Source organism: Microcebus murinus, chromosome 13 (genome assembly GCF_040939455.1).
Source record: "Microcebus murinus isolate Inina chromosome 13, M.murinus_Inina_mat1.0, whole genome shotgun sequence".
Lineage (NCBI taxonomy): Eukaryota > Metazoa > Chordata > Mammalia > Primates > Cheirogaleidae > Microcebus > Microcebus murinus.
In genome coordinates this window covers 64951259-65239616 of record NC_134116.1, presented here as the reverse complement: position 1 = coordinate 65239616, position 288358 = coordinate 64951259, and the positions used below count along the sequence as shown (strand labels likewise).

Here is a 288358-nt window from a genome sequence, read left to right as displayed (position 1 = left end):
TCCAACTACTTCTCTCAATCGCCACTGTCATCACCCTGGTCCACCATCATCTCCCGCCTGGGCGTGGGTGGTCAGTTCTATGTGTCAAGGTGGCGAGGCTGTGGTGTCACACTGTCTGGTCAAACTCCAGTCTAGATGTTGCTATGAAGGCATTTTTTAGGTGTGACTGACATTTAAATCAGATTTTCAGTAAAGCAGATCACCTTCTACAGCGTGGCTGGGCCTCAGCCAATTATTCGAAGGCATAAAGAGAAAAGACCTAGGTCCCCTGAAGAGGAAGGAACTCTGCCTCCAGATGGCTGTTGGACCCCAGGCTGCAACGTCAGTTCTTGCTGGGATTTCCAGCCTGTTTGCCCTACACACTTGCCAGCCCCCACAATCATGTGAGCCAATTCCTGAAAATCAACCTGTCGCTCGCTAGCTCTCTCCCTGTCTCGCTCTCTGTCTCCCCAGCTCCATGGGCCCTGCTCTGTGGAGACCCTAACGCAGCTCTCAGAGCCCCAGAGTGGTTTCCCTACCGCACCTCTCCTGTCTCTACTCCACGGGGCAGCCAGAGTGTTCTTTCTAAAAGCATTTATTACATAATGTCATTTCTTAGTTTAAAACACATCTATCACTTCCTGTCGCACTTAGAATAAAATCCAAAATCCTTATAATACTCTTCACATCTCAACATACTCTGATCTCTGTCCCAGCTCTGAAGCCTCAAATCAACCCCCCGGCTGCTCGGCGACCTGGCGTACCCCAGATGGGCCCCTTCGCTCTGTTTCTCAAGCGGACCGAGCTCCTTCTCCCCTCAGTTGCTTCCCCCCTACGAGGAGCCCACCCCCTAATTCTCTCCCGGGGCTTCCTCCTGATCACCCTTGGCTGCCATTTCCTCAGTGAGGTTCTCCCGTGGCCCCAGTAATGACACGTGATACCAGCCGAAAGTGAACTTTATGCGGGGCTCTGTTCTACCCATTTTGCATATGCTAATTCATTTAATCCTCACAGCAATTCTATAAAGTATGTGTAATTATCCCCATTTTACAAATGAAGAAAAGGAGGCACAAACAACTTAAGCACTATGCCTAAGGTCACATAGCTAATAAGTGGCAGAGCTGGGATTTGAATCCAGGCATTCTGGCCCCAGAGTCTGTGAATTGAACCATTGAGTTAATCTACCCCTGGGAGGCAAAACTGAATGGCTCCCTCAGTGACTTTCTTGGCATCTTTTTATTTTCCTTCACAGTATTTCTTATAATTCATTGTACATGCATGTGTGTATATAGATACACCCCTACACACATGTACATATGTACATGTAACATATACCCTGCCCCCCCACACACACACACATGTTTATTTGGTTACTTACTAGCTCCCACCACTATGCTATCAAGTGCCATGAGGACACAAACACCACCTGTTTTACTCACCTGTGTAGCTGGTTCAGTGTTTGTACATAATAGTGCTCAATAAACATTTGAGGTCACATGCCCTTGTGCTTCGTTTCCCTAGCTCCTCATTCATAGGTTGCAAATTCTCAAAACCCATCCTCATTGCCCCCAAATCAGATAGGAATGAAAATGGCAGCCTAGATGAAGAACTGGACTCTAATAATATCCTCAGTGTCTGCCCTTGCTATGTTTTTGTATCAACTGCCTTCCTTCCACCTGTCAGCCTCCACAGCGGTGCAGGTTAAACTGCTATCCATGGCGTGGGATTGGAGAATTCCCTAACCCCCGAAATTTCACTTGAAATAAAATCACAAAAGATGCTGTTCTTTCCAATCCCTCATTTGAATTCAAATATTCCCCCAGAAGCTAACAGTCTGCAGTCATTATTAATTAACTGCCAGCCAAGATTACAAGACAGCCCCGTGGAAACGCAACGCTGAGCAGGTGTTTCCGTACCAGATGTGCTGGTACCTGGAGCTGGGTCACCAGGCCTGGAGTGGGAGGGGGGTTTAAGGAGAGCAGAGAGGACCCCAAGCTAAGCTAATTTTGCCTTTGCCACAACGTTCAGGTGCTCCCAACTGGGCCCTGCTGGAGCTCCTTTGACAGATGTCATAAATGCCTCCTATGGTTTGCAGAAAATCTCTATTTTGGTTTAGCTAATGCCGTATCCATGCAACAAGAAAGCCACCAATTTAAAAAGTGAGAAATTTAGTTAATCAAGGAGTTGTTTTGTCTTCAAGACACTAAACTGGTTTGGCTGATTTGTCACTGGTGTCATGAAAAAAGTGTTTGGGTTATGTAGCAGCAATCCAATTAAACATTGTTTCTTTCCTCCTCTCCCATACTGAGGACAGTGGAATACAACAACTCAATAGTTGGTTTAAATTGGGAAGATGTTCATGGTAGTCATGAAAAAGATTTCAAAAGGAATTAGGTATTCTTTTCCAACTTTTCAAATTTATACTGTTCCCATTTAACATTGCTACACTAGCATTTTAAGACAAACACAAACTAACTTTGCATTTTAACTGACTATTTCAGAAGGAATTACTGAACTTGTATTGATTAGATTGATCACCTTTCAGAAAAAGGAAAAGGGTCCGATTTGTTTTCGGAATAGTGCCAAAGAGTCCTGACTCCAATCCACTAATCCTGAAAACACAAGTAGCCAAAGCTATTTGAAATTTTATCCAGATGAAAAATTACATACAATTAGGTTGTACTTACTAGTGGGTAAAATAGTATCATTAGCCATTTCAAAAAATGTTTTAGGAATGTTCTAAAAGAGGATTCAATATTGTAGCAATTATTTTTTAAATATGAGAAAATATTTCTAAAAGCAGAACTTTGATTGCCTTTCATTAACACATCACAGTTTAGGGGAAAAAGAAAAGTCTACATAGGTAGTCAGACCTGACTTCTTGGTCCAATTCCCTCACTTTTTGCTGGGTGATTTTGAAACAATCACTGCATTTCTCTAAGAAGCAAAGGGAGAATTTTTAGAAGTAGAAGATGGTTAGCAGGCACATTTGACTATGGCTATAAATCAGAATAATAAGTAAAATGTTCCTGATTCTAGTTCCATGTGCGAAATTTCCAGAAATTACAAAACATTGAGATTATACCTAGGTCATCAGGAAAAGGTCTAAGAGACTTTCAGAGAAGAAGAACCACAAACACAATTGATCCTTAATCCTGCTGCTCACATCACCTTTCTAACTGGACTCATGGACTAAATTGACTCTCCAAAACTATTCAGTAACTCACCCATTGCTCTACATAACAGAAAACAATTAACTTTCCAAAATAGGGTTTAAAGGCGATCTATTGTACAACATGACAACATAGTAATAATAATACGGTATTCTTAAAAGACGCTGAATAGATTTTTAAGTGTTCTCACAACAAAAATGATCATTATGTGAGGTGATGCATATATTAATTAGCTTGATTTAGCCATTCTACAATGGTAATATGTTTCAAAACATCATGATGGGTCAGGTGTGGTGGCTCATGCCTGTATTCCTAGCACTCTGGGAGGCTGAGGTGGGAGGATTGCTTGAGCTCAAAGAATTGGAGACCAGCCTGAGGAAGAATGAGATCCCGTCTCTACTAAAAATAGAAAGAAATTAGCCTGGCAACTAATAAAAAATAGAAAACATTACCCGGGTGTGATGGCGCATGCCTGTAGTCCCAGCTACTTTGGAGGCTGAGACAGGATGATTCCTTGAGCCCAGGAGTTTGATTTTGCTGTGAGCTAGGCTGATGCCACTGCACCCTAGCCCAAGCAGCAGAGCAAGACTCTGTCTCAAAAAAAAAAAAAAAAAAAAATGATGTACATGATAAAATTATGCAATTTTATTTGTCAATTTAAAAAATTATAAAGGCACCCTAAACTCCTTAAAAAAATAAAGTTTAAAAAAATAATAAATAAATAAAATAAAGTTTATGTTTTTTCACTCTGGCCCTTAGTTGCCTAACCATTCTCCCCAACCCCATCAAACTATTGGGATTGTTCTTACTGTTTTTATTGGCTAACATTTATTGAGTGTTTACTGTATAGCTGGCCCAATGCTAAGTATTTTGTATGTAGTATTCCAAAGGGAAAGTGTTATTTATACTCAATATATAATGCAGAACATTATGTTATAGTAGCTATGAATTAAGTTTCTCAAGAGTAAAAGAAAATAAAGTGATAATGGTTCATGATTGTATTTTTTCCTAAACTTTCTTTAAACCATAACCTATCAATCATCCTACTAGTCCAGATTGAAACTCGAGAGAAAAAAAAATGTTTAAATATGTTAAACACATAATAATTCTGGGAACTTCATATGCAATTTCCATGTGGCAAAAACTCCCAATACAGTTGTAGGAGGTGAGATTCCACATTAAAATATATCAAGTGACAGAACAGCTTTGAATATTGGAAGCATTTATGTTACAGACTGGCACTAAGACTTGGCTAACCAACTGATCTTGGAAGTTCTCATCTTAGAGTTCCAGAAGGTTTCTACGAAGTTTCTTACACTGGGAAACTTTCAAGATTTCAAAACAGAGTTTGTTGTCTCATCATTTTCCCTGACAATCTTTTAACATGCTGTTTCCAAATAGATGAACAAATCCTTTTACAAATGGCAAATGGCGAAGTTGTACTTATTGGAAAGATAAAAATGAAACAAACCTGCCAACTCAAAACATCAAATTTCATAAGGGTTTTGATAAAGAATTTGCTATTGATTGGACTTGATTCCCATATGTGTCAGCAGTCTAAAAGCCCTGTTCCATGAAGCATTTAAATGACTACCACTGAAATTGTTTGAAAGAAGTCAGAACATTGGTCATTCCAAATAAGCAAAACCCTTTGTCTTAATAGCATCCCAAATTGTGTCCTTGTACCTCTATTTTTATATTGAAGCACCTCTTTATTTTTCTCTTTTGCCCAACTCCTTTTCCACTGGGTACTTCTACATTTTGCCTTATTATAAGTAAATCTCTCTAATTCTGTAGATCACTGTGGCAGATTTTACTTTTGTTCCCAAATATTTGCTGATCCTTCCAGTGGGATGATTTTTGCTTCCTGCTCCACTGATGTCAGGCTTGGTCATGTGGCTTGCTTTGGTCCATAAAATGTGATGAAAATCATTTCCAAATTTAGGCTTTAAAAGTGGCCACATGGAGCCACTAGGTCTCTCTTTTCCCTCTGCCAAGAGCACAGCCAGGTCCCAGGTAGGCAGCTCTTTGGCCTGGATCCTGGAGCGGAGAGAGCATGGAAGAGGAGCACAAGGAACACACGTGAGAAACAAACGTTCATTGTTCAAAGTCTCTGAGGTTTGATAATTATTAATCCAGTATTCCTTAGCCTGTAACTGACTAAGCCAATCAATGGACTTCAAACTTTTTAAGTATATGTCTTCTTAAAATAATTTTGAGAAACTATTTTTATAGATGTAAGCAATAAAAAAAAATTGTTCACATATGTAAGTAAATTCAAATGAGGGTATTTTTGCTTCTGAGTTAAATGCCTAAAATAATACTCTGATCTATCGGCAAAAATTTAATGTTTTATTGGCTGACAACTCAAATAGATTCTCCTTTAACTTTGTCAAAACCTAAGAATTGTAAATAACCTATTTGTAAAACTATTCATTATCCAATCACTAAACTCATTCACTTAATTTCTGAGAAGTATTTTTTTAAAGGTTTTGTGTGAGGCTTACCAACAATACATTAATTATACGTGTTACTCCTTCCCATGGAAGCATTTTGTGTAAGCCAACATTGAAAAAAATGTAGAAAATCAAAATGTTATTAATCATAGAACTCTTTTGATAATACAATATTTTTGATAAAATATTTTTATCTGATCATTAAATATATTCCTCCAAACCTCATGACTGCAAATTCTGCTCCTTCAATTGATGGAGATATCTACCAAGCAACCTAACTGTCAAAGCCAGTTCTCATTACCAAACCAATCAGGCAAATCAGATTTGCTTTCTATCAGAAACAGTCTGTCCTCATTTTTCAATTCAAATAAAAGTGTTAACACATGTCCCTGTGACAAGCGTATCACTTCTGAATTCTGGAACAGATCTTTGCCATGAGGCTGCTATCTGGACAAAGTAAGTCTTCACCACCGTCAATATTGCCAAGCATAATCTTTAACTAATTTTTGCTGTTATATCTTTCTTTTCCCCTCTGTCACGAGCACAGTTGCCTCCCTGTTGGGTGCTGCCCTGTGACTGGATCCTGAAGCGAAGAGAGCATGGAGTATGTTCTTGGTCACTTTTCTTTCACATACTTCTCCCCGGAAAGCATTGCCTTCATTGACAACAAGCAGGAAGTATAAGGAAATGCATCACCACTCCCGCTAACCTACTTTGCAACAAATTTGAGTTTGGAACATTGCCACACAAGCTGAAATACCCTGTTTCTCACGCCATGATTTTCACTCCACAGAAATATGTAAAAGACAGAGAAAGTCACAGAGTCCTACAGCAGCTACATGGTGGATTGATTAGCGAAGGCATCATCAATACTGGTATTTTTCACTGGATTGGAGATTTTTTTAGCATCCTCAAACGATTCACAGTGGTAAGATTTCAGAGGTGGGAATGCATGCCCTTCTTTTGGAAAGTGAGAAAAAGCAGATGCACAAACAAAGGCGGTAAAGCACCATGCACAAGGCTTCCTGAATTGCAGACTCCTTTCCAGGCCAATAAATCACAGAAAAGAGTATGTATGAATGTTGAACATATGAAGACTTGCCGTCTTAAAACTTTCTGTATCCATGTACCTCTTGGAAAAGTTTCCTATTCCCCAGCAGGTACCTGGACCCTGATGTTGCTATAAATTTCAAAGCAAGTAGGTGTATTGTAATTTACAATGCTTGAAATATAAGATATTTTATTCTCTACTATTTGTATTAATTTTTATTACTGTATAACAAACAGCAACATGAAACAATACACATTTGTTACTGGGTCTGAGTACGCAGAGATCAAGCCCAGTTTGGCTGCATCCTCTGCTCAAGGCCTCACAAGGCTGCAGTCAAGATGTTGGCTGGTGCTGCAACCTCATCTGAGCTGAATCTCCTCTTCCAAGTTCACTGGCTATTGACAGATTTCAAGTCTTGGGATTGTAGGACTGAGGCCCTCCTTCCTAGAGGCTGCCCACCATTCCCCACCATGTGACACTTTCCACAAACGGTAGTTTCTTTCTTGTTTTTTTTCATTTCAAGAAATTATGAGAGTACAAACAAGGTATTTTCCTTCTTTAAGGCCAACAGGAGAATGTCCCTGCTGCTTCTTTTCTCTCTGCCCTAGACCCTCGTCCAAAGGGATCGATCAATTAGGCCAGACCCACCAAACTAATCTCCCTTTTGGTAACCTCAAGCCAACTAATTAGGGGGCTTAATTACTCCCATAAATCCCTTTACCTTTCCTATATAAAATGACATAATCCAGGAGGTAATCGCTCATGATCTTTGTCAGGGTCTTCTGGTTAGAAGCCAGTTACAGGATCTGCCCAGTCAAGGGGACAGAGTTTTATAAGGGCATGAACCATTGGGAGTCATCTTAGAATTCTGCCTACCATACTATTTAAACCAAAAATGGCATTGAAATTATGCATATAACAAATGTGGACTGTTTTTTTTCTTAGTTTAGAACATAAACTTTAAAAGATAGCCCCTAGAGCATCCATTACTTCATGATCCATAGGAGAATCACCAGAAAAATTAGCTTAAAACACAGATTTTTTTCTGGCCCCACTCCCAGAGACTCACTTGGCATAGAATTGACCAGGAATCTGCGTTTTAAATTAGTTCTCCTTGATGATGCTGATGCAAGTTCTGACCACATTGAAAATCCCTAATATAGTGCTTCCGTAATTTAAGAATAGCTTAAATTTTCCTAAGGCTTTGCAGTTTGGGCCAAAGAATTCCTCCAAATGGGCTGCTTAGATCCTTTGTTTGATAAAAGCTATGTTTCACAGGCCCCACCTCTCTCCTTATCACCTAACATATTGTGAAACCTTTATATAGTCTCAGGAAGTACCCTTCTGTCTAGATAGAATCTTTCTTATAAGTCCAAGCTGACAGCCTTCTCTCTGCTGTAAACCAAATATAAAAATTCAAAAATAGCATAAATTGGATAGAAACCTGGTTTCTTCTCCAACTGGAATTCCTACCATTCTTGAAAAAAGAATGGGGAAGGACAAAAGCCTGCAGAGCTGGCCAGGAACCACCCTCAAGCAGCAACCATGTCATTGGTATGTTCCCCACCAAGGCTCTTGTTGGTTTCTGAAGAAGATAGGAGCTGCCTGGACACTCTCTGGTTAGAAATAGGGTGAGAAGGCAGTGGTGGCCCCAATGATGTGACTTCCTATTTTCTATATAGAATCTACCTAACTTATGAGACCATCACAAAATGTGCAAAGAAGTGTGCACTTTGGGTTAGGTTGGGCTGTAAGACCTTCAAGTGCCAGAATTTTTCAGAGGAGAAAAACTGAGTTCTAGGTGTTACTACGAGCCAACAGGATATCAGCAGGCATCAGCAGCATCAGCTGCAGACACCCAAAGGCCAATAAGGTGCCACAAAGACAAGCAAGAGAAAAGAAATCTGCAGCACTTGATTCACTCAACTAATGGTTACCAAGTGCTCATAATGTATTGCATGGTGCTCTAGGCATTATCACAGCCCCTCCACATTCTGCATCAGAGAGATGTTAGCTTTCTCATTGCTGGCTTTGCCCCTTTTTGAACAGCTTACAAAGCACATCATACACCTCTCAGTATAGGATCACTTGAGAACAACATTTATCGGGTGTTGGACAGATGGGGGGAGAGGATGGGTATATACATACATGATGAATGCGATGTACACCAACTGGGGGATGGACACGCTTGAAGCTCTGACTCAAGGGGGGAGCAAGGGCAATATACATAACCTTAACATTTGTACCCCCACAATATGCTGGAAAAAATAATAAAATAAAATAAAAGCGTGCTTTAATGATTATTCCTTACTCCTTCACCTGAGGATTCCAGGTCATGCTATTTATAGTTCTCCTTTGCAACTTGACCTTGACTTCTAAGAAAGAGCCTCAAAAACTAAGAAAAAAGAGGCACATCAGTATGGCTCTTAGGGAGTCAGAAATAATGCACATAGCTCAGTCATCACATGGGCAACACAGGGAAAGGAAGTAAAATAAAGAAACCAAGACAGGCAGTCTCACAAGAGTGTTGAGACAGAAAGGTGCACTGTTCTGCTTTCCCCGAATGTTAATTAGTCCACAGTGGCTGATCCAGTTCAAACTGATCCAGGTTCAGTAGGGGAATTGTGTCTGTGCTATCCCAAACTCCTAGGTCATACCCACAATCTTTCACTGCCATCATCCCTTCCTGTATGTCCATGCTATCCTTCTTGGATTTCACATACTGTATCGTTGAGTTCTCTTTTATTAAAACAAGTTCTTGGGAAAGAATCAGAAAGTCATTTATATGACGTTGGTAAACAGGTTAAATTATTTTTTAATTTTTATTTTTAATTATAAATTGAAAGATTATAGTTATACATATTTATGGAGTACAGTGTGATGCTATAATTTATAAATATAATACAAAATAATTAAATCAAGCTAATCAACATATCCACCAACTCAAATACTTATTTTTTTATAGTGAGAACATTTGAAACTCCCAGAAATTTTGAAATGTACATTATTATACACTACACTCACCATGCTTTGCAGCATATCTCAAAGAAAAAAAGTATTCCTCCTGTATAATTATGGATTTATACCCTTTGACCATCATCTCATTTCCCCCACCTCACAGCCTCTAGTGGCCTCCTGCCATGGTTTCAATGCCCTCTCCAAAACTCATTTGAAACTTAATCCCCAATGTGGCAGTATTGAAGGGGAGCCTTTAAGAGGTGATTGGATCATGAGGGCTTCACCCTTATCAATGAGTTAATCTATTCATGAATTAATGGGTTAGTGGATTTATATGTTATTAATTTATTATTAATAATAATAAATTATTAAATTATTATTAATTTATTAATTTAACTGGAGGAGAACTGGAGGCTTTATAAGAAGAGAGACCTAAGATAGTACGCTAGCACACTTAGCTCCCTCCCCATGTGATACCTGCACAAACTCAGAACTCTTCCAGCAAGGTAGCTCTCATCAGATTGCCCTTCAACCTTGGACTTCCAGCCTCCAGAACTATAAGAAGTAACTTTTGTTTCTTATAAATTTCCCAGTTTTAAGTATTCTGTTGTAAGCAACAGAAAATGGACTAATACGCCACTATGTACTCTGCTTCTTTGAGTTCAATTGTTTTAGATTCCACATATAAGTGAAAACATGCGGTATTTGCCTTTTGGTGTCTGGTTTATTTCACTTAGCATAATGTTCTCCAACTTCATCCATGTTGTTGCAAATGACAAAATTTCTTTCTTTTTAAAGGCTTAATAATATTCCATTGTGTATACGTACCACATTTTCTTGATCCATTCATCTGTTGGTGGACATTTAGGTTGATTATATGACTTGGCTATTGTGAATAGTGCTGCAATGAACACGGGAGTGCAGACTTCTCTTCAACATACTGATTTCAAATCTTCTGGATAAATACCTAGAAGTGTGATTCCTGGATCATATGGTAATTCTATTTTTAGCTTTTTGAGGAACGGCTGTACAATTTTCCATAATTGCTATACTAATTATATTCCCACCCACAGTGTATAAGCAGTCCCTTTTCTCTACATCCTTGCCAATAGTTGTTATCTTTTGTGTTTTTGATAATAGCCATTGTTACAGGTGTGAGGTAATATCTCATTGTGGTTTGATTTACATTTCCTTAATGATTTAGTGATGTTGAATATTTTTTCCACATATCTCTTGGCCATTTGTATGTCTTATTTTGAGAAACATCTATTCATATCCTTTGCCCATTTTTTTCCTTTGTGTATGCCAAGCCACCTTACCCATTTTTTTAGTAAATTTTAGAATTCTGAGCTTTACTAGTTTTAAAATATATTCAATAGGGACTCTCCTAAAACAAACACAATGGGGAAGTGCAAGTCAGGGCCACATGATTCATCTACCCTTAGAAATGCCTCCCAGCCAGAGAATTCTAGGAACACAGCTGCTGCTGAACACATTGGGATTATTATTCCTTGTGGGGAGAGAATGGAAGACCATGGAGAGTCTCAGTCAGTGGGTGTTGGAAAGAACTGAAAAGATCTGGGCTTGTGCTGGGTTATTTGGGGGAGCATTTTAGGAAGCTTTTCTATGGATCAGATGTCATCTGGAAGCACGGTTAACTATGATCATGTATCTCAACACAGTAATTAACATCCAGGAGCAGGGCAGACTAGATTGAACCCTGTCCATTTTTAAATCAGATTGTTTGCTTGCCTTCTATCGAGGGTATGAGTTCCTTATATATTTTGGATATTAACCCCTTATCACATGTATGGTGCACAATGACTTTCTTCCATACTGTAGGTTGTCTCTTCACTCTGTTGATTATTTCCTTTTCTATGCAGAAGCTTTCAGTTTGATGCAATCCCATTTGTCTATGTTTGCTTTTGTTGACTATGCTTTTAAGGTCATATCCAAAAAAATCATTGCCCAGACCAGTATCGTGGAGCTTTTACTTTGCATTCACTTCTGTAATGTTACAGTTTCCGGTTTGACATTTAAGTCTTTAATCCATTTTGAGTTGATATTTGTACATGGAGTGAGATAACGGTCTAATTTCATTCTTCTGCATATGGATATCTAATTTCTCCAACACCATTTATTGAAGAGACTGTCCTTTTCCTAGTGTGTATACTCAATACCTTTGTCAAAAATCAATTGACCATACATGTCTGGGTTTATTTCTGGGCTCTGTTTCATTTCTCATTGAGTCTATGTTTATTCCAGTATCATTATGTTTTAATTACTATTGTTTTGTAGTATAGTTTGAAATCAGGTAGTATAATGCCTCTAGCTCGTTCTTTTTGCTCATTGCTGCCTTGGCTATTTGGGGTTTTTTTGTGGTTCCATGGAAATTTTAGAATTGTATTATTTCTGTGAGAAATTACATTGGAATTTTGATAGGAATTGCATTAAATATGTAGATCTTTTTGGGTAGTGTGGACAATTTAATAATATGAATTCTTCCAATTCATGAACACAGGATATCTTTTCATTTATTTGAGTCTTCTTAAGTTACTTTCATAAACGTTTTATAGCTTTTAGTGTATAGGCCTTTCACCTCCTTAAATTTATTTCTAAATATTTTATTCTTTCTTTATAGCTGTTGGAAATGGGATTGTTCTCCTAATATCTTTTTTGGATAGTTTGTTGATAGTGTAAAAACACTACCAATTTTAGTGTGTTGATTTTGTATCCTGCAACTTTACTGTATTGATTTATTAGCTCTAATAGTTTATTGGTGGAATTAGAGTTTTCTATATACAACATCATATAATCAACAGTGACACTTCTTTTTTTATTTCAAAATATTGTAGGGGTACAGACACTTGGGTCACATAAATTTCCTTTTTGCCACCTTAGTCAAAGTTACAAGCATGCCCATTCCCCAGACAGTGCACACTGCACCCATTAGGTGTGAATATACCCATCCCCTCCAACCCTCTCCCACATGCCTGATCCCCAGTGAATGTTATTTCCATATGTGAACATAAGTTTTCATCGATTAGTACCAATTTAATACTGAGTACACGTGGTGTTTGTTTTTCCATTCTTGTGATATTTCACTTAGAAAAATGGGCTCCAGCTCCATCCAGGATAATATAAGAGGCATTAGTTCCCCACTTTTCTGTGGCTGAGTAGAACTCCATTGTATACATATACCACATTTTATTAATCCAGTCATGTATTGAAGGGCACTTCCACATCTTTGCAATTGTGAATTGTGCTGCCATGAGTATTCAAGAGCAGATGTCTTTTCTATAAAATGTCTTTTTTTCCTTTGGGTAAATACCCACTAGTGAGAATGCTGGATCAAATGGTAGTTCTACTTTTAGTTATTTGAGGTGTCTCCATATTACTTTCCACAGAGGTTGTACTAGTTTGCAGTCCCACAAGCAGTGTATGCGTGTTCCTACCTCTCTGCATCCACACCAACATTTATTATTTTGGGACTTTTTGTTAAAAACTATTCCCACTGGAGTTAAGTGATAGCTCATTGTGTTTTTGATTTGCATTACCCTGATGATTAGAGATGTTGAGCAGTTTTCATATGTTTGTTGGCTATTAGTCTATCTTCTTTTGAAAAGTGTCTGTTCCTGTCCTTTGCCAACATTTTAGTGGGGTTGTTTGACTTTTTTCTTGCTGAGTTGCCTGAGTTCTTATAGATTCTAGTTATCAGCCCTTTGTCAAATGTGTATTTGACATGAAAATATTTTTTCCCATTCTGTATATTGTCTATTCACTCTAGTGGTTGTTTCCCTGGCTGTGCAGAAGCTTTTTATTTTGATCCCATTTATTTGTTTTTGTTGTTGCTATGATTGGAGTCTTCTTCATAAATTCTTTGCCTAGACCAACAGATGTTTTCACACCCGAATTTTATCAGATCCTCAAAGAAAAATGGTATCTATCCTGCAGAAATTATTTCATAACATCAAAAAGAAATGAATCCTCCCTAACATGTTTTACAAAGTCAACATCACCCTGATACCAAAGCCAAGAAAGGATTCAACAAAAAATGAAAACTACAAACCGATATTATGAATATAGATGCAAAAATTTTCACTGAAGTCCTAGGAAACTGAATTCAGCTGCTCATCAAAAATATAATCTATCACAACCAAGTGGGCTTCATTCCAGAGATGTAGGGATAGTTCAACATGCCCAAATCTATAAGCGTAATTCACCACATAAATAGAAGTAAAAACAAAGACCATGTAATCCTCTCAATAGACACAGAAAAAGCATCTAACAAAATTCAGCACTCTTTTATGATAAGAATGCTTAACCAAATAGGCATAGAAAGGACTTAGCTCAAAATAATAAAAGCCATGTACAACAAACCCACAGCCAATATCATACTGAACAGGGAAAAATTGAAAGCATTCCTCCTTAGAACTGGAACCAGACAAGGTTGCCCTCTATCACCATTTCTATTCAACATAGTGCTGGAAGTCCTAGCCAGAGCAATCAAACAAGAGAAGGAAATCAAGGACATCCAAATAGGGGTGATGAAGTCAAAGTGAGACTAATTCTCTTACCCTTACATGCAGCTTTTATTTCAATCTGAGACCATTTTTCTCTTATTCCTTCCATGTGATTTTTATTCCATTCTGTGGACTTGGGCTTATTTCCAAGTTGGGGGATTTTCATTAAGGTGTCTTTATCTGTGGATAGTTGCTAGTTGAACTTTCTGTTGGAGGGAGTGAAACGTAGGACCTCCTATTCTACCACCTTGCTGACATAACCAAGCAAATTATTATTGGGTTTATTTTAACAAATATATAAGTTTTATAAATGACAAAAATTAAAGCATTAGTGGGTGAACAGGACAGATTTGTTTTTGTAGGATTTTTTTTAAGGGAAGACAAAAAATTTCCAAACTCATTCCATATAGGTAGTTCTTTGAACTTAAAGCTTTGTAAATACTGGAAAGGAAGAGTGGAGGGGAAATATTATTCATTCTAGTCTCTGTAGTTCTTTGAAACTTAATGTTCAGAATTTCTGTTTCAGCTTCACCATGTAAAGAGTTTAAAGGTTGTCAATACATCTTTACAATAAGAAAAACCCGAATAAACTAAAAATCAATGACTTTTCTAGAATCCATCAAGGAACTGACATTGTAGGGAAACAGACCGCTCCAAAATCAAGAGATTTTGACTGATATATGCAGAAAGTCACACCTGGAGAAGTCACTGGAATAATAAAATGGTAGAGACGTTTAAATGGTAATTTGCATAAATTGCTGGAGACTGAGTTTGGAGTAGCAAAAAGTGAAAAATCTCCTTAGGGGGCCCCAAATCTCTGTGTACTTTACCTCCATGCATCCCACTGGTTCTAAAGATAATTCTAGAAGATCCTCTCATTGCTCTGGCAGGGGGAAGGTAAAAGTATTAATTGTAAAATCCACCTAGATCCTTACTCATAACAAAGACCTGCTTCCCAGGTCTTAGCTGGAAAAAGGGATCCCTCCCACTCCAGACCTCTCTAGACTTCCTGTCTCACCTTCTTGTCACTGGGGAGAAGAAAGAGGAAAAATATTCAACAGAGATAAGAGGCTCAGGAAGTAGGTTGGAAATGTTGTTGTAGCCAAGGAGAGGAGTAGGAAAAAGGAGGGAAATAAAAAACCATAACACTAGAAAAAAACTTGAACATAACATACAAGAGACACAGTAACACTGAAACTGAAATTTAATCTTAATATTAAAGAACACTCCTCATTTATATTTTACTACCATACTGACAGGACTCCTATATAATTACAGTGGATTATGACTAAAAGAGATGCAAAGCATAGACTTTCTCTAAGGAGGAGTACTTAGCTTGACTACCCTCTCCTTAAATGTGGGCTGTGTTTAGGGACTTCATTAAAAAGAGAATAGCATAAAAAGGAGGAATAAAGAGTAACTTAACAGTAGGTAAACTTATCAAAATTAATACCAATAATGATTAAGTTATGTTGATAGTATGAACACTTGATATTATGTGAAGCAAATGGTACTTCCTCAATGTGATCTTCCTCCTAAAAATCCATAGCTTGGCCTAATCATGAGGAAAATATCAAACAATTTCTAATTGAGGAATATTATCAAAATATCTAATCAATACTCAAAATTTGCAAGGAAAGTCTGAGAAACTGTCAGTGAAGAGGAGACAAAGGAGACATGACAACTAAATAGAATGTAGTGCCCTAGGTGGAATCCTGGAACAGAAAAAGGATTAGGTAAAAACTAAGGACATCTGAATAAAGCAAAGATTTTATTAATGATAATAAAGGCATATCTCTTTTTATTGCACTTTGCTTTATTGCACATCGCAGATTTTTTTTTTTTTTTTTTTTTACAAATTGAGGTTTGTGGCAACCCTGCATCAAATAAGTCTATTGGTGCCTTTTTTTCCACAGCATGTACTCACTTCATGTCTCTGTGTCAACATTTTTAGTAATACAGTATTTTTTAACTAAGCTATTCACATTTTAAGACATACTTTTAATGCACACTTAAGAGACTACAGTATAGTGTAAACGTAACTTCTATATGCACTGGGAAACTAAAAAATGTCTGTGACTCAGTTTATTGCAATATTCACTTTATTGCAGTGGCCTGGAAGCAAGCCTGCAATATCTCTGAGGTATGCCTATAATGTCTCAATGTTGACTCATTAATTGTGACAAATGTACCATACTAATATAAAGCATTTATAAGAGGGGAAACTGGATGTGGAATATATGGGAACTCTGTACAATTTTATAATTTTTATGCAAATCGAAAACTATTTTTGAAAAGTAAAAATTTATTAAATGCAGTGTTCAACATACCATTAAAAATTATGAGATGTATTGCATTCCTCTTCTTGTATAAAAAAATAAAAAAAAATTATGAGATGTGAAGGAAAATAATATATGACTGATAATTAGAAAGTTAAAAAAAAACAACCAATGGAAGTAAACCCACAGATAAAGAAGTTATTGGAATTAGAAGACAATGGCTTTAAATTAACTATTATAGGTGAAATTAATATATAAGTTGGTTACATAAATGGAAGAAAAAGATCAACAAAGTGAATGAAAAGATGGAGAACTTTAACAAAGAAGTTACTTTAACAAAGAATCACTAAAAATCAATCAGTGGATATCCTAAGACTGAAAAATACAGTATTTGAAATTAAGAATAAATTGGAAAGGTTTAACAGCAGATTGAACATCAGAAGAAAGGATCCATGAACTTGAAGACTGGTCAATTAAATTATCCAAACTGGAGAATAGAGGGGAAAGGATGGAGGAAAAAAAGGACACAATGTGAGAGGCATGTGGGACAATACCAAGCTTTCTTTCTTTTCTTTCTTTTTTTTTTTATTTCAGCATATTATGGGGGTACAGATTTTAAGGTTTCAATAAATGCCCATTCCCCCCCCCAAAAGTCTGAGTCTCCATCATGACCATCCCCCAGATGGTGCACATCTCACTCATTATGTATGTATATACCCGCCCCCCTCCCCCCTCCCACCTGCCCAATCCCCTATTACTGTAGTACTATGTGTCCACTTAGGTGCTACACCAAGCTTTCTTTCTAACTCACATGTAATTGGAGTAGCATACAAGGATGTAAAAGAGAATGGAACAGAATAAATATTTGTAGACATAATGGCCAATAATTTCCTAAAATTGGTAAAAATAAAGATATCTAACCACAAATTCAAAAAGTTCAGCATGATAAAATCCAAGCATGATAAATACAAAGAAAACAACATCTGGGCACATCAGTTAAGCTATTCAGAAACAAAGATGAAGACAAAAATCAAAGTATCAGCAAAAAAAATTAGTATCTCAAGAATGGAAAAACAAACACCATATGTACTCACTATTAAATTGGAACTAACCAATGAGCACACATGTGCACAGAGGAAAGTAAAACTCAGTGGAAATCAACCAGGGGAGGGCAAAAAAACTACCTAATGGGTGCAATGAACACTGTTTGGGTGATGGGCACAAGTGTTACAAAAGTGATCCAGGACTCAAGTGTTACAAAAGTGATCCATATAACCTAAAACATTTATACTCCCTTAATATTTTTAAATTAAAAAATATATGTATGACATGAAATAATAGACCCATTGCATTCAAGTGAGCAACAGTAAGAATTATGGCTGAATTCTCAACAGTTACAAGAAAAGCCAGAAGGCAATGGAATGACATATATAATGTGCTGGAAGAAAAACTGCCAACCCTAGAATTCTATACCCAGTGAAAATATCTTTCCAATCCAATATCCCCAAACAGAATATCCCTTCTTTCCTTAGAAATCTTTTCTTCCTCTGAAACACTACATTCATTATGGTATCAACATCCAGCCTCTCTGATCCTCTTTTTGACACTCACGACCTTACCAATTTCTATAAATGCCACCTAAAAAAAATCTTTGGAATCCATCATAGATTCCCTTCAGCCTCATTGCTACTGCATTGGTTCAAGCCCTCAACATTTCTTGCCTGAACTATGACAACAGCCCATTTACTAGAATAACCTGCCTGCCACTCACTGTTCTATCCCTACCACAATTCCCCTTCCACACAGTTCCTGAAATTAGTTTTCTAAAAACAAATCTGATCTTGTCTCTCTGGTGCTTGAAAGTTTCTTTTGACTTTCCATTGCTTACAGAAGCAGATGGGCCAGGAAGAACCAAGCGTCAAGAGCTGTGTCCCTAAGAACTCAGGCATGCGGTACCCTTAACTAAGCAGGATGCAGAGATAATGGATTATCCACCCCTACAGCCTGTCCTTCAAAGATTCTCAATGGCTTGCACAGATAGATCTGAGCCAGCAGCAGACCAGCGGCGTCTGTGAAAATGACCAATTGTCCACAGTGACACCATGTGGCTGCAAGAAGTAATGACAATATCAGACCCACCTCCATGTTCCCCTGACTAAACACAATTCTTACCTATTTAAGTGTCTAGAGTTCATAAATAGCCCCCTAAAGGGAAGATGGAGAACTTCTTCCTAATGTACCATGGGAGAGTTCCACTTGATTTGTTGTTGCTGTTGTAAAAATGAAAACTAAGGAGTTGATGGCCATAATTGCGGTGTGCGACTGTATATATACACAGCAATTGAAACTGGGAAAAAAAAGTATTTGCAACTCACATCACAGAAAGAGGCTTTTTTTTTTAAGCCCTGAAATGGCTTCCATAAAAGAAAATGTACTGGAGACGCTGGAACCAGGCATACCAGAAACCATCGGAGCTGTGTGGCTGGTGTGGAAGGTGGGGGGCCTGGAGGCCGCTCTGACTTAGACCCCGCATGCTGTCCCTCTCCCCAACAGCTACCTCTGAGCCCCTCCACAAACCTAAGAGCCCTGCAGAGCATAGTGTCAAACCTGCTTCCTGGATGATTTAAAAACCAGCGAAGAAGTGAAATCAGAGGATGATGCATCACTAGATCATCTGTGCACAGCGGAGGCTGCCTCTAAGGTTGGGGGCAGACAGGGCAAAACTGGGGACAAAACAGCTGGATAGGAAAACTTTGACCAAAGGACGGACAAGCTTTCTGACAGGTATAAGATCACTGCCTGTAATCCTAGCACTCTGGGAGGCCGAGGCGGGCGGATTGCTCAAGGTCAGGAGTTCGAAACCAGCCTGAGCAAGAGCGAGGCGCCGTCTCTACTATAAATAGAAAGAAATTAATTGGCCAACTAATATATATATATAGAAAAAATTAGCCAGGCATGGTGGCACATGCCTGTAGTCCCAGCTACTCAGGAGGCTGAGGCAGAAGGATCGCTTAAGCCCAGGAGTTTGAGGTTGCTGTGAGCTAGGCTGACACCACGGCACTCACTCTAGCCTGGGCAACTAAGTGAGACTCTGTCTCGAAAAAAAAAAAAAAAAAAAAAAAAATATCACAAATAATGTTATATATCAATACACACAAAACATGCCGAAGTGAATTTATTTGTAAATCATTGTCAAAAACATGCATTGGGAAGCAACACAATCTCTCAGTCCTAGTAAGAAATCATGGACTACCTTGGAAATATAATTATCATCATAATATTCTTAAATTGAACACTTTTCTGTTCAAATGGTTGTTTTATACCAGACTTTTTCCTTCAAACCCAGTTTGCAAAAATTATTTCCACCAAAATGAACTCAAATTCCACTGAAAACTAGGGGATTTAAACCTGTTGTGATAAAATCATGTTCCCAAGCTAATTTTTAAGGGAAAAGCTAATAAAAGAAATTCTTAACAGAAAAGTGCAGAATGCCTGCTGGGATAAAAATGAAATGAAGTTTCAAACAACTTTTGCACAAAAATCTGGTAGAAAACACTATTTTTAACAGAAAATGTGGAATGTAAACATGTTGTCATGCATGTCGTTATTTTCAACCTAGTTTTAAGGGGAAAAAATCTTGGGGAAAAGAGACAACATGTGAAATATAAAAACATTAGGAATTTAATCCTATTGTGTTTTCAAAGCTAGTTTGGGGGAAATTTTTTAACAACAACAACAACAAAAAAGTGTGAGACTTAAGCAATATACCTAAAATAATGGGTACAGACAAATCCTCAGGAGGGACTGCAAAGTTAAGATGAAATTGCCCCAAATAAGTCAGAAGTGGGCAGGCCTTTGTACCACCTGCCCCTCAGCTGCCCCTGGTGACCAGGTGTGGAGTGTAGGATGCCCTGGACGTGGGGCACAGCTTGGGTGAGGCAGTTCCCTGTAGCTCAGGGCAATTCCCACGCTGAGCTCCGAGCTGTCAGCAGCCTGAGAAGTGAATGCCAGGGTCCTGTTTGGGGGACGTGGGTGGAGCTCTGCATCAGCAATAAATTTAGGGAATTTAGGAAGAGATGCGGGACCTCACATTAGACAACTCCAGGCATAATACATCAGACTTTAATAACGTCTCACCAGCTCAAGAACAGATGTCTGAATGAAGAATTCAAGTTCTCAAACAGGCAACAAGGAATGTGGTTTTTAAAATATTTAAACACGGAAAAGAGAAGGAAGCTAAACAAGGTTACTTTATTCATTTTCACCACGTGGAAACTGACAAATTTCAAACCCACATGCTGTTGAAATACAAGCGATGACTTAGAAAAACAAAAGCAGGTTCAATCACAACTTTAGAAGAGAAAGCCTGTAATTGCCTTGACATGGCTGTGCTTTAACAGGTATAAGATGTGGAAGAGAATTTTTCCTATTTCCCCAGGTTTGGAGCCTACCATTCTAAGCTGAGACCAGGAAAGCATCACATAACACACAGTTGGGGCCATGGAAACACCCACGAAACCTCCCCCCAAATTCACTGCCCCTCACTCTCTTAGACTACAAATGCAAACTGAAAATCAAAGAAACGGCTGAAGGGAAAAGTTAAGGAAAATGCAGTATTCATAATGAGTTTTCCCTCCCTCCCTGGGCTCCCCATCTCACCTCAAACAAGAAGCTGGCCAAGAGGATCATTCTACTTACCCACTAGAAGGGATACTAGCATTTAATTCTATCACTGGGCAGTGGTCTTGATGAGCTTCCCTCTGTGTGTCTATTTGAGAAAAAATGCAAGAGGGTGAGGATCGGGTTGCCAGATAAAATACAGGATGTATGGAACCGACTTACACTAAAAAGATGTTCATTGTTTATTTGAAATTCAAATTTAATTGGATGCCAATCACTTCTCAGCCCTTTCACTAAGACCAAGTGAAATTTAACTGGATATCCTGCATTTTACTTGCTACATCTGGCAACCTTAATTAGGAAGAACAGCAGGGCAGAGAGAGCTTGTGGCAGAGGGACAGTGGGAAATGGATACAATGGATTTGGATTTCAATTAGTTGGATCTGAGCTGTCTTGCAGGTACCCATGCAAGACGCCCCTGGTAGGCAGATCCCAACACTCAGAATCTGCAGCGTGGACTGTCTGGGGTGGAAACTGTGGCAGGGGGGCATCAGAAAAGATCAGAAATCTGTGGGACAGCTCCAAAGGGTCCTATACAAAGAGCCCATCCACATATGTGTTCCAAAAGAGAAACACTTGTCCAGTAGACATTTGTCAAAGCCAAAGAAGCAGTAACAGCAGAGAATGGCCAAGGTGTCAGTCAAGGAAGAAATACTGTGTCTCCCCATGTGCCCCGAAACCCCAACCCACCAAGGGAAGACAGGAACCCAAAGTTGTGGAGGTAGAGGAAGAAATGATAGAGCAGGCCCTGCAAGTCCCCTACTGCAGCCAGGAAAGGAGAGGGAGGAAGACAGGAAATAAATGTTAAATTGGATGTCAGACTGAAATTTTAAGCTGCATCGGTACATTAGTTACCTATTGCTGCATAACAAATGTAGTGGCTTAAAACAACACGCATTTACTCTCACAGTTTCTGTGGGTCAGGAATCTGGGTCCAGCTCAGCTGGGTCCTCTGTTTCAGATGTCAGCAGGGGCCACAGCCACCTCAAGGCTCCAGTGGGAAGGATCCACTTCCAAGCTCACTCACCTGGTTGTTGGCAGGATTCAGTTCCTTATGAGATCTTAGACTGAAGGCCTCAGTTTCTCCCTGCTGGTTGGCCGGAGGTCATCCTCAGTTCCTTGCCACGTGGGCATCTCCAACATGAGAGCCATTCTAGAAGCCACCTACCACAGACTGCATTCACTTAATAACTGAGGGTGATCAGAGAGCTATCATGTGCCCAAAATGTCTTTTATAGATGAAGAAAGAAGATTAAATAATGCATAACTGGAAAAGGTATTGAAGAAAAAATCAAACTTTTATATTTGTGTCCATAAAGTTCAACAGCTCTATAAATTGGATAAAAGCATTTGCCTTCTGAAAGCAGGCGAGAGTTGAGTAATAAGGGAGGGAGACAGTGTGGTAATAGAGAGAATTTATCCTTTAGAGACCCTCATAACCAGGCTGGAAGCCCAGCTCACCATTGCTAATACCTTCCTTGACTGACACCTTGGTTATCTCTCTGCTGTTACTGCTTCTCTGGCTTTGACAACTGTCTCTTGGACAAGTGTTTTTCTTTTGGAACACATGTGTGGGTGGGTTCTTTGTAGCACCCTTTAGAGATGCCCCACAGTTTTCTGGTCTAGTTAACATTTTTGAAACACAATCTTCTTCTCGGCAATCAGAGTTGTGATGAGCATAGCAGATGACATACATGTTTATGTGACATGTCTAGTGGCGATTATCATCATTATCATGACCTTTACACAATCCTCCACAGTTCATCTATCCAAAGTTAGTGACCAACAGAACCCAAAGACAATTATTCTCATTTCTATTTTAAAGGATGAATATGATAGAAGTCACAACAGTCAGCTATGCATAAGCAAGTACGTACTTCTAGATTGTACCTGAATTTTGTCCTAGGTAAGTAATTTTGGTAAGACTAACTCTCTGCTCAGTGGCCTGTATTTTTACAAAGAAAGTAAAAAATCATGTCTGTTGACATCTAGGCAGAGCTCTGCATGAAGTGAAATACCACTTGTGGATATTATCTCATAAAGTGTCACAGGGTCAAGATGCCAGCAGCGAGTCCAACACAGTTATAAACAAGTGGAGCTTCTCCCTTGTCAGCAAGAGCCTCTCCCCTGAAGCAAAATCAGAGCAATCTTTGCCTCGTAGTCCAAAGAAAAAATACAAAAGGGGTCTATAAAACAATTTCTTTCCTCTCCCAAAAAGGAAGATGTTGAAGCTAATGCCACCACCTTCCTCCTCCTTTTGCATCATCACCACCGCCACCACCACCGCCACTGCCATTTATGAGGTTTTCCCATGTGTATTATTTATATCCTTTTAGTAAAATTATGCTAAAACTTGGCAGCTTACCAGTTTAAAACAACAAATGTTTATTTTCCCACACAGTTTTTGAAAGTGAGGAATCCTGAAATAGTCTATTAGGTTCTTCTGGTTCAGAGGCTATTGTGAGGTCTCAGTCGATCTGGTCCTGAGGGGAGGAGAAGGAAGGGGAGGCTACAGTAATCTAAAAGCCTAACAGAGGCTAGAGGATCCACTTCCAAGCTCACTCACATGGCTGTTATCTGGAGGCTTCATTTCCACATCACGTGGCCCTCTCCATGAGCAACACGGAAGCTGGCTTCCCCCAAAGTGAGTAATTCCGGAGAGTAACCAAGGCAGAAGCCACAGTGCCTTTCTATGACCTGTTCTTCAAAGTTGCTCACCATCATTTCCACTCCAACCTATTTCTTAAAAGCAAGTCACTAAATCCAGCTCACACCCAAGGGGGGAGGAATTAGGCTTCAATTCTTGAAGGAAAGAGTATCAAAGAATTTGTGGACATAGCATGTTACACACACAAAAAAAAGCATGTTACACGAACTGTTGTAAACATGATACATACATTTTTTTCCTAATGTGAAAGAAGAAATTGTTTATTCATGCCTTTATTCATTCAATAAACTTTTTACTGTAGTCTTTACCTTCCCAAGGATGTGTGCTAAGTGCCTGCTTTGTTCAGGCATTTTATCCCTTAATGGTTCTTGTAACTAGACTATTCTTTTCCTTATTGCACCTGTTAGAGTCTCTTCCTATAGCCTTGCAATAGCATCTTCTCTCCTCTGACTACCAAAATATCCCCACATTTATGTTTCTTCCAACCCAACTTAACTCATTACAAACTATTAGTTTAAGTCTATAGTTACATATAACATTTGTAGTTTAACCATTGTCTACAGCAGAGATATTATACAGTACCAGTTGGGGAAATTTTCAACACAAGTCCACCACATCCATGAGAGAAGACAGCCAACTTCAGAGTGTGATGTAGGAAGGACAGATGAGAAATTATTCTACCAAAATAGCTATTTCCATCTACTCTCAGGAATTCCCACTTAAAAGAAGGCCACCAACTTTACTCTTTAAAGCAAAAGTATTCCCAGAAGATATAAAAATGAAGCTATTAATGGCAATTCACTCCTTAACTAAGCTTGCCAGAGAAATAAGGCAAGAAAAACATATACAAGGCATCCAAATTGGAAAGAAAGAAGTAAAATTGTCTATTTGCAGATGACATGATCTTACATACAGAAACTCTAAAGAAACCACCAAAAAAATTTAGAACTAATAAATGAATTCAGTAAAGTTGCAGGATAAAAAATCGACATACAAAAATCAGTAGTGTTTTTATAACTAACAACAAACTATTCAATAAAGAAATCAGGATAACAATCTCACTTATAATACCATCAAGGAAAAAAACTTAGAAATAAATTTAACCAAGACAGTGAAAGATGTGGATATTGAAAACTATAAAATGTTGATGAAAGAAATTGAAGAAGACACAAATAAATGGAAAAATGTATGTTTACAGGTTGTAAAAATTAATATTTTTAATTATCTGTATTATTCAAAGTAATCTACAGATTCAGTGTAATCCCTATCAAAATGCTAATGGTATTTTTCACAAAAACAGAAAAAAACAATTCTAAAATTTGTATGGAACTACAAAAGACCCTGAAAAGCCAAAGCAATCTTCAGCAAAAAGAAAAAATCTGGAGGTATCACAGTACTTGATTGCAAAATGTACTACAGAGATATAGTAATCAAAACACCATGAAACTGGCACAAAAATATACAAACCAATGGAACAGAATAGAAAATCCAAGAATAAATCCATGCATTTATGGTCAATGGATCTCTGACAAAGGTATAAAAAGAAGGTATACACAATAGAGAAAAGACAATCTCCTCAATAAAAGGTGTTGGGAAACTGGTTATCAACATACAGAAGAATAAAATTGGACCCTTATTCATACCATACACAAAAATAAACTCAAAATGGATTAGAGACTTAAATTTAAGACCTGAAACTATAACACTACTAGAAGAGAACACAGGAGAAAAGCTCCAGGGCTTTGGTCTGGACAATAATTTCTTGGATTAGGTCCCAAAAACATAGGCAACAAAAGTAAATCTAGACAAACCAGATTACATCAAACTAAAAAGCTTCTGCACAGAAAAGGAAACAAGAACAATCAACAAAGCTTAGAGACAACCTACAGAATAGGAGAAAATATTTGCCAATCATATATCTGATAAGGGGTTAATATCCAAAATACATAAGGAATTCAAACAACTCAATAGTAAGAAAAAAAATAGCCCAATTTAAAAATGGGCAAAAGATCGAAATAGATATTTCTCAAAAGAAGATATACAAATGGCCAACAGGTATATGAAGAAATGCTCAATACCACTAATCATCAGGGAAATGTAAATTAAAATTACAATATCATTTCACACCTATTAGCATGGTTATTATCAAAAAGACAAAAGATACCAAGTGTTTGTGACAGTGTGGAGAAAAGTAATCCCTTGCACACTGTTGGTGAGAATGTAGATTAGTATAACCATTATGAAAAATTGTATGGATGTTCCTCAAAACAATTAAAAATAGAACTACTATATGATCCAGCAATCTCACTTCTGGGTATACATCCAAAAGAAATGATATCAATATGTTGAAAAGATATGTGAAGTTCCATGTTCATTGCAATACTATTGACAATAGCCAAGACATCTAATCAATCTAAGACATTGACAGATGAACATATAAAGAAAATGTGTGTGGGGGGGGCGGGTGATGGAATGTCATTCAGCCTTAAAAAAGAAAGAAATCCTGTCATTATAACAACGTAGATAAATGTGGAGGACATTATGCTTAGTGAAATAAGCCAGACACAGAAAGAAAAATACTATATGATCTTACTTGTATGTAGAATCAAAAAAGTTGAACTGTTTAATAGAAGCAGAGAGTAGAATGTGGTTGCCAGGATCAGGGAGTGAGAAACACAGGGAAATAGGGAGATGTTGGTCAAGGGTACAAAATTCCACTTGGATAGAATTCCAAAGATCTATTATACATCATGATGACTATAGTTAACAATAATGTATACTTGAAATTGCTCAAAGCATATTTCATAAAAATCATAAGTATGTGAAGTAATATGTTAATTAGCTTGATTGAATCATTTCACAATGTGTACATATATCAAAACATCGCTGTATACTGTAAATACTGTATATATAATTTTATTTGTCAATTATGCCTTAATAAAGCTGGGAAAAAATAAATAAATAAGCAAAATAAAATGTCTAACAACTGATGAATGGATCAACAGAATATGTTACCTGCATAAAACAGAATATTACTTAGCAATAGAAAGGAATAAATAATTGACACATGCTATGACATGGATGAGCCTTGAAAATATTATGTTAAGTGAAAGAAGCTAGTCCAAATGACCACATATTGCATGTGCCCATTTATATGAAATGTCCAGAATAGGCAAATCTATAGAGACAGAAAGTAGATCAGTAGTTCCCTAGGGCTTGGGGGCAGAGGGACAGGTTGGATGGCAATAAGGAGTGGCTGCTAATGATGACAATCTTTCCTAAGTAGATAGTGGTGATGGTTGCACAAATGTGAATATACTAAAAACCACTGGTGAATTGTATGGTATGTGAAGTATATCTCAGTAGAGCTGTAAAAAATTTAAATGAAAGATCAGTGCAAAGCTATTATAAGATCAAAAGGGCAATTGATATTGATTGGTATGTACTATAATCAGTTTATAAGATACTGAACACCTGCTGTATATACAAACTATGATCAATAAAATTAGAAAAAAAATCACAATGCATAACAACAAAATAATTCATTCTATGACATTATGTGAGTAGTTCAATGCATGCTATGGATGTCTGATAAGCAAAGAAAAAGTTAATAACATTTTCTCTTTGGAACAGGCATTTCTTCAATTTTTTAAGTGAAAGAGAGCAATCGAGTTGCATAAAATTAAAATCTTCATTCTTCAGCCCTTGGCTATATTATATAAAGAATTTTCATAAACACAAGCCTGTGATCAGAATCTATGGAAATCCTGAGAGAATATCCAACACAAATGAGTTGCCAGAGGATATTTCCGTACAGAATTAAATACAACCCTTTTAAGATTAACAAATGATTTATTTATAATTGCAGACTATTGGGGAAAGGCTAAAAACTATTTCAATTCTAAGAAGTTTCTGAACTGTAGCTTTTGTCTACTATCTCAAGGGAAAATAATCAGTTGAGAGACTTCCCCTTACAAGACAAGAATCTTAGGTGATTTGTTCTCATTCTAATAATGAGGTAAAAACATCCCGGGTATCTCTATTCAGAGAGCACCTGGACAATATCCAATCCCCAAAGAAACTAAAAATTCTCTTCAGTGACAACACATTATTTAACTCACCAGGGCAATTTAAGATAACACAGTGTGACTCAAATCTGTGCAAGGAAATTTGTCAGGTGAAAGCATTTCTTCCTTAAGAAACACCTGCTGACAATAGAGATGGGAAAAATATGTCAGATTGTATGCTTTTTGTGAGAATGACCCTGACTGATTCTGTAACCATGTGCAAATTAGTTTCCTTCCAGATCTTTAGGGGGGCAATTTTCAAAGGCTTCAAGCCAGATCTATGGCTTGATGGCAAAGGGTAGCAGTTTTTAACTTTTATATATATAAATTTATTTTATAGATAACATAAATTATATATTTATAAGTATTTGCATATTTTTATTTATGTATATATTTAAATTTATAATTTTTACATATTGATATTTATATACACATATTATACGTGTATACAAATAGGTATCTCCAACAGACCCTCAGGAAATCACGAGTGGAAAAAGAACCCACTTTTCAACCCACTGAAACAGCACTTACTTTTCCGCTGAAAGTTTCTCTAACGCTCTTCATGTCACACATCCTCCATGAGACAGCAAGGAAAAGCTGCGACATCTTCTCTTTATCACCATGTGCTCCTTGGCTATCTGAGACGCAAAATAAATGGGAGTGAAAGGAAAAAAAAAAAAATCACACCAATCACCAGATCATCTCTTCATAATTTTATATTGGCAATTTTACCTAAGTGGTGATTTTGTTACAAAGAGAAGTTTGAGGGTCTTAACGTGGATTTATTAGAGGACTGTATTTCTGAGGGAGACCTATGTTCACACCAGGATCAACCACTATGAAGATCTCTACTACTCGGTCACTTAATGTATTTAATTAGCTCCCCTCTGAGATCCACAGCAAAACTGAGGCTCTCACACTCATGCAATACACAGGAAAGAGTGCACTGGGCTCTAAAGTAGGCAACGGTTGCTTTCTGCCTCTGCAGAAAGGGGTGGCCTCTGCAGCCCCCTCCAAGACCTTCATTACAAGTGTGAACAGAGCCCCACCTTCAGGCTCTTCCTGGAGGAGCCTGCTTTTCTCTGTGCCTGGCACTGGCTGCAGCTTGGTCAACACTTCCTGTGACAACTCCCTCCTGCATTACATCTCCAGGGCTTTCCTTGATGTTTCTGGCAAGTGATCACAGCAGTAAAGGATATAAGATTGAAAATTATTGGGGATTCTTCTTCCTGCAACTTTGAAATTACTCGGCCTAAACATTCTCTTCGGAAGAGGTTAGAGCAGAACTCACTGTTCCCTAAGTCTCCAAACAGAGGCTCTGCTCTGAACAAGTTTGGGAAGGAAGGGAAAGAAGGAAAAGAAATAAACAAGTATTAAGCCTCTAAATGCCAGGGCATTTTAAAAATAGTCTCAGAAAAAGCTCAGTAAGGGTGTATGCCAACAAGACAAAAGTGATCATCTCTATTCAGCAAGACATCAGATTTTTTCTTTTCTTCTTTGACTGAGCAGCATTTTCTATGAAAAAAAAAATTGTATTTGGGGAGAAAATTTTTAAGTGGTGGAGATGGGGAGGTTCCAGATAATATAAAGGCACTCTGACTAGCTATCCCTAAAAACAATCACACTAGCTTTTTATTCTCTTTTTATCAGTTTCTCTCCTAATCACTGTGGGTAAGAAATGAACAACGTTAACTAAAACTATTGCAAATTTATTTGCTGGTTCTAATCCTGATTTTTCTTTCCTGGATGTTTCTTTAGAAATCTCAAGCTTTCCTGCTCTTCTCTTTGATTCCTGGAGGAGGAATCCAGCCAGGCTACCCCCTCCTAGAGTCCCCTCCTCTGGACCAAGGGTCCCCCTTCCAAGAAGTGTCCGGAACTGGATACTACAAACTAAAAAGTCTCTTCAAAGACCCTGGAAGAGGCCTCCACCCCCTCAATTGAGTGATTTACATCTCAAATACCAGACAAGGGCTAAAGGGGGTCTCCGCCAGCCCCCCATGGTTTCAGCCTCCTAAAAGTTCAGGGGAACAGTGGCTACCTCGTCACTTTGCCACTCAGATGAGAGGTTTGGACAGCCATGGACCTTCTGATGTGAGCTTGCTATTTTATTCCCAAAGAAAGAGAACTTGGGGCTTGTTAAGGCAAAACTTTAAATAAGCCAGCCTTAGTCTACAGGAAAAACACCAGGAGGAGAGAAGAAGGGGAATGAACATTATTTAGAAACATTTCTTTTAAAACTGCAGAAGGCTATTTTATCTGAAAGACAAGAACCTCCCTGTGTTGCAGGCAGACTCCTGGGTGCCACCAAACCTAATATTTCAAATGGAGTCCCCTACCGCTTAAGTAGGGCACAGAATAATTAAAGCTCTGAAACACACAATCAAACTAGCCCAGGATTAAACAATATCTATAAGGAGAAACTTGGGAGGTATTAGTCTCTCTAATAGGAAAAGGCAATAAGTCCTTGGCAAGGGAACACTTTCGGCGAAGAAAAAGAATTATTCAAAAAGCCTAAGGAAATTATAGGATCCTAACTGCAAAAGAAGATGACCTTGGTTCTAGAGAAAGCCAGGTTGAGGCTGCTACTTATTAAAATTCTTTGTAATAGTCAGAGACAACATAGCCTAAGCCCTCGTCTTGGACAATGGCAGGTGCCCTCCAAGCAGGGTCTCCTCCAGACAAAGCGGTTTGGAACAATTACAGTTCCAAAGACTCTAATCCCAACCCCTTGCCACCAGATAAGTTCTAGAATTCTGAAATTTTGGGATTTTAGAAAAGAAATGTGGCGCACAATCAACAATATTATATAACAACCCCAGTGGAATCTAGGGCAACACCCCATTAATGTTTCTTAAGCAAAACATATGAAAATTCATAGCAAGTGGGATAAATAAAGAAGGGGTGTGTGTGTGTGTGTGTGTGTGTGTGTGTGTGTGTGTCTGTGTGTCTGTGTGTGTATAGACTCATATCAGTTCAAGTTTTGCTGCCAGATAAGTTATATAAAAAAGAATTCAATTTTATGAGGTTTTTGGATTTCAGAAATGTGACTAAGGGATTGTGGAGCTCTGCTTTTTTTAATGTCTTTCTTTCCTAGCAGAGACTAAGAACCATGCCTTACTTATCTCCCCTAGCATGTGGCTTATGACTGGTGCCCAGGAAGCAAGTTTAATTTAATAGCTTCTCTCCCATTTGCTAGTAACACTGCCCCAGAGCCCTGGACACCCAGGGAGGGCCAAACTAAAAGAACAAGGCGTACTCTGCTCAAACTGTGCTCTTTGAAGTGAAGGAGTTAAAAAAAACCCTATTGGAAACCAAGAAGAAGAGAGGGTAGGAGGGGGTGAGGGGAAAAAATTTACCTATCGGGTACAGTGAATACTATTCTGGTGGCAGGCACACTAATGGCCCTGACTTCAGCACTGTACAATTCACCCATGCAACAAAAACCCTCAATATGTTGACACTTTTTTTTAAATAGTAAATTTTATGTCTAATTTTAACCCATTCTTTCCCAATTCCAAAGGCTTTCATCATATAAGCCATTCAGGCTGGGTGTGGCGGCTCATGCCTATAATCCTAGCACTCTGGGAGGCCGAGGCAGGCGGATTGCTCAAGGTCAGGAGTTCAAAACTAGCCTGAGCAAGAGCGAGACCCCGTCTCTACTATAAATAGAAAGAAATTAATTGACCAACTAATATATATAGAAAAAATTAGATGGGCATAGTGGTACATGCCTGTAGTCTCAGCTACTCAAGAGGCTGAGGCATCAGGATTGCTTGAGCCCAGGAGTTTGAGGTTGCTGTGAGCTAGGCTGACGCCATGGAACTCACTCTAGCCTGGACAATAAAGTGAGACTCTGTCTCAAAAAATAAAATAAAATATAAAAATAAGCCATCCGAAGATTATGAAGGCCAAGAATTAGATTTTTGCAATAGTACCTTGTTTGGGGATTTGGTAGGGATCCTGCTAAAATGACAAGGATGTCCCATCTGGTCCCTGTAATTATTTGTTCTTGTCTCTTTGAATGTACTGGCCTGGAGACAAAGGCAATACTAAAGACATAGTAGGAATAGCAGTTGCTGTCACACACCCACGGTGGACTCAATTCAGTCCCTGTTTTCCCTCCTGCCCGTCTTCCACACAGGGCCCCATGCGGCAGCCACGTGCGTGTTCCCGCCCGGCTGCCAACCAGGCATCTTCCTCACAGACCCGCCTCCTCTTTGTGTCCCTGCCAGTCACTGCTGCTCTGGCTGGAAATAGATGTGTCGAGTTGTTCTCTGGGTCCCAGGTCCTTCAGCATGTGGGACAAGGTCAACCTCCTCTCTTCAGTCCCACAGGCAGTATAATTAGTCTTATCTTTCACTCCGTGAGAAATAGAGTATAACTTTAAACTTTAAAGCAAGGAGGCAAACACGAGTTTACGGCTGAATGCCCAAAGCAGCAAGGACACCAGAAGAGGCGGCCACAATAGAGCATCAGCGCTCAAAACACCCAGGTCACCAGGATATTTCTATTCGCTATCACCCAGGGACAGGTGCTTTGACATACAGAGTTGCCTGATCTAGAGAACCCAACATAAAGACGTTTAAACCTAGAGAACAAATAAATTCACTCACTCCCTAATGACAATATTGCAAAATTTCTCAACAGTCACCCCAAGTTTGCTTTACTTAGTAAAATGCCTCAAGTGCATTTTTTTCGCTTTACTTTTTAAAAAAAGTTCTTTGTTGTATAAATGATACATGTATAGAGTTTTAAAATGGTAGCAATTAAACAGATTATAAGGTGGGAAGTCTCAGCTCACGCTTGAAACTTTTAGCCCCAACCTCCAGGAAGGGGTGAGGGGCTGAAGGTTGAGGTGATCACCAATGGCCAATGATTTAACCGATCATTCCTATGTAATGAACCCTCCATAAAAAGCCCTACACAATGGGGTTCAGAGAGCACTTGGGTTGGAGAACACATTGAGGTTCATCCCAACTCCATAGGGACAGAAGTTTCCATGCTAGGGACCCTTCCAGACCTCACCTATGCACCTCTTCATCCAGCTATTCATTTGTATCCTTTATAATAAACCACTAAACAAAGGTTAAGTGACTTCCTGAGTTCTGTGAGGCATTTCAGCAAATTATCAAACCTAAGAGTGTGGGAACCCCCAATTTATAGCCTGTCAGTCAGAAGTACGGTTGGCCTGGGACTTGCAACTGGCATCTGAAAAGGGGGCAATCTCATGGGATGGAGCCCTTTAACCAGTGGGATTTGATCTTGACTCCAGGTAGAAAGTGTCAGAATTGAACTGAATTGTCGACACCCAGTTGCTGTCAGAGAGTTGGAGAAATGGTATTGCAAAAGACACCACATATTTGGTGTCAGAAAGTAAAAAAAAAAAAAAAAAACCCTCTCGTTTGGTGTCAGAAGTGAGGAAAAAAAAAACCCTTTCAATATTCAACATGCAATTCGTGACTCAATAAAGGATTACTAATTTCAAGAAATGATAAGAAAAATAATTTATGACTTTTCATTAGGCATTCCAGAGTATGTTCTGTGTCTCTAATAAAATGAAAGAAACACTATTGAAAAGGTATTTTATTCCTTACTATATTTCAAAAAGAAAATGGATCTCTTTTTAAATGTAAAATTCAAGATAGGATAATTACTAGAAAGTTTACTATGAAAAATAGTGAATTTAATGCTAATGTGTAAGGTGACTCATGAAACCAAATGTAAATTGCCCGAAATACATATCTTTGAAGCTAAGACAATATCTCATGTTTGGATAATGTGCATTTTTTAAAAATCTAAAATATGATTAACAGAACTAGAATAGACAATTGATTTACCAAGTCTGAGGGTATTCAGCCAACCTATAGATGTCTTTGTCATAGGAGAGCTGAGTGGACATTTATTAGTAGACCGGTATCAGTGACCATCTGATTTTTCTCTCATGCTGATTTTTCTCTCACTAAATTATTTTAGGCATAGTGCAGATCCTAGAATCAAATATGTTTGAGTTAGAAAAGACCTTGAAAGTTGAATCATCCAATCTCTTGCTCAGTATAGAATACCTTCCACTTCCTCTCTGAATTGGCCATCAAACCATTGCCTGAGTTCAGCTGAAAACATCCTCTGTTTTGAAAGGCACTTATTCCATTGCTGTGTTAGGAGAAACAAGGACCCTGGAACCCATTCCAATTGGTCCACCTGGAGGAGAAAGCATAAAGAGAGGCCCCTCAGCGTGACCTCTTAGCCTTCCACTTTCGAACCCCAACAGGAAGATTACAGAGAAAAGATGAATGGTGATTCTTGACCAGAACTGGTTCCACTGACCAGGTTAGCTCTTGTTGCAATAAACCCCTGAGTCCTAGGAACCACCTCTGACAGTGTACCTTGGCATTTCCTTCCACATGAAGTAACTTCCAAGCATCACCACTAAGATCAGAAGTCCCTGAAAACACCCAGAGCAAAAGTACCCAGCCTTTGCTCTCAACATCATCCCATCCCCCTCACGAAGGCTTTGGGAGTGGAACGACTGGCTTTAGGGTCCAAAGACTTAACCATGATGGATTTAAGGATGACTGCTCTCGGGCCATTTCAGCGGCATTCAAATATTTAACCAGGGTAGTAATCTGCATCTTTTCACCTTAAAATGAGGCTTTAAGTAGGATAGGTTATAAGGAAAAAGGCCCACAGCTCCTATATTTGTTTTCAGTGCTATCTAACAAATTACCACAAACTTAGCAGCTTAAAAAAACACATAATATCTCACCATTTTTGCAGGTTAGGAGTCTGGGCACAGCTTAGCTGGGTCCTCTGCAAGGCTGCTACCAAGGTGGCATCGGGGCCCAGTTCTCCTGTGGAGGCATGACTAGTGACAAATCTTCCTCCAAGCTCACTGGGGCTGGGAGCAGAATCCCTTTCTTTGCAGCTGTTAACACTGCTCAGTTCCTAAACACAGCCATTCTCAGCTCCTAAAGGCCACTCACAGTTTCCGGCCACATGGCCCGCTCCATTCATTGTCATCTCACAACATGATCAACTGCCAGGAAAGGAAAGGAGCAAATCTGCTAACCAGGAGTCTTACATACCCCGACACAACCACCAAGTGACATCCCATCGCCTTTGCCATATTCTACTGATTAGAAACAAGCCACAGACCCACTCATGCTCAAGGAGGAGGTTTCCATCAGTGTGAACGCCAAAAGGTGGGGTTGATGGGGGTCTTTCCACCACAACCTCAGGAATCTGTATTGCTTAAAGCACCCCAGCAATGTTGATGTCTAACCAGGCTTCCTTATACTGTCATAAGATAGAGAAGGGGAGACCAAACAAGTGAAAGATTATTCTATTGGTGTGGTTGTCAACTTTGACTGCACCTTAGAATCACATGGGATGTTTTCAGAAATCCTATGGCAGGCAGCACCCCAGACCAGCTGAATCAGAATACCTGGGGGCAGATCCATATTTTGAAACACCTAAGGTGATTCCAAAGTGCAACCCAAACTAAGCACTGCTGTTTTCCTGGAATAGTGAAGGACTAGAGTCAATCTTAATGGGAAAAAAATAAATAAATAAAAGGCAATCTTTGGGGCAAGCTTTGAAAACCAAGTAGATGTTTTCCAGGTGACATAGAGGAGTAGCAAGAGATAAGGCAGGAACATTTTTAGTGATTTAAGGAAGCTGGTGGATTCAGAGAAAGAAATGGATTTGAGAAATACTTAGGAGGTAACACTGGTAAGACTTCGTGCCAAAGGTGAGGCTCACCAAGAAGGAGGAATCTCAGATGATGTCCGGATCTTGAGTTCAGGCAACTAAGACAGCATGGGAGCCACTACCTGAACAAAGAAAATCAAGAGGAGAAGCCGGGTGGAGGACGGGAAGGTGGAGAAGACGCTGAGCTCAGTTTCTAGAGATGTCAACTTGCACACACTTTCAAAGGTGTTTTAATTGAACTTGCACTAATGTTCCATTGGCTTGCTAAATCCATTTAATAGGGATGGGGCATTGCCAACATTTTTCCAATTAATGTTCTTCTATTCTCTTCTATTTTCCATAGCACTCAGCTCTCCAGCACAAAGCCTTGTAAATCCCATATCCGCCTCTAATTTCCTTCTCCCTAAAGGTCATTTATTCTTTTACTAGTGGTGCAACCTCTTGAATGGCCCCTCCTGTCACTAAATGTCAAGTGAACACTTCCCAAAATGCTAAGCATTGAAATCTTAATATGTGTTGATTGAGCAATTATTAGGTGTAAGGTTTTTCAGAACCATAAAAATTGAATCTTTTTTTTAAAAGGCCTTTTTAATGTGTCAGCTTGAGTTCCTTAGTACCACTCTCTGAAGCCTCCCACTGAAAAGGGAAAAATCTTAGTTCCCTGAAGCCCTCAGAATGAGTCACCACGCTTAAGAAACAACCAGGTTAAAACTATTTCACTCCAGGATGGAAAAGTTGCACCCTGGGGCTGAAAACACAACACCCGATAATACAATATTGGTCCAAAGTAGGAAATCTAGAGATGTTTTAGACTTCTGTAATCTTGGTAACAGTCCAATATTAATAAATGAATATTTCTAAAATTTACGGAAGCTAGAGTTGTTAAGCTACGTTACATGGTGGTTAATTATCCAACTGGCCAATGTCAACATTCATTGGCTCATCTAAACATTAATCAGAAGTCTGACTAGTGTTAAATCTTGGAGGAATCAGTGCTTTTGTACATAAAAGTTTGGTCTAAAAACTTCTTCACACTATCTTCTACAATCTTGAAGTACTATCCATTGCTGACCTTTAATGATTCAATGGAAACAACATTATAATTATTGCCTCTCTCATAAATACTGGCCATTATATATGTTTAATAAAAAAATCTATAACCTAGCATTTCTATTCTAGTCACTTTCTATAAGTCACTTTATCTTAAAATATAATCACGTTTCAGATCTACTCCAAGGAAAAGAAACCTTCTTTCCAAAATTAAAAACATAATATGTAGACAACAAAAAATATTGAAAATAGCACCTGAAGGCCTTTGAAGATAGGAAAATTGCTGTTGTTATTGTTTTTTCTCTACTTAGGAAAATAGAAACACATTTTAAAAACCCAACTTCAGGCTTTAGAGATGATCAAGGAAGATCTTTAATATGAAAAGAATTCCCAAAAAAGATATTACTAACTGAAACCTCTTGGAAAGAGGAATTAAATGTGGTGATACTTTCACATCTTCATTATTAAGAATGTTATTCAGTAGCCAGAAGATAACATTTTACAACAACCCAAAGTGGTGAGGTGTTTACAGACAGTATTAGTTTGGGAAACAAAATAAATCTTCGTATTAAACTTAGATGAATATTGTACCCTGAACGTCCCGTATATTGGGTGAACATGAATCATTGAGAAGCCAAAGTGAAAAAATCAATCCCATAAAATTTTTCATTTGTAAAACAATTTATATTTTCAAAGCACCTTCACACCAGTATCACATTTTTATCTTAATAGCATCTGTATATGATGGGTAGATGTTTGTTGTTCAGAAAAAGAGTAGAAATGAGGTTTTACTAATAGTTAGTAATATACTAATAGTTAGCCAGTATGCTTCGCAAACTCCCTCTCGTGGAGTGGGTCAAGGTGAAAGCATGCAGAGCTATTTCCTACATAATCAAGATGATCATTCACTGCAAAACGACTCTTCCTAAGGCCATTGGGGAGCTACCACACATAAAAATCTATTTCACAGCTTTTTTGCTGCTTCCCAAACAGCCAAGTGGAACACATTTAGAAGACTCTGATTCACTCTTCAACCAGAAGTAAATAACTAACTTCATGGAAGGAAAATATATTGCCTACTCTCTAATATTTCATTTTCAAGAGCATCACTCTTTAACTTTCCTCTCCATGTGACAATCTTTTACTCCTTCACAACTATTTCCATTCCCTCTGCTTTATCCTTTTTCCTTCAACTGAAAGCAGATTCAGAGCTCAGGAGAGCCCTGGGCCATCTCTATTTATTTAGACTTCAAACATAATGACATATGAAGAGAACCAAAATAGAATGGCAACTGCATGATTTAAAAATGAATGCTTTTAGGCAAATACACATATGAAAAGATGCTCAACATCATATGTCATTGAAGAATTTCAAATAAAACAACAATGAAATACCTCTACGCACCTAGTATTAATAGAATGGCCAAAATCCAAAACACTGACAACACCCACTGCTGGGAAGAATACTGAGCAACAGAAACTCTCATTCATTCATTCTAATTCTGGTGAGAATCCAAAACGGTAAAGCCACTTTGGAAGGAAGTTTGACAGTTTCTTACAGCATAAAATAAATATACTCTTACCATATAATCCCACAGTCATGCTCCTTGTTATTTATCCAAACAAGTTGGAAGCTTATATCCACACAAATCTGCACATTGATGTTTATAGAAGCTTTATTCATAATGGCTAAAACTTGGAATCAACCAAGATGTCCTTCTGTAGGTGAGTGGATAAATAAACTGTGATACATCCATGCATAGAAATACTATGCAGTGCTAAGAAGAAATAAGCTATAAAGCCAGGAAAAGACATGAAAGAACTGAACCTTAAATGCATATTACTAAGTGGAAGAAGCCAATCTGAAAAACTATATAGTGTATGATTCCAACTATATGATATTCTGGAAAAAGCAAAACTGTGGAAACAGTAAAATGATCAGAGGTTCAGGGGAAAGGAAGGAGGGAGGGGTGGGAAATGGAGGACTTTCAGGACAGTAAAACTATTCTGTATGATCCTATAATAATGAATACATGTCAATATACATTTATCAAGATCCATACAATGTACAACACTAAAAGTAAATGTTAATATACACTATGGACTTTGGATGATAATGACATGTCAATGCAGATTCATCAATTGTAACGAATGTACCAGTCTAGTGGGAGATGTTGGTAATGGGGGAAGTTATGCATGTGTAGGGGCAGGGAGTAAATGGAAACTTTGTACTTTCCACTCAGTTTTGCTGTGAACCTAAAGCTCATCTAAAAAATAAAGTCTATTAAAAAAATTAAGGCTTATCTCTCTCTCTCTCTCTCTCTCTCTCTCTCTCTCTCTCTCTCTCTCTCTCTCTCTCTCATACACACACACACACACACACACACACACTAATACAAATGTATGTATAATTCCATTGAGACATAACAGAAAAACTCTTAATTTGAGGCCCATAGCAGTCAGTATTGGTAGTTGTGAAAAAATACTCTAGCTGGTTTAAATAGAAAATAATTTACTATAGGATGTTGGTAGCTTATCGAATTTCTAAGGAAATCAGAGAACTGGATCTGAATGATACACATCTGGAAAGCACCCAGAAGCAATACTCAATCACAGAAGAGTCTGGCCCCCATTGTCACCAGCCATTTGGTCCTGAACACAGCAGAGGCTGGATGTCAGAAACTCGCCACAGGAACCCCAAAAGAACCGGATGCCTCCACCATGACGGACCAGATGCTCAGTCTTCCCACAGCTGCCTCCTCGTGTTCCTTTCCTATCAAAGTCTTGCATGACCTATCTGACCAGAAATACCTGAGTCATGTTCCTACAAAGGGCCTAGAAAAAAAATCTTTAATTCTATTATGAGATGGTAAGAGTACCAATGTGGGAAACTATCAAAATACTAGCAATCTAGAAAGTAACCCAGGTGTCAGCTTATAATAATTAGACTAAGCATGAAACAGGTTAAACCTGAAGTAACCCAAAAGAGCCCAGCAGAGAGCTAGATTTGGGGATTTGTAGATCACTGGAGAGGTCAAGCGTGGAGATAAACAGATAAGGAATTGTAGTACAAGATGATGGTTAAAATCAAGAGAGCAGATGAGAGCGATCAGGGAGACAGTGTTCCATGATAACAGCAAAGGCCAAGGTGGAGATTTTGGAATCACCAATGTTGAAGAGGGAGACAGAATAATAGGAATTCAGGAAGGAGGTAAAAAATGGACAAAGGTCATCAACTTTCAAGAAGGAAGGAGTGTCAAGTTTGAGAATCGGCAAGCATGGGTAAGATAAGGACTAAAAAACCCCATTGAATTTGGAGATCTAGAGATGGCTGGTGCGCCATGAATGCACCTCTATTCTAACCTCCCACAGTGTGTCAAAGTAGCCTGTTACATTACTTCCTCCCTTGGTCTGTTTTCTTCCAAAGGGCAGGAATGATGTCTCATTTATCTCAGAACCCTAGCACCTTGTACAGTGCCTGGAACAAGAAATTCAGTAAAAGTTTGTTGACTCTAACTAGACTGAGACCTGAATTTTCCCTTTTGATGTCCATGCAAAAGGCTAAGGGTGAAATTCCTAAGCATTCGGGTCTTGGGGCTTCTTGACACTCTGACTCTCCAACTCCTCTAATCCAGAATTACTCATTTTTAGTTTTTTGAGATCACAAGGTTAAATGAGAGTCCCTTTCCTCATTTTTCGTAACTATCACCTTTCCAATAAAATAGTTCGCTTCTCTTTAGCACGTCCATAATAATAATAACAACAGCAACACAAAAAGCAAACATATGTAGAGTACTTTACATTTTGTGACGTGTTTTAATACTCATAACTGCCATTTAATACTAATAATAGCTACTAAACTATTTTTATTTTCCCTGTCTTATAGGATTACAGAACTGGTCTAAAAAATCACTCACACTTAGAAAGAGGTTCCCTCTGGATTCACCAAATCCTCTGGCTTCAAATCCCAAGCTCGTTTCTGTCTGCCACACTATCTGGGGTGGCCCATGGAGGTTTCAGTCCTACCATTTTATGCATCCAGGCTCATGAGTGATTAGCATTTTGCTAGATCTCATTTGTCATGCTGGCATCTGTTGCTGAAGCCGCTGAGGGTGGATATTAATTAGTCATTTCAAGGGATTCAGTTCAAGTCTAGTGACTGGGGTGATTTCTTAAACTTTTAGGGGAGAATATTCAAAGGCTCCCACCTCAGTACAGTGAGGAGTGAAGACACTTTTTTAGGAATCGGGGCTCAGGATTCCAACCTGGCCAGCTTACTTCACCTCTGAGTCCCTTCTTTTGTTTAGGAGAAAGCAGACATGGGTAGGACCTGGGGTAGATCGTTAAGACTATTGGGGTTGGCGGCAGGTTCTGCTTCACCAGATTCTGATGGTGCCACAACTGACCGAGGAACCCCCATTCTGAGGGTGCAGAAATAAGGACAACCAAAGTAACAGCCACCGTCCCTATTTTCCCCAACTTCTACAAATGCTTGCTCTTGCTCTCCGTCTCTCAAATTTGAGCAAAGAACTCAATTTCTAGGATATATTGGTCAATACCAGATGGCCCAGGACAAAAAAGCAAGAGCAACTAAACAATTCCATTTAAAAGCAAACCAAGCAAAGCTGTAACTTTAGCTTTTTTCTCTCTCTCTCTCTCTCTTTCCTTAAAGGTTTTAAAAATCTTTCAATACCTCAAGTGGATAGGAAAGTGGGATTATGTTCTTTGATTTTAAAATATTTAATTCAGCTTGTTTCCAAAATTCAGCTCTCAGGAGGGAAGTAGACTCAAACGCAAGACATGCTGGGATGGGAGGACAATGGGGCCAGCAAATTGGGGTGTAAGGAAAAACTGGGCAGATTTGGAACAGTGGGTCCAGCAAGTGCTGGCCACGGGGAGCTCCGCCCAAGGGTCCAAAGAACGTGGCCAGCTCAGATTTGGCCTTGGGACTCTAAGCAGCAGCCAGGGCAAATCATGGGTGAGCCCATGGGTTAGAGGACAATGCAGAATTGGGCAGAGCCACATCACCATCCTAGATGAGAGGAGAGAAACGTGGCACAGTCGAGAGCTTTGCCACAGAACCAGAGAAATGCGATTTGAAATCCAGCTTTGCTCCCGCTGGCTGTGTCACCGGGGCTCATCTTGAACCTGTTTCTCTGCTATAATAAGGGATGTTTGTGCCCACCTTTTGTGATTGTTGCGAGAATTAAGGAAAATGTTTATAAAGCAGCTCATGCAACATTTCAGCAGAACAAACATGAAATTAATGCAAGCAATGATGATTGTTATAATGATCTGTCCTTTCGCCACGGCCACCAGCAGTAGCTGGGAACATGGAGAACGCAGAAGTTGGCCAAAACTAGCAGGAATGGTACTAGAATTGGCATTCTGATACCTAAAGGGGTATTCATTCTTAATTACACAAGACACTGCATATTACCCCAGGGATTGGGTTTCTTTTTTTTTTCTCAAACACAAAAAAATAACAAATAATACATAAGAGCAGTTATTATCACTTTTAACATCCACCTAGTAGAGTCTCTTGAAGATAAATTCCAGTTCAGTTAGAAAAGGGAAGATGGATGGTTAAGTGCAAGGTGCAGTCACCCACTATAAATCATTTCTGACAAAAAGGGATGTCTAAATTTAAACTGGCCGCTACATCTCATTGCAAATTACTTCCAAAAGCACATAAAATAATTAGAAATTAAGATAAGAAAGACTACCTGTGAAGAGAGTGTAGGTTCTGACTTTATTTCTCTTAAAAGTTTTGATATGGATTATTTTGAACAAGTCTCCATTCCGAAGAGCAAACCATCAATACAAACACTTATTACTTACTTCCAACCTCTGTGTTCACCACCGAAATGCGTTTCTTCAGCAAAGATAACCTGGGAGTGCAAGAAAGATAAAATTGAAATAAGTTTATTTTACAACGCTGCTCAAAGAAGCTGAAGCAAATATCTTAAAAAGTTTAGGGATAGTGAATATCTCTGGAAATAGGGATAATAAATTTTGTTTTTCCATGCAACTCTCAGTTGCAACCAAGGATAATCGAAAAATTAACATAATGACAAGATCTGTAAAAATGGCAAAGGCAGCCAACAAATTAAGGAAGACCGGAGAAACAGCAGGAAAGAGGAAAGATCTACATCCAGAAGAAAGATAAGAGGAAATGTGTCCTTTGAATTTTGTGTTCCCTTTTCTAAGATGAATATTCAGAATGGCCTAGAACTGTAGCAATCATTTGTGGAAACACAAATCATATTTACTTATACAGTTTTCCCGTTTACTTCCTACATTTACTCTCAAATAATGGGGGTGGACAGCTAGAGAGCCAGGGATGCAATATGCCAAGAAAAGGCTTTAGAATGAAGCTGAGAGGCAGTTATTATCTTGGTAAAATCTGGTATCTTAGGCTTCTCCAGAGAAACAGAACCAGTAGGATAGATTAGATATAGGATTTATTACGGGAATTGGCTCACGTGGTTATGGAGACCGAGAAGTTTCATAATCTGCCACCTGCAGGCTGAAGAACCAGGAAAACCAGTGGTGTAATTCAGTCCAAGTCGTAAGGACCAAAAACAAAGAGAAGATGGATGTCCCAGCTCAAACGGGAAACAAATTCACCTTTCCTCTGCCTTTTTGTTCCATCAGGCCCTCACTGGATTGGACACACCTGCCCACATTGGTGAGGGTGGTCCCTACTCAGCCTACCGATTCAAAGATTAATCTCTTCCAGAAACATCCTCACAGACACACCCAGAAGTAATGTTTACCAGATATCTGGGAATCCCTTAGCCCATTCAAGTTGACACATAAAATTCACAGCTGGTGAAAGAACTTCTCATAATGTAATTTTCATTGCTCTCCAGGACAAAGAGATTAAAATTTTGAAGTACCCCAAGAAAATCCAAGAAATGAAGAGAAGAGCCCTCATCTGGGGGAAGGGAACAGAGAGCCTCAGTTGCTACCCAGCTGAGGATAAAATAGACTTGTCTAGTGACAATGTTAAAGTTGATTGATATGGGAAAATCTCCTCTTCTGTGTTCACTATAAAATCCTCAGTGAAATCTTCTCAGTGTGCCAGGTTCCTGGGTAAGTCATTCCTTTAAGAGATGACAAAAAGATATTGGATTTGCATCAGGTGGTCACAGGACAAACAAGAGAGAGCAATTGTGGCTTCCAGAGCCAGAAGATGAGAACAGAGCTGACAACTGGGTTACAGAATGTGGGAGACCCAATCCACAGGCATTCATCCAACACCTGACACATGCTTAGCAGGGACCTTGCCCACCAACATGGGGAAACAAAGGCAAAATAAGACACAGAGGGACAGAAATGAAAATCTTGAGCAAAGAAAAAACCCACTCACAAAGCACCATCTTTCACTCATCTTCTGTGTTTTATGTCTGGAAGTCTTTTTCATCCCTCTCCTCACCTCTCTCAGCCTTTCTCACCCCATCTTTCTGTACCAGAATACCAGGGAAAATAAATGTAGTCATGTATTGTTTGGGGTGTTTATGTTTCATAACATTGCAGCTTTCCATTAAAGGAATATCATGTCTAGGAATAAAAGACAGCCATCTCTCAAAATAAGGATGGGCAGAGTAATAAAGGGCCTCCCATGCAGTCAGTTTGGAGCTTGAAGTTTGTTGTGAAGGATTCAGAAAATGTTGTGATCCCGTCTCTTAATAAATTGATAGTCTTTTAGTATAAATGTTGGTAGTAGGAAAGCATAGCTCTGTAATGGGCACTGAAATTTACTTATTCCTAGATTTTCCAGGTAACATCTTAGGCAAAAAAAACACAAAAAAACCACAAACAACAATATCTGCATAAAAACAAGAATATTAATTCAATACAAGATACAGTACTGAGTGAAGAGGAACTAAGTTAATATTCATAAACCAAAAATATAACACTGTATTAGAAAGAGAAACAGAAAACAGTCCAGACATTTCTTAGGCAGACTTCTGGCCAAGAGGAAGGTATAAACCAAATTTCAAATGCAATATCCTTCCAACTTGCAAATTGATTGCTTCTGTGGTGCCATCTTGTTCCTGTCTCTACTGATTACTAAAGCTTCTGACTAGCCCTAATGTGTTGGTCACAGTCTAAACTCTCAACTGGTTAAGTGGCTATCAACCATCAGCCCATACCTTGCTTACTGATATTTATACCATTTTAATGCCCGAACACTTCTTTGCCAAGGTACACAAGTGGTCACTTACAGTTAGAGACAGAAAGATAAAAAGCAACCTCTTAATACACTAAGGAGACATCCATCTCCAGATAAATATCCCAGTAGCTTTTAGAGCAAACCTTCATTGCTAAGGAAGGATTGAACTTTTAAGACTTTATCTTTGTGTTGCCCAAAGGTACAATTCGTTTAAGTGTTGCCAGCTAAAATTACCAGAAACAAAGAGCCAGCAGGTGATCAATAATAAGAAATATGCAAAAGAAAATTAAAATAATTAAATAAAATGCAAAACAAATGAAGATTTGCTAAAGGGAAAAAGAAGATTTGCAAGAGGGAGATGTGAAGGAGATGATCTTATTCCTGGATCTTTGATACTACATCAATTACTATTTTAAAGCAGAATACAGAATTAATGTTATTAAAAGTTTAATAAGTATTGTTAATTTTTAATTTTAATCTACAATTATAAAACTACTAATAGGGGAGTTGGATTGTTTATGTTGATACAAATATTTCTACATATTTGTGGGGCACATGTGATGTTGTATAACACACATAAACTGTGTAATGATCAAGTCAGGGTGTTTGGGATGTCCATCACCTTGAGTATTTATCATTTCTATCTGTTCATTTTAAAAGTAAGCTTTATTTTTGTTTTCTTGTTGTCATCATAATCAGAAGGCACAATTTCTTCTAACAGAACGAATCTCTGATTTGATATTAGTCATCTACATAAAAATAAGGTTTGTGCAATATAAATTTTCTTCACAAACTTGAGTGAATTAATTATATTAAGCAATGTAAATATGACTTTTTGTCCATGTAACAGCAGATTAATCAATTTAAGAAATAGCTCATTGGTGCTGGATGCTGGTCTTGTGGAGAAGCCACTTGATATAAAATGGGACCAAAGAAAATCAAAAGACAGTAAAAAAGATCTTAAGTAATAAGTTATGTCTTTCTGGGGAAAACAAAGGAATTCTGTTTCATTTTAATTAATACTCAAAAATATAGAAGCAGAAATTGACAAATTAGGTCCATGTAATTTAATTTGCAAGACGACAGGAAAAACAGTGGCTTTGCATGTGTATTGTCATGCAAATAATTAAAGTAGCTTAAAAAGAATTTTTCTCTTCAAAATATCTTCCATATTTGGTTTACTTCCCATGCCACCGCTCTGAGATAGATGAGCAGATTGCAAGCCCAACAATATACAAATGTCAATTTTCAAACAACTCATCATGACCCTGTACTTTCCCCTACCAGATTTGGGAATCCTAAGTATTTCTAATATTCTTATGTGACAACAAAATCTTCTCTTCTGTAACTTTTGGTAGGTCTAGTGTCACCTGTAGAAAGGTGTGTGTGTGTGTGTGTGTGTGTACCATAAGAGACCCAACTTACATAATTCAAGAGGATGATTTGGTTTAAGGAAATTAAACTGTGGCACAGGAAATCTGAATTCTAACCTCAGTCAGTTCACAAAAGCCCCCCACACAACTCTAGTAATATTTGTCCTCATTCTGAGTATCGGCCGCTCCTTCATTATCCTTTATCACAACACCCTGTTTACTTTCTTCATAGCCCTTATCAAGAGCTGGAAATATTTCGTTTCTTCATTTGTTTCCTTCTTTGTCACCCCTGATGAGAATGTAAGATACTGTAGTATACACACAGATGTTTTTCTTGTTCATTGTCAGAAGCCCAGCACATAGAACAATGTCCAGTAGTAAATTCCAAGAAATTTTTTTGTTGAATGAACAAATGAACTCTAGTTGTCTAACACTCGAGAAAGAAACGAGAGCATCCCTGGCACTCAGAAGCCAGCCTGTCTCTCACAGCTAGATCCTGTGATTCTCCATTAAACATAAACCATGTCACAGAACGCCAGCCTCTCACAGGACTTCTCTGAAGCCGTGACAAAATAAGACAAAGCAAGTCCACTTCATAAGTTTGACTAAGCACAGACAGAAATCAAGGTCACTGTAGTGTCTATGACTACCAAACCCCCCCATCTCCCAGCCAAAATGCGTGACTGCTACATCTTCGCCAATGACTGCTTTATTCTCTCTCTAGTCTCCCTGTATGTAGATACGTCATTGAGGTCTTTGATCACAAAATTGCCCTGCTCTCTGATAGCATCCGATCTAGAGTGAATCCCTGCTTTCTTAGGCCCTCCCTCATATCACCCCACCAAAGCCCAAATCCCATAAGGTCCATCCTAATAGCCTTTCACTGAGACCCCCGATCCCCAGGATGTGTGTTCTCTCCTTCACTGCAACAAGTAACAAACCAAACCTGTTCAACTACAGGAGTGTTTCTGGAGATCTTTAGCTGGACACCATTAATGGGGTATTGCACAAAAAGAAGCATGAGGCAAGAGTAAGAAGTTCAAACTTAGAATGGTCACAAAATACTAGCTACCATTAGATGTGGGGCGCGGTGGCAACGCCATTCCAAGATGGCGCCCGCTTCCTGGTCAAACCCTGCTGTTAGTCTGACAAACAAGTGCTCAGCGCATGTGCAGAGTTTGTCTCCTCCCTTCCAAGTGCCTTATCCAATCAGACAATGCCCAGTGTACTTACTGCCTTTATAAGCAGCCGCCGAGAACGCCTCAGCGTCCTCCGCATGTAACCAGTTAAGCAATCCCCATTAAAGCGCTGTCAGAAGAACTCCGGTTGCCGCGTCTTCCTTGCTGGCGAGGCGGGCGCGACAATTAGATAGTTACTGATAATGACAATAATAATAGCATTACTCAGGCCACTACACCGTGCCAGGCACTGTGCCAAATCTCCTTTAATCCCTACAAAGACACTATGAGATATATTCTATTATCCTCCCCTACCTTTCAGATGGGGAAACTGAGGCTTACTAAAGTAACTTGCTCACGTTCGCACAGCGAAATAAATGGTGGAACCACCTTTAAACCTGTACATTGTACTGAACTCTCTCCTGGTGGCTTATTTCAGAGACAGTTGAATTTTGTAGTACTATATTTCAAAATTTTATTGACACAGACACTGCGTTCAAGGTGAGAGAGGCAACCTTCAAAACCAAGAAAGATAAGAATTTCAGCATCTATTCAGAATATCCTGGAGGGCTCCAGGCCTCCACCAGAGCAAATCTTCAACTTCTGCTCTTCAGAGTGGCTTAGTCATTGGCACCGAATTTGCATCACAAAACCAGTTCTCAACTGGTATGTTTTTTAAAAGCTAAAAGTGACTGTCTTTCTGACTCCATAAATGTTTCTCTGCCAGACAGAATACGGGTTTTGTTCCTGCCAAAGGAAAGATCATCCTTTCAATAAAAGCAACAGACTATTTTTCCAACTGTGCCATGAACATTCCGCAGCCATCCCTGAATGGGCTGAATCGACAGAACATCTCTCTCTTTTCCAAACTAATAATAGCCAGGAACCGTTACATCCGAAGCCAAAACAGAGCACAAAGCTGCAGGATTTGTGCCCCGAAGAAATCAAAAGTAATGTCAGCAATGTATTAATAATATCTCCTCAGAATGGGATTCTGTGTCTTCTCTCACTTCTGAGGAAAATCTGCCGGATCCCACGGAAGCTGAATTACTGCTCCAATGCCAACCCAGGTGCGTCGCTGACTAGATTATGAGGAAATCTCTGAGGCACCCGGCCTGCACGTAACAATAAAAACAAGATCGACAGATAGCCAGCCAACGGCTCTGCTCTGTTCGCTGACATGGGTTTGGCTTAATTCTGTTAGGACGAAGTGGGTGTTTACTACAGAACAAAGAAAGGGGACACAAAACCATAGAGCAAGGGTACTGTTTCCTGTTTAGGCCTGACACAAAGGCCCTAAATAAGATAAATTCACACAACAAGGAAGCTAGAAAAATTTCCCGAAATAGCCAGCTATGAAGACATTTCCAGGAGGAAAAAGAGGACCCCTGAAAACACCTCCATTTCCCATAGGAAGAGACTCTCTTGAAAAGTCGTTTACTCTTCTCTACTAATTCAGTGGCTGAGGCCAGCCTGTGGACTAGGGCTGGGTAAGGATTTCACAGAATCCACTAATCCACTTACATATGTACTTAGATGAGATAAATAAAAACATCATTACATGAGGGTCTAGAACATTGTTTTACTTCACAAGGAGGCCCTTTCCTCGGAAAAGGCTGGAAACCACTGGTCTATGCCACATGTCCTCATTCTGTTATTAACAATTTCATGCGAAACGAAACTCAAACGCTTACTAAAGTCAATGCTTGTTAAGCAGCAATTTAATTTCTCCAAACCTGCAACTCTCTAAGGAATATCCAGGATCAGCGAGATATGGAAAAATGTAATGAAATAGAAACAATTAAACTTATTTAGGACAAGCACCATTAGATACCTTAAGTAAAATGTAATCTACAGACTGCTTTTTTAATATGATTCATAATTAAGTCATGTCCAAAAGGTGTTCATGTATTTATAGTTATATTTACTTGTTCCTGGTTCTAGTACATTAGTTCTCATTCATTAATTCTCTCTATAATGGGTCATTTTTGTAGCAGTCTTAAAACAGTAGGAGAAGTTGAGCACTCTGAAGTCCTGTGTGCTCCATTTCTCATTATAATATAAACTAAGATGACAAAATATACCAAACTACTCCTTTAGATTGATTCCAAACAGTGTTTCTGAGATTCTGCAATTCAATTCTGAGTATGCCATGCATTAATTACTCTCTTATCTCATTTTGTCTTCTTAAATTTTTCTTCTTAAACCCATATTCATACTTTCCAGGAACTTCTGAGAGTTCTTGGGATTTCCATTTAAAAAATTGCAAAAGGAAATGCACTAAAACATAGTGATTTCTCTGGATGATGCTATTAGAATTTTTTTTTCTTTTTGGGATGAATATATGTTCTTTCCTATAACAAGGAAAATATATTAAAAACAAAATGTGGAAATAATAATTTTAATTCTTCCCATGATAACTTGCAAACACTATATCCTACTAACTTTCCCCACTCATTAGACATTTTATCTCATACCTTTCATCCAATGCTTATTAAAAAGCATTTGCAATAACATTTGCTAAAAACAGAAATACCCTAAGTCTGTTCCTGTTCACACGGATTGCGGATTACAACAGGTCCTTCCACCTATCTTCCTTGTCATTCTCTGCAATCAACAAGGCTGGGTGGAATTTGTCTTTTACTTTCTCCTGTCATGTGCTTCCTCTACCACCAGGAAGTAGGACTTCGAGCTTTCAGAAGCCAGAGAAGTGACCCTGCATTTGCACCCTTCAGGCCTGGCTTCTTGATCTGCTAAATGAATCTAGGAAATTCTCTCTTTCCCAAGCCTATTTTCAAAACCTCTTGATTGCCTTGCAAAGATGGAAGACTGCAGGAAACTTTGTTTAAAACAAACATTTAATTGCATTCAGTTATTATTTGCAAACTATTATCTCTGTTGTATATTTTTCCTTTATTTTTGTGATCAATATTTTGGGTATTTTTATATTGTTAACTGGCTTTCCAGAAATAGAGTCCTAATTTTTAATTTTGCCTTTAGAGAAAATAAGGATTTAATGCAACTATCATATGGGAAGGAATTAAGTAGCAAGTTGGAGGCATAAAGCCAGTTTCCTTCTCCAATTTCTACCTTTTTTTATCTTCTATTTTAACCAAGTTTCCCTTCTTAAAGCAATGATTTGTCATAATTATTTGGTCGGCCTCCTCTCCTCTGTCCTTTTTGATAAAATAAGCAGGGAGCAATGACATTCTGGTTTTCTATAAAGGAAAATATCAAAAAGCTAATGCAGAGACAAAAGAAAACAACTGATGGTGTTGCCTGCACTCTGGGGAAAAAAAATATAATTAACACAATCATGCTCAGGCAAGCTTCTTCTTATATCCATAAGAAATTAGATGCTCTAAAATTAAACTCCAAAGCCATGGTGATTTGACCATATAGAAAATCGACAGTATTTTAAAAAGTACCAACACAGTTCTGCAATCAGAATACCACAGGGCATCTCTAAAACTATTGTTTCCTTTTTCTCTCCGTTTGATGCCAAGTGGAATAATTCTGCCTCCACTGGCAATTTGCTTAGACTGAGAAGGTCATATAGAATCTGGTGACAACCTATCATCCCTAATAACTCATATCAACCTCACTTCTTAGGTACTCTACATCTTCCCTAAAAAATATAGCCAGCCATCCTCCCAGGCCACTGTTCCTAAACCTCGGGCTTTCCCAGCACACAGCACTTCTTTGTTGCACACATAGACTGCAGTTATTTCCAACGTGCTTCTCTGTGATTCATGCCCCTGGTCTCGGCAGGGCTTCATCACAGAAGAGTAGGGCATTAATGATCTCTATTCAACCTTTTCTTCTTAAGAGCAATGGAGTAATTGGGCCTGGTTGCTGACCTTTCTGTGTCCCACCTCCCTTCCCACCCACCACCTCGGCCTCACCCGAGCCCCCCTTTGTGAATATCATCAGTTTCCCTCACTTCCCTCCACTCAGCTCTTCATGGTGCTTGAAAACACACCACAAGCATCATCGTGTGTTATAAGAAAGAGGTGCGTGGTGTCTTTTGCTCCCTGTAATTTCTGCCCTTACTTTCTTTGAAAAGATGACTTTTTGTGAACTTTCATCTTAGAATATTGATCAAATAAGAGGGAGAATAAAAGCAGGCTAAGAAATATCATTAGAGTCCTCTCCTGGGTCGGTGTGAAAGAAGTTAGTGCCTATTTGTATAAAGAGAAAAATAAGAACACAGCTCTAAGGACCACTAGAGGACTTAGGTTTACGTTTATTTTAAGATGTTAGGAAATATTTAAAGGTTAAAGAAATCAGAAGTGTTTTGTATAATTGAGATAGTAAATGCCCCTTAAAGATACTGGACACTTGGTTCTGTAGGTTCCCAAGGGAGGGTATAACTTTATCAGGATACGTTGAACCACAAGTAACAGGAACCCTGATTGAACTGGCTTAAATAAATAAGGAAGTTTATTAGATTACAAATAAAGACATGAATAAACAGTCAGCGGGGCTGCAGGCACAAAATGACCAAGGTTCTAGTTCTGTTTGCCTACAACTCAGCCGATGTCTTCTGTGTGTACATTTTGTTCCCAGGTCCCCTTTCCTCATAGTTACAAGATGGCTGCCAGCCACAACTGGAACAGCATCCCATCTTGTTTGTTTCCTGTGGGTGAGACAATCTCTCCCCCATTACGGAATATAAGTCCATGTTTTGCCCTAGTTCAATCTCATGCCCCACCTAGGCCAATAATGTGACTGCAGAAACGTCGCACACTTACTGGCTTAGACTATGTAGGATCCACCCAGGGGCTGGGGATGGAGTTGATTCCCCTAAATCACAGGACTAAAGGAAGGAAGGCTGATACCTGGACCAAATCAGGGGCCTGTCCTTTCAGGATGGGAGGGAGGAGAGGACGGGCAACCAGTAGCATCCACTGCAACTGCATTATGATTACCAGTGTGAGTCTGGGTGTGCAACAGACCAACATTCAAATTCTAGCTTCAGAATGTAACCTTAACTACTTTAACCCCTCGGTATCTCAGTTTTTGCACTGTAAGCTGCCTCACGTATTGTTTGTGAGGGTTCAATGAGACTGCACAGAAAGAAAAGGGCACAACGTTTGGGAAGAGGACTCAGTAAATGTCAATTGTGGCGAGTGTTCATAAGGCTACTGTTACTACCATCGTTAGTGAGGTCGTTATCATCACCATCAGTATTCATTATTCTAGGCCTCTTAGCAGCTCTAATTCTTAACCTAACTTATAGATATGAGGGGTTTTCTGCGCAGCTAAGGAACCAAGGCTTATAAACTGGACAAGTGCTTCCCACTCCCAGCAGGAAGGGATTTCTGTAAGTGGATAAAGGCTGCTGCCCTCCACCCTCCCAGGGAAGCCATGGCACAGACCTCGCAGTCCTTCCAGCTATTAAAAATTCTCCAGAGGACTATGCACAATCCCTGCAGACCAGGAACACCCAATCCTTTGGAAAATTGCAGCCCGAGTCCTGGGAACTTTTCTTCCCCCTTTCTCAGCCGCTCCCAGGATCCAGTGTCCCAAGAGGCTCTCCAGGGAGCAGCGTCTCTTGATTGGGGTGGTTTCTGCTCCCTTTACTTTGTATCATGACCCTGCCTCACCCATGGAAAATGGGAATCAGTGAGCCCTGAGGATATTTGCTATGCCACTACACCTGAAACTAAACCATCCACTAGCCCCAGTATACAATCCAGGTTGGTTATCCAGAGTTAAGAATACTGTAGTGCCCTTTCCCATTTCCGCCATCAGCTGCAAGAATTCCCAAGGAGGCCAGTCCGATGCCCTTCCCCTCCCACCTCTCGTGCACCGTTCTTCCCAACTCCTGGAAACCGCCCTCCCCGGTCCTCACCCTTCCCATCCCCCAAGGCCCTGTCCTTGCCACATTCCCTCTCCCCCTAGTACTCCCGTCTAACTTTAGCATCAGTTCCTGGGAGCCCTTTCTATTCTTCTACTTCAGTCAATGCTGGTTTTTTTTTTTTTTTTAAGAGAAACAGGACAATTGAAAGTGGCTTTTTCATGAACAGCAACCTTAGTGGCAGGATGCAAGGGACTGGGATTTGGGGAGTCAGTCGTACCTGGGTTCAGAACCCAGCCCTGCCGGAGCTGAATGACCTTGCAGAAGTTACTGAACCTCTCTGAGCTTCAATTTATTCATCTGCCTGCCACAGTTGTTTAAAAGGTTAAAAATGACATAAAATGGAAAGTGCTGAGCTTAGGACCCAGTTCGACAAATGACAGCTTTAAATTGTCACAGTTACAGCAGTAAGCGAAGGAAGTAGATAAGGCAAATTTTATTTTAGAGGGAGAATTCTCAGCCAGAGATAAGGGGAACTCACTTTTCCTTGTCAAGTCCTAATTTCATGAACAAATTATTTTTGTAAGATTGTGAAGGAAAAATTCAGAACACCAGGCTAGTGGACGTGAACCAGCAAGGTTTCTACACAGGTCTCTTTATTTTCCACTCAGCCCTTGGTTGGTGAGTTTCCTTTCTCGAAAGGTTTCAACAGTTCTTTAGTGAGGAGGACTCCCCTACTTTCATGAGTCATTCGAAGAGTCCCCTCTGCTGTCAACCTCCAAGGACCATCCCTGCTCACTCTTCCTGAGGGCGAGGTGACCTCCTCCCTCTTTCATGCCTCAATAACCGACAGTGATGCCACCCAGTTACAGCTTTGCATTCCTCATCTGGAGCCATGAACAGTGGGCTTTCTCTATTCTCTAATAGTAATATTAGAAAGCTGCAAGTAGGCAAAAGTTCTCATCATCAATTACGGCCAGACAGAGATGTTTGAAGTATGGCTTTATTTCTTCTTCTCTCTTTAAGTGTGTAACTTTTTTTTTTTGAGGTAAAATACTTGTTTGTTCAGACTATATATGGCTCCTGGTTTACATATTTATTATTTAAAATTTAAGTGATAGAAGGCCAAATTTTTATTTCAATATAGAAATAAAAATGCACTGAGATCTATGAATGCAAGATCTTTAGATTTGTAAGTAAGTGTTTTGACTATCAACAGCTATGAGGGCTTAAGTCATGAAAAAAATACCTAGAAATACCTGTATTTCTTTATTTTATTTTATTTTATTTAAAGAAAATATGAAAGTAGGAACATTTTGGTTACATTTTATATCTTCGCCTCTCCCTAGCAAGGATTTAGAGCTATGCCCTTCCCCTCCACAATGCTCCCCACATTGCATAAATTATCGCCTGGAATCCTGTGCTCTCTGGGTGACAGTGTATCAGTGTTGTCTTTCCCAAATGAAGATTAAATTGTTACAGTGTATCAGTCAGAGTCCAACCAGGGGACTGCAACTACATAGTTATTTGATCAGGAAAGTTGAAAGTAAAGAATTATTAACTATAACGGGACTGGCACAACGGGATTGGCTAGTAAGAAGCAAAAATAACTCTAGAGAATTTATTGATAGGAACCACAGAGAAGGAGCCACTACTAACAGGGCTGAGGCAGGACACCCAAGGAAAAGTTCTCCTTTCCCCAGGGCTGAGACCCAGACCCTCACCGCATGGTGGAGACATTGCTAAGGTGCCACAGGAGTGGAACTTGCTGGAAATCTCCCCTCTGGGGTGCCATAGAAAGTGGTCCACAGGCTAGGTGTGGTGGCTCACGCCCGTAATCCCAGCACTCTGGGAGGCTGAGGCAGAAAGATCGCTTGAGCTCAGGAGTTCGAGACCAGCCTGAGCAAGAGTGAGACCCCCGTCTCTACTAAAAAGAGAAAGAAACTAGCCAAACAACTAAAAATAGAAAAAGAAAAATTAGCCAAGCATGGTGGCATGTGCTTATAGTCCCAGCTACCTGGGAGGCTAAGGCAGGAGGATCACTTGAGTCCAGGAGTTTGAGGTTGCTGTGAGCCAGGCTGACACCATGGCAGTTTAGCCCAGGCAAGAGAATGAGACTCTGTCTCAAAAAAAAAAAAAAAAAACGTGGTCCTCAGAGAGGTACCTCACCTGGGACCTCACCCCAAAGCCTCATGAAGGGGGTGGGGAAGCCAAGCATGGGATGATGTCTCAACGGCCCCACCGTGCTATGGAACCATCCAGAAGCAGCCTGGGAATCTGCCGGCTGTACCTGTGGAAAAAGACGTTTGCTGCAGGTTCCTGGAGACGTCGCAGGCTGCAGGCACCTGCTGGGAGAACAACAGAACCAGAAAGTGTAAGAAACGCCTTGAGGTGGAAGCCAGAGCGGGGGAAGAACAGAGAAACAGCCTGATGGGTGAGCAGGAGCCGGAGGACACCAGCACGGGAGCGGGAGGTGGCGTGCCTCTAGGCTGGCACCGTCCAGTAAGGCATCTCCATTTAAATTTTAAATAATTAAAGATCACTTCTTCAGCCAGACTAGTCATATTCCAAGCGCTCAGTTGCCGCACGAGGCTAGAGGCTGCCGCGCTGCCTGTGGCTCCGCCGTCGGCCTGGGAGCGGCCGTGCAGCGCTGGCCGTGTCTGACCTGAGGCAGCACCGCTGGCTTCTCACAGCCTTTGTGACACGTGCGGGAGATTCAGAATGTCCTAAGTGCCCCAGTGAGGGGACCCAGGGGTGGTAAAAATAAAACCAGCTTCACTTTTTTTTAGGGTTCTTGTGTAGTGTATTACACCTACCTGTCCCAGACTGGAACCCCACGGCACATTTATAAGTGTACCAAGGAGCAAGTGTTCCGAGCCCAATTAAGACTGGAAAACACTGGGCTAAGCCAAATTAAATAAGTTCTTTCTACATAGCCGATGACGTTCATGCCCTGTGCTCCTCCCAGTCCTCCCGCTGACCCCCGCAGCCATGGTCCACATGGCTGCGCCTGAGGGACTCTCCGAAGCGCAGTGACAGTGACAGCCTGGAAGTGCAAGACATTGGGTGCACGGCCTCAGCAATAACTGGTGCAAGTTGGCGCATAACTACCCAGCTCCTTCATCTCTCAGGCGGGGTAGTTCCGAGGCGTTCGCTCCACGTGCTCTCCTGGATTTCCCCTGGGGTGAAGGCCCAGCCACCCACAGCCATCACTGACCTGGTAATGCACCCTTCATGGGCTTTCTGCCCCTCCTTGCATCCCTTCCCCACTGCCCTGCGATTGTTTCCTCCCTCTCCCAAAAGAAACTAATTGCCCTGGCATCCTGATTTCACCATATGCCACCAGGAAAACCCAAACTAAGACATTTTAGGAGACTTCTTAGCTTTTTAACACGCAAATGAGCATTACCAATCTACAGGAGAGAAAGAACACACACAGCAGTTCCTGAACTTGTTGTCATTGGGTCCACTTTTATTTGGCATTCCTGTCACATCTCCCTGAACAGTGTCCCGTAAAACCCAGCACAAGAAATGCTGGCTCGAATCACAGAGAATGGTCTGCAAGCACATAACCCTCGAAAGGAACCTGACAGTCACTATACACTAGACATTAGCTTAACGACATAAGTTCAATGGGCCTAATCTTTACAATATTAGGAATTCTCCGACATCGGAATAGAAACAAAATAGACTTCATTTTCCTGCCTCATTTAAAGCTATCATGTATTCCCAATAGAAGCTCTATGGCCAGTTCTGCTTAAGAATGGCCTCGTAGTGCTCAAGGTCAAACACAAGGATGAAGGGAGTAGGAGGCCAGCACCTGGGAATAGATTTAAAAATCAGGATTCACAGTACTGGGGTGAAAAGTCAGCAAAGTAATAAAGTAGAAATATATAAACAGTAAATGGCAAAAAATGGAATAAAAGTCTTTATTCTTCATATTTCAGAATATTAGGCTGAAACGACAGCTCTTTATGTCTGAAAGAAATAAGTCAAAGATAAAATAGAGCACTTACTACTACATACGGAGGGCACTTTATACAGCAGTTAGGGTTATATTACATTCTCTCTCTCGTTACAAGACCCTCGACCTTTCTTAAGCTGTCTCAGTTTGAGATTCTCATCTCTACCTTCGTTTGTCAACATTTCCCCTACATGCCCAATATAGAGTTTTATGAAGGACATTTAATCATTTCAAATAATAGAAATAATGATTTCAAATAATAGACATAATACGGGGCACAATATTTAAAAAATAGTGAGGCACAGTTCAAGAAGTACACATTTTTAAAATCATCTTATTACATGATGTATTGTTCTTGTTGTGGTGTGGCTGGACAGAGACTGATTAGGGGCCAGGAGTGAGAGTCTAGTGAAGAAATAATGAAAGCCCAAAGTAAGACAATGACTTAGAGATGGGATCGGGGCCAAGTTTTTTTAGAAGTCTGAGCTTATAAAAGCCAAAAGGATGCGGTGAGATTAAAAAAATGATTTTTCCAGTTTGTGAATGTGGGAAATGACATCATGGAATAAAATCGGGAATACAGAAGGAGGAAGAGCAGACAGAGGGCGTACTTCATGGGCCCCTGTGATCTTAAGTTCTTTTTGCTTCAGAAGCTAGTAACCCTCATTCTAGCTCCCAAGGGAAAGGTGACCAAAAAATTATCATGATAATAATAAAATGTGCTGGGATAATCAAGAACAGATCACCTATGTTCCTGCCTTCCCTCTATTGTCTGCAGATACTAAAAAAAATTGACTGTCCTGGAGAAAGTTCTGAACTCACCAGGGCAATGTGGGGACAATTCCAGCGAGATGAAGACAAGGCCACGGGAGCCAGCCCATGCTCTGGGAAGGGGTGTGGCCCATCCAGTGCGTGTGGCACATTTAGAGGACAAAATGAACTAAGGAGAGCTGAAGAGTCAAACTGAGAGCACCATTCAGTACATATGACAAAAACCTGCCTGTTAAAGAGAAGGGAAATGACAAACGAGGAAAATAATAAGCTTGACCTTTCGACCAGAGGTCCTACCTGGGACTCACCGGAAGACGAACTGCATTATGGATGATCCGTGTGGCTCATAGACTGTCAATGCAAATGCTTCTTGTCTCAGCCATCTCATCATGCTAGTTTTCAGAATCATTCCTGTCATTCCGTTTTCAGACTTAAGCAATATGTGTGCTGTTGAAATGACATCGAACTCAGAGACGAAAGGAAGGCAATCTAGCCATTCAGTTATTCCACTAACATCTTTCAACTCCCACCATGGATCGCCCACGGTGGACCCACACCAAATGAGTCGTTAACATTGCCCACAAAAGACTTTTAGATTAGTAACCATAACCACAAACAACTTATTACAGCACTTATTCCTTGCCATGCACTGCCCTACATAAGTTAGTCATACGTTAGTGCCTCACATATATTAACTCATTTAGTTCTCGCGACAACCCAACAAAGTAAGTCAACCCAACAAAGTAAGTGCACTTTTGTTATCATCCTCATTTTAAAGATGAGGAAACTGAGGCACTTAGAGGTTAAGTAACTTGCCCGAGGCTTCAACAGAGTCTGAAGCAGAGCTGGGATTTCATACCAGGCAGTGTGGCTACAGGGCTGTGCTAGACTATTCCACAGTCTATAGACATGAACTATAAACAACTGAAATGGAGCATTTCTGGTGCTAGGGATTCGAAGTGAGTACATGCTACCAGGGGCCAAGTTGAGAGGGAAAGGTCAGGAAAGACTTGTGAGCCCTTGGGCAGGTCTTGCCAGGTGGACAGGGATCCGCCAGGCATGCTGGGCGGGCTCCCGGCAGAGGGCGCCCGTGAGCAGAGGCGCTGGGGGGCGCTGGAAGGAGTTAGCTCCTGTGGCTGGAATAATCCCCACTAGGGTCAGGATGGCAGGGAAAGGGGAAAAGCTGAAAAAACGGGCATGCGCCTGAGGCCTTATTAGCTCCACAAAAAAATAAATAAAAATGCTTGTTTCTGGGCCGTACTAGTTCACGTGGTTCACTTAGCCCAGCGTATGAAGTCACCAGAAAGTGAGATAGGCTTAGCTGCCATGTGACCAGAAACAGTGATACTGTCCCCTATCAGCTCACAACTGCTTTTGCTCAAGGCTCCCTGAGCTGCTCCTACACCACCGGCACATCCCGCAGTAAACCCGCCATCAACCTGTTTCATGGATTGACACAAAGTGGCGCTTCCCTGGTTCTGCCAACAGGGGGCTCTGCCTGCAGCCCCAACACTAAATCTTCGTGCCGCAGATGTCGAAACTCCATTTGCTTTAGGGAACAGAACACAGGTTTAGAAGGCAAAGCTGCAGTCTCAAACAAGCATCCCTCCCAGGGAAACACATAGTACGTACAGCAGGCGGCCAGCGTTCCCGGTAAAGTGTTGGGGTGCAGGGTGACGGCGGGCAAAGCCCCCACAGCAATGCACACGAAAAGTCAGCTGCTTAAGGAAAGCCAAGCAAGCGGGGCTGCAGAGGCAGAAGGTGTATCTTCTCACTGTAGGTAGATTGGTGTGGGGAAAGGAAGTGTGAGGCGCGTGCAAGAGAACCGAGGGAGCTGAGACATCTCAGGAAGGACCCAGCCCAGACAGAAATAATTCTCCGACCACACCAGGGAGGGCTTTCTTTGGTTGCTTGGAGGGAAAGAAATAGGACATTGGTGTCTGTATCTACTTTCTGGTGGCCGCCCTCTCTCTTTCCTCCCCTCAGCCCGCCCAGCTCAAGTCCATTCCCAGAGCAGGAAACTCAAGCCCCAATCTCCAACTCATAACCACAGGCCTGGGAGGATCCCCCCACAGGAATGGTCTCTCCCAATGGGCACCACGAGCTCCAATCCCATTCCAAGGCCTCCCAGACCTAAGGGGTGGGGCTGGGTCCTCTGTTCCCACCACTGCTCCACAGCTGGAAGGGCGCACGCACACTCAGCAGTCCTTCCCAGGCCCAGGCCCGGCCTGGCCGCTCTTGCATTGGAGAAGGCTAGGGAGCCCACAACAACCTTGCCTTTTCTACTGCGCCATCCACACAACGTCCTGCAGCCTCTTGTCTTTAGACCTTGGAAAATGAAAAGGATGAGCACAAGCTCCAGCTCATTCATCTCAGCTGGAGGATGGCACTTCCTATCCTCCAGTCCCCAAAATGCAACACTCTCCAAGGCATTGAGGTGGTCCCTGACCCTTCTTGCTGGGAAGAACCAAAGCACATATTTTCATCAATGATGAAGTAGCTTACTACACATGTATTTCCCCAATGTGAAGTGTATAATAGAATGTGTATTGCTCTCTTTTCTTGGTATGAGCTCAAATACTTCTTTTTTGTTGCTGTTTTTGTCTTCATAAAGCGCCAAGTTACAGAACCACTTCAGGAACAGAGCAACTCAGATTATCTGGGTTGGGTGGTCCCTAATGACAAATATAGTTACAATTCTGGTGTCCAGAGCAGACATGAGACAAAGCCCCTGTACAGACTGCCGCCTGATCTGCATTCCCATTGGCTAGATGTGTCACAATCATGCAAATTAATCCAAGCACAGAAACACCAAGATGGGCCTGTGTTGTAAGTGAAATGAAATACTGATGAGCTACATGGCTCTGCTAAGAGGCAGAGCTGGGCATTGATTCTAGATTTCTCCATCACCTCTGTGTGTGTGTGTGTGTGCGTGTGTGTGTGTGTGTGTGTGTGTGTGAGAGAGAGAGAGAGAGAGAGAGAGAGAGAGAGAGAGAATTGCCCGCTGATTGGAGTTTATGGTGTGACTGGTGCTGTAGTACCCAAGGAGTCAGCTTTGAGATATATCCCTTAAGACCCCTAGCTTGAATTGTCACCTTCCAGAGGTTGCAATTTATAATTTGCTTTTGCTTTGCCTAGGATGCAACACCTCCCACGTTCAAATATTTGCCTCAGTGGCGATGCAGGGGGAGACGGCCTATGAAACATTCACAGTTTGCTCAGTCACCTCCAGATTCAGTTTCACACAAGCCGGGCAGCGCCTCAAGGCCTCAGGCCACTAATGGCCATCAAGTCACAGCTATGCCAATCAGTGTGCCTCCCCACAATTTTAATCTCACACGACTGCTTTTGAAAACCCACCTAACTCAAGATTGTTAAGTACATAGGCTCTGTGTGATTGATTTTTATCTCAGAGCTGTATCTTTTCCCCTCAAATTAAATATAAGCAGTTATTTCTTTTTAATTTTTGTAATAAAGACAGTGCCTTTCCTAGAAATAAAATTAACTTGAATTTTGAGGCAAAGCAGGTCCAACTAGGCAATACAATTGAGAAAGCATATTACAGACTCTATTACATGTTTACCTCCTGTAAACAGACTCCTCTGCAAACAACTTACAAGCATGTGTTGAGATTAAAATCCTGGTTTCTTTCTTTATGGAGTAAGTTTAGTTGTCTCAGAAAATGAGAATCATTGCCATGCCAGAAGACTCAAGTTTAAAACCAAACATAAAGTTGAAGGATTGCTAATACCAGCAGAATCTCTGATGAAACAGTCTCCTAACTTCATCAGAAGGTAGAAGTAGAACACATGTCTTATAATGTTTTCTGCATTTTCCTCTTAGTTTGGATGTGCAGTCATGCACTGCTTACTGGTTGGGACATGTGTTCTAAGAAATGTATCATTAGGCAATGTCGTCATCATGCTAGCATCATGAGTATATTTACACAGACCTAGGTGGGATAGCCTATTTCACACCTAGGCTCTATGGTATAGCCCGTTGTTCCTAGGCTACACACCTGTGCAGCATGTTACTGTACTGAATACTGTAGGCAATTGTAACACACTGGTATTTGTATATCTAAACATATCTAAACAGAAAAGGTACCATGAAAATGAGGGATTATGATCATATAGACCACTGTCAGATAAGTTATTTATTGTTGACCGAATGGCTATTATTCGGTGCATGGCTGAATTTGAAGGATGTGACCAAAACACCTTCAAGGAGACACCTGCTCCTTACCTCTCACTTTTCATCAAACTCCCCTCCCTTCTCAGCTGGCCGCCAGGGAGACGGATGGAGTAGCTTACTCATAGCTTCTTTTACTTTCCTGTGCAAAGGACTCTTGAAGAGGCTGCAATGACTTGCAGAGAACACAGTGAATAGGTCATGTCTGAGATGCACTCATGCTCAGCATCAGCAAAAGCCATGACTCATTGGAAGCAGTGGAAAATGAGCAACACAGCAGACTCCTGTCTACACTCAACTCATCAGAGACCCAAACGCCAAAATGGCTTAGTGGGCGAGGGTGCTCAACCCACATCCAGGCCCCATCCTGCAGTGGTGGGGGAGCCCCTCTGCCCTCTGCCCCTTCCATCAATCGATACTGGAGCTTCGCATTGAACATCAAGGTTTGTAAGACACAAGTATGGAAGCTTTCAAGTGTAGCAAGGGAGACATTATAAAATGAAAGAAGAGTTTTGAGCATCCCAAAGAATCTCTGCAGAACACCAAGAAGTATCCAAAAGAAATTTCCATAGGCTAAAAATTAAGGAAATCAGACTCACCATGCTCAACTACATTCTTCTTAGAAAGCTCATTAAAGACTCTGTAGTAAAGACGCATTCCACTCTCTTTAGAGCAAAGCAGAGCCGACTTTCTGAGCGTGCAACTTGTGTGGCCACACACAGCCCTGACCTTAGAAGAGCCCAAGCTCAAGTTAATGCTCTGTGGTCACTGTCTTGCGATTCTTAATAATTTTTTAACAAGGGGTCCCGCATTTTCATTTCACACTGGACCCCACAAATTTTGTAGCCCTCCCTGACCGGCTTCTCTGGCATTGGCAACACCTCTAAAAAACCAGTGGATACCCTCTGAGAGGGGCTGGCTTGAAAGAACTGTAAACTCCCAGAAGGGATATGCCACCTCCAGAGGGTTGCCTGCCCACAGAATTTTTCTTCCAGGTTATCTGAATTTTTTCACTTCACTTTGTCAAATGACTTGAAATGTCTTCTTATTGGGAAAAAATGGTGAAGAGAGAGGAAGCAAAGAAGAAACATTCTGTGTTCTAAAAAATAGCAATCACCCCAAACATGCCAGGACATCAATCATTCAGACAACGGTATGAATTAATTTAATGTGCCCACTTTCCTTCCGACCCCTGGCTGACATCAGAGGCAACGTTTCCTCTGGGCAGGCAGAGGGAGGCTGCGGGGTGGTGTGCCCACAGGGGTGGCCTCTGGGCAGCAGCTGGGACACTGAGGTCAGGGAGTGAGAGGACAGGGGCCCCAGCAGGCAGGCGAGGGGTGCAGAAAAGGAGCAAGAGCATGTTAGTGATACACTTGGCCTGCTGCAGAAGTTTGTCTGGGACGTGTGAGTTAAGTGCCAAACACAAGTGGAGACTCTTGTCCCTCCATACCACAAGTCCTTTGCCATAATGAATTCCAGAATTAATTAATATCCGTCATTTAGCCACATTATGTTCCAAAGACATATACAAATGGCTCTGACGCTGTGCGTACATAGTAGGTTTTCTAAGGGGAAAAAATGCCCTTAAAATACCAGACCACTGATTTACAAATGAATTTTCAGGACACCCCTATCTATCCAAAGGTTAGTTGAATAGTGATCCTGTTCTACTGATGCACGTATCCAAAGTAAATACCAGGAAGTACATTCCTACAAATGAGGTTTTTAAATGTGTGTCGGGCCCTTCCTTGGATACTCTCAATTAGTAAAATAACTTTCAGCATCACTTACCAAGAAATTGAATGATTAGATATCTTAACTTAGAATGTAATGGCACTGTTCCTAATTTATCCTTAAGTGAAAAGAAAGATGGATAAATTTCCATATTTCCCTGGAAACCAGCAGGAGTGACTCGCCCGCTTGAGCGGGGGGATGCACCAGTCCATGGTGGAACCCAGTGCGCAGCCTAACATGTGCTCTGCTGGCCCAGGTGCCCACGATCGCCAGGCCCAGGCCTGCATGGCCAACAAAGCCTTTCTCCCTGCACACCACCATGCAGCGGTAAACTACCCATCTACTATGTCACTTTAAATGCCTGTCTTCTAATCCTTTTATAATAATAATATTGTTAATTAATTATAATTTTTATATATAATTATTTATATTTATTTATATATTTATTATATAATATATTATATTATATTATATTTATTTATATTATATTTATTTTATTTAAATTTATTTATTATATTTATATTTATTTATAATTATAATTGTTGATTAATAATAATTAATTATAATATTATTATTAATTATTATTTTTATTTTATTTTATTTTAGCGTATTATGGGGGTACAAGTGTTAAGCTTACATATATTACCCATGCCCCCCTCCCTCCTCGAGTAAGAGCTTCAAGCGTGTCCATCCCCCAAGCGTTGCACATCTTACTCGTTGTGGTTGTATATACCCATCCCTTCATCCCTCCTCCCACCTGCCCGACACCCGATAAATGTTTCTCCTATATGTCCACTTAGGTGTTGATCCGTTGATACCCAATTTGCTGGTGAGTACATGTGGTGCTTGTTTTTCCATTCTTGAGATACTGAAATCAGCACCATCAGCCCTACTTTATAGATGGGGAAACTGAGGCTCAATGCAGTAAGAGGTTTGTTTACTCAGAGTCACCGAGGAAGCTAATGGTCATGGTGGGCTTAAGGACACAAGCCTTCCACTGACCTCTGTGCTGCTTGGGATAACAGGTGAGGGGATGAAGGTGAGGGGAAATGAGCGCTGAAGACTCACTGCCCACCTTCTAACTTACCTTGCAGTCAGGCTGAGTGCCAGCCACAGGGTGACAGAAGGAGGGTCCGGCTTCACCCAGGAAGATGTCTCAGCCCCAGACCCTGCAGGCTCTGCTCCACCCTCACTACCAAGCCTGTGGTCTGTCACTGTGTCTCCGCCCAAGATCACCAAAGAGACTCTTCATAAGTGCCACAGGCTGCAGGATGTGGCAGGAGCAGCAGCTGTCATTGACATGGCGAAGGCTACGTTGTATGTGACCATGAGCAAAAGAGAATGAGAGGGTCTTGGTTTTTCAGTGTTCTCTTGTTTCCTTATCGTTTCGCGTGTGCCCCAATGGCTCTTATAATGTCTCAAAATATCCCCTTGGATCATGTCTCATGACTGTTTAAATACTATTTACATTATGGCCCTTTTCATGCTAATAAATCTCAACGTGTGGCCTTCTTCGTTAACCGAGCCGTGCCACGAGAATGATGTAGAAGGTGAAATCAACAATTTAAAAGTCATAAACATGTAAACTGCTGACATATATAAATGTTCTCAATTTTACCTTTCCAACTCATTTCTTTTTTTGTAAATAACCTATGTATTTTCTTCTGGGGTGCTACCCACGGTCTCATGTCCCACAGTGGTTCTCAAATCTGACTGCATATTCGAATCACCTGGGCATCCTTCAGACAGTACAGCCCCAGCCCAGGCCAAGCGGATGGTCTCACAATCCCCAGATGATGCAAATGAGCTTTTAAGATTGAGAAGTCTTAGGGCAGTGCACTCAAACTTGGCAGCCCGGTGGCATCACCCCGGAGAGATTTTTAAAATACTGCTGCCTGGATCCCACCCCCAGAGATTTCCGAGTAATTGGTCTGGATGAGCCTGAGAAAAGCTCCCCAGGGGACTCTAATGTGCAGCCAAGTTTGAGAACCATTGCAGAGCTCAAAAGGAAAGACGGCAAATTAAAGAGCCAAAAGAGTAAGAAACAAAATCATTCACACTTCTCCAAACAGTGGGAACCCAGCACTCCTGCCTCGGTTCAGATCCCTTCCAAAGGCAATTATCAGGGAAGGTAAAGGTTGCTCCTCACACCACCTCGGGCTTCCTGCCTGGCTCTGAAAAGCTTGGCCCTTAAAGCTTGGACCTCAAAACAAGGAGCCCTGGGTTCGGGCCCCAGCTCTGCCACTTCCAGAAGGGTGACCTCAGGCAATGTACTTACCTCCCAAGTCTCAGTCCCCACCTCTGTAAAGTGATCGGCAAAGGGCTCCACACGCAGTACCTGCTCCATTAAACATTGGCGATTTTAATTACTGGTGGTCTTTCTCAGTTGCTTGTTGGTAATAACTAATGATGCTAATTAACACTTAAATAGGTTTACTATGTTCTAGGCACTGTTTTAAAAGCTTTATGCGTATTAGCTCATTTCATTCTCACAATAGCCTTATAAAGGAATCCAATTATTAGCCCCATTTTACAGATCAGCAAACTGAGGGACAGAGGGGCTGAATGACTTGCCCAAGGTCCCATAGGGAGTGAATGGCAAAGCCACATGGGGCTCCAGGGCCCCTGTCCCTAACCACTCGCAGGACTGACCATGTTACCTCCACCTGCTCACATTTCTAAACTCTGTCCCAAAACTCTTAACTCGGGGGCAGCCACTGACTGAGATTTGACAGAGGCTAATGTGACCACTCATGACCCAAGTGGCCCTGCACCAGCCTCTTCTCCCAAGAGTCAGGGAAAGCATAGCCCTTCCTTCTCTTTGTCCATCTGACTGCCCACCCCACCTCTTTGTAGGTGTAACATCTGCCTAAGCAATTTTACCTACATCTTCTCTGTTTGTTGAAAGGCTTAAACAACATAACTTGTTTAAAGGCGCAGGCACGGTGCCCAGCGCAGAGTACTTTCGGCCAATATTTATTTCCTTGCCATCCTTAATGAGTTTGATTTCCCAAGCCCCTTGGGGATTATTTCCTCCTGAGCAATGTGCCTGCAATTCCATTAGCCCAGAGAGCAGCTATGGCTTTCGTTTGAGACCCACAGATGGGCCGATGGGGCTGGCCTAAGACCGGTGCTGGTAAGTGGTGGCAAGTGTCAGGGAATGAAGGCCCCACGGAAGGGTCCCCTGCCCCATAGAGAAACGTCACTGGCATGGCAGGCCGGCATCTGAGCGTTATTTGCTCACCACTCCACCAGCCCACTGGCCCTAAGCTAAATTATTTCCTTCACCACTTATCCACAGTCTGCAGAGAGCTTTGCTTCCCGAGTTTGCACCCAACCCAGCACACTCCAAACCCTTCCTCCAGGCCACCATGAGTCTCCTGTTTAGCCTCATGGGTTCAATTCAAGCATTTCTCCAAAATCGCTCCCGCTCTGATGTTCATCCCTGCCAAGAATTACCAGTAATGTTTGTATTTATTACTTCCTGATTGCCCAAACCTTTTATTTCGTTTCCTAGAAGCCAGTCTGAAGGTACTATTCAGTAATATTGCTGCTTCTGAATCATCCATTAGCTTCCCGCATGGATGGCTCTGCTTTCTGTCTCGTTCTGTCTGTCTGTCTGGGCGTCATCTTTGACATTTTCCTGGCCCCTCATCTTTAACCACAGAGTCTACAAAACCAATCAATGTAAGTACAGGTAAGAACTACCCCCACTTTCTAGAACTTTCCTATCAGGAAGAAAGCACACGTAGGAAACCTTCCTGATTTAGGCTGGGTGGGTTTCTGAGATGTCATGGCATGCTGTTTCCCCGTGGCTTCCAAGATAGCTTCACGACAGCAGAAAACACACCTGTAAACAGGGAGGCTGGACTAGGTGAGCTCTGATATTCTCTGACCTGTGGGCAGTCCCCACAGAGGGGAAGCAGAGCCTGGGCATTTCTGGCCCTCCTGTCCCACTCTTTCCTCTGTCTCCCTCCTTCCTCTCTCTCCGCCTCCTCCTCTCCCCCTCCTTAGTCTCCTGAAGGTTCTGCTGTGCCTTTAGATGAGTGGCTGGCTGCTCAGTGGGGACACACACAGAGCTCATTTTCCCCCTCTATAATTTGAATTAGAGACTAAAAATACCAGCGTGCACCCTAAATTGGTAATAGCAGTTGAAGGGTGGTGATGGTTAAAAGTAAGTTTTTCACTTCATATTGTATATAATTTTTTAAGTATCGTGATTATGAGTAATAGTTGCCTCCTCTTTTGTATCTTTCCTTTATTCTAATATTTTAACCTAAGTCATGCCTTTTGGAGATTAAATAAATGAATAATAAAGATTTACAGTTTCTAATTAAATGAACTTTTCTCCAATTCAGAAATTCCACAGCAGTAATGTTTGTTTCATCTGGGTTCTAGGAATGAATATTCCACACTCCATCTTCAAGCCTTGCAAGATGGTAGAGGAAATTCCCAAGAGGGAGTCAGAAGGGAGAGGAAGGGGTGATCCTTGGATGAAAAAACGTGTGCGCCCAGCCAGGGCCAGAAGCTGAGGCCTGTGAGCTCCTTGGCCTGTCTCCTGCCTTCCTCCTCCAACATTGTATTCTAGAAGACTTCCCACATGCATTTTCTTAGATTATTTTGCAGTTTTCTTTCGTAGTTAGGGTGTAGTTGGAAAGAGATTAATTTTTTCCCCATTTGACACAGAGGTTCATCTATTGGTGCTGCATGCCAGACACACACGTGTAGACCAAAGCAATGCTTTATCTGCATTGTGTCAAAACACTGATGCTCTGGAAAGGATGGCAGTGCCAAGAGGCAGGACTCTCTCTGCAAACGGTGCTCTGCACATTCTTAAGTCCAGGCTCAGACCTAAGGTGAGCTCCTATTCAAAACATAAGGCCTAAGTTTATCTCGATGCATGTATTGTCAAATTTCCTGCCACACATTGCCATAGACACATTTCTCTGCCTCAAACTCATTCCCATCAACCAAGAATAAGTGCTTAGCATTGTCATTGTGTTTTAATCAAAAAGAGTCCAAACCAAGTATAAACTGCTAAATCTTTTGGAGGGCAATTTGGCAATACCTACCCAAATTTATTTGATTTACTTGCCAGAAAAAGTGTTCAGAAATACATGCACACACCTGCATATTATAGCATTGTTTGTAACAGAAATATTGGAAACAACATAAATCTATCTTTGGAGGACTGATTGAATAAATTATTGCACCTCCATATACAATGAAATATATACCATCATTAGAAAGAATGAGGTATGTCCCTAAATACCAACAATGAAGATGTCCAAGGTACATTATCAAGGGGGAATAAAACAGGTCCCTTCTACTTATATAAGCAGGAGCCTACTTATATAAGCAGAAAAAAAAGCTTGTTTATATGCTCATATAGATATAAAAATATAGAAAATATTTGATCTAATACATTATATTCTAATATTAGGCATATGATGTACCAGGCACAGTTTTAAGCTCTTTATAGGTATTAACTCATTTAATCTCCTGAGAACCTCCAAGGTAGCTGCCGTTACCATCCTCACATTTCAGATAAGGAATGAGAGTCACAGAAAGCCCCAGGTCACACACTGAAAGCCTGTGACTGTCACAGCTGAGATTCTGATCCAGGCACTTTGGCCTACCATCTCCTTAACCAGTACAACATGCTCCTTCTTTCTAGTAAATACTGGTTTAAATTTCCTATAAATGGGTAGCTATTGCTTTTATTTTAAAAATTTAAGAATTAGTAGAAAAACAAGAGTCTAAACCCATTTGGGGCATATCAGTTGCTGTTATAAGGCATAAAACACGTTGCTGCCTCAGGGTTCAGGCTTTAAGGACAGAATCCAGAAATGTGAGCAGGTTATTCAGCTCTTAAGTCATAGAAAAAGCAGAATTTGTTTCAACTCTTGATGCTTCCTGAAACCCAGCTTAGGGGGAAAGCTGGTTTTGGAGATCCTGTTTTCAGACGCGCTGCTAAGAAGTCCTCATAGAAGAGCCAGGAGTACAAGCCTGGAGCAGGGAGCTACCAAATAAGACCTCTGTTCAACAAGGGGCCGGGGGGCAGATTGGAAGGAGACCTTTGGATACCCAAGAGTCAAGGAGACCTTAGAAATCTCATAGCAATTACCCTTCCCAACTTAAGTTATTGGAAATGCCTCACAACTCACCCCCTATTGGTGGTTTTGGTGTATTAAAGAAGTACTGAGAGATGTATAAGAGGGTGTAGAACAGGGCTCCTCAAACTTTTTAAACAGGGGGCCAGTTCACTGTCCCTCAGACCTTTGGAGGGCCGTTGGAGAGTGCGGCGCACATTCCACACATGCGCACTGTGGGCCCGGGACAAGTGGGCTGCTAAGCAGGACAGGCAGCGGCTGCAAAAACAACTGGCAGGCCGGATAAATGTCCTCGGTGGGCCACATGTGGCCCTCGGGTGGACCATAGTTTGAGGACCCCTGGTGTAGAGAATAAAGAAAATGTAATCAGCTGGAAAACAAAAAGGAGGAAGCTTCAGGATTTGGCTAAGGAGGGAAAATAGCAACCCCAAGACACACGTACAGGAGCAAGCGGGAATGCAGGCGCAGGGAAGAGAATCCCAGAGACACTGGTGTCTGCTGGGGAGGGTGTGTGTAAGAGTCAGGAATTTTGGTTGCAAATAAGAAGAACCAGCTTGAGGTAGCTTAAGAAAAAGGCGGGGGGTACAGTATTACAAGGGCATGTGGGTGTCCCACAGAAGCCAGCAGCAAGCGGCTCATAGCCAGGTAAGAGCAGAACTGGAAACTGGAAATCCAGAGGACCTGGGAGCAGAATTCTCAGACCTGCCCAAATCGCAGTTGGTAGACACCTTTTACCCCACGCACATGGCAGAAGGAAGCAGAGTCTCTATTTGGTCATCTTTCCCAGGCTTTCGTGGTTGGCTTCCAAACATCAAGAGACAGTTCCAACATCTCTAGCAAGTTGGCGGTGTCCTTGGCTCCCTGGATTATTTTGCAATCTGCTGCTCACACCTCTTAGCCTTCTTGACAGGAGGAAAGGGAGAGAAGGCATTTCCCTTTCTCTGGGTGATGCCAACTTCTTTTCTCTTCTTATTTCTATCTTCCTTCTTTCTTCTTCTATGACATTTCTTTGGCTGGGCAGAAAGTCACTCACAGTCTCCCTTATGGCATCTCTTGCTCCCTCCCCAAGCCATGAACCGCCCCCATGGCACATTTCTGGAATTGTTAATTGGCTGCTCAAAGGGGAACCATCCTGTTGTCTGCATCTAAGCTTGACTGCACGCACAGCTGTAGCTCCCAGGGTTCACGGTACTGCAGAGAGCTGGGTCCAAAAACCTTAGACCGCAAATCTCATCTTGGGATTCCTAGTTTTCAAATCAGGACCTGTCTTAGTTTGGTTTCCACTAAAAGCAGAGCCTGCGTCGCAGACTCAATGCAGGTAGTTTATTTTGATGGTGATCCCAGGAAGCAGGAATGGGGCAGTATGAGGGCGAAAGAGAAAAGTTCAAGTTAAGGGTATGTCATTGTGAACATCTCTGTAGGCAACAGGGGTTACATTCTGCTGGGGACCTCTGGGAAGTGCCCAGTTTCTTCCCAGAATTTCCAGCCTGAAGTTGGATCCAGTTGGTCCAGATACTCTGATTCTCTTTTGTTTAAAGGTCATCTCCAGGAGTCTGTATGCCTCTCCACTTCCTGGTTGTTGCTCCAGTGCATGGGCCAAGAGGGCTCATGAAGGGCTTTTGAAGAAGGTCTTCGAGGCAGAGAGCGAAAAATAAATAAATAAATAAATCCAAGCTTGGAGCAAGACGCCGTCAGCAGAAGGGAACACAGAGCCTGCAGGGAACTGTCCACCACTCTGCAGCCAAATTCGGGGTGGCCTGACGGGATGGGACATAAAACCCCATCTAGCATATGTTTTTAATTGCTCAAAGTAATATGCGCACATAATAAAGAGGAAAACTAAGTAGGGAAGCAAATTCAGTGAAAAGCAGCATCTCCTGCTCCACCTCTCCCCATCCCAAGCCCCACGGCCCACAGCCAGCCCCGTGTCACTGCTACTAGTTTTTCTATCACCTCCAATTACCACTATTTCTTACACTTCCTCTGCAGAAATACACTGTAAAAATCATCCATCCTCTCCATGTCAGGGATTTCTCATGAAGCGTTGGTTTGTTTTTTTTAATCCTAATCTCTCTTTTTACAGGTAAGAAAATATGAGAGGGATTTGACCTGGAAAATTAGCTCTTTGCATACAAGCATTCATAGCTCATTAAGGTCTCTCTCAACACTGAGCTCTTCAATACAAGCAAGCCTAGGAGATTCAGCGCCAGGCCACCGCAATGAAATAATTTGCAATCAAGTAAGTCAAGAATGTTTTGGTTTCCCTGTGCATTAAAAGTTATGTTTAATGCCGGGCGTAGTGGCTCACGCCTGTAATCCTAGCACTTTGGGAGGCCGAGGCGGGCGGATTGCTCAAGGTCAGGAGTTCGAAACCAGCCTGAGCGAGACCCCGTCTCTACCAAAAATAGAAAGAAATTAATTGACCAACTAAAAATATATATACAAAAAAATTAGCCGGGCATGGTGGCGCATGCCTGTAGTCCCAGCTACTCGGGAGGCTGAGGCAGTAGGATTGCTGAGCCCCGGAGATTGAGGTTGCTGTGAGCCAGGCTGACGCCACGGCACTCACTCTAGCCTGGGCAACAAAGTGAGACTCTGTCTCAAAAAAAAAAAAAAAGTTATGTTTACACTATAAGTATGCTATATAGTCTATTAAGTGTGTAATAGCATTATGTCTATAAAAACAACGTGCATACCTTAATTAAAAATACTTTATTGCTAAAAATTGCTAATGATGGACAATCTGAGCCATTGCAGAGTCACCATCTCTTTGCTACTGGACGGTCTTGCCCCCATGGTGAGGGCCTCGGTCTGGACTAGGCTTTGGCTTAAGGGAAGGTTGTGGTTGGTTTGATCTTCTCTCCAGACCACTCAGACTTTCTCCATATCAGCAATAAGGCTGTTTCATTTTCTTATCATTCATGTGTTCACTGGAGTAGCACTTTTCATTTCCTTTAAGAACTCTTCCTTTGTTCTCTAGACCTGTTTTCATACAACAGGCCTAGCTCTTGGCCTATCTCAGCTCTCAACATACCTTCCTCACTACGCTTAATCATTTCTAGTTTTTGATTTAAAGTGAGGGTCATCAACTCTTCCTTTCACTCGAACACTTAGAGGCTATTGTAGGGATATTAATTGGCCAGATTTCCGCCTTGTGTCTCAGGGAATAGGAAGGCGAGAGGAGAGGGAAAGAGATTGGGGAAGGGCTGGCCAATGGGGCAGTCAGAACACACGCAACATTTATCAATGAAGTTTGCTATCTTACATGGGCGAGGTTCATGGCACCCCAAAGCAACTCCTATAGTAACATCAAAGATCACTGATCACAGATCACCATAGTAGATATAATAATAATGAAAAACTTTGAAATATTGTGGGAGTTACCAAAATATGACGCAGAGAAATAAAGTGAGCACATGCTGTTGGAAAAATGGCGCAGATAGACTTGTTTGACGCAGGGTTGCCACTAATCTTCCATTTGTAAAAAACCCAATGTCTGAGAGGTGCAATAAAACGAGTTAAGCCTGTATAAATAACCAAGACCTCAGTCTATGGGGTATGCTTGGATTCATACAATTCATTTCCATGCCCGCAATGACTATAGGAAACAGAGATAGGTGTGATAATGCAAAAGCAAAATCCTAAAGCAGGAGATAAGTGAATTAATTGCAAATTAATTTGGAAAGTGGTGCCATCGTTGGGTCATATTGCTTAGGGTAAACACCGGCTCTAATAAGAATTGAATTTCTGAAAACACTACATGCAACACAAGGAGGTACCTTGGAACATGGCAGGCTTCCTGTGAAGACTTAGAACTTCCCTTCGCCAAGGTAGCATAGACAAGCGTCATTTAATTCTGTGATGGGCGTATGTGTCTAAAGTAGCTATGCACCCTGGATTTGCTGGAACAAACGCATTTACAGAAATTCCACCCAAAAGGCTCCTTAAGACCCTTGTTAGACCACATATGTGGTGGCACAAGGCATTCATTGATAAAAAGAGCTGTGAATCTAGCCCTAGAGTAAGAGCCGAGCCCTGCAGCCATGTGTCTCCACATTGGCACACTTCACTGCGTGACCCTGAGTAAGTTACTCCACCTCTCTGTGCCTTGGTTTACTCATAAGTAAATGAGGAGTAATAACAGAATCCACTTCAAAAGATTATTGCGAGGATTAAATGAGATAGCATAGTGCTTCTCCATCCATGGTGAAAGAACATATTTTTAAATTTTTCAATCTGTTCTGAACTGATACTCTTTAAAAATGCAATAACCTTATCAATTATGTAGCAGTAGTAAGTGCAAGTTTCTAAACACATACTCTCAGTTTCTATACTTGTTTTAAATTGATAACAAACTGTTGTCAATCAGAACCGGTCCGTGGACCACACTTTGAGTAACACTGCAATCACATATTTAAAGGGTTTTCATGCTTCCTGACATGCAGTAAGAGCTCAATAAATGTTGGCTTTTATAATTATTTTTTCCTGATATGTGTCCATTTTAGGGCAAAAACTTTCATGGATGGAAGCTGTGTTGTCAGGAACTGTCTCAGGCTGAGCTGGAGAGAGCTGAGCTGTCAGGGTAGCCCATTAAAAACCATAAGCCAAAGTAAAGGTGAGAGTAGAACCTTTAATCACTTACTGGATAATAAAAGCAAGAGGCTAAAACCAGAGAAAGCAGCTGTCTCTCCCTTGTTCGATTTCCCTGTGGAACAGTGTACCGTTGAGGATCAGGTGGACCTACTCAGATATCGGGGTGTCTCACTGGCTAGGGAGCCCAGAACAAAAGGCTTCTGCAGATTTAGGGACCTGGGGGCTGGAGGAAAGGAGAGGCTAGAAGTGGAAAAGTTCTGGGTACTGAGTCAGAGTGGGGAAGATTATGTTCAAGGTTTCCCAATAAGGAGACCTCCCAGGGGAGGCCTTTGGCCAGGAATGCACCACGCATAGAGTGCAGCTCCCCTTGGCGAGCACACCGCACAGGCTGCGCACCAGGTCTGCGTGAGAGGGCAGCTTCCCCCAGAACACTGCCACGGAAAGCCTTCGTCACCGCCCAGGGTCAGGCCTGAAAGTTCACACACAGATTGGTTTTTGGCCAGGAGCTTGTAGAACGGGCAAAGTTGGAATGACAAACACTTGCTCTTCCATGTGGCCTTTTTAGAGAAATATTCTGACTCCGTGAACAACCCTATTTGAGAAAAAGTGTTTTGTGACTCAGATGTTTGTAAATAAAAAACAGCACCATTTAGGAAGTCCACCTCAAAAACAAATGCATGGACATGCTTGAAGCTCTTACTTGAGGCGGGAGGGCAATATATGGAACCTTAACACATGTACCCCCATAATACGCTAAAATTTAAAAAAAAAAGTAAATATGCTAAATTAAATACGCTAAAATAAAAAAAAAATTTTAATAAAAACAAATGCAAAGTCTGAATAATTTGAGCAAAATGAAAGATCTTTTTTTTTTTAAGTATGATGAGAGGTGCAAACCCTTTTCTTTCCTTAGAAGAAGGAATATTTCTTAAAAACCATTCCATGAACCACAGATTTGGTTATGATAATTTTCTACATATTTCAAATTACTTGAGTAGGAAAATATCCACACAGTCACAGCATTCTCATTAGTTTGGCCCAGTAAATTTATTAGTGCTGATTGTATCAATGCTCATTTCATTTAGTCTCTTTTTATGATTGAGACATTCCTTTTAAGGACTTTGCCAAGTTAGACAGGACCCAAATGTATGAAATGAGGATAGTAAGAGATAAAAGTTGGGAATCTTTAGCTAGTAAAAGAAACTCGCAAGGATGAGGAGATGACAACTATCTCCAATATTTCCTAGATTAGACATAATCAGAGATAAGTTAGCTGGGACTAATGAATAAAAGTAACAAGGAAGCATATTTGAGCTACACATTGCACACACACACACAAATATTTTAACACAAAGAAATTCAAGGATTTTTAACAATAGGCTATGTCTTAGTTCAAGCTTCTATAACAAAAATACCATTATATACTGGGATAAAAATTAAATAAACATTTATTTCTCACAGCTCTGGAGGCTGGGAAGTCCCAGGTGAAGATGCCAGCAGATTTAGAGTCTGGTGAGGACCTACTTCCTGGCTTATAGACAGCCACCTTCTTGCTATGTCCTCACATGGCCAAGATAAAAATCATCTCTCATGTCTTTTCTTTTAAGAGCATTAATCACATTCATGAAGGTCTCCGCCCTCATGACCTACTAACCTCCCAAAAGCTCCACCTCCAAATACCATCATATTGGGGATTAGGGCTTCAACATATGAATTTTGAGGAGATACAAACATTCATTCCATAGTAGGTTACTCAATCAGAAAAACCAAATATCTGTGGCATCCAACATTTTTTAATGATAAGAATGGTGATAGATGGATTAAAGCATAAATACAAAAACAACACACAAAAAGGTTTTATCGACTTCATTCAGAGTACATAATATTGACCAAGTCAATGAAATTAGTGGCACTAACAGAAATAAACTAGTCTCAAAAAAAAAGAGATCTATTCAATAAACACATGTCTAAATTCTGACTCCAGATTTATTTTATAAACAGTAAGCTCTTAACTTGTATCTCAATTTTATTTAACTTGTATTTCAACACCTTCCTAGAAAATAAAGTAGTCTCATAAAGTTAGATAGAAGCAGAAGCTGCCCAAACTTTAACCATATAAATTTCATAACAATCCTAGAAATAATATGCTGACTTCTAACAGTACATGGATTCCATATTACCTTGGAAGTTTTCATTATCCTTCAGCTCAATCAAGTCCCCTCAAAACTAAGCCAGACATATTAGGACATATTCTTGAGAGTTCATCACATCCCGAAGTTTACACTTGAAAGGCTGTTGCAGAAACATAATGCATACTTCATACTCCTCAAATATCTGTGAATTTCTCCTGAAACTGTGGCTTTATTTCCACAAAACAGCTCTGGAATTCTATAAAACAGGTGATTCTACTGAGCTCAGGACAGTTCAGTTCAGACAGTTCAAGAACAGAAAACCAGACCTAAGCTGGCTCACACATTGAATATAATTTATGGGCTCACACAATTTAAAGTTCAGAGCTAGCACAGACCTTAGGCATGGTTTGCTCAGGACTGTAGCTCAATATGTCTGCACTGCTCTTGACTTTATTTCTGTGCGGTGATGGCTTCCCGTTGTAATACATGGTGGCAGCAAGTTCAGGCTTTATATCCATATTCTTTGTCATCCAAAAAGAAAGAGATTTCCTGTGTCCCACAAATCCCAGCAAATTTTCCGAGTATTACATTGATTAGGCACCCTCTGAAGCAAGCCCTTGGACTAAGGGAATGTTATGCACGGAGTGGCTTAGAACTGGGTTACCTGAAGCAATAAATGTGGAGGCAGGGGAGGCAAGGCAAGATGTGGATTTGTAGCATCTGCCAATTTCCATGGTGTAAATACCTCTACCATACTCGGTAAAGCGTGTGAGAGGGAGGAAAAATGGAAACACTAAAAACAATGCCAGAAATATTGTCAAAAGACAGGAAAGGAAGAAATAACAGAACACATTTTAAGGCACTGAGGGAAAAATAATGCCTTTTCCTAATTTAAGCCTACTTAAGTGGTTACAGACATAAAGACTGGAATAAATAGGTACCCACATATGAACAGATGTTATTTCTTAGTGGTAGAATTATGAGTAACCTTCTTCCTTATATTTTTTTAAATACACATATCTATAAATAAACAACATATTACTCTTACAATAGGAAAAAAATGATATTTTTGTGATACTATTTGCCAAAACAAAACCAAAGCACATCTGGAAGAGTGCCAGAATTCAGCACTCCTAATGTAGCATTCTGTATTTAATTATGTATACTCAATCAACAAGCATTCCTCTCATGCAGAGGAATAGAATGAAATTGTTAGCAAAGGAAATGGCTGCTTTTCCACATTATAAACTTGCTCCTTCTCCAACAGTCACTCAAATACTTATTGATCACTGTAATAGTTTTCATGAATTGTTCTAAAAACAATTTTGTTAACATTCATCTCTTTAACAATATTCCAAAATTTTAATTGGAATAAAATCAAAATGAGTGCATATTCTACAGATTAATCATCTTACTCAACTATTACTGTGATGCTTACTTACAGCTGCAAGTCGTGAAAGAATGGAAAAAAATGATGAAGTTGATGGACCATCAAAACTATCTACTCATTATATGAGGAACTTAAATTATCAAAAACTAAGTGGTTCTCCTTGCTTTAAAAAAATTATAATGTCTGAGTGGCAGAGGAAATGAAATAAGACAGAAATTCATCTTTCTTCCTCTGCTCTCATTCATAAAGCTTTTTGTTAATTTCAAAATGGAAAGTATGAAGAATTAATGAGATTTCTGCCTGAAGCATATGCCTCTAAGCCCATATCTATTTAAATTAGAAATTCACTGAAATAGGGTGTACACTTTCAGTCATTCTTGAAAAATAACTGCCTCCAAATAGCAATCTCAAAAGATAAAGAAATGATACAAATATATTCAAGAAAACAACTGTCTGAATCTATATATTTTTTCTCTTGAGTCTTTTTTCAAATTGAAGGTTTCAGATGAAATGTTTTATGTCTATTCAAGTGTATGTGCTTATTTCTATACCTAGCATAAGATCAAATCATTTTGTCATGGCAGAAAGGCAGCAATTCTAAGACCACTACAGTGAAATTCATGTGCCACAGCACATACGTTTGAAGAATTTACAGTGCAGTGACCTTAAGAGTAGAAGATGATTTTCTCCCTGGGGCTCTGCCTTCCACACTAGATTAAAAACCCCTAGAGTTAAGGGATTTTCTTTGTGTAATCAGCATCTTTGCATATTGATGGATATATAATAGGTTCCATGAATATTCATTAAATACATGCAGCAATAATTGAATGAAGCTCTGCTTGCCCCATGTCTCAAATTCACTAATCCAGGAACAACTTCAAATTTACATACACAAAGATGTAAAATTGGATGGAGCACATAGTCACATGCGGCTTCTCAAATCATACATAGTCCATCCATTCCCCAAACCTCAAAGATTCCCTGAGCCTTTTGACCACTTTGTAGGTCAAAGAAATTATGGAATCTCTATCTTATTCACTGAAAGCTATTGCCTGATTCAATCTTCAAGGAGTTCTCCTAGCAAGCTATCAAGACAAGCACCAGGTGCCTTACTAGAATACTGAATCCTGAGTTATGGGTGTCCCTCTGTCAAAGGATTCTCACCTAGCCAGCTTACATTCCTCCACTAGATTTTCTCCCCTAGATATTCCTCCAGCCTAGATTCCTCCCCTCTCAGAAGTAAGATTCTCAAAATCTACCGTCCACCATGTGCTCTGCCAGTTCCTCCAGGTACTGATTAGCCAGATTCTGCAACTCCATTATAAGAACTGTTTCATCCAAAAGCAAGGCTCCACTTTCCGGTCTAGGCTAAGCTAAGACTGGAATCTGGTCATCGGCCTGAAGGCAATGAGGGGTGGTGAGGCTGAGCTAGGGGAGAACCAGCCAGTCCGCCTCACCCTCACCTGAGGCTTGGCAAGGTATCCAGGCAGTGGGGATAGGGATGGATGTTTCCCTTTGGAAAAGGCAAAGGAGCTACTTCTGCCAATGAGGAGGATCCAGAAGAATTGTGGGGTTTAAGGTTGCCACCCTGTGTCTCAAAGTCCCCATCCTTTCTTCTCAGGGCCCTAAGTTTGACAGAGGACCCTTGCCAAGGGGACACACATATTATGTCTTGTGTTTTGCCTCCCTTACATTAAATCCAGAGCTGGATTTTCAGCACAGTCTTCATGGTAGCTGTGAAATATGAGTACTTTAAAGCAGCCTTAGGAACACTGCAGCTTACAGAGCATGGCTTAACTGTGTCCGTGAGTCTCTTTTTATAAAGCTACCAATTCTTTTAAAAGAAGATGCCACAATCTTATGAATTTCCTTCTTCCCATGACAACCAAGTGCATCAGTAACACATCTACCAATGCCTTGTCTTCTAACTACACTTCTCAATAAACCACCGAGTGAAAACTTCAGTAATTGATGTGTTAGCAGAATACCCCCCTGCAAAGATCTCTACATTCCAGAACCTGTGACTATGTTACTGTACACGTTGACAAAAGGGACTTCGCAGATGTGATCCAGGTTATATATTTTGAGATGGGCAGATCATCCTGGATTGTCACTTGTGCTCAATCCAATTGTACGCGTCCTTAAAAACGCATGCTCTGGGTAAGAAGAGAGAGACTCATGACTACAGAAAGGTCAGGGAGATGCTCCTACACCGCTCGCCTCTGAAGGCAGAGGAACGGGCCCCAGGCTGTGGAAGGCAGGTGGCCTCTAGAACCTGGAAAAGGCAAGAAAACCGTTTCTCCTCTGGAGCCTCCAGAAAAGAACAGAGCCTTACTGACGCCTTGATTTTAACCCAGAGAGACCTCTGTCATTAAGATGATAAGTTAATATATTTGTGTTGTTTTAAGCCACTAAGCTTATGGCAATTCGTCACAACAGCAGTAGAAAACTAATTCAGGATGCCAGGGCATGCCAAGGTTGTTAACGTCCCCCTTACCACCCTCATTGAAGTCCCTGGTGCTCTCAGACAGACAGCAGTTCAACTCCAGCACCCAGGCCTGAGGGTCGGCGTGCTAGGCCCGCTCCTGCTACCAACTGCCTTCCCCTGGTTCCCTTGAAACATAGCCTGTGGCAAACTCACATACTAAGGTGTTATGGGAAAGTACAACCCCAGGACAGCAAGAGAAGGGGGCAAGGAGGTGGCGTCAGCAAGTCTAAGGAGCGTATTGCTCATCTAGCCACAGCCTCACAAGAAAACACAGCCGGTTGCTTGTCCTGTGTGGTACGTCTTCCAGACACAGCATGTGAAACCGCTTCATCTCCTGGGAGTCCCTCAGGGGGGAAAAGGGAGGTGCTCGTATGCTCTGGAGCACAGCTCCTGTCTTTACCTTTCTGACTAATGGATTCGAAGTTTCCCTCCTCACTTCCAAGGTGTTTGCCCACTAGGGCAGCCACAAGGGACCCCAGGCCCCATGGCCTGACTATAGAGTTTCATTTGAGTCAGAAGGGGAGCAAAGGGCCAGTAAGGTCATGGCTAAGTGCGGGGTTGAGGCAGCTCCTGCCAAGATAAGCATGGCAGAGGCCATGGAAAGCCCAATCCTCCCCAAGCAGGTAGGGAAAACTGAGACCCAGAGGTGGAAGGAGATGGGGGACCTTTGAGCAAGCTGCTAAGGCCCTGGGGGTTGGGAGAGCAAGGTGAATCTAGGGAGACCATAAACTATGTCTGATACAACTTAGACATTTTCATGATGTGAGACCTCAAAAATTAGAAACCGAAGACAAATAGCTGAGGCAAAATTTCTATTTTTTAGAAGTTTTATAATTATAAAATTCCATGAGCACACACACACAGAGCACCTAATTCATAATTACTATATGTTGATATATACAAACTTTAAGGTTGATCAGCCATGCCCAGAAGATTTTTTGGACTGCCTTGGAAAAGTTCCACTTTTCTGAGTCTAATGTTTCTATGTTAGATTAGCACTTCTTTTGTTGGGCAATGGGGAAATTAGACAAGACTCTGCTATCTAAGCTGGATCTTATCAGAAGGGCTGGTGCTATCCATTGGCACTCTTTGATTTCAGGATGTCTGAGCAGCCAATTGTGTCACCATCTTAGGTCCAGCTCTGGGATAACTTCCTCCAAGATGCAATGCTCTTCAACAATCATGTCTTTTGATACTCTCATTCAATGCCTTCTACCTGCATGGTTTCTTACACATACACCCCTTTCCAGATTGGCTTTTTAACCCAAAACTACTTTCATATCACAGTTACAGTTATGCCAATTAACCTAGTATTTATAGCTATTAAAATCAAAATTAATTACAATTAGGTTTATAGCATACCACTATAGGATTTTTTCCTCAGTGGGTTTGAATTTCAGAAAAAGAAATTCAAAGGGTAGACCAAAGGAATTACTTAAAACTTATGGACTCTGAGTCTTACAAACACTGGTACAGGCTGAGAAAAGTTACAGGTCATCCTTCCTGTAAATATCCAAACTGCTTAAAGGAATAGACTGCCTCCTATTTGTGCAGTAGAAGAGTCACTGCAAGTTCTCCAAATTAAAAAAAAAAAAAAATCAAAGGATTAGCTGACCATACATCCTTATAAATTTAGTATGCTGGGGACTGAACTCGCAGTCTCTTTGTGCTTTCAGCTTGAACCTAAAGCTGCGCGACAGCAGCTTTCGTCATGAACAGCTCCTCCTCACCTGCTGGGCAGCGTCCAGGTAACAGAGCCCAGAGGCCACAGAAAGTTGGCCCTTTGCAATCAGCTTCATGGCTATGGGAAAACTCATTAAAATAATGGGTGACGACAAAAGTGGGTGTTTATAAGAGCTACAATTGTAGATGTTGTCAAATGTACTCAAGTATTCAAAGTAGCTTCAAGACTTGGCATTTTAAATAAAATATAGTCAGCAGATTGAAATGGTAATAGCCTGTCAGGATTCTTGAAATAAATGGGGCCTGGTAGATAAATTACTTTATATGGAAATTACCTCAGAGTCTGCTCTGATACGTACTGTTTTGGGACGTGTTATGCAAAGTTCAATAAAACTAACTCTAATATGGTCTGATATCCTATGTTTTCTTAGTGGTTCTTAAGGTTTAGTAGAATCACCTGGGCTTCTTGTTATATACACCCATCTCAGTACCTGGCCCCAGAAATTGAATCAGTAGGTCTGAAGTGGGGCCTAGAAATCTATATTTTAAGAAGCACTCCCTCCTTCAGGTGCCTCTGACACAGGTAGTTCACAAAGCACTCTTGTAAAATAACCAGTGCAGGAGTCTACGGCTAGACCCGCTATCCTGAAGCCTCAGTGGGCCCACCAGCAGGAATGCCATGGGGAAGTTGGTAGGTCGTAAGCGTTGTGTACAAGACAGCTCTCACCACACAATTCACGCCCTCTCAGGCCTCACCTGTCACCTGGTTCTCCGTGAACTATGACCTAACTTAATACAGTCTCAATCCATCTGGACATCGTCTCATGCCTGTGCCTGCCATTCTCACCTCCTGCCCATGGCTTCACTGTTGTCACAGAGGCGTGAGACATCATGAGACCCTCTGGCATCCACACGAGTGCAACCCGGAAGTACTTGGAGAATTAATGTCCCATGAAGAAAAACTTTGATCCAGGGGAATGGAGATAGCAGATGTATTCTTGACCATCCTCCTGCAATGGACAATCAGAAGAAGTAGTCGTTTATCTGGCCTCTTGGAAGATGGCTCCATTGAGACTAAGTGATGGTCACTCCAATGGCGTGCTCTCTTTCTCCCAATATCTCTCTCTCTCTCTCTGTCTCTCTCTCTCTGTCTCCCCTTCTCTCTCATTCTCTGTCTCACTCCTCTTGTCCCTCACATGTGCTCCGGGTATTACACTCCTTGATAACATAAGAGCACATAAGCCTTAGGCTCTGCTTTCTGGGAAAACCAAGCTAAGGCAACTTATATAATTTAGTGTTTTAATTGCAGTGCAGCAAAGATTTATGAATCCATGAGTTCCTCTGACCTGACCCATTCTTGCTTCATTGCACATGGCTGAGACCTCTGAACTTTAGACAGAACATCTCCAGGAGGGACAGAGGAGATACCAAGAAGCCATGTCCACCTACACCAGCTTGCAGCCTTGATCTTGTGTGTATCCTTTGCACTTCTTGCTAGCTAAGAACCTTAGCCAAGTCTAATCTAAGCTGTCCTTCTTACCAATCCCGGACCAAGCCTTATAGTCTAGCATGGCTCAATAGAGTTACATCAAATTCAACTAGATCCAAAGACTTATCTGTTCAGCCAGAATGTGATTTCAGTTAGATTCAGAACTATTATCCCAAGAAAGCTTAGTTCTAATTTCTCAGCTGTATCCTTTTTATGACCTAGACTAGAACATCACTCCCACTACATTCTAACATTCTAACATTCATAGTTAGAAGTGAGTCACCAAGTACAGCTTGTGTTCACATTCACATAGAGAGAAATTAGACTTCACCTCTCACATGGAGGAATATCAAAGAACAGAAAACCACCACCTGGCTTCCTCCCAGAAACCAACATATTCGACCTGGAGCCAACATATTCTCATATCAGAATCCCTAGTTAAACTGCTATTTCTTGTAGATGGAATTGTGACAGTCACTTTCTAGTGCAAAGTTGTACGTGCAGTAGACCCCAAATGTTTGCTAAATAAATATACTAAAAAGAAAAGGATGGTTTTTATCAGGGTCCCCTGCACTTCAGTTATTTCGAGTATCATTAGAACCAGGCATTTACTCACACTAAAACGCTTGACTGACATGCCAGGTGGAAAATTGAGACATTTCACTGAATAACTCAAGCAAAAAAACCCTTTCACTTCAATTGCAAAAATGATGCAGGAATTTCTGCTGATAGGGAGATTTTCCCCCCACCAGAGGCAGCAGACTTTCTCCTAGATTTTTCCTCCCTCAGTTAACTTCAAATTTCTCCCAGATGGCTCTGAACAACTCACAGAAGCAATTTGTCACCATTCCTTTTATTGAAGGTGTAAGACACTGCTCCAGTCTCAACTAGCCCCAGATGAGCCGTAACTTATCAAGCAGTAATGCCTTCATTAGCTTCTTACAGCCTGTCGCTTCTGTAACTTCCATGGAGCGAGAACTACATTGTCTCAACCAAAGAATCCGCAACCCATTTAGAATCCACAACAAAGTGTGCACCAAGCATAAGAAGCCAAGTGTATATGCCTTAAATCTATAGTACCTGAGATCAAAAACAAAGTTTCTTAAAATTCTTCCAAAGTTTTTTCAAGTGTGTTTTATGATTTCATTGTTCAAATTTATATATTTTTTAATTGGGATACAAAAATGTAGAAGCAGAAAAGAATTGTTGATTCTGCAAAGCAAAATCCTTAATAATCCAAATCAAAAGACAAGTAACAAACAAGGAAAACCACCTGAAATTCCTATCACAGACTAAATATTGATTTCCCTAATATATAAAGAGCTTCTATAATTCAGTAAGAGAGCAACAAGTCCATAGAAAAATGGACAAAGGATATGAACTGATAGTTTAAGGTAAAGGAAATGGAAATGGCTCAAACACATAAAGAGAAGCCCAACTTTACTCCTAACAAGAAAATGAAAATTGAAACAACATAAGGACATCATTTTATCTATTAAATTGGAAAATATATAATTAAAAAGTTTGATAATACACTGTGTTGGGGAGGGCTAGGGAAACAGATACTTAGGTAGCTTGATGGTAGGAATAAAGACTCCGCAGACACCAATGTGCCAACGCTAATCTCTATCACAAATGCATGTGCCTTTTGGCCTGTGTGTGCCATTTCTAGAACTTTATCCTATAGTTATACACGCACAAGGATAAAACGACAGATATATGAAAACCTTCATTGTAGCATGGCATGTTAATAAAATATTGCAACCATTTAAATATCTACCAAGAGGAGATGGGTTAAACGTGTACAATTGACCATCACAAAGCCATTAAAAAAAATGAATTAGATCTTTATATGATCAACCTAACTAACAAACAGAAAAAGGCCCTCTGAAAGAAAAGACATTTATTTTGAAACAGAGCCTTGCAATGGGAATACCCATGCCATAGCAAACTATGTCAGTATTCAGGGCAGTAAAGGAAGACAAGGATTTGAGGACGATGACATAATTATTTTAAAATAATTATCCTTGGCTACAAAGATCAATAAGAAGGGTGATGTCAGTCCAAGTTTGGACAGGCAGGTGCTGGTCAGATGTCCTTGCAGAAGTATCTTTTGTGTGAGGTTGTGATAGCCTTTGTGCCAGGTTGTGGTTTCTGTAGAGTTTTTCATTATCAGGTATAAAAGCATGAGAACTCTCTCCTTGTGGCCTTCCCCAGCTCTATGTGTCAGAGTTTTCTTAACATTAGTGACTCCACTTTAATTCTGACAACTTTCACAATATATTGATAGGAAATGATCTCCAAAATATATTGTTAAAGAAAAATAAAAATAAAAGCAAACAAGGTGCAGAACAATTTATATAGTATGTTATGTTTCCACCTTAAGAATGAATATATATTATAGATATAATACACACACACACATATGCCCATATTTCTTACAGATATAGAGAATATCTCTGAAGTTAATAAACAAAACCTCTTGGGAGGGTAATGGGGAAACTGGGAGACAGAATAAGAAGGAGACCTATTTTTCATTCTGTTGCATTTAAACCTTTCACATTTTTATATCATGAGCATGAATTACCAATTTAATAAATAAATAAAAATTTTAAAAATCATGCACTCCCAGAATGTGGTTCTGTAATGAAGCACAAGCTTAGATTTTTCAACTGACCCACCCCAACATATACCTGGCTAGACCCTGACTCAGGTGCTGAATGTCTTCCTTCCACTTTCTCTCTATCTTGCAGCTCACTCCTGGGTGATATCCCAAGGGTCGCTTTATAATTACACTACATGGTAGCACTGCATTTAAGAGCTTCCAGATTCCGAAGATGCTGCCATTCTGACAGCGAAAGATACCAGGACCCAGAGAAAGCTTTTCTGGCTTAAGGGGATGCTTTTCATTCTCCTAACAATCTCTTTGTGCAGTTAGATGAAATTGCGTTCGTGGTGATAGGAACAGAGAGCTGAACCTTACGACTCTTTCTTTCTGATAAATAGTTGTTCAATTTGGTGTTCTCAAGGGGAATGATCTCCGGAGGGTTCTATTTGGCCATCTCACTCAGCCTCCTCCTCACCTTTAGCTTTCTTATCCAGAATCATCTTCCCTCTCCCTCTTTTTTCCCTCCATTGTTCACAGAGCCCTGGCTACCCTGCACTGCTTGTTGATACATCCTCTTATTGAAATCTTACTCATTTTTAGCCTATATTCTGCCTCCTCCTTTAAGCCATCTCTAATCCTATTAATATTGCCTTCCCTCTCTGTATTGACTTAACATTTCAATTATATTTCTTAACATGTTTTGTCACCAGTGTACAAGTCTGTCTCTCCCAGGAGATTAGAATTTCACTTTCTTATTAATCTTTGGTCCTCCATGGTGCATTACAATGTAATTACATACAGCTAAACCTCAATAAATGTTGCTTAAAAGTGATGCACAATGTGAAACTTCACATTCATATATGGAGATTATACCTTCAAAATGCATTCATACACTTCTTCTGCTGACCATCATAAAATAATAGAGACTGGATTTTTTTTCTCCCCACCCACCACCAACATAAATAATTAGAAGACTGGAAAAATATAAGAGACATCTGTTTTCACATGTTAGACAACAAGTGACACAGGGCTGTGATTCTTGACAGAAGGGAAACAGATGAAATGAGCCCTATGATCACTTCAGTTTTCTGCCTGATAGTCCTTTCCATATCACAGAGTGGAGTGATGGCGTATTGATCCTAAGCAGACAATGGTGATTTTACTGAGTTTAAGAGACAGTGACCAGAGTTGACAGAGGCAGCTAGAAGTCATGGAGAACTATGCAGAATAGTAACTCCAGAAATCTGCATAGGGTTCCTTTGTGTCTTTGAAGAACACTAAACTGTACAGGGATAGCATGAAACTCCATGAAGCAAAGCATAAAATGACCAGGGAGCTGTGATCTCAACAACTGACCAGCCTCACACAGGATTGGGAGACAGCTGAGTTGACGAGCCAGACTGGAGAATTGTTGATGACCACTGAAACCATTCAGTAGAGACTGCAGAATAGCATGCCTTAGTAGTGTGAGAAACTATCATTAGCATAAAAGTCTACCTATACCTTTCCTGGTAAAGCTGAAAAGCAAGGCTCTAAAAGGTCAAATTATGCTTTAGCTAACTTAACTGGCTGCCCGAACAAAAGTGAATACTCTCTAGACAGAATATAGATTCTCAACAATGTAAAACTCACAATGTGTAGCATCCAACAAAAATTACTAGACACATCAAGAAGCAAAAACAGGTGGTACAAAACCAGAAGGAAAATCCATCAGTAGAAATGGACCCCAAAATTACAGAGATGTTAGGATTAGTAGATAGAAAGAGAACAGCTATTATAACTATGATCAATTACATTTTTATAAAACAAGAATATAGTGAAAAGAAAAATGGAAGATAAAAAATAGAAACTTCTGGGAATGAAAAATACAGTGTCTACAATGAAAAATTCACTGGTTGGGACTAAATAGCAGGTTGAACACTGTATAAGACAGTATCAGTAAATTGAAACACATAGCAATTGAAAATATCCAAAGGGAAGCACAAAGAGAAAAAAGATGGAAGGAAGGAAGAAAAGAAGGAAGGAAGGAAGGAAGGAAGGAAGGAAGGAAGGAAGGAAGGAAGGAAGGAAGGAAGGAAGGAAGGGAGGGAGGGAGGGAGGGAGGGAGGGAGGGAGGGAGGGAGGGAGGGAGGGAGGGAGGAGGGAGGGAGGAAGGAGGGAAGGAAAGAGAAAGGAAAGGAAAGGAAGAAGAAAGGAAGGAGAGAGAAAAAGAGAAAGAAAGAAAGAAAGAAAGAAAGAAAGAAAGAAAGAAAGAAAGAAAGAAAGAAAGAAAGAAAGAAAGAAAGAAAGAAGGAAGGAAGGAAGGAAGGAAGGAAGGAAGGAAGGAAGGAAGGAAGGAAGGAAGGAAGGAAGGAAGGAAGGAAGGAAGGAAGGAAGGAAGGAAGGAAGAAAGAAAGAAAGAAAGAAAGAAAGAAAGAAAGAAAGAAAGAAAGAAAGAAAGAAAGAAAGAAAGGAAAATGAACAAAGCCTCTGTGACTTACAGAAAAGTTTAGAGTTGCTTCACCTTCATGAAATTGGGATCCCAGAAAGAGGGGTGGGGATGCCAAAAAAAGATTTGGAGAACTAAAAAATAAAAAACTCTGTAAGTTTGATTAAAACTCTAAACCTACAGATCTAAGAAGTTTAAAGTACCACATGCAAGATAAACAAAAGGAAATCCACACCAAGGCACATTCTAATCAAAATCCTGGAATGGTAATGCCTGGGTTTAAATCCCTGGGCTGCATCCTCCTTTCTGGGTTGTTTAATTGATGGTATTGTCTTGGGAGATAGCTATGCAGGGTTAGCTTTGGCAAGTTCCTCATGTTCTTGACTCTCCTATGATGGAAGGTCAGTCTCAAAATTAAAACCCTCCCATGCTTCACATGCCCTGTTTGTTGTAAGTGATGAAGGGAAGGCAAAAGTGGATGAAGGCTGGATGAGTTCCCACTAGTAGGGTGGAGGAGCATATGGGCTAGTCATTGTTCAGGCTGTTGTTTGCAATTCCTGAGCTAGTGAAAAGGCCCTTGTTGTCATGCAGGGTTTTAGATTTTCAAAGCAAGCACCTGGTCCAGTTGTCACTATCTCCCTGAGCTTTCTCCCTAGAAACCAGAGCAGAACACTGTGGGATCAAGAATTTCCTCAGACAGGGGTTCACTAAGCATAGCTTTGCACCTACTTGACCAAATAAAACTTTTGTTATAAAAATAATGCCATGCATAATCATGTACAGTCAATCCTCATTATTCATGTATTCCATATTTGTGAATTTGCCTTCTCACTACGATTTATTTGTAACCCCCCGAATCAATACTCATATTGCTTTTATGGTTACTAGTGGGCATGTGCAGAGTGGCAAAAAATTTGAATCACCCAATATGCACAATAACAGCTAAGGTCAAGCAAGGTGATGCCAGGCCTTCTTGTTCCAGCTTTCATATTGTAAACAAATGTTCTTTTTATCAGTATCTATTTAGTATCATGCTTTTTGCATTGTTGTGTTTTTTGTTGATGAGTTTGCTATTTAAAAGGCCCCCAAGCATAGTGCTGAGGTGCTATCTAGCATTCCTAAGTGCAAGGTAAGTGTTAGATAAGATTCCTTCAAGTATGAGTGATGGTGCTGCTGGTCATGAGTTCAACGTTAATGAATCAACAATAAATATTAAATAAGGTTGACATAAGATCTTGCTTAAAGATTCAGAAAATGTTGTCCACCAGGCTAAGCCCCATCCAAGCATCACTTGTGGTGCCTTGCAGAGCCCATGGCCTGTCTGTGCTGGGATGTGGGACAATAGTGACTGTCGTAGGTCCTGGCACATGGTAGCTGTCAGGAAGAACCCAATCTCACAGGGGGTGGCAAGGAGCAAACTCACTGCCGACTCTCCAGGTGCCAAAAGTAGACAAGCTCACTGCTGTGATTCGTCCTGTGCAACTATTCTCAGGGGCAGGAGTTGTTTATCTCTATCTGCCTCCTCTCCCACCTAAGTCCATCCCCTACCCCATGGAAGATTCAATGGACATGGACAGGTGCCCCCGTAGGCCCCAGAGCATCTTTTCAATTAGTGGGAATCAGTTCCACTTTGCAGATGACAATGCAGATGCTCAGAGAAGCAAAACAACTTCTCGAAGGTTGTGCACGGAGGTTATGAACTAAAGGCTGACAAAGGTGATCACTTTAAGGTGGGTAATAGTGAAAATGAACCCCAGTTATCTTTAAGAACAGTCAGTGTAGGGGCTGGTGCAAAGGATGCACAGCATGTTGTTGAAGCAGTGACAACGAATTAGGAAGGCAGTCCAACTGCAGTAACACTGGCAATTTGACAATGTCTCCACAGGCAATGGTTTCCCCTGGTGGTTTTCAAATAACACCCCCATGGTCTTACGATGGCAGCGTGGTTCAGGGATTGTGCAAATTAGTGGACAACACTTAGTAGCTATGGAAGAAGATACAAGAGTCAGAAGATGAAGAGGAAAAGAATGTGAAATTCTTAAGTATCTGTGGAAACCAGTCTGCCCCTGGAAGTGGTAGCAAGGTTCCACAGAAAAAAAAAAAAGTAAAACTTGCCGCTGATAATGAAGAAGAAGATGATGATGATGATGAAGATGACAATGATGATTTTAATGATGAGGAAACTGAAGAAAAAGCTCCAACTATCTAGAAGAGATATTCCAGCCAAAAAATGCACAAAAATTAAACCAGAATAGAAGACTCAAAACCATTAATGCCACAATCAAACGGCCAAATATCTTTCAAACAAACAGGAAAAATTTCATAAAACACCAAAAGAACCCAGATCTATAGAATACATTAAAGTAAAAATTCAAGCAAGTATAGAAAAAGAGCATCGAGCCGTCCTGGGCACTCCTGGTAAAGTAAGCCCAAAGATGTGGGGAGAGGGAAAGGAGAGACAATGCAGTCCACGCTGAGCATCACCAACAATCCGGACTGAAGTCTTCTGTTTTAATCTCCGTCCCCTTTCCTGATTTGCCAGCCACGTCCCTTCCGGGCTGGAATCAATCTCACCCTTGATTTCCTAAAGCACTTCCTTTGATTGCTGTGATTCAGTGAACTGTGCTCTCTATTTTCTATTTCTTTTGGCTTTGCCTCACTCTTGGACCATGTTTTAATCAACTTTGTATCTCCTTAGCTGCTCAATAAATATTTGAATGAATTAAAAAAAAAATAAGTAGACAAAACTTCTACCAAAAAAGTAGATCAGAGCAACATAGTTTATCACTCGCAGCAGCGCAAACAGCAGGAACATCAGCAAAGGGTGACCAGTTCCGCCACCCTTGAGTCCCTTGTGGAGCATGATAGGTCCAGATGGGTCCCACACACAAAGGGTTACATCACAGCTGAGGAACCTAGGGCCAAAGTCCCAGCACGCTTTTGAGCAAGCAGCATACATTGTCACAAGAAACAAGCCAAGGCCTCTCCCCAGGGGAACAAGCAGTTACATGGTGGTTACGCTGTGGCTGCCTTGATCTTCTTCTCTGTCCTGAGACAGACAAGCCTATGGTCTGGCACAGTCAGCAAGAACATGCAAGATGCTCAAGGGCCCAAAGTGGGTGGCCTTTACCCAAAAGGAGGTGTTCATGAGTGTTTGTTGAATGAATAAACAAGCAGAGTGGTAGGCTCCGCTTAGAGTGAAAGGTCTTTGTCAGGTTTCATTTGATGACTTGGAACGGAAAACTTGTTTCCGTCATGATGTATAGTTTTAACTATGTGGTTTTGACTAAAACCACATAGTTAAAACTATGTTGTTCCCACTATCCTTGGGACCTTGAGGAGTGCTAGAAAGAAATATGGGTGCGTAGGAGGGTAGGACATTGGCAGATGAAATGCAAATTTTGCTGGGAAAATAGAGAGGCATTTTGGGAAACAGGTTGATGAGCCTTAGAATTATTTGTAAAACTGCTCGAAATTCCTACATAGGGCCGTGCTGTGATTGGCTATTAAGTTGCAGCTGCAACTTGGAAGAAGTTGTTATCCAAGTTTTAAATAATCCTTTGAAATGTGCAATTCTCCATGGAATGGTAGATTAAAATTTATGTTCTCTTTTTTTAATACCTCATAGACTTTTCCTTTTAAAATATACTTCTGCTTGTCCTGGGGAGAGTGAGAGAGACTGCAGGGAGTTTGTAAAATAACCAAGGTAGCAATAGCCTGAAAGGGGCTGAATGATGAGAGAGTTTTATCTGTAAAGTTAGGAATTAATAATGTCATCTTGTTAAGACTCTAAGGACTGCTTGAGCTGTTTTAACCGGGAGATTAAATTGGATCAAGTACCAGGGCCTAGGATTAGGCTGAATTATTCATTGATAAAACCATAGCTAAAGTGTCTCAAATTTGCCCTTAGAACTAAAAAGCAGCAATCTGACTTGCCCCTTATCATCAAAATGAAGGCGGGGGCGGGCAGTGGCGGGATCCACCAGTGTGTGCACACGCCAGCCCTGCCCTGGCCTGGTGCGGCTGTCTCCTGGCTCTTACCCATCTCCCTATCCTGAGAAGTCTTCTCTGACCACTTCAGCCCTCAGAGCTCTCAACTTGAAGGCTCGAAATCCTTATTTCCTGTAGCAGTGGTTCTCGCACTTTAGCATGCATCAGAATCACCCAGAGAGCTTGTGAAAGCACAGATTTCTGGGTCCCATCCCCAGAGTACTCAGGAGATCTGGGGCAGTGCAGGGCTAGCAATTTTGCATTTCTAACAAGTGTCCAGGTGCTGCTGCTGCTGCTGCTGCTGCTGCTGCTGGTGTTCCTAGTACCGCACTTTGAGAACCACTGATCAATAATCCTTGTGTTTTGCACCTAATTGTATATGTCTTGGGACAAGAGACCTTTCTTCTCACATGGCTATTGTAAAATTTTCATTGGCACATGTCTGGCCTGGCACACAGAAGGTACTCACTAAATGTTAGTTCCACTCCCCATTTTCCCCACTTTCTTATTTGAATTATAAATTCTTAGAAGAAAGGAGTCTTTAATATGTGCAGCTATGTACCTAGGAAGTACTCAGTAGAGATTTGCTAAATAAATGGATAGGTAGAAAATTCTTGATTTCAGTGAAGGTTTTTTACTAAGACTTCCAGGTTCTTATCTTGTTCTGTTATGAATACCTTCAGTTTTCCTCCGGGGACAGCCCAGTAACACAACAATATCTTTCACGGTTGGGTGTTGTGGAAAGAACTGACAGATTACAATGTCTCACTTCAGTGCAGTTCCCAGTTGGCCACAGTTTTCCCTTCCTGGGATCTTTCGCATGGCTGAACTAAGTGACAAGGTCATAGGTTTTCCTGGCTGATGTCTCTGTAGTCTCTTGACACAAGGTTCTCTCTGGGGTTTGGTTGAACATTTGGAGATACGATTTTTCTTTGTATGAAAGACATTTTTTACCTTGACCTTCACAGGACGGCAGCAGGGCTGAGGCTGCCTGATACATGTGATTTTGTTTCTCTGTTATCATCGGGGCCTGATTCTTGCATGTGTGTCCAGTCTGGGAGGAGAGCTTGGGAAGAGAGATAACAGACTCTTTTCCTCCCGCTGTTGCCAAATGCAGGGGCTCAGTTTCCGCAGGGCAGGCATTAGGGGAGTAGAGGCCGGTCATTCCATATTTCAAATACTCTTTTAAATGTTTTTCTATAAAAGCTTTTTAGTGTTACCAATAAGTCCATTCTCTATTTGACACCTAAGAGAGTGGGGTCTTATTAGCAGTAGCAATTAGGGTGACCAATCTTTTCTGCCTTTAACAAATCCTATGAGTATAGTGGAAAGAACCCAAGAGTTGAGGCTGTGTAGACAAGCGCTCAACCGTTGGCTTTGCCTCTGAGTGAATTCTGGTCGGTTGAGAAGCAGACACCAAGGACTAGTTCCCGTGCAGAGGGGGAAGACCTCCAGATCACATGCAGGGCTGACACCTAGAGAAAGAGAGCAGGAAGGAGGATTGGGTGGGAGGTCTCAAACTGCAGTGCTGAACGGAAGGTTTGGCCAAGTTCTGGGAAGACTTCAAGCCAAAGCTGCCCATGGGAGGAATCCCGTGCCTCGCTGGGGTGATCCTGCGTTCGTCCTCGCTTAGTGCTCCACCCGCTCCCAACCCCGGCTAAGGCTGGAGAAGCTGGAAGGTGTGTGGCGTCAGAGGAAAGTTGTGGAACATCCAGGAGGCAGCAGGGCAGCTGCCTGGCACCATTGTCCCCACAGCAGGAGATCTGAGGAGCTCATTTCTGTGGTCACCACATCCTCTAGTCTAGAGCGTGAGTTCACTGCCCCGTGGAAACAGTCTGATGGGGCTAGCGATCGGGGTGCAGCACCTCTTCTTAGCCGAGAGTGTCTGAGAATGACTTCTGCCTAGAACTCGCATCTCGGGGAGAGTGACCAAGAGGTTAAAAACAACTGAGCTGATTCATCTCGGCGATCGCTGCCTTGGTTCAGAACTGAAAATTCTGAATCTGGTTCCTAAACTTTTCTCTCCGTTCTTAAATGATTCTCCATCTTCTCGCTCAAGTTAAGCAAGTGTCATTATTGTTGTCTGAAGCCAAAGAACTCTGACTCATCTGCTAACTAGGGTTTGGGGTATTCACATAATCTTTCTGTTCCACTTGTTAAATGTGGAAGTCTGGGAGAGTTAAATAAGATAGAATATGTCAAACATTGGTACATGAATGGTGCCCAGCAATTTTTACCCTTCAAAATTCATTTTATATTTTCATAATATGTGTCTCTGAGATTTGAGTTTGGAATAAAATTGCATGGGGTTGTAAATGCTCATTTTTACAAACATTGCCCCACCATTTATGGATTATTATAGAGGCAGCAAAACTCCACCTCCATGCTCTTAGGGTCATGGGTAGGCCCAAGAATTAAATTGACATAAGAGAGAATAATGGGGTAAAAGCATACAAATTCAGTTAATACAAGTGTCGTGTGGCATGGGAGGCCTCAAAAGGAAACAGAGACCCAAAAAGGTAGAATCAGTGGCTACTATGCTAGGCTGGACTAAATTGTGAAGAAGCAACTGAATTATGTGGGAAGGCTTGAAAGATAAGAGTTATTTTAACTATGCCTGTACAGATTCTTTTAGTCTTGACTTCTCATACTTGAGGATAAGGATGCTGCCTCTCCTTCTAGTACAGGAAGGGTGTCATTCACACTTGAATTTCATCTCCTGCTCCTAAGAAACAGAGAAGAGATCAGAATGATCTTTTTGCACCTTCCATTTTTCGAGTGCCTTTAATTCAGAATAGTCAATATGTCAGAGTGGTATATTTTTAACTCCCTTAATGTCAACTATGTAACAAGTAAAATTCCACAAAGGATACTCAAGACATGGTGCCCAGTCTTAGGGGAAGCAACCACTTTCTCAAAAATCTTAACTCCCTATTGTCTCAAATAAAATTCAAAATACTACTTTTTTTTTCATTTAAGGCCACTTAGCATCCGCCCTGTCTTTCCTTTCTATCCCTATTTCCCAGCCCTGTCCATTGCATTCCCCACTCACTTGGATTGAGCCCACCTTGCCCTTGTGGCATCTGGGGTCTGCTCATGACAGCCCATCCACCCCTTTGTGACGCTCATCCTGCCCCCTTCTGTCCTGAGATCAAATCCTGCCTGTCCTCATGGCCAACCTCAAGTGTCGTCTACATGAAACCTTCTGTGGCCCCCACCAGCCCCAGGGCCTCTTCCCTGCTCCTCTGTCCTTCCTCTCACAGCTGCTCTTGCCCATGGCAGCTCCCATCTCAGGGTGGCCCTGTGTGTCCACACTGGGACTCCCCCACTGGGCTGAGGGTAGGGCTTGTACTGCACTGATCTTTACTTGCCCCAGAGTTCCTAGCATGGTATCTCTCACAGAATGCTCCCCGAGTGACACCTAAAATCCCATGGGAGGAGGGTAGACGGGAGGGATGCAATGCGATGGCAGGAGGCGGGCAGTAAGTGGCTCAGTGCTCTATGACAGGTACAGATACAGCTCTTTTTAAATTTTAGCTTGAAATTCCAAACACAGAGAAATGTTGTAGCTACTACAGTACAAAGAACTTCTGTACCCCCTTCACCCCAGTTTACCAACTGCTAATATTTTGACACTTTTGCTTTACCTTTTTTTTACTCTTTATTTTTCTGAATCATGTGAAAATACAAACAAGAAATCATGCCACTTGCTCCTAAATACTGTCGTGTGTGTTTACTAAGAATAAGGACATTCTCTTACACAGGCCACAGTATCAAAATCAGGCAATTTAATATCGATGCAGGATTAATCTATACCTTAATGAAACATATCCAATTTTCCTAATATCTATTATATCAGTTTTTTTGTGTGTGGTTCAGAATTCAATGTAGGATCATATATTAAATTTTGTTTTCATGACAAATAAAGTTTTACACAAAAATGGCATTATTTTGGGACGCAGATTCTACTCAAAGGCAAGATGCATGTGTTTGCTCATATCAGCACATTATGAGAGTGAAGAAGAGAGTCCTGTGATCTCATATCAGGAGTCCTGTGATCCCATATCAGGATGCTGTGCTTCCTGTGGCTTCCTATTTCGGACCCATCTGAGGTTCCGCGCAGATCGAGACCTCGGGGTGCTCTCCACGTCGGTGGTGGGACAGGCTTCCAGCAGAATGAGCTATGCCTGTCCACTCACATTTCTCAGAGATTGGCAAGGAACAGACCCATTAGACTCAACACGGTACGAAACACTCACTCTGAAGTGGGTTTTGCGAAGCGACATTACTGATGTTAATTATTAATCATATTTCTTTTAAGATTCAAAATTAACACAGTTATCCATGTCTTATAAATTACAGAAACACAAAATATTAGCCTTTCACTTATCCAAGTGTAAAGACTCATTTTAGCCTTTCGTGAGCTAAAAGGCAAATCACCCCAAACAATACCAACTGGAGATGCTAAGGGAGAAGAGAGGCCAACTCTTTTGTCCCTTTGGTATGATCCTGACACCTTTAATATTTGAGAGACCTGGGTTCTGTTCTTCTTTTAAATCAGATCATTTTCAGAAATGTGGCTGATCTTGTTTGGCTCCCACCTCCCACCTCTACGCAGGAAGATGGAAATTCTTTGTCAGGGAACTTTTACCCTGCAAGACTTTTCACATGCCAGCCTTTCTTCCTGGATTGTCCACTCCTGCCTTGTTGGAAACTCTATTCCATAGTCTAGTTCAGTGGCCGCCTCCTCCATGAAGCCCATGGCCCTTTCAGCAATGATTTGTCCTCTCCTCCACACACCTTCCGCACCACTCAGTGTTACAGCAAGTACCACGGTTTTGTAATGATACGATGGTCCTTGAGATCATAAATGAATTTCATCGTCATCTCATAACCTGGCACATGGCTGGGGACTCGGGAACGAATGAATTCCTGACACTGTCTCATACTGACCTTCTCTGAATCCCTGAATCCTCCTCACTTCATTTTCAGGCTGCTAGTTCTCATTCTTGGTGCTTTCCTTCTCTCCCATGCCCTTTTGTTACTTTACTTTTCACTTGGGTGAAAAGTACAATACAGCAGCTTTATTGCAGTCGGGAAGGCTTTTGGACTACAAAGCAGTTGTGGCGGTTCGGGTGGGGGAAATCCATTTGAAGGCTATTGGAAAGCTGAGCCCTGGAGGGCTCTATAAATCCATCTTGTCACTTCTACTTCTCCTTGACTGACGGGTATTTTTCTCATTCTCAAAGAGCTCCAGGGATGCCCCAGTTAAAAACCTTTACAGTCTAAACAGTCGTGCACAGGTTCAGGAAAGACCAAAAAAAAAAGGAAAAGAAATGTTACAGTGACAGAGTGACAAAGCATGCGTGAGAGTTAAGAAACATAGAGATGCCCCAGCACAGAATACAGCTCCTCCAAGGCTGTTAGGGCTGGGGCTGAACAGAGGTCTAGCCCCACTAAGAATGTTTATCAGTGCAAATATGTCTGGTCTCACCAATGTGTTCCCTGGTCCCACTCTTGTTTCTTTCCAACTTGCCAATTCAGTGGGTCTCTCCTAGCCTGGACCATTGGCCCTTCTCATCCTTGGCAGCTTCTGTTACGAAGCCCATATCTTACCCAATACCACCCCTGCTGCACTCTTGCTCTGTCTCCCAGATCTTGGGATTCTACCTGTATCTGCTCTCAACCCCTGGGTGCAAGCACCTGTATATTCTAGCAGCGCTGTAATGGCTAATGCACAAGGTGTGGCTTAAAAGAGCCAGGGTTATCCATTTGCCAGTAGAGCAAAATTTTGGTATCTTATATAATGTGGCCTCTTATGTCCTAGCAGGTAAATTTAATAATGTGTCACCTACCCATTTTAAATGCTAATAAATGAAATGAGTGCATCTCTCCTAACTATCATAGCAGTGGGAATTGTAAGGGGGGAAAAAAGGCCAGATGTGTTTGGCTTTGTTTCTTAGTCAGCACCAGCATCCTTGCTCTATATTTGTGTCTCGGCGATGTTTCATTCTTGCTGCTAGGCCTGGTCTATTGTTAACACAGCACACGTGGGCTGCACCGGTAATTTGTGTCCTAGGAGGTTTCACTTTGCAAAAATAGGCAAAGCTTGACTTTTCACAGTCACTTCCTCTGTAATTAAAATGGCATATTTCTTAAGTTAGGAAAGGATGCATTTATGGTAAGGGGAATAACAGTCTCTTCAAAGAGAATGAATTTCTATGCTTGAACCATTGCCATACATAATAAAAGGCTCACTATTACTTGAAAATCAGTTTGAACATTGGATGTAACCAGATAGTGCAAACTGGATACATTAAGCTTCAGGTTATTTTCTATTGGAGAACATATTGAATTTTTTTTTAATTTAGTCCTATGGAAGTGGAGTGAATGGAAGCATTTTGGCACAAGTTTCTTTAAAATAAATGTACTTAGGAATATGCATATCTTCCTCTGGAAGGGTGAGAAGAATCTTTGTTTTTCAATATTTGTTCCATCATGAACTTATTTTTGGTGTAATGGTGTGTCCCAACACCACTTGGTGAATCATTCATCTTTTCTCCACTGATGAGAAACACCAATTTTCCATATTATAAAAACTAATAATTAATGTTGCATTAATTTTATATTTTAGGACTAAAACAACTATAAATATAGACGTTAAAATAGTTCCTTATCAGATGTAAACATGTAAACCATACCACAAGTTTTAATAGCCTGTCTTGGCATTCCTTCACTTTTAAAGATGCACTAGGAAACTCAAGCAGGGAACTGGCCGAGCCCTCTCGTAACTGCAGAGGGGCCCTGAGAAGCTCGGTCCGCTACCTCTCGGCTCCTCCCCTGGCAAGGCTGCCCCAGGCGTTGGCCCCAGAGACTCATACACAAAGGTCAAGTCATGCAGGTCACGAAGGCGGTGGCTGCAGCAACCTCAGAGCCAATGAGGCTCACTGCTCAGGGCCTGGGATCACCCCAGGTGAGAGCTGCAATGACATGCAGGGCACTGGAGGGGCCAACTCAGGTGTCTACACTGCTCGCTGCAGACGCCCACCGCTACAAGTCCTCAGACGTCACTGACGACGGTGGAACGGAGAGGAAAGGGTTCTGACAAGCAAAAGACGGCCCCAACTCGGGAAGTGTCCCACCCCACTCACTGGAACGGGCTGAGTCGGAGTCCCACAGCACACCCGCCAACTCAGGGATGTACACCGTGTGTGTGCGTGTGTATGTGCGTGTGTGTGTGTGTGTTGTGTGTACCAGAGGAAGGGGCTTGTTGTTATTTGTTTGATGGTTGGTCCTGATTGGGAGCAGATTTTTCAGTTTCCATAGTGGTTTTTGCTGTTTGTTTGTTCCAGGAAGTGGATTCTGAACCTGAATGTCTTTCTTGTTGCCCTGAGTTATTCTGACTGGATCCCAGGATGCTTTCCCTGGGGGGTGGAGGATGTTTTGGGAAGGAGCGCAGAGCAGTTAAACTGGATCTCGTTCTCCTGTTATTAAGTAACAGAGATAAGAATAATAATATAAGCTTGCTTTTTTTTTTTTTTTTTGCTCTTTCAAATCTGAAACAAGTTTACCACAGGAAATGAATGCAGATAAAAATACAGTCAAGTGACTGCAGCTTGGAATAGCTCACAGGAAAAGTTCTCCTATTTAATTCAGAGAGTAAAACATTGTTGGATTTTTCTGTTATGAATGTGAAGCTGAATTATGTCCATTCTCCATGGGGGCGGGCGGGTAAAGGGGCAGGATCAACACCCCCACCCGGGAGGCGTTACGTTAATCTGAGACGACGTGTGAACAAGACAGGTGTGAACAAAACGGACGACGCCCCGAGCCCCTATGGCTCACAGCCTGGTAGCTAGAAGGACAGAGGCAGAAAGCAGAACTGCCTTTCATCTCTCATAATATAATACTTAAAAGGAACACTAAAGTACCCATACAAATGCCCTCGTTTTGAGAGATGAGGAAACTCAAACCATTCTGACATAGCCAGTGAGAGTGCTGAGACTCTCTGCTGAGTGCTGATACAAAGCACTCCTTTGCTCCTCTCCACCGCCACATGGGCTGGACAACGGAGTTCAATCACTAGGTTCTCAATAAATAACTGATGAATGAATGCATGCATGAACCATTCATTTTAGAGGGGAGGTTCTTCCAGTTGGTAGGTCAGTCATCATTCCCCACGGAGTCTGGTCCTGTCCCTGTGCTCCCCGTCTCTGTGAACGGCCTGCCACGCATCCCTGTCACAAGCCAGAGACGTAAGAGTCTCCTTAACCCCTCCCTCTCTGGCATGCACCTAGAGAAGCCGTCATCAGGTCCCAATGGCTAGAATTCTCCTGAATCCTAAATTCTCCTGAATCTATCCCCAGATCTCCACCTGCACCACCTCTACCGTCGTCCAAACTGCCATCACCTCACGCTGGATGACGGCAGTCCCCCTGACTGGGCCCCCTTATCCGTCATGGGCTCCTGTCCATCTGCTTTGCACACTGTGGCAAGACAAATCCCTTCTATTTTTCGAAAGACAAATCCCTTCTATTTTTTTCCTTTTCCTTTCCTTCCTGAGAAATTCAGGCCCAAAGCCACCACGTGGGTCAAAGCAAGGGAGGGGTGGGTCCCGGGCCTGACATGTGAGAAGTTGCCTTCAAAGGGACATCCAGGATGCAACCCATGCTCATGCAGGTACAGGGGACCCAAACCAACTCCACTCTTATCTCTAGCCCACGGGACTGGGGGTAAAAGTCAAGGATTTCAGCAGTAATGGAACCTGCTGGCAAAGCTCTCATGGGAGAAGGAACCATGGAATCCAACGACAAAGCAAAATCTCTCCAGACATCAGTTTTCTCAGCCTCTGGGCTCTGATATACACAGAACCCCATCTTGTTTTTCATTTCTTGCCCCTTCCTACAGAGCTTTTTATGGAGAACCTTGGTGTCACCTTTAAGTTCATCAGAAAGTAGACAGAGCTAACACACCTGTCCTCTGTCCAGCCCCAAGCACAGATATTGGATAATTATTGAGTTAACACTTGCAGCCCACAATTTATATTCTCAAGGTCTTAGTCTTAGGCAAGGGCCAGTGAATGAGGCAATAATCTACTATCTTTTACATTTCCAAAAATTAAAGGGTGCCATTACACAGCTATCAGAATGGCCAAAATCTAGAACACTGACAACACCAAAAGCTGACAAGAATGTGGACCAACAGGGACTCTCGTTCATTGCTGGTGGGAATGAAAAATGGTACAGCCACTTTGGAAAACAGTTTTCTAGCATCTTACAAAACTAAACATGCTCCTACCATGCAGCCCAGTAATCACACTCCTTGGTGTTTACTCAAAGAAGTTGAAAACTTATGTCCACACAAAACACTGCACATGGATATTTATAACAGCTTTATTCATAATTTCCAAACCCGAGAAGCAACTAAGGTGTTCTTCAGTAGGTGAATGGATAAATAAACTGTGGTAGCTCTATACAGTGGAATGTTATTCAACACTAAAATGAAATGAACTATCAAACCATGAAGAGACCTGGAGGAACCGAGTGAAAGAAGCCAATCTGAAAAGCTACACAGTGTTTCTATGTGACACTCCGGAAAAGGCAAAAGTACAGAGACAGTAAAAAGAGAAGTGGCTCTTTTCCGGCTGGAACCATGGAGGGCGCAGAAGAGAAGAAAAAGAAGGTTCCTGCTGTGCCAGAAACCCTTAAGAAAAAGCGAAGAAATTTCGCAGAGCTGAAGATCAAACGCCTGAGAAAGAAGTTTGCCCAAAAGATGCTTCGAAAGGCAAGGAGGAAGCTTATCTATGAAAAAGCTAAGCATTATCACAAGGAATACAGGCAGATGTACAGAACTGAGATTCGAATGGCTAGGATGGCAAGAAAAGCAGGCAACTTTTATGTACCTGCAGAACCCAAATTGGCATTTGTCATCAGGATCCGTGGTATCAATGGTGTGAGCCCAAAGGTCCGAAAGGTGTTGCAGCTTCTTCGCCTTCGGCAGATCTTCAATGGAACGTTTGTTAAGCTCAACAAGGCTTCAATTAACATGCTGAGGATTGTAGAACCATATATTGCATGGGGGTACCCAAACCTAAAGTCAGTAAATGAACTAATCTACAAGCGTGGTTATGGCAAAATCAATAAGAAACGAATTGCGTTGACAGATAACGATTTGATTGCTCGATCTCTTGGTAAATATGGCATCATCTGCATGGAGGATCTGATTCATGAGATCTATACTGTTGGGAAACGCTTCAAAGAAGCAAATAATTTCCTGTGGCCCTTCAAGTTATCATCTCCACGGGGTGGAATGAAGAAAAAGACAACCCATTTTGTAGAAGGTGGAGATGCTGGCAACAGGGAGGACCAGATCAATAGGCTTATCAGAAGAATGAACTAAGGTGTCTACCATGATTATTTTTGTAATCTGGTCAGTTAATAAACAGTGACTGCTTTCAAATTGAAAAAAAAAAAAAAAAAAAGAGAAGTGGTTGCCAACGATGAGGGGAGGGATGAACAGGTGGAGCACAGAGGACTTTCAGGGCAGTAAAACTCTTCTTTCTGTATGATACTACAATGGTTGATACATGTCCTATACGTTAGTCCAAACCCACAGAATGTGCAATACCAAGAGTAGAACCCTAATGTAAGCTATGGACTGTGGGTGAGGATGTGTCCGTGTGGGTTCATCAGTTGTAACAGATGTCCCACACTGGTGAAGAATATTGATAATGGGGGAGGCTGTGCATGTATGGGGCAGACAGTTTATGGGATATCTATGTACCTTCCTCTCAATTTTGCTGTGAACCGAAAACTGCTCTAAAAAAATAAAGTCCATCAAAAAATCAAATAATAAAACATTGTAGACTGAGCCTGGGGGCTCACACCTGTAATCCTAGCACTCTGGGAGGCCAAGGCAGAAGGATCGCTTGAGGTCAGGAGTTCACGACCAGCCTGAGCAAGAGCAAGACCCCATCTCTACTAAAAATATAAAAATTAGCCTGGCATCATGGCATGTGCCTGTGGTTCCAGCTACTCAGGAGGCTGAGGCAGGAGGATGGCTTGAGCCCAGGAGTTTGAGGTTGCTGTGAGCTAGGCTGACCACATGGCACTCTAGCCCAAGCGACAGAACGAGACTCCATCTCCAAAAAAAAAAAAAAAAAAAAAAAAGAAATGTAAGGATTATCTGGAGAAACGCACAGGAAATATGAGACAATGGCTGCCTCCAAGGAGTAGAACTACTGGGCTGGAGAACAGGAAGATGTGAAAAACTGTGTCAGTCAGGGTTTGCTTTGCAAGCAACAAAAACAACTCTGACCGATTTAACAGAAAAGGAAGTTTGTTAGAAGGGCATTGGCTGGCATAGATACTGCCAGAATCAGGCTTGGGGGACTGAACAGCCAGGGACAACACCCCAAATCAATAATTTCACTTTCTGCAGCCGGAAGCAGAAACTTTCCCTCGGAAGGAAGGGCAAATCCACCACACAGCAAGAGGGTTCAGATGCTGAGTAGTCAAAAGAATTACAATGCAGCTATTCCACTCCTCATTATGCACCTGAAAGAACTGAGAGCAGGGACTCAAAGAGGTATGGGTACACCAGTGTTCCCAGCAGCACTGTTCACAACAGCCCAAGTGCCACCAACAGACAAATGGATAAACAAAATGTTGTATATCTCCACAACAGAATACTATTCAGAATGTCATTCCCAAAGAGGAATGAAGTACCGATGGATACATGCTACAACTCGGGCCAATCTTGAAGATATCATGCCACGTGAAATGAGCCAGTCCCAAAAGGACAAAGACTTTATAATTCCACTTATACGAAGCACCTGGCATAGTCAAATTCAGAGAGACAGGAGGTAGAATAGAGCCTGCCAGGGCCTGGAGGGAGGAAGGGAGAGTTATTGTTTAATGAATACAGAGTTTTTCTTGGGAATGTGAAAAAGTTGTTGGTATAAATAGTAGTGATAGTTATGCAACCTTGTGAACACACTTAAGGATTAAAATGATAAATAGTATATATTATGTATATTTTGCCACTATGATAAAGAAGACTAACAAACACCCACCACACTCACTGCCCACTGTATATTCTTTGTACATTTACAACATAGGCATGTATTACTTATGGAAAGCAGATTTTTTAAAAAGGGATTTAACTTTATATGTTTATAGGACATTCTTTCAACTATGTAAAAGTGGCTTTGCTGCATCCTTAGAAATGGAAAATTATTGAGAAAAACTGCAAGAGCCAAAAACCGTTATCTGTGTGTAAATATATTCATCAATGTAAATAAATTCATCAAGTGCTGCTGTTCCTCCGTGGGCACAAAGTACAGACTCTTCCTTTCCTCCTCCCCTCATAGCCCCACCCCAGCTTCTGTCACACACAGCCAGAATGTCATAATTCTAGCAATGTCACATCCAAAATGCCTCCTGGCACGGTATTCATCACTCCCCAAATCGTAATGAAAATTATATTTTTAATACCTGGCATATTGATTTGAGAATGTGAGCGACAATTGCAGGACTGTCATGAAAAGATATCTGGTTGTTGTGCTGTTTGGTTATTTTTCCTAAAATAGAGAACGGAGGAGGATGTTGAGGCTGGGACCAGCTGGGACAGTGCACAAAGGAACAGGTGAGACAGTTCGCTTCTCAGCTGACACTTTGCTCTGTCATACCATGGTGTCCCTTCTGGGTATTAGAAATATACAAGCCAAATTAACCCATCTACAGTCCTTTGAGAGCCTAGCATATGCTTAGTACTGTAACCTCAAGTCTCTGTTCTACCAAATCTGTGATGTCAAGTGCAGAAGACAAATTTTCCAGCTCTGCAATGTCCCATGTTGGACTCCTTGACAGCAGAGGGTATGCTTTGTCCCTAATGCCTGACACAGAGTAGGTGCTTATAAATGTTTGAAGTGATGGATGAATAAAGAAATTAAGTGGAGATCTAGAACAAGTCTGCACAGTAATAATCACTGGCCTCTTCTTCTGGACAGCAAGCTGTCCATCAGCCCAAACCAAGCTGTGGCCGTGCTGAGTGGTGGTCAGGAAATTAGGAATTGCATTCGTTCCATAAGCACGTATTGAATGCCTACTGTGTTCCAGACACTGTCCTAAGCGCAGGGTACAAAGGACAAGGGAATGCTATCTTTGCTCTTTCACTGTATTAGTCATAATTTTTTACTTTATATAAATCTGAAGCTTTAGCATCTGGGGCCTTGCTGACCTTGAAGAGACCGTCCTTCCCAGGCCCGGCCAATGTGCAGAGAGAGCAAACAACTTGCCTGTGAGTGCACCTTTTAACCCAGAGCACACACCCCCACTGCCTCCTCTCTCAGACTGACACTCAGAGCTACTAGTTCCCTGCCCTAATCACCTTGGGGCCAGGAACCAGACAACTAGGGACAGTTCTGCGCCCCAGAGCCCACCGAAATCATTCGAACTGGCCAATCCTAAGCCTGCTTACCTGCCTCGCCAGTTCTTTCCCACAAAAACCACAATAAAGGCTCTTGTCCACATCCTCCCCCACTCCTTCTGCCTCCTGACTGACCTCAGTCCCTCCTCAGGAGGCCCAGTGTGGTGTGGCCCAGTGTGGCACGGTGTGCCCCCTCCTCTTAGGAACTGTAACAAACTGTCTTCTCAATACCAACCATCTCCTGATCTGTTGGCCTCACCACACCTGAATAATGACAACACCTACAATAATGACAACACCTACATTTTATATTACAATTTCATATAACAAACAGTCTAGACAGAGAGACCAGATGTCACACTGCAGTTACAGTACAGGAGATGTTCTACAAAGAGGTATGAGCAGAGCGCAGTGGAGGCAGAAACCGATGAGGGCCCCTGGGGAGACTCTGGTATTTCAAGTGGGACAGCCAACCTGCAGTGGAGTCAGGACTACGGAGAGGAAGAGGTGGTCGGGAAAGGTTCCCGACAGGTGTCTGTGAGGCAGGCCTGGAGAAGGGTGGTGGGGCAGCTGGACAGGAAGGAGTCAGGATGAGGGTCGGAGGGATTAGAGAGGGAAAAATAGGCATCATGGTGGGACATTGGCAGCTGAAAGCAAATTTAACTTGCCTTGTGATGTTCCCTGGGAAAACTCTAAAAGGAGTTTGGGTTGTTGTCAAGGGAGAGAACAAAAGCAGATAGAGAAGGCTGGGGTCTGGGCGAGGCTTCCCCTGGAGCCGGAGGCGAGCTCTGTCTGAAGAAAGGAGGTAGGCAACATCACCCTCCTGTCCCTGGGACGTGGCTGTGATTCTGAGGAAGATTCTGGCTGGTGGTCTTTGTCCCCCCAGAGGAGTGTCGGGGCAGTAACTTCAGCCCCGACCAGAGTTCAAAGAGGCTGGAGTTGTGGTAGGAGGAGGGTGGGACCCTCCAATTTCTTTTAGCCCAGATTTTTAAAATATGAACATGAATGAGCTCTGCTTTCCTTTCTTAAATTCAGGTTCCTCATCTGTAGAGAGGATGGGAGGATTAGGTATCTGAAGTCCATTCCACTCCCAACAGGCTCTAACTGCTTGATTTGGGATCTATTCCAGATACAGAAATATATAATGTTAGGTTCGAATTGTGTCCCCTCCACCCCTGAAATTTGTCAAAGCCCCCAGTCCCCAAGACCTAAGAATGTGACTGCATTTGGAGACAGGAGGCTTTAAAGAGGTAATCAAGGTTGAATGAGGTCATATGGAGAGGCCCGAATCCAATCTGCCCCAAGTGCTTTTAAGAAGAGGAAATTTGGATACGAAAAGAGAGATACCAGGATCCACACAGAGGAAAGGCCAAGTGAGGACGCAGCGAGAAGGCAGCCAGCTGCAAGCCAGGGAGAAAGGGCTCAGGAGAAACCAACCCTGCTGACACCTTGGTCTAGGATTTCCAGCCTTCAGAACGGTGAGAAAATAAACTGTTGTTTAAGCCACCTAGTCTATGGTATTTTGTTACAGCAACCCTAGCAATCTAATACCTATGGTAACAGACCAATTGTTAAACATTTAAATTATCCAGGAAGAGGACTTCCTCAACAGGAAGCAATGAGACACCCTCTGGTTCTTTTGATGTTCAGCCAATCCTTGCAGTACTCTGTGCCATGATTAATAAGATGCAATTTAATATAACAAACATTGACCCAATGCCAGCCACAGTGAGAGGCACTGGCAAGCACATCTAATTCTCCAAGGTCATAAGGATTGAGAAGGAAGGGAGAAAACAGGTCCATCAAAAATCTAACTTTAATCAAAAAGACAAAATCTATCCCTCTGTTCCAGGTGACCTGAGCCTTGAACAGCTGAAGGATTCCCCTCCATCAGGAAGCCTCAGTCTCCCCTAAAGGTGCTAATAAGCCACAGTGACGCGTGAGAGGGATGAAAAGTAAGGTATGAAAATGCACACACTGGGACTAGCCATCCCTACAGAGGAGAAGCTGTGATTGTTTACCTCTGAGGAATTCTCCAACTCAAAGGGAGAAGAAAACTGAGGCAGGAAAAAGAACTGTAAAAATTTCCCGAAGGTTGTCATCAGAACAGCTTCCTTCACTAGGATCATAATCAGCAGGATGGAAAAGAACAGGTTGCAAAGCACTTAAAAAATATTCTTGGATATCCCCAGAAAAATGTAAAGACCTCAAATCTAAACTCTGTTTTTTGATAAAAATATGATGAAACAGGGATAAGGAAGACAAGGAAATGGCAGAAAGTAAAGAAACGTCTGGGACTTGTTATATTTTTATAATTAATGCCCCATCAGCGATGAATGTCCTCAGAAGCCATTCCATTATCACAAATATTGAAGCCATCAACAGTGTTAAAACGGAAAAGCAGAGACTAAATATTTTATCTCAACACCTTAAAAATCAAAGTCCCACAAATCCGCCCACTGGGAGCCCAAGCACTGTCTCAGGAAGGAAACTTCCATCAGGAAAGCCCAGAGTCCTCATTTTTCAAGTGACAGAGACCTAAGCTCAATTCTAGGAGCATGGTCCTAGTAGAATAGCGTATCATGAAGATTTTTTTTTTTTTAGATGTGCCTTTTGAAATTCTCCCTATTTCTCCTTCTTCAGCAGAGAAAGCCGGTGGCTTATACTTCCAGCATCCCTCCCCCTTCTTTCTCAAGAAAAGCTGGCAGTCGCTGGCAGGAGCTGGCTCCGCACTTCCCATAAATCACTGTTGCCCCACAGCCAGGGCCAGGACTGCCTGTCAAATCCTCACAGCAACCTCAGGCCAAAATGCTGCCTGCCAGCTGTGGCCTGTCACCCGAGGCTACCGCAAGTGGGTGGTGCGTGCTCTGAGGACAATCCTCTCAGAGAATTGGAGTCCGAGATTCGCATAAACGGGAAGCCGGTGTTCGGACCTGAAAGAAACCCGGCTATTGTTAAAGGAACCCTGAACAGAGACCAGGTGCTCCGGAGGGAAAAGCACTGGACAAGGAGTATCTGGGGTCTGCTCTCTCTTTGTTGTGTGACCTTGCACAAGTCACCTTACTCCTCTGGAAGTCTGTTTTTTCACTGGGGAAAAAAGCAAGTAGCAGGTCAATCTCTGAGATTCTTTCCAGCCTCAAAAGTGTTATGGTTTCAGTCCCTTCAACTCATTCTGGTTAATATTCATGGAAAACAATCTTTAGCCCACATAACATTGTAACTTATCAACAATAAGGTATTAAAGCGTCACAGATTGGAAATACTATTTTCTGAATTTGTGCAGGATATTTCTTTTTTCTTTTTTAACTGCCCTGCCTGCATGTAAGGAGTCTCCACCTTAGAGGATGTTACGAGTTGAACTGTGTCTCCCCCACATTCAAAATGTTGAAGTCTTAACCCCTCCTACTTCAGAATGTGACCTTATTTAGAAATAGGGTCTTTGCAGATGTAATTCATTAAGATAAGGTCATCTGAAGTAGGTGGAGCCCCTAATCCAATAGGTCTGGGGTTCTTACAAAAGAAACGTGGAGACAGACACACTCGTGGGGACACACACGCGTGGGGACTGGAGTTATGCCGCCACAATCCAAGGCACTACCGAAAGCTGGAGAGAGGCCCGGGACAGATCATTCCCCGGCACCTTCCCAGGGAGCGTGGCCCTGCCCACACCGCTCTCAGACTCTAGCCTCCAGGACTGTGAGATAATAAATGTCTTTTGTTTAAGCCACCCAGGGCGTGGCGCTTGCTTACAGCAGCCCCAGCAAACCAGTACGGGAGGTAAAACCCACTTGCCACTATGAAGCGAGAAGGGCAGCTCCTCCCTTTCCCAACATTCCCTGTGGCTGGGGCCAGGGCACCTGGCCTGCGCTGTGGCCATCAGACACACCTGCCACAGCCAGCGACGACCCGGAGGAGGAGGATGGTGCAAATCCACGCGCTGACTGCACGCAGCTCCCAGAGGGGGCTACAACAGCAGCTGCAGCGCCGGGCGGGGACACCAGAGGTGTGTGCAGCAGCAGGACCTGTGCCCAACTGCAAGGGCAACGCTGTCGCCACGGAACTACTACTCTATATCCTCTTTTGGGGGGATCCTTTGCGACCTCCTTCTGGACATTTCATGAATTACCCAGTCCTTTCTCATAAATTTCCTTTCTCCTTTAACACAGAACGCTCCTGTTGCTTGCCTAGCACGGTTCCTGACACAGTCAGTCCTTAGTGCTTGTCAGTGTTGCATAAACCCTACGCTGACGTAAGTGGTATTATATAAGTCACACGACTGTCTACAATAATTAATACACATATATGTTGTGAATATCAAAATAACAAAAAATGACTGACATTTAATAAACACAGACCCTTGTTAGGCGCGTTACTTGTTACTGGAAGCACTTTGGAGGAAGCTTCCTAGTATCCTGACTCCACAGACGGGGAAATCCCTGTTTGGAGACTTGCCCAGGGCCCAGAGCTAGCAGATGGCAAAGGCAGGATTTGAACCCAGGTGTTCTGACTATGATACATGTGAACAGAGCTCTCTGGAATAATACTGAAAAGAAAATATTTGTTAAATGATACTAGCAAGGAAAAAGATTTAAAGCATCTGATTTGAAGCTCTTTATATAACAATATCTTAAATTTGCCTTGATTTCTATTTTTCTGGAAAAAATTACATGCATCTTTTCCTGAAGAAAGAGAATGGGACTAGAAACCCTTGGCTTTTCTGGTAATAGCCCAAAGGGGTTCAATAGAAATAGCTAAATAATTGAGGACACAAATTATTCAGACATAAAAGCAAAGGTGGGGACTTAATTTATCTGACAAATTGTGTGGTATCAGGTTGGCTTCTAAAACCAAATTCATTTTTCAAACTGTTAGCCATTACGAATTCTGAGACACTCTGTAAAGCTTCTGTTTGGCAAATGCGAACAGTTGGGAAAATAAATATGTGCAGTGAAAAGAGTTAAAATATCTTGTTCAAAAAAGAAATTATGGTAACTGTGAAAACCAAGTATCAGAACAAATGTCCACTCTCGAGTTAGGCAGGGATGTTGCCATCAGAATCGATGCATCGTTTTTGGAAAGATGTTGGGAGGAAGCCCATGGTGGAGGTGACAGTATCAGATTTTCTGTTGGAGACTAAAGCGAGGATGAACCAGGAGAGCTGCAGCCTGCCTTCCCAATCTCAGGTAGGGATTTACTGCGGAAACCAGGTGCTCCCTGCACGTGTATCTAGAATCACGTCCGGTTCTGTTGATGCATCACCTCTCACGCTGAGCTTGGAATGGAGCCACCGAAGCTCTTCCCTGGCCTGGCATGGATGGGATACGTCTCTTCCCTGGGCCTTGGTCTTCTCACAAAGTGCAGGGGCCACCTGCCTTATCCTGCCTGACCCTCAATGGCTGTCAGTGGAGGCTGAGGTTGCTCCTGAAATCCCTGCAAGCTCCCACAGAACTTCCCACTAAGCTGCCATTTAGCTCCTAGTTACTTCCCATCCCTATCGTCTCCACAACTTCTGGGCTCAGGAGCTCCAAGTTGCGAGGAGGCTGAGGGATCTGAGGCTCCCTGAGGCAAAGGCTTAGAGCCCAAGGTTCAAACAAGGCTCAAGGCTCTGACAAAATCTAGTAAAGCTAAACATGTGCCCACCTCACGAGCCAGCAATTCCACTGTAGAGCATATGCCCAAGAAAAACGTGTATGTCTCTTCCAGAAGACATGTGCTCATAACAGGCAAAAACTGGGCACAGTCCATGTACACCCACAGCACGGTGGATAAATAAACTGTGGCACATTCATGTTATTACATCGCAAGAAGGAGAATAAACCACTTTTATATTCAACAATATGGGTAGGCATAATACTGAGTGAAAGAAGCTGGCCACCAAAAGTACAGACTTTATGATCGCTTCAGCCCAGGAGTTTGAGGTTGCAGTGAGCTAAGATGATTGTACATCAAGTTCAAGAATCAGAAACCCAAATCTGAGGAGAAAGAGGTCAAAATAGGGGTTACCTCTCGGGGACAGGGTGAGTATCAACAGGGAAGGGACATAAAGGAAACTTCTGGGATTCTGGAAATGTTGTCCTAAAGGTGATTACATGGTTGTACACATAGGTGAAATTTCAAAAGATGTACGTTTTCCTGTACATATGTTATTTAAAAAATTTTTAAGGTGAGGCTTTTAGAGCTCAGGATGTCCATTGTAAAACTGTGAAGAGTATAGGAGATGCCGATTAGGGTGTTCAGGTCAGAGCTGCCAGGCCTTAGTGCTCTGTATTTAAGATAGCTCAAAATTCGGAGACCATAAATGAAAAATCTATATGTGAACACTAATAATTGCTGCCATTCGTTAAGCAATTTCTATGCAACAGGCTCTGGACAAAGCATTTTACAAACACAACCTCATTTCATACTTACAAGAACTTTATAAGGTAGGTGCTGTTAGTGTCCTTATTTTACAGAATAATGACATGCTTTGCTCAAGGTCACTCTTGATGTTGAAGTAGATCCATCCAGGAGGGAGGGATCCAATGGTATCAAGGGGGGAAAAATGAATTTTCCAAGTTCCTCTGCTCTGGGCATTATGTTCCTTAGTGAGAGATTAATCAAAACTTCAGAAACGGGTCGGACACAGTGGCTCACACCTGTAATCTTAGCACTGTGGGAGGCCGAGGTGGGAGGATTGCTTGAGCTCAGGAGGTTGAGATCAACCTGAGCAAGAGTGAAATTCCATCTCTCAAAAAAAAAAAGAAAGAAAAATAGAAAGAAAAATTAGCCAGGCGTGGTGGTACACATCTGTAGTCCCAGCTACTCGGGAGACCGAGGCAGGAGGATCGCTTCAGCCCAGGAGTTTGAGGTTGCAGTGAACTAAGATGATACCATTATACTCTAGCGTTGGTGACTGAAAGAGACCCTGTTTCAAATTAAAAAAAGAAAAAAACTTCATAGAGGAAAAAAATTATAAGCCCTACCCATATGTGTTGTAAAACTGTTTTGAAAAGTGAGGCTTGTGAATAGAGATGTAGTGCCCAAGTCACAATCCACTTAAAACTTGTAACAAATACAGATAAGTAAAAAAAAAAAAAAGAGAAAGAAAAAGAAAAAAACTTCAGAAGCAGAAATTCTCTTCCTTCCCTAGACAAGTATGCCATCAGTACACTGAGCTGAGGAATTTTGTAAGGGAGCAAACCAGGTTCAGGCTTCTGCTTTTGTCAGGAATTCCTGCCAGAAGACTTCCTCTCTGTCTTCTGGAAAAGCTCCCACACAGCCCTAGCCACAGAGACGGCCAGTGCTCCAGCGAGGGCCCACCAGAGTCCCTGCCGTGGAAGCACGAAGCTCCGGTGCGGACACACGCATGTGGAAGGGGCCAGAGCCACGTCATGGCACCAGGGCCAGAAGCTCCGGCCATTGAGGCCTCCGGGCCACCTGCTCCCCGCTTTTCTCACACTTGCTATGCCACTTGTCTTTCCCTGTGTGAATTGCCCCCAATGCCTTGTCCATAAATCCTGCATTGTTAACAGCGCTCTTGGTTACAGTAAAAGGAACCTCATCTGAACCAGCTTAACTGAAAAGAGGAATTCATTGGAAAGATCTGGGGTGTCTCTCGGACTGTAAAGACTGGGATGCAGGAATGGCGCAGGAGGACTCAGGAATGGTGCCATGGCTGGAGCTCTGCAGGAACCAGGAGGCTTCTCTGCGTCACTCCATCCATTTCTCCTTCTGCCTCTGCTCTACTCCGCCCGTTACTGCAGACCAGCCTCCTCCACTCCTCCATCCACGTGGTGGGACTTGGCCACCGCTGCCTCCAGGATTCATACATCCCAGTTCATGCACCCAACAAGAAACTGCTCCATCTACAGTGCTTGCTGGAAACGAATGCAGGTGTGTCTCCAGCTCTTACACTCAAACCTAACATCTCAGGAAAGGGATTGATTGGCCCAGCTTGGATCAAATGCCTGAGACCAAACACATGTGGCAAAGGGGTCAGAGTCATGTTCAAAAAAAATTCTCTGGCTGGGTGCGGTGGCTCATGCCTACAATCCTAGCACTCTGGGAGGCCGAGGCAGGCGGATCGCTCAAGGTCGGAAGTTCGAGGCCAGCCTGAGCAAGAGCGAGACCCCATCTCTGCTAAAAATATAAAAAAATTAATTGGCCAACTAAAGATATATAGAAAAAAAAATTAGCCAGACATGGTGGTGCACACCTATAGTCCCAGCTGCTCGGGAGGCTGAGGCAGAAGGATTGCTTGAGCCCAGGAGTTTGAGGTTGCTGTGAGCTAGGCTGACACCATGGTACTCTAGCCCAAGCAGCAGAGTGAGACTCTGTCTCAAAAAAAAAAAAGAAAAGAAAAAATTCCTTGTGTGGGATACCTGTCAACTCCTACAACAGTTGTGGAGGATAGGGAAAGAGACCAGTGGAAAAGGCGCAGTGGAAACAATCTGATGGGCATCCGCCACGTGGCCTGACGTGACCAATCCCGTGACAATGAGAAACATGAGCTTTGGAGTTAGTTACAGGGACTAGCTCCACCTTTACCAGCTACATGATCTTGGGCAAGTTACTCGACTTTCCCAAGCTTTTGTTGCCTCATCTACAATGTGAAGACAATAACACCTACCTCATTTTAGCAAGAAAGAATCTGTAAAGCACCTACTACAGTGCCTGACACGCTTCTAACATCGGAACAGTTCTGACCTTATTCTGAACATCAGAACAATCACAGAAGGGCTGAGAGTGCTTTGCATATAATGAATTGTTTTGCTGAGGGGTAGGTTTTCCTATGCTGCGCAGCCTGCCATCTGAAGTCATTTCCCCAGGGCACCTCATATTTTCAAAAATTCGTTCTCAAAAACTAGACATACCCCCCATAATATGCCTAAATAAAAAAAAAAATTATAAAAAAATAAATAAATAATTTTAAAAAAACTAGACATAAGTTGTCTCAGTGCTTGTCGCAAGAAAAGTGAGAGGCCAAGAGTGTGACAGACTGCAAGTACTCAAACCAAACCCTCTCTAGGAAGCGGGTAACAATAAACTTTATCGTTAGGATGTTTGGATTTATTGAATGACGTGTGGACATTTATCAGTGATAAGTTATAAATAAGAAAGTGCCGAAGAGGCCAAAAAGCTTATCAGGAGTGGGGCAGAGAAGAGTTCTAATTGTCAGGGGAAGCAGGTGGAAGTTTCTTTCTTTTTTCTCCTTTTATAGAGCAAAGAGAACAATTTTTATTTTAGGAAACCCTGGACTATCTCAAACACATCTTTCTAGGTCTGATTTAACACCTTGAACAAGTCAGCTTCATGTCGCCCATATCAAGATGGCATTTCAGAAAACAAAGCAGCAGATATTGACTCTGAACACAGCATGGCAGGGCTTTGAGAAAGCATCTTGTTAAGAGAAAAGGCCAATCTCTTAAAATTTATCAGTTTGACATATCTTGGCTTAGGATGCCTAGGACTTCTCACATCAGAATCTGTGATAACTTCCATTCTCTAAGGCTGAATGAAGCAGGCCAGAGAAATTGCTCCATCTACAGTGCTTGCTGGAAATGAATGCAGGTGTGTCTGTCATATTCAGATTTAGAGTAGCATTTTGTTTGCAAACACTTAGAAGCAAGAACCCACCTAGAGGTAACCTTTTATACTGGAAACTTGTTCCTTAGGTCAAGGAAGAATTTTTCTGCAACCTAAAATTTTAGCCCACACTTTATGATGTGAAAGGACTCAAAACTTCTTGAAATTAAACCATTTTAAATAAACAAAGCAGGCATTTCCTCCTTAGCATCATGAACAGCACAATGTATTCACATATGAAAAATCACAGAAATCCACCCAGCACAGAAAACCCCTTACAAACAGTCCTGCAATAATTGTCTACCCTCTCACTTAATACTTTCAGATGATGGGGGTTGACTCACTAACTTACGGGTGTCCTTGTCATCATTTGCCTTATTTCTGTTTCTACCCATTAAAACTTACTATGCTTCTGAAGCAAAACAGAACAAGCCTGACTTGTGTAACAAAATACCCTTTCAAAGCTATGACAATAATCATGGCCACCGTGTCTGCTCTATCTTCTCTCCATCACACTAAACTTTCGCTCTACTCCTGCTAAATTAAGTTTAGCCTAAAGCTGCCTCCTTACACATTCTAGGTTCAGCCTAAAGGTTTCTTGTACATAGTGAGCTGTCACCTAACCGGATGGCATAAACAGACTGTAAACCCCTCTTATAACAAGTAGCCGAGTCTCAGACAACGCCGGTAGCTGTGCTTCAACCACTCACCGGCGGCCACCTGTTCAAACTGCACCTGCGTGGGGCAAACGTGAGCTGTCACCAGTCAGCTGGTGCTGTCCCTCACTTCCGTTTTTCCGTACCTCTGCCGTGAGCAGTGAAAGTTCAGAGCTAACCGGGTCCACGCATGTCTCTTTCCACAAGGTCAGATGTTTATTGGTGCCGTTTCAATCAAGCAAGCCACAAGCCACGGCTACGTGGAGCGACCAGGGAGGCTGTTCTCCTTAGTGTGGCTTTTGGCTCAGTAGTCACAGCTGCGGGCACACGGGCTCAAGCCGCTCCACAAGTCGGCCAATACTGCAAACCATATGGAGTAGCAGGCTTGATCAATATACAAATGTTATAGATTAAAATGTCCCCATCAAGCAAAGGAACATTAAACATAAAAGAGGGGAAAAATGGGGGTTAACAAACCAGACCAAAGAGAGTGCCCTGGGCCGATCCAGTCTGTCATCAGAAGAGTGGTCAGTGTCTTGCAAGGAAGAGTGCTTGATGTGAGCAGAGCCTTCAGCCACGGGTGCCAATTGCTTATCACAAGTGACCAAAGGACAGTCACTGGCGGGAAAATCCTACTGTCTTTACAGACTTTGAGTTTGCTGGTGAGGACAGAGACTAGAAGGTTATGCCCTTGTATGATTGGGCAGTTTGTGAGCATCTGCTCCCTATTGACATGACTCTCCTCTAAAATGGAGTCTTTTTCTAAGATGGCGTCACTTATGTCAAGGGTGCCCTATGCAGCCTCACTTTCCTTTTTCTGCCCGTAAATCCTCTCCAACCACGCAGCAGCACCAGAGTTGCTCTGAATCTATTCTGGTTTGGGGGCTGCCCGATTCGTTCTTTGCTCAATTAAACTCTCTTAAGTTTAATTCGTCTAAAGTTTTTCTTTTAACACTCCCAACAAGAAATCTTTTCTAGGCCTCTTAACGTCTTGAACACCTTCCTCTAATCTGTGACCATCTCTCTTGAAACTCCATATTGGGAGCCCAGCTGAATCCGGTCCAGGATGTGGAGGAACTCTCTGGTGGTGGGATGTTGTGCGAGCTTTCTTTAGAAACCACATCACACCGTTAGCCAACGGTGCTTTAAAAACATCAGAAAACGAACTGCTTTCTCTAAGTTGTGATATAACACTCGCAATATTGCACATCACTTCCATTTGTCTTGAAAGTTGGACTCATTTAACAGAATCCATAATAAAGGAGTTGAATGCTGATGCCGACCAGGAAATAGTTCTTCTGTTGGCAAGCAGAAAGGTCGTGAGAGGGTTTTTATGGAAGTAAAATAAAGAAAATGTCTTTCAAATTGGATATTTTCTTTGAGATTGATGGAGGATAAGAAATGATATGAATAACAATTTCCTACACTGGACAAAAAAAAAAAATACTGAGCCATGAAAAGAGGTAGAGTCACATAAAATTACATTGATTGTGTTAACTAGGAGACGCACTGTGCCAAAGACTGAATAAAATAAAAAGGAAGGTAAAGCGACACACAATTTCCGAAGCTAATTTTCTGATTTCGAGGACAGGGACAGCCCAATCATCTGCCCACCCAGAAGAGCTGCTTCCAGGAAAGATGCAGTTAGAGAGATTGGTTTTGTAATCAACCTTCAGGTGATGTGTCTGATGTAATCCTGCAGAAGATTTATAGCAAGAGGCATGCTCCTGGGATCTGTCTCCAAATTAAAAAAAAAAAAAAAATCAAAATATTCTCATTCCTTTTTTCTATCTCTCCTTGCATGTATCTCTGCTACAATTGGTGACACTGTAGGTAAAAAAGGACAAAAAATACTCTTCAAAAACAGGTCACTGGCAAAACGCAAGCGTGTGGCATGAAAGTCAGAGTGATTGTTGATATGTCTTGGTCAAATATCGTGGACTTTCCAATGATGATAACTGTGGAAATGTTCCAGAAGAGAACATGGATCCTCACTACACCAACACCCCTCCCAAGTAAATCCAATTTCTTCTATCATGATAGTAACTCCTGGTTAGTGTAGTTTCATTTGAATTCCTTCAAATTACCTATGCCATCTCCCTGCACACACGCAAAACCACTTTTTAGCACCACTGGGAATCTGGAAGTTTGAGAAAAAAACAATTGTACCTTCAGTGATTTCAAGAAGTATAACTAATAGAGCACGCTAACAATTAATAACATAGTAAACATGAAGTTTAGGCTCTATACCTGTGGTCCCCAAGGCCGCACATGACCGACCACCTGAGCTCTACCCCCACCTCCACCCCGTCCGTGGAAAAACTGTCTTCCATGAAACTTAGGAATCGACCAGACAGCAGGAGATGAGCAGCAGGCTAGCGAGCGAAGCTTCGTCTGTATTTTCAGCCGCTCCCCATGGCTCGCATCACCTCTTGAGCTCTCCTTCTCCCCCTGTACCCCAACTCTCCCCCTGTACCCCTCAATCCGTGGAAAAATTGTCTTCTATAAAAACAATCCCTGGTGCCAAAAAGGTTGGGGACCACTGCTCTACACCCACTCTGAGAATTCTTGGGCCATCCTAGTAGTCAGCATCTTCTCTTTCTCATTATTTTCCCTCCCAATATTGCCATTCTGTCACTTTCTACTAGCTCTCAATCACCTTCACCCTCCTCTAGGACCAATCTGTCTGGCTGTGTGCCTGTACCACAACACATTTCATAAAATTTCTTCTGTCTTTGTAGACCCTATAAGGCTAAACAAAGATATCCCTGGTTACAGCTCTGAAGCCATGGATTTAAACCCCATCTGCACATGAGAATCACTTGGAGAGCTTTTTATAAAAAAACAATGTCAAGGCCTCACCCTCAGATATTCTATTTTAATCAAGGGTCCTGGCACTGGTAATTCTTAAAAGCTTTTCAAATTATTCTAATCTATATCCAAGGTTAAGAATTATTGTTCTAATGCTCCCATCGTACTTGGAAATCTGATGTGCATCATCAATGACACCAAAATACACGTACACAAGACTATTATTCATTAGGGCACTGCTTGTAATTGCAAAATATTAGAAACTACCTGTATGTCCAAGCAAAGGGGATTGGTTGCATAAAATACGGCAAATACATACACACAAGGGAGTACCATATAGCTGTAGCTGTGAAGAATGAGGAAGATCTCTATGAACTGATATAGAGTGATTCCAGGAGAGATTGCTAAATTAAAAAAAAAAATCAAAAAAGCACAAATAGTATGCCATGCCACCTTTTAGGCAAATTTTTTAAAAGTAAGGAAAAAAATGCATATTTTCCTTATTATTATCAAAAACAAAAAGCGAAAAAAAACCCAGAATGAATAAACCAGTAAACAATGAAACTGGTTACCTACAAGAAGTGAGGAGAGAGAAAGAAATGGGAAAGGGATGTTTCTCTGATTATATCTTTTTGTATAGTTTTGACTTTGAGAGCATATTGATATCTGTTCAAAAAGATAAAGTCGAATCAGTAAGAATGAAAAGAGGGGGGGGGACTAAAATTGAAAGCAAACTCAAACAAATTAACCTAACTGTATTTCAAATGAAGAACATAACCACCCTGAAGGGAAAACAATATGTAGAACTAATGAAAGTAACATATGAACACAGTATAGCAAAGTATTTGACTATATACCCTCAGTCTGGGCAGGCTAGAAAATGGGACAAGGGAAAGAAGTGAAGAAAAAAAAATAAAAAAATAATGCTGGAACATGTCATGAAGACACAGAAGGCAGCTTGAAGGGGCTCTCATTGGTCAAATCTGATACCAACTGAGCACCAAAATAGTTTAAAGTAGTAATGACTTATAAAACACTGGAAAATGGGAATTCATGAGTCCAAGCAAGGGCGGGCACCTACTTGTGATAGAATGCTGAGGGGGTGACTAGTCGCTGCAGAACAAATTGGAAAAATCGCCATTTTGGAGTCGTCACTGTGATGCCTAGATCAGACGAGAATCATCAATGAATGCTAAATCCTGGGGGAAATTTGTAATGAGGAACATGATATTTGCATAGTCTCAAAGTGTCTCCCTACAGAATGCATATTAATTACAATGAAAGAAGAAAAGCAGTAATTACACACTGGAGAAATTGAGGGAAACGTTGACAAAGTGACTGAAACAATCAATGAAGGACAGACAGACATTACGCACCACTCAGCGTGACACTGTGAGAACACAACATCAATATGCAGTATCCTGGCCAAGAATGCAGAACCTCCATCTAATCATGAGAAAAGAAATAGATAAATACAAAATAAGAAACATTCTATTTAATTTATTTAAAAAAAAAAAAAAAAAGAAAGAAAGACTGTGGAAATGATCCAGGTTAAAGAAGGCTAAGGAGACATGACATCTAAATGCAATATTGACCTTAGACCGGATCCTGCACTGGAGGAGGAGATGCTACAAAAGACATGAGATCACCTGACAACATTGGAATATAGATGTTAAAGTATTTTATTAATATGCATATATGACATTAATAACAGTACTAAGGTTGTGTAAGGGAATATTCTTATTCTTAAGAAATGATCCCAAAAAAAGTACCCCCATAATACTCTGAAATTAAAAAAAAAAAAGAAAGAATCAAAGCACTTAGCAGTAAAGGACCATGATATATGTAGCTAACCTTAAAATGATTTAAAAAAAAAAAAAAAAAACTATGACAAAAGAAAGGAAGACAGCAAAAAATTAAGCAAATGAGGTGAAATGTTAAGAATAGGCAAATCTGGGTAAAGGATATATGAATATTCCTTGTACTATTTTTATTTTAGCAACTTCTAGTAAGTCTGGAATTATTTCCAAATAAAATTTTATATGTCTTTTAATGCTAATAGTCCAGGCCAGATTCAAAGTTTCAGTCTGTAAAATGCTCACCAACAATTGCTTTCAACTTGAAGATGTACAGTTTGTTGGGCCACTTGGGCTTTTTATAGGTCATTTCACATCAATTCAGCAGCTGGTGGCTTTATTTGCACCATTAGATGCAGAAAATCTAAAGTGCCTTTAAAAGACAAGGCCAAAAAGTTCAGGAGCAATGACTAAGACTCCAGATCCCGCACCAAGTAGCTACAAAACAAATTTAAATTCACCTTACTGGAGTGAAGTGTAGAAGTGACTGCCCTTTCTCTGTCATGCTGGCATTCAAGAATAACTATTCATAAAGATCCTTTGAGCCCTGGGCCTCACTGTCTTCTGGGAAGCTTAGAGACAAGTCAAGGAATGCTGTTGCCTTCGTATTTCATCACCTGGGTGCTGCTTCCTCCCTGTCTCCATCACAATGTTCTATTTAGGTCATTAAATATGAAATGTCCAGTTTTGAATCAAAAGTTAAGTTTATTATATCTCAAACAAGAAGCAGTATAATTAACCAAAGCATGCCCCTAACCTATTGACACCGTTTTGCTGTCTTAACGGTAGCTTATTTATGCCAGCTGCAAAGAACCCTGGAGGGCCAGTGGCAGTGAATTCACGAAAGGCGTGTTAAGAATCCACGACTTATTAAGAATTGAATATTTTTCCTTGTAAGAAGTGGTCCAAAGCCTGGAAGAAGTGGCAGTCAGTTGGTGCAAGATCTGGGGAATACAGTGGATGACGGAGAGTTTCCAAGTCCAGTTTATGTAGTTTGAGCAGAGTTGTTTTTTTGTGACATGTGGTCTTGCAAGAGGATTGGTCTGTCTCTATTGACCAATATCGGCTACTTAATCGCAAGCATCCTCATTTTGTCCAATTGGTTGCAGTAAACACCTGCTATAATCGATTGGCCAGGTTTCAAGATGAAAATCACCAGAACAGAACTTCTCGAACCATCAAAGCACTGTACATTCATAAGCCACATCCTTCCTAAACACTTCACTGATATTTCGAGTTGTCTGTGCTATATTGGTTCCACAATGGAACTCATATTCAAAAATAACACGAATTTTTGACTTATCCACGGTTTCACAAAAATTGCTCTAAAAAAATTGAAAAATAATCACATTGAAATTCAATTTCAAAACAAATTGAAAAATAATCACAAGCCAAAATGTGCATTTGGAAGAATGAGGATGTACCTCCACAATAAAAAACAAACAAGCAAAAAAAAAAAGAAGTGTCAAAGTGAAATTTCAGAGATAGCAACTGTCAAACTTAGCACTTAATAGGACATTCCATACTTAATAACCTAATATTTCCAGGCTAGGTAACGTCCCTGTGCACGTGGTACCTGCACACATGCTGCAGGGCCTCACCGCTCCAGTGTGCTCAGGCCCCTCCCTCAGCGGGAATGTCCTCCATCTGCCTCCCCTGGTAGATTCCTTCTCCTCCTGCTAAGACCCGTCTTCAGTAGCCTTCCCTGATCTCCCAGGGCAGTGAAGCACTACCCCCATCTCTGTGCCGTCTCTTCTCCCCCAGCACCCTGAGCGTACCCTTATTGTGTAGCAGATTTTTTTTTCCTGTTTCCTTCTCCAGGTTCCTTAAAGGGCAGAGACCATGCCTCAGTCATCTTTGTACCTCCAGTTCCTACTAAGTGTCTGGCACTTTGCTCGACTAAACTGCACCCCATATCTTTTGCTTTAATCCACCTGAAGTTCCTTTGCTGAAAGAAGAGTATATACAAAACTGAAATAGAGAATACATTGGGTAGTGAGCAGTAGCTCTACCTCTCAGAAAAAGGAGCAATCCTTTCTGCAAACATCCGTTTGCTGGAGCTTAGGTGACACAGTAGAAAATAAGGAAGGGACCTTTGACCCACAATGGACTATCTGGTTTGACTTGAGGAAAGTAAATCTCTGGTGCTTTCAGGGTGATTGAGATCTTCATGGAAGAAAAAGCAGCTCATTAGTGGGTGCTTTTAATTACAGCACTGCCTTGTCTAGAAATGGAAAAAAGCAGTATACTGAGCAGTGTTGACCAAAGGTAACAACTTATAGTAACATGCAAGCAAAATTTAAGCAGAAATCCTATTCCCAGTAAGTTATTTACTGCCCAGACATGTATTCTTTGCTGATTAAAGGTACAGCCACAGTGAACTACTTGAGTTACTTTTAGCCAGGGACAGAAGAGGCTTCTTAGCCTTGAAAATAAAGGGGCGACATGTTCATTTGATTTTGCCACCTCTAGGGAGTTCGTGTCTCATTCCTTCTCACGAGGTCTGGTGCTCTTCCTACTCCTGTGCAGTATAGACAGCTTTTCTGGAATGTGATTTAAAAAGCGTTGCCTTAGTCTATTTGGGTTGCTATGATGGAATACCTGAGGCTGGGTAATTTATAAAGAAAAGAGGTTAATTTGGCTCACAGTTCTGCAGGCTGTATAAGAAGCAAGGTGCCTGCATCTGTTTCTGGTGAGAGCTCCAGGCTGCTTCCACTCGTGGCGGAAGGGGAGCCGTGTGTGCGGAAAACAAATGGCAAGAGAGGAAACCAAACCAAGAGAGAAAGAGGGAGGCACAAGATCCTTTTTAACAACCAGCTCTCAAGGAAACTAATAGAGCAAGAATTCACTTCTTACTGCAAAGAGAACACCAAGCCATTCATGAGGGATCTGCCCCCATGACCAAAACTCCTCCCCACTAGGCCCCAACTCCAACACTGGAGATAAAATTTCAAGATGAGGATAAAATATCCAAAGCATAAGGACACCATCCCATTATACATTTATTATCTTTGTCCTTAACTAAAGCTCACTCCAGCTTTGCTGTATATTGCACTTTGTGTGAAATTTTCTCACTGCCTCCTATCTTAGAGCACAAAATCTATTGTTGGAGCAATTTCCTCCAAATACTTTTCAATTTGGTGGCTTGTGTGCTTATCATTGCATCTCCTCCGCAGACTGAGAGGTACTTAGAGTCTGGCCCCTGCTCCTGCCGCTGACAAAGAATGCTTTAGCTCTGAGATCACCAACCTCTCCAGGCCATGAGGTTAAAGCCTATGTATTAGCAGAGGAGAAAAGCAAAACGAAAAATAAAGAATAGAGAGGAAAGGTGGGCAAATGAAGGAAAGAGGGAAAGAGGAATAACTGAAGCAAAGCCTAAGAGCGGCCTTAGCACAATGCCTGCCACCAGGAACTGCCCCCTGCTGTAGTTCCCCTAACATTTAGAAAAAGGAACTTTTCTGGATTGAGTTCAGGATTTTTCCAGCAACTACTAACAAATGACAGAATATTCTAAAGCCTGGCATCACTTCCACTTTAAAACCAGCAAGGTATGGAGGAGATGTGTAGTAGTAGAGTATGAAAAACACAGATTTTGCAGGCAGAAGGTCCAGCTCAGGTCAAGCACCAACAGAGACTTGGTTAAGTCTCTTAACCTTTGCATCTCAGTGTCCCCATCTATTCAATGGGGATAATAACACCTGCTACACAGGGCTGCTGTGAGCACCAAATGACTATGCACACGAAAGGGTACGTTTTTATTTCAACCAAGGATGAAGAGACAGTTAATATGCCTGTACTTCAGGGACTCTGAGAACTAAAAGACAGTGTACCCCTGGCACCTGGGAAGTGCTCAAGTAATACTCGTTGAATGAAGTGAATGAATGCTGAAAGTAGATCCCTGAAATAATTGTGTACTTGGAAGAATCTAGAATCATAAGAGTTCATTAGAAAAGAACTTAGCAGTCTTTTTAGTTAGTATTTGTTTATTATCAAGTTTTCCCATTTTGATTGAACAATATAAGAATTTAAACATTTTAATATATATAATGTTAGATGCAACAGTAATATCCAGATATTTCTTCTAAATTGATGTTCAAAAGTATTCATGAGAGTCCCCAAAAAGATTCAGCTTCAAGTTCTCTGAGGGAAATATTTCACTGGTTTACACTCACTCCCATCTTTAGTCTTCACAGTCAATCCCTAAACTGCAGATTAACTAAAGCATTCCTCTCCTCTGGGCCATATAACTGGGTTCTTTTCACTGACACGTCCACTGGAGGGCAGACTAGGCAGAGAAAAGAAACAAACTATGTGCATGAATTTTAGCAGCTTTTTAAAAAGCCAGGCCTGGTGAACAGAGATGGCATTTGGTGGCTCCAATGTTGTCCTTCTGGGCCTTTCCCACCCGGGGTCATGGAGACATCCCTCCACCCAAAGACATTCTAAGTCTCCAATGTCTGTTAAGACGGTGCTACTCGAAGCGTGGTCCTTGAATCCACTTGTTACTAGTCTGCAACAAGATAACTTATACTAGAACATAAATGAAAACACTGAAGCTTCCTTCATTTGAAAAGTCTTGCTACCAAGATAAAAATATCTATCAGATGAACTATACAGTGTGCTTAATGACGGGATTGACTTACATCCCTGCAAATGATACTCACCTGGTTGCAAATCAGCAACAAATGACTTCAGAGACTGGCACTTTGAGCAGCATTGTGCTTAGGCATAAAATGATAGCTCTTCCTGGGCATCTGCATTCCAAAAAAAAGTAAGAAGCTTTAAACCTAAGGAACCATTCCCTAAGTATGGGGTCTCACACACATAGAAATATCATGCCTACAGCAGGTGGACACAGTATTTGAGGTTTGGGAGGGAACCACTGAAATGAGGTATCCTGGCATGACCAGGTTTGGTACCTAGCAGGTGCATAAAACATTATCAATTAATTGTCTTCTACCTTCTGCCCCAATCTCGAGTTTTTCAAAAGACCACCTGTATTAGAATCACCTAAGGAGTTTATTAAATATGCCTAATGCCAGGCCAGCTGAATTTGAATCTCTGGGTATCGGCCTAGGAAACTGCAGGCTAAACAGGCATCCAAAAAATGTTTTATAGATACTGAAATCTGGGAACCACTGGAGTAGGTCAGCTGAGATTGCAGAAGAGATCTTTGCAACTACAAAGGAAACAAAAGTCAAGAGTGGGCATAAAGTAGGAACTTTTTGTTCCTGCCACAGATATTCCATGTAAGTCTGGTGTAGCTGATCGACTGATGCAAACACCACTTATACTATGAATAGGCTTTGCTCTACAGTCTGTCTGCCTGCTATTTACCGTTTAAGCAAACCACTGATAAACTGCCACTGACCTCATAGGATTCTTGACCCTGGGTAATCTATTTCTCAATAAGATACTAAGTAGTTGATTACATTAAACTGAGAAACAATAGATCCTTTGGTTGTTGTTGTTGTTGTTTTAATAAAAGTTCCTTACCTTAGAAACAGCCTAGAAGTCAATTGGCTTTTCTCTCACTAAGAAAAGTTCCAAACAATGGACTTCATTCATATGGCATTTCACTCACAGGTCCCCCAAATGACTGGCTTGCTAAACACTGCCCAAGTAAACAGGCTGAGGGGCAATAACAGGGGTTAAATCGTGTGGCATTGCTGACAATGCGAGTGGTGTATGCTTTTTTAAATCCCCTTACCATCTGCCTTCTCAACGGTACTACCTCTACAAAATGGGCACTAGGCCAAGTATCACAAAAAATAACCTTTGCCTATTGTGGTATTAATGTCCAGTGAAGAGACTGGTCTCGGTGCACAGTCAAGTACAGGAGAATAGGCGTCGCATCAAAGGGCAGACCACAGGGGAGAACTCCGTGGAAAGGAAACGTAACACGCACGGAACGTCAGAAATGCTGGGAGAGAAGTCAGACGTGGCTCCATATCTGTTCAGTGGTCTCTGTAAGGGTCAGCAAAGGGCAAATGTTTGACACTGACTTATACCAAACATGTGAGTAGGATCATAGTTGTCTGTTCTCAGTTCTTGGTGTGCTCTTGGCTGAAGAGTGACCACACACACACACCAAAGTAAGGCAAGCACAGGGTGAAGTTTATTGAGCAAAGTAAGGTACGTTCAACACAGATAAAGAACAGACACCCTGTCATAACAGGAGGGCCCTGATTATGGTCTGGGGTCCTGTTTTATATTGCCTGGCCTGGGTCTTCCTCGTGGTTCAAACGTCACCGTCAAGCCACTTTGGTGGACAGTTGGGAGTAATATATCCTGGGTCTTACTGTGCATGTGGATCTCCCATGAGCCTCTGAAAGCCCATTTGCAGGAGTGAATGGCAATGTAGATTTAAGCTAATGACATAATAATTAGCCTTAGGGTGTTCTAGGTCACCCTCTAGATCCTGTTGTGCCTGTGCTGCTTGGCCTGTGGGCTAGGGAATCTTCCGCATTCTTTTGCAGTTGGCACAGCTAAGTTCTGATTGGCAGATTGGTAGAGTGTGCCCCCCCCCAGGTGTGGCAATTGCTCAGGGTGACTACCTTTGTCCCCAGGAAGGTGGGAGGTCCCCCCTACCTAATGTAAGAACCAACTGCCTGGGTAAATTAAGTCCATAGTTGGCCCGTAATGAGAATCTCTCACAAGCTGAAAATACAGTCCATACCAAATAAATGACAATGTTTAAGAAACCCATGACCAATGTGCATAGACCTGTTCCTCTTGCTATCCCTCTTCAGTTTCCCTCCCAGAGAAAGAAAAAGCTATAGACACAAGATTCAGATCAACACTGTCCCCTTCAAGAAAGTCAGGGCACACCAGACACAAGGTAGTAAATCTCTGGTCAAACCAATTTTTCCAGTTCTTCTTTATCAGCCCACACTGTCATATACATCTGGCATCAAATTATATAGCTTATTTTTTGCTAGTAGAATATGAGTCATTCAACTGAATGTTGAAAATTTGAAAAATAGAAAGTTCCATTTTTCACAAATAATCAGGGATGACTTTGAAAAGTAAATGACTGAAGGAGAAAACAATGCTTTGTCTGTGACCCCCTCTGTCATGGTTTCAGCACATCACATTCCTACCATCTACCCTAAGTAAAAGTTAAATGTAGATTCTCCCTGTAAAGGTAAGTTTCATATACACACAGGAACATATAGGAAGTTAGTATATAATAAAGATGGCATTTCAAAATTGGTGCGAAATAGATGGAATAGTAAGTAAATGGTGTTTGTGAAACTGACTAGCCATTGGGGCGGGGGGCAACCTGCATTCATTGCTCAAGTTCAGACTTTATACTGAAACAAATTAAGGTCTTTAAAATATGTTATAAAAACCAGAAACCATAAAGACTAATACATTTGATTATATTAAAAATGACATACACCATAACATATGTAATACATAATAGACAAATGATTAATTTCAAATATACAAAAAGTTATTAGTATTAGTAAGAATGGTCATTAGAAAATAGTCAAGGAAAGGAAGTCATACACACACACACACACACACACACGCACACGTGCATGCACGCACGCATGCAAATGCCCAGTAAACAGTTGAAACCCTAATCAACACTGAACAATAAGGGTGTGGCTTACTGGAATTAGCAAAGCAGTGTTGTCAAGGTATGGAAATACTCTTATGCATTGTGAATGGAAGAGTATCCAAAACAGTCTCCATGGAAGGCAGTTCAGAAACTGCCATGACAATGCTAAAAGTAGTATGCTTTTACACAGCTTTTCCACTTACAGGTTTTTACCCTAAAGAGAAATTACCCATGTGCTGAAAGACATACGCACCAGAGTATTCACCTGTTACTTATAATGTTAAAAGTGTAGAAACCAAATGTCAATAAATGCAATACTGGGTTAAGTGAACTATGATACATACATTATCTCATATGTGCAGCTATTAAAAAGTATGTAGACCTATATGCCATGGAAAGATGCCTAAAATCTTTTACTGAAGTAGATTATAGAATGTTATGTATAATATAATCCTATCGATGTAAAAGTATATTCATATATATCTGTGCATATATGCTCACACACAAAGACCAGAAGAATGTTTACCAAACTATTAACATTAGTTATTTCTGGGTTCTGGCATTGCAGGTGAATTATACTTGTCACTGCACTTTTTTATATCATTCTAGTTTCAGGGGGCTTGGTTTGTTTTTCCAATGAGTATGTATCCTTTCTACTAAAACAAAGTTCTCTTTTTCTAAAATGATGCTAGTTTTATCAAACACATATATCAAAAACAAAAATAAAAACATGCTTCTCTGCTTTCAAAACTAACCATAGGAATATTCATGAAGTAGTTAAGGTTTTTCTCCAGTTTCCTTCTTAATACATGATCAACAGCCACTCTGGAAATGTCACCCTCAACTGAATGACTGCCAACTGGTGGTCAGTTGACTCCTACCAAAGACATTAACAGATGTCAGTGTTCAATTGGCAACAAACAAACCAAACCAGGAAGTTCAGGCCACTCCTGGACTCCCTTTCAATGCATTCCCCAACTTGCTAAACTTACTGATTTCCATGTTACTGTATTAGTGTAGAATAGACTCAAGGGCACATATATCAGTCATGTGGCTTTTGTTATTAATGGTAATTGCTTCACAAATTTACAGCTTTAGGTACCAAAATGCTGACTACAAACCATTCAATGCTGAGTCTCTCATCCCCAGATATCTGTTTACAGCCTACTTCCAATTTGTGTGTTTACATCCTCACAAATTGGATGTGATGGAGCTTTTTTCAGCCCTTCTCAAAATGTGATCTGTGGACGGATGCCCACCCAAAAACAGCTCACGGATCTGCAAGTGATAAGTAGATATTCATGAGTAAGCATTTAGAAATTTTGATGGCAATCTGAGAGATTTTATGCTGTTCAACCAAAAATAAAGAATTGGGGCTCATATTTTGTATGAGCTTTTTAAAACTCCATTTTTCTAGTAATGTTTTTCTTGTGTTTTATAAAAGAATCAGTCCATGACAGATTAGAAATGTTTAATTCTTACTAGTCTCTGCGGTTTTTTGTATCAGTTTTGGGGCATTGTGTTTGTTTAGCATATGAACAAATTGGGGTGGGCGAGTTCAGATGTGAATGAGTATTTATGAAGGGGCCATTATTCTGTCTACCACAGAAGGGGTAAGATGAAATCCAGAAGTTCTCATGTATTTGCTTCTTCACATAGGGAACCTGAAGGCTAACGCCAAACGAGTGAAGGCTGCAATGATGGCAGACAGTGGTAAGGTGGGGGGCAAACCAAACTCCTGTAGGGAGCTGGCAGATGGAGTGGTGGGAAGGTCAGCCCTTCCCATCTCATTGTCTGTTCTTCCAACCTCACTGACTGCCAACTGAAGAAGAGCTTCCTGCTGACTGCACAACCAGGGAGAATGCCAAGGGACGGTGAGCCAGTGGGGGTGCCAGGCACGGCACTAACCATGAAAGGGAGGCCAGATACAGGATAACAAGGATGTACATCCAAGATTGAAAGAGATGAAAAATACAAGCTGACTACTTGTGAAGAAAAAAGAAGAAACAGAAAGCTGTTACTCTTTGGGAGGCAAAATCATGATAACAAAGACCCTTAAATTTTTTCAGAGTGGAAGAGGAAGCTGACACAGCTAGGGGGAAAAGAAGACTGCCACTGCCTCCATCCTGAACACACTTATTAGACAGTGGGTCCAATCCTGTCCTTCAAGGACACAGAGCTTCATTATCTCTCCTCGTCTGTGTCATCACAGATACTCCTTCATCTCCCAGTTTTCTCCTCTTCTGTCATTTTGGACACCAACTTTTAAACCAACATTATTATCCCTTCAACATTTTCACCTCTTCATTTGAAATCAAACCTTAAACAAAAATTGACTCACCATCCTTTTACCTTTCCTCATTTTATATTGCAAACCCCTAAATCTTATTTCAGTTTTTTTTTTTTTACAACTACATGTTATAGAAATCTGAAATTTGATTTTGCCATTGGACTTTTCTCCCTGTATGTTTCGACAGGACAAAAAAGCATGATTCTAATTTCAGCCCTCCACACCTGACCCACGGTCTAACATTTATACCCACGATTTTGTAATTTCTTTAAATAGAATTCTTTGCCAGACAGAAACAACTCACCAAAATATTGCTGGCGGGTATCAATCCCCCATGGGAGCTGTGAGAATTGGGTTTGTTGTTGTTGTTTTGCTTGTTTCCCCCTTCACATGTGCACCTGCTGCCAAGTGCCTGTATCAAGCGTGTTTAGTATTCTAGGCTTTGCAACTGCAAAGTTGATCTAATAGGCAAAATTCACTCTATTCTCTGTAGAAACTATAGTGGTCTATATGGATCTACTCAACTATATTTTAGAGAGTTCAAATGTGAAAGTAGGCATTTCCCCATATGAAGCAGGTAGAGCTACAGGGAAGTTTTCAGCCCTGCATAAAGAATATTCAAGGGTGTATATGTGTGTTTATGGGAGAAAGTGTGAACAGGCGTAAGTAACTACCAGCCAGTGTTGCAACCCTCCATTCTCCACAACCTGATTTCCTCCTCCAAAATCCACTTCAGTATAATCATTCTTGCCAAGATTCCTTACCTTCTGTTTCAATTCCCACTGGATACTTTTTAGGCTTTATCTTACTTAACTTCTCAGCTGTATTTGACACTATTGATCACTCCATCCTTGAAACATTCTTTCCTTGCCTTCCCCAATTTTAAGTTCTTACTGTTTTCCCCCATCCACCAATTTAGAAACAGGGCTTGAAGCCAAGGCACTTTCCTTTTAGTAGTCCAAGCATCAGAAGTCTTCTAAGCTCCTAGATTCCAGTTATTACCTCAGTCCTAGCAGTTACTCATCTCTGAGTTAACTCACCATCCACTATTCACTTTTTCAGCCTTCCAGGATGAAGTTGTGATGGTTTTGCAATACGTGAACAAATTCTTTTATGTTTCTCTCTTCAAGAAGTGGAATTTAATTTCCCTGTGGGGTTGAACTTAGAGATTCATTTCTAATAAGCAGCATGACAGAAGTGACAATGAACTCAGAACACAAAAGGCACTGTGGCTTCCTCCTTGTTCCCTGGGAGCACAAGCTCAAGGAAATGTCAGCTGCCATGTGGCAAGGACACTTAAGCAGCCCTGTGGGTAGGACCACATGGTGAGAAACTGAGGTGTCTGGCTGACAGCCATGAGAGTGAGCCATCTTGGAAACAGGTCCTGTAGGCTCAGTGACTATGACAACTTTGAATGACTGTAGCACCAAAAACCACCCCTAACTAAACTACTCCCAAATTTCTGGCCCACAGAAACTATGAGACATTAAGTGGTGGTGCATGAAAATCACTAAGTTGCACTGTTATGCAAGAACAGATAACTAAAACACTAGTATTTCCAGTGGTCTGTATTATATCCTCTCTGAAATACCAAGCATTGTTTTTAATTCTTGACTAGATCCCAACTAATAAAAATGCCAATCTTTTCTGAGATAATCATTGGCTAGCAATCTTTGGAAAGAATTTTTAAAAATTTAAAACTAAAGGTTTAGATTTATAACTTCATCACAACTGTAAATGGTTTATGGCTCCAATATTCTGATATATATTAAATATATATTCTGATATGTTAATATAACAACCAAATATATATGTGGCTAAAATATACATGTTTTCTATATATAAATTCTCCCATGTTCCCACTATCTTGCTTGCTTTGTCTCTCTTACCCCACTAAACAATTCCACTGTTGAGAAAGGAGCTAAAGAAACTGAGGTTTAATAATATTTAAAAACTCATTAGCTAGTAAGTAGTGGTGCCAAGATTTAAACCAGATAGTCTACTTTCAAATTCTGTGCTCATACTTACTATGCTATGTTGTCTGTCACAGTGTATACATGCGATCATACTTTAAGAACATCAAAATAGGTACAGGTTTTCAAATTTACCAGTACGCTTAAATGGTCTACTGGTTGGTAAATATTTCCTTCCACAGTATTAGTTAAATATCAGGGTTTATGCAGTGAACAAAAGGTCAAAATAGGTATGCACACACACACACACATATACGTGTGAAGACAAAGGATGATGTGTTTTGTTTTCTTTAGAGAATATACCAGATAGCACAAACATAGCAGAATTCCAGTGAACTATCAATAGGCAGCTTTATAATATGTACTGTCATGTCCAAGTATATGATCTACAAATTGGGCCTTTAGACCTGTTTACTTACTGTAATAATGATCACCTTCTATTGTGTTTACTTCAAATAAAATCAAAAACAAAGAAATCCAAATCACATTGGGAGATTTTTATTAACTTAAATTGACATTCTTAATTTTATCTGTTAAGTCCTTAGTAAATATGTCTTTATTGATACAAACCTACAAGTGTTTCTTAGTACCACAGAATCATGAAGACTTGCAGTTATCAGTGTTTTGTAATAATTAAAACAATGTTCAAATAATTAACAAGTTACTTCACTGAAATACTTAAAAGAATATTCTGAGGAGTGTTTGAAAGCTGTTTATAAATAGTGACTGATACATTTATTATGTATTTGGTGCTGAAGACAAATAGATTTTATATAAAACATTGTTTTCATACACTGCTCTACTAATGAGGCTGGTTATTAGATATAATATATTTTAACACTAAAGAATAAAGCTTTATCTTCATATTTACTTTATTTATAGGACTCTTATCAATGAAGAACTTTGAATCCAACAATAAAAAACAGGCATACTGCAAGTGACATTCTGTTGGAAAAGCAAAAAAGACTAGCTGAAACAAAAGAAAGCAGATACCTGCATTGTATTTTCTTTATATCACACAAACAGTTCATTCTGAATAGCATAATTAAATGCAGACCAAATGCTTTTAAACGTTTGTGTGCTTGGGTGGTAATTACAATCCCCACACACTAAAAAGAAAAAAGAACAGTAACACAGAACACAGTATTCTTAACAATTATAGAACATATAACACGTTTAGCCATACGCTGTGTGTTCAGATCATATTGGCAACTGAAATTTCACATCCACGTGGGCTTGCTTGGCTAAGGTCACTATTTCAGAGAGCTTTACAACCTGAAAGGAAAGAATAAGCATCTTTGACTCTATTTTCACAAAAAGGTAAATTCAGAACTATAGGTCAATGCAAAATTAGTGCACACTCAATCTTTTCCATTTAAAATATCTGGGCTATTCTGACACTGTTATAAATCACATTACATTCTTACACTCTCAAAGGACGGACAAGTCTAACACTCTTCATAACCCACACTTCAATTAAATACTTTCTGATTAAGATATATACGTATGTGCGCACATATATATATATGTGTGTGTGTATATATATATCTTATTATCTAAATTTTTTTTTAAAGACAGAAATAGTGAGTGTCTTTGCTGGATACTCCACAATTCACAGCATATCTAAATAAAAGTTTGTTTTAAAAAAGTATACAATATTAACTTACAATATTGGGATACGAGTTTGGATCTAGGAATTAGTATTTTATTTTCTGTCAGTAAGTTAATAATGGCCAACCTGAATTGTCATGCCCTCTACAATCTGTCTGAGAATATCCACCTGTTACCACACAAAATATCATATAATCTAGACACATCTAAAACCAAAAAACAAATTCAGCTTTCTCTCTTCCCCAGTAGAGTAGTTAAGAAAAGGCTTTGAAGGTGAGGCATCTTGGATTCAAATCTCCACTCTGATGCTTATGACACATGACACTGAATAAGGTAACTTATCTTGCCTGTTTCTTTATCTGTAAAAGTGGAAATGTTATGACCCAACTCATAATAAATTAGACAATCCTTGAAGAAAGCAGCTCAGCATTGCAAACACAGTAAATAGTAAATACATGGTAGTTGTTAATATTATCATCATCACATTTAATATTATTATTATGATTTCCAAAATCTCCCAGTTAACAAAAAACACTGTGGTCACAAATTAAGTCAACTTGGTTCACTTTTATCTCCATGATCTATTTGATCAAATTCCTACTGATTCTTCTTCCTTCCCATGTCCACCAACCTCTTCTTAATTCAAGCTTTCATTGCAAACAAGCGTATTTTCAGAGACTTTTACCTTACCTCATATCTAGTTATTGTACTAGACAGACTCCTACTATCCCTCGCTTTTTCCCTTCTCCAATTTATCACACATTTCAAAGTTAAAAGAGGCTTTTTCAAATACCTCTTTCTATCATTCCCTTGCTCAAAATCTTTAATTTTAACTTGGAATTGAGTATAAATTCCTCAGTCTCTAAGCTACAGTTAAATTTTATTTGCTAGTACATACTTTATCAAAGAAGGACATAAGACTTTTATTATTCTCAGGGTCTTTCTCCACTCGTGGAGACCGACACATTCAAAATAAATAAATAAAAATAAATAAAATTTTTAAAAAGACTTTTATTATTCTTGTGAAATGCCATTTCATTAAGACAGCAAATCTAAATAGTCTACTATTGATTAAACCATATGCCCCCAAAGAGTATTCCATGAAATGTTTACAGAAACAGGTGGAAGACAATCTAAAGGTCTCATCTAGGAACATCTCTATATCTATTATGGAGTGTTCTCTGAGATATATTGTTGTTAAGTAAAAGAAAGAACGTATATGCTAGTATATGCTACCATTCATCTAAAGTAGGAAAGGGGAAGGAAACACACACACACACACACACACACACACACACACACACACACACATATATGCAGGAGTCCCCCCCTTATCTGTAGTTTCACTTTCCACAGTTTCAGTTACTCATGGTCAACTGTGGTCCGAAAATATTAAATGGAAAATACCAGAAACAAACAAACCATGATTCTAAACTGTGTGCTATTTTGAGAAGTGTGATGAAATCTTGCACCTCCCTGATCCAAGCAGGATATAAGTCAACCCTTTCTCCAGCGTATCCACACTGTATTAGCTACCCTCCCGTTAGTCACTGACATCCTCTGTTCCTGACATCCAACCATTGACACCATAACGGCTGAATGATCCAAGATCACCTAACACAGATGATCCTCCTTCTGAAGCATTATCGAAAGGTCAATAGCAGCCTAATCACACCTAAACCATTCACTTCACTTAAACTCATCAAGAAGGCATTTTATCATTTAATATTGTCACAAGAAGTAGTATGAAACAGTACAGATATTTTGAGAGAGAGAGAAATTCATGTAACTTTTATCACAGTATATTGTTATAACTGTTCTCTTTTATTATTAGTTGTTGCTAATCTCTTACTGTGTCTAATACATAAACTCTATCATAAGTATGTATGTCTAGGAAAAAACACAGTATTAATATATACAAGGTTCAGTACCAACCATGGTTCAGCCATCCACCAGGGGTCTTGGAACATATCTGCTGTGGATGGGGGGGGGGGTATTACATACATATAATTTGCTATGTTTAAAAAAATGAAACCAAAAACAACTTTAAAAAAGAACAATGGTTACCTGTGGGAAACAAGGAAATAGAAATGGATATTAAAGCCAAACTTTCTATATATACCTTGTTTTACACTAGCAGTTTTGACTTTGGAACCATGTAAATATAAGAAAAGGTTGTTTTATATTTATTTTTATTTTAAGCAACCTCTTTTAAAAAAATGAAACTATATCAACCTGGGGCAAAACACAAAGAGATTTATTTCACATGATTTTTAAAATCCAGTTAAGTTGTAGGAAATACCCCAAAGGACAGAAAAAAATCACAGATATAATTCTTAAAAACTGCTTTCAGTTATCACACTGTTGATATTCTTATTGTAAAACTGTCATGTCTGTACTAATGGACAAAGCAAATGAATAATTATGATACTATGGCATGGGAGAAAGGAGAAAGTGATGCCAGATAAGAAAAAAACCTATACTCCTGGATTTGCACTGCAAATATCAGTATGAACTGATATATTTATCTCTTTAAAAAATACTTATTTTCATAGACTTGCCACTTAAAAAGCCCAGAAACAATAACCTACTCAGTAGCCATGAGTACCGATAAGGCCCAAATTGTGGTCTCTCAATACCATTTGACTCATTCCAGGTCTGAGCTAAGACATGTAAAGATGAGCTTGAAACTTCTCATCACATCAGAAAGCACACTAGAGAGCATGACTAAAGCATTCAGGAGTCAACTTGAAGAGGAGGTTCCCAATGACCCCAGATGGAACAATTTGAATCACTAAGAAATAACTGAAATGAGCTGAACCGTATGAACCAAAGACTACGTGTAATTCCATGAGCTCAAAACAGCACATAAGCAGATGTGTGCATGTGCACGCGCACGCACACACACACACACACACACACACCTGAATGGAAAAAATAAAAGAACAAAATACAAAAAATAAAAACAAAAAGCCTGGGTCACCTTTATAGGACATAATGGAATAAACTTATTATTTTGAAAACTGATCAATAAACAATCAAGTAATTATCCTGCTTTATCCCTGCAAAAAGTACTTCATGGTAACAAACAGTTGACACACGGAAGTTTTACTTTTTAGAAACAACCCACATAATAAATGAGGACTGACAGATTAGAATAGCACCACTTTGCAACCATAACAAAATACTGGATCTAAGCTATGATTGTTAATGGTTGCTAATACCAAAAAAGAGAAATAATTTGACATTATATATCTCCTTATATTATCAAGAGCACCAACTACAAAATATTCTTGTTTCCTGTTCCACAAAATCAAATACGAATATGGTCAAGCCTTTAGACTGAACTACCAATTTACAGGAAATACAGGGGGCAGAAAACATGTTTAAGGAATGACATCCCGGGGATGCAATCATTAAAATCCAGACTATGGAAAATACTACAAAACCAGCAGCCTGTATTTTTTAAGAAATAAACTACAGAAAAGAATTAAAAAAAAAAAAAAAAAAAAGAAGCAAAGAAGAATCCACAGATTTAAAAACTTGGTGACATATTAACCAACAGCAATACAGATACTTACTTTGATCCTAATTCTAACAAAGAACTTAGACAAAAGATACGAGACAAACTGGAAAATTTCAACACTAACTAGGTTCTTTTTTATAAAACATAACCATAATAATACCATTATCCCACCTAAAACAAGTAACAGTAATTCCTTTATACCATTATCAATACCTTTATCTTTTAGAGATACATGATGAATCGTATAAAATGACATAATGTCTAGGATTTGCTTCAAAATTATAATGGATGTGGAAGAAAGTAGGTAAGAATACAGATGAAACAAGACTGGGCATCAGTTGATCATTGTTTAAGATGGATCATAGTTATAAAAGGTTCTGACAAAAGTTCTCTCCTTGGCCAGGCGGGGTGGCTCACGCCTGTAATCCTAGCACTCTGGGAGGCCGAGGTGGGCAGATTACTCGAGGTCAGGAGTTCAAAACCAGCCAGAGTAAGAGCGAGACCCCGTCTCTACTATAAATAGAAAGAAATTAATTGGCCAACTAATATATACAGAAAAAAATTAGCTGGGCATGGTGGTGCATGCCTTGTAATCCCAGCTACTCGGGAGGCTGAGGCAGCAGGATTGCTTGAGCCCAGGAGTTTGAGGTTGCTGTGAGCTAGGCTGACGCCATGGCACTCACTCTAGCCTGGGCAACAAAGCGAGGTCCAGGCCAAATAGTGGTTATAAATTCCCACTATTTCACATTGTATTTGGAGTTGAGCACAGTGGCTCACACTGGTAATCCTAGCACTTCGGGAGGCCAAGGTGGGCGATCACTCAAGGTCAGGAGTTCGAAACCAGCCTGAGCAAGAGCAAGACCCTGTCTCTACTACAAATAGAAAGAAATTAGTTGGCCAACTACTATATATAGAAAAAAATTAGCCAGGCATGGTGGCGCACGCCTGTAGTCCCAACTACTCGGGAGGCTGAGGCAGCAGGATTGCTTGAGCCCAGGAGTTTGAGGTTGCTGTGAGCTAAGCTGATGCCATGGCACTCACTCTAGCCTGGGCAACAAAGCAAGACTCTGTCTCAAAAAAAAAGTTCTCTCCTTGACCAAACTCTAATTAGGCTTCTCTGAACCATCTTTTCAACTTGGCCTTGACTTTTGGACTTCTGTGTTTGTCTCTGCATTCTCCGATTTTATCAAGAATCTTGCTTAAGTCAGTGCAGACAGGATATCCCTCTGCCCATGATGTTTCCTTTTAGTAATTTTTCCTCCATGGACCCCACCCTGCTACTTGGTTATAAATTCCCACTATTTCACATTGTATTTGGAGTTGAGCCCAATCTTTCTGCCCTACTGCAAAACTCCACTGCAGTAGTCTCTATACCTAAAGCAACAGTTCACCTGAATAAAGTCTGCCTTACCATTCTTTAACAAATGTCATTAATAACTTTTTTCTCTAACAGTTCATTATACCCATAATATTTAGCTTGAAGTACCATTAGCAATATTAACAATTACATGGTTCATTTTAGAATCTAAGTATAATATTTATAAATCCTTTATGCACTCTGCAAATTTGTCCTTAGATTAACATAGCTCATTTACCATTCGAGCAGCTTCATCCAAGTCATCACAAGCAAGAATTTTAAGACCACTGTCTGCTATGACAGCCTTAGCATCATCAACTCGTGTACCTGGAAATGATTTATGCAAATATAAATAAGTTAAGTAAGTATAAATAAGTATATACACAAAAGCATTTAAAATATTTGCTATAACATATTACAAGTATGAAACTTCAACATAGGATTATACCTATCATTTAACATAAATGTTTCTAAAGCAAAGAAAATATCATAAAAGCCCAAAGTTATCTCATATTTCACCTTACCATATCCATGGTAATTCAGGCAAGAAAAATCACGACAAATAAAAAACATAGCATTCTCACTAATGTTGATTCTTCACTGAGGCAAAAAAATAAAATTAAATAAAAAATATTTTAAAAAAGAAAAAAAAAAACATAGCAAATTATACCAAGCAAAACTATGAACATTTTTGCTCCACTGTTAGAAATTTTTTAAAAACCATGGTTTTTAAATTTCATATTATATAATGCTCTCATTTAAAAGACACAGCTATTTGAAAACTACATTTTTTTTTTCCTCAAATCCTGAGTGTTCATGAAAACTACATTTTAAATGAACTAAATCCCATGGAAATATGAACTTTTTAAGCCATTAGAAGAATTGCAAGATATCTTTTACACTCACCTTGTAACCGTACCACAACAGGTATTTTAATTTCCAAATCTTTTACTGCCATGACTATACCCTGTGCAATAATATCACATCGCATGATTCCTCCAAAAATGTTGACCAGAACAGATAATACCTGTGAATAAAGTGTTTTTGGAAGATTAAAATTTAAAAGAAATGATGATTTGAGCTTCCTCTCCAAGGAAATACCAGTACCTGTGCTTCATGATAAACATCAATTCCATGGAAACATTCCCAGACCAAACCACCATACCTCTTTTAGGTTTTATTATTCAAGCCTGTGGAGACCACTGCCCACCAGAACTTATTTCCATCTCCTTGGGTAATTTGAACAACTGATTCACATTCTCTTCTCTGCTACACCCAATACAAGCAAGACCTACTAATTCCACTTATTTTCTTCTATTAAACATAGCCATTCACCAACATGACTACACCAGATCATATTATAGACAATGTCACAAGCAAGATCTCCAATTTAGTGTTCATTACCTACCATTTTTTCATTTATCCTCAACAACGCAAGCAACTTTTCGCATAAACCAGGCCCCTAGAATCATCTAACTTCTACACTTCACAGCCAAACCTCTGGTTTGGGTCAGCATTCTTTCACCACCATACTTAGAGTTCTGAATCAGTGTTCTCCTATCCTTTCCAAAATAATCTCCTTTTTTTCTTTCTTTAAAAAGCTTAGTTCATTAAGCTACACCAGAGCTTCTCAAACAGTGAAATACAAATGGGTTATAGATACACCAAAATATTGCTCCCCTCAACCCTTAGGATAGCTAAGAAAGTTCCAGGACAGCTGGAGCCTCTGGGCCAGTGGATTCTGACTACAAGCAATCTTCTCCATCTACCAAGGCCCCATTGAAATATTTTCTGTGAATGCCATGAGCTGAAAATGATTAAGACACACTAAGGTACACTATGCATTTCTCATCTTTACCATTATTATTTTTAGACCTTCAAGAAATGAAGTTCTAGAATTCATAATGGACTAGAACTCATAAGTAGACTTTGTCACCTCTCTTTGTCCCTCCCACCTCATTCTGGATAGCTTCAATATTTACCACAAGGCATCATCTAACACTCTAGCGTTGAAGTTCCTGGATCTCTACCAAGCCATTTTCACCTCTAGTCCATTAAAACTAATTACTATCAAGCACAAATTCTGGACTCGCGACCAGAATGAATGTCTCCAGGATATCAAATATGTGAATCCCACTCTCTGTTCAACCTCCTCCCCTTTCACCTTTAATGTCTTTCACTTCTAACTCCATCAAAGCCAATCTTTTCCTCTCTAATCTCCTACTCTATCATCTCTCAACCAATCTTTCTTCACTATAGAACCTGGAACCTATGACTGAGCAATTCAATGACACTGTCACCTGCCTGCTTAATTCTGTCACACTCATTCCTCTGAACATCCCAGTTCAAACAATGCATCTTTGGATGATTCCAGCCACAGTTTATACAAAGAAAAGCAAAAAAGTAAAAAACAAAACAAAACCTGAAACACCAGCATAACTGAAGAGCAGTATAATAATGATTCATCAGCAATCCCCTCCTCAGCAGTCTGTCTCATACCTTTAACTCATTTTGTAAGCCTCCTACCCACCACTCAAGCTCTCTAACTTTCAGCATATGACCTTCCTTTCTCCAGTAACACCTCAATAAAGGAGGAGCCTCCTCTCCAAAGCTAACCCAGCCACCTAATTATTGCACTTTATCTCTGCCTAATTACTGGATTGTATTTCCTCAGGTCTTCACTCACTACTACTTTAGCTATACTCACTCTCTTCTTTATCTTCAAATCTCTTTTCTTTCTCCATCTGGAAATAGCTCATCTTATTTGGTCTTCCAAATAAGCAAGCAAGCAAATATACACCACAAAGCTCTCCCCAACCCTACCTCCCTTTGAGTGACAGCACTATTCCTTCCAGGCTTTCATTTAAAAAAAATAAATAAAATCCTGAAAGAGAAAGAGTAATCTACCCTGGATGCCTCCACTCCCCACTCCCTTAATTCCCAATCACAACTCAATCCATTGCAACCTGGCCTCAGCCCCCATCTCCTATCCAGGGGTCCTCAAACTTTTTAAACAGGGGGCCAGTTCACTGTCCCTCAGACCGTTGGAGGGCCGGACTATAGTTTAAAAAAAACTATGAACAAATTCCTATGCACACTGCACATATCTTATTTTGAAGTAAAAAAACCAATGGGCAAAAACACCCACATGTGGCCCGCGGGTCGTAGTTTGAGGACGCCTGTGACCTATACCATTCTTACCAAGGTTCCCAATCAACTCTTGCAGTCTTTATTCTGCTAGATTGCTCCTTCAGCATTTGACGTTGTTACCCATCACCTTCTCAAACTCTTCACCCTCACCTTCAATGTCACCACTCTCTCCTTATCTGCTCCTATCTCTCTCTGTCAGTTTGTTCTCTTTCTTTCATTTGGGTCTTCCTCCTCTCTTCAGCCCTTCAACACTGAGGAGCCAGGCTCTGTTCTTGGGTTTCCTCATCTCACTCACATGGACCATCTCATCAACAATTAAGACTTCTTTTCTCAATATGCTGAGGACTCCCAAATGTACCTCCAACCATTATAGGAAGTATAATATATCTTTACAACCAACTTGCTACTAGATATAGTCAACACAACCCAAACTTAGCACACTCATTCAGAAATACTTATTCCTCTATTTTGCTTTTGACAGCATGAAGGGCATCACCACCCAATGATTCTCCCCAGCCAAAAATCCTAATATTAACCTAACCAACCCCTCTCCATGGCCCCTTGCCCAAAAAAAAAAGGAAAAAATGAATTTAATGACTATCTCAGAAATGTCTCTAAATTAGTTTTCTTTGTTCTGCTCTTACTGATACTGTCTTTGTCAGGGACCTCTTCATCTTTTTGGACAAGCCAGCATAACAACCAAATTGATTTCTCCTGTCAGTGTCTCCCTACTCTCCATTTACTCTCTACTAGCAGAGCTATATTCTATTAAAAAATATTTAAATAAATAAGTAAACAAAAAGCAGGGTATAGATATACATGTTTGTGTATGTGCTAGGGTAAGGAAGCTAAATTCCAAACTCCTTAACTATAAATACAAGAATCTTCACAACATGGTCTCAATTTGTCAACATTATCTCTTATCATTCATCCCAATAGTGCTATATTATTACACATACTCATCTTACCATTCCATGAACATAATGGCCCTCTGGATTCCATTCCTTTACACGTTTTCTTCCCCTTGCCTAACTCATTTAATTTTTAAGACAGCTCAAGGTATCATCTGTTCAGTGAAGGGCACCCTGATTCTCACAGTTATCAGCTCTGTCTTCTGTTCTTCCAGAACTGCATTCTGCTTATCACCCTAGTCACACTATAAATACCTCAAGGAAAGGGCCCATGTATTCCCAAGTCCAAGCACAGTGTCCAACACAAAGAGACATGATAAGTATACAGCTATTTCAATGCTATCCACATCATCACCCTGTTCTGTTTCCAACTCCACTGCCCATTTGTCAGTCTCCAACACTGGAATTCTTCATTAACTCTTCTCCATTCTTGCACCTGGGCCCTAAAAGCCATGCCTACTAATTCGCCTTAGGAAGTACTCAACAGTTAGACACTTAGATTCAGTCTTTAACACTCTGCTTTTAGAGTGTATGCCAAAAGAAGGTATAGAAATATAGTTCCAATAAAATTGTTTACTTTTAAAATAACTAATAAACAAGGGAAATAAGGCATACTTTATACCTCATTTTAGTTAAATTCTTTGTAAAATTAATAAATATGGCAAATAAGTCTATAGGCTCAAAGGGAAAGACAGAGAAATTAGATAATTCTAAAGTCTAACACCACAAATAAAAATATATATTGCCAGCATCATCAATATTTTTTAATCTATGTACTGGACATTTATACTAGAAACTAGGAGAGGCAACAGTGAGTAAGATATGGTCCCCACCAATGAAAAAGTATCAGTCTAAATCAGCAGTCCCCAACCTTTTTGGTACGAGGACCAGTTTCATGGAAAGGGGACCTGGAGCTCAGGCAGTGATGTCAGTGATGGAGAGCAGCTGTAAACACAGATGAAGCTTCCTTCACCCCCCTGCCTGCTGCTCACCTCCTGCTATGTCTCCTCTCCTAAGTTTCATGGAAGATAATTTTTCCATGGAAGGGGGGGGCCCACAGCAGAGCTCTGTGGCTCAGTCCCTAACAGGCCGTGGACCAGTACTAGGGGTTGGGGAATGAAGGTCTAAATTCAATAAGACTACTTCCATGGAGGCATTTATCTTACTTTTTTGTAAGCCTTATAAAATCCATACTTGGCCACGCAATAGATACACTCCTTAGCAATTATCTGGTGACTAATAACATATATGTCTTTTGATCATCATGCTTCACATCCCTTGCATTTTGACAATCATTTATAAAGACAAAGTTCTAAATTATGGCATATCTATGTGATGGATTATGCAAACATTAAAATAAGTATTTTAGAATACCTCAATGAATTGCAAAAAATGTTCAAGGTATATTAGCAAAAAAAAAAAAACCTAACTCAAAATATGTATATTAAGATATATATATAAATTCTGAATTCTAATGCAAATTCTAAAATATAAGCCTGCCGTTACCTTTTTATCTGAAGTGATAAGCTGAAATGCTTCTTTTACTTGCTGGACTGTGGCACCACCACCAACATCAAGAAAATTGGCTGGAGTCCCTCCATGAAGTTTGATCATATCCATTGTGGCCATAGCCAAACCAGCACCATTTACTATCAAGAGGGGGTAATTATTTGTATAAGCAATAAACACAGAGAAAAGAAATTAAAGTTGACAAATAAAACTCTAACATAAAAACACATGATACCTAGACAGCCTATATTTCCATCGAGGCCAATGTAGTTGAGATTTGCCTTAGCTGCCGCTTTGTCCCTTTCATCTTCCTGGCTCCAGTCCTGCAGATCAAAGATTTTCTTCTGGCGATAGGCCGAATTAGCATCAAAATTAATCTTTGCATCCATACAGAGTACTTTAAAAGGAAAAAAAAGAAAGTAATCTTAATTTCAAGACAGACACAATGAATTATTAATCAAACATTCTTTAAGGGAAAAACACATTTTAATTTGTTATTTACTGAAAGTATTTCAATTTATGTTCACAATAAACTCAAACTGTTCCTTAAAAAGGAATATTTGACAGTTAAAACTGCCCCATCAAAATTATTGATTCTACATCCATCTTATGCACTAAAGAAGAAAAATCCCTCAAAAATATTTTGAATCATTTAAAAATTACCAAGAATTAACTATCCATAGTCCTAGCTAATTCCTTCACTTGGGCCCCAGATCCCATCCCCTCTCATCTACTCAAGGCCATTGTTCAAGCAATTCTATCTTCTCTACATTATAAATCTCCCCTACCTTTCTATTGGCTAAATCTCATTGACTTGCAAAAATGCTACTTCCCCACCTTAATAAAAAGAAAGAAAAAAATCTTTTAACTCCTACTTCCCCTTACTCTTCACCACCTATACAGCAAAACTCCTTGAAAGACTTGTCGGTTTAAAAGAGGGATAAGCCCATGTGCCAGGTTTGGCCTGTGTCTATTTTTATATGGCCTGTGAGCTAGGAATGGGTTTTATACTTTAAAGGATTGTGAATAAGAAAGAAGAAAGAGAAAAAGAAAGGAGGAAATGAACAAGAATAAAAACAGCTGCACTTAAGACCGCATGTGGACCATAAAGCCTAAAACACTTATTAACTGCCAAACCCTGTCCTTAAAGTCCTGTACCAAATTTGTCTACTGCCATTGTCTCTTACACCCACGCCAATCACGCTTTTACCTCCAACACTCTACCAAAATGGCTCTTATGAAGGTCACCTCTTTGGCTTCATCTTTCAGAGCTCTATCCCTTCCTCACTCCAATCTAATTACAGCATTCTCCTTGCAGTTCCTAGCAGATAGAAGGCTGAGAGAAGTGAGCAGTTTCAGCTGCTGCCCAACACAGGAGACAAAGTTTAGAGTCCAACTAAGTTAATTACCAATAATAGCAAAAATCAATATTCTTTCAGAGGAAGATTAACAGAATTCACTCTTCAAACCATATCTCCCCAAATGTATAGTATACAATTCAAAGTACTAGGCCTATAAAAAAAAAAAAAAAAAAAAAAAAAAAACAGGGAAATGTAACCACTAGTAAGTAAAAAGATAGTCAAATGAAATCAAACCCAAGATGACCCAGATTTAGAATTATCCAAGAACTGTTATCAACTATTTTAAATATGTTTAAAGATTTAAGGGAAAATATGGTCATAATAAATGAACAGAATGAATCTCAGCAGAGGATAAAATTATAAAAATAAACCAAATGGAAAATGTACAAATAAAAAGTATAACATATGAAAAATTCACTGGATGGGCTTAGCAGCAGATTGGCGATGGGTCAGTGAACCTAAAGATAAACTGAAATTATCCAATCTGAAGAGGAAAAAAGAAGAAAAGAATGCACCTCAGTGACCTGTTAGGCAATATCAAGAAGTCTAATATGTGAAACTAAAGGAGAAGAATGGGGCAGAAAAAAGGTGATGAAAGAAAAATATATCAAGCCAGAATTCTATACACAGTGAGAACAGGAGGGCAAAAGGAAGCTATTTGCAGACAACTGGAAACAAAATTCATCACTAGCAGACCTACACTAAAAGAAATGTTACAGAAAGTTCTTCAGGTTCAAAGAATGTAACATGTGGAAACTGGAATCCATAGCAGTGATTCTCAAGCAGGGGCAGTTTTGTCCTAGAGGGCCCATCTGGCAATGTCTGGAGACATTTTTGGTTGTCACAACTGAAGGTTGCTACCAGCATCGAGTGCTACAGGGTAAACATCTTCTTAAACATCCTACCATGCAGAGGACAGCCCCCCATAACAAAAAAAATTATCCACCCCAAACTGTCAATAGTGCCAAGGTTGGGAAATCTTGATCTAGGAAAGAACACCAGAAACATATGAGCAAATAAATAAATATATTAAAGCTAAAAAAAAAAAAAAACCAGATTTCTATTATCCAAAATGTTGGATAAGAGAATTACAAATATAGAAAATGGTAGAACTAGAATGAAACTTGAAAAATTGGAATGGACTTAGAAGTATCAGTATAAATTTGGAGATTTTTGAAATAGTTATAAACATATGTGTATTTTTATGTATGTGTATCACACACAGACACATACACACACTTATTTCTTGACTCTCTGCTGAAACAGCCTAAAAGCAATGACGTGTTAATAGCAATAAGCATAGGTAGTATGCATATCTTGCAGCCTAAATATTATTTTCCACAAAAAGGAACCAGGGATCTTTGGAGAAAACGCTGACTCCAGAACCATGAGAAAGAAAGCAAAAGAATATCCTGGGATATTTTCTTGCACAAAAAGTAAATAATTGCTTGAAGAATAATAGAGGTATATCAAAAGGACAAATCAAGAACTTATGGTCACATAAAACATATATAAATGTTCATAGCAGCTTATTGGTAATAGCAAAATGCTGCAAATTACTCAAAAATCCTTCAAAGGGTGAATGGGTGAACAAATTTGGGCAAATTTATATAGTGAGAAATAAACTATTGGTACATGCAACAATCTGGATAAACCTCGAAGGCATTATGTATAGTAACAAAATAAATCTCAAAAGGTTACATATTGTATGAATGCATTCATATAACATTCTCAAAATAACAAAACTATAGCGGAAGAACAGACTGGTAGCTTCCACCACACAGGGATGGGGTAAGAAAGAATAAAGTGGAGGATGTAAATGCAAAGAGGTACACAGAAAGGTCTTCCGTGGTGACAGAACAGTTTTGTATCTTTATTTTGGTGGTGGCTATTCAAATCTACATATCAGATAAAATTAAATAAAATTATACATACACACACAAACGATTGCAGGTTAAAAAGGTTAAAAAATGGTGTAAACTAAATAAGGTATTTAGTCTGGCTAACAATAATGTACCAATGTCAACTAACTGTTTGGATATGTATGGCTATATATAAGATGTCACCATTGAGTGAATGAGATACAAGTCTCCTTGTACTATTTTTGCAACTTCCTGTGAGTCTATATTTATTTCAAAATTAAAAGTAAAAAAAAAAAAAAAAAGAGGCCACAAGAGCCAGCTTGAGAGTGTCCCCTACTGGCCAAATCTGAGAGACAGTCTGAGTAACAAAATAATGATTAAAATGGATAACTCATTGAATGAAATAATTGAAAAGCTCATTTTGATGCAAATGAATAAACAAAGAGGAAGAAAGAAAAGCTCTTCTCTACAAAACAATGCCAATTAGTAATGCAGAGGGAATGAAGGAGTTAGAAAATCATCAGCAGACACCAAAACTCATGGGGGAAAATCTGATGAAGAATATAGTCTCAAAATATTTTCCCACAAATTTCCTAGTAGTTACAAAGAGAAAAATAATGATTCTATAATGGAGAAACCTGGTGGACACTACCTTAATCAAGTGATCCAAGTTAACATTATTAATATTGTAACAAAACAACACAAAGTACCTCCTAATACAATACACCATGAAGAAAAAAAACACCATAAGGGAACATCAGAGAGACCCAAACTGAAGGGCATTGTACAAAATAAATGGTCCCTTCTATTAAAAAGAAAAGTCAAGGTCAAGAAACAACGTACACTTGAGGATCTGTTCCAGGTCAAATGGACGTGACAACTAAATTCACTGTGTGATCCAGGCTGGAATCCTGGACCAGGGGCAAAGGTATAAAGGACATTCCTGGGACACCTGCCTACATTTGAATATTTATTGTAGACTAGATAACATTTTACCAATATTAAGTTTCCTCATGTTGATAAATATACTAAGGTTATATACTTGAGTTATATATTTATATACTTGTTGATAAATGTACTAAGGTTATATACTCAGTAATGTTCTTGTTTTTAGACACTGAAATATTTAAGGGTAAAGAAGAACAAAGTCTCCAACTTACTCTCAAATGATTCCAAAAATATATATTTTTATATACACACGTGTGTGCATACAGACAGAAAGCTAGAGAGAAAGAGAGCAGAGACAAAGAAAATGATGAAACAAATTGGGTGAAATATAAACAACTTGCAATGCTGAGTATATATTGGAGTTCCTCATGTTATTTTATTTCCATATCAAAATTAAAAAGTATAGCTGGGCTTGGTGGCTCATGCCTGTAATCCCAGCACTTTGGAAGGCTGAGGCAGGAGGATCACTTTAGGCCAGGAGTTCAAGACCAGTCTGAACAACATCGCTAAACCATGTCTCCACTTAAAAAAAAAAAAAAACGTTAGCCAGGCATAGTGAAATGAAACATGTCTAGAGACCCAGCTACTCAGGAGGCTGAGGCAGGATTGCTTGAACCCAGGAATTCTAGGTAACAGTGAGCCATGATCATACCACTGCACTCCAGCCTGGGTGACAAAGCAAGACCCCTTATCTCTTTATTAAAAAAAAGAAAAAGGGAAAAAAGCCCACACTGTACCATATTCACAGTAAGCAATGAGCAAAACCTCACCCAATATATTACACTAATGCTATTGAACAGAAAAATAACAAGGTCATTCTTATCCTTTTATTTTCCATACATACTGCATAATGATCCATTCTTGGATGGTTCTTGAATAGTTTTTTAGCTAATCTTTACAAAGTTACATTTAAGTTATATATTAAGAAACTGATCATTTTTGATGAGTCTTTCTCCAGTGAGCACTATATACCTTGTAGTTTGTTCAGTTCTAAATATTTTCTCATTTCCATTATGTTTCTCATTAATTCATGATTTTAAAGTGTTTTCTTTAAATTTTTAAAAATATAATATTTTATATTAATTGCCAATTTTATTGCTTTGTGCTTAAAGCCATTACCTATGTTATTAATTCTTGGATATTTGTTGAGACTTAAATTTGTGGCTCAGTATTTAATTTTTTAATCAGTATTTGGGAAAAACATGTTTTTCTAAATGTTAGGTACAAGAATGTATATATGTCCATTAAATTAAAAAAAAAAAAAAAAAAAAGACAGATGAGGAAAACTAGTAAAGATATTAGTCCTCACTAGACTTCTGGAGTACAGACTCCAGAAGATCAAGGCAGGTTTACTGAGGAACCAGCTGGGGGTGATTCTCCTGTGGAAAAATACTTAGGGTGAAATCCCTAGGAAGCAGATTTCTTAGGCAGAAGCTCTATAACAGGCAGTAGAAACAGCTGTTCCATTAGATAACATGACTGGGCATAACCTATAGTCAGAAATAGAAAAAACTGGTCCTTGCCTGTGAGAGTGGCCACTGCGTTGGTGCTCTGGGGCTTGGACCCTGGCTAGCCAGAAAATAAACCTCCTCTTGTGTGATTGCAAAAAAAAAAAAAAAAAAGAAATAGAAAAAACTAAATTTTCAGAACTTGGGACATTTTCTTACAGCTGATATTAGTATATACTATTCTGACCAATTTTGGAAACTTCTGGGAGCAAAAATCTAAACTACTTATAGGTACTCCCAGGAGACTATCCAAAGGAATTGGTTAAGATTGGGATAGTGGCTACAAAGAAGTTAACTTTTGATAACTATAAGATTAACACAATTCCAATAAAACTCTAACATGATTTGTTTTGAAATATGACAAAAGGACTTTAAAGGTTACCTAAGAATAGGGATTAGTAATTTGACATCCAAGTACTAACAGCAGGGCTGAAGGTTTCAGGGAGTTTGTGCATGTACCCATGTTTACATGAGAACACTGGTACACCTTCCTTGGTTTTGGGTTACTTGCTTTCATGCAATTTTCACTGAATTTCTCAAAAAGTTCCTGACTCACAAAGGGTTAAGTAACACAAATCTGAAAGAATAAATAAGAACTGCACCTCTTAAAAAGGAGGGGATAGTTTGGAGGCTTTTTATCTTTTCCAGCTTTACTAAGGTATAAATGACAAAGAAAAATTATATATATTTAAGGTATACATGTGATATTTTGATATATATACTCATACACCATGAAATGATTACCACAATAAAGTTAATTAATACATCCATCACCTCACATAGCTACCTTTTTGTGTGTGTATGATAAGAATACTTAATTGAGATCTACTCTCTTAGCAAATTTCAAGTATATATTATTACTAACTATAGTTACTATTCTGTACTTTAGGTCTCCAAACTTTTCATCTTATAACTGAAAGTTTATACTTTTCTTTTTCTTTTTTTGTAGAGATGGGGTCTCACTATGTTGCCCAAGCTGGTCTTGAACTCCAGGCTCAAGCAATCCTCTCACCTTGGTCTCCCAAAGTGCTGGGATTACTGGTGTGAGCCACCATGCCCGGCCTTAAGTTTGTTCTCTTTAACACATCTCCCAATCTTACCCACACGTGATCCTAGTAACCACCCTTCTACCCTCTGTTTCTATGAGTTCAATATTTTTAGATTCTACATATATGTGAAATCACACAGTATTTATTTGTCTTTCTGTGCCTGACTTATTTCACTTAATAAAATGTCCTCCAGGTTCATTCATGATGTTGCAAATGACAGGATTTTCTTCTAAGGGAAGTATTTAATATAAAAAAAAGAACAATCAGACCTACGGAATCCGATACTTGAATATGATGGAAGAGGGTACCAAAAGTAAGTGGGGAAAGGACAGTTTATGTAATGATATTAGAAAAACTTGCTATTTGGGGGAAAAAAGTAAAATTTAAAGTATATCGCCGGGCGTGGTGGCTCACGCCTGTAATCCTAGCACTTTGGGAGGCCGAGGCGGGAGGATTGCTCAAGGTCAGGAGTTCGAAACCAGCCTGAGCGAGACCCCGTCTCTACCAAAAATAGAAAGAAATTAATTGACCAACTAAAAATATATATACAAAAAATTAGCCGGGCATGGTGGTGCATGCCTGTAGTCCCAGCTACTCGGGAGGCTGAGGCAGGAGGATCGCTGAGCCCCGGAGATTGAGGTTGCTGTGAGCCAGGCTGACGCCACGGCGCTCACTCTAGCCTGGGCAACAAAGTGAGACTCCGTCTCAAAAAAAAAAATAAAAATAAAAAAATAAAGTATATCCTTCATTGATCAACTTAAAAGTAAAAAATAAAACAATACAAAAATAGAACACATTGCAGATGAATATTTACTGATCCTAGGATGGGGGAAAAAATCTCTCAGCATAAAATAATGGAAGTCAAAATAAGATTTGACTACATGTAAAAATAAAAAGCTTCAATATGTTCCCAAAAAACAAATAAAACTAACTACTAATAATAAAGGACAAACTCAGAAAAATATTCATGGCAAATGTCAGATAAGAGATTAACATCCTTAAGATATAAACAGCCCATATACATGGAGAGACCATCAGGATATATTATTAGATGAATAAAGCAAGATATAAAATGAATATAGTATACAATCTTTTCTGTAAGGGAGCAGTTAAGAACATATTTTCTTATTTGTCTTTACTTGCAAAATAAACACTGGAAAAAAAAACAAGAAACCAAAAATTGAAAAGAGAAGAAATGAAAGTAGATGAAGATGGGGGGAAAGCAAAATTTTAGAGTAAAAGAACAGGAATAAGATTGGCAGAAATACAGTTATTTGTTCTGATTTTTTTAACCATGTAAGTAATCAAACAATCTTTATTATTCTTTGAAAAAAACTGCTTTAAAATATATATAAATGTATACTAAAAAAGAAAACCTGAATACAAAGAAAACATTAGTTATTAAGAAAACAAAGACATTCCTTTAGCAACAGAATATGGCTATTGAATTCCATAGTCGGAAAGAATTCACTGGTCTTACTTTCAATGCTAATTGGTCTCTCTTAAATTACACAACTAGGAAAATAAGATAAAAAATATGTGTTTTATAAAGATGATTCTTTACTGATGCTTCATTTTTAAAACATGCATCAGCCCTCACTCCTCAAAATATTTAATTATTTTCAGTTTTATAAACTACCTGTATTATTACACAGAATTTACTCATTCTTTATACAATCATATAAATGACCAACCAAAAATTGATTTCTGTGATAAAGAATGTAACTAATTAGAAGTGTGAACGTGAAAAACAGTCTACAAATGCTTAAGATTAGAATTGTCCAAAGAGATTTGAAACAAAATCAAATAAATTATAACAATACAAGCAGTTAATATAAAATATTAAGAAAAATTTAGACTAGGAAAAAGCAACTTAATTAAAAAAAAAAAAAAAACCCTACATGTGGAGGGCATGATGATTCAAATCTGATTTACCTTTTAAGCATATGCCAAAGGAGAGCTGTCAAAGTGACAAGCTAATCTTCTTACTTCTCTAGGAGCTAAAAATATTAAAATGACTGTAGTATTTGAGCATACCCTTTGCACAATAAAGATCCATCTTTCTCTAAAGTCTGAAACTCCTGGAGACTCAGATGCTAATCCCCCAAAACTACAGCTCACTCACCACCACACTGTATACGCTAACCCAGCACTGCCCAAAAGAACTTTTTGCAATGATGGAAATGTTCTATATGTGTACTAACCAAATATGGTAGCCACATGTGGCTCCTGAGCATTTGAAATGTGAATACTGCACCACATGTACTCACCAGTGAATTGGTATTAACGGATCGACACTTAAGTGGACATATAGAAATAACATTTATCGGGTGTCGGGTGGCTGGGAGGAGGGAGGGGGGACATGGGCAATATACGTAACCTTAACATTTGTACCCACATAATATGCTGAAATAAAAAAAAAAGAAATGTGAATAGTACAACTAAGGAACTAAATTTTTAAATCTTATACAATTTTAATTTAAACAGCCATATGTGGTTATTTGCCACTATACTGGACAGTGAAGCTCTACCTTCTCTGTGTGTATATAAATATGTATATAAGGTGTTTGTTTTAATGGGTCTCTTTAATATTTATTTACATTGATTCTATTTATTATAAAATAAGCTTCTATGTAGGAATGAGTTCACTTCCTTATGAGTTTAACTTCCTTAGGGAAGCATATGATAGATGGATAAATGCATAATCAATGTTTGATAAAAGATACTTTACCAGCTCCATCTGAATCTTCTACCATCGGATTTATTTCTACCATGGTTGCATCATATTTCAGAAAAAGTTTGTAAAGCTTCATCATGTTTTCTGCTGCAGAATCCACAATATAAGATGGAAATCCCATCTTCTGTGCAAGCTGAAAGCATATGTCTTTTTATTATAGGTAGTTTGTGTACATCCAATCAACATTAATTACTGCAAATAAAAAACTCTGTAGCTTATCACTTAAATGATAAGAATGAGTCATTTGCAGTCAAACATTAATCACTGAAATACTAGCTATCATTATTAAATGGTTAAAACTTTTTATTAAAATTTCTCACAAAGCAGATTTTATACCCATTTTACATGAGAAAGAGATTCAGAGAGGTCAAGTGACTTGCCATTTGCCTAGATTCCAGTTCCAGTGTTTATTCCATAGCTTCCATACTGCCTCTAAGCCTTTTAGCCAACCTAAACTGAAAGTTTATATTTTATTAAAATTATATATAAAATGTGGATTGACAATTCCAATGGTCCTAACAATGGCCAAAATATTAAATCACTTATTTCACCTTTTAGGTAATTTATGAAGAATGTCTATGAAGCAATAAGTACACATACTGTGGTACAATCAAACAACTATTATACAATTCATTCAAAAATCTACTGAGCATCTAATACATGACAGGCACTGTGCTAAATCCAAAAGACACAAGTATTTAAGCTTCGAATCTAGTAAAGGAGTCTCGAGGCACATTCCTAATTAGAGATACCTGTAGAGCTTTTTAAATAATACAATGTCAAGGTCCCAACTCAGTAGTTCTGGTTCACAAGTTCTAAGTTCTATAGTGGATCAAGCATCTATCACGGAGAAAAAATAATAATAATAATTTTTTTTAAAAAGCATCTATCATGTTTAAAGTTCTATAAGTTTCCTGCAATTTCTTTTTCACAATAAAAAAAATAAATAAATAAAGTTCTATAAGTGATTCTGAATCACCAGTACAGAGAATACATGTCTATATTTATTCTAACAGTGTTGCCACTGCTCAGAAACACTATGAAGAATTCTTTCCTGTCTTTCAATTGCTATCTAAGGTTGCATGCAACACATTCTTCTGATTTTCTATGATAGAAAACCTTAAATTCTTCAAAGGTGAATATGATTTTTGCAAAAAGTGAAATGACAATAAATAAAAGTGAATGTTCAAGCCAAGGGATGTAATTTTTGGTTAAGATCTATTTCAAACAAAGTACCACTAGGTCACAACGCACTACTTTTAGGTTTAAACATTTAAGAATTACAACATAATTCTGACCAATCCAGTATGACATTAATGCTAATGCTAGAAACTATTTCCATTCATTGCTCAAAATGATACAATCTCAGATTATTCCTTTACATATTCCCTTTTTTTTTTTTTTTTTGAGACAGGATCTCACTCTATTGCCCAAGCTAGAGTGCAATGGTGTCATCATAGCTCACTGCAGTCTTCATCTCCTGGGCTCCAGTGATCCTCCTGCCTCAGCCTCCCAAGTAATTGAGACTAGAGGCACATACCACCATGCCCAGCTAATTTTTCTATTTTTTGCAGAGGTGGGTCTCACTGTTGCTCAGGCTGGTCTTGAACTCCTGGCCTCAAGAGATCCTCTCACCTCAGCCTACCAAAGTGCTAGGCACCCAGCCCTCATGTATTCTTGTAAATCAATACTATCTTCTTCATCAAAATTTCACTCTCCATTCATCACTCTCACATAACTACTTAATGAATCAAACTCTGTCCCTTTTACACATTTATACCATTCATTTGCCTAAATTACTTCCTTCACTACTCATCAGGGAAATTTTTCTATCTCATTTAAACCTTTGCACCAGTCAAAATTCTTGCTCTTGCTGTATTTCAATCCCATAAACTTATTCTGATGTAGTTTCCTCACTAAAAGATGTTTAATTTCATTCAAAGTTCAATATTCAAACTTTTAAGATGAACCACTTATTTTTATATCCAAACCAAACAACCTAATTGAATAGCAGCATTACAAATATTACCAAGCAACTCTCACTGGCCATGGAGTTTTTCTGTGTTTTGGTTTTCTTTTTTTTTTTTTTTTTTTTTTTTTTTGGGGGGGGGTAGGCATGTTACATGGGAATGGATGTGGAAGGGAAGATGCATAAAAACACAAAAAAAGGACAGCATCACCTGGATGCTGTAGCTCACACCTGTAATCTTAGGATTTTGGAAGGCCAAGGTGGGAGGACTGCTTGAGCCCAGGAGCTAGAGACCAGCTTGGTCAATAGCAAGACCCCATTCTTACAAAAAATAAAAACAACTAGCTGAGTAGGGTGGTGTGAGCCTATAGTCCCAGCTACTCAAGAGGCTGAGGGAAGAGGATCACTTGAGCCTAGGAGTTGGAGGCTGCAGTGATCTCTGATGACACCACTGTACTCTAGCCTGGGGAGACAGAGTGAGACCCCATCTCCAAAACAAAAACAAAAACAAGTATAGGAAACCAGTGAAATTATAGGCTAAATTTATTGTGTCTGTGCATACACTGAAAGTCCACACCATTCATCAGATTATTAAAAGCATCCATAAAACCCCCAAAAATAAAAACACTGATCTATCATGGAGATATATAAGACAGTGCCCCTATCAGGTTATACGATAAATAATAAAGGGGACACAAGAACATTTTAAATGATATTATGGAGATGTGAAATCTGGAGTATGAGAAACAATAAATGATGATCACCTCCCAGTTTCTTCAGTGAATAAATTAAAAGAAAAAGGATGGAGAGAACAAGGTCAGGGAAACCTGTAAGTCAGAAAAGCCCTACAAGACATATTAACCAATAGCAATGAAGGACTTTATATGGATCCCAACTCAAAACAAATTGTAAAAGAAAAAATAATTGGAAACAATTAAGGAAATGTGAATGACTGGGTAAGTGATGATATTAAGAAATTATTGTTAATTTTACTAGATATGGTAAGCGGATAGTGACTATTTTTAAACAATCCTTATCTTTTAAAGACACATATTAAAATATTTATGGAGGATATGACAAAAATATTGTAGATACTTCAAAAAATTATAATTTCAAACAAGATATTAACTTACCTTGACACTAGAAATTTTTTTTTACAGTTTTGACAATGACTTCACTTGTACAAAGTTAATTATCTTTAAATATTATAACTCTCTAATCACAAACTAGAAATTTTTCCAAATATAACATACCCGGACAGCTTGTTCCTTTTTGATGCCTTCTACAATATCAATAGGTTCTTTAACTATCGCGTCAGGGGTCTCAGCAGCAACATCTTCAATGTTGACACCACCTTGAGAACTTCCTATTAATACAGGACCCTACCAAGAGCCAAAACATCTAGATTTTATTTTAAACACATCAATAAAATTGTAAAACCTACCTGTGCACATTATCAGACCTCTATTGTTCCCCTCCACCCCTATTTCAAAATTTCCTTGAGAATTTATCCTCACATCTCTAGCACAGTGCTCACTTAAATATGTTCAATTGAAACAATGGAAAAGAAATAAAAAATAGGAGGAAAATGTTAGCTTGCCCACAAGAAAAGATTAAAAATATACACAAAAAACTTACACCAAATAAGTAAATATAAACATATATATGAAATATAACCTATGCATTTTTCATAAAAACTAAAGAGACATTAAAGTATCACTTAAAGCACAAACATCAGAAAATCATGAAAACAGATTATGATATTTGAACGGAAAACTCTACAGAGAGGGAAAGTCTAAGCTCTAGCCCTACTTCAAGTTAATAAAGAAGAAAACTAGCTTGAAAGAATAACTCTGGCTATTATCAAGAAAGAAGGTGTAAAATACTAATAATTAGATTATTAACTTTTAAGTTCTCTAAAGTCAATTTAAAAAACTTAAAGCAAATTATCTAATAGATTTGCTAATTTATGTACAAAACTAATAATCTTAACATGCAAAAATAGGGAAAAAGTAAAACCATTATTACTAAAGATTATTTAGTGACATAGGAAAATAGTGATCAATAGTGGGTTATACAGTGTATAGTAGGTTATGTATATGTAGTATTATGTAGGAAAAAAATGATACAAAACCCTGGCCTGTATTCTCAGTTGTGCTTTTTTTTAACATAAAGTATGTTTTGACGTGCTCACTAGTGACACAAATAAAACAATAGAAGGGAAACAAAACATTAAAAGACATTTGTTATTTTAAATGTGATTTTCTTTCAAAGACAACTTTTTTTTACAATATACATATTATTCTTACACTCAGGAAAAGAACGTATGACTTAAATTTTAAAGAAAAATCTAAATACTAATTTCACTTTTCTATCCCAGCACCTAGTGTTTCAGTACCATACTCACTTAAGGTATAATTTAAAGGAATAGTGTTACATTCAATAATGTTTGGGAACAAAACCATCTTTCAAATACTTAAAATGAGGCAATAACCAAAGAGAAACAAAAAATAATCTATTACTTCTTATGGGAGTTAATTGTTATTCAGGCAAAAAATTATTTTATACTGTGTGATTAGATTTCAATATATATGTATAATAAAGAATGTGGGGGACTCTTGCCCCCAGCATGTTTAGAAGTAACTTCTAAACCCTCCAGCCACACCTGATAGTTTATGCTACCAAAGAGACTCATGGCAGGCCCCTAGATATTTTATGTTAAGAAGATGACTCAGGTAGGCAATGGCCATGACAGAAAAACCAAAATGTGATTAGAGGGTTAGGGCTTTGGGCCATGTGATATCAACCTATCCTGTAAAGGTTGGAGATTGAGTTAAGTGCACAGATAATAATTCAGTTAGTCATGCCTACATCATAAAACTCCAATAAAAGGCAAGGTTAGCAAGATGGCAAAACAGGAAGCCCAAGACCTTACTCCCTCACAAAAACAGACTTAACAATATATGGTCCAAAAAGACTTTATGATAATGCCAGAAACCAATTAGGAAGTCACAGTACCCTAAGCAAGCTCAAAGCCAAGAACAACTGGATCGAAACTAGGAAGAAAAGTCATTTCATTTCATCTACATCAGTACCCTCCCACCCCCAAAAATGACACAGTTTGAGATTAAGAGGAAAACATGAGGCTCTCCCTTGGGAGGGAAAGAGAAGAGTAAAATCATATGTCCAGCATTCTGGCTTTTTGGGGGATCTGTCCAAGGAAATGTTTCCATTTCACCTGTTTTCAAGTGCTGATGGAAAACTAGCATACTTTGGATGCCCGGGGGCTACTGAGAACAAAAGAGAGTACAGAGGCTCTCAAAAGAGAGGCAGCACCAGAAAACTTGTAATACCCAGACAGAAGTGGACACAACTTAAGCCAATTGAGAAAATGCACCCAGCTCATGACTTCTTACACGTTGACTACTCTTTATCTGAAATGCTTGGAACCATGAGCATTTAAGATCTCGGGATTTTCTGAATTTTAGAATATTCTCATTATACTTACCAGTTGAGTATCCCAAATCTGAAAATCCAAAATTCAAAATACTCCAAGGAGCATTTCTTTGAACATCAATTCAGCACTCAAAAAATTTCAGATTTTGGACTATTTCAGATTCCAGATTTTCAGATTTAGGATGTTCAATCTGTATTTCTATCACAAGAAACTAGAAAAGGACAACTAAACCCAAAGTTAGCAGAAGAAAGGAAATCATAAAGATTAGAGCAGAAATAAAAGAAACAGAATTTTAAAAATCAATGAAAGTAATAGCTGGCTCATTGAAAAGATCAACAAAATCGACAAACCTTTAAGTAGACTAACTAGAAAAAAGAGAGAGAGAGAGAAAAGACTAAATAAAAACAAAAAATGAAGAAACAAACATTACAATTGATGCCACAGAAATAGAAAGGATCATAAGAGACTACTATGAACAATTATACACCAACAAACTGGACAACCTAGAAGAAATGGAAAAATTCCTAGAAACATACAACCTTCCAAAACTGAACTGTGAAGAGATAAAAACTCTGAACAGACCCATAACTAGTAATGATACTGAATCAGTAATCAAAAACCTCTCAGCAAAAAACAAAAACAAAAACAAAAAAACCCAGGACTAGATAACTTCACTGGAAAATTCTACCAAACATTTAAAGAAGAAATGACATCAATCCTCTCATACTCTTCAAAAAAAAATTGAAAAGGGTAGAAAACTCATTTTATGAAGCCAGCATTACCCCATACCAGGGTAATGGTATCATTACCATTGATAAAGTCAGATAAAGGGACTATACTGGGCCGGGCGTGGTGGCTCACGCTTGTAATCCTAGCACTCTGGGAGGCCGAGGCCGGCGGATTGCTCAAGGTCAGGAGTTCAAAACCAGCCTGAGCGAGACCCTGTCTCTACTATAAAAATAGAAAGAAATTAATTGGCCAACTAATATATATATATATATATAATTAGCCGGGCAGGGTGGCGCGTGCCTATAGTCCCAGCTACTCGGGAGGCTGAGGCAGGAGGATTGCTTGAGCCCAAAGGTACTATACTGTTACCTTTACTTATCTGTACTTTATTTGTACTTATAAAGTACAGTACTTTATACTTTACTTATCTGACTGTACCGACAGTCAGATAAAGGTACTATAAGAAAACAAAACTATAGGCCAATATCCCTGATGAATACTGATGCAAAAATCCTCAACAAAATACTAGCTGCAAACTGAATTCAACAGCATGTTAAAAGGATTATACATCATGACCAATTGGGATTTTTTTTTTTAATACAAGGATGGTTCAACATGCAAAAATCAATCAATGTAATACACCCTTTTAACAGAATGAAGGACAAAAGCCACTATCGTCTCAACTGAAACAGCATTTGACAAAACTCAACACCCTTTCATGATAAAAATACTCAACAAGGGCTGAAATTACCTCAACATAATAAAGTCCATATATGAAAAGCTCACAGTTTTTTTACTTGATGGTAAATAACTGAAAGCTTTTCCTCTAACATCAGAAACAAAGCAAGGACGTTCACTCTTGCAACCTCTATTCAACACAGCACTGGAAGTCCTAGCCAGAGAAATCAGGCAAGAAAAATAAATTAAGAGCACCCAAAGAGGAAACGAAAAAGTAAAATTATCTCTGTTCACAGATGAGATAACCATGTATGTAGAAAACCCTAAAGAGTCCCCCCAAAAACTGTCAGAACTAATAACATTCATCAAAGTTGCAGGATACAAAAATCAACAAATAAAAAGTCAGTTGCTTTCAAAACACTAACAATGAACAATCTATAAAAGGAAAGAAACAATTTCACTTACAATTAAAAAGAATAAAATACTTTAGGATTAATCAAGGACGGAAAAGACTTATGAAATGAAAACTATTAAAACACTGCTGAAAGAAATTAAAAGAAGACACAAAAAAATGGAAAGACAACCTAGTGTTCACAGATTGGAAGACTTAATATTGCTAAAATGTGCATACTACTTAGGCAATCTACAGATTCAATGTAATTCCTATCAAAATCTCAATGGCATTTTGTAGAAACAGAAAAACACCCTAAAATTCATGTATAATCTCAAAGGATTCAGAACAGCTGGAGGCCTCACATTTCCTTATTTCAAAACATATTACAAAGCTAAAGTATTAAAAACAATATGATACTGGCATAAAGACAGACACACAGACCAATGGAATAGAAGAGAGAACCCAGAAATAATCCCTCACATATTTGATTAAATGATCTTCAACAAAGGTGCCTAATCTACACAATGGAGAATGTATAGTCTCTTCAACAAATGGTGCTGGAAAAATTAAATATCCACATGCAAAAGAATGAAGTTAGACCCTTATGGATTAAAGACCTAAACATATAAAAAAAACCCTGAGAAACTATAAACCTCCTAGAAGACAATATATGGAAAAAGCTCATGACACTGGATTTGACAATGATTTCTTAGATATGAAACCAGAAGCACAAGCAACAGAAGAAAAAATAGGCAAATGAACTACAACAAACGTAACAACTTCTGCCCAGAAAAATAAACAATCAACAAAGTGAAAAGGTAATCTACAAAATGGGAGAAACTATTTGCAAACCATATATCTGGTAAGGAGTTAATAACCAGAATATATAAAGAATTTCTACAGCTCAATAACCAAACAAAAACAAAAAAATCCAATTAAAAAATGGGCAAAAGACTTGAATGGACATTTCCCCAAAGAAGATATACAAATGGCCAATAAGTATATGAAAAGATAACCAATATCACTAATCATTAGGGAAATGCAAATCAAAACCACAGAAAGATATCAGCTCACATCCTTTAGGATGGCACTATCAAAAAAATAGAAAATAAATGTTAACAAGGATGTGGAGAAACTGGAATCCCTATGCCCTGTTGGTTGGAATGTAAAATGATACAGCTGCTATGGAAAATATTATGGAGGTTCCTCAAAAAGGTAAAAATAAAATTACTACATAATACATCAATCCCACTTCTGTGTATATATCCAAAATAGAAAACAGGATCTCAAAGAGGTACTTGCACACTCATGCTCGTTGCAGCCTTATTCATAACAGCCAAGAGGTGGAAGCAACCTGAACGTTCATCTAAGATGAAATGAATTTAAAAAATGTGGTATATACACACAATAGAATATCACTCAGCCTTAAAAAAGGAAATCCTCTCATATACTACATCACGGATGAACCTTGAAGAATTATGCTAAGTGAAATAAGCCAGTCACAAAAAGACAAATACTATATAATTCCATATATGTGAGGTATCTAAAATAGCCAAACTCTTAGAAACAAAAAGTAGAATGGTAGTTACCAGATTCTGGGGAGAGAAAAGAAAGGGGATATACACTGTCAATTTTACAAGATGAAAAAGTTCTAGAGATCTGTTGTACAAAATGTGCACATAGTTAATACTACTATATACTTAAAAATGGGTCAGATGGTAAATTTTATATTATGTGTTTTTGACCACAACAACAGCAACAACAAAAAACCCTCCAAACTCTCTGGATATTAGAAGCTTGGTGAGCTTCTGGTTGGCAATATTCTCCATATTATCACTCATCAAAATGCCAGAAAGGAGACACATCCCTGAGGACAATGGAAGTTTCAAGTTTGGGACACTCTCAGTTCTTGCCCTATGTGTTTCCCCATTGTGCTGGTTCTGATTTGTACCTTTTGGCTATGATAAAACTGTATTCATAAGCATAGCATTTTCCTGAGTTCTGTGAGTTGCTCTAGGGCTACAGTCCCCGACCCTCAGGCCTGTTAGGAACCAACCACACAACAGGAGGAGAACAGCAAGTGAGTGAGGGAAGCTTCATCTGTATTTACAGCCAACTCCCCATCACTCACATCACTGCATAAGCTCCACCTATCAGATCAGCAGCAGCATTAGATTCTCATAGGAGCACAACTCCTACTGCAAACTGCACATTTGAGGGATGTAGGTTATGCACTCCTTATGAGAATCTAATCCCTGATGATCTGAGGTGGAGCTGAGACAGTGATGCTAGCACTGGGGAGCAGCTACAAATATAGATTATCATTAGCAGAGAGGTTTAACTGCACAATAAATGCAATGCACTTGAATCATCCCGAAACCACCATCACCCTCCCCAATATGTGGAAAAACTGTCTTCCATGAATCCAGTCCTGGTGCCAAACAGGATGGGGACCACTGCTCTAGGGAATTATCAAACCTGAGGAGATAGCGGGAGAACCGTAAATTTGTAGCCAACTAGTCAGAAGTAAAGGTGATCTGGGGACCACCAAGCTTGAAGTGGGTGCCTGAAGCAAGGGCAGTCATATGCAGGACTGCACCCTTAATCTCTGAAGTGTGGCCTAATTCCAAGTACTTGGTGTCAGAGATCATTTCCATATTAAAAAAAAATATTTTTTAATGAAAGAATTCATTGAGCCTTCTGAGACTAAAGAAGAAAAGAGTAGCAAATCTATGTAAAGAGAAATGTTTGAAATTATAGTCTAATTTTAAGTTACTGTATAAGTTACATATGAAAAGGTATGCTTCATTTCCTCTCCAGCAAGGCATTTCATAATTATAAGCTTTTACAAAGCTCTAAAGAGCAGGGGAAAATTCTGATTTAAGATGAGCCTCTTCACTTATTATCATGCAACGAAAGTAGAATATAGACAAATTAAACTTAAATCTATACATAGCTACAAAATATTATATACTTTCATTCAACAGGAGAGGTAGAGGCCAACAAACCTTTAAAGTGTTTTAACATTTTGCTTTCCTTTTCTTTTTATATTGACTGACAAGAGAAATGAAGAGCCACAGAGAAGGCAGCACTAGTGGGGAAAAGATAATATTAAATGCTCACTAAAGTAATAATGAAGTCTCCATCAGTTGGTTGTAAGTTAGGGAAAAGGCTAAAAAGAACCATGAAATAATAATATATAGAAGAAACTGAAGAGCCTCTCTATTTGTACTAATTCCACAACCAATTAGAAAGGAACCAGCGTACATTGGTAAATAGACGTCAATTAAAACAATGACTATAGTTTTGCATTTGGTCATCACTGCAGAATGAATAGCTGTTCAAATGATTTAGTTTAACTTTTAAATCTTAATAATAAACTTTCAAAACAATTTCATTTCTAGAAAAATAGCTGTAATTTCAAATAAATAAATAATGTTATTTTTACTTTTTTAACCTACATTCCTCTTCTCTCGTTGGTCTTACAAACATTTTTACCTTACAATAGGTTTGAATTTAAAGGATATGATAAAGTAGCCACATTATATAATAGAGAGATGTTTTTAAAAAAATTATAGGAAATAAAATTTTGAATTCTCACAGCATGTTTTATAACTATTTCAGAAAAAGTTGAAAATTGACACAGTTAAATGTCCCACTCATTTGCAGCAGACTATGTTTTACTAGAAAAATAAAGCAGCAAATGTGATTTATTATTTATTTATTTATTAGACTTGACTCAGCCCAAAAGTACCCAACAGGCACTAGGAAAATGTTAAGAAATCTGATTTAACAAAAGTGCCAAAGAGTAGGTACTTAAATTCATCTTCTGGCACACCAACCCTATGGCAGATACCCCTCCAGGAACCCTGATGTTATAGATACTAAAGAAGACGGGTAGAATCTATAATTTGTCTCCTAGAAACAGATGAGTAACAAAAGCAATTTTTAATGATCAGTTAAAAATTTATGCATAGGACCATGCATAGCACATTAATTCAATGAAAAATGCTCTTTTCTTCTTAAATAGCTGACTGATTTTGTTGTTTAACGAAGACTAGTCCACAGAGATTCCCAAAAAAGATGACTAGACCCCAAATAGTAATATCGCCCAACTCTACATTGGTCTAGTGTGATAGTATCAAAGAACATTATAATGCCTTCAGCTAAATGGTTTTACTAGTATTATAGTATTTATAGTCTGAATTATTAATATTAAAACAAAAACATATTTTTCAATTGAAATAAAAACTTTTTCTCAACAAGATTCAAATAGTTCTCTCAAAATTCAAGTTCTTAAAATGAACCAAATTTGATCCATTTCCCAAATGTTTTAATATCTTTAATAGTATGTATTCAATTTACAACATTTACTACAATCTAGATGAGTTACTCCGGACAGGACTCCTACTCAATTTGTCCAGGTATTTACACTTTGTTTCTGGCTATAACAAAAAGCAAAAACATAACAAATAAAATGACAGATGCTAATAAATAACATCAATGAAAAGGAAAAGAAAATGTAGTGAAAATAAGTGAATGTGTAAAACTGTAATTTCTAAAAATTTGTATAGTATATAAAGTTACTGTCATGGGATTTCTATAATAACAATAACTTACAAAACTAAATTCTACTACATAAAGAAACCTTTAGAGGTAAAGATATCACTAAGAATGAAATATTTTGAGTGGGTTTTTTCTACCATCTTGTGTTAAACCTTAAGAAATACTTTCTTATAAAAATTAAAAGTTGTATGGTGCTCAGCGGGGCGCGGCCGGCTCGGTGCAGGGGGAGGAGTGGTTTATTTTTTTTCTTTTTACTGTCATTTATTTTGTTTTTCCACCCCTTTCCCTGGCTCCTGGCACCTGTACCTCTGGACTCTCCTGTCGGGGGATTAAAAAAAGTAAAATGACAAAAAAAAAAAAAAAAAAAATTAAAAGTTGTAAAAGATACTATATCACTCAAAAATTACTAGAAGATTTAATTACTTATAGGGAAAAAAGTCACAATACAGAAAAGTGCTATTTTTAAAAAAGTTGTTCTATGTAAGAAAATTATTTTCATGACCCTTAAAATTTTTATTACTATAAAGTCTACACAATTAATAATGTTCTATATCAAATCCTTACCAGGGCTTCCAAATATGTATCCAGCTTGCTCCAAAAAACAAGCTGGTTAACACACAGATTCAGCTTGGAAAAACCATTAACTACACACTCAAAAAGCCAAGTAATTGTAGTATAAAATGATTACCAATGCTCCCTCCAAGCACTTGATGCCTTATGTTCAATGCTCGAATTTTAGGTTCCATAAAGAGGAGAGCTGGGCTTATGTCATGCTCTTTAAAACCATACTGTTTGCTATTTAATGTCATCCTTCAATTTACCAAGTACCAAATCATGTCATGTAATAAAATAAACCCCAAACTATAAAAAATATCAAGAGGTTGAGAAAGAAAAATAAGAAGCAATGAATACATCCTCTTAGTGGGTTCAGACACTTTCTCTTTGGCTATAGTATTATACCATGCTAGAAATTATTTTCTCAGTCTGTGGAATCTAGAGATGAACCAAATATGACTTAAGCTGCTTAGTAAATTAACAATTTGGAAATCCCATGAAATTTATTTCATCAGGGTTTTTCCTATAACTTTTCTATCACAATATTATATATCAAATTTTATGGCATTAACCATACTATTTTTTTTTAAATGACATAAATATTGTGCTCAGGACATACAAATAGATTACAGATCATATCTTTCCAATCTTTCTCACATAAATAGAATACTCAACTGTTGAAATTGAATGTCATAAAGTCATTCTAAGTGTATCATGTCTACAATTACTCACTTGATATGACCTTTCCATTGTTATTGCAAAGTAGTATTCTCTCCTGGGATATTTTCGCTCACAGACCAATACTTGATTGCATATTCTGCCCTTTTCTCCTGTTTGCTTGGTAATCAACTTTTTCCCAATCATTTGTGAGGAAACAGCTTTTGCTTCTTCTGGACTAAAATAAGAAAAAGAACTCAAATTCTTTTCTCCTCCAACTGAGAAAAACCAATCCACATGATAGCTAAAATCCCACCTCATCTAATATTTAAATCTCAGTATTTTTATCAACTCAATAATCACATCTTTAACAATGACGCTTTTTCTTTTAAAAAAATGACTTACGAGAAAACTATCTTCACTCCTCCTCTGAGGCCACTTTCAAATGTTCCTTTTCCTCTACCACCAGCTAAAACCTGTGCCTTTATCACAACATCTTTTGCACCTAGAAGAAAAACACTTCTTTTAGATATGAAGCATGGAGCAGCATGCAAGACACTATTTTGTTATTTAGCATACATAGTAAGAGGTGTTATTAAGTCTCATTCATAATGTCAAAAAAATGAGGCATTCCATGTATGTAAATTTCCTAGATTAGAACACTAGAACATTCACCATCTAAAAGATCCACAACTTAAAAAACTTAGCCTCTCATATTAAACCATTTCTTAAAGCATACTGAAAATAATTTAACCATTCCTTGACACTTTAGTGTCAACAGTACTTTGTAAGGCGTTAAAAGTACAAAATTGAGACTCCTATGTCTTCTTAACACTTCCCTCCTTCTCTATTCATATGTAAACTTAATCCTCTGAAAATCCGAGTTATACATGCTGCTTTGAGCAGGAATATGCCATGATTTGTGGGATACTACCAGTACCAGTATTGATACTGATTTATATCATTCCACTAACAGAAAGTCCTGTTAATATACATTATTGAGCAGTACTGTTATGAGGAGCACTATCAGGAGTTATTGAGGTAGCTGTATCAAAAGATTCCAGAATGCTATGCTTATAAGTATTATGCACACTTTTTAAATAAATAGACTGAATTTTTCTTCTTTAACAGATAGACTGATTACTATCTATCCCTTTTTCTCCCCTGTCTAATTCGCTATGGAAAACCAGCAAACCAGCTGTTTAGCCTAAATACTACTCATCATTCATGATCAAGAGTAAATGCTTAAAGATATCCTAAATACCCTGACAACCATTAAACATTCTCTGCATGTAACAAAATATCACATGTGCCCCATAAATATGTAAAAATATTATATGTCACTAAAAAAAAAAAAAGAGTAATACCTCTTAGAAAGGAATTCTCTGTCATCCATATAGGCAAACTCTCAGCGCCTCTCAGAGCATTTTGCCCATACTGGCAGTGCAGTACCAATAATCACATTATGGCAAAATAATTAACCTTTGAAATCTGGGTTAAGACCCTCGTCATATTCATTATATCCTAAGCACAAAGTGTTTTATGGAATATAACAACTACTCCACAAACATGTATTTGAATAGACTGAAGATGGGTAATCTACAACTGGGAAAAGTCATTCCCTAATACTCATACCAAGCAAAATTAGAGGACAGCCACCTAATCAGATGAACCAACCAAATCAATGAGGTAACAAATGCAGTTAGTGATCAAACAAATAAGAAATGATCTCAAGTTTACACTTAAACAATTATTACAAAAGAACATTTAGAAAGTTATTGATGTGAGCCTTCATCAGAAATGCTTACTACTTAAATCAGAAGATGACCCTGAGTCAGCCAACACAGTTGTTTTTAAAAAAAAAAAAAAAAATTCTCTTTCTCATAGATACCCCACATCTATCAGTCAGGAAATCACACTGGTTCTATCTTCAACATTTATCCAGAACCTTGACCACCCCTCATCATCTGGAGTTTGGACCCTAGTCCCCCACAGAATATTCTCAAAGCAGCAGCCAAAGTGGGCATATGATTCTTCTACCTAAAACCTTGCATTTAATGCCCATTTCACTCAAAGTAAAACCCAAAGTCCTTACAATGGTCTTCAAGGTCCTATATAACACCTCAACACCCTTACCCTTTTTATCTCCTATGCCCTCCCCATTTTATCTCCTATGCCCTCCACTCTAGCTACACTAGTCCCCTCACTGTTTCTGGGCACATGCTGCCTTCAGGACTTGGCTCTAATGCACCCTCAGCCTGCAATACTCTTTATCCAGGTGTCCATCTGGGAAAGGCTCTTAATCCCTTCAAGTTTCTCTTCAAATTTCACATGGTCCATGAGGCCTACCCTACTTACTACTACAACCTGCCTGCCTGTGACCAATCCCCCTTCCCAGCTCTACTTTTTTCAGGTGATAGAATTCATCACTCTATCAAAGGTGATAGAATTTATCACCTTTTAATATATATGTAAATTTCTCACATACACCATTCATTGATTCTCCACTAGAACACAGGCCCAAAAGGGCAGAATCTTTCTTTTATTCACAGATGTGAACAAGCTTCTGGGAGGGTTCTTACCACATAATATTTTGCTGAATGTTGAAAAAAGGAACATTTAAAAAGACAGAATTCTTATAAATCTAGATTTTCCGCTATTCTTATAAAAACTCAGAACTGGAAAAACTAGACACAAAGTCTACAACTAGAGCTGATTTTAAAAAGTGTCTTGTTTAGACAAGACAGACCCATTTCAATTTGCACCAATCTCTATCATTCATTAGGTAAGAGACATCTTACCTAATCTAATTCATTAGATTAGAGACAACTTCTTAAAACAATAACTTTCTTATTGAGAAGACTACAAGCAGATTCAGATTTTCTAGCACCTTACAAATAAATATTCATTTACGTTTATTCATGTAATGAATAATGTAATTCATTACATTAATGTAAATATTCATTTACATTTATTATTTATTTGTAAATATTCATTTACAAATATTCATTTACATTTAAAGAAAGTAACTATAATACAAACATACTGTAAAAGGTCAACAGTTAAACCAGTGGTTTACTGGGCTGAAGTCAACCATTTCTATTCATCAACTGGTAACTTAACATACTGACCTATTAAATAAGAATAATAAAGGACTATTTTTTCAAAAACTTTTTGCAAGACAGAAGGCTCTCCCACCAAAGTGTCAATCTCCTTTCTTTTTTTTTTTTTTTTTTTTTTTTTTTTTTTTTTTTGAGACAGAGTCTCGCTTTGTTGCCCAGGCTAGAGTGAGTGCCGTGGCGTCCTAGCTCACAGCAACCTCAAACTCCTGGGCTCGAGTGATCCTTCTGCCTCAGCCTCCCGGGTAGCTGGGACTACAGGCATGCGCCACCATGCCCGGCTAATTTTTTTTTTTATATATATATCAGTTGGCCAATTAATTTCTTTCTATTTATAGTAGAGACGGGGTCTCGCTCTTGCTCAGGCTGGTTTTGAACTCCTGACCTTGAGCAATCCGCCCGCCTCGGCCTCCCAAGAGCTAGGATTACAGGCGTGAGCCACAGTCAATCTCCTTTCTTTAGGAATATAAAGTCTTCAAGGGCAAAAGGTGACTCTTCAAAAGTTCTTTAAAAAGCCCTTCACAACAAAAGAAAAGCCAATAAAAATAAAAAATAAAAAAAAGAAGTCATGAAATATAGTCTCATCACCTATCAAGAAGGGAAGAATTAGAAGTCTGAGGAAAACTGATTGAAAGAAATATTTTTATTCAATTCCTTTAATTCATTCAACAGATTCATCTACATACCAAACACACTATGCTAGAGCTGTAGAAATAACAGTGACCAGGAGATCTATCCTGCCCTCAGAGAGCTTACAGTCTTATTAGACTTGCTTTAGTCAGACCGGATCTTTTTCTGGATCCTAAGACTATCTCTAAAATACATTCATTACTCCTCCTAGCTTTAGTCACTCACAAACATTTTACATATTCCTTGTATACAGTCATCTAGCTAATAAAAATTGAAAAGAAGAAAAAAGGCAAACTCTTATCATATGCCATTAGAAATCTCCCTTCAGTCTGACATTCATTAATCAGCACCTTTTGCTTATGTTTATTCAACCAAATAGAGATCCTGCCTTAATTATACTAGAATCCAATCTATCTTTCTACAGTCAACAGTGAAATTATAAAAATTCTGCCAGATCCTTCCTTACTGGAATAATATTTCCTTGAACTAGTAATTGTAAGAAAAAGATGGTAATTTGGTCCTAGAATTGACAGCAAATTATAACTATTTCATTTTCCAGTGCTTAACAATCATCCCTTGGATAACCTATTCCAGAAACTTCTCCATGATCTTCAAGCTCACCAACTTTCATTCTGTGGACTCATAAAGTCTTTAAAAATAGTAGATTTCTATCTAATCATTCTTCCATTCCCAACTTTAATTATTCACAACATGTAAAACTTGCCTTCAGGATAGTGCTTCTCAACTTTTTTACATCACACACATAGAAAATGACAGAATTTGTAGGAAATACTGAGGACAGAGGCCAGGGTTATTTCAGGGGAAGTCACCAGCTGTAGGACTCAGTGGGCCCAAACTCCATGCTAACTCAATTTCTCCTGTCACTTACAGGACTGAGGGAAAACAATAATTTGACACACTTCTAACGCCTTTATGCCCTGAGTTTTTATGATTTGGTGAGCAGAAATATAGATAAGAGTTTTTAAGAAATGATAATTAGCATTTTGTGAGTATTGCAGTAACTCAAGAAGCAAAAATTACCCTGAAATATTTAAAACACAGCATTGGGAATTGCTAGCTAAATGATAAAACCAGTTGTATTTCTAAGGCCCCTCACACCATACTCTGTGCAATTAGATCCCATAATCAGTATTTTTTGATATTAATGACACACTAAAAACATGAAATTGTCCTCCATGTCTTCACAGTAGTTAATTAATATATCTCTAAAAAAGTAGCATTTCTGCCCCTCTAGATTTAAATTTCCTTATTAGTCATTAATCCCACTCTCATTGCAATCATCATGTGCAGTATTCTTTGATGAAAACATATTTTCTAAATGAAACAGACATCCTCTGTTCCAAAGGGCTCAAAATCAGAGCTGCCTACCTGCTCGTTACCACTTGTAAATTCTGGTCCCAGAGGACTTGACAGAAATACTAATAGTTATAGTTTATCGTGCACATATTAACTGTTCTTCCTTCTATACCTAAGAATCATTCAAAGTTTTTATAAGGAGTAAAGAAATCAAAAGAGATTGATATCAGAATAAATTCTACTCATTTTATGAAAAAGTTTTTAAACAAACTATTTTTTCTGAGAAAACAAAAGAATTTGACTAAATTAGAAAATATATAGAAAACTACTTAATTATAATAATCTGTAAATGGGGAGAAAAGTTTTTACTGACTTATTGTATGTAAGTTAGCCCTGATTATCATTAACCATGTACAAGTTCAAACTATAGATCACCGTTAATTAATAAAACTTGCACCAAAATTAGTATGAACTTACACAAAGCTTTTGCTGATTAAGAAGTTTGCTTGTAACCTAATTTAAAAAAAATGTTTTTAACTAACAACAACAGAAAAAAACTGTAAATGAAAAATCATGCTTCCAAGTCAGGGAAATCATGATCATCTCTTTCAAAAACATAGCTTATATGACAATTTTCTGAACTTACATATACCCTAAATTTTGAAAGAAAAACCCATTCTACAAACAAGTACAAATCAAAATAAAATTTTAAAAATTTTTCCATATATTCCTTAAAAAACTAGTAAAAGCAAATTATTCACCAAAGCATATTTAAAGCTATATTAATCAAAAGTATACACAAGAGAGATTATGCTAATCCACAAAAGTTGGTAGGATTTAAAATACTGCTAAAAAATGCAGTGTATAGCTAGTACATTATGTTATATTCTTATGCTAAGTCTTTAAAAATGTAAACTTAAGCATATTTTCTATAGTTAAGAACTGGTTTTTTATTAAGAGATTAATACAAACTCAAATTAACAAAAGCTGTTAAAGTTACCAATTAAAAAATCAACTAATAAACATGAACTATTTAATTCATTTAATAAATATTAATATTTATTGATTACCTACAAGTGCCAGGCACTTGTCTAAGATTTTGGAACTTATCAGTGAACAAAAAAGATAAAGAAACCCTGCTCTCATGGAGCTTACATTCTAGCACTCAACTTTTCCCCCCATTTGGTTCCATTTTTCATGTCAAAAAAAGGAGGGTAATATTGGGCCTCTCTTTCCAACCACATAAACAGCTAAAATTTTCCTTCACCATTTCCCTGAAGAACCATCATAGCCACCATCCTTTCGGCTAGAGTAATAAATAGAATTTCCTTCACCATAATTATATTCCAACTAACAACAAGATTCCAGCTTCCTAATGCCAATAAGTGACTCCTAAGTCACTGGCACTACCAGAGCTCGTAATTACTTCATAATAATTTTAGAATTTCAACAATCATAAAGTCCTACCTTCTCTTTTAAGCAAATAAAATTTTTTTTTTAAATTATAAAACCTAAAAGTTGTCATCAAACCAAAAGCAAAGTTCACATCTGAGTTTCCATGTCAAGGTGGCGTAAGTTTTTCTTAATTTAATACCTAATTTTTTGGCAATTGCATAAGCTTCATCGGGTGAGTTTGCCACATGTCCTCTGGGAATAGAGACGCCAGCTTCTTGCAACAATTCCATACTCAGGTATTCATGTAGTGAGAGATTCCTTTGCTGTTGCTGCTGTACTTGGAGTCCATGATTATTAAACAATCCAGAACTTCCCAGAACCTAGAGAAATTGGAGACATTACAGATGACAGTGATTTGACAGTCATTTCTGTTAAATATTTGGTTCTTCATAATTATAATAAAACTGTTATATTAAATCATCAAAACATAATATTCAGAGTACCTGAATTACGGCTAAGACTAAAAACTAACCTACTAGCTAAATATCAAGTGTTACCATTGTAGTTTTTAACTATTTCCTCATCACCTCTAGTTCTTAACTAAAATTAGAGCTTTACTACCATATTTCCAATGATCTACAGTGCCAAATTTAGCAGATCTAAAACCAATCTCAACTTTTCCACCAAACCAAAAATCCTTCCCAACTTATTCTTCTCTCTACCAATCCTCCAGCACCTAACAAGTCATCTGGCACTAGATATATGATAATAGAATTCTCTGCTATCATTAGTCTTTCACACACTCAAAATTCAAAACCATGGCTTCATCTGTAGTGGATGTTGCTATGAGCTGCCCAGATCCCCCTTCAGGACCAAGGCATTCCTAGCCCCAGTTGCTGGGAGTTCTAGCTGCTCACAGCTCTCAGTTGAGTCCTCTCACTGGCGCCTCCTTGACCAAAGCTACACCTCCTTCCCCATGGCAGCCTGTACTCAATGAAAGGTCAATGGGACTGGGGGAGAAATATAAAGACCTGTCACCTCACTCCAGTGGGACAATTCAGAAGGGACATCCTAATTCCAGGTCTCCCATAGGAATGGCAGGTCTCTGTTGCAACCACACCATGACTCTGCTTCTGCCTCTATTCAATTCTCCTGCCTTCACTCTCCTACAGATGTTGATCCAGAGATCACTTTCCAGTAAATGTCTTCCACGCAACTCTCTATCTCATAGTCTACAAATCTTATATCAGAGAACCAAACCATAACATTATCTTTGATGCATTTCTTCTAAGCGGTTCCCTTAACTGGTACCTTCTTTACAAACCCATTTCAGATATTCATCCTTCACAACTGGACTGCAAAAGCTTCCAAGAAAACATTGCCAAATACAAACCTTTCCCCCTTACAATCTATGTAGCACAATTCATTCAATCAATCAAATGTTTATTGAGCACCTAGAAATAGAACACTAGAAATAGAGCACTAGAAATAGAATAGTGAATTCAACAAAATAACCTTATTACCCAAAGCTCAGAGTAGCAGACAAACAATAAACATGAGTATTTGTATTTGTATGGGAGTAGAAGCCACGGCAGACAATAAATAAACATAATATGCCAGATGGTGGTAAGAAAGAGTAAAAAGAACTCAAGATGGGTAACAGACTTAAACCTAAGGCATGAAACCTTAAGAATCCTAGAAGATGATGTTGGGAAAACCCTATTAGACACTGGTCTAGGCAAAGAATTTTTTAGGAAGAGCCCCAAGATAATCACCGCTGCATCAAAAATAAACAAATGGGATCTCATCAAATTAAAAAGTTTCTGCACAGCTGAGGAAACCATCATTAGAGCAAATAGACAACCCACAGAGTGGGAGAAAATATTTGCTCTCTACACTTCTGATAAAAGTTTAATAACAAGAATCTACCTAGAACTTAAAAGAATAAATAAGAAAAAAAATCAAACAATCCCATCAAGAAATGGGCAACAGAAATAAACAGAAATTTCTCCAAAGAAGACAGAATGGCCTGCAAACATATAAAAAAAATGCTCAACATCTCTAATCATCAGAGAAATGCAAATCAAAACCACAATGAGATACCATCTAACACCAGTGAGAATGGCTTGTATCAAGAAATCCCAAAACAACAAATGCTGGCGAGGATGTGGAGAGACAGGAACACTCCTACACTGCTGGTGGGACTGCAAATTAGTGCAACCTCTGTGGAAAAGAATTTGGAGATACCTCAAACAGCTAGATATAGAAATACCATTCCACCCAGCAATAGCATTGTTGGGCATATACCCCAAAAAGCATAAGATGTTCTACTATAGAGACATCTGCACCTGAATGTTTATGGCAGCACAATTCACTATTGCAAGATCATGAAAACAACCCAAGTGTCCGTCAATTCATGAGTGGATAATTAAAATTTGGTATATGTTCACAATGGAATACTACTCAATTCTAAGAAATGACAGTGAGCTAGCACCATTTATGCTATTCTGGATTAAGCTTAAGCCCGTTATCCAAAGTGAGGTGACACAAGATCAAGAAAATGGGCTCCACATCTACTCGCCATCAAATTGGTACTGACTGATTAAAACTATGGTGCTCAAATGGTGCTATCATGCTATAGTGTTGTAGTGCTCACCAGGGTTTGGGGAGGGGGAGATACACATCTTAGGGTTGTGGCAAGCATTGTGTGTGGGGGGAAAATACCTCTAACCCTTCCTAGGGAAAGGCAAAGATATACAATGTAACCCAAAGGTCAAAAAAATAAAAAAAAAACTTTTATCAGGTGGTGGGCAAATGGGAAGGGGAAAGAAGGGAAGGATATATACTTACAAAATAGGTGGGATGCGCACCACCTGGGGGTAGGACACGCTTGATGTTTTGGTAAGGTGGGAGGTGGGGGGAGGAATGGCAGGTGCAATGTATGTAACCCTAACAATATTTGTACCCCCATAATATGATAAATAAAAGGAAAAAAAAAAGAAAAGAAAAGAAAAGAAAGGATGAGAGAGAATGCTACTTTATACAGTGGGAGAGAAAACAAAACATCCCTGAGTGGAGCTCAGTCAGAATAATTCTTTCTAAAAGAAGTAGGAAACAGAAATAAATGTCCTCCTGCCATTTATAACTCACTGCTGAAACAGAAAGGAGTATAAGGGCTAGCCTTTCAACTTCCTATGGCAGGGCACAATAATGAGAAGAGTCGAAAACGAGTGCACATCAGTAAAAATCTCTAGCAACTACTGGTCTGAAAGCCTCCATTAAACCACAGCATAGTCTTAACCCATCAAAAGAACACATAGAAACACCCACCTCTCTTTTTCAAACTTCTCAATCCTATTAACTTTATAAGGAGATATATAGAACAAATTTAGTGCTATGAAAGACTTTGAAGACTGCATTGGAATCACAATTTTAGTGTTATCCATACATTTCCATTATCTCCATACAGAATGCAGTATACTGAAACATGGCTCATATAACACACACAATATCACAGAATTGATTTAAAGGAGTCTTATTTTAAAATCTGTTTCTTAAAGTACGTTCATGAGCTTTTACATCAAAATTACCTGGGTTGCTTCCAAAAATGCAGATTCCTGGGGCCCGTTCTCAGCTATACAATGAGATTCTCTGGACTGGGCCCAAGGAAATCTGCATTGGTAACAAGTCACTCAGTTGATTCTTAAGAACCTTACAGTTGAAAACCACTTGTCTAATGAGTTAATTACATATAATAGCAACGTATTTCTAATTCATTTCATAAACTAAAATAATGGATAACATTTCACCTAGGTAGCTCAATTCCTTGATTTAGTGTCACTTCAATATTAAAAGTCAGCAACTTCCCAACTGTTTAGTATACCTATACCTCTGACCCAGCCCAGAAATCTCAATTCTAGATATATGTCAACAAAAATGAGTCCTTATGTCCACCAAAAGGCATATATAAGAATGTCCCTAGCAGGTTCATCTATAACAAACAAAAAATGGAAATTACCTAATTGCCATCAACAGGAGAATGGCTAAATTGTGATGTATTCATATAATAGAATACTACAGAGCAATAAAAAGGGAAAAAATACTATTATTCACACATCAATGGATTAAGCTCACATACATAATATTGAGGGAAAGAAGGCAGACATAAGAAGAAAAAAAGAAGGCAGACACAAGAATACATACATGATTTTTTTTTAATAGAGTTCAAAAACAGTCGAATTTAGCTTATGGTGAGAGAAGTCAAAATTAGTAGTTACCTTCTGTCACACAGTATTGATACAAGAGGGGACAGGAGAGCCTTCTGAGGGCTGAAAACATCGTATATCCTGATCTGGATGATAGCTACACAGGTGTATACATACATTAAAATTCATCTAGCTATCCATTTAAGTAATATACCTTACTTAAATTATACCTCAAAATAATAAGAGGGGAAGGGAGCAGCTAGCATAAGCCTGGCAAAAATAGTTAGATGTTCAAATATTTTTTAAATGCCTATATCCTAGACAATATGCTAGGGGCACTAAAAAAATAATGCCAACTGGTTCCTAGCCACAAAGTTTATAGACATGTAAATAAACAACTGCATACATATAAGAGAGCACTAGGTCACTAGACTGCAAATCATTTAAATGGAGCCTAATTGGCTGGATGGAACAGAAAAGATACCATTTAGGCCTGATCCCAATTAAAAAAAAAAAAAAATCTAACACCTATAAAGGACACTTTGGGGAAAACTGGGAAAATCTGAATCTGAACTATATTCATATTCTATCAATGTTAAATGTCTTAAGTATGATTATATTGCGGTTATTTGAGAGAATGTCCTTATTCTTAAAGACATGATGAAATATCTAGAGGTGAAGTGTCATGATGCCTGCAACTTAATCTCAAAGGGTTAAGCAAAAATGAATGTATATGACTTTACACATACATATATGTATATAAAGATACGCATGTGTGTACAATTTTTGTTAAAATAAAGCAAATGTAGCAAAACATTAAATCTAGATGAAGACAATATAGGTCTTCACTGTACTATTGTTGGAAAATATCTACTAGAGACTTTTCCAAAAAAAGTTGAGGGTAAACCCATGATGCAGATCTCTAAGTGTATTTCTATGATTTCTTTAAAATACCTCTACTTGCAAAGAATTAGTACTCATAGGTATTGCTGATAGCTTTTATGCCACTGTAAAAGGTTTTTTTAATGTGTGAAGTATTTTGATAATCCTTTCCTTGTACTACTAGAAGTTATAACTTAAAATACCATCAACTTTGAATTACATTGATAATACAAATTCCTGCATAATCACAAAGACTCCCACATGTAAGTATTTATCTTTCTTGATACTGTCACTTAAAAAATTCCTACTGTCTAAAGGTTACCAATTCTTTTTGGTACCTCACGACCCATCCAATCACATACCTAGTTTAATTAATACTTATTCAAAAGTAGAAAACTGTAGTTATTGGAGAGTGTAATTCACAACAACCAAGAAAATCTTTTAATTATTTAATCTGCTCATAACCTGAATTATTTTTGTCAAAGATACACTAGGTGAAAGATATTGAGAAATTGGAAGAGTGTCAAAGAACGAAACAAAATGTTGACGAGAATTTGCTATATTCAATGTGTGACCTTGAACAAGTCTCCTGAGACTCTGCACTTCTGTGTCCTCATCTACAAAAGCAAGGGGTTAGAATAAGGACCTTCCAAACTCTAAATTTACATTTCTTAATGCCAGGGTGAAAAAGGAAAGAAGCTGTTATAAAGACAATATAATAGACATTTCCATGTGGAGAAACACAAGCTTTTAAAGGAATTCCCAAAAGGATAAAGATTTTAGTTAGAATGAAAATATATTTGTTCACCAACTCTTCATTTTCTAACAACTGGATAGCACCTGTTAGGACTCATACGAAGGAAGTTCAGGACCAAAAATGTCACTTCTATTAGGAAGCAAACTCATGGAACTTACCCTAGGCTGAAAGCAAGAATAGCTTTAAAATTTAAAAAAGAAGGCTTCCCCATAATATGCTGAAATAAAAAAAATTTTTTTAATGTGTTTGTATCACTGAAGAAAAAAGGGCTCTATATCAATTCATATATGACATGTTTGAGGAGTTACTTCAGAATATAACCTAAAACTCTGGAATTGACTTAGGAGGCCAATGATGCCCTTTTACAGTTTCTTGGTGTCAATGTTGAAAAAATATGTTTATGTTTTTCCAGATATAGAGCAAACTCAAGAACACAGGCTTTGGAACCAGACAGTTCTGGTTTTAAACCTTAGCTTTGATCTTACCTGCTAGGTGACCTAGCTTAAATTATTTGTTCTCTTTGCCACAGTATCTTCATCAGTGATGTGGGTATTAATTGACTCCCTCACAGCGTTGCTGAAAGGCTTAATGAGAGACTACATGTAAAGTGTTTAGCACAGTACCTGGCACGCAGTAAACACTCAAACAAAACAAAACTGGTGGCTACTATGCTATAGTCTATCCAGAAATAAAGTGATCCGAAAGAAGATTATTTTCTTACTTCTCCAACTGGTTAGCTGGAGAGCCTAATCTTATCACGGCTATTACCAAGCAGAACAGTATATAATTACTTGGGGGAGGGGGAAAACTTCCCTGTCTCGCCCCAGAAAAGACAAGCCAGCAAACACTGCCGGTTCTCTGAAATTATTCCCACCTGTGACAGCTCCCAAGGAACACAAAAGCACATCTGAAGGGCATTTCCCCCTGCCCACAAAGCGGCCGCAGAAGCCTTGGTCCACACAGTGTTGGAAGGGAGAATGACAGCAGGAACTGTCCTCACCTCCTCACCTCCCCTGGGAGCCCACCGGCTCCCCGCCGCCCCTTCAGAAATGGGGGCACGGGGACTAATGGCTGGAGCACAGGCGCAGAAACACGAGCCTGCTCGCAGTCCTGGCGGGCAGTACTCCCGGGCAAGCCGCCTGCGGCCCCGGAAACGTACCCAGGTAATGTCACTGCCAGGAAAGTGACCCCGAGCTGGGCCTAAAGTCCCGTCACACCTCGCCCACAGAAGCCAGGTCTCCTATCTCGCCCTTTCTCCTGCTGACGCTCGAGGCGAAAGCGGGCTGGAAGGCAATACCTGGGCAGCAGCCTGCAGCGCCGTCCGAGGTCCGTGGCTCCGAAGGGTGGCGGCGGCCAACAACCGGCTGTAAACCATGGACGCCGCCATTTCTGAGTCCGACCCGTCCCCTCGGCGCCGCGCGCAGGCGCAGAGGGCCAAGGCAGCCCAAGGCGCGGCGGCTTCGGAACGCTCGCCGCTCCTGGCCCCACCCTCGAAGGGGCGGGGCCTAGCGTTAACTCGCCGCTGCGGTACTGATTCCCTCGCAGGCAAAGGCAAAAACTGCCTGGCTGACTCTAAGCCCGGCTTGGCGGGCGCAGAGCAAACTTTGACCTTTGAGCTGGCACTGCAGCCTCAATACCTGACCTGCGGCCAAAAAGCGATCTGAACACTTCCTAGCGAATTGCAATGGAAAGGCGACCAGCGCTGCCACTTGTGTGATCTTGACTTCTCTCAGCTTCAGATGGCTCATCTGTAAAGTGGGGTTCGTTCAAGAAATGATGACTGGACGTCTGCTGTGTGCCAAACACTGCATTGAGCCTTTGGGATACAACAGTGAGTAAAACAGCATTTATGACGTTCAAAGAGAAGAACGTGAGACAATAGTTACCAAAGCTGACGGCATGCCGCTGAAATCACCCAGCCCCAGCCCCCATCTGAGGGGTGGAGTCAGGACATGTATTTCTTAGAGGTCTCTAGGTGGATCAGACGCATACAATGAGCATTGACAACCCTGAGATGACAAGTGCCCCAACATAGAATTGACCACTGGACAACGATTGACTGGGTGCCTACTCTGTTCTGTATACATGGAGATTTAAAATGTGTGGAAGCGACTTCAGTGAGCAGTATCTTAACCTAGGAATAGGTGGCCGTGGCTGACAAGCATTAGCCAAGCTCTGGCATCTACTTTTGATGCACAGTGGCCTGATCCAGGAACAGCACCGTGTAAAGAAAAAGTGAATCTAAGACAAACAACCTATCGATTTAGGGAATGAGATGGGACTTTTTGCAGCTCCCAAAATCTCTTGAGTTCTTTAAGACAGGACCTTCTTGTGGACATTTTAGTTCCATTGGCAGTAGTGGAGAACTGACCTGAAGGCTTCTTTCACCACTCTTAAATACTCTCTGCAGTTAGAAACAGGGAGGGAAACAGACATTGGTAGTTCAGATGTCTCTTGCTCTGCCTCCTACTGATCATCATAGCCATTCAGATAAGATCTGAACAATTGGCTAAAAAGCCAGGGTGTGCCCTACCAACTTCTATTGGGAGCACATATGCCATCAGCTATAAATAGAGCATACTGATTGTCAAGACAGCTCTCTTCTTAAATTAATAATAAGACACTTATTGAGCTACCACATACAACCAATCATCAGAGCCCAAGACCATGTATTTAAAGGAAAAATGGGTAAACTCAGAATAAATCAGCATACTAAAATAAGATGTAAGGATAAAGCCTTGCTAGGGGCTAGACTGGGTTATCTTTGATTCACATTCCTCAAATCCTGCTCACATAGGTGGCCAACTGTTCAAACTATGTTCATATAAGTCAAACTCAAGTTATAACCAATCCAGCTCTTTCTGTGCCACTCTTCCTTTCTCTGTACCTCACTTTCCTTTTTCTGTTCATAAATATTATCCAGCCATGTGGGAGGTCCCCTGCCTCCAAGGGTTGCTCTGAACCTACGCTGCTTCTGGGGGCTGCCTGATTCACAAATTTGGAATCATTCTTTGCTCAATTAAACTCTGTTAAATTGAATTCAATAAAAATAGATGCCACCTTAGTTGGATAACACTGAGGCCTAGATGTTCCCTTTGATCTATCACTACATATATTTCCTGAATCTAAGGAGGATCTAAGAAGAGCATAGATCTTGATATAACAGAGGTAAGTTTCTTAACAGTGTAAAAAGGGTTAATGCTGCAATTCAAGTTCAGGTGTAAAAATTAGGTCATGTTTCTCATACACATGAACATATAGAATGAATTTGGTGTGATTGCATCACTGGTTCTCAACCCAGGAAGGCTATTAAAAATATCAGTGTTTGCGTCCCACCACCAAAAATTAATGCAATTGTCTAGGGTGAGACCTAGAGTAGTATTTTGTAAAAATTGCCCTAGTATTTCTAATGAGCACCCAGGGGTGACAACCACTCCTGTCTTGCTCTTTCTACTATCCTCTCTGTCTCATTGGAGAGGGGCAGTCAGTAAGGAAAGAGGCAGCCACCATGAATGAGCATTGGATTTAAAGTCAATAGACCTGGATTTAAGTTCCAGCCCCACTACATGCTAGCTGTGTGGTCTTAAGCAATTCACTTATCCAATCTGAGTTTCAGGTCCCACATTTATAAAAATGGGTATATTCGCTTCCTAAAGCTGCTGTTAACAAATTGCCACAAACTTGGTGGCTTAAAACAGCACAAATTTATTCTCTGACAGTTCTGCAGACCACAAGTTCAAAATCATTATTACTGAGCTAAATTCAAAGTGTCAGCAGGGCCATGTTCCCTCTGGAAGCTTTAGGGGAGTATGTGTTCCTTGCTTTTTCCAGCTTCTGGTGGCTGCTGGCATTCCTTAGCTTGTAGCCACTTCACTTCGATCAATGCCTCCATGGCCACATTGCTCCTTCTCTTCTATCTGTGTCAAATCTCCCTGTGCTGCCCTCTTATACATGTGACTGCATTTAGGACCCACCATAATACAGGATAACATCCTCATCTCAAGATTCTTAATGTAATCACACCTGCAAAGTCCTTTTTTACAATATAAGGTAAGTTCCAGGGATTATGACCTGGGGATCTTTCAGTGGTCCTTATTCAGCCTGCCACAATGGGGCTAATAATGCACGCCCTGAGCACCTGACCACAACGTCATAGTTAAGAACAAGTAGCATAAGTATGTAGAAGCACCTTAAAATGTTACACAAATGCAAGCTATATTATTACCGCTTTCCATGATTCAGCTTTTAAAATCCCCAGTGACACATGCTGTGTCCCTGGCAGCCCTGGCAACTTCTCATCTGCTCTCCCAGAACATCTCCCTTGAGGCAGAGCCAGGGCCTCCCAAGTATGATTAAAAGGAGAAGTGACCCCTTTTCTTAAGACATTGTACTTCTAGCTGTTAGCCAATCAACAAAATATATTCTACAATCTCTCAAAAAAATTGTTGTAAGAGGAATTGAGCAAATAAGTCAATATCTTAAGAATAGTGGGAAGCAGGCTTCTCTCTGTCAGGGAAGGAAATTACAAATATGGAAAGAGAAAGTTAGAATGGACACTGTGGTGTTAAGTAAAAACAGGAGTTAAGTATTAGTCTAAACTTTTGGTTTTCAGTATATAGAGATAGATATAGAAATAAATATAGCTATTGTATTAGTCAGGGTTCTCCAGAGAAACAGAACCAGTAGGATATGTATATATAGAGAAAGTTTTATTTTAAGGAATTGGCTCACATGATTATGGAGGTTGGCAAGTCCAAACTCTGCAGAGTGGGCCAGCAGGCTAGAGACCCAGGGAAGAGCCAATGTGCAGTACAAGTCCAAAGGCTATTAGGGAGAACTAACTCCCTCTTGCTCAAGGGAGTTCAGTCTTTTGTCTTGCACAGGCCTTCAACAGATTGGATGAGACCCACTGACTTTATGGAGGACAATCTGCTTTACTCAAAGTTCACCAGTTTAAACACAAATCTCATCAAAAACACCTTCACAGAAACATCACAATAATGTTTAACCAAACATCTAGGTCCAGCCAACTTGACACATAAAATTAACCATCAAAAGTGTACACATTTGTGTTTGTTTGCTCTATCGACTGAGAGGGCCTGGGAGCAGAAACCTGTAACAGCAATGAGCACACTTAATGCCCAGATCTTGAAGTCTAATTACCATTCCCTGCTAAAAGGAACCAGAGCTTATAGGAGAGATGGCTGATTACAGGGTCAGGCAGGGAAAATACAAGATGAGCCTAGAATAACTTATTGAGCCCAAAAGTAAGGATGTGCTCAAAGAATGATAGGGATATGTCAAAAGTATGTAGAAGCCCATTATAAGAGGCTCCCATTGGCAAGTTATGAGACAATTTGAGCAACAAAATAAATAATAGTGGGGTACTGCCCCACTCCCACTGTTATCAGAACCACAAGGGGGTTTTGGCCTATGTCTAGTCACTCACTACACAAAGATCTGATTATCAAGACAACAGAGATTGCCAAGGAAGAAAGGAAGTTTTTATTATGAAAGGTGTCCATCGTGAGAATGGGGAATTGGGTCTCAAAGCCATTGTCCCTAACAGAGATCACGGGCTTTTTAAGGAGGGGCCGTGTGCATTGGGGCAGGTGTCGGGGAATGGTGAATCTTAGAGTCAGGAAGTCTGCCCAGGGGCCATCAGAATCTCTACTCCTTTGTCTTCCAGAAATTCTGTCATTTCTGGAAAACAATTCAAAAAGGCCATCAAGCCCTACTGGCCTGAGAATCTAAAACATGAGAGAGAGGATTATAAAAACCCATATGGGTCATTGAAATTCATTCATAGAGCCAGTTACACCATTCTCCATATCTGATCACCCTTGATATCTAATCAGCTTCCTCACCTTCCACCATCCTCCAAGGTGATGTCTAATCACCCTGGTCTGTCTTTCTTAAGAATCCTGTTAGGTCGATCTAGCCAGAATCTCCCCTTAACTCTACTATTTCCTCTTAGTAATCTTTCACCTACTGACCCCTAGCCTGCTTCTTGGCTATCAATTCCCACTTGTCTATGCTGTATTTGGAATTGAACCAGTTCTATACTGAGGTCATTTTTCCCCTGTTGCACTAGTTCTGAATAAAATCTGTTTTTACCACCTAAATTACCATCCAGATATGATTTTTCTTTGACACCTGCCCTGTGATCTGGAAGATTAAAAAAAATGTCTGATTCTTCAGAGACATCGTCCAAAGAGAATGGAATATTTAGATGAAAGTAGATGTTTCCTATTGAAAATGAATTCTTTCTGCTATGCAAACATGATGGTGCCTATTGAAAATAGAACACACTGTCCATCCTGTAGCAGTGATGCCAGTCTCTACGATATCCTGAATCCCTTATTACTTGGGGTATGCATTTGCAAGATGGCTGGCAAGATTTGGGCACACAAACCATGTATATCTGGTTCATGGCCATGCATCAGGGCTGTACTAGATATTCATGCACTCATTCGGTGCCCACGGGACCTGCACTTTCCACCTCTCCCAAAGGCCAGCTCCAAAAGACGATTCTTGAAAGGATGGTGAAAAGGGCTACCATTCTTGAAATTATGGTGATCCATGGTGAGGTAATTCTTTAAAGAATGGTTATTTTAAAGGCTCTAGGACCAACTTCTTGGAAATGTCCCCTTAGCTCGGCATCCAACATAGAAATCTCTGCCAGAACCATCTTAGGTTGTGAGCTCCTGAAACCACTGCTTTAAAAATGCTGGTAAAAGTGCTCCTGTCTTTAAAGATGGTGAAATAATGGTGAAGAATGTGAGCTCCAAAGCCAAACAGCTTGGGCTAAAATCCCAGCTCTATTCCCCTGCACCTTAAAAAAATCTATGTGATCTCAGGCAAGTTGGTTAACCTCACTGTGCCCCAGTGTCTTCATTGGTAAAATGAGGATGATTGCAAGATGACCTACTTCACAGAGTTGTTCCGTGGTTCAAATGAGTTAATAAATATTTAGCATTTAGAACAGTGCTTGGCATATAGCTGTCAAACTATATTACTTATTATTTTTCTTATTATTGTTTGCTAGGTACTGATTTTCCAAATAAATAAACCAGTTAAGAATTACATGATTATGATTATAATCATAAACATGATTATGATTATATAGAGTATGAGCACAAGTCCTTTCCATCATTCCAGGACTTCTCACAGTCAAGTAATATTTTGGACACAATATGCATTGAATCATTGAATTAACTAATTAATGAATCTAAAGCTAGTCAGCAAATGGATAATTTTGAGATTATTGATTTGAATGTAAACATCAATTTTTTTGGTTTAAAATTTTTATTTTGAAGTTAATTAGAAGAGGAAACTTTTCATTTTTATTTCTTGTCTTTTAAGTACCTGCATAAGAATTTTATAAAACTCATTTCTGATAAATATCAGAACATTTCATTATGATATTACAAAACGTTGGATGCACACATTATAACCTAAATGTTGCTGAAAGCACTATGAAAATTTTTCAAGAAATTTTTTATGGGCATTCTAAATAGTGCTCAGGAATTGTTCATAGAATTTAAGCATCAAATGAAGCAGAAGTATCATTGCTATAGATATATCTATAAAACAGGCGTCCTCAAACTATGGCCTGCGGGCCACATGCTGGTGTTTTTGCCCATTTGTGTTTTTACTTCAAAATAAGATATGTGAAGTATGCATAGGAATTTGTTCATAGTTTTTTTAAAACTATAGTCCAGCCCTCCAATGGTCTGAGGGACAGTGAACTGGCCCCCTGTTTAAAAAGTTTGAGGATCCCTGCTATAAATGATAGTATGCGCTTGAATTAATTGGGCATCTTCTAGAATTCACTTTCTCAAATTGTATCTTACATGATAAATTAATTGATTTGCTTACTGAGCTGTTAATGTGAGCAAACATTTGAAAACAAACCCATTCAGACTTCCAATTTAATTTCAGTTGATGTTGATTGGCCTGTAGAACTCCAACACATTTAAATAATAAATTATAAATGTGCTTTTTGCAATTCACAATTGCAAAGATGTGGAAACAACTCAAGTATCCATCAATACATGAATGGATTTACAAAATGTGGTATACGTATACCATGGAGTTCTACTCAGCCACGAAAACCAATGGCAATCTAGCACCTCTTGTATTATCCTGGATAGAGCTGGAGCCCATTCTACTATGTGAAGTATTACAAGAAGGGAAAAACAAGCACCACATGTACTCACCAACAAATTGGTATTAACTGACTTAATCAAGTGCACATAAAGTAGTGACGCTCGCTGGGTGTCGGACAGGTGGGAGGACAGAGGAGGAGATGGGTCTATACACACGTAATGGGTACAATGCACACCCTCTGGGGAATGGACATGCTTGAAGCTCTGACTCAGGTAGGGCAAAGGCAATATATGTAACCTAAACATTTGTACCCCTGTAATATGCTGAAATAAAAAAATTAAAATAAAATTTAAACTAATAAATGTCCTTTATGTTATACTTATAAATAGTGTAGGTAATTAATCCCACAAAAAGAAAGAAAAGGACAAAATTCAATTTTTAAAAACAGACAAAAGGAAGTTTAACTCTCTCTGTGGTGTGGGTTATCAAACTTGTGGCTAAATCGTAAGTCTCAATAAGCCTTTAAATTCTTCCTTTATTTAGGAAAGCTTATCTAACAAGTCTACATAAGACAGTTTCAGCTAGTTTTATGACTTGAAATCAATCTCATTAAAGTGGAGGACGGCTTCTCCTGGGCTTCCAGCCATGTTGCCTGGCTGTTCTACTCTTTGGCCTGTGAGTACCCTAAGTGAGGGATATAGAAGTGAAGGCACGGGCTCCAGTGTCCACTCTGTCTTCTATGATTAGTAACAGTGCCAGCTGGTGTAAGCCACAACTTTTTGGCTCAGGTCCTGGTAAGTATTAAGAGTTCCAAATGAGGAAAGGTTATAATCCTTGTAAGTATTTAGGCTAGAAATGCAAAACAGGCTAACCCAGTAATTCTGAAATTTTTTGGTCTCAGGGTCCTTTTACAACTCTTAAAACTTTTATGGATCCCAAAGAACTTATTATAAAGAACTTATTACAAAGAGCTTATTATTTTTAAAATATTATGTGTCTAAAGCTGTGATGTTCTAGATATTAAAAAAGTAAATAATAAATTAAAAAAGTAAAAAGAAATTTAAAAAATAAAAAGTAAAAAAAAAAAGATTATGTGGCTTTAGCTACCAATATTTACCATCTTGATTTTAATTTTACTCAGAAAGTTTAGATGCATTTATTTATTTTAAAAGTAACAATAATAACCCATTACATGTTAACAAAGATAATATACTTTTTAAGAAAAATAATTATTTCCAAAACAAAAACATTAATGAGAAGAGTGGCTTTTTAAAGAGATTTTTGCAAATCTCTTTAATGTCTGGCTTAATAGAAGACAGCTTGATACTCAGATCTGCTTCTGCATTCAGTCTGTTTCAGTATGTATTTTGTTTGAAGTATACGAAGAAAATACATACAAATATTTATCTGGGAAAGAGGGGAATATTTTATTAGCCTTTTCAGATGATTATAGATGTTTTTCTTTCGTGCCAAATCTTGACAAGCAGTAGTTTCTTAAAAGATGTGCTGTCTTGTGGAATCTGAAACCATATCAATGAATTTGTTGTTCTCTTTAAAATTCACTGGTGAATGTTGATTGAATCTTTAGCCATGCATGATTTTGTACCAACATGGATTGATAATTTGGAAAAAGTATTGGTTCACTGTGGTATGTAGCTCTTTCCAATGTAGGCACACTTCATTATGAACTATTTTTAAAAATGACATTTGTTAATATCACCGCTCATCTCATAGAAAAGCCTTTAAATATTAGGTAGCTGTCAAGCTCAGGGTGGCAGATAACAAGTTTCTCAACATTCTAATTTTCACTTGAAAGCTTGAATTGTACCATTTTGGCATCAAATAGTGTAAATTGTTTACCTTGAAATGACAGGCTCACTTTGATCATTTTTAAAACAGTGTCTACCAAATACCCAAGTCTGAAAACTACAGTTTGTCTGCCAGTCCTCCTTTGAAGTAAAAATGGTGTTCTCTGAGAAAAGCAACTAGTTAGGCTCACAACCTAATCACATAATTGCTTTTCCTTAAGACAAAAATCATCCCTACATTACCACAAAAAAAGTGCTTTATGAATACTTCCCATCTTGTTACACAGAATATTTAAAAGACATGTGCTTATAAGTTATTTTAATGAAATTAATTTTTGCTGTTTTATAAAGGACAATCTTAAGTAAAACTACATACTTTTTTAAATTACATGTGCCTCATGGTGAAGAATTCAATTACTATCATTATGGTTTGGTGTCATGGTCTTGATTCTTGCTAAGTTACAGCAGTTTTGCCCATAATTGCTTTTGATCATCAATGCATATATCAATACAGGGTAAAAACAAAACAAAACAAAATTATTGTGAAAATAGTTTTGGCCTTACAAACCACACCTTAAGAACTACTAGACTAAACACTGCAGAAATAAATAAATTAGTCAAGCCATAAATAAGTGTCAATAACAAGCACACCAAAAATTGTTTTTATGTAGCAGCTTACAACATAATTTCTCATGCATTACATTATTTGACCCTCACAAAACTCTCAAGATGGTAGGTTAAGCTAGTATTATTTTTCACATATATAAGGAAAAATCTTTTGAGTCAACCAAAATAACTTGCTCATAGTCTTGGTTAGTAAGTGATAGAGTTGGCATTCAGAACCAGACTTGCTGACTTCAAGTGCAGAATTTTTTTCCCACAATGCCACATTTGCTCTCTGCCCTGATGCAGAATAAAGAAAGATCTGCTTACCTTTTTCCTCCTTAGTATGTATATAGCCTGTCATCTGTTGACCCCAACACCCACCTTATGCTAAATTTAAAGGAACTCTAGCATAGTAGATAGGATAAGGAACTTCAAAAATTGACCCATAAATAGTGTTGGAAGTTTAGGAGATTTTTCTCCAAAGGGAATGAAGTACATCACAAAAATTGCCACCAGAAAGATGGTAAATAAAGTGAGCAGAGGACCTCTCACTAAACTGCTCAGTGCTATTTGATATAGATTATGATGATGCCCCACGAGCTGACAGGGCAACTACTAATATGCAACCTGTGTTCCCAGAAGACCACAGGCATCAGAGCCACCACACCAACGTAGACCTTTCACATTGCAACTGTTATGTGAGAAAGAAACAAACTTCCTCATTCTTTGAGTCACTTCACTATTTTTATTACAACAGCTTAATTTTACCTTGGTTAATTCACTTTCATTCCTTGAAGACTTTAGCTCCACTTTAGATCCACTGTTCCTCTCTCCAATCCTAATCCAGTCATAATTCTTCATGACTGTAATAGTCACTAAGATGAAATTTCCAACTCCCCTACATTTCATTGCAACTGCATTTATCAAGGTCACCTTTGATTTCCACATTCCTAAATGGAATGGTCTTTTCTTATTTACTTATATTTTTTTGTCCTCATTTTATTGGACCTATAAGCAGTATTCGACACAAATGATCAGTCTCCTTGAAATACTTTCTGCACTTGGTTTCTGGAACACAATACTTTCCTGGTTTTCCTTCCACTTTTCTGGCCTCTTCTTAGTTTCCTTTGTTGGTTTCTCTATATCTTCCCAACCAAAACTCAGTCTTTGGACCATTTCCATCTTCTAAATGGACTCATGCCCTTCGTGATCTCACCCAGTCTCTTAGTTTTAAATACTATCCCTGTATTCATGATGTCCACATTTGTGTCTCCAACTCAGACCCTTCTTTCTCCAGAACTGTACACTCATACATTCAGCAGCTGCTCACCTACCCATTCAGCATCTCCACTCACAAGTATAATAGGCATTTTAAGCCTACCACGTCTAAAAGTTGTTAGTGTGGCAACTCGCATCACAGGCTGAGAAAGAATTCTCACACAAAGGTTAAAATAGTTTTAAAGAAAGAAGGTTTATTTTACTTCCCAAAAGTGAGAAGGGCACAACACAAGAGTAAGAAAGGAGAAATGTTGGCTGTGAGCAGAAGCAGCTCAGGATTTTTATGGGGACAAACAGAAAAGAGGAAAAAAATTAGTCATGGCTGCCAGCTGAAAACAGAAGTGGCTGTGAAGTGGCTGTGTCTGGTTTTCTTTCTATTTTCTCTGTTAGGCTGGCTTAACAGAGAAAATGTAGTTCTGCAGGGACTGCATCAGAGAACTCACATCCCTGTTGTCTGTTCAGGGCTCTTCAAGGCCGTTTAAAAAAACTCCCAAGTAAAACAGTTATAAGTCACAGGTGCATGATCAAAGGGGCTGTTGTGTTGTGATGTTTCCCTTCAAAGGGGCAATTATGTATTCTGAGGTTATTCCAATTATGTATTCTGAGGTTATTCCTATGTATTTCCTAGACAGTTTATCTTTCTCTGTTAGCTAGTTTATTAACAAGGCCATCCTTTCAAGACTTAACTCCTGATTTTTCTTCTCAGATATTCTCTTCCTGAAAGCAAACTATATTTTTGTCAGTTTCCCTCATCTAATGATTCCTGCACATCCACTGCCAGCAAATTCTATTAGATATTTTCCTCTGGAATCCAGTCACTTCTCAATACTTGCATGAATGCTACTAGTGTATCTATGTGAGTCTCTGCTTTCAATTATTTTGGGTATATAACTATGAGCGGAATTGCTGTATCATATATGCCCACAAAGGCATGCCCACACTCACACACACATATACACACACACAGCAAAGTAACATTAAGTTTAAAGTCAAATATAAGAAGAGAGAAACATGAGGAAGAGAGAGGTGTGGTCAGGAATAGCACTGACAGTACATTGGCAACAATCAACCACACTAACAATGGGCCAGAGCTGGGTCCTTAAGCCTTTTTGCAGGCAACTGGTTAGTTACCTAATTTGATGTTAAGATATATAAATAGGACATTGTCTGAAGCATCTGTCCTTGACATTAAGATCAGGTAGGCATAGCATTAATACTCCAATAGAGCGCTTTCATATAACCCCCAATTCAAAGGTCAATCCCATTTTAAAAAACAAAAATTAAACAAAATGTGGGGAGTTGGGGAGAATAATACATAAATAATCCAAATACTTAGCCCAATGCAGGCATTTATTTTGAGTCTGGATTAGCAGTTGAACTGCACATAGTCTTTTAATCCATTGACCTAGAGCATCATTTATCTCTCATTTGAGCTTTTGATAAATCTTGAAGGATGGCAAGCTGGAGGTTTAACTGTCTTTCCTGCAAATAAACTACTTTAATGTTGCCAGTTAAATAACAGCTTCCTCTGTGGACTGTAAGGAGACTTTCTGTGCCTAAATAGGCCACTTCATCCATGTTTTGGAGAGGCCCAGTTTTTCCTTATAACACTGTTTCAGTTTGTCCTATAAAAAGGGAAATGGGAACATCATGTCTTAGATAGACAAATTAAGCTGGGGTCAAAATTCCACAAAGGCTGTTAATGTTTATAAGACTGTACTGGGCAGTAACAAGAAGTGTAGTCACCCCACATGGGCCCCTGTTCTCATCCCTCCCCTACCTATTAGTATTATTCCCAAAGGCTTGCAAAGGAACCATTTAAGTAAAAAGGGAACCCCAAGAGTTGTCCCCAGACTCTCCCAGCCACCTCGGCCCATTCTCCATACAGTGACCAGAGTTACAAATGTAAATGCAGTTATTGCAAAAGTTTCAGAGGTATAGTTTCCAAGTACAAAGACCCTCAGTGGTTCCTTGGCATGTGAGACCTCTTCATCTCCTGGCTCCCTCCACATCCTTACATCCTTACCTGCTCAGGGAAACTCACTGAACTACTTGCAGTTAAAAGGTTATAGCAGTTGAAGGTCATGACACAAGGTCAATGTACAGGCTGTTCCCTTTGGTCTCTGTCCTTCACTCAGTGACTGCCACCTACTTGACTTCTAGGACTCCATATATGGGGCAATTCTTCTTGGAACCCTTTCCCAACTGCCTCTGCCTCCCTCTCATCATGCTGCACCCTCACCCTGGATGAGGCAGACCCTGCCGTGCTGTGGATGCCCTTTCATAGCGTCTATCACAGTATACTGAAATCACTGGGATGTTTGACCTCTTTCCTGCTCTAGACTTAAGCTCCTTGAAGGCAAGGGCTGTGCTCTTGATCATTGGTGCTGAATCCAGTGCTGGGAGGCTGGGAGGAAATTAAGTGCTGAATGAATGAAGAAATTTAACTGCAAAACAACTGTTGTTTGAATGCTGACTCTTTTCCAGGATCTGTGGATCTGGGCAGCTGCGGATCCAATGTCAAGCAAAAATCAACACGGTGTCACCACTCGCATGGATTATGCTCTATTAGGGGAGCAGACATTAAATACTCACACTGATGAGTAAATAACTAAAACTAAAATCTGTGCTTTGCAGATGAGAAGCACAGCTCCACAAGAGCAGTTTAAAAAGACCATGACCTAGACTGTTTTCGCTCCTTTCGTTTTCTGCTTTTCATTTGTTTCTTTGTTTGGTTTTTAGATGGAAGAGATCTGAATATGATTTAGATGTGATGGGAACAATTCAGGTGAGTGGGAGAAGTTAAATAGTAACAATAATAAGAGGAGAGTAAAGGATTAAATACAGAGTACGCTTCTTGAGAGAATACAAAGAATCTTTCAGCTCTTGTGGAGGAACTAGCTTGGATGAGAGAAGGAACACTTCTTGCAAGGCCACAAGAGGGAAAATTGAGAGTGGGCACAGAAGTATGTAGGTGGTGTGTTTTATAACAGTAAAGTGAATGAGGGTTCTGTCCAAAAGCTTGGATTGTCTCTGAGAGAGAGGAGTCAAAGTTATCTGCCAGAAATCAGGCAGAAGCTGTGATACTTGAAGTGATTTGAAGAGTCTGAAGTTTTCATTATAGAACACAGGAAAGCAAGTTAACAGAGAAATGTAGCAGGATGGCTGGGCTGTGTTAAGAAGGCCCCATCTGGTAGGATGTGGTGGTTCATGCCTATAATCCTGGCACTTTGGCAAGCCAAGGCAGGAGGATCACTTGAGGCCAGGAGTTCAAGACTAGCCTGGCATCACCCAGGCTACACCCCATCTCTACAAAATAGATTTTTTTAAAAAAGAACCTGTTGAAGATTGGTGATGGTGACTGAATACTGGTGCAATCTGCCTATTTTGTGATTTTTTCGCCACAAAAAAAAAAAAAAAAATAGCATCTTCTTTCCCAGTATGAGTCCTTGCAGCTATAGCTGAAGCTGTTTCTGCATTTTGTTTGGTTTGTTTTTTCTTTTTCAATCGAGCAAAATAACTTTGTTTCCGTTCCTTCTTCTCTTCCTTGGTATCCATAATACACAATCAAAAGTGCAAAGTATTTGAAAAAGTACTTTCTTTTAATCAATGAGCAGGCTTAGAAGCTCAAGGGCAACCTCAGGGAAAGCATACAGTTGTGTGCATTGAGGGTTGGGCTCTGCCAGTTACAATGAGGAAGTGGCAGTGGGTCAAGGAGATTTAGGGTATTTGGTAAGAATGTTATTGAAATGAAAGACCATGGAATCCAAGAGAAGAAGCCTGCTGGATTGGAAGGAGTAAAGGGGAGGGGGGCCAGCAGACTGGAGGACCCAAGGAGATTGAAGAACAGCTATAGTGAGAGTAGTTGAACAGGAGGCTGCAAGGAAAGATAGCAGCATGGCTAGGGGAAAGTAGGGTGGTGGACATACCCCTGAACACATTCTCCAAACATTGCACTTCCTCAACCATGCTTAAGATATTAAAATCATTATTAACATGTATTAAAGGAAGCAGTACAAAAGCAAGGCAGTGAAAGCTTTGTCTACTACATAGACAAGTAGTCTTTTTGGCATCCTGGTTGCTCTTCCATCAGCCATTATTAGCACAGGCCCCAAGCTACACCCCACCCACTCCCAGGTTCCATCTCCCCAGTGTTGGAACCTAGCTTGGTCCATGAGGAGAAGGCACAGTTACAGATCAAAATGCTTAAATTCCTTATTGTGGAGATAGCTGGTTTCAGGTGATAAGATTGTCATGGAACTGGGTGGCGGAAGTAGAGAGAAGGCTAGTGGTCACCTCAAAGAGTCTCTTGTACCAAAACAAACTTAGTAACATAGTATGGTCAGGAAGCCAGAAAGAGGGGGGAATTTGGCCACCCCTGGTTCCTATGTGTGGACTCTTCTGATCCCTGGCCTGCCTAGTCCATGGGCAACATGCTGAGTCCAGTGGGTGCAAGGACAGGGTCTTCTCAAAGTGTTACACTGTGGTATCAGCCACACACGTCAACCTCATATATCCAAGAAACACAAGGAAGAAAAAGCTAGCCATTTAAACCAAGACAGACCAAACATGATTTAATGGGACTTATTAATTATTAGACTACAACAGGTTAAACCATATTAAACATTTAATTAATTCTGCACACACCCTTATCCCAACCAATGACAAGGAGTTTTGGAGAAAGGCCAGACTTCTTATGAAAAAAAGGAAGGAGAAGGAGAAGGAGGAAGAGGGGAAGGAAGAAAGGAAGGAGTAAAAAAAAGAGTAAGGAGGGAGGGAGGGAGAGAAAAGAGAAAGAAAGAAAGAAAGAAAGAAAGAAAGAAAGAAAGAAAGAAAGAAAGAAAGAAAGAAAGAAAGAAAGAAAGTCATTTTCTTTGAACATCCAAGTTGCAGTGTGAGTTAAATGTGTGATTTGGTTACAATACATACCATAAAATACTACAAAAAAATCACAAGGTGGATTCTTGAGTTCTTTGCAGCTTCAAACATCAAACACAGGGACAGGCTGGAAGGAAAGAGGGAAAAGGACGTGGATGAGTTCAAACCAGAGGCTTGGGCGTAGGAGAATAATACAGCACGTTCAGTCAGTACAGGGGTGCCCAGGGCAGGGTGGGGAGAAGGGATGGATCCAGATACAGTGGGCTCCCTCTTCCAAATCAGTCACTTGAGAAGGAGTTATGGGTGAAGGAAAGAGGAATTGAGTAGCATGACCTTAACTGCATCATTCCATCCTAAAGCCTAATTGTATTAGTTACATATTTTTTCAGGAAAATAACAGAGCCTGCTTCATAATTCATTGCTAGGAATATTCTCAGCCTTAGTGTAAATTACCTTCTGGTAAAAAGCTGACTCAAGAATAATGGAAGAAATATAGAAAAAAATTAAACAGACAAGCTGTCTTTGAAATAAGGATAACTGGAGCAGGACCAAATAGCCAGTTTGGGTATTTGGGGGATTCCAGCGTCCTCCAGGCTGAGAGTAAGATATTTGTGTGCAAATGGGAAGGAGGGGAAGGGTGCCCCCGATAGGCTCCTGGAATCCAGCAGGAGAGGGGACTCTGTGCCTGGGGACCCCATCCTTCAGCTGGGAATCTGGATAAACTAAGGAGGAGATGCAGCTATAAGAAAACTCTCTCAGGTTCTAGTGCTGCAATAATTACTGGTGTACCCTGTTCAACTGGTTCCTGCAGAGGGAATTTGATATGTGGATTCTTTAATTAGAGTAAGCAATATCTAAACAAGTTGATTTATACTTACATGATTCACAAACATCGGTTTGGTGACTTTTTCTTTTGTAACCATTTGTACTTCATGTGAGTCATGCCACCTTTTACAAACAGTATGAAGTTTTCAGGAAAAATTCTTTTCTAGTTGTTTAAATACATTGAAATTATGGACACTCTTCAACTTACAGTAGAGTTACATCCCATAATCCCACCATAAGTTGAGGAGCAAACTGAATTCGTATTGCTTTTGTTCCATCATAAAGTCAAAAAACCGTTGATGGACCATGTTAAGTGGGGATTGTCTGTATTTTATTACACTAGTATAGAGAAGAGCAGCTTTCATTCAAGTATTCATTTATAGAGCACTTATGTATTAGTCACCACTTTGGGTACCGGAGATACTGAGATCAAAGACACCCTCCTTGACCTCAATGCTTCTCTGGGCAGATGCTCCTCTTTCATCATGCCTTTACAGGAGGGTGGACTCAGGCCATTCCAACTCTTCAAAGCTCACTTAAGACCAGGCTGTAACATATAACCAGACTTCACTGAAAGCTTTGGGAGAGTGAATGGAAATTTCAAACTGGCTATTAAATATGACTTCTTCTGAATGTCATCAGTTGTCCTCCTCACCTTCCCACCCCAGTCTTAGCTCCCAACGTCCTACTACGTTTTAGGAGCCTCCTACTCACCTTAACAGGAATGCCTTGACCATTAATATCATCACCCCAGAGCCCAGGCTGCCCAAGTCCTCTAGGGCCCAGTGAAAATAGGAACCTGCTCTTCCTGGCCTCAGCCTATGTAAGGCTAGCCTCCCCAGAAATAGAGTCTCAGCTCCGCCCACAGAATGACAACTTTTGATATTAAGTGAAGAAGCTTAGCTCCGCCCTGTCTTGACCCTCCTCTTTCTACTGTGGAATTGCATCTTGACTTTATGTTTCTCCAAGATCACATGACATTTTTCTTTTTTTGGCTTTTTTTTTAAAAGTCAGATTTGTTGAGTGTTAACATATAGGTAGTAAAATTCACTCTTTTCAGTGTCAGTACTTATGAGTATTGATGAATACATAGTCATGTTACCACTATGATAATCAAGATATAAAACCATTCCATCACCCTGCAAAAATCCCCCGTATCCATGTGTAGTGAACCCTTCCTGACATTCTCAACCCCAGGAAAACACTGACTTGTTTTCTGTGTCCAGAGTTTTGTTTATTCTGGAATGTCATATAAATGGAATGGTACAGCATGTAGCCTTTTATATCTGATTTCATTCCCTTAGCATAATGCAATTGAAATTCAGCCATGTTGTTGAGTGTATCAGAAGTACATTCCTTTAGAGTGATGAGTAGTTTTCCATTGTGTGAATGTACCACAGCAGATTTATCCATTCACCAGTTAAAGAATATTTGAATTATTTCCAGTTTTTGATGATTATGAATAAAGCCACTATAACTCTTGCATACAGGTCTTTGTATGAACATAAGCTTTCATTTCTCTTGAGTCAATATCCAGGGGTAGGATTACCGGGTGTGTGTGGTAAGTGTATGCTTAACATTATATGAAACAGAAAATTGTTTTCCAAGGTGGTTGTACAATTTTGCATTCCTACCAGCAATGTACAAGAGTTCTCACTGCTTGGTAGCCTCACCAGCACTTGGTATTGCCAGTTTTTGTGGAGTTTTTTCTTATTCATTCTAATGGTTGTGTAGAGGTATCTCAGTGTGGTTTAAATATTCATGTTCCTAATGACTCATGATGTTGAGTATTTTTTCGTGTGCTTATTTGCCATCATATCTCTTTTTTGTGAGATTATTCAATTCTTTTACCCATTTATTTGTCAAGTTGTTAGTTTTATTATTGAGTGTTGAGGATTCTTTACATATTCTATATCTAGGTCCTTTATAGGATACATGCTTTGCAAATATTTTCTCCCTGTCTGTAATATGTATTTCATTTTCTTGAATAGCATTTTCATCAGCTGTAGCTGCAATAACAAAATACCATAGACTGGGTGACTTAAATAACAGACATTTATTTCTCACAGTTCTGTAGGCTGGGAAATTCAATTTCAAGACCAACATCAGATTTGATTCCTAGCAAGGGCCTTCTTCCAGGCTTGCAGATAAGTGCCTTCTCACTGTGTCCTCACAGGGCAGAGATAGGGTGAGCAAGCTCTCTGATCTCTTCTTATAAGGGCACTCATCCCATCATGAGGAACGCAGGCTCTAAATCTGATTTCTTCCCAAAGGCTTCATCTCCAAATACCAGCATATTGGGATTAAGGAGTCAACATATGAATTTAGGGGTAAAGGGATGGAAAGCAATTAAGCCCACTAGTCTCTCAAAGAGAATACGTTTTTAATTTTGATGAAGATCAAATCATCAATGTTTCTTTTATGGATCATGCTTTTGGTGTCAAACCTAAAAGATCTATATCTAACCAAAGATCACAAAGATTTTCTCCTATATTTTCTTCTAGAAATTTTATACTTTTAGGTGTTTTTATTTAGTTGTATGATTCATTTTAAGTTAATTTTTATATATGGTTCCAAGTATGAATCGAGGCTCTTTTTACTTCTTTACATTTGTATGTCAAATTGTTCTAGTACCATTTGTTAAAAAGATAATTTTTCTTCATTGAATTGCCTTTGCACATTTTTCAAAAATTAATTACTCATAAATATGTGCATCTAGTTCTAGTTTCTCTATTCTGTCCCATTGATCTGTGTCTATGATTTTACCAATAGCATACTCTCCTGATTACTGTGGCTTGATCTTAAGTCTTGAAATCCTCCAAATTTTTCTTTTTTAAAAATGTTTCCATTATTCTAGTCCTTTGCGTTTCCATATAAACTTCGGAATAAGCCTATCAATTTTTATTAAAATAAAAAAGCCTTCTGGTATTTTGATTGGAATTGCAATGAATCTCTATAAATCAATATGGAAAGAATTGATATCTTAACAATACTGAGTCTTCTGTTCCATGATCATAATAATTCTCTTGTTTTATTTAAATCTTTAATTTCTTCAGCAAGGTTTTATAGTTTTTACTGTATAGGTCTTACATATATCTTGCTATATTTATCGCTAAGTATTTTATATTTTCTATGATATTGCAAATGGTATTGTTTTATAATTGTCATAGCAGTGATTGTTCACTGCTAATATAATATAAAAACATCAGGGTGTCGGCAGATTTGGTATCTTCTGAAGCCTCTCTCCTTGGCTTGCAGATAGCCACCTTGATCTTGGGTCTTCACATTATCTTCCCTCCGTATCTGTGTCCTAATCTATTTATAAGGACACCAGTCATATTGGATTAGGGCCAACCCTAATGACCTTATTTTAACTTAATTACTTCTTTAAAAAGCCTAACTTCATATGCAGTAACATTTTTAGATACTGAGGGTTAGGATTTCAACATGTAAATTTGAGGGCAGGTGACATGATTCACCTCATAGCAACTGTTAAATATGATGATTAGCTGTAGGTCTTTATAGATGCCTTATATTACATAAAGGTGTTAAAATTCTCTTTTATTTTCAGTTTGTTCAGAGGTTGTTTTTTAACTCATGAATGAGTATTGAATCTTGTCAAATTTTTTCCTGCATCTACTAAAATGATATGTTTCCTTTTTTGTTCTGTTAATATGCTGAATTACATTGATTGGCTTTTCGAATATCAAGCCAACATTGTATTTCTGAGATTAACCCTCTTTCGTTAAGATATATTATCCTTTTTATATGTTGCCAATTTTTATTTGGGAAACTATTATAGAGTACCTTTGTGATGCACAGGACACTAATGAATCTATGTGTGTTGGTGGTGAGCAGAGATGCTGTAAAAAGCTTTCTGTCCCTTTACCATACATGGATGATAAGCATATTGCTTAGAAATATGTAGGCAAATATTACTAACAGTTCATAGAGTTGAGAGTGATTGTTTCTGGAAGTAGGACTATAAGGCAAGGGTGTTCTTATTGCAGTTTTTGTACCATTTAACTTTTTAAAATTATGTGCACTACCAGCCTGAGCAAGAGCGAGACCCCATCTCTACTAAAAGTAGAAAGAAATTAATTGGCTAACTAAAAATATATAGAAAAAATTAGCTGGGCATGGTGGCACATGCCTGTAGTCCCAGCTACTCGGGAGGCTGAGGCAGAAGGATCCCTTCAGCCCAGGAGTTTGAGGTTGCTATGAGCTAGGCTAACGCCACAGCACTCTAGCCCTGGCAACAGAGTGAGACTCTGTCTCAAAAAAAAAAAAAAAAAAAAAATTACCCGCACACTACTTTGGTAGAAGTAAAGATATTAATAAAAAGTATTATATATATGTATTTTAAAAAAGTAAATCTTCCCTGTCATCTGTTTTTAGTTTATTTACAACCCATTGATTCAGCTGGGATTTTCTATTTTGGGGGTGCATGATGTGTACACATAGAAGTGTCTGCTTTTCCAGTAACTCATCTCAACACAATTTATTGATTAGTCTTTATTTTTTCCCATGATATGAATACTCGTTAAGGATAGTTATTTATACTGGATTGTTTATACACGGCCTGTCCTTGCTTGGCATCACACTGATTTGAGCTACAGTGAATGACTTCACGGTGGTGGGCAGGGTCATTCAAGGAAAAAAAGAATAGAATGTGCAGCGGTGCAGAGGATTATAAATGCGGGTCTCTTGGAAATGGATGGTTTGGAAGAATCTGGGGGGTGACAGACGGATGACGAACGTCCGAAATGCAATAGTAAGTGACATTAGTTAAAACGGAACTCTCGGCGCGCCGTCTGTCGGGAAGAAACACTACCCTCCGCAAACTGAAACTCAACGTGAGGCAAGCACCACGCACAAAGGCAGGAGACTTGGGGACGCTCGCTTTGATTTCGGGCGCCCGCGCCAGCTCAGGCAGAGATTGGTGGCGCTGCGGAAGTCGGGCGTACGTCACTTCCGGCTGCGGCCGGCCGCGACCTTCCGCTCGCGCTATGACCGCCAGCGCGGAGCTGCAGAGGCGACGGCCCGGAGTCGGAGTTGGAGTCGTGGTGACCAGCTCCCGCCATCCCGGTTGTGTCCTCCTGGGGAAGAGAAAAGGGACTTTTGGAGCAGGCAGTTTCCAACTTCCCGGGGGCCATCTGGAGTTCGGGTGAGCAGCCGCCTGGCGGTTGGCAGGAGAATAGCGGACCGCGCGCTCGCGCCTTGCGCGCCGCCGTGCGCACGCACGTACGTCTTCGCCGACGCTGCGTCTTTCTCACACATCACCTTCCTTTCTCCCCTCCGCGCTGTGCCCTGCAGGCTGTCGCCGGGAGGGGGCGCTGTGCGTGGCAGGGAAGGATCTCCTCGCTCCCGGGCGGGCTTTGCTAGCTCAGTCTTCTCAGCTGCGCCCCCGCTCGGTCGCAGCCGGAGGTGTCGCGGGAGATGTGTCTTCTCCGTGCCTCGAGCAGTCCAGTGTGGTCAGCTAAGACATCTGGACGGCTTCCATGTGGTCTAGACGTACGCAGATAAATTTAATACTGGCTGCGTGATTGTAGTTGCACTCTGACCTAGCATTTGGGCTAATGAATCCCTCTGGCTCTCAGGTTTCTTCATCTTTAAAATGGGGACGTTGGACGAAATACCCTAAGTTTCCTTTCTGCCTTGGCACCCTGCAATTAGATAATATACCAGGCCGACAAAGGGCGAAGGACCTGGGATGGAGGAAAAAACCTGGGATGGTGCTAAAAAGTGGATTCTGAAGTGAAAATAAGGTTAACATCAATAACAGATACACGGCATCTAAAGCATCCAGACCCAGCGCTTTTCCCCCGTTAGTATAAAAAATATCAAGTGTACATAAAAAGCAGAGAAAATAGTGAATCCTCGTGTACCTTTCACAGAGCGTGTTCTTGTTTCATCTTTACTGCCCCACCCTCCCCTACCCCAAACAGACGCACACACCTGGTTTTCTAGGCTATTTTAGAGGAGATCTCAGACATCCTGTTGTACCATCCCTAGAACTCACTATGTATTTCTATTAGACTTTTTTAAAAAACATAACCACTACACCATATTCACACCTAACAAAACAGTTCTTTGGTATCATCTGATACCCATCCTGTGCATCATTTTTCCTTGATTATCTTAAAAATGTCTTTTTATTGTTTTGTACCTGTTGGAGTCAAAGGAAGGGCACATATTGCATTTAGTTGATAAATTTTTTAGATCTTTCAATTTAACACTAATGTCCCCCGCCATGTTTTTTCCCATGTCATTTATGTGTTGAAGAATGTGGGTCACTTGTTCTAAAGAATTTCTCACATTATGACTATGCTCTTTTAATCCACCTATTCCATATAAAGTGAGTAGTTAGAAGTACAGTAGATGCTTGATCCAAGAGCCTTTTAATCAGACTTTGTCCTTTATAAAATATGGAAATCTTATGATCTTTTAGCACGTGAAAGTTTTTGTGTGTTTGGAATTTTTTTATTGTCTTCAGAATTTTAAAAAACGTCAGTAAGCTTATCAATTTCAGATAATGAAGGTAAGCTATCAGTTAATAAATAATAAAATGTCTAGATTAAGAACCAAATTGACCAGACAGCCACACATAGTGTACTTTGTTGACTGCTGATGGACATTAGCCAAACTTAGATCACAAACTAAGTACTAGTTGAAATGTACAATTACCAGAGCAGTGGCCAGAGATTGCTGTCTGAACAATAGCTCAAGAAAGTGTTGAAGTCTTGACTCAGATATCAATGATCATCGCCATCGTTGAACTTTAATGAGCTTTTTACTAAGTGTTGGTTAGCGTGCTAAGCGCTTCACATGCATGCTTTCACTTGATCTTTACTAACTGGTATACCGAGTGTGCCAAATTTGATGGAGAAACAAACAGGATATGGCTTCATTTTCTCTTTCCATTTTCTTCAAACATGATTTGTCTTTCCCTTCTCTTAAGTATCTTTCCTGCAAACTCCATTGTTTTCCTGTCACTTGGTGTAAAAATAATCACATTTGGGTCATTATGACTCATTTCCAAACATTTAAAAGTCCAGTCCAATTTAAAACTTCAGTCTCACGTCCAGTTTCTAATCTCCCCTGTAGTGCAGAAAGGAGGTGTTGGCCATTGTTTTGCTCTTTGTCCGCCTCCTTCTGTCCTCCCTCTGCTGTTTCTGAGTTGCTTTCCTTCTCTGGTGTTGGGGAAGGAGGAGAAAGGGCAGGCAGTCTGGGTGATGAGTGCTGCTCTAATCCATTCCTCAGTGCCGTCTGGGTGCGGTCTCCAGGTCTCCACTGTGTGCTCTGCTTCCTCAGGGTGTGTTTGTCAGTTGTGTGGAAGTCCCACAAGGATTTCCCTGACAAAGGTGACTGGCTTTCTGTGACACTGGCCCTCTCCCCTAGCTCTTGCTGGTAGCACACTACATTGTCTTTCTGCTGGAGTCCCCTGCTGTTGGATTACAATGGCAGTCTCCCGTGGCATCTGCTTGGCCCAAAGGAAACACACAGTGGGAAGGATGCTTTCCGTGTTGCCCTTTTTCCTGGCTCAGGCATCTTGGGTTGCTGTGGCCAGTCTCCCACTTTCCAAATTCCCGAGGTTGGAATAAGTATCAGCCTTTGTATTCACCTGCATCCCCAAACACCAAGGGACACATTTCAGATTTACTCAGGAGCTGTTACCCTCCCACTTTTCCTGCTCTAATATGCTGGGGTAGACCCGTGAGTTTCTATAGCTGAGTATGTCTTTAGCAGGAGAGTGACACACTGGTATCTCCTTCTTGAGAGTCACACCCAATCTCTATGACTGATTCTCTTGGAATGCCACTCACTTGGCTTGGGGAGCAGAATTGGCCTCTCATAGGAAAGAAGGGAAACATTTCTACTGGCTAAAAATTGAAAACTTTCCTCCCTTTCAAAGATTGCCTGTCTTTCTTATGTAGCCTGGGTAGGGTGAGGTCACAGGACTAGTCTGGCCTTCCTTGGCAAACCCTTGAGCTCAAATGACATCTGTTTATCTTTTGCTATACTCTTGAGAATTTAGAGGTACTTATTACCTATTTATTGTCTTCAATTTTGAGGCTTAAACTAAAATTCAGAGACTATTGGAAAAGACACAGTACACACTTGATATACTTACAAAGAACCCCATGAGAAAGTAATTTTACTCTCTTTTTACTTGTCCAAGGTAGAAGGTAATGGACTTGTGCTCAAACCGAGGTCTTTTTTTTTTTTTCTTTTTAGATTTATGCAAGGTCACTTCAATCAAACCGAGGTCTTAATACACTAAACTGCCTCCTGTTGTCATGCAGCTTCCAGGCCTGTGAATTAGTGCTGAATTGGCTAAATGTTAATTTTTGAAATTCAATATGAAGTCCTTTTGATCTTCAGATAATTAGATACAGAAGATATAGAATGTCAAAGGCAAGGTTGTTGATTTATTGTTTTAAAGTAGGAAACAATTATAGTTCTTACTTTACACTAGAAATTTCTAGCCAAAAAATAATTTCGTGGCAAAAAAAAAATTATATAAATAAAATTGAATACAATGGTATGTTTCTGTTTTCCAGTGAGAGTTGGGAAGAATGTGCTCAAAGAGAAACCTGGGAAGAAGCAGCTCTTCATCTGAAAAATGTTCGCTTTGCCTCGGTTGTGAATTCTTTCATTGAGAAAGAGAATTACCATTATGTCACTATATTAATGAAAGGAGAGGTAGACATGACTCATGATCCAGAACCAAAGAATGTAGAGCCTGACAAAAATGAAAGTAAGAGAATTATATATAATATGCATCTTTCTTTGAGGCGAGCATATGGTCTGAAGACATATTACATTATGTTGCCGTATGAAGAGAATGCTACGAATGTCTGTGCTCCTCCTAAGTTCATATGTTGAAATTATAACTCCCAAGGTGATGGTTTTAGGAGGTGGGCCCTTTGGGAGATGGTTAGGTCATGAAGTAATGAATGGGATTAGTGCCCTTATAAAAGAGACCCCAGAGAGTCTCCTTACCTCTTCCACAATGTAAGGCTACAGAGAGAAGATGGTCCTCTGTGAACCAGGAAGTGGGCCCCCGCCAGACACTGAATCTACCAGCGTCTTGATCTTGAACTTCCAGCCTCCAGAACTGTGATGAATAAATTTCTGTTGTTTATTAGCCATCTAGTCTAAGGTATTCTGTTATAGCAGCCCTAAAGGACTAAGATATGTAAACATAGAGATGTAACATAGAGATGTCAATATATTTAAATCATGAGGAACCAGACTACTTGGGTTTGTGTCCTGGTTTTACATTGAGAGCTTTGTAGCCTTGAGCAAGGCCTCTTTTCTCATCTGTGGTGATAGTAACTGCCTCAGATGGGTGGTTGTAAAAGTTTACATATGAAAAGCCTAGTTTCCACATCTATCCAATTTTTAAAGAAAAAAAAAAAAAAAAAGCCTAGTTAACAAGTGAGTACTTAGTAGATGTTAATTTTATTGTTAGTGGTTAATTTTATTTCAGAGACTTACCCTGAAGTCTCTCCTGACTCTCACATCCCTAATTATCTTAGTTAACAAGAGGAATAGGAAAGAGACAGCCCAGCACATTCATTTCATCTGTTTTCCTCAGTTTTATCACCTGTCCAGGAGAGACAATACCTTCCTTTTACTCTGAATAATTACTCTAACAAAACAGTTATCTGTTACTCTCTAAATGTTCAGTAGAGTGGTCTGAAAGTTTTCATGACAATTATTTACTATATGCTAGGTGTTGTTCTGAGAGTTTTACCCATATCATCTCTCCTCAAATTCTCATAAAACTGTGAGAAAAGGAACTGAAGAGAAAATTATGAAACTTTTTGAAAGTATTATTTGCCATATAAAACTTTATCCCAGTGGTTTCATATACTGAACTCCCCTCTAAACATTTGATTTCTTCTCTAACATGAAGAATCTTTTCATTCAACAAATACTTATTGAGTACTGTGTGCCAGGCAGTGTTCTAGGCACTAAAGGAACAGTGGTGTGTAGAACAAAGTCCCTGCTCTCCTGGACTTTACATTTCAGTGGGAGGAAAACAAGAATAGCAGGCATTTTATGACAGTAGCGATAAGGACTAGAAGGACTAACAAAGCTGTGTAAGGACAGCAATGCATGGGTGCGGTATCAGGGTGGGCAGGAAGGGCCTCTGAGAAAGGGACATATATGCAGAGATCTGGAGGAAGCGATATTCATAGGATGCTTAAATCATGTTTTTACGCATTGATTTGATTGAATGAACAGAAGGGCATGTTGGCTACCCAATGGCTTGTTGAGTCATAGAAGATTTTTGATAAAGTAGGTAACTGCTTAGATCCTTTAAAATGATCTAGCAAAGAAACACCCACAAAGTATCTAAAGGCCTTCAGTTGTCCTAGGGTACAACTAAAATTATTCGTGCCTCAAGAAGTGGAAAGCAGGAGAGGTAGGTAAAAAATGTACCAGGAACAGTGGTGGAGTTCTCTATAAGTCTCTCCTACCTCTCACATTCCTAATTACCTTAGATAAAATGAGGGTTAGGAAAGGAGAGAGCCCAGCACAATAGTAATGGAAACAAAAATCATGGCCTTTACGTTCTGAAGCTGAGGGGAGAAACAGTTGATTATTTGACCTTTTAATATTCAATTGATGTGTAATTGTGCATATTTCTATTTTATTATTTTTTGTAGAACTAAGCTTACTTTTTTCTTTATGAAGCAAAATATGTTAAACATATAATGGAACTTTTTGTTAAATTAGTTTGGAGGTGTAATTTATTCAGGTAACATAGCACGGGTTATCGTTATTTTAAAATAGAGCTCTAAATGTGAAAGGACTGAACATTTCCTTATTTTTGTCTTTTCTGTGGGCAAAAACAGCTGAGCCTAGAAGAGGCAAATATGAAATAATTAAGATAAACTCTCTTGTCAAGACAGCTCTGCTGACACTCGTTAATTTAGCATTTTGCAGCACATTGTTGGGCACTAAGTATCTCTTTCTGTCTCTCCCTCCCTCACCCCCCCTCTCACTCTTACTTTCTCGATCCTTCCACCTCAGTGGAAGGATCAAAGTGCTGGTATTACAGGCATGAGCCACCAACCATGCCCAGGTTAAATAATTTTTACAGTCTGTTAATTTTTTCTAAATATAGGTCAGATTACCCAAATAAATACCCTTTGTTTTCTGTTAGCTAAATAAATGATTTGGTGTCTTTCTTTTCCAGGTTGGGAGTGGGTTCCTTGGGAAGAATTTCCTCCATTAGACCAGCTTTTCTGGGCACTGCGTTGTTTAAAGGAACAAGGCTATGATCCATTTAAAGAAGATTTGAGCCATCTAGTAGGATACAAAGGAAATCATCTCTAGGTGACCAAGAAGATTTCTTGATATTTTTTTTAAAAGACAAAAATAATGTGTTTAGGGAATGAAAAATATCTATATTTCACAACAACTCCATTTTATCTAAAAAGTTCCTTATCACTGTCAATTTATTTGTTGTCTCTTAATATACCCACCACCTTTCAGCCATTACTTGAGAAAATTTTTCCAAAATATGTCACTGAATTGTATTATGGATGCAGAATGTATGATAGTGACATTGTGGCTAATCTGCTTTCCCTATTTATTTATGATATTTACTGTGCAGTTGTCATTACCAGCTTGCATGTGGTAGGGATAATAGAATTCCTCTTAGTGTTTCAGTTCAAATATAGATCCTAATTCAATTATTGTAATTCAGATTTAAACACAGTATGTCTGATGCAGAATTTATCATGTTTGTTGAGTTACGTCTTCTTTTTTATTTAAAAGTTGGTGGTGTTAATATATTGTGACAGTCTTTGCAACTAGAGGGAACAGGACAGGCAATTAGGGTTTATTTCCCTGGTTTCTGATTAAGAACCTAACCCAAGAGAAGTGAGACAGACCATCTAAGTTCTGTATCCTACCATTCACAGGCCATGTGATTTTGGATTTCTCACTTACTCTGAGACCTAGTGTCCTTATATGTAAAATGAGGAGATGGACTAGAGCAGTGGTTCTCAAAATATGGTCTAGGGGATCCTTAAGAGCCTTTCAAGGATACTCAAGGCCAAAGCTATGTTCATAATACTAAGATGTCATTTATCTTTTTTCACTTTCATTCTTTCATGAGTGTACAGAGTTTTTCAGGGGCTCCCTAATGTGTGATACTGTAACAGACTGAATGCAGAAGCAGATATGAGAATCCGGCTGTCTTAAATATTAAAGAGATTTACACATATGTAAAGCAATGCCACTCTTCTTACAAATGATTTTTTATGTGTTTTTAAAAAATAGTTACTTTTCAAAATGTTATTTATGTTAACATGTATTGGGTTTTTGTTACTTGTAAATGATTAATAAATTTTTTTATTTCTGAATTTTAATTTCTAATATAAATATTGCTAGTTAAAACCCTGCAGAAAAAAACTTCTTTATGGTATTTAGTAATTTTTTTTAACTTGTTTCCCTACCTTGACATAATTTTCACATTCATATTCTGCTTTTTCATTGAGATATAATTCAAGTTCACTTCTTTGAAATGTTTAATTCTGTGGTTTTTAGTATATTCACAGAGTTGTTCAAGCACCACCATCTAATTTCAGAACATTCTCATGCATCAAATCCCAAATTTGAAAATTATGTCAAGGTAGGAAAACAAGTTAAAAAAAATACTTGTCTTCCAAATTCTCCAAGTTCCCAGGAATAGAATTATTAATTAGATTGATAACTTGAATAACATATGGCATGAAATGAGTGTTCTAGTTTGGAATTCTGAGAGTACACGGCAGTCACTCCCCATTCGTCCCTTCCCCATTCCTTGGAAACCACCAATTTACTTTCCATGTCTAAAGATTTGCCTATTCTGGGAATTTCCTATAAAAGGAATCATACAATATGTGGCTTTTTTGCCTGGCTTCTTTGACGTAGTATAATTTTTTCAAGGTTTATCTGTATAATAGCATGTACCAGAACTTTATTCCTTTTTCTAGCTGAATAATATTGCATGATATGGATACCACATTCTATTCACCCACTCATCAGTTGTCCGGACATTCCAGTTGTTTCCACCTTTTTACTACTATTAGGTAGATAGTTAGGATCTCTGGCTCTTGTAGGGACAGTTGTGCCCTGCTTTTTGCTGTCTCAAGCTATTGCTCCACCTGGGAAGAAGGATAAGGGTGGGCACTCTGTTTTGGTGCTATGCCACCCTTAATTGTATCCAGAGCACCTGCTACACCAGGGAAGGAGGAAATGCTTTATCAATCTGGGAATTCCCCAACCCAGGCATGATAGGATTTAGAAAGTGACCTAGAGTAACCTGAGGGTAATTATTATATCATTAGCGTGAATGTACATTGTGGTTCACTCCCCCCATGTGGGCTTTTGGAGAGGGAGCTCATATACACAGATGGAATTTTGAGGACACCTGTTGATCATTTGGTAATATCCCACACCTCTCGAGAGCCCACCCTCAGACTGGGCTAATAAAAGGAAACAATCTGAGAATTCAGAGAGTATAGTCAGAAAGTCTGTCTCAGCTAGAGGAGACAGACCTGTTTTATTCTACAATAAAGAGTTGCTCAAGTAAAACCGCTTCCTGCCTGAGGTTTACTGCGTCGCATTGGCCCTGCTGGTGATTTTTCCAAGCAAGGAGTCAGAGGACCAAGATAATAGTCTGGACTTTACACTTTGGTCTGTCTGGTCATTCTTTGGCCAAGAGCACACCAAAACTGAAGGCAGACTGTCACCCTGACACTACTATGAATAATGTTTGTAGCAAATGCTTTGTACAAGTGTTTGCACAGACATATATTTTCAAATCTCTTGAACATATACCTAAGAGTAAAATTGCCTGGCTGTATGGTCTATGTTTAAGTTTTGAGGAATTGCCAAAAGGTTTACTGAAGTGGCTGCTGCATTTTATACCAGCAATATAGTAGGGTTCCAGTTTCTACAGATCTTTGCCAAAACTTACTTTTTGCTTATAGCATTGTTGTGCTACCATAACCACCATTCATTTCCAAAGTTTACCATCTCCCCATATTGAAACTCCATACCCATTAAACACTAACTCCCCACTCCTCCTCTTTCCCAGTCCCTGGCAACCACCTTTGTACTTTGTCTCTAAAAATGTAACTATTCCAGATACGTTAGTGGAATCATACAGTATTTGTCTGTTTGTGACTGGCTTATTTCACTTAGCATAGTGTCCTCAAGTTTCATCTATGTGTATCCAATGTGTCAGTTTCCTTTAAGGCTGAATAATATTCCACTGTATGTATATACTACATTTTGTTTTCCATTCATCCATCAATGGACACTGGGATTTCTCCACCTTTTGGCTATTGTAAATAACGCTGTTATGAATGTACCAATTTCTATTTGAGTTCCTGCTTCTAATTCTTTGGTGTATGTCAATGATATTTTATAGCTTTTAGTGTATGTCTTAAACACTTTTTAAAAATTTATTCCTTAGCGTTTTGGGTTTTTTAATGCTATTATAAATGGAATTGTCTCATTAATTTTCAAGATTTTTTCATTGACTATAGAAATACAACTTTGTGTATTGATCCTGTATTCTGCAACCTCACTGAATGCATTTATTAATTCTAATATTTTTTTAGTGGATTTCTTAAGGCTTTCTATATACAAGATCATGTCACCTACAAGTTGTGTATGGCCCTTGAATTTCTGCTCAATTTGCTTACTGGTCAGCTAATGACTGGACAAAGATTTCCATAAATGCCTTTGCCATAGCAGCTCCACGTGCATGTTGGAATACACTTTCAATGCCCTAGCCATTTATAACTCTACCTTTGTCTCAATTTCCTGCTTGTACAAAGCCTGAAGGTCAGACAGAAGTGAGAGATTAGGGCCTTTTATGTCTTCCCTGGGCATACATACAATGCCAAGCATGCATGTGGCCTTCCAGTTTCCCAGGAATATATCAGAGCTTGAAATACCCACATTTCAAATATGGATATTTTAGTTATGAGATTTTCCTTTTATTAGTCAGCTTCTTGTTTGCTCTAATTGTTATAGCAGTTTAAGGCAGCTGTGATTATTAAAAGATTTTTTTTTTCTTTTTAGAGATAGGTTCTTGCTTTGTCACCCAGACTGGAGTGCAGTGGCACAATCATAGCTCACTGCAGCCTCAAACTTGGGCTCAAGCAATCCTGCCACCTCAGCCTCCCAAGTCACTAGGATTACAGGTATGAGCCACTGCACCTGACGAATATTAACCACCCCTAATATTAAACTATTGTTGCTGATTGTTTTTGACAAACGCCCCCAAAGGAAAGACTGTTCACAAATGAATGAGTGAGCTCTGAGTCAGATCAAATGAAGACCAACTTTGTGTTATGACCTTTTAATAAAGAAACCATTTCCAGAAGCAGTTATTTTAAGAACATGTACCTGGACACACAAAACTCCTTTTATATTAAAAAAAAATTCAGAAATAACATACAGATTTTATATTTGACTCAGTACTTGATATACTAAGGTCAAATCTCACTGTTTATGTACTGCTAATGGAGAGTACATTCATGTGATTTGCAAGGAAAAAATTTAGTTTATCTATGATAAGCAGAATAATGCTCCCCCCTTTCCCTAAAGATGTCCAAGTCCTAATCTCCAGAACCTACGAATGTTATATTACATGGCATGGAAGAATTAAGGTTGCAGACACAATAAAGGCTGCTAATCAGCTGACTTTATGATAAAAAAATTATCTTGGATTATGCAGTGGGCTCAAACATGCCAGTGGTAAATTTTTTCAATTAGTCTTTAAAAACTCATTTCTTCTAAGAATAGGAGTGTGAATCTCTAAGAAACTTACTAGTTGTGATTACTAGTTCTGATATGTTCATTACGTCATACTCATTCTGACTCCAGAATTCTACTTATAAAATGCAACTAGATTTACAGAAAAAATTTACCTGTACTTTTGATATTATTTAAGTTTTTTTAAGAAAAGCATACAAAGTACAAACAAAAATTTATTTACAAAAATTACAGTAATTACAAACAGTACAAATGAGACATTTTCCCTGTTCCTGTAACAAGATGCCAAGAGCCTTCATTTTCTAATGAGGATCTTTGTTATTCTGAAATATGACGCATATTCAGTAATCTACTGCCTTTTAAAAATGGTTTTCTAAATACTTTCAGGAAGCCTATTAGAGGCTATGTACATGGATCATTTCCTTCAAATCTCATTTCCAGAACTACTATGTACAAATTCAGCACAAATGGAACAGAACAGGTAAGGCAGCACTAAACAACTGAATAATCTTTTTTTTTGCAACAGTAAATTTTGACCATTCCTAAATATTTGCCTAGTGGATTATAACTAAAACCATGACTTTTGGTTTTAAAAAGAAAGTTCACTTTGATTTTTAATGGGCTGCACAATTCTACCATAGCCAGTATTTGCCTGGCTATTTCTATACATTTGTAGTTTACATTTCCCTGCCACTGTTTAAGAAACAGAATTTTACAGTTTTCAATTCTGTATTCTGTCTTTTATGTTTTTTTTAATCAGAGTCACTGCTACTACTTGAGGAGTCTGTTGACATAACCTCCACATCATCTTCATTTTCTTTATTGTGCCCAGGAGGTTCCAGCAGGAAGTCATTACTGTGATTTGGTGGTAGCATATTCATTGCCATATCATTTGACTGCCATGGATACTGTGGAGCAAGGACATCTGGAAAAAAGAAAGCAGCAGGGTAACAGTTGTATTTGTAATCAGTCTAATTCTTAATTACTTTTCCCTTTATGCAAATAATTTGAAGTTAACTTTAAGGCTAGGAAAAAAATACACATTTTGCCAAATGAATGAAGATCAAATATATCAAGGAAAAGTGTGATGTTTTAGCAAATGAGAACCTGTTTTTTTTAAAAAAAAAAAAACTACCCTATTAAAAAACTCAAAAAAAACAAAAAACAAACAAACAAAAAAAAATTAAAGTCCCAGATCAGTTGACAAAAAAAAAAAAAAAAACTATTCAAATAGTTGACATAATTTTTCTTTTGTAAGACATTTATAATTATAAATCAATGTATCCTATATATGTATTAGATTATTCTATATATTATAAATAGGTAATACCTACTTCATTAAGTATTAAATCAGGTTGAACAATTTCTTACAAGATAGAGGAATTGCTGCTGAAAATGACTCTGATCAAAGAGAAGTTGATTAGCAAAGTATGTATAAGACATATCTTACCAAAAAGGGCCTAAGTCACATTAAAAGTATTTCTCAAGAAAAGGAACAGAGCACATAAGTAGGTGTATGTAGGTGAAGGCAAAAGAAAGAAGGCAGATTTAAAAAGAGTTAAAAGAAAAGAGTTACGATATTAACTAGACAGGTATGTCAGTTAGCTTTAAATCTTCTCCCTGGCCCTGAAGTCATTTCTCCTTTGCCAGGTGCCACAATGTTAAGCTTTGTCAGTAGAGAGCGCTGGTGGGGGCAAGAGGACTTGCAGAACAGGCTTTACTTCCTGGATAAGGAGTTTTCCATTACTCCTGGATGGTGTGCAGGACATCAAGTATGTTTACCTCAGCAACTCTCAGTGGCATCCCTGAAGGTGGTTTCCCAGTAGGATTCACCACAATCCCAAAGGGCAATTCCTAGCAAGTCTGCCCAGAACCCCAATGGGTAATTCCTGCTTGCCAGCTCTGGCCCTTGACATCTCATCTAACTTCTCTGCCATGCAGTGGGCCATATAGCTACACTACACCCACTCCAATGGGTGTACAGCACTATGATAAGACCATCAGCCTTGGGATGGGGCTGGGGAGGACCCTTTCTAAGAAAGTTAGTCCCTTTCTTGGGTACCCTGCCTTGGTCCTAGATGTAGTCATTACTCCCCATATCCATTATTCTTATACTTTAAAAAAATAGTCCTTTTTACCCATTAGCAGTTCCTTGTTATCAGTTAATAATTCTTTAAAATTTCCTTGTTCAATTACTAGTGTAGTTTCTGTCTCCTGACTGGAGCATGACTGGCATGTAATCTAGTACGATCACAAGGAGAAAGATGAGGCGATATCCAAGGAAACTAATATATGCACAGTGAGTTCTTCAGTTTGTACATTAAGTAGCTAACAAAAATGACACATACAATGCATTTTTAATAACACAGGCATCCTTATGATATAGTGTTAAGCAAAAAAAAAGCAGTATCTAGAGCATAGGGGAGAAAGAAAATAGGGTAAAATATTTAAAGTGACTGCTTCAGATAAGGTACAATTTTTTCCTTTTGTATGCCGTTTTCTACTTTTCAAATATTCTACCACCTCAAAATAAAACTCACCTACAAAATTTGAGGGATAACACATAATAAATACAAAAATAGCACAAACATAAAAAACTTATGGAAAATTAAAGCTCAGAATAAACTGTGTCCCACAAAAATGCTATTTTATAAAGTTATAAGAAATCTATAAAAAGCTTTTGTTACTCATTTTGTTAACTTGGGGGTTGTTCAGGAGTGTGTTCACTTTGTCTCTGTACCTTGAACATATTGTTTTTTATTCAATCTGTATAGCATGCTTCACAATTATTTTAAAAAACTATGTTTAGAGCAATAATAAAAAGAGAGGCCCAATGGCTGAGGAATATGGTATAATATTAACAAAAAAGAGAGAGAAAGGCAGCTTATTCTAATTTCCATCTAGAAGAATCTTTAAAGCAGAGAGCAGGGCCGGGCGCCGGCTCACCCCTGTAATCCTAGCACTCTGGGAGGCCGAGGCGGGCAGACTGCTCAAGGTCAGGAGTTCGAAACCAGCCTGAGCAAGAGCCTGTCTCTACTATAAGTAGAAAGAAATTAATTGGCCAACTAATATATATATATAGAGAGAGAAAAAAAATTAGCCAGGCATGGTGGTGCATGCCTGTAGTCCCAGCTACTCGGGAGGCTGAAGCAGGATTGCTTGAGCCCAGGAGACTGAGGTTGCTGTGAGCTAGGCTGACGCCACGGCACTCGCTCTAGCCTGGGCAACAAAGTGGGACTCTGTCTCCAAAAAAAAAAAAAAAAAATTAGTTGAATCTGGAACCTCAAACTTGTACAGCCAGATATCCCATCATTGTCATCTCTGAAAAACCTTCATCTGTTTGAAAACATTCTTTTGATGAACATTACCTGGCAGTCTGCCCGCAGCAAGTGCATCCCCTGGTAAATGACCGTTCACACCATTAGTGGAAGGATTATTCATCTGACCCAATAACCCACTTCTCATCTCTAAATCAGTTGGGTATGGTCTCCGAGGGTCCCCTAAAACAATGAACACTGCTTTTAATTTAATTATACATTTAAAAAGCATTAATACCTTCTTTGAAGTATTAATTTTCCTTGGTTCACACTGAAAAGTTCACACTATACTCAACTTTGAAATATGAAAGTCATCCTATGAATTGTTATTAAGGGCATAACATTTTTTTAAAACATACATTTTTATTTCTCTGAATCTTCCCAAGAATACACTATTTTCTGTTTAAAAAAATGAGATGTCTGTCATCTTAGTAAACATTCCAAATGACAACTTAAGAAAACTATAATGATCTAGATTCTTCTAAGTTAACTTCATTTTCTAGTAAGAAAATACCAATGATATATACTGAAGGAGAACAGATCATGACATTTACAGAAAAGACTGGGATGTTATTAGAAGGACTGTCTAAATTAAGATGTTTTTCTAACCAACCTCTTTGATCTTGTCATTTAGACTAATTTCTATGACTTTCTAGTGGAATATCAAAAGCAGGGAATGTTTATTCCAATCATAAAAGCATACTAAATAGCAGTTTAGGGTTGATAAAAAACATAGCCAGATTTGGACCAACTTTTTAGTAGTGTTTCTCATCAACTCCAGATTACTCACCCCTAAAATTATAGTTACCCTTAGTGCTTTTACCATAAAATACCACCTTCAGGAGTTACTAAAGTGGAGACAACTATCTCCCATTCCTCCAATAAGGCTGCTCTTTTATGTTTTATCCACTGTCAATATAGCTGCAGCTTGTTACTTTCTATGCTGTTTTTTCCCCCCTTCCTCTTTCTGTGGGTCAATCTTTGTTGTTTCTATTCATTCCAGCTCTTTCCCAGCCTGTGTGTCTGCTGTTGGGTGCTCAGTGCCTTGTCTTTAGCACCTAAAAGAACTAGGATTGTCTGTTGCTCAGGCTGGACCTTTGTGAACTCTCCTGATGGTTCTGAAACATTGGCCTCTGACCAGCCTGATTTTAATAGGCATATAAACCTATAGCTTTAGAAGCATCACTGTTACCTTATAATTTTTTAAATTATTAATTTATTATTTTAAAAGAGCAAAGAAATGCAGTCCCTAGTGGCAATGACTTTGTAGAAAATCAAATTTATAAAACCCATGGCCTATATCCTTGTAAGACATTAAGGATGTGAAAATATGTAGCAGATGTTTCTAACAATAAATACAGTCTGTATTTTAATCTATTTTATAGACAATCACCTAAGCATTTTCAAAACCACATATACGTAGTATAAAAGAGAAGTATTTTTACCTGGAACCCAGGTCAGTGGAGCACACACAGCATTACTTGCACTAATCCTATGTGCATACTTAATTATTTCTTCAGAGGAGATAGCACCTGAAATGACGTAAGGAAATAGTGTAACCTTTTAGTCTAGTAATATACAGGCTTAGAAGAGCATATCATAGTAACACATTGTACTTAGTTTTTAAATTACCTGAAAATATAATCTCAGCCACCCGCCTTTCCTAACAATACCTGCATATATATTGTAAACTTAAATCACATACATTTCCAAACTAAAGAACAAGGCACTACTTCAGAAAAATCGACTGACATAAAGAAATAAATTTGGGGGACCTGAATGACAATACTCAATAATCTTAATTATTAACTAGCATTTACTACTACTACTCTTCCGAAAGCAACGGTGAGCACAAATAGAGAAAACAGTGCTTAATTTCTCAATGACATCCAAGCTATGAAATCAGAGCAGACAGTTCACACTATTCTGTTTGATTAACATGGTTCAAAGCTCTAAGTAGACCTAAGTAGAAAGATGTCTACAAGGTATTCATTAGGTGAAAAAAACTAAACTGCTTATATTCCATGAATGTGATAAAATAAAATAAAAAGAAAAACAATAAACTGCTAAATACGTATAGCATGACCTGATATTTGTTTTAAAATATATGTACATGTGTGTTTACATTTTTATTATATATGTATTCACAGACCTAGAAAAAAATCTGAAAGGACACACATCAAACTTTAACAGCAGTTATCTCTGAGAAGTGAGAACAACTCACTTTTCATTTTATAAACTTTAATTATTGCTTCAGTACAACAAGGTACTGTGTGTACATATGTAAAATTTCTGAAGACTAAAAACAAAACAAAACCATGGTCTAGAATTTAGACAGCCAGCCTCAGTCACCTCTCCTGGAGATTTGATTCTTGTTGGAGAAGACTAGCCCGTCTCTTGCAGCAGTCCCCAACCTGTTTGTCACCAGGCACAGATTTCATGGAAGACAATTAATTTTTCAGGTCTTCCAGTCTTCCCACAGTACTAACCTTTTCTTGCTTTTTCTATTGACTTAAGTTTCTCTTTTGCTTGATAAACAGCTGTTGCCTAATTTAAACAAGAATTAAAAAAAGAAATATGGTTTATTATTAACTATATCAAGAATAGTTTTTGGCTTAATTCACAAGATCATTTATCCCACAGGAACAATAAGCAAAATTTGGAAATCTCCACAATTTATTTGTAATGTTCTGAAACATCACTTGATATCATTAATTTCATCATTATTTAATGAAAGAATTATTATAAGTATATGTATATCCTCAACTATGACACCGTGGTTAAGAGTATGGAGTCAGATCTAGGTTTAAGATCAATCTCTCTACTTTTTAGCCTCCTTGGGCAAATAAGTTATTTAATTAAAATATTGGTTTCTTCATTTGAATAATGACATTGATGTTATATAAACTGTCATAAAGACTGAAACAGCCCAGACTTGGTGGCTCATGCATGTAATCCTAGCACTCTGAGAGGAAAAGACAGGAGGATTGCTTGAGCTCAGGAGTTCAAGACCAGCCTGAGCAAGACCCCATGTCTCTACACAAAATAGAAAAATTAACATCATGGTATGCATTTGTAGTCCCAGCTACTTGGGATGAGTAAAGAGGATTGCTTGAGCCCAGGAGTTTGTGGTTGCAGTGAGCTACAACGGACACCACTGCACTCTACCCAGGGTGACAGAATAAGATTTGTCTTTAAAAACAAACAAACAAACAAAAGACTGAAATAACACATATACAGTGCAAAGCATAGGGCCTGGTGCCTAAATAGTCAATCTAGTTGCTACTATGTATCATAGAATTCAGTTTTATGGTCCTTGTGTTCACTGTCTTCAATTCAATAATTACATTTGTAGAAATCTAATCCAAAGAATATAATCCAAAATGCAGGAAAAAAAATTTTATCTGCAAGGATATTCATCAAAACATTATTTATACACAAAATTGAAAAACTAAATAAAGATGATACAATTACATGGGAAATGCTTAAGTTTTAATAAATAGTAATTGAAAATCTGTTAGTATCTTGCTAATCACAATAAGCTAAAAAATGAATACCCAAGACTTAAAGGAAATAAACCAAACTGTGAATAGTGACATTCTTTTAAGTGGTTGGACTAATGGCAACTTTTCCCCTCTTCTTTCTACTTTTCTGTATCTTCTAAATTTCTTTTGATAAGTATTGCTTTCATAGGAGAAAACAGATTTTAATATATTTTTGAAAAAGCATTTACTTGGGGCTGTTTCTTCAGTAGAGGTGGTTAATTTACCCTGAATCACTCAGGCTTTTATTTATTGAAGCCTATTTTGATACACTTTTGAAGAAGTTCATCAGAGATAAGGATGCCAGCAATGTCTGGTCTATGAGAATCAAACTCAGCTATTGCTGCAATACCACTACATAACAATTTCATTAGTTAGTATTTAGTGAAATAACTTGGCAAATAAATTGCCTCTTAGAAATAGTAACCAAAAAAACAAAGGAAAAATTAGGATCCCTGACATATATCCAAATCCTACCTAGTTTAGGATGAAAGATTAAATAAATTAATGCAATCAATTTTAGTCAATTCATAAAACTAGTATATATTTTTTACTGATTTCTAAATATTTAAAAACTGAAGATTTAGCCTAAGGATCAGAGACCAAAAGAAAAAGAAAAAACAAGAGAGAGAGAGAGAAACACTGGCCTTTCATTTAACCACTGACAGGATGTCATTTTTAAACTTGGAAAGTCAGTTTCCTGCTCTTCAAAACACTGATAGATTTATGTCTCAAAAACAGATTTAAAAATATCCTTTTTCACCTTAAGAACCAACCTCTACAACTTACCAGTATTTGTTCTGCTTCCTTTAGTTGTTTTTGTAGTTGCTGAATATCACTGTCTCTCTTCTCTACTTCTTTTTCTAAAACTTGCATTTCATGATGGATTTTTCCCTGATTAAGTGCTAATTTCATTAGTTCCTGAAATTCCCCATCTCGGATAATTAACAACTCCAGGACCTGTCGGATAATAGTTGATTAAATCAGACAACAGAATACTGAAGGCCTGCATTTCAATGAAACACAAGAATCCATAGGTGAATTGGCTAGGCTATAAAATGTTAACACCTTCAAAATATTATTCCCTTCCCCACTTCAGCGAGTTGAAAAAGGAAAAAAAATAAAATTACAAAATATTATTCCCGATCTTTGTTAAGAATAAAATAGCCTAACTATGATTATTTTGGGAAACAGATTAATATCAAGGTTTTCTACTTTCTCTGCTATTCTTTCATACCAAACCAAATAAAACTACCCTTTCAGGATAAGCAATATGCCAACATGAGCAGGTTTACTTGTTTCCCAGGCAAGATAAAATTTAAAAGTTTATCCTTACAAATACAGTGTAATGGAGACTCTCACAGAATTTGGTACCCAAGATGATTTTAGGTGGCACCAATAACTTTTTATAGGTACATATTTGTGCTGATATATATTAGAAAAAAAATGTTAACTGGGACATTAAACCTGTTATTTCATGCACAGCACTGCTTAGGATGAAGATGGTCTAAAAAATACAGTGATTTCAAAATACAGTAAATAAACAAGTGGTATGCAGATACGGCAAAAAACAAAACAAAACAAAAAAAAACCGAAGGTTAAAGTGCATAAAACAGAAAGTCTGGGGTCCATATCTCTAGTCCTACATTTGCTAGCTGTCTGACAGAGGGCAAGTTGCCAGCCTTTCTGAACCCGTTTTCTCATTAGGAAAAGAGATATAATAATAGTAGCAGTTACATAAAGTTATTATGAGGATTCCTGATATTATGCATGTTAAGTAGACACAGGAAGAGCTTAACAAAGGCTAGTATCATCACCACCCCATTATGGAATTAAGATGCAAGTCTAATCTAACTACTCATACTTTACTGTGCTAAGTAGAGAATAATACTTCAGAAAGGAAAATGGCTATCAAAATCCAGAATCAATTTAAAAATTATTTTTAAAAGTGTATTAAAGACTGAAAAATATAGGTATTTCTCTCATTTTTATAGGAATTCTCACAAAATATACAAAAAACTGTGGTGTAACTTCTGTGTATTGAAGATTATTTATCCAGCAGATTACTAATCTTCATTCATTCTTCCCAAGTCATAGGAGAAGAAAGCTAGATTTCCATTTCTATAAAAGCCATATTTTTAAAGCAAGTTCCATGAAAACTTTCAAGAAGTTTACATGGTTTGAACTAACTTTTATGCTACCAGACAGTAATAAAAACTCTTTAGATTTTATTATTTAGTAGGAAAAAAATATTCAGTTAAAGTCAGAAGACCTAGTTTGTGGTTGCCCTCACTATTAACCTCTAGCTCATTTGTCCACCATGGAGCTCAGTCTCACAGAAGGCTAAACTGAAGACCATTAGGATTCTTTCTAATTCTAAAATTCTATATGAAATGATATGAATATTTGGATAAAATGGTGGCTAGAAAATTCTCAAACGGGCACATTGCTCTTTAATATTTAATAGTTTCAATGAAAATTACAGGAATCCATGGTGCCAAGTACAAGATACAGTTCACAGAATTCCAACCCCTTAAAAAGTGTAAGGTAGGCTGGGGGCAGTGCTCAGGCCTATAGTCCTAGCACTTTGGGAGGCCAAGGCAGGAAGCCCTTCAGAGCCCGGAGTTTGATGTTGCACTGAGCTATGATCACGCCACTGCACTCTAGCCCGGGCGACAGTGGGAGACCCTATCTCAAAACAAAGTGTAAGAAAGGTTAGTGCTGACTATGCAGGTCAATTATCACCTTGTGAATAGTCTGTGTGCCTGACTCATAGCAAGTAATAAGTGTCTTGTAAATCCTAATATCCCTAAAGTTAGCAGCTTTCCCCAACTTGTGGCCTTATCTGGATCACTTTTCAGGGGATTAATCCTTGAAGAAAACAGGTTCCCTGACAATTCTCTATTGGGTTCGCCAGATTTCTCTGCCCTCAAAACATGTCATAAGATAAAACTTGGATAAAGAAGGGGCAGAGGATGGGGAGAAAAGGTCTATGAGATACTCCTGTTTTATATCTTCTCTAGAAAGGTTAGTCCTCCTCCTTCATTGTCTCTTAAGAATATCTTTTACAATGGGGTAAAAGCATAATATAAAATTTAGCTTCTGAAAATTTTCTGAATCAGAAAAAATATCTGCTCATTGTAGAAAATTAGAAGAACAGGAAAGTATAAAGCAAATAAAAACTACCTGTAAAATTGACACCCACAAGATAACTTCTATTAACAGTTGTATGTTCTTTTATTTCTATTCATTTTCAAGTCGTATTAGGGGAATTAAGCCTAATAAAGGGCTAAGTTTATGAGAGCATTAACTTTTTTTTTTTTTTTTTGAGACAGAGTCTCACTTTGTTGCCCAGGCTAGAGTGAGTGCCGTGGCGTCAGCCTAGCTCACAGCAACCTCAAACTCCTGGGCTCGAGTGATCCTTCTGCCTCAGCCTCCCGGGTAGCTTGGACTACAGGCATGCGCCACCATGCCCGGCTAATTTTTTTATATATATATATCAGTTGGCCAATTAATTTCTTTCTATTTATAGTAGAGACGGGGTCTCGCTCAGGCTGGTTTTGAACTCCTGACCTCGAGCAATCCGCCCGCCTCGGCCTCCCAAGAGCTAGGATTACAGGCGTGAGCCACAGCGCCCGGCCTAGCATTAACTTTTGATTCCAAATACTATTTTAATCTCCATTTAACAAATTTTGTTGGTTAATTCAAAAGATGGAAATAAATGTATAAGAATAACTAGAACTATAAGAGAAAAGAATAATATATTGCCACATCTTTAGGCAACTATTTTCTCCTTAGGCATACCATTATCTTACATACATGATGCACAGAAAATATCAATTTTAATGTTTCAATTAATAACTTAAAAGGATCCAATCTTCCTATTCTTACACAAAGTAAATATAAATAGGAAACTTAATAGAAATTACAGTTTTTTGTCTTATTTTTTAAATTAAAAAAGAAAACACTTACCTGGTTTTCTTCTCCCGACTGCAACAACTTTTGGTTTCTTGAAATTGCCAGCATTTCTATAAGTTCCCTAAAAGGAAAACAAACCAATAACAATGAAAAACCCTTTGCAAAATTTCCACTTACAGCAGAGGCTTTCTTATCTACTCTTTATCCAGTTGACTGGCTGGATTCAAGGTACTCATGACATGCTAAACACTCATAGCTACTGCCCTATGGTCCACTATGACTCTGGACTTCAGCTCTAACTGCTACACCACACTCTTGCCAAGATCAGCTGTGCTTGTTACCAATCTTATTTATATGAGTTTTAATTATCATTATAATTATATAAATGTCCATTACATAAATGCCCATGAAATATGACTGTGAATAAAGTTCTTTCTATAAAAACCTAAGCCAAATGCTTAGAAAGACTCAACAGAGGTTTGCAAAGGACAACTATTCTATAAACAACCAGGGAAAAGTCATAAAAATTCAGCAAGAGTCTGACCTAAGACTGCTTGATGAGAGGCTAAGTTCTCATTTTGATTTGATTTAGAAATCAAATTAGAAACTGCAGACAATGCATTATGAGTGAATTACTCATAATGCAAGAAATACTACATCAGGGCTTTGCAGGCCAAAGCCAGCACATATGCAGTTTTTGTAAATAATGTTTTATGGGAAGACAATTATGCCCATCAATTTACACATTATATATGGCTGCTTTTCCACTACAAGAGCAGAGGAAAGTAGTTGCAACAGAAATGATATGGCCTGCAAAACCAAAAATATTTAATATCTGACCCTTTAAAGAAAAAGCTTCCTGACCTTTGTCTTACATGAAATGATTAGTGAATGAACTAAGTTTATGTTTTAAGGTAAAATAAAGCAACTAAGGGATGCATGGATCATTTTTTAATGACCCTCCACTTTAACTGAGTTTTTAAATTAAACATCTATCAGCTAAGAGGGATTCTTACACATAGTAAAATTCTATCCCTCTAGAATGCTCTTTTAATAAATATGCCAATTTTCCTATATGAAAATCAGCATCAGATCAGGAAAAATGTACAGCAGGTAATATTTATATATTAGTTCTGAACTTGTTGATAGATGGCATGTTTCAGAAGTAATGCAGGAGAGGGCAGCTTCACAACAAGCTACCTGACACTGCTCCATTCAGACCAAGTGTTAGTATCTTCTCACTGGCTGCCAGGTTATTTTTACCTTTATATTTCCACCTTCCTTCTGCTAGCCTCGTAACATTTCTCTGGATGATGCCAACTGGACCTAACCTTCCCCACTACTACTTCCCCATACCATTATGTATGAACTAATTAATTAATGGAAAAGTGCATATAAGAACACAAAATCTTCATTCAATAATCAAATATTTACTGAGTGCCTATTAATGTGCCAGGCATTTTCTAGATACTTGGGTTATAAAAGTGAACAATGGCACTTAAATTCTAATACAGGAGACAAGAATAACTAGGAGAAGAAATAAAATACCCAGAGTATTTTCTGCATGTGAGTCCCAAGGGGGTGGGTGGGTGGGTGGGTGGATGGATGGATGGATGAATAAATAAATACCTAGAGTATTAAGGGTTGGAAAGGAAATAAAGCAGAGTAGAATATTAGAGACTGTCAGGGAGGTGGGATGGATGGCTATTAAATTGGGTAGTCAGGGAAGTTCTTTCTAAGGGCACATCTCTGAGGTAAGACATGAATTAAATCAAAAAATTCTGGGAGGAAAGAATGCTCGGCAGAAGACATAGCTAGTTCACTGGCCCAAAGATATGTTTGAGGCGGGGTAGCCAGAGCACTGTGAGCACTGGGGGGAGAGATGCAAAGTGAGGATAAAGGTAGGTAGGTGGGGATCAGATTATGTAGGGCCTGTAGTCATGGTAAAGGATTAGTGTTTCATTCTAAGTCCAATGAGAAGCCATTGGATCATTTTAAACAGGGAAGCAACATGCCCTGATTTACATTTCTAAATAACTACTGAGCTATTTGGTGAATAGACTGTAAGAGCACCAGAATAGGAAACAAGTTAGGTGGTTTTCGTAGTGTTCCAGGCAGAAGATGACACTGGCCTTGACTAGGTCCCAACCTCCAAGATTTAGTAATGGTAATGGGAAAACATGGACAGATTTAGGATATCTTTTGGAAGTAGAGCTATCAGAACTTGGTGATGGATTAAACTGACACTATATGAAAACAACACATCACGTGAATCTTTTTCAGTACTCCATAAATGACACACAATCAAGAACCTCTGGTCTATGTAAAAAGCTGGTTTCAGGTGGGGAGAGGGTGGTGGTGACTGCAGTGGGGCTATGGTAGGAGATGTAGAATAAACCTTTTGTTTTTCATACAAATCTGGGAGTATAATCCACAGAAAGCTTTACACAGATTTGCCTTAGGTACAGGAGTACAGAGGAAGTAGATGTCTCTAAGACTTAGTAATGTTCTTAACCATCCAGGACAGAACGAAAACTTCTGTCCTCCCCAATGGCAAAATGAGGCTGAAAGGCCCCTGTGCCCAGTCCTGCTACAGAAGAAGAAAGTGAATTCCTGGTATACCACATTAGGATCAAGGCACACTTCCCCATAGAAATACAATGTACATAGGGCTTAGAGCCTATATTATTAGTGGTAGTACACTTCAGGTAAATTATAGGTAAAAAGAATTAACAGGCTGGTGTAGAATCCTCCAGACTCCTATCAACATGGCTTCTGAGGGACAAAGAGTTCTGAGTTATAAACAGGTTTAAAAGACTTTTAGACTACAATCTGTATTTCTATTTTTTAATTTTCTCCAAAGACTATTTCATTCTATTATATTTCACAAAGTAATAAATATACTGAAAGGCTATATAATCAGAGTAACGGTAAAAATATATCCTAAATTTCAAATCTGCTATTTTCTAATGTCAAGAGGCTCAACATAAAAACATATAAGGTACATTAGTGAGAAGATTTTCTTATTTTTCATAAAATGCAAACCATACACAAATTTCATTCAGAAGCTAATGACAAAATTCACAGATCACAGAGTCAGGACATGTAACTATGTCTGAGAGTGAGCACACAATGAGACTTTCCTGAAAGCCAATCACCTTGGAGCAGCTTCATTCTGTGGAGGAGTTCCCATGAGCCTTAGGTGGCAAACCAGAAAGTAACATCTCTTGCACTACCACCACCATCTCCAGGATCATAAAAGAGGTACAATTTTCACTTACCTATTGTCACTCACTCTTTCTTTAGAGATGAACAAATAACGTGACAGATAAGTCATGAGAAAATCAAAGAAAAACGAACCTCCAAGACAATGGTCATTAATATTGACTACAGAACCCCTCAAGGAAGAAGAATCCTATCACCAATCTGTCTGTAGATTCAGTAAGGAAGATTACAAGTTAATAAGAAATCAAAGTCTTTTTGGCACTCCTGGAGAAAGGATAACGGAACTACAGCTTCTTTTAGAGGAGGCAAAAGAGAACTCAGCACCTCAACTGATCATGTACAACTGGAAAGCTGAAGGAGGCTTCCAAACCAATGAAGTTCTTGAGGAAAATGTAAATGATGATCCACTACTTCAGTGGGTAAATATGTTTCAAACAGGAAATGCTACACTAAGTAATGAAGGAAAAAATCAAATACGGAAAGCTACAAATTGGTCAAATCTATTAATAGATGCAAGAGAATTTCAATTTAGTCTAACATTTAACATAATTGACAAATTACTTAATTACACTATCCCAAGTGAAGAGTACATGAATATCAAGTATATACAATCCTGTAGGTACCAACAGCATCAGGAAAACACACTTCAGATACACAGCCAGGTAGTCAAACGACCCAAAGGCAAGATCTCAAGACTGACTACTGGGTTGTCCAATGTCAGAAGAAATTCTCAAAGACCATTACAGGTGGACAGGCTCAGAAAAACAGTTCCTGAACTTGGTGAATATGAAATATATATTAGGCCTACTCAGCAAAACAGAAAAACAAATTATGATACAGTAAGTAAAGCTCAGAAAAATGAATTTACTGAGCTCAAGAGTAGAAAGGTGAGAAGTAATAGTTCATTGAATATACTAAGGCAAATATTTGAAATTCTAAGAATAAGACCTACTCAGAAGAAAAGACTGCAGCCACCACTTCCCAAATGGGGTGTCACTTCTTCACAAAGCCAACGTATTTACAGAAAAATTAACCGCTACCATCCATACCATATGGTTGGTCAAAATGAACAAACTATAAGGGACACTTCAACTCCAGTAATTTCACACTCAACAGCACCATCAAGATTCCTTAGCAAAGATGTTAGAAGCCAACCAAATATAAGACTTAACCTTCAGGTGAGAATTCTCCCAGAAGAAAAAGCTCAAGGGACTATTTCAAGCAGAACATCCAAAATTCAAAGAACTGGAAAAATTGGCTCATACATGAGCAACAGAGGTATTTCCCAATTAATCATTAGTTGTTCTGAATCCAGTGGAACACAAATTTGTTTCAGAACTACACGGCTACCTCTTAAAGGTATTTCAGAGACTGAGTATGGTAGATCAATGGATCTTAAAGCACTGGTTAGGTTGAGCACACTGAGTTTTTCAAATGAAAGTTGGTCCTATTTAGAAAAGCAGTGGCCTAGGCAGCATTTATGGGATGTTAATTTGTTGTTTAATAACTTTAAAAGAATAAGAACTCAACACGAACTAAATGAAGCTTCAATCTGCTGTCCCAAAGATAGTCATGTCACACCAAACAAAGACATGAATAATTTAACTGAAGACACCATACTGCGAATGCTCTGTCTAGCTAGTGTCTTTTTACTAAGAAATAATGTGAATATTCATTTAAGAGGACTAACTAATAATAAAGAAACTAACAAATTCTTCACCACAAAGTACAAAACCAGCAAAGACAAAGAAGAAAATAGCCCTTCCATTAATCTGTGTAAACATTCACATAGAGGCAATACACTAAAACAGCTAGCTGTCTTATGCCTACAAGTTTCTAGCTCACAGTATTAACGATAGGCCAGCTGAAAATTCCATGTGCCCTATTTGTGATCAGACAGTATTTGAGTCTAATACAGTTTAAACTGTGGATTAAACACATAAGCCATTTTACTTCTGGTGTCTGTGTGTTTTTAGGTTTTTCTTCCATTTAATATCATGCTGACCTAGTAACTTGGTAGGTAATGCTGTGGCAAGGACTAAACTTACAGCAAAGATAAAAGGCTGATTGTAAGTAGATCCAGTATATTTCAAAATACAATAGGTAAGATTTTTTCTAAAGCTGTCAAAGAATGTTGGCTAGAGAAAAGGTTACATTTGAGCTGGATTTTGAAGGATGAATGAATCATTCACCAAGTTGGAAGTGGAGTGGGAATAGCACTGGAGATAAAGTCTGGCTAGCTTGAAAATGGGGAGTACTCAACAGAAGTTAGAGTGAAAAGTAAGGAAGGCAGAGGGGTGTGGCAGCAAATGAGAACAGGTTGGACTGAGCAAGATGGAGAATGGACTTGCTGCCCACAAACCTAAGGAATCTGGATTTAACCATACTGGACAACGGGAATCTACCAAATATTTTTCTGCAGAATACTTATATGAGATGCCTTTTAAAACAATAAGTGGTCTTGGGCAATATAAAAGAGTAAAGCGCAGAAGCATTAAGGTAAGTAACACTGTTGGGAGGTTGCATTTAAGAAGTAGTTATGACAGCGGGGATAGGAATGAGAGGGCAAATCTGAACATTTTAGGAAGTAGAACCAATACAATTTAACATCCAAGTTTAAGTGAGGGAATTAAGAAAGACTCCAGAAAGGTGACAGAATACGGAGAATGAGATCCAAGTTGATCTCCTATCTCTGCCACACATGCTGCACTCCAGTCATCTCCCAAACAACTTGCAATTCCAAGTCGTGCGTGCTCACGTTTCCAGGCTTTTTATTTACCGGCCGCCTAGGGAGTCTGGTGAACTCTTTCTTCAGGAAGCCTGCTCTGACTACAACCGGGAAAGGTGCCTGGTCCCTGTGCTCCAGTAGCCCGCAGCGCAGCCCCCCTGTCAGTTTACACTGTAGTCACTCCTTTTGACAACCGACATCCAGCCTCCCCTTCGCGACCGTCTCCCCAGCGCTCTGCACCCAGGGGGCATTCCCCAAACGTTGCCTGAGTGTCCGCGGCCGAAGGGACTCAGAAGGGACTCAGACCGCGCGCTTTTTAAAGCTCTGACAGCCTTGGGGTTTCAGGGTCACTATCATTAACTAAAATATCCCCTAAAAGAAAAAAAAAATCCAGCCCAGAGTCCCGGAGAGTTGCGGACCCTAAGTCCACGACACTTGTGCACCGGAGACTCCCCCGAACTAGGCTCTCCCCGCCGAGCCCCCCGACGAGCGCTAACGCCCGGCCGGCCGAGCGGCTCGGGAGTCAGTCCCCCGACCCAGCCCAAGCCGGGCTGTGAGGCGTCGCCCTTACCTCGACAGGACCTCCAGGTCTTCAAGCGCAGACAGCAGCCGCTCTCGCGTGCTGTTCCCACTCGCCGCTCCCGAGCCTCCGCCGAGCCGCTCCTTCTCCTTCTCCCCACTGGAAGACGCAGCCATGCTCCCCACGGGCCGGCAGACGGCGTCGGGACGCTGCGAGCAGACGCTGGAGGAGGTGGGCTCGGAAGCGGAAGTAAGGGTCACCGGGGAGAGAGAAGTGAGGCCCGGGCAGAGCGCCCCCTGTGCGCCTGGAGGCGCACTGTGGGCGCCGGCGCCATCTGCTGGGCCAGCAAGGGCTTGGGGGACCAAACCCTGTGAAACTCTGCTGACCCGAGCGCCAGAAGCACCACACACTCGGGGCTTCTTCGCCCTGATATTTTCCAGGCAATAGGAGGCTTCTGTTAAACGATTTTTGGTTTTGATTTTGGTTTTGTTTTCTGAGACAGGGTCTCTCTCTGTCGCCCGGCTAGAGTGGAATGGCCTCATCGTACGTAGCTCACTACAACCTCAAATTCCTGGGCTCCAGTGATCCTCCTGCCTCAGCCTCCCGAGTACCTGAGACTACAGTCCCGTGCCACTACACCAGGCTAATTTTTTAGAGATGAGGTAAAGACGGGGTCTGGCTGTGTTGCCCAGGCTGGTCTGCAGCTCCTGAGCTCAAGCGATCCTCTCGCCTCGGCCTCCCAGAGTGCTATGGTTGAAGATGTGAGCCGGGGCCTATTATATAGCACCTCTGGCTGATAGGATTAAAGGTGTGAGCCACGCCCTGGCCTGCTGGTTGTTTTTTAAGCATTTGAAGAAATTACGTCCTGGTATACCTCTTTCTACCAGTTTCTTCGTGTGATCATGGGAGTCATCTCAGTTCGGTACTAACCTCTCCTTAGCCAGAATTCTCATAATGCTGTTCCAGCCCTCCTGTGGGCCTGTCGTGGCGGCTGTAGTAAGCACTTTAAGTCAGGAACCATAATCCATTTTTTTCCCGATTTTTTTTATTGTGGTAAAATACACATAACAAAATTGACTATCTTAACCATTTTGAAGTGTACAGTTCAGTAGAATTAAATACATTCACAGCTGGGCGTGGTGGCTCAGGCCTGTAATCCTAGCACTCTGGGAAGCCGAGGCGGGCGGATTGCTCGAGGTCAGGAGTTTGAAACCAGCCTGAGCAAGACCCCGTCTCTACTATAAATAGAAAGAAATTAATTGGCCAACTAATATATATAGAAAAAATTAGCCGGGCATGGTGGCGCATGCCTGTAGTCCCAGCTACTCTGGAGGCTGAGGCAGGAGGATTGCTTGAGTCCAGGAGATTGAGGTTGCTGTGAGCTAGGCAGACGCCATGGTACTCACTCTAGCCTGGGCAAAAAAGTAAGACTCTGTCTCAAAAAAAAAAAAGAATTAAATACATTCACACTGTTGAGCAACCATCCAACTCCAAAACTGTTTTTACCATGTAAAATTGAAACTCTATACTCACTAACCACTAACTCCCTATTCTGTCTTTCCCCAGCCCCTGCCAACCAGCATTCTACTTTCTGGTTTTGGCTGGGTGTGGTGGCTCACGCCTGTAATCCTAGCACTCTGGGAGGCTGGAGCAGGAGGATCGCTCAAGGTCAGGAGTTCCAAACCAGCCTGAGCAAGAGCGAGACCCCACCCCCCATCTCTACTAAAAACAGAAAGAAATTAATTGGCCAACTAAAAATATATAGAAAAAATTAGCCAGGCATGGTGGCACATACCTGTAGTCCCAGCTACTCGGGAGGCTGAGGCAGAAGGATTGCTTGCGCCCAAGAGTTTGAGGTTGCTGTGAGCTGGGCTGATGCCACAGCACTCTAGCCCAGGCAACAGAGTAAGACTGTATCTAAAAAAAAAAAAAAAAAAAGACTTTCTGTTTTTATAAGTTTGACTACTATAGGTACTGTGGGGGGAGGGAAAAACTTTCCTATTCTGGGGAAGGTTAGCTGGAAGATTCTTAGGTTGGTGCAAAAGTAATTGTGGTATTGGACCCTGAATTTTAAATCATTACTAGGCTCAAACATATCTTTATTAATCAAAATAGGAACTACTACAATCAACACATTGTTGCCAACAAGAAAAAAGTTTGTTTATTCCTGTAGCATATAAATCTGTGTTTCGGGGTTTGAGGAACCTTTGGGAAGCATTTTCTATATCCTGCTCGTTGTGGAAGCCTTTTCCCTGCCAAAAGTTGTCGAGGTGCTTGAGCAGTGGTAGTTGGTTTGTTAGGTAGATAGTGAGGGATTCCGGGTCTCCTAGGGATGAAAGCGGGTGCTGTTGCCCCCATCTTGGTCCTGCCCAACCCTAATTCTCCACACCTGGGAGAGGAAGGAATACTCTATGAATCTGCCAATCAGAACTTGGTGCGCCAGCTGGAAGAGAATGCAGAGGACTCTATCTAGCCCACAGGCCAAGCCTCATGGGTACCATAAACTCTTGAAAGTGACCTAGAACACACATGCCTAGCTAAGGCTCAGGTCATGCGACTCTCAACTATCTAATCAAAGTGGTTCCATGGTGACCTCTGAACCACAAGGGAGGTCACTGGACACTATACAATAAGACATAGACCACAGCCAAGCCCTCTCTGTTTGCCCTTCCTTTTGCCTGCCCTGCTGCAACAATGCGTTCGGTTGGTTGTCACCCGTGGCTCATGTAACATGCTTTGTAAACCTGTATCTTGCTCTTGCCCTATAATCCTATCTTTCTCTCCTCAATAAACCTCATTTTCATGCTTGCCTAACTTTGGTGTGTCTGGTCATTCTTCAGCCAAGAACCGATGGTTTCAGACTGAAACCTAACAGGTTGGCAAGAGGTCAGATGAAAGGCAAAACTTCGAAGCAACTTTTGAAGCATTGGTTGTGCGATGTGTGGTCAGACATTGTGGAGAAGAATTGGGCCCTTTCTGTTGACCAATGCTGGCTGCAGGCTTTGCAGTTTTTGATTCATCTCATCCATTTGCTGAGCATACTTCTCAGATATAGTGGTTTCGCTGGGATTCAGAAAGCTATAGTGGATCAGACCATCACAAGACCATCAAAAGTGACCATAAACTTTTTTTGGTGCACATTTGGCTTTGGAAAGTACTTTGGAGCTTCTTTTTGCTCCAACCACTGAGCTGGTCATTGCCAGTTGTCATATAAAATCCACTTTTTGTCACATGTCACAATCCGATCGAGAAATGGTTCATTGTTGGTATGTACAAGAAGAGAAGATGACATTTCAAAATGACATGACGATTTTTTTTATTTTTGATCAGCTCATGAGCTACCCACATATAGAGCTTTTTCACCTTTCCAATTTGCTTCAAATGCTTCAAATGGTTGATGTTGAGTTATTCAGCAGCTTCTCCTGTAGTTGTAAGAGGATCAGCTTCAATGATTGCTCTCAATTGGTCGTTATCAACTTCCAGTGGCCGACCACTGAGCTCCTCATCTTCAAGGCTCTTGTCTCCTTTGCAAAACTTCTTAAACCACCACTGCACTGTACGTTCATTAGCAGTTCCTGGGCCAAATGCATTGTTGATGTTGCAAGTTGTCTCTGCTGCTTTATGACCTATTTTTAACTCAAATAAGTAAATCACTTGAATTTGCTTTTTTGTCTAACATCATTTGCATAGTCTAAAATAAATGTAAAATAAACAGCAAGTAATAAATTATTAGCCAAAAAACATAAAGTGAGAAATGCACATTAAAATGATGTATAACATAACCACATTTATTGGATTTTTTTCTATTTTGTTATGACCACTTTTATTTAAGAATGTATTCCAATATCAAATGGCAAATTTCAACAATGCTAAAACCGCAATTACTTTTGCACCAACCTTAATAACTTGCAACTAATAAGAAAAAGAGATGACGAATTTATTTACTCTGCACATGAGGAGATTCACAGAGTGATCACCGAAAATCCCAGTGGGGTGCAGAAGTTTATATATCCTCATTTTAGAGGGGAGGGTGGGATGAGGAATATAGGCAATTCTGTCAAGGGGCAGAATGGTTAGTGGGGAGGATGAATAGGTACTTTGGAGAATGAATGGATGGGGCAAGCAGAATGACTTGCAAATGATTCTCTTTAGAAATTAAGTCAACCTGAAAGACAAGTATTATTTTTGAAATGGGTTGGGCCAGGTCTGGTTGCATTCTTTTTTTTTTTTTTTTTTTTTTTTTTTTATTTTACAGGGCCAAATTCCAAGTATGGTTGCATTCTTGACCTTTCTTATAATAGATATAGAGATAAGAGGGAGAGGAAAGAAATGCAATTATTCTTCTTAATGTTTGCATCTGGTTTTTAATGAAGGCAGAGGGAAAGTCCCTTCCAACACATGTTGATCTCCAAGGGCCTTTAATTCAAAATATTCTTTATACCAAGTGTAACAGAGTAGTCGCCCCTCCTCCTATAGATGTGGAGGGGAAATAATGAGAGTGGGGAATATGTAACAGAGGGAATGGCCTGAAAAATCAGCAAAAGTATTTTCTGTCTCTTTAAAACATCTTCCACTCCTTTTTGAGAACTAATGCCTGCATCCCTTTGGCCAGTGGTTGGGAGGGAAACGGTCAGTCTTTTGTTATTTGTGCAACAGGAGATGGCCCAGCCTGGACCTGATAAAGGGAGGTTCTGGGCAGAGGTCAAAAGATTGTCTTTAGCTGAGATGGGATGATCAGCATCATCAACTGTAGTTAAACAGTAATTGCCTAAAGCTGAGAACCCATCCTTTAAGAGCTTTGTATTTCTGCTTATTAGCATGATGGTATTTCAGACAGGAGTCTTCATCCTCCTCCTTTGCCAGCAATGTAATTAAACTTCCTTTTCCTTATCCTCAAACTGCTTGTTCTCATTCTTCTGATGTGGCCTTGGGACAAGTGTTCAAGCTTTTGGTAACACAATGAGTCATATTTTGGGGTGAAATTCTCTGAACTCCTTCAGTACTCTATGTATGAATAAGAATCATACAGCATTTATCTTTCTGTGGCTGCCTTATTTCATTCAGCATAATGTCCTCAAGGTTCATCCTTATTGTAACGTGTCAGAATTCCCCTCCTTAAGGGTGAATAATATTCCATTGTACATATATGTCACATTTTGTTTTTCCATTTGTCTGATGATGGACATTTGGGTTGATTCCATGTTTTTATAATCCATTTTTATAACCATACATCTTGCAACAAAATGTTTTGCTCATTGCTAAAGGTAATTGTTGAATTGAATGAATCAATATAGCATGTAAGTGGTAGTTAATGAATATAGTATTTTAAATCATTGATGTAGCACACATTCTGAATCAGAACTGGGTTTCAAAGTCAAACATGGAACTTAGCCCACTTTTCTAGAGTGTTGTTTGGTGAACTTGGATCAGAACAAAATAATATAAATAAAAAATTTATGATGTAAATATGAGGCTTTGTATAAAGCCTCCACAGTATAAAGATATTTGTGTAAAGATATTTGTGTTGAAGAGATTGGAATATTTGTGGTCATAGAATGTTTGTGCCTTCTCATTTAGACAGTGCAAAAGACCCTTGGACACCCTGGGTTTTCTGACCATACCCCACTTTTACTCTTGGCCAATCTCCTTTGTTAACGCAGTTAATTATCAGGGCATGGAATAAAGTAGATTTAAGCTTTCTTAATTACAACTGCCTTCTAAGCATGCCTCATGGGCTTTTAGTCAACAATTTCTTATGTTAAGTTTCCAGGATGCCAAATTCCTGTAGTATGTGTTGGTTTTGTTTACTCAACTCTCTTGGAGTAATAGTGGGCCATAATTCTGTTAAGGGAAAGGAGAAGATCACATTAGTGTAACTACCACATAAAAATTCTGGGAGGATCCTAATCCATCAAATATGATCAATTATAGTCCTACATCATAAACATTGAGAAGCGTATAGAGCATATATATGTATTGTAAACTCCAGACCTCATTAGATTTATTGTAAATTCATATGCACATTAAATAGTTTCTACAGACTGATAACTAATAGCATCTCCCACAGATACACCTTCTTACAAATTGTATAGATCTAGATGTGATAAACAAAATATGAATTACTTTATAAAGTGTTACTGAACTCATGGTAACTTTTGGTGTTAAGTTATGTATTTTCTAAATCTATAGATTAAAAAGGATACTACCTTCTTGTGAAATTTTATTTATTTAATATGCTAGGCACTGTTCTAAGTACTTTAAAAATATTGATAGGATGGCCTTGCTAATAAACTCTCTATTATAACAGAGAAAAACTGACCCATTGTCTTTAAGATTAACCACAGGGACCTTAACTTTCTGTCTTTAAGATTAATCACATGGGTCTCAACTCACTGTCTTTGAAAATTAACCACCCTTGGAGATTGTTTTACAACATTTGCAAAGAACTGAGCAGACAGAAAGGAAGTGTGAATCCTCCTCCTTGACATTCACCAGACCAGCCTGGCCAGACTAAATTTGAGAGAAACTGATAAGACAGCTTCCAGGAGGAAAAAAAAAGGGGGAAAGGAACACTGTTAACATCTTGTAGCTGTCTCCTGCCAATCAGTCTACAGCAATAAACTCTTTTTTTACCCCTCTGTTCGGTAAATAGTTAGCCTCTCTGGCTCTTTCAGGGACAAGAGTGCCCTGCTTTGGTGCTGTCTTGAGCAATTGCTCCACCTGGGAAGAAGGATAAGGGTGGGCACTTCGGTTTTTTTGGTGTTGCCCCACCCTTAATCTTATCCAGAGCAACTGCTACACCTGGGGAAGGAGGGATTGCTTTATCAATCTGGAAATCCCCCAGTCCAGGAATGATAGGATTTATAAAGTGATCTACAGTGACCTAAGGGTAATTATTATATTATTAGCATGGATGTACATTGTGGTTCACTTCCACCATGTGGGCTTTTGGAGAGGCAGCTCATATACACAGATGGAATTTTGAGGACACTGTTGATCATTGGCCCTCCAGAAAATTGACAAGCAAAATGCCTTTAGCATCCAAAAAACTCTTGCCCTGACCTTTGCTCTAGACCCCTTTTACTCTGACTATAGACCACTTCCAGATGGCAGCCATTGCTTTGATTGTGCTTTGTCTTCAGGATGATAGTGGGTGAAAAAGCCATATTGCATCTCCTATTATAGTTCTTTAAAGAAATGCTTCAGGATCTTGATCCCTCTTATTTAAAATATCCATTGAAAGCTCAATCTTGTCTGCAGCTAATCTAGGCACAATGGTTTGGGTACCCATTGAGTGGAAAGTTTGCTCAACTTCAATTTTTCAATAAGAATTGTGTAAGTCGAACTAATTGAAACATCTGTGGTGTTAGCTATTGTTTCTGCTGTTCATTGTTGGTCCTCTTCAATTAGGGCACAAACAAGATTAATTTTTTCCTTGTGAATTGATGAGGATGGTCTGCCACTGTGGGCTTTGTGTTCAACATTGTTCCATCCCTTAAGATGAGTTAATCATTTGTAAGCTGCTGATCTCTGTAGGGCACTATCCTCATAAACTTTTCATAAAGCATCAATGATTTCACCATTCTGCCACCCAAGCATCACCGTAAATTTGATGTTTGTTCTTGCTTCGGTTTTAGTAGGATTCAGGTTGCTCTGATGCAGGCTCTTTTGGATGTCTTATCCTTCTTAGTGCCTCAAACTAGATCCTGTTTAGACATGTTATAGTAAGTTAGTGTGAGTTTGTTTTGGTGCAAAAAAAAAACACATTTTAAATCCATGCATAGTTTTTTTTCATGATACAAATTTTCTGTGAACTTTTTTGAAGACCCCTCATAATGTTACCAAAAGTCCAGTACTTTTCCCTACCGTGGAATGAAGAATGAGGAGGATGGCAGACTTAAAAGTACCATAATCCTCCCTTTATGCAGAAATACTGAGCTTTTAAAGGGAGTTTTCAGCTTTGGGCTATTGCTGTTAAGCTATAGCACCTCCAGTGAAGACAATCTGCTGACCTCTGCTAGGACCATTCCTAGAGCCATCTCCTGTGATACAAAGAACAAAGACCACTCCCCTGCCCCTCTGATTACTGGCCTCAGGCAGGAATGCCTGGTTTAATTCCCAAAAAGGGGAAGGAGGTTTTAAAGAGACAGCTCATAAAACATTTGAACCTTTTTCCATCTGCTACCTCTGTTACAATACAAGCGCTGCCAAATGCACAGCTTGGAATTCTGAGTAAAAAGCTGCTACATGCAGTTGATGTGGAGGTTCGAAGGTGCAGCAAGAAACTCAACCAGGCCTGTCTCTAAGAGTCAGCAGAATAGATAGCTGTGTACACTGTCTTTTTAAAAAATCATTTTCTATTTTCAGCAAACAATACATATACATCATTTAAAAGTCAAATTGCACTCAAAAGCTTCTAATAAAAACAAAATAATTTTTCAGTCACCATCTTCCAGGCCCTACATCCTATCTCCCTAGAGGTAGGCACTCTCAATATTTTAAACTATTTCTTCTGTACCTTCAGTCCCCAACCCCCTGGGGCCGAGGACTGGCACTGGTCCATGGCCTGTGGGCTGGACCCATGGGCTGCAAAGCCCTGCTCCCCCACACCCACCAAGCCCATCCATGGAAAAATTGTCTTCCATGAAACCAGCCCTTGGTGCCAAAAAGGTTGGAGACCACTGGTCTGTACTTTCCTCTCATATTTTAAAATAATCTGCATATATTCTATATCTGTATTCAACTGTTTTAGAAATTTATGTATTTACTGTTATGATGAATGAGGACTTCCTCTCTCTTATATATGCCATTCCTCTTCATCTATCCTCCCAATGCTTAGAACCCAATTTTTTGTTAAGTCAATAGTGCTTACATTACTACACTATTATTTATACATAATAATGTAATTATCATTCGCTAGAGATGTCTAACGTATCTCTGTAGAGATTTTAAAAAATAAAACAGAAGAGAAGAGAAAATGTCTAAACATTGCACTGCTTTGCAAAAACTTTTTTCAGTTATACATTTACATATATGTGTGTACTGGGCCAAATGGAAAATGTATTTGTTACTGTGTATTGAAAAAGTTTGAGGCCGGGCGCGGTGGCTCATGCCTGTAATCCTAGCTCTCTGGGAGGCCGAGGCGGGCAGATCGTTTGAGCTCAGGAGTTCGAAACCAACCTGAGCAAGAGCGAGACCCCGTCTCTACTATAAATAGAAAGAAATTAATTGGCCAACTAATATATACAGAAAAAAAAATTAGCTGGGCATGGTGGTACATGCCTGTAGACCCAACTTGGGAGGCTGAGGCAGGAGGATTGCTTGAGCCCAGGAGTCTGAGGTTGCTGTGAGCTAGGCTGACGCCACGGCACTCACTCTAGCCTGGGCAACAAAGTGAGACTCTGTCTCAAAATAAATAAATAAATAAATAAAGTTTGAAAGCTTTGGAGATGATGAGGCCTTCAAAGAGGTGATGAAGTTAAAATGAGGCCATTAGGGTGGGTCCTAAGGGGAAGTGACTGGTGTCCTTGTAAGAAGAGGCACGGGGACGCCAGGGGTGTGTAGCATTGAGAAAAGACCATGTGAGGACACGGTGAGAAGGTGGCCATAGGCCAGCCAGGGAGAGAGGTCTTAGGAGAAACCAACCCTGCTGACACTTGATCTTGGGCTTTTAGCCTCCAGAATTGTGAGAAAATAAATTCCTGTCGCTTAAACAACCCCCAGTCTATGATATTTTGTTATGGCAGCCCTAGCAGACTAATACAGAGGGGTTGAAACCAACATGTATAAAGTTAACAAAAGGCCACAAGGTGGGAACTGTGGTAGAGGGAATGTATACATAAGCAGCCATTGTTCCCTAGCTTGCTTTCCTGCAATTGTTTACTACTCAGGAGTCAGGGATCTGATGGCCATAAAGATTCTCAGCTTTCTTCAGTGCTCCCATAGATAACATCACCCTGGTGAAACCTAAGGCTCATTTCTGAGATATCTCCCAGGCCCTGCATTCTGGTGGAAAGGCTGACCCACCCAGACCAGTGGCCCGTACCAAGGAACTGACTCAACTGGTCTTGTGACTCCCACCCAAGAACTGACTCAGCTAAGAAGACAATTTCTACACCCCTGTGGTTCTGCCCTAAACCAGCCAATTAACAGACTCAATAGCCTAGCCCTTCGCCTGCCACACTGTCTTTAAAAATCCTTTCTCCCAAATCCTCAGGGAGATGGATTTGGCAACTTCCTCCCATCTCCTCTCATGGTGCCTGTGATATTAAACTCTTTGTCTGCTGTAGCCCCTGCTGTCTCCGTGTATTGGCTTCCTTTTGGGCAGTGGGAAATGAACCTGGTAAGTCTGTAACAGGGTTGCATGTCAGTGGACAACTGGAGATATCTAATCCTTGCCTTGCATATGCCTTTCACTTTCTTGCCCCCATCTTGATTCACCTTTACTCCCATGGCCAGGCCGCACTGGGCTCAGTGCAGCTGTGCCTACCACAGGCCCACACCAATGCAGCTGAATTCAGCTGGAGAAAAACAGGCAAGCCAGTTAACTGGCCATACTGGAGATTCATGACTCCAAACCCGAAAGCTCCACTGGGTCCCTAATGCTACTGGGCAATGAGAGTACACATCCTTGTTCTGACCCCTCCCCACTGTCATCCACACAATTTCACACCATTGCCTCTCTCCAAGCTCCCAATGTCTCCTTCCCCTTCCCCTCTCTCAGCTTAGGATCTTGCTTCACTTGATTCACCGAGACAAGAGTGTTCAAGGTCAGGGGTAAGATGGAAAGTCAGACTCTGGCTCTCCTTTTCCAGTATCCAGGCAGTGAGAAAAGGAAAACAGACTCATTGCATTCATTAACTCTCTTCTCCAAGAAACAAAAAACCTTGAGACTCTACATCAGGGCATGGGCCTCAGAGCCCTTAATCCCAAGTAAAAACAACACTCTATTCAGGATCAAGCTCCCATATTAAGAACCATGATTTATGGGCTTCTGAAACCTTAAATCACCTCTCAAAAAGCTACTGGGGGTAAGGGATAAGTTCTCAGCAAGTTGCTGGCCTAAAGGGCAGCAAATCTAATTTTTAAATCAATTACAAAGCCTGAGAATGTACAATTTTAACTGCTTTTAATAAGCCAGGTTATCTCAGTCAGATCTGACTGGGGCTGTTGTACATCAAGAGAAGGTTCACAGTCTCAGTAAGACCCCCTCCCTCCCTCAACCCCCCCATCCTAGTTACCCTGTGAAGCCTTCATCAAAGGAAGCCTATCCTCCCCGTTTCAAAAACATAATACAACGAAAACTCCCACTGTCCAAAATTGCTCAGTTAATTAAAGTCATTAGCCCTGTGGTAACTGTGGCATTTGACTTTGACTCCCCACATTCTTGTGCCTTGAGAATAAAAAACAGTTTTCGTTAAGCCTCTTATTCCCTTTAAATATTCGTGGTATGGTTTCCATAGAAAAAAATCTTCTAGAATTAATCAGACCTAAAAATAAAAGAAATTTCATCTTCTACCTGAAATTCTCCAGGCATCATTAAAAACCTGCCACTTCTCAGTAAGTCAGAAGAAAGGAGGGTATCATCATTGTCCTCCTTTGATTCCTCCACTGATTCCATTGTCCTCCACTGATTCCTTCAACAAATATTTATTAAGCTCTATGTGTATGCCACACTAAATGCTGGGCCTGTAGAGGTGAACGAGACAACAGTGGCCAGAAAAGGCTTCCTGGAGGAGGTGAAAGGAGAAACACAGGATAGAAGTTGGCTGGGATAAGTATCAGAGGTGAGCTGGAAGATGGGCAGGGATAGAGGAAGGAGGACTAGAGAAAGGAATGAGTATCAGAAAGAGAATAGCCAAAACATTTTACCAACTTCTTGATCCACATGTGTAGTGGGCTAAATGGTGACCCTCTAAAAATGCATATCTACCTACTAGAGCCTGTGAATGTGACCTTGTTTGGAAAGAAGGTTTCTGGAGATGTAATTTAGTTAAGGGTCTCAAGATGAGATGATCCTGGGTTATCTAAGTGAGCTCTAAATCCAATGACCAATGTCCTTTCAAGAGACACACAGAGGAGAGACTCAGAGTGAAGAGGAGAAGGCTGTGTGAAGAAGAGGCAGAGATTAGAATGATGCAACCACAAGCCAAAGAGTGCCTGCAGCCACCAGAAGCTGGGAGATGCCAGGAATGGATTCTCTCCTAGAGCCTTTGAGGGAGCACAGCTGTGTTGATGCTTTGATTTTGGACCTCTAACCTCGACAAATGTGAGAGAATAAGTTTCTGTTGTTCATGGCCACCTAGTTGGTGGTAATTTATTAGAGCAGCCTGAGGGAACTAACTCGAGATGAAAGTACTCTAATTTGAATGAGCAAAAATTCTAAATTAGATTTTCTGAGATTATTCTAATATTCTAAATTAGATTATTCTACAGGTTCATTACATCCTAATATATCAGAAAAATTGCTAAATGTTTCTTGGCTGTCTGAATAAAGTAATAAACTAAATGCATTTGTATTAGCAGCATCAATTTGTTACATCACGAGCTAACACAGTTAATGATATTTTGTCTTTTTAAGTAGAAGCTCAGGTTGTAGAATAAAACTTAAAGAGATCTCAGAGGTCAACTGATAGGGCCTGACCCCAGACTGTGATCAAAACCCTTTAAGGCTGGGTGCGATGGCTCACGCCTATAATCCTAGCACTCTGGGAGGCCGAGGCTTGAGGTCAGGAGTTTGATACTAGCCTGGGCAATGTAGCAAGATTCTATCTCAAAAAAATATTTTTTTTAATAAAAATAAATTTAAAATATCCATGAGTATACACTGATATACTAATATCCAATAAATAATTGAATAAATAAATAAATTGGGGCAAATAGACAAAATCTCCTATGCAGAATTCTAAGTGCTTTCTGTAGATGCTCTGCTCTCAGGGAGGTGCTGCGTACCCCGCTCTGTAAGTGTGGACAGCACACAGTGACTTGCTTCCAAAGGCACAGTAGGAAAAGGAGGTGGGGGAGTAACTTCACAGTGGAGAAACCTGACAAACACTACCTCATCCAGATGACCAAGGTCAACATCAACAGTGATAAGTCATGCTGATATTTAATAGTAAGTACCTGTCATAGATTGAACTGTGTCCCCCCAAAATTCTTACGGTGAAGCTCTAGACCTCAGTACCTAAGAATGTGACTCTACTTGGAAATTGGGCCTTTAAGGAGGTAACTAACTTAAAATAAGGTCATAAGGCTGGGCCCTGACTCAATCTGACCAGTGTCCTTATAAGAAGAAGAGATTGGGACTTACAGAGAGAGCCCCCAGGGGTGCGGAAGCACCGAGAAAAGGCCAGGTGAGGACACAATGAAAAGGCAGCCATCTGCATGTCAAAGGAAGAGCCCTGTGAAGAAACCAGTCCTGCAGAGTTGGGATTTCCAGGCTACAGGACTATGAGAGAATAAATTTCTGGGGGTTAGGTGACCCAATGTGTGGTATTTTCTTATGGCAGCCCCAGCAGGCTAAGCGCTAAGGCAGTACTCCCGATATGATGTGATGACCACGGCTCTGCTCCTCTCTGGTCTTCCTCCAAACCCACAACCCCACGTATCAATACCGATGGAAGGGCATTCTACAACACACCTGACCAATACTCCTCAAGACATTCAAGGCTGTCAAAGACAAAGGAAGCCTGAGAAACTGTCGCAGCCAAGAGGAGCCAAAGGAAACATGATGATGAAAGGTAATGTGGGGTCCTGGAATAGAAAAAGGACATTAGGTAAAAACTAAGGAGGTCTAATGCACTTTAGTTAATAATAATGTATCAATATTGTTTCATTAGCTGTAACAATGTGCCAAACTAATGTAAGATATTAATAATAGGAGACACTAGTATGGGGTAGACGGGAACTCTACTAACTTCACAGGTTTTTTTTTTTTTTGTAAACCTAAAATTCTTCTAACATGAAGTTATTTTTTAAAAATTCTTCATGTTTTCCAGATGCACCACCATTAAACTATATATAGATGTTCAACAATGTGTTCAGTATAGTAACCATGTAATTGTTGCTCAGGGCAGAGCCATGTAAGGTATGATGATAATTTCCTTCCTATACAGCTTTTAATTCTTCCATTAGTTTCTCTCTCTCTCTCATCCTCCCGCTCTCTTTCTGTCTTTTCTTGGAGGCAGCGTCTCACTCTATTGCCCGGGCTAGAGTGCAATGGCATCATCATAGCTCACTGCAGCCTCAAACTCCTGGGCTCAAGCAATCCTCCCACTTCAGCCTCCCGAGTAGCTGAGACTATAGATGCACACCCATTACACCTGAATCATTTTTCTATTTTTTGTGGAGATGGGGTCTTACTCTGTTACCGGTCTTGAACTCTTTGGCTTCAAGTGATCCTCCTGCCTTGGCCTCCCAAAATGCTAGCATTATAGGCATGAACCACTGAACTCAGCCTCTATTTCTTTTTTCTTCCTGTAATCTCTTATGGTAATTCTCCATTTGTCTTTCTAAAAGTTTTATTGTGTCAGGTAGTTTATTTCCTCCACACACACACACACACACACACACACACACACACTTTTTTCTGGAAGCCTTGCCTTCCAGAGCCTCTGGGGCCAGTGAAGGTCATTTTGTGACAGGCTAATTTAATGTGGTTCTGACATATGGTCTTCTGGTGGTCTAACCTATTTAAGAATATAATTTAGGGCAGCTGGAAGAGTGAATAAAGAACATATACTCTAAATGTCCTTTCCTGCTTTTCTCACCTAGTGTTTGGTGAGTGAAGTTGGTATAATTCTGATCCAAAGCAAGATAAGTGATGTTTCAGTCAGTCCCAATAGCCTTGATGCCTTTAAGAACCTTCTGGGATTCAGGGACTCAAGGTGGAGGCTGACTGCTCTCAGCAGCCATCAATAAATCAGTGCTCCTGGGCTGGGCACAGTGGCTCATGCCTATAATCCTAGCCCTCTGGGAGACCAAGGCAGGAGGATCACTTGAGCTCAGGGAGTTCAAGACCAGCCTGAGCAAGAGTGAGACCCCCATCTTTACTAAAAAAAAAAAAAAAAAAAAATTAGCCTGGTGTAGTGGTGTGCGCCTGTAGTCCCAGCTACTTTGGAGGCTGAGGCAGGAGGATCACTTGAGCCCAGATGTTTGAGGTTGGCTGTGAGCTAGGCTGATGCCATTGTACTCTAGCCAGAGCAACAGAATGAGACTGTCTCAAAAAATAAATAGATAAGATAAATAAATAAATGCTCCTGGAGTACAATCAATTAACAATACAAATCCGCCTAATTATACCATTACCTAGTCCACATTCTTCATTTGATGAACAAGGAATCTATGATACACTTTGCTAAATTCATGAACTTTCAATGCAATAATTTTTTTTACTCTTCTCCTTCTAACATTCCTAAACAACAGCAACCAAGGTTTAAAGACAAAGGACAGTTTTTTGAACAGAACAATACCTATTTTACACAGAACAATATATGCTTAAATTTGTCCCCATAAATGTCACCGTGTCTTTTTAACTTTGTATAACCAGTGCCTACCACACAGGAAGAGTTCGGTCTTTTATTGAAGTTGTTTGACTTATCTGGCATCTTAATGTGAAGGTCAGTTTTACACGCATTATAACTTTTGTTTTCTTCCCAGATCAAAATATTTGTTTTGGCTATATCAAGGGAGATTTCCCAGAAAAACTTTCCTTTCTGGCTACTAGTAAGTTAGTTTACTTCCTGTCTCTCTGTGGAGACAATTCAGAAGAGATTGACTATAATCCCCGTGTTGCTGGTTTGTTTTTCATTTCCTTGCATTTCAAATCCTGTTTGTTTTTGTGTGTTAGCCTCTCACATGATAGGCATCTGCCTGATAAATATTTACTGAGCTGATTTAATTTAGAAAAACACGTTATGATCTAAACAATAGAGTTTAATTTGCAACATTTGCTTCAGATTCCCTTAACCTTGTCTCTGAATGTTTATCACAATCCAGAAAGTACTACATGCCCCTGTGTGCAAATGAGTCACTGTATCCATCCCACCCCCATCCCCACGCCAATGCCTCCACCAAAGGCAGCACAAAGATAAACACTGAAGTGCCAGGAAATGAAGAATTGAATCCACCTTAAAACCACCAAATTCCCAGCTCATTTAGCCTTCTTGATAACTACGCCATCATCATTTTCCATTTTTCCATTTACCTTCAAATATATCTAAGCTCATGTTATCTGATTCTGACCCTGGCCAGAAGACTGTTACCATTAGAAGGCAGAAAGATGAATTTACTGTTAAGTGTTTGAGTAAAAGCAAAGAGGTTAAAGGAGGTTTCTTGGCACTTGTCAGGGCAGAACAGTGGCTGCTTTGTCCTTTCTGATTCTCTGGGGCTTGGCTCTTGCCTCTTCTTGGACAACACGCTGCTCTTCGATGTGCTGGGCTTCAGCCAGGTCTGGTCCTCAAGCCTCCCCATAAGTTATTCCCTTTGGGCAGCCCCTACCCAGTGGCGAACACAGTGACTCCCTGTCTTCAGCAGTTAGGCTTCCAGAAAGTTGCTCGCCCATTTTGTGAATCTAACACCTGATATAAAATTTCTAATTACAGGCACGGAATTCTCTCTCCTAGGAGATCTGAAACTGCATGCTCTGGTCTTAAGACCTTTTATTTTCATTGGAAAGCTCTTGCCAAGCGTTGGCCACATTTCTTTCCATCTGATCCAGGCTTTTATCTCTTCTCAACCAAACAAAGGCAGAATGTTTCATTTGCTGGCCAGCCAGGCAACCCATCTCCAAGACCTGCTTGGACACAGTGCGCCAGCCAGGCCAGTGTGCTGTGCAAAGTGCCCCAGAGGCATGTCCCAGGTTCTGGAAGGACCACTGTGTTGACATTCCCCAACAAAGGCCTTACAATTTCAAAGGGAGTTTGGATAATTTGAGTTTTAGAAGTGTCAATGGTTCTTCTCTAAGTCTTTAGACCCAAACCTACACAGCATTTAATGCCGGATTTAGATATGAAGTGGTGGGATTAAGGAACACAAACATCATGTGGCAAATGACCATTTTGACAGAAGTACATTGAAATCTGTTTGCAAAACCGTGCTTTTTTTTTTTTTTTTGGCTTGTTTGCATCCTAAAATGTTGGTCAGTAAACTGTCCATCCCCAGTGCAAGTGAAGAGCCTGTTCCGTGTCTCTCATCAAGGACAATGAGGTACAGAGAAGTCCAGGAATTACAAAACTCTAATTAATCCTCTTTCTTATTCCAAGTAATATTTTGTATACTCTTGGTTTCTGTTTGGCTTACACCTGCCAGAGACCTGGGTGAGTTCAGGGTGGCCCAGGAAGCAGGGAGAAAGGAAGACTGCTGGGACTGGCTCTGTCTGAGCTGTCAGGAAATAGGGTCAAGGTCAAGGAGGTGGGGTGGGAGGAGTGGGGAGGGACCCTGGAGGAGTCTGCAGGGTAGAGGAGACCACTGGAGTCTCGATCAGGGGCAGTTGACCTACATTTGCCTGGTCTCCTTCTTTCATTTTTCTTAGGAAACTGAAGATAATGGTAGAAAACTAAAGACAGTATAGATAGAAATTTTGTGCCTGACTCTGAGCACAGGCCTTCCTGTTCATTCATTCATTCATTCAGCCTATTTATTGAGCAACTATGATTCTAAGTACTGTTCTAGATTCTGGTGACACAGCAGAGAATGAGCCAAACAATTCCTTGACCTCCTAAGCCTTCTGGGGAAGGCAGAGAATTAACAAGTAAATATATCAGATGATTTTAGTTTATGATGCATTTTATGAAGGAGTGGGGGCCACATTACATAGTGTGGCCAGGGAAGGTCTCTCTGAGGAGGGTGACGCTTTAGCTGAGCACCAAGAGATGACAAGGAGGAAGGGAGTTCCAGGCAGAATGAGCAGCAAGAACAAAGGCCCCAACGTGGGGATGACCTGGGGATGTCTAAGGCACGGTGAGGGAGAAAGAGGAAATGAGTGAGTTGAGCATCAGCCAAAGGCCTCATCAGACAGAGGCCATCACGTGAGACCTTACAGGTCACGGCATGGAGTTGGTATTTTAGTCTTGTTACAGTGGCAGTGGCTAGAGCAGTCAGTAGGTTGTTCTGGGTTGAGCTTCATAGAAGGCCTACAGCCTGGTAAAATCACTTCATATGCAAGGTCAAGGTCAGCTCTTTTAGTTCACCAAGAGACCAGATTTTGAGTAACAGTGCTAAACATGTCAATCATCTTGCCTATTGGGACCATAGCCCCTGCAAAGGAAAGCTTCTCTTCTCACTGACCTGCTTATGGTACATCAAGCAGAATTAAAATGCATCCATATAGCATGAACCAGCCCCACTTCCAATAGCTAGGGGCACCAGTGACCTATGGTGGGTTGTCACTCATTTATCAAAAATTTATTAAATGCTTGTCATGTACTAGGGATACAGTGGTGAGTAAGACAGGCAGTCTTTGCTATCATGGAGCTTATAATTTACCTAAAAGAACTAACAAACAGGCAAAACATAAGTTGCTTTGATCTGATAAGGAAAGTGCAGTCCTATGGACCCACATAGCAACATAGTCAAGTCACCTGGTAAAGGAAGACTTCCTGGAGGAAGTGATGTTTAATCTGAGAGCTGAAGATTAATTAGGAGAAGGCCGGTTGTAGTGGAAGAGGAATAGTTTTCCAGATATCAGGAATGGCATATAACCAGAGGTGAGAGAGGGCATTGTATATTTTAAGCAAACCAAACAATTTCAGTATAATAGGAGGCAAAGTGCAAGATTGAGAGGTGGGAAATGAGGTTGGAGATGAACCTAGGGAGAAGGTTGTCAGGCTCGATCATGAAGAGTGTCATAAGAATGTTAGAATATCTGTACTTTGTCATGACCGCAATGGGAAATCTCTGAAGGGTATGAAAAATGAATTGGGAGTGGAGGAAGATGGTGGTTAGAAGAGTCGTCAGAAGACATGTTAGTAAATCAGATTAGAGACGATAGTGATTTGACCAAAATAGTAGCCATGGAGATGGAGAAAAATTGACCGATTACAATATATTGATCTACAACTTAAAAAAATGACCTGAAGCCAACACTCTCTCTAAGGAAAATGAGCCAACAAAATATAGAGAGAATGAAATTGGTGCAGGAGGAAGCTGAAGAGGCCATAATGGGCAGTGTGAGCCAAATTTATAAAGGAGCAAAACCTATACAAATGTAGGCTCTAAAAGGAAAAGGAAAAATATGCAGAGTACAGGGAAAGAAAAGGGTGGTAGGAAAAAAGGGATCGAGTGGCCCACGAGAGAGGGAGAGAGTGAGTGGCATTCCCTAAAGCTGACCCACTTGCTAGGTTCAGTTCCTCTAAGGTTCAGCTTTACCCTGTGTCCTATTCTTTAAAATCTGTGGTCCGTGTCCCCCTTATTGCTCCACATGAGGGATCCTCTCTCCACTTCCACACACAACCTAGCTTCAATGCATTTTGTTTCTTGCAACATAAAGAATCTAAATAAAACAGTAGTTATACAAATCAATTCTTCAAGCTAACTAATAAAAGCAGAATGCAAATTAATATAGTTATAATGAGAAACATAACTTCTGAGTGATAATCTTGGTATATGGGGGCTGGGGAGAATCGGGACCTGGGATGCCCTGGGTGGAAGGATGCAGGGTGGGCCCTACATGCTGGGAAGGAGTTTGAGCTCTATGAGGCAGGCCAAGGGCAAAGTGGCAAAGATTATGTCAGGCCGGGCGCGGTGGCTCATGCCTGTAATCCTAGCACTCTAAGAGGCCAAGGTGGGAGGATCGCTCAAGGTCAGGAGTTAAAAACAAGCCTGAGTGAGAGCAAGACCCTGTCTTCTACTAAAAATAGAAGGAAATTAATTGGCCAACTAAAAATATATAGAAAAAATTATCCAGGCATGGTGGCACATGCCTGTAGTCCCAGCTACTCCGGAGGCTGAGGCAGGAGGATAGCCTGAGCCCAGGAGTTTGAGGTTGCTATGAGCTATGCTGACACCACGGCACTCTAGCCCAGGCAACAGAATGAGATTCTGTCTCAAAAAAATAAAAAACCCCACAAAGATTATGTCAGTAAGACACAGTTACTTCATGGGCTCTTATGTAAATTAAAGTCATTAAAATTAATTTTACCCTGTTAATCTTCCTGAGAGTTTCTCTTCACTTCTTTGGATAATTGATATATCCAAGACAGATGAAATTTGGGAGAGATTTTTATCCAACAGAGACAAAAAAGATAGAAAGCCTTTTGCTTTCTCATTTAAGGATTAGAGGACTTTGGTTATTTGAGGGGGCTTAGTAAGTGTCGACTGCAATAACAGGGCATCCCTAGGCGCCAAATGATGATGCAGCGTGAACTTTCTTGGAGAGTGTATTTAACTATTACTACTCTAGAGGCAGGTCACACAGAGGGCATGAACAGCAAAGAAACAGATCTGCTCTGGCCACTGAGGGGTCTCAAGCAAATGACATGACCTCTTTCACCTGCAGTTTTCTGGTCTGTGAAATAGAGACTGTAATTTCTTCATGCATTCAACAAATGTTGTATGAGCATCTACCATGTGCCCGGCACCGCTCTGCCCACTTTATAGAGTGATTTTGAGAATTAAATGAAATAGCACAAGTGAAAATGCTTAGTATAGTTTCTAGAATCTATCAGGTGCTGATTGTGTTCATTTTTCTATCCAAGAAACTTTTTCAACGGGAACGAGATGAGCATTTGAGTCATTGTTGGGTCAGGCCAACAATGGGCCAAAACACTCACAGTGTTTGTTATAAACATTGTGGTTCTTCCGTGGGGGAAGAATTGACTAAATTGGAAATCCAAGAATGAAACAGCCTTTAATTTTTGAAGCAGTAGGATGAAGGGCAAAATGTTGCCCTAGGGAAAGCAAAGGGCTTCCAAGTCAAGGCAATTCTGCAGAAGGAGCCACGAGGCAGCAGGAGTGTTCCACGTTCAGACCCATTGTGCACACGCACGTCCTACTGGGTCTTCTAGAACACTAAGAAAGAACTGAAAGATAGTTTGCTTTATCAACATGTTCAGAGTCGAGGTGCGTGACAAAATGATTGTTCTTCTGAAGCATTTTTAACTGTGAACACTGTAGCGCATCCACTGAAACCTGGAAAGTGAATTTGTAATCAGAATAAACATTTTGAATTGACCAGGGCCCCGATAAACTTAAGATAATTAGCGTTTGCATTTGCCAGTGTTCTGAGTAATTCATTTTAAAAAGGAAAGGCGGAAAAGCTGACTCAAGCTGGAAAACTTGTTTTCTCCCAGTATTGCTGATATATTAACTTGTGCTTCTGAAGGGAGTTGGTTCATTAGCAAAGGGTGCAGCATTTTCCACTTCCTTTTTAGACATTGAACTTTAGCCCAGACCTTGAAGAGTCGGAGTCGGTTGGTCAGAAGTCACCATGGGATGGGGTATGCCTATCCCCAAAGAGAGAAGGGCAAAATCAAGGTCATTTTCTGTGCCCCCTCAGTGCTCAGAAAGGCAATAACATTACTTATTACAATGTGTGATAACTGGAATTGCCTATTTATTTTTCCATCTTTTCTAGTAGACTATAAGCTCTTCAAGTACATGGCCTGTGTATTATTAATCTTATAATCCCAACTGCTTGAAAATCCACTTAGAGGAAGGGCTCAGTAAATATTAATACTTTATAGTAAGTGAAGGGATCAATGATTAGAGGAATGGATGGAGGGTAGGAATCCTGGATTTCTGGCATTAAAGAAAAATCGCCATAGCAATAGAGAAAATGGTGCTCATGTGAAGGCCGGACAAGACAGACTGATTGACTCGGGCCCCAAAGAGACACTAAGGAGCCAATCTGGTCTTAGAATAATTGGGAAGAAGGAAACTTGGATCTGTTTTGACCATTGTTTTTACTCGTCCCAAGAGTCTGGTCTGTACCTGCAGTAGAAAAACCTGCTATTGGGTAAACAAGGCTACTTTATATCTTGTAGGACCCAAGAACAGGTAAGAGCTCCAGGACTTTCTAAAAGGGACAGAAGGCCTGTCTGCCTCTTTCCTGGCCACAGAATAGTGACCCTGAGAGGCAAGGGCTCCATCTACCTGAGGTAGTTAGGGTTACAAGTCTCTGGGGCCATGATAATAGGCTCAGAATGGCAACTTACCTCTGAGAATCACTGCCTTTTAAACTTGTGGTTTTAAAATATTACCTCTGGGCCGGGCGCTGTGGCTCACGCCTGTAATCCTAGCTCTTGGGAGGCCGAGGCGGGCGGATTGCTCAAGGTCAGGAGTTCAAAACCAGCCTGAGCAAGAGCGAGACCCCGTCTCTACTATAAATAGAAAGAAATTAATTGGCCAACTGATATATATATATAAAAAAAAAAATTAGCCGGGCATGGTGGCGCATGCCTGTAGTCCCAGCTACCCGGGAGGCTGAGGCAGAAGGATCACTCGAGCCCAGGAGTTTGAGGTTGCTGTGAGCTAGGCTGACGCCACAGCACTCACTCTAGCCTGGGCAACAAAGCGAGACTCTGTCTCAAAAAAAAAAAAAAAAAAAAAAAAAATATTACCTCTGTGTAATATTTTATACAGTCCCTAAAAGTTTAGGGAAAGGCCCTGGGAGAAAATATTCATAATCTCAGGCCTTTGGGAATTCTTTCTATCCTATCTGCCCTTCCCTCTGGTCCCTTGACCTGGCCATTCCTTACCCTTCGTCTCCACCATGTAGCGCATGGTGTCACGTATTTAATTACACATTCCTGGAAGCAGAACACAATGAACAAGGCTATGATCAAATGGAAATGCTGCAAGAGCAACTCATTAAGAAGGCTGAGCATATGTGAGTGTTGTTATTTTCAAATAAAGAACTAATAAAGTGAATATTCTATATATTTGATAACATACACTTTACATTATCATGCTGATAGGTGATTAGGCATAATTGGTATGCCATCACATACGTAGGTAGCGTTACTTCCATACCTGAAAATTATACTTTTATGGCTCCAATCTTCTCACTTTTGGTCCATACAACAGGGTCATCACAGCAAAGCAGGGTTGGAGTGAGGACAACCTAGGTCAGAAGTCCCCAGAAGGGTAGAGACCCTGCATTCCTGATGATTAGAGGTCTTGGTTTAGAGCAAGAGGAAAGAAGACAAAATACTAAGGGTGCGTGAAAGGAATGTTATTCATGTTGAGGCAGGAAAGAACAGGATAAGGATGGAGAAGGATTTTTAAAAAGGCCAGAGGATGGGCAGTTCTGGTCAGGTAGGTAGACCTGTGCTTTGGCCAAAGAGGAACCTTGAAAACACTTAAGCAGGTTTCTTTCGGGTGCTTTCAAAGGTAATCGAAATTTTTCTTGCTTTCATCTCCCATGCTCCCTCACCTCCTCGAAACATTTATGGTACCTGCAATTCCTTAAATAGGGAGTAAGATTCTTCATTGTGCAGTTGGAGACAAAGCTTGACAATAAGCAAACCAGCTGGCAGAGGTCACATAAAACTCTCGCTCACTAAATGTTAATGGCTGATACTGGATCCTTTGCTATTTTGATAGGAAGAGGAAGTGAGAGAATGGGAGGCCCTGGCATGAGAAGACTTTCTAGAGAAGGAAAGAAAGTAAATGATAACATAGTAAATGATAACAAAAGAAACAACTAGCATTTGCTGAGCATTTATGTGCAGCTTCTGTTCTAAGTGCTTTATGTGATTTAACTCATTCAATCTCCACGGCACCCTGTCTGACGTGGGCACTATTATTAATCCTCACTGTATAGATGAGGAAACAAAGGCACAGAGAGTTTAGGTAACTTGCCCAGGGTCAGAGTGGCAAGGCTAAGCTTTGAATTCTGGCATCTGTAGCCCGAGAGTTCACACTCTTGGCTATAGACTGAAAGCAAATCGGCTCAGAGAAACGATGACCCAGGAGACAAACTTCCCCATGTGAACAATATTGTCTCAAGTCAGCCTGTTTGCTTTCGTGTGTGAGGGATAAAGAGGAGCTCCAGGGAGAGCTGTTTTATGTTGCATAGCGTTGCGTATCGGTTACTTAGAGGAACACGGTGCTGGAGAGGTTACTACCCTCAGTCCTACGAGCCGTTCCGACACCCGTCTTACACATGCACGGCTTTGCTGCCTGAATTAGTGATCCTGTTGCAGTTACTTAAGCCCTGTGTGCCTCTGAGTCCACATTTGGAAACTGGGTTATTTCCACTTGTCAGCTCCCTGACTCAGAGGAATGCAGAAAGGACTAATGGGCTGGTACATGCAAAGTGCTTTGAGCCATAACCCAGGACTAACTGAACTTTTAGAGCACATTATGACTTGGCAGTGGTATTGGAATTGACAGAAGTGGTAGAATAGCACTAGCAGCTTCTTTAGATGTTCTTGGTTCAGTGGCCTGATCGCCATTTATTTATTTATTTTTGAGACAGAGTCTCACTCTATTGCCTAAGACTAGAGTGCAGTGGCATCATCACAGCTCCCTGTAGCCTCAAACTCCTGAGCTCAAGCAATCCTTCTGACTAATTTTTCCTATTTTTTGGTAGAGACAGGGTCTCCGTAGGTTGCCCAGGCTGATCTCAAACTCCTGGGCTCAAGTGATCCTCCCGCCTCAGCCTCCCAAAGTGCTGGGATTACAGGCATGAGCCACCATGCCTGGCCCTGATCATTCTTTAGTAGAACAGCAGTCAGTCCACTGCGGCTGCCTGAATTCTTTCCTAGACTTACACTGTACAACTCCAGTGGAGGGCAACTGGTAGACTTGGGAGATGCCCATATTGTCTGGGACTGTGTAAATTGTTTAGAGATAAAAATTCCTAAGTCAAAATAAGGGCCTTCAAGCCAGGACTTTGAAAGTAATTGCTTATCAAAAAATAAAATAAAAGAAAAGAACTGGGCCCACTCCAAGGAAACCGTTAGCCTAATAGCAAACATCATACCTTAGCATTTAATTCAAATGATACTGATCTAATCGACACCATCAAGGGCAGAGCCAATTGCAAAGTGTTTTTAAAAATAATTGTTTACAGAGAGATGTGGAAAAGAGGGGATGGGGGAGAAGGAAAACTAGCTGTAGCTATGATTAAGGACTAGCAGACATAAAAGGAAGGGTAAAGCCAGTTTTGTAAAAAAGAAGAATGTGTCTGATTAATCCACATGCACACGCTCTAATGGAATTCCCCTCCTGTGTTTTTAAGCCTGGGAATATGTGTTACCCACCTGTGACTTCAGATAAAATAAACAAGCAAAGAGCAGATCACGATGTTTTCAATGGATGCAGTTACTCAACTCAATAATTTAACCTTGTATTCATGTCTTCTAAGGAACAGGATCCTATCTGGTGTTAGTCATGCTTCCTCAGACCTGAGAAAGGAAGCAATCTTTGTGAGCTAACACATAAACACGGCCAGTGGGAACCAAGGTGGACATTCAGATCAGAAACGGGGCGAATGAAAATAGTTTACGAAAAGAGTTTGTGAGAAGAGGACGGAAACTGAAGGCAGCAGGAGGTCAAGGCCATATGGTATGATGGAACCACACATCCAAGACAAGGAAAGCAAGAGACTTTTTGTTCAGAGGGTTCCTGTGATTCAAACAATTTGGAATGAAAGCTATGATGGGTCTCAGCGAAATTTGGATATAAGAGATTTGGTTCTCAGACCCTAGCCTTCCTTTCTGGCAGTGTTTTTTTGTATCCGTAACCTCTTCTCTTTAAGTGCCCAAGGCCCCATCAATTCCTCACCAAAGAGAAGGTGCTGCTGTAGGTGCTGCTACATTCACTCTTAGTGTGAATGTAAAGCCAGGCACCATCTCCCAGGAGTATCCAATCTTTCTGGGGAAGAGGAGCCAGAACCTTGCTGGTGTGCCCTCTCTCAAATGTCACCAAAAGCACTTTCTGCTTTTACTTTGCTTTTGTTGGGCTCATTTATGATGATGTTATCTGGTTTACAAACACAGTTTCATATTGTCTTTGCCTGGATTAAAAGAGGTTCCTTTCACTAAAGAACAGGGAGATTCATGTAAGAAGAAGGCCATTTATTTCTCCCTCTTACAAAAGTTAAACATAAAAGAAAAAAAAAGGTCATTTAGGCAAACGCATTCTTTGATATTCTGCTATGTCCAATGTATGGTAAGGTCACTGGAGGCCCACTATTGAGACGTAAAGTATAAGGGAGATCAGTAGTCATGTAAAATCCCATCTCACATAGAAACATTCACTGCATTTGCTGAGAACGAGAGTGCCAGGGCTGAGCCAGCACTTGTGTCCACGGAGGTGAAGGATGGCTTCCTCACTTGTACTCTGAGGGCTGCCACACCCTGCGCTGGACTCAATAAAAGGAAGGGTGGAGTAGGCACACAGAGTTTTGACTACGCTCCAGTTCTCTGCACCCCAAATATTTACTGAGACAGTCAGGTAATTCTTTAGGGAGACGAGGCCTAACAATACAAAAGCTGGCAGAGGGACAGGAGGAGAAAGAAATACCCCTCTGTTTGGTAAGGTTGTGCTCATTATGCCCGTAATTATTGCAAAACCAACCATGCAGAAATGCAGGAATTATCCTACCTACCCTCTTCAGACTGATTGCCCATTTGAAAATTTAGCTTCAGGGAAACCAGCCAATGTGGTTTCCACCCAGGCATTCCTGGTTCTGCAGGCAGCTGTTTCCCCTGCTCAGAATAGCCTCTCTTCTCTTCTAAAGCCTACCTTTTCTCCTGGTTCCTCCGCAGCCCCCTGCACATCCCACTTCCTATATTAAGCCTCTCCCAGTTGTCCCAGCCCACAGTAATCCTTTGTTCTTTGGCCTCCTACACCACTCACTCAGCAATTGTGGTGGCATTTTTCTGCGTATCCGCTCAGCTCCTCAGCCCCCACCAGCGGACCTTGCACGGAATAGGCGACCTTCTGGAATAGGCGACCTTCTGGAATAGGCGACCTTCACAACGTGTGCCCGCCAACAGTGAGGAGTTATGGCAGTAGAGCGATGTGGGCTTGCCTGTCTCAAGTTCAAGTTTGTGTGATTTTTAAACACAAATGAAAAGTTTTCCATGGTTAACACTTTTGAAATGCAATAAATCCTTAATGTGTACTTGTTTTCAAACATCATAGATTTTATTAGGAGGCATAAGGAACGGCACTCGGCAGATATGGAGCAAACAGAAGAACAATTAACTGAGGAGAATGAGAGGAGCAAAGAACTGGTTCACACAGTCCCAAACCCACACTGGTGTGACCAACTCATCTGGTTCACCTGGGATTTTCCTGGGCTCAACACTGAAAGTCCCATGTCCTGGGCAAACCTCAGTCTTGGGCACACCAGAAAGGTTGATCACCCTACCAGGTAAGCAGTGAACATCTGGACAAGAAGCAAATGCAAATTTTAAATAGTGGACTGAGCTGTATTTATCTTCTCTCAACTCAAATTCCAGTGCATCATCCCCTCCAAGGACACTCCACTCTCCAATGACAAGAGGAGACGCAGGTATTAATGCCCAGGTACCAAGCAGGACCCCTGGGTTTACTAAACTCTCTCCACTTCTGAAGCAATCTCAGGCCCGGGAGGATACATGGTCAAGAGAAATAGCTTTAAACAGAGTTCTCACACAGCACAAACTGAAGGGAATATTCTGAACTGGAAACGGTGACCTTTATGGCATTATTCCCAAAAGGAAAGTCAGAGGCAAAATCTAAGGAAGGCAAATGTCCAGGATCCACAGGAACTCTGACTTGCACTGAACATTCCATACCAGGCCTGCTAATTGTAGAGCAGGAGCATCTGTTTTGATAATGTTCTGTGCAATACACCCAACCCTGAGAATGAGAGTGGAGAGACCAATAAGAAGACTGGAATCTATGACTATGAATATATTCTGAATGTTTTAGCACGTAGCAGAATGGAGTAATACATTCTGAGCATCAACAAAAATATATATTATATATATTATGTGCATATCACAGAACAGACACATTTTGAAAAATAAAATAGGCCCAAATATAAGCAAAATAATGACATCAATAATGGTACACACAAAACCAATCAGGGCTCTGAGTTTGTATAGCGATGGGAATTTTTTCCATAATAAAATGATATAACAATGTTAGGAACTTTCATCTGCATAATATATAACACAGTAACTCAGATCAAAAAATAAAAAACATAATAGGGAAATGGGAATCCTATTTTTTTTTTTTTTTGAGACAAGGTCTCACTATGTCACCCAGGCTAGAGTGCAGCGATATAATCATAGCTCACTGCAGCCTCAGGAAATTCCAATTCTTGTATTATTGTATAACACTCAAGATTAAGATTGAGTTGATTTCCTTACGTGTAGACTTCTGTGCATAAAAACGCTCATGTGTACCCCAGCACAAGTGCAGGTGGATAACTTGGCTGGAAGCTGAACTTAGGGGATGCGGTGCAGAGACATAATTTTACCACGAGGGGGTGTTCTTTCCTCTTCCGGAATGTTGGCGAATTTACGTAACCACAAACGAACTCTAAACTAGCCCCACAAAAATGGGCCAGGGCAGATCCCAGCAAAATGGATTAATTTACATTATTCAACGCAAATTCCCTCTTGCCTTCCCATTTGAGAGAGTGCTGAGTTTTCCTTCAGCTGAGAGAATCGTGCTGGCAGCAGGCCAGCCTGCATCAACTGCAGAAAACTGAGTGCGCCCCTCCTGCTGATCAAAACAGAGGAGAGTGAATGGTCAGGTTAGTGCAGGTAGCCTTTCCGGATTTTCCCCAGGGAAGCAGGAGCTTGAAGTAAGCGAGAGCTCCATGCTAGAAATAGAGAGCAGAAGGGATTTCGGGGGCAGCAAAGCCTCATGCTTGAATTTTGATCTAAACTGATTTACAACTGAAAAAGGTTGATGCCTCATTAGAGACCAGAAAAGCCTAGGAAAGTTACCAGAGAGATTCTGACAGCTTCCAGAGTCAGCCAGGGAATCTGTCCCAGCCCATTAGTATAACCAAGTTTAGAAAGCAAGGACTTGGAAAGGTGCCCCAGGGAGATGCCCAAGGGAGTCAGCTTGAATCCAGCCAAATGCTTACTCTTGAAAAAGGAAGACTTTGTCCCCTCTGTCAAGCTTAGTGCCAGGAGCTCTGTCAGGGAGAAAGGCTGTGAAGTTGAGAAATATGGGATATTAGGTCACCTGCCTAAATGAAGCAAGCTCAACAAATTGAAACTTCAAGTCATTCGTTTCTTTTTTTCCCCCTAATGTCCAAAAAAAAAAATACTTGCTCGTTGCTAAAACATCAAACGAAACAGAGATTAAAGTAAAAAACAAGGGACCATGCTCTTATCGCCAGCCCACCCGGCTCAGCCCCACTCATCAGAAATACTCATTGTTGAAAATTTGCTCATATTTCCCAGGGTTTCCTTTTCTATGAATTATTTTAAAAAAACCAAATGATTGGTCTCTCTGTCTGGCTTTCCATCTATTCATTTCATGAATCTATCAATCACCCATTTGGTTTGGTTTTGATTTTGTAGAAAATGAGACCCTAAAACATATTCTTCTATGTGAGTTTTTCTTTTATCATTGAATTTTTCCAAGTATCCTTCATTGTTTCTAACAGTGACACAATATTCCATTGTATGGAGAGTCCATAACTTTATTAGCCAGTAACCTAACAATGGCCATGTATGTTGTTCCCAGTTTCCTTTTCCATTACAATTATGCTAGAATAAAATTCTCTATTGAAAGAAGTAGTTATTAAAGAGTTTGTTGTGTTAAGGATCAAATATTATGATAAATGCTGGATAGGATATTAAGATAAATAAAATATATTTCCCAACTTCTTGAGTTTACTTTCTTGTGTGGGAGAACTATAAAAAACTAATTGACATAAGAAAAAATGACTTAAATACTAAATAGCTGGACAAGTAACATACCTGCCCAGGGAGGAAAAAGGAAGATACTATCAATTTTTGAGGCAGGGAAGTTGAGGTGGAAGCTAGTACTCTTAACAAAGTCATCTTGTTCATCATGCACTGGGGCAAAAGGTTCCTCAATTTTGCTATTTGAATTTCCTTTAACAAATATAATTGCAGAAAGATCTGGGAATGCTTTGTCCTTCTTCTAAACTTGTTTCGCTGGGTTTAGCCTACAGGTTTTTTTTTTTTTTTTTTTTTTTTTTTTTTTTTTTTTTTTTGAGACAGTTTCGCTCTGTTGCCTAGGCTAGAGTGAGTGCCATGGCGTCAGCCTAGCTCACAGCAACCTCAATCTCCTGGGCTCAAGGGATCCTTCTGTCTCAGCCTCCCAAGTAGCTGGGACTACAGGCATGAGCCACCATGCCCGGCTAATTTTTTTTTTTCTATATATATTAGTTGGCCAATTAGTTTCTTTCTATTTATAGTAGAGACGGGGTCTCGCTCAGGCTGGTTTTGAACTCCTGACCTCGAGCAATCCACCCGCCTCGGCCTCCCAGAGAGCTAGGATTACAGGCGTGAGCCACCGCGCCCGGCCTTAGCCTACAGTTTTGTCTGATAATCTTAGAACTTGTTGCAAATATCTGACATGGCACTGCTCTTTGCTCTATCAAAAAATTTCCTAGGTAAATGTGTGATTTCCAAATGAAGCATCCCATAGACTGTCAAATTAGTCTAATGTGACTGTCCAGAGAAAGCCATTTTATCAGTACAAAAAATCCAACAGTAGGATTTAAAAAGAAAACATATGAAACAACTCACCTGTGATAGCAAATCTCTTTGAATCAGAACCTTCTCAGCAATCATGTAAATATGCTGAAAAGAGAATTTTTATTTTTGATCAATCTTAATTAGCAGGTCCTTTTCTTATTAACATCTTCAAAGTGCTTTGAGCTCCACCCCACATGAAAGGTCCTGTGTGAGGACAAATTATTATTATGCTCACAAAATACACAAGCTAAATGCAGGAAAAGTGCAAATGGTTTAACTCCACAGCCTGCAATGCTCTTGAGATACTTTAATCTGCCAATATACCTATCAATTATTCTATATCCTTTACTCTCTAAATGCATGCATCAAAGCATTCTCATGCACACCCTCGTAAATCCAGCTATTTATTCCAAAATAGATCCTCTGAATTAACCTTTGTTTCCTTTTTCCTTTGTTGGGAGCTGCTGATTCAGCTTTTTATTTCTACGAGGAAAAGGTACATACAACTTTGGGTTGGAATGGAAAATAAGCCTGTTTTCTATATAAAGATGGCCATGACATAAAAATGTATATTAATAAAGATTCATGGATGAGCTGAGAAAATATGTGTATGTGTGATATAATAAGTGAAAAAAGCATCAAACAAAAATTTATGGAGTATTATCATTTTGATTAATAATTGCTGACATGAATTAAAGACAATTATGTCAGTTACTGACCTGAATGCCTTACCTATATACAAGATGAATATTACCATTCTTCTTCTAGATATAAAGAAACTGAACTCAGAAAGGTTAAGTAACTAGACCATGGTCACACAGCCAATAAGTGGCAGAGCTGATGGGGTTCCATCTGACACTGATTTCAAAGCTCATTTCCTTTGAGACAGTCTTAATGCCTTTTAGAAGTAATTGTCCCTAAGTACAGCTATTTAGGGTGATTTTCCCCATACCTTCTTATACGTACACATTTTTTTTTTTAGAATAAGCAAAACTAACATACTAATGACATGAATTAATCAAATAAAATTAATAATTAGGGCAAAGCAGCTCTTTTATTTGTGGGCGTCATAACTTGAGATAAATATGGGTAACATGTCATTATGCTCAGAGTTATCTGGGCCTCTGCTTCCTTATCTTTAAAATGAAAGGGTTAAACCAAGCAATCTCAAAGGCACCTTTCAGTTCTCACATTACTTTAGCTCTTTGATTCCAATTATGCTTTGGAAACAGCACTTTCCTTCAGCAATAAGTTGCTTCTGGTTCCTTCAATTTGGTCAAAGAGCTCTGGTTAGGACCAAAGGAGGAACCGGAGACTTGTTTGTGATATACCTTTAACACCAGAGAAAAGACTAACTTTGTTAATGATTGGATATTGGATAAATATTAATGAATGTAAAATTATTACATAATTATTAAGTTGTTATTGTAAATAAAGAATAAGCATATTTAAAATTTTTTTACTTTCTTGTATATATTTAAGGTGTACAACATGATGTTTTTGATATACATATAAATAGCGGATAGGTTACTTTAGGCAAGCAAATTAACCTATCCATCATCTCAATTACTTTGGTGCATTTGTGTGGCAAGAGTACTTAAAATCTCTTTTAGCAAAAATCCCAAGTACAGTACCATATTATTAAATATAGCCCTCATGTTGTACCTTAGATCTCTAGGCTTGTTCATCCTACATATCTGCCACTTTGTATCCTTTGACCTGCATCTCCCCACTGCATGTATTTTTCTAATCTAACGCCAGAACAAAAGACAACAAGTTGCATTAGATATCAGTGCTAGGTCTTTTTTTTTTTTTCCTGCTCGGGGTTTAGTTTGGACATGTCTGGAACGTGAGAGTGAGCAACCCTTTGAAACTATATAGAGAGTGGGTGTTTCCAGCTGAGAGGAGCATTTGATCTTGACTTGGAAAATGAGTACCTGCACTACAAAGGAAGGTGGCCTGTCCCCACAGAAGGATAAGTTTCTTTACGGGAAGCATGTGGCACCAACCATGAAGAAAGGACAGAACTATCTGTAATGCTATAAATATTAAGATGTCTGGGGAACATGAAGCATTTTTAGTTCTGGCTACCGAACATTACATTTATTTATTATTTCTATTTTTGGGAGTAGACTATTTGGAACTCTTTCATTCCCAGTGTTATATTTTTCAGCACAGGGAAATGTAATGATTCAGCACATAGTGAATGTCCAATAAATATTAGCTTGATTAAGAAAGCAGATTAATATTTTGGATTTCATTAGAAGTACAACTTTTTTTAAAGGCAAGACTTAGGAACAATCTCCTTTCTTTGATCAGTATCTAGACTTTCATCTTCTGAAGACCCTAGAATCTTCATATAAACCATCAGTTTTTAAAAACTTTTCATACTACATGAATCAAAGATTCAAATATAAAAAATAAAATCATTTTTATACTAGACATGGAAGAATTTCTTTATAATTTTTAAGTGGGGAAGACCTTTCTGACTAAAACTCCAGAAGTTATAAAGGAAAGTGATAAGGTTATAAAAATTTAATACCAATCTGTAAAAGCAAACAACAACAAAAACATATATAATGAGAAAAATTAAGAATTAATAACAAAGAGATTTTTAAAAGGTTTGTCACCCATACCAAGATAAAAACTATTCTACCAACATATAAAGAGTTCCTATCAATCAATAAGAAAAGGACTGGGCTGGTCCCAGTGGTTCATTCCTGTAATCACAGCACTTTGGTTGGCCAAGGTGGGAGGATCACTAGAGTCCAGGAGTATGAGATTGCAGTGAGCTCTGATAACACCATTGCACTTCAGCCTGGGCAACAGGAAAAGACCTTGTCTCAAAAAAATAAATGAATAAAACAAAATTAGCCAGTTGTGGTGGTATGAAGTACCTGTAGTCCCAGCTACTCAGGAGGCTGAGGCAACAGGATTGCTCAAGCCCAAGAGTTTGAGGCTACAGTGAACTAAGATCATACCACTGTACTCTAGCCTGGGCCACAGAATGAGACCTTGTCTCTAAAAAAAAAAAATCTAAAAAATAATGAAAATGAGAATGTCTGACAATACAGTAGAAAAAGGGTAAGGAAAATGAGCTGAGAGTTCACAGAAAAAGAAACACATATGGCTCTTACACCTGAGAAAAGACGTCCAACTTAACTCATAATTAGAGAAATGCAAGATACAATTATGCTAAGTTGTTTTGCCCCACCCATCAGATTGGGCAAAAAATCTACAAATCTGATACATACTCTACAGTCAAGGCTTTGCGAAAGGAAAGCCTTCTTTGAGAAAGGAAGCCTTTTCATTATGAGTAATGAAAGAGTAAATTGGTACCACCTCTATAGAGGACAAACTCGCATAGCTTAAGGAAGATTTATCATGAAACTAATGAAGCATAAGGTTCAGGGCACCTCATTTGCATAACCCCCTTTTGAGGCTCTGGGAGGAGGAGCCCCAACAATTTTTGAATATGTTATGTGTTTTTGAAAACTTTGCAAAATAAGACATTTCAAAACATGATTGGTTAAGACCACTGCTTTCTTTGAACTCGGATGTCCCATCCATCTCACTATCCCTTGTGAAATGTGGCACTGGAGTGCCATCAGGAACTTTTGGGATCTGGCTAAAGAGAAGTTGCTCAGAGATACATTAAATTTGGATTTATTAGGATGTATTTATGTAGTGTGCAATCACCGCATGTATAGCCAGGTTATTGCTAGGTGTCCTGGTGTTGGAATGGTTTCCAGAAATATTCCTACCACCCACTGTGCCAGCCATCTGCCATTCTGACTACAAGATGCATGGATAGAGGTCATATTGAAATATGAACATGTCTTATAGTGCTTGATACCAGAATTATGTAGGTGGTAGAAAAGAAACAAGGCTTGAAATACATGGAGCCAGAAGTCAGAAAATTATTTTAATATTAGACATGTAAAATTATAAGCAGAATGTTTGGTTTTTACAGATACCTGGTCAAAATGGATGTTTTAGCTTCTTAGGAATATACTTGATGATACAGCAATTATACATGTACCATAGATTTATAATCTTTTTTTAAATGGAAATCACATGAAATAGAATTTATCAGAATTTCTGGATTGTAGGCTACAAACATATAGCAGCACTATAAATAGTAAGCATTTCTGTGTGAAATTGAATGCTTAATGCATCCCAGCTGCCAAAAATAAAAAAAGAATTTCAGTCAACCATACTAAAGAAGAGACCGAATTATCTTTCTGCTTTCTCTCTTTAAAATAATCTGACAAAATTGTGGTCACATAAAGAGGTAATCAAAGTGTATATGCCCAAAAAAGATAGAGAACAAAGTATTATAAAAGTGTGTCAGATAGTTAATTAGTAAAAATGTTATTTTTTAAGATTCTGTAATATTTATGGTATTTGTTAGCTTTTTAAAATTAGTAACTTATTATGATTTCCTTTTAAAGTCTACATAATTATTTGTTTTTGTACCTACTTTGGATTTGATAATTTGTTATTCTTCTTGTTTGTTTATTTCCAAGGACTTTATTTATTTATTTATTTTTCGTAAGCTATGGAATATGTTGAGTATTGAGCCAAGGACTTTATTTAATCAAACCTTCAGAGGGCTCTAGAAACCTGCATTTTTAACAAAGACCTTAGATGATTATAGGGTTATGGTTTGGGGAAGCAATTTTAACCTTCAACGTGTGTCAGATTATATATACAATAAAATTAAGTTATAAATTATGTAATTGCTAGGCACAGTGGCTCGCCCCATAATCCCAACTATTCGGCCAGTCTGGAAATTTATCTTACAGTTGTTCTTGCACAGGTACGAAATGATGTGTATGCAAGGTTATTCACTGCAAAATTGTTTGTAATGGAAAATTGTTGAATTCAGTAGGGGTCTGATTAAACAGATTATAATACATCTACCTAATGGAGTACTATACCGCTCCAAAAATAAGGACACACTCTATATTCTGATATGGAAAGGGCTACAGGATATATTATTCAATAAAAAACACCAAGGTGAAGAATGATGTGTACAGTATGATACTTTTTATATTATTTTATTTTATTTTTTAATTCAATAGATTTAGAGGGTACAATTGTTTTTTGATGCATAGATGAATTGTATCATGCTGAGGTCATGGCTTTCAGTGTGCCAATCACCAGAATAGTGTACATGGTACCTGATAGATAGATTTTTTTTTATCTCTTATCCCCCCTCCACCCTCCCCCTTCTTAGTTTTCAATATCCATTACACCACTTTATGACCATATATGTCCCTTGTTTAGCACCCAATTATAAATGACAACATATGGCATTTGTTTTTCCAGTCCTGAGATACTTCAAGTTAGGATAATGGTTTCCAGTCCCATGCAAGTTGCTGCAAAAGACATTATATAACTCCTTTTCGTGGTTGAGTAGTACTCCATGGTCTGATGGTGACAAATTTCCTTAGAGTTTGCTTGTCTGGGAAAAACTATTTCTCCTTTATTTATGAAACTTAGTCTTTCAGGATACAAAATTCTTGGCTGCCAGTTATTCTGTTAAGAATTCTGAAAATGGGACTCCAATCCCTTCTTGTTTGTAAAGTTTCTGTTGAGAAGTCTGCCTCTAGTTTGATGAGTTTTTCTTTGTAAGTTACTTGATGCCTTCATCTTGCAGCTTATAGGATTTTCTCCTTCACTTTCACTTAGGCCAGACCAATAATTATGTGCCTTGGCTCTGTCCTATTTTCTTTGAATCTTCCAGATGTTTGATGGCCTTCTTTTGTCTGGATGTTTAAATCTTTAGCAATATCAGGGAAGTTTTCCTCAATTATCCCCTCAAATAGGTTTTCCATACTTTTTCCTTTTTATTCTTCTCCCTCAGGGATAGCTATGATTCTTAGAATCATTCACTTTACAGAGTTCCATATTTCTCAAGGAGTTATTCGTTCTTTTTTTTTGAGACAGAGTCTCACTCTATTGCCCAGGAGAGAGTGCTGTGGTGTCAGCCTAGTTCACAACAACCTCAAACTCCTGGGCTCAAGCGATCCTTCTGCCTCTGCCTCCCGAGTAGCTGGGACTACAGGCATGCCCCACCATACCTGGCTAATTTTTTCTATATAATTTTAGTTGGCCGATTAATTTCTATTTTTAGTAGAGACAGGGATCTCACTCTTGCTCAGGCTGTTTTCGAACTCCTGACCTTGAATGATCCACCTGCCTTAGCCTCCCAGAGAGCTAGGATTACAGGCATGAGCCACCGGTTCTTCTTAATTGTCTTTTTTTTCTACATTTTTGACTGACTGGGTTAATTCAAAAGCTTTGTCTTCGAGCTCCAAAATTCTTTCTTCTGCTTGTTCTAGTATGTTGTTAAAACTTTCTACTGTATTTTGAAATTCCCTAAATAAATCTTTCAATTCCATAAGTTCTGTTATACCTTTTCTTATATTATCTACCTCTTTCGTGGATCTGACCCCTGGGTAAATGTATCACTCTGGGGCTGGGACCTCAAAATGGCACCAGCCATAGAGCCCAGGATTCCTAATCCAGCAGGGCCCCCCAGTGCCTTCTCTCTGGAGGCTCAGGACCCCTCTCTGCTTCTCAGTGGTTCAATGCCACTGCCCAGTCTCTAGTCAGTTCCCTGTGTTAGTCTGGTGGCTTGCTGCAGTGGAGGGTCCCTCCCACGGATCTGATTGCAATTTCTTCGGGGGAAATATGGAGCCCTGGGGTTCTCTCTTCTGTCCTTTCCTCCTATGCAGATGCCTTCCCCATGTACCTCCAATCCTGCCATGTGGATCACCCCACTTCCCTCTCCCTCACTTTAGAAGCCTCCTATCACCTCCCTGTTGATTCCCAATGCTCTCTCCTAGAAGACTGATCCAACGGTGAATATCCACTCCCCACTTTTAATCCTCTCCATGAAGGTAGCATGTATAGACTGCTAGTCTGTCATCTTGGCCCTGCCTTTCCTCCTTTTTATTTTAAAAATGAGCATGGAAGAATAAAAGCATGCATTAATATCTGTGTGGTTTTTGCATTAATAAGTTCTGGAAATGAATACAAGTGATTGCAGGGAGAGGGAATTAGGTGGGAGGTGCAGAGGTGGGGATGAGATCGCTCACTCTACACCCTTACACAACAGCTATATACTCATTATTCAGAAGACAAATTTTAAAATCTTGGCCTTCACTTTGGCCACCCCAAAAGGGTTGACTTCCAGAGACCTCTTGATACCTTTCTGAAATGTTAATTTGATTGCTCCTTAACCATGAGACTTAAATTCATATCTATTCATTTCAGGATTATTTATGCAATCAACCCTCAGTCAAAAGAATTGTGAAAAGTGTCTGAGTGAACTTGTCAGGGTCCAAGAAGAACTGGATAACACCGATGAAAATAGTTAATTATATTAAAAAATCAATTTTTCTCATTTCAAAAGAAATAAATGTAAGCAAACTCTTGGATTTATTATTTTTAATACCCTATTCATAGAAAATAAAAGGAAAATCTTAAAACTAATTAATAATGAGCTATGAATATGAATAAACAACAAAAAAATACATAAAAATACTGAGCTTAGAAGTCATCACTAGCTTAGTCTCGGCTCTACCGCCAAATCCAACATACTGCAAGGTGTTGTCAATTTGACCTTCTAAATATCTTCTCCATTGTCATCACCTTAGTCCAAGCTACCATTTTCTTTCACTAAGATGAACACAAAATGGGCAAAGGACATGAATAAACATTTTTCAAAAGAAGACACACAAATGGCCACTTGGTATATGAAAACATGTACAATATCACTAACACTCCATAATGGCACATTGGCTGGGACGGACCCTCCAGTGCCTGTGCCATTGGTAGTTAAATATTTCAAATAATTATGAGCAGATTACCATAAGTTCAACAAAGTGGGGGGGAGGGAATATGTTCTTCTCCCTCTAATCCCACAAAGGATTGAGGCAGAAATGGGTACTTCACTAAGGGCAGCCAAATCTAATCTGTTCAAGTGATCAGGGAGGTAGCCTGAAGTAAAAATGCAGGCTAAATACAAGTGATTACTATTAGCTGAGCCAGTCAGATTGTTTCTGTTGGGAAAACGAAGTAAACATGTGGAAGGGAGTTGAGGAATTGGTTAGGGGAGCAGAAGATGAAACAGACCGGATGTTGATGGCAGATCTCTGAGGCAGGGCTGCCTCGGCTGTGACAACTGATGGGTACCCAGCAGTCCCCGGCATCTGGGACAACCTTCAGTCCCACCCTGTGTGGTTTAACTTATTCTTGTTTGTTCTTTGTGGTTACTATGAGGCCGGGATTTATGGCTTGGATTCCTGCCATGGATAGCTCTACAATTGTCATTCCCACAAACTTCCCAGAGACTGAGGTAACCTGAGTGATTCCTTGTATCCAAAGAAGCTTAAGGAAAACATCTTTGGATAGAAGTTAGGTCATAGATATCGAGCTTTATAATTATTCTTAGCCTTTGGTCCAGTAATTTCTCTCTGGTGTCCCAGTCTAAGATAACCCAAAAGTCAGAAAAGCCACATGCACAAAGAAATTAATCTCAATTTTAGCTGAGTGCAAGAAATTAGACATGTGTGTCCAAATGTAAGAGAATGGTTAAAAAAGAAAAGAATGAAGTTGCCTAAATTAGATTAAAAACTTGTTTAAAAACTGTTTACGAATAGTTTTGTATTCATATTGAAATATTGTTCTATAATAATCTTTATTTAAAAACTGGAAATAAATATTCATGTAGAAAATATTAATACAGACATGATAAAATATGAACAGTGATTATCATTGGGTGATTTTTTTTGCCCTGTATTTAAAACATTTTTTATGAAATGTGTGTGTTGTTTTTATAATGGGAAAATGCTTTACGAAAATAAAAGCAGAATATAGTATGGCTCTTAGACAAAAATTAACCATCCATCCTAAACTGACATTTAACTTCTTAGAAAAGAGGGAAGGGCAAAGGCTTCCATGCTAGTAGAAAACTAAAATAAAAAGATCACAGACGCTTGATGGACCCAGCCTCCACTGAATTCCTGGAGAAACCAGATGGGAGTCTGGTTTTCCCGAAGGCCTTTGGTAGCAAGGACAAAGAAGGGTTTGTTGTAGTTGAGAACACTGTGAAAAATCTAAGCCCATAATGGTTGAGAAGGGCCCAGACACAGACTATTAGGAAAAGCTTGTGCTATTTCAGATGGCAGCTCCAAATGGACAGACTCGTAACTTTTCCACGTGGATCAGAAACCCATGGCACGGCATTACAACAAAACTCTAAGAATGGAAGCAAGGAAAAGCTGGAGCAGTTGATGAATTAATTAAACACGTATTTATTGAGTGTTTCTTATGTGCCTGGCACTGTTGGAGCCTTAGGGATAAAAATTCCTGCCCTCATGGTGCACAAGTTCCACAGCATGGGGTTGCAAGATGGGGAGAGAGAGAAACAATAAATAAAAAGTAGCAGTAAATATGCATATCAGACACCTATGGAGAAAAATAAAACAGCAGGAGTTAAGGAGTGTCTGTCGGCAGGCTCCTTGAGTTCAAACAAGGTGATAAGGAAGGAAAGGTGGTGTGAGAATACTTGAGTGAGGATGTGAAGGGCTATAACTGGATATATAGATTTGAGAGTCAATATCATGTAGATGGTTTTTTCAAACAATGGGATTGGTGAGATTACCAAGTAGAGATTGTAGAAAGGAGAAGACTTGGAATGAACCAACATTTAAAAGTCAGACATAGACGGTAGGACCAACAAAGTAGATTGAAAAGGAAGAGTGGAAGAGGTGGGAAACCAGAAGAGTGTGGTGTCAACAGAGGCCAGGATTATTTCTGGAAGGAGGAAGGAGTGAACTATGTCAAAGTACTTTACTCAGAAGTAAAGTAAGATGAGGACTGAGAATTGACCATTAGATTTGATAAAATGGAAGTCGTTAATGACCTTGATAAGAGCCATTTCAGGGTGGGTGCAGTGGCTCATGCCTGTAATCCCTGCACTTTGGGAGGCCGTGGTGGCAGGATCACTTGAGGCCAGGAGTTTGAGATCAGCTTGGGTAACATAGCAAGACTCCATCTCTACACAAAATAAAAAAATTAGCCTGGCATGTTAGCGTACCCCCATAGTAGTTCCAGCTACTCAGGAGGCTGAGGTGGGAAGACTGCTGGAGCCCAGGAGTTTGAGGCTGCAGTGAGCTATGATCCAGCCACTGCCCTCTAGCCTGGGTGACACAGCGAGACCCTGTCTCTAAAAATAAATGAATAAAATAAAAATATAAATAATTTAGACAATTAAAAATTTATATTAAAAAAACATTTTTTTTTTTTAAAAAAAGAGCCATATCAGTAGAGGGATGAAGACAAGTCCTCATGGAAGTCAGTTAAAGATAACTGGAGAAAAGAAAGTGGAGAAGGTGAACACCAGCATCTCCTGAGAGATGTTTCCTCTGAAGGAGAGCAGAGCAGAGAGAGCAGAGTTAAGGAAGGTCTTAGGATGGGCAGTACTAAGGCATGTTTGCAAACTGATGGAAGTGATTCAATGAGGAGGGAGAAACTAACAATGCAGGAAAAGGTGAACAATTGCAGGAGCACGGTCCTGGAGAGGGAAGACAAACTAGACGGAATCCACAGCTCACCAGAAAGGTTGTTTCCATCAGACACTGACCTACGGGATAGCAGTTTTAGGGAAATGGAGGCGGCAAAATCCAAACTGTGTGAGGTTAAGGAGTAAAATATGGAATGAAAAATAACACAAGTCAAATGACATTGATGGTTCTCTCTGGGTAATACAAGACTTGGGAATTTTTTGTGTGTGTCTGGTTTCTTTTTCTTTTTTTTTTTTACTTTTATTTATTTATTTATTTTTATTTCGGCATATTATGGGGGTACAGATTTTAAGGTTTTGATAAATGCCCATTCCCCCCTCCTCCAACAAGTCTGAGTCTCCAGCATGACCATCCCCCAGATGGTGCACATCTTACTCATTATGTATGTATATACCCGCCCCCCTCCCCCCTCCCATGTGCCCAATACCCTATTACTGTAGTACCTATGTGTCCACTTAGGTGCTGCTCAGTTAATACCAGTTTGCTGGTGAGTATATGTGGTGCTTGTTTTTCCATTCTTGGGATACTTCACTTAGTAGTATGGGTTCCAGCTCTAACCAGGAAAATATAAGATGTGCTATATCACCGTTGTTTCTTAGAGCTGAATAGTACTCCATGGTATACATATACCACATTTTATTAATCCATTCTTGGATTGATGGGCACTTGGGCTGTTTCCACAGCCTTGCAATTATGAATTGTGCTGCTATAAACATTCGAGTGCAGGTGTCTTTTTTGTAGAGTGTCATTGGATCTTTTGGGTAGATGCCCAGCAATGGGATTGCTGGATCAAATGGTAGATTCACTTGTATCGCTTTAAGGTATCTCCATATTGCTTTTCACAGAGGTTGAACTAGTTTGCAGTCCCACCAGCAGTGTAGAAGTGTTCCTCTCTCTCCGCATCCACGCCAGCATTAGTTATTTGGAGACTTTTTGATAAAGGCCATTCTCATTGGAGTTAAGTGATATCTCATTGTAGTTTTGATTTGCATTTCCCTGATGATTAGAGATGATGAGCGTTTTTTCATATGTTTGTTGGCCATTCTTCTGTCTTCTTTAGAAAAGTTTCTGTTCAAGTCCTTTGCCCACTTTTTAATAGGGTTATTTGATTTTTTCTTGCTGATTTTCGTGAGTTCTAAGTATATTCTAGTTATCAGCCCCTTATCAGATGTGTAGGATGCAAAAATTTTCTCCCATTCTGTAGGTTGTCTGTTTACTTTCATGACTATTTCTTTGGCTGTGCAGAATCTTTTTAGTTTGATCATGTCCCATTTATTTATTTTTGTTGCTGCTGTGATTGCCTTTGGGGACTTCTTCATAAACTCTTTGCCTAGGCCGATGTCTAGGAGAGTGTTTCCAACATTTTCCTCTAGAATTCTAATAGTTTCATACCTTAGGTTTAAGTCTGTGATCCAGCGTGAGTTGGTTTTTGTGAGAGGTGAAAGGTGCAGGTCCTGCTTTAGCCTTCTACAGGTGGCTATCCAGTTTTCCCAGCACCATTTATTGAAAAGGGATTCTTTTCCCCAGCATATGTTTTTGTCTGCTTTGTTAAAGATTAGATGGCTATATGAGGATGGTTTTATATCAGGATTCTCACATCTGTTCCACTGGTCAATATTTCTATTTTTGTGCCAATACCAGATTGATTTAATTACTACAGCTTTGTAGCATAGTTTGATATCTGGTATATTAATGCCTCCCATTTTGTTTTTGTTGCCTAGAATTGCTTTTGATATTCGGGGTCTTCTTTGGTTCCATACAAAGCGTAAAATTATTTTTTTCTATATCTGTGAAGAATGCTGATGGGATTTTAATAGGTATTGCATTGAATCTGTAGATCAGTTTGGGTAGTATAGACATTTTAATGATGTTGAGTCTGCCGATCCACGAGCATGGTATGGATTTCCATCTGTTTACATCCTCTGCTATTTCCTTCCTCAGTGTTTCATAGTTCTCTCTGTAGAGGTCTTTTACCTCCTTGGTTAAGTATAATGTCTGGTTTCTTTATACATTTCTGTGACTTGCAAATTTTCTAGAAGGAATATTTACCACTATCATAATTAGAAAAAAAAACTGAAAAAAGTAAAAGTGAAGCCGGCAGGTGTACTGATTTCTCTCTGTCCTAGAACTAGGCCCAGCCCTGGGAATAGAGGAAGTACAGCAAGAGTAGCAAGAAACAAGCGACCCTGGCAGGAAGGCCTTGTCTATGATGTAACCGTTCCTCCTTTTGTAATCTCTAGTCCCTTATCTGTTGGGTATACTAATTCAATGTGTTCCAGATAAAGGAGGAAGTCCAGTCTAGCAGGCGAAACACAATAGCTAAAAAGGGTGGCTATAGTCCCTGTAGTTGTTCAGTACTGTGGCTGGCTCAGGCGAGGCTTGGAAGTCTAGGTAGACAGACACTTCACACTACAGATAGGTCCACCTGCAGGCAGTCACTCTACTGGAGTCCAAGAGCAGGGCTGGTGGGGCCAGGGTGGGCTTGTAAGAACAAAGCTAAGCCCTAGTAGGGGCCACCGTGGTGCTCCATTTATTATAACAGAGGCCTCACATTCATAAAGGGTCTGGTTATTTCCATGTGAAGTTTCACTAACCTACAGAGATGCGCTAAGAGGATTGAAAGAAGGTGACTCTCATCACACAGCTTTGAACATGCCTCCCATGACCAGACCATTCACTCATTATGAATTAAGATATTTATGATCCCACAATTACTAGGAGCAGCACAATTACATGGCACTGTATTTTTGTTTGATTTAAAACACCAAGTTTTAAAAAAGAGATACTTAAAATATGCCACATATAAAACCAGCCCTGTTTTAGTATTTTCCTTATTTTTAAAAAGATTAATAGACTATAATTTTTAGAATCGTTTTAGATTTACAGAAACACTAAGCAGATAGTACAGGGTTCCCTTATCCTTCCCCCACCCCGCCCTGCCCCTGGAACAGTTGTCCCCTATTATTTACATCTTGTATTAGTGTCGGGCATATGTTACAATTGATGAACAATTGATAAAGTCCCTAGTTTACATTAGGGTTCACTCTTTGTGTTGTCCAGCTCTATGGGTTTTAACAAATGTGTGAGGTCATGTATCCATCATCACAGTGTCACACAGAATAGTTTTATCACTCTAAAAAGTCCCCTGTGCTTCACCTGTTCCTCCTCCTTCCGGCCCTGGCAGCCATTGGTCTTTTCACTGTCTGTACAGTTTTGCCTTTTCCAGAATATCATATAGTTGGAATCATATAGGTATGTAGTCTTCCCAGATTGGCTTCTTTCACTTAGAAATACACATTTAAAGTTTCTCCATGTCTTCTTGTGGCTTGATAGCTCATTTCTTTTTTATCACTAACTAATATAACATTGTCTGGATACAACAGTTTGTTTATCTCCTCACCTATTGAAAGACATCTGGTTGCTTACAATTTTTGGCATTTGTGAATAAAGCTGCTACAAACATTCATGCATAGGTTTTTGTGTGGATATAAGTTTACAACTCAATTGGGCAAATACCAAGGAGCATGACTGTTGGATCATATGGTAAGGTTATGTTTAGCTTTGTAAGAAACTGTCAGACTGTCTTCCAAAGTGGCTCCGACATACCATTTTGCATTCCCACCAGCAAGGAAAGAGAGTTCCTGTGGCTCTACATCCCTGCCGGCATTTGGTGTTGTCAGTGTTCTGAATTTTGGCCATTCTAATAGGTGTGTAGTGGTATCCTATTGTTGCTTTAATTTCCAATCTCTAATGACATATAATGTAGAGCATCCTTTTACATGCCTATTTGCCATCTGTACATCTTCTGTGGGGAGGTGTCTGTTCAGATCTTTGTCAACTTTTTAATGGGGTTGTTTGTTTTCTTACTGTTGAGTTTTAAGAGTTCTTTGCACATTTTGGACACAAGGCCTTTATCAGATATGTGTTTTGCAAATATTTTCTCTTGGTCTGTGACTTTATCTTTTCATTTGCTTAACATTTATTTAAAATATTGAGAGCCTCAAAAATTGCAAGTGGCTCAGGCCTCCTCGACCTCTGAGGAAGCAGTGATGAGGCAGGTGATGCAGCTAAGAATTTCTGGAGCCATTTGGCCATGAGACTTGTGTGTGGCTCTTACCCACGCAGACCAGTGGTCATTGGGGAGTAAAGAAGAAAAAAGAGGCCGGGCGCGGTGGCTCACGTCTGTAATCCTAGCTCTTTGGGAGGCTAAGGCGGGCGGATTGCTCAAGGTCAGGAGTTCGAAACCAGCCTGAGACCCCATCTCTACTATAGATAGAAAAAAATTAATTGGCTAACTAATATATATATATAGAAAAAAATTAGCCGGGCATGGTGGCGCATGCCTGTAGTCCCAGCTACTCGGGAGGCTGAGGCAGCAGGATTGCTTGAGCCCAGGAGATTGAGGTTGCTGTGAGCCAGGCTGACGCCACAGCACTCACTCTAGCCTGGGCAACAAAGTGAGACTCTGTCTCAAAAAAAAAAAAAAGAAGAAAGAAGAAAAAAGAAATAGTAGTATCACCCTACCATAAGCTAAGCACAAGGCATTTTGCATACATTATTTCCCAGCTACCTTAAGAAGTAGATCATATCATTTTGGTAGGAAGAAACCCACCAGACCTCTCGAGTATCAAGCAAGTTAAACAAACTGACCAAGCTCTCACCTCCACAATGTGGGAGAATTGGGACTCAACTCCATGACACTATAGGGCCAGACATAAGGCTAACCTGTGTCAGGGTAGGTCCTGCAAATGAAGGACAACAGTGCAAACCACTGCCTACAGAGGGTGCTGAAGCTGGGCTCACCCCGACCAGTGTGGAGATCAAAGGGCCACTGCTTGCAGGCGGAAGAACTCATCCTGTGAAGACGGATCCAGAGGGTCTGTTTGGTTTGAAGCAGGATCTCAGTAAATGGCTGGGAATGGAGTCTGATCCTTGAGGGAGAAGAAATAGGCAAAAATTATACAGGGTATCAGGGCTCTAGATAAGCAGGCTGAGGCCCAGCACAAAGCTGCAAACAGAGCAAGAATGAAGAAAGCTCAGTTGCACAGCTGTGCCAGCAGCATAGTGGGAGTTCAAGAGAGCCCATGGCTAAGGGGCGAGGGAGGTTGGGCTCACCACGGATCCCTAGCTCAAGAGAGCAAGGCCTGCTCCTGTGCAGCTGGTTGGTGGGTCTGAGTCTGTCTTGACAACCTGAGGGTCTACATGTGGTTAAGGTTTCAAGTTAAACATCCTCAGAACCTGCCATTGAAGGGAGCAGTAAGAAAGCTTCAAGGAAAGCGGACACCCCCAAGCAGGGGCTCACACTATAGGCCAGGACTTGGGGGGGGAGGAATCTGAGAGCCCAATTATCAGAAATGAAGACCAAGGTCAAAGCTATTTGATGCCTGTTCTCAGTGCTGAGCTGGGGATCCTGAAACTCCCCTGACACAAGGACCCATCCCAGAGATGAGCTCAGGGCTCAGCTCAAAGGTGGGACGGGGGGGGGGGGGCTACGTATAGACACAAGGGTGTAGTCTAGATAGAGCACACCTGCAGGAGATGGGCGACTGGGACTCTAAGAAGAAGACTTGGTCAATAGACCCTGCAGACTAATTAAAGTCTACAAACTGAGATCCTAAACTCCTTTAAAACTTAGGTGCACTGCTCACAATGCAATAGAAATGTTCCTTAAAAGCAATATATAACTGAATTTTTGTAAATTGATATTGTAAGCAATCTAGGAATCTGCCATTTAAAGGAAATTATTAGTATTTTTGTAAATCTGGTTTCAGTTCATTAGAGTTTCTTAAATACAGCACTCCTTTAATCTGATTTCCCTCTATCAGAAAGTGATATATATACATACATATATATATATATGCTATTTCAAAGAAGGTAATAGATGCTACTTGTACATCTTGATTTAAGCAAGGTTTAAATTTCATCCTTTACAATATATTAAACTAAAAAATATGATCTGAATCTGTAGTTTCCACATCTGACTGTACACAGAATTAGACTGGGAGTTTTAAAGAATACAGATTCCTGAGCCCCAGATTCCTGCTGGACCTTCTGATTCAATGTGAAACACAGGAAGGCGCTAGGTGCTCCCCAATGGGAACACGTGGTTCAGCATCCTTTGTGCATCCAGAGATGACCTTGGGGCTGCCCTCTCAGGTCCTCCCTCCCCTGGGGCCCATGGGAGGAAAGAGATTTCAGTGATCCCATGATGGGGGCTGCTGGCCAAATGTGGGGGCGTCTCCAGAGCCAAGGGGTGGCAACTGCCCTCCAGCCTGACAAAACAGCCCCTGGTCACAGTGAGACCCTCAGCTGCAGGGTCAGGCCTGCAGGTACAAGGCAGGGTGTGTCACTGTCCCCAGGGGCCTGTGACCTTCATCTATAATTTTTACAGTGGGGCTTTATATCTGATTATACATAACATTTTTATTTTATTTATTTATTTATTTTATTCTTTTATAGAAACTTCTTTTTCTTTTCTTTTCTTTTTTTTTTTTTTGCTTCTACAAGTACAGAATGAGAAAAATATACTTAAAAATTATTAGGAGAAAATGGAATGTGGTCTTGTGGTTAACAGAATAGCATCTTTCCCAGTGATGTCCATGTCCTACTCCCTCAAACTGTATGTTAGGTTGCACAGAAAAAGGAAACATGGTTGCTACTGATTAGTCGCAATTAGCTACTAATTACTGTCGACCGACTGATGGGGAAATTATCCTGGATTATTTTAAAAGCTGAATGGGGAGGCAGGAGGGAGACAGAGGGAGAGATAGCATGAGAAGGACTCAGCTCCCCGTTGCTAGAGAAATGGGGCCACGGGCCAAGGGACGTGAGCAGCTTCTAGAAGCTGGGAAAGGTAAGAGACAGATTCTACTCTGGAGCCACCAAAGAGAAACACATCACTGCTGACACCTTGATTCTAGCCCAGTGACACCCGTGTCAGACTTTTGACCTCCAGAACTGTGAGGTAATAAATTTGTGTTGTTTTAAGCCACTTAATTTGTGGTAATTTTTTTTTTTTTTACAGCAGAAATACAAAACTAAAACAGCACTGATGACCAAGTTCTTACATTTTTTTTTCCTTTGGAATACAAGAAGAGGAAAGTAGAACTTAAAATCTGACAGACTTCTCCTGTGTATTACAAAGCCCTGCACGTCACCCCCAATATTTTTATTTTTCTTCCCCTTGAAGAGACAAAGAAGATTCCATATCTGAGGTGACCAGGCTCATCTATTAGGCCAAGTTTTTAGCACAGCAAGATAGCATTGTGGTAAGATCCAGGATCCATATTTTGAAAATCTCCCTAGGAGTCTCTAATATGCAGCCAGGTTTGCAAACCACTGGTCTACAATTTAAATTCTAACCCACATAATTACGAGGTGGCTGCATGCCTAGACAATGAGTACTGGTGGGTTATCATTAACCTGGGAGGACATAATAGATGCGGTGTCCACAGAGCTGGGACCCGGTGACGGCACATTTCATCTGCGACCTGCCGCGTGGAAGGGCCAGCTTGCTCATTAAATGTGACTGTGGGGCCAGAATGGAAAACAGGCGGAGGAGGGCATTTTAATTAATTAATGAGGGTTGTTAGGATGGAGGGCTTATTGATTCAAAGGACAGGTGACAGCAGGCTGAGGAGGTGTCACAGGCGTTGCTGGGAAGTGAGTGCAGTTCAGGGAAGGCAAATGCAGAATGGTGCACCGTCTGCAAAAGGGAAGGAAATAGCACAATAACGGGCAGAGCCAGGGAAGACTGCAATATTAGAAAAGGATCCAGGGACAAGGCCGACCACAGATTTGGGTGCATGTGGGGGAGAGGTCGGGGGTGCTGAGAGCGCAGGAGGGCCACATGGCCTGGTTCACATTTGCCCTGAAATTTAGACTTCTGACATCGTTTGGTATCTGATAAAGGTGTTTGTTAACTTAAACATGCAAAGCACACCATGGTTTTATCATCCCATTTTTGCAACTTTTCCTTTTTTAATGTACCGGGAGCCTCAAAAAATGAGGCTGAGTGGCCTAGATGTCTCAACTTCAAGAACTCTGTGGTGAATCACAAGACCCAATCAGTCCTGCAGTTTATGAAGCAAGCATAAGTAGACAGCCATAGGATATTTTTGGAAAGAAGCACTAAGAGCAGTGAGGGTCTCTAGAGAGCAGGGCTGGGAGAATTGGAATCCAGAGAGGAAAAGAGATCTGCTTTGTTTTTCCCTAAATAAAGCTTCTTTAAACGTTTCAGAAAATGTTTTGTAGAGACAGGGTCTTGCTATATTGCCCATGCTGGTCTCAAACTCCTGGGCTCAAGCAATCATCCTGCCCTGGCCTCCTAGAGTGCTGGGATTACAGGCATGAGCCACCCACTCGGCCCCCTAAATAAAGCTTTAATAGATACTTTTTTGTTTTCCTTCTCCTCCACCGCCCCCAGAGTTATACACGCACTTAATCTAAAATGTCAAATAGTTCTCCAAGGCTTGTTGTAAGAACAGCAGTCCCCTTCCCCCTCCTCCCCATTTTGCATACTTTAACCTCTTTTGGTAGTGACTCCAGGTCTCCAGTGACTCCAGGTCCCTAGATTAACATGCTTGAAATGCTATTCCTTGATTTTTCACTTGAAGCCATTATCTGATGTTTCCCCAGGATAGAAGATTAGGATTTGGTGTCTCTCCTTCTGCAGCCCCCACGAGACATACTTATCTTTCCCCACACTGCATCCTTCCCATGGAGTTACGCTGCAATGTCAGTGAGCTGCGAATTCAATGTTTGTTACTGTGACTGTAAAACACGAGTCGCAGCTGAGCCACCATGACCACTTTTTCTTTCCTGCACATCTTTCTATTGTTTCGGGAGCTCCAGACCATCTTGTTTTTTGTTGGCTTACATTTTCTATGTACAGTATTTGCATCTGCCATTTGTCTGTGTCTGCTCTCAAGATATTCAGAATGTTCAGGTGTTTTAACAGTTTCACCAATCTCCTTCCAAATCTCTCCCAGAGCCTTCCAGCATGCTGCAACTTGCACACGACACACAGCTCTCATCTTGGGAGCTCCCTTCACCATCACCACAGGGATTCTCTTGCCTCCTTCAAGGAACATTGGTATCCTCTGTCTTAGTTTGCGCTATCATTTGGACACATGTTTAGGGACATTTTGAGGCAGGGGCATGGGATATAAATATTTGAGAACCTGTATGTCAGAAAATGTATTTAACCTACCCTGACACCTGATGAATTGTTTAGGCTAGGTACATAGAATCCTAACGTGGAGACAATTTTCCTTGAGCTTTGAAAGCCACTGCCATCTGGCCTACAGGGTGGCTGTTGAGAAGTCTGAAGCCATTCTGACTTGTCATTCTTTATGTAGGACTTATTTTCTCCTCTTTGGAAGCTTGTGGCATCTCTTCTATGTCCTCAGTGTTCTGAGATTTCACACTGGTATGCCTTGGTGTGGGTCTATTCTCAATTCTTGTGCTGGCATTTGGTGGCCCTTTCATTCTAAAAATGCATGCTTGTTAGTTGTGGGAAATATTTTTGAGTTATTTCTTTAATGACTTCCTCTCCTCTGGTTTCTCTGTTCTCTTTTTGGAACACCTATTTGCATATATTAGACCTGTTTTCGCCTGCTAATTTTCTTATCTTTCCTGTGTGCACTTTCTTTCTCTTTTGCTCTCACTTCAGGGAGATTTGCTCTTCTTTATTTTATAACTCTTCTATTGAATTTTTTATTTTTATTATCATATTTCGAATTTCCATGAGGCCTTATGTGTTCTCTGAATGCTCCTTTTTCTAATGTCATATTCTTATTTGATAGTTATATATCTTACCTCTGAGGATATTAATCAGAGGGTATTTTACATTTTTTTCAACCTGCACAGTCTCTCTTTCCTTTAAGATGCTTTTTCCTACTCATTTTTGTCTCTATATTTCATGTGAGAGGCGTTCCTTAGTGTCAGGCAAACCCTATCTGGTCATATTTAAGAACAGAGCTAAAAAGCTAATCGGAGGTGCTAAACCTAGAAGGTTATCGACTGGAGGCTCCGCTAAGTGCTCTGGCTGGGCTGTTTGGTTGGAGGAACCCCACAGTAGTGCCTTTAAGTTTTTTCTGTTGGGGAGATCAAATTCCCCAGACAGGACTCTTCTAGGTGCCCAAAGGATTTAACTCTGGCTGCCTGGATTGTGGGAGCCCCCTGGGAAAGAGCAGTGGGTCTCAGTGTCTGCCCACTTAATCTCCCAGTTTCCTGTACAGCCCAAGACGGGAGGGGTCTGGATGTTGAATTGCTTCCTAAATTGACTTTGAACCACTTCTGGTTTTAGCGTGCTCCACCTCAGTTCCAGAGCTACCTGTTGCCGCCAGTTCCTAAGCCTTTGTGGGATTCTGGTTGGTTTCTCAAATTTCCTCATTGCTGACTTGGGATTCAGTCTTCCTGTGTCTGCTGCATCACTGCCCACACTTCTTACCTTCCAGTTTTCAAAATTTTGTTGCTACAGGGAGTTAAAAAAAATTGTCACAATTATTTCTTTCCTTTTCTCAGAAGAGAGAAAAAGAAGAGAGAGAGAGAGAGAGAGAGAGAGTGTTCTATCTTCTATCTTTACCTGGAAGTGGGGAGATTTACTTTTCACTGTTTACTTTTTCCTGTTGTTTTAATTTTTAATCAATATTTGGCTATGAATTGTTAATTATTATGAATCATTTTGCTTTTTAAGTTAAGACAATCTAGTTGATTTTTTTCAAAGCACCTGTAAGCGTATGGCACGTAAGAACCGTGGAATAATCATCAGCCTTTAATGCTTCGAGTGCTTCCCAGATGCTGATCTCTGGAGTAGCTGCATGTCCGTGCGTGTGTATTTACAAAGGAGACAGCTGCAGCCAACCTGGGCAAGATAGTATGCCCACACATGATGACACAAGACCAACAGAAAATAATACACCTATAAGCAGGAAACGAAGTAGGTCACGATGAATCATTGTCAATTGTGTGAAATTTCTCCCATCATTGTTACCTCGGCCCAGAGAAGAATTTTCAATTCAGCTGGACACAAGTTATTCCCATTCATAATGAATTTTCTGAAGCAGTTATCTATACATTTTTTGATTATACCCCCTTATAAGAAAAACATTTTAAGCACACCCCTCAAATATGTAAATTTATTTATTTGCAAGTTCCACATGTCATATTAATACAGTATGAATACAAATAGAGATTAAAAGAATGTAATAGAAAATAAATAAAATCAGAAGTTCTAATATTTTCCTTCAGTACCCCATTGGGTCATCTTGCACACCATGAAATTCTCCACCAGGATAAGTGTGAGAACATTGAGGAAGATTTTTCAAAAGACTATTACCCAAGGCCTGGTGCCGTGGCTCACGCCTGTAATTGTAGCACTCTGGAGGTTGAGGCACTCTCGAGGTAAGGAGTTCGAGACCAGCCTGAGCAAGAGTGAGATCCCGTCTCTACTAAAAATAGAAAAATTAGCTGGTCATTGTGGCACATGCCTACAGTGCCAGCTACTTGGGAAGCTGAGGCAGGAGGATCACTTGAGCCCAGGAGTTTGAGGTTGCTATGAGATATAATGATGCCACTGCACTCTACTTGGAGTGACAGAGTGAGACTCAAAAACAAAAAAGACTCCCACACAGACCCTACCCAGACATCTGACTTGGAACTGAGGGTGGGGTGCTGGCAAAGATATTTTGGAAAAGTTTCTCTGCTGACTCCCATGTGCACCTCTGGTTTAAAAACACAGTTCTAAAGATTTAAGAATTAGAGCTCTCTACAAAACTGCAAATAGTAGCCAAATTGCTACTGAGTACAAAGAGTAGGCAATTAATACTGGGAAATGTATAGTTCAATTAAAGCCTGGATCATCCTGTACCCCAAAAAACTTTGTCTCCTTCTTTCCTAAACTCCATATTTTCCTTCTTCAGTCTCTGTCCTTTCCTCTCAGTTTTTAATATAACTTTAACTTTACTATTATAAACAACAGACATTCATTATAGAAAATATAAATAAGGAAAAAGAAGAAAATAAAAACTAAGGTATAATTCTACCACTCTAAGATAATTAAGATTTTTGTCCATAGCCTTCAATATATTCATACAAACATACATTTAAAAGGGGGAATTGTAGATGCTGCTTGTAAGCTGACATTTTTTTCACTCTGTAGTTATGTTTTTCTCCATGACAATAAGAATGCGAGCTGTGACAGGGCCAGGAACAGTGGTGAGAGCTGATCTGCAATCAAAGAGCAGGTGACCTGAGTCCTGGGAAACTGCCATCCCCTCCCTAATACTCTCTTCCCTCCACCTTCTAATCTTCCCTCACTTCGGGTCTCTTTCCGTGTTTGCTTTCTCCGTGCTCTTTCTCTTTCTCTTTTCTTTCACCTTCTACCCTCATTTCTGTCTACGAAAGCACCCGAGGCCTCCAGGACAAGGATTAATATTTGACAGAATCAAACTTCCTGCTAATTTGACAAGCGGTGCGTGACCGGGAGCTGGAGAAACAGCTGCACCCTGCTCTGCAGTGGGGATTTCTGAGCAAGCCCGGGCAAGGGCCCTCTGTTCTTGATGACGAGCTGTTATTTCCACTTGGGAGCCCACATTACAGTTGCTTATTTGCCTTAGAAGCAAGGTCTGGCCGGAGGCAGCCGGGGAACCCAGGCTGACAGAGAAAAGCCATTTCAGGGAAATTGTGTCTCTGGAATTGAAATCAAGGGAGACAGAACTCCCTCGGTAGTTGATAGTTGACACGAGGCAAGGGCTGAGAAGGAGCCAGGCGTGAAAATCCAGAACAAACCAGCTGTGGTGCTTCCCCATGGTGTCATAAACCCGGTCACAGAAAACCAGTTCCTCTTGCTCTAGGTGGCAAGAACCTTCTGCACGCTCAACCTGCTGACAGAGGCGTTTCCATCGGCAGTTATTAATATGAAGCCGTTGGTAGTGAGGAACCTTTCTGAACTCTGAAAACTTTTTTGGGCTGGCTGGTGTGAAAGAAAGTAAGCACTTTCCACCACGCTGTAGCCAAACTGTTGTTTTGCAGAGGCTGTGGGAAATTACTGTTTTCATTAAATGCAAATCACTGCCCCCAAACCAACGATATTCTTGGGGATGAAATTGTCATTGGCTTTATTAACTATGAGTGTCTACATTAGCCAGCTCTCCAAAGGCACTCTACTGCAGAAGATTCTGGAAAATGAGCAGAAAGTGACTCATTCTTCACTGTCACCCCCAACAACAAAAAGCCCCCAGCAGCAAAACACCCCCCTGCAGGAGTGGCAGCTTGCCAGTTATCCTTGGAGTGGGGGTGGAGCACGTGGGCCATGTAGATGCTTCAGGAGGACAGTAATTAAGGGCTTGAACAGGGGTGTTAGTCACAGTGGGTGGGACCCTCCCTGTCATCCTTCGGAGCAGCAGCCAGAGAAGCTGGTGATAGCTGAAAAGAGGGAGGGGCCCCTAGACAACCCCTCCCTTTTCCCAGCAGCTGCTACTTAATAAAGCAGCACTTAGCATTGTGTACAAGGTCAGAAAGGAGGGGAGAAATAGCAAAAAAATAATTTCATATAAAAATGTCCAGAAAGGATCTCTTAAGGAAGAGCATCTCTGGCCTATGGCAGAGCTGAAACTTAAAAAAAAAAAATTGTTTATGAAAGACTGGAAAATTCTCCCCTCCCCCCCAGAGAAACAAATCTCTACTTGTAGTGGCACCTGAAGTCCCACCGTTAGTGACTCATTCCTTTGTATACTGCAGGTGATCTGGCATTTAAGAGGCCTATATCAAAATACAAATACTTATGAAGGCAGCCAATGATTTTCAGTAGTATCAGCATCCTTGGAGTGACTTCAGACACAGATTCCTGGCACCCACAAGCATACTCCATTCCCCCAACCCTCACTACAACCATGACCTTTAGCCAACAGGTGGGTTCTCCACTTCTCTGGCTTCTGATGGGACCTTGGTGTAATTATCTTTAGTTCCTGCTTTTGCAGGATAAGAAATGATTTCCACTGTGGCCATGGTTAGGCTGCCTCAATGAGAATGAACCCTTTATATTTAAGGCTGAAAGCAATCCTATAGGGTTGGGACAATGCACAGTGTGCCTCTCTCCTACCAGCTGGCCGCCTTTCCCCACCTCAGCACACAGAGGAGAAATCCAGTGAAAATTAACACCAAGGACCCCAAAAAGGGTAAAGAAGCTACTACAAGGCCAAGAAAGCAGAGAGTGTGGACAGAAGGAGGAGGAAAGCCATTCTAGCTTCTCTGGGTGTTTGGGAGTAGTTTGGGGGACAAAGTTACTGTTATTTTCAAGCTCCGCTGGCCAAGCCCTCTCTCCCCTGGGTGGGGTGTCTCCATGAGCTAGCCACCCAGCAGGCAGCCTGTCCCACCTCCTAGCTCCACTCAGCTGCTCAGCACCCCATTCGGTGGAGAAGGTGCAACCCATGATGAACACGCTGCCCAGGCCACCTGCTTCCCTGGACCAAGAAGCACTAGTCTGCTGGCCCTAGACCATTTCTGGAGACCAGCATGTGACAGAGCCACAACCTCCGGTCACTCTGTCAGTTATCTACAGTTCCTCCTTTTTTCTTTCCCTTCTCTTACCTCATAAACGATGACCATTAGATAGGTTCCCCCTATCTACAGATTCTAATGCCAAGATTAGCTTTGCTCAACAGGAAATTCTCCAAAACAGTGGCCACAATGTTTTATTTTATGGGTAGGAACTTTACTTTCTCTCATACAAAATTTTTATTATAACTTCACTATGCCCATGTCTGCTCTGTGTAGTTATGGTTAGTAGCAAAATTGATGTTACCCAAGACATAGACAAGGAACTTCCTGATAAAAGAGGAACTAACCAAGCAGTTGGAAGCAGAGGCCCCCAAGAAGATCTTGGCTCTGTATTTGATTCCTTCTCAAATTTGTATGATTCCCCACCCCTAAAAAAAGAACAATAAGAATAACAAAATCAACTAATTGTGCAACTCAGTTTCCCAGCTGCTGTAAGAACATTTGAGTTCACTGTCTCACCCTCGCCACACACACAATTCTTAATAAGAAAAGAAAACAAGCATAGCCACCCATTGTGTTAAGCAGTGAGCCCTATGCCTCCACTCTCACTTCTCAAGACAGGAGAAGTTTCAATGTAGAAATGGCAGATAGCAATCCTGGCAGCTTTCTCTTCTATAAGTTAATGTCTAAAAATTAGAATTTCAAAACAATGGAGGAAAATAGGGATATTACAATATATAATATGGAGGCAACCATGTAGTCTCATGGGAAAAAACCAGCACAAAACCCAGATGAAGCAAAGATTTGAATGTAAAAGTGAAATATTTTAGCATAAAGCTACTAGAGGAAAAAAAAATGGGTTAAAATTTTTGGCAGTTTTTGGAGTAAGGAAGACCTTTCTAAGTATTACAAAAAAACCAAAAACCCATATAAGGAAAGTCTGATAGATTCAACTATCTGAATTTTTTTTTTTTTAACTGCTTGGGAAAAACCACCAGAAACAAAGCCAAGAGACAAATGACAAAATGGAAAAAATGTATTTGCAACTCTTATCACAAAAGGGCAATTTCCTTTAGATAAGAACTCCTAAAATTTAATACTCTAAGAAAAAGACCAACAACCCAAAATTTTAAAAAATGGAAAAAGGATACAAGCAGTTTATAAAAAAAGAAATAGATATGGTTCATATAAACATATAAGAAGTTGTACCTTGCCCATGATTTTAGAAAAGGAAATTTAGATTACACTGATATATCATTCTTTGCTTATCAGATTGACAAACAGCAAAAAAATTCGATAACATACTTTGATAAATCTAGCCTGTTAAAGCAAGGCTGTGAGGAAACAGGCATCTTACCTACTGCCAGTGGGAGTGTAAATTGGTACAATCTCAACAGAAGGCAATTTAAACAATGTCTTTTATCTTCCAAATGTTCATAACCTTGACTCACAATTCTATTTGTAGGAATTTATCCTACAGATATACCCGTGTATATGAAAACAGGAAGTATGTACAAAGTCATTTGTAACTGCTCTGTTTATTTGTAAATGAATTATTGTGTAACCGTAACAGAGAATAAAAAAGCTCTGTATGTACTAATATAGAACCGTCTCCAAGATGTTTTGTTAAGTGAAGAAAAGCAAAATCAGAGCAATACTTTTGCATGTGCATGTATGTGTGTGCACACATATGTGTTTAGAAAGACCCTAAATATTTATTTATATACTGTATAAATATTCTGATGTATACCCCAAAAAACCCTATTAATGATTTTCATGAGAAAAGGCAATTGGATGGCTAATTACATGCAGAACCATGGTTCTGCATTTTGAACCATGTAAATGTATTAAATTCTCAAAAATAAAATAGAATGTTATAATGAAGAATAAATAAAGAGGCAATAATACAGGACCTTGAGTGAGCTTCAGAAAGGATGAATAAGATGGTGAATTTTATGTTATGTGAAGTTTACCTCAATTTAACAACAAATAGGATGAGCAGGATTTCAATGGGGAGCTAAAGACCAAGCCTGTCCTTCCTCCAGTGCCCCTCTCCAAGGACATGGCACTCCCAGTGATGTGCTGATAGGTTTAATGACTGACTCTCCCCAACCCCATAGAAAACGCTGGTTTGGATCACTTGCCAATTTCTGTGGTACAAATATTCCCACCACTGAACATGGAATTGGGACAAGATGTATATAATTGGCTCTTGTGAGCCAGGGACCCAGGACACAACCTGCATCTACCCAGTTACTGAAACCAGAACTCTTTCCTGTCCTCTCTCCTTACTACCCAATGTCTCCTCAACAGCCATTCCACTCCTCCCACATTGAGTTAGAAGCCTCATAATTTGGAAATGGATCCTATCCCCAGGAGGTGG

The 288358-nt window shown here is 39.7% G+C and overlaps 4 protein-coding genes and 1 pseudogene across 6 annotated transcripts; 3 read left to right on the top strand and 2 right to left on the bottom strand.

The window, feature by feature from the left end:
- Window positions 1–90262: 90262 nt before the first annotated feature.
- LOC105868513 (uncharacterized) lies at window positions 90263–99775 on the top strand (annotated as a pseudogene).
- Window positions 99776–102330: 2555 nt separating this feature from the next.
- LOC142874884 (large ribosomal subunit protein uL30) lies at window positions 102331–103186 on the top strand. Its single transcript, XM_076009467.1, has one exon. The coding sequence runs from the start codon at window positions 102353–102355 to the stop codon at window positions 103097–103099; it is 747 nt and encodes a 248-aa protein (XP_075865582.1). The 5' UTR covers window positions 102331–102352; the 3' UTR covers window positions 103100–103186.
- A 30145-nt stretch (window positions 103187–133331) lies between these two features.
- On the bottom strand, window positions 133332–181175 carry SUCLA2 (succinate-CoA ligase ADP-forming subunit beta). Its single transcript, XM_012759503.3, has 11 exons — window positions 180986–181175; window positions 174044–174224; window positions 167789–167888; window positions 167459–167621; window positions 157601–157729; window positions 154373–154511; window positions 145149–145310; window positions 144911–145053; window positions 140250–140370; window positions 139582–139670; window positions 133332–134124 (listed from the first exon to the last, which is right to left on the bottom strand). Exons 1-11 carry the CDS (start codon window positions 181073–181075, stop codon window positions 134050–134052), a joined length of 1392 nt encoding a protein of 463 aa, XP_012614957.2. The 5' UTR covers window positions 181076–181175; the 3' UTR covers window positions 133332–134049.
- A 20997-nt stretch (window positions 181176–202172) lies between these two features.
- Window positions 202173–213467, top strand: NUDT15 (nudix hydrolase 15). Of its 3 annotated transcripts, XR_012922467.1 has the most exons (5): window positions 202173–202362; window positions 205760–205956; window positions 208411–208550; window positions 212298–212419; window positions 213381–213467. XR_012922467.1 is itself a non-coding variant. In XM_076009465.1 (3 exons), the coding sequence occupies exons 1-3, from the start codon at window positions 202205–202207 to the stop codon at window positions 208548–208550; spliced, it is 495 nt and encodes a 164-aa protein (XP_075865580.1). In that variant the 5' UTR covers window positions 202173–202204; the 3' UTR covers window positions 208551–209584. The 3 variants fall into 3 exon arrangements, 2 of the variants coding, with proteins under 2 accessions (XP_075865580.1, XP_075865581.1); XM_076009465.1 differs by lacking the exons at window positions 212298–212419; window positions 213381–213467 and having other exon boundaries at window positions 208411–209584; XM_076009466.1 differs by lacking the exons at window positions 208411–208550; window positions 212298–212419; window positions 213381–213467 and adding an exon at window positions 206219–208400.
- Window positions 212562–267629, bottom strand: MED4 (mediator complex subunit 4). Its single transcript, XM_012759501.3, has 8 exons — window positions 267626–267629; window positions 230295–230446; window positions 223825–223891; window positions 220642–220812; window positions 218800–218857; window positions 217756–217842; window positions 216362–216493; window positions 212562–213918 (listed from the first exon to the last, which is right to left on the bottom strand). The coding sequence occupies exons 2-8, from the start codon at window positions 230417–230419 to the stop codon at window positions 213746–213748; spliced, it is 813 nt and encodes a 270-aa protein (XP_012614955.2). The 5' UTR covers window positions 230420–230446; window positions 267626–267629; the 3' UTR covers window positions 212562–213745.
- Window positions 267630–288358: the final 20729 nt, after the last annotated feature.

Excerpts from the sequence above, each read along its gene's own strand:
- MED4 (XM_012759501.3), bottom strand. The coding sequence starts at position 230,419 with ATGGCTGCGTCTTCCAGTGGGGAGAAGGAGAAGGAGCGGCTCGGCGGA. Across the intron at positions 217,843-218,799 it reads AATAGAAAAAGCAAGAAAAG|GTGCTATCTCCTCTGAAGAA; the intron begins GTTAGTACTGTG and ends ACGTCATTTCAG. Across the intron at positions 216,494-217,755 it reads TCCACTGACCTGGGTTCCAG|GGGACCCTCGGAGACCATAC; the intron begins GTAAAAATACTT and ends TCATTGTTTTAG.
- LOC142874884 (XM_076009467.1), top strand. The coding sequence starts at position 102,353 with ATGGAGGGCGCAGAAGAGAAGAAAAAGAAGGTTCCTGCTGTGCCAGAA.
- SUCLA2 (XM_012759503.3), bottom strand. The coding sequence starts at position 181,075 with ATGGCGGCGTCCATGGTTTACAGCCGGTTGTTGGCCGCCGCCACCCTT. Across the intron at positions 167,889-174,043 it reads TGCAATTGCCAAAAAATTAG|GTGCAAAAGATGTTGTGATA; the intron begins GTATTAAATTAA and ends TTTTTCTTCTAG. Across the intron at positions 157,730-167,458 it reads CAATGGAAAGGTCATATCAA|GGTCCTGTATTAATAGGAAG; the intron begins GTGAGTAATTGT and ends GGCTCTTGGTAG.
- NUDT15 (XM_076009465.1), top strand. The coding sequence starts at position 202,205 with ATGACCGCCAGCGCGGAGCTGCAGAGGCGACGGCCCGGAGTCGGAGTT. Across the intron at positions 202,363-205,759 it reads GGGGGCCATCTGGAGTTCGG|TGAGAGTTGGGAAGAATGTG; the intron begins GTGAGCAGCCGC and ends TCTGTTTTCCAG. Across the intron at positions 205,957-208,410 it reads AGAGCCTGACAAAAATGAAA|GTTGGGAGTGGGTTCCTTGG; the intron begins GTAAGAGAATTA and ends TTTCTTTTCCAG.